The following is a 213516-nucleotide window of genomic DNA, read 5'->3' on the forward strand; positions in this document are numbered from 1 at the left end:
CATCTGCCGTGTCTGAAAAGGACCCCGGTGAAGCGTTGAGACAATAACCCCAATGCTGCATCACGTGTTTCGTAGCAGTGGTTCATTTATGAAACACTAGTGACTGATTACATTGGTCATAAAACATATTGGTGCTGAGAACACAAACGAGAGAGAGAGAGAGAGAGAGAGAGAGAGAGAGAGACGTGGTTTGTCCACCCTCCTGACTGCAGACCTAACCTATGGAGAGACTCGTTTCACCATGGCAACAGGCAGAGCCCACTGCAGCCTGACGACTGGTGCTGCTGCTTGCTGCCGACTGCCAGAGTAGCGAATGCCAAAACCCCAAGAACGGCAGGAGAAGTGGAAGTGAGATAAGAGGCTTACCTTCGCCAAACCAATCCCGCCCCCCCCCCCCCCTTCCGTTAAAAAAAGCCGTTCCCAATGAGCACTATCAGTATTTCTGATGCTACCGATAGCACATGATGAGAGGAGAGAGGAAAACAGAGCTGCCCTGCTGTGAGAAGTAATCCGACATGTAACCAGTCCCGGTCCCTCTCGTGTCCGCCCGGCGTGGTGATTAAGCACCGATCTCCGCCTGTCGAAATGTACACAGCTCACGGGCCCTTGCGCCCCCGAGAGTGAGAACCCCCCCCCCCCCCCCCCCCCGCGCTCGGCAAATGTCAAAAACAGCTGAATAATTTAGACACCCGAGGTAACCCGAGGCCTGTGTGGATGTACACTGGAAAGTTGAGCGGTTTGCGGCCCCGGGCCCTTCGACACAGCCTCCACCCCCTCACCCCCCCCGCTTTCACCCTGACCCCCCCATCCTCACTCCTCTGAGCGTGGACGTGTGCGGGGTTGTGCGTCTGAAATGAACACACGAGAAAATGAATCTGTCTTTTTTTTTACGAGCCTCTGAGTTCAATCAGCTTTATCCTTCTGTTTTTTCCTGTTTTAGGTAACCACTCCAGTGAGCTGGCTAATAAACATGAAAACGCAGCCACTGAACCATTGAAAGTGCAAACAGCGAATGAATAATAGCCTCGGAGGAAACATGAGCCCCTTTTAGATCAAATGTTTTGGTGACACAAAAACAAGTGTTTCTACATCGCTGTGACAGCAAGCGTGTGAAATATTCTGTGTTGTGGAAATGAACCTTCACTAATTCCTAAATGTAATAACTTATACCACTGTACGAAACAAAACCTCCGTGCTGAATAAATCATGAGCAAACAGATGGCTTTTTTTTTTCTTTCTTTTTTTTTACTTTATGTGATACACTTGTTGTGACACTTTTAATAGACCAAACTTTGGAGAAGTTTCACAGGAAAAAGGGAACGCTGAAAGCCAGAAGAATAAGTTATTTTGGCAATTTGCAAAGTGAAACCTGGCCTCACCTCGTCTGGCACAGATGAGCTCATGAACACCACAGTTTCTCCCCCCTCCTGGGAGGGAGAGAGAGAGAGAGAGAGAGAGGGAGAGAGAATGTTGGCAGTCAGTAGATGTAAAAATCATTGCGTGTAGGCTAGAACATATGTCCATGCCTCAGGTTAGGAGGCCGGCAGATGGTCATGCCAGCAGATAAAAAAACGTATCAGCTGGACCCAAAAGAAGAAAAAAAAGGTCAGTTAAATAAAATGGACATTCTGTACATCAAATTGAAATAGCTTCCATACATGGAATAAATCACTAATACAGTAATTAAGCCATTTTATGTTACACGTTATTCAAATGAAGTGATTATTACACCAATGTATATTTTATAAGAAATAATAATTTGGGGAAAATAGTGTTTCCTAACAGGAATGAATTATTTATGTATTGTTCTACAGTATTCAAATTGAATCATTAAAAGTTCTTTAAAATACACTCAATGTGGGCAGTTAATGTAAAAATAAACATAAAATTCTCCAATAAACATAAAATTTGTCGACGTTCATTACACTATCTGGAATTACATTACGGTTTTACTATTTTTTTTTATTATTTCCTTCACAATCCCACTGAGGCTCAATTTAATGAAAGGTTCTGACATTATCTCTGAGTATTTGATGATTCGGGTGCCTGCAGAGGCAGAGAGAGAGAGAGAGAACGCTCTCAGGCCGACTTGTGTTATGTCACACAGCAGATAGACCCTCTAAATGTTAGAGAATCTCCCTCTCGGCGGTTTTTACAGAGACAAAAACACTGCTGTCTCTGAAATCACAAAAGCTTTTAAGAGTATTTGGGAAAGAAGATTATTTTAAGTGTTACCTCTGCATTCATATAAAGCCGTCATTTTTCAGGCCATTTCTACATGTTTCAAACATCAAAGCATAGAACAGTAAAAACCGCAGGCTTCAAGCTGCAAAAATAACTTGTCCTCCTGTCTTTGAACCATGAAACGTATCTTTTCTAAAGTGATTCTTCCAAAAAGGATTTCTGACACCTTTAGATGGCTGACATAAAACAACACCACATGAAGCACAAAGTTCAACACAAAAGGGCCGTACACGTTAACTAGATTGAAATTTAACCGTCATTCCATCACAATTACATGCATTTTGCACATTGTTGTAAAGTAGAGTAGAAACCTCGGGCCCTACACCCCCCTTAATTCTGAGGACCCCAGAACCCAACACAATATTTTTTTAAACCACTGATTAGGGAGAAATACTTGAATCAAATTGATTGACAAACATGTATTGAACTGCTCAAATGTGTTTGAAGACATATTGCGCTCGTTTTTTGTTTGTTGCATAAAGCCAATGAAAACTGCAGGTGACGCGCATCCGCAAACAGGGAGGCACGTCCCATGTCACGTTATGACGTGGTCACGTCACTGCGTGACGTAATATAGAGACCAGGTGCCCGTGACGGGACAGGGCGAGCATCATGTGTGTCCCGGTCACTTTCCACTAACGCCTTGGAGGAGGTCGCAGGCTGCACATTACACCCCACAGAGCATAGCGAGAAGGTCCACGGCGCGTTCATCCACGGACACACACACCGGGTATCGGACGGCAGCGGTTGAATTTCTAAACTCAAGCCGTTATTTGATCGTTTTTCCTCGATAACAACGCACCACACATTTCGCCCTGGAGGAATAAAGTTGTCATGTGACGCGAAGTAGCAGCCCGCTGTGGCTCTTGGCATGAGCCCCTAAATACATGATCGTATCAATTTGATATTTTGTCATATTTTGTCAGTCACAGGCGTCTCTCTGGCGAAAATAGTGCACAAACGTGAGCCGGGGTCAAGCCAAGCTGCGGGACTGTCCGCGTCCACCTGAGCATCACGCACGAGCCGCGCTGTCCCGGAGCACACTGCGGCACCGCGTCATTTAACACGCAAACCGCTCTCGGCACAGGACACTTCTCAGTTAAAAATGCATACTATTAGCATTGGGCTTTTTCCCCTCACAAGCATCATTCTCGTTCCGTCCCGTGCAAAGTTCTACACCTGAGACCCGAGTACTTACCGTCAATCGCCATGATGCTCCGTCCCGGACTCTACCAACTGTTAGGGGGGTGTGATGGAGGAGGGCGATCATTCATGTGCCAGTGGACTGTGTGTGTGTGTGTGTGTGTGTGTGTGTACACGTGTCTACAATGTGCTATATTAACATCAAACGGTTCCGTGTGATAAAAAGGATGGATTGAGCATTAACTGATCCCCCGGGGGCCCAACGTGGAGAGAGAGATGATTGTAGATGAATATCGCAGAAAAAGTAAAAGGCTTAACATAAACTATAGAAAAACAAGCATGATATGAATTAGAAGTGCAGCATGTGTATTACGTGTGTATTATAAAATATTAACTTAAAAGATTATGAATAATAAATGATCTGTCGTGTAGTGCAGCTTTAATTACCATAAACGATTATATTGACAGCGAATCAACACATTTTACGTTTATCTAACTCATTTAATAAAATGTTCCTAAAATAGCAGAATAAAGATAAAAGTTGCATCCTCATGAAGGACTTTTTGCCTCCATCTTTCTCAAAGTAACATGGCCAAATCAATTATTGATGATAAGAAGGAATAACAATTGATAATCATGAAGCCATTTTCCAATGCATCACTATTCATTAGAACTTGGAGGTATATTATTTTCTGGATATTAGATTTCCAGTCCTACAGTAAATATTCCACTTGATTAAAAGTACAGCAGTATTAGCAGCAAAATGAAAGTATCATGAGTAAACGTATTGATCAGGAATCAGGAATCGTTTATTGCCACAATATGTCAGACATACATACATTTGACTCGGTGGTTGGTGCCTGACAGCAGACAGTGTGACAATGGACAACAAACAACGTACTGCAGGAATAAGATAAAACACATAATAAAATATATGCTATGGGTTAGTAAGTTAAAGCTGTGGGTTAGTATGTTAAGAAAGAAAGATAATATAATTTTTTTTTAAAAGACAAAGTGCACCAGCTAACAGAAAGTGACGAGTGAAAGTGACAAAGTGTACATGGAGTGAGAGTCAGTCAGAGGGGAACCTGTTCCTGTGACTATCATCACCAGTATGCAATTATTAGATTTTCAACCAATATCTCTGCATCATTTAACTGTTCTATCCGCTTGAAGTGGAATAACTTTTTCATAACGGTACATTAGTCCATCTGGCAGTGCGTCCAAGTATACAGGTTGGGACCCTTGAAAAGGTCACGAGACCTTTGATGGGTCAGGAATATAGAAAAGAATAAGACACAAATGGGTAGACTATTGACATAATATGGAGTTGTCTTCTGTTAGATATTTATGAAATCTTAAATAATTTACGATCCATGAACTTCACCAACTTGACACTGATGTTTTTTTAAAAACAAAATATATACTTTTTCCCATACAAACTCCTAATCTGAGAAGTAAGGCAACCAGATAATTTATTTTTTAAACGTGGGCTCAAAATTGTACTTCAAAGTGCCATTGATGACATTCCACCACTAGATGTCAATCTCTTTCTTTCCAATGATGGTCAAGTCGAGTTATGAGTACATTTATAGCATATATCTTGTTCTGATTTCAAATATGTCAGTTAAGTCCCCCTCTCATGATAAAGCAAATAAACTCATCTCATGTGAAACACACATATGGAACCTGCCGATTGTTCCACCAACTCGGGTTTGTTACCTTTCCGAAATAAAGTGGGTTTCTTTCTTTTACAATTATAGAATTAATTAAAAAAGTATAAATAAATTAAGCCCATAAATTAGCAAAAACAATAGCATGCTGTACATTGAATTTTTCAAAATTTAAAACAAGTGTCAAAAAGTGTGTTCCGAGGGCAGGTCTAGTTTCTGTGTCTCACCGTCACCAGCCAATCAGATACAAGAGATCTGTCTACGTCACCACTCATAGACACACCACCCTTTTTTTTTCATTTAACACATATCCGCAAAGTTTACAAGCATCAGATGCCTCACACCTAATTGGGTTATTTAGCTTTTTTTAAACTCGGAGCGGATAAAGATGAGTGAAATCAAAACAAAGGGTTCCGCCGGGACCGAAGACCCCGGAGAGGAGAAGGACTGGGCCGAGGCCAAGGCGTTCTTTGACAACCTCAAAACCCACAAGCCGAGACCTGTACGTATTGCGCTGAAAAACTGGTACTAGCGCGAGCGTGTGTGTTCGCTTCGAACACTTTCCTGCCCACAATTTGTGACTTTTTAATAATAATATAACTCTTCATGCCGCCCCCCCCCCCTCCTTCCTCGTCCACCCGCAGCCCAAGCCCCAGTACGCGGTCACCGTCGCCGTCTCGTCTCGCACCCTCTTCGACATGGTGGCAGAGAGGAAGATCTACGAGGACCAAGGACTCGAGAAGTACGTGGCCTATCAGCGGGATCACGAAGACGAGCCGCTGAAGCCGGGACCCGCGTTCCCCTTCGTCAAGGTAGGCCCGGACCCCGGAACCCGGAACCCGGACACCTCCCTCCCTCCACGCCCCCTCGGCGGGGTTCACCTGGGCGCGGTGTCTGGAGTTCAACGTTAACTGGTCCCAGTCCGCACGAGGTGGAACTCGATATTTATATATAAAAATTCTCACATTTAGACCATTTGAATTTACATTTAAACAAGAAAATATATTTTACATATTTTCTGCTGTATATTGGGGGGGGGGGGGGCAGATTGGTATTTTCTCAATATTGGAGAGGGGTGGTTACGCTCTTGCATGTTACACGTAGCGGAGTCTCAAACAAATGTTACACATCGGGCCACACCTCAATGACTTGTGTTAAGGTATTCAAACTGCGCACTTGACTGCGGTATGAAATCATTTAACCGGACTTTTATCAAATAACAATAATTCACTCACACACACAGACGGTGCATTCACACGTCTGGTGAGTGTTGGAAAATGTGTAAATTTAATCTGGCACATTTTTTTTTTTTTTTACAAACAAAGGCACACAGTTTCCACATATTCCTCTGTTGCAGTGCTGTTTGAATTCAGTTTCAAAGCCTAATTGAAAGAAAGCTGCGTTGCAACACAAACGTTACGTTGCAACGTTTGTGTTGCGACGTCGCGCTCCACAGCGCCCGATGCAACGCGTCTTCCCTCTCGCGCAGGCGCTGATGACCGTCAACAACCGACTGAGGCTGCTTTACCCGGAGAGCGAGGAGCTGTTTGACATCGTCCTAATGACCAACAACCACGCCCAGGTTGGCGTACGCCTCATAAACAGCATTAATCACTACGGTACGCTCCGTCTTTAGCCAGACGCCGCTCGGCTGGGGCCCCGGCCGACGGGCTCGCACACTCGCACAGACGGCCCTCTGTTATTAACACACTATGTCTCTCCAACTTCCTTTTGTTTTAAAATTCAGATTTGACCATAGAGCGGTTCTGTATGACCGGGGGGAAAAGTCCCACGGGCTACCTGAAGGCCTACATGACGAACCTCTACCTCTCCAAGGACTCGGACAAAGTCTCGGAGGCCATAGAGGAAGGTGAATGCTGCGGGTGGATTGTAGAAAACAAACTGATACCGAACACCGACATTCAGATGGAGCGAAAAACATTTTCCCCCAAAATCCCAACTCTTATCCTCCCTCCCGCGCCGTTTCTAACCGACTCTCCTCTCCTGCAGGCATCGCCGCGGCAACCATGTTCATGGCGGTAAAGGAGAACGAGTTGAGCGACAGCCAGCTGAGAGTGGCGTTCGACGGCGACGCCGTCCTCTTCTCGGACGAGTCCGAGATCATCGTGAAGGAACACGGCCTGGACACTTTCTTTGAGCACGAGAAGGAGTTTGAGAACAAACCCCTCGCACAGGTGACTGAAGCCCGCTTGTACGTACTTTAAGCGCCTCGTCGGCAGCCTTTAGATCCAGAATATACAGACCAGCGTAGGCTCATCTTTAAGGTCATTGTGTTATCCTTACATTTTCCTTTTTAGTTTACACTAGTTTACTACTGTAAATTTAGTGTTTTATTCCGCCATTTGTCTTTTTTAAACTAATTAATTGTTGTTGATTTTAGAGAAAAGTTTCATTGGGTTGTGATGGAGGGATTGGGTTTCAGTAGCTTTTCTGCGTTGATAAGAATATTTAGTTCTTTGGTTCAGGTTTATCTATTCACATTAATTTAAATGCATCAAGGCCGGAAGCAGAAGTGATCGGAGAACCGCTCTAAACTCCGGCATCGTGCATTTTGCTTTTCTCTCCCCTATCTGTTTGTTCCACCCCGTGCCCCTTTTTATTTCCAAACAATTTACTCGATAATTTTGGTTCTTTTTTATTTTTTTATTTTTAGGGTCCCTTAAAGTGTTTCCTGGAGGCTCTGGGGAAGCTGCAGAGAAAATTTTACGCCAAGGACGAGCGCATGAACTGCCCCATCCGGACCTTCCTGGTGACGGCCCGCAGTGCGGCCAGCTCCGGGGCTCGCGTCCTCAAGACCCTCCGCAGCTGGGGCCTGGAGATCGACGAGGCCCTGTTCCTGGCCGGGGCTCCCAAAGGGCCCCTGCTGCAGAAGATCAAACCGCACATCTTCTTTGACGACCAGATGTTCCACATTGAGGGGGCCCAGGAACTGGGAACCATATCTGCGCACGTCCCCTATGGGGTCGGACAGAAGTACCACAAGGGTAAACTCATCGTCCCGCCGAAAAAGGAATGATCGAGAACTGGTTGAAAAATCCACAAGGCTCCAAAATACAACCGTGCATTTGAATTGATCCGGTAAACGATTACCGGCAATTGCCTTTTAATGCCTTTCACTTTTTTCTACTTTTCTTGGAATACGGTTTTATTGATGAGTGTAGGAATGTTTTTAACTTTTTCACTAAACACTGTTCTGTAGGTATAAACACCAGATTCAAGATGACCCATTTGTACACATTTTCACCCTTTGAGAGAGATTTGTTTATCATATCATTTGCATCCATTCCTTTTTTTACAATAACATATGTCGTTTTTTAAATCTTGGTTTCAGCTATTTGTTTCTGGGTGTAATCTAAATGAGTAGGAGAATATATCTGCTATAGTAGATCTTATCTTTCCTGCATTGGCTCTTTAATTGCTTTTAAACGTAAAGATTGTGAACTGGTTAAATTACGGCAATTTCCACTTGGGCATATTGGTCTCTGCTTTTAGTAATAAATACTCATATGTATTCTGTTGGCATATTATGAACACTGATGCTGTTTTTCCTTACGGCCCATCATGTAAACGTTATATTTCTCTTTAAACCTTTATACGCCTGTACACTGCACCTCTTTATCAGGAAGCGCACTGTAACTACACTTTTCTGTCACGTTCTAGTGCTTTTATATAGGAACGAGTGCACATGAACATTTTTGCAAATTGGATTTGATTTATTTTCTTATTGCAAAAAGATCTAAATGTTTTCAAAAATATACACTTGTTTGAGAATATTTGTATCATGTTTAGAAATGTCTACAGACTATGTAGTGTTTTGAATTGATTGTAATCGTTTACACAATAACATGTTTGCACAGTTTCTCTTTTCTGTACTGTGTTTTCTGGGCTATGGGTGTTGGCTGCAGAGGAATAAAAGAATGTGGAGGAACTCCACCGGCTGGTTCTGTTGGATTATAGTTAAAGACATTTACTCAAGTACTTTGCTGCAATTTAGAGTCTTTCCATTTTAACATACTTTACATAATGAAGGGGGGGATATTGTACTTAAGTACTCAACTACTGTCATTTTAAAATTTAACCCCCTGCACAAAACAGTCTTGTTGGGGGCTACTTATAATGTTTTAGATGTCTGAACTGGAAATTCCTCCAATGAATCATTTCCCTTTTAGAATGGTTTAATTTACATTAATGTTTAAGGCCTAAAAAAGCCAAGATTAGAGTAAAGTCTTCCACTGGGTAATCACCCTAAAAGACTAACACTGTAACAAGTATTCGAAACCACCTCCACCAGCTACAGCAATAACATGCTAAATACATTTTGAGGCATCTGTCTGTTTTCATACTGTATCAGCATCAGGAGGATCTCGTTTGAGATGATTTGGACATCTCCGCAGTAGATGGAGCTGTTCAGCTGTAATTTGCTTTAAACGCTGCTCATTTGTCCAAAAGCCTGTTTTGTACGGTGGCCGAGAAGGTTCAGACAAATACAAAAGCAACAACACAACCGCAAACGCCACAACACAACACGAACGCCGCAACACGAAAATACAAAAGCCACATCACAACCGCAAATGCAACAACACAACCGCAAACGCCACAACACAACACGAACGCCGCAACACGAAAATACAAAAGCCACATCACAACCGCAAATGCCACAACACAACACGAACGCCGCAACACGAAAATACAAAAGCCACATCACAACCGCAAATGCCACAACGCAACACGAACGCCGCAACGCAACACGAACGGCGCAACACAACACGAAAGCGAAAACGGAAGTAGCTGCCCACGGGAGCGAGCGTATTTTGGAGGAACGGAGCTGGAGGATGCCAGATCGTTTAAGAAGTAAGTGAAACATGATTCCTTGCGGCTACAGTTAAAGTAAGGAATCATGTTTCACTTACTTCTTAAACGATCTGGCATCCTCCAGCTCCGGTGTTACGTGCCGACTGGGTTTTTGAACCTACTGGTTTGGCTACGCGTGCGTGTTTGTTTTGCCCCGACAGCGGCAGATGTTGTCTGCCTCGGTCACCTGATCCGTCACACATTCGCAAACATATTTCTGAAAATGTTCAAAATGTATCCCATATCAAATGCAGCGATTATGATTGTATAAGTGAGCACTACATCCCTGCCACGTATAAAGAAATAAATAAAAGAACATACGTTTATTAAGTGATCGCCACAACCTGGATTCGAACCCGCAGTCGAGCAAAATAGCAAAACTTTATAAGACAGCGGCACTACGCCGTCGGCCAACCAAGCTCTCAAATGCTGCTACTGATTTCACTACTTATCATGAAATTGCAAATCGTCAGTGGCAAGAACATCTTTTGGTTCAGGGTGAGCCAAGACAACTGGTTTTTGGTGGCGTAGCGTGAAATACATAGTTCTGTCAGGTTTTCTAGCACATTGCCCAAGTAGGATTACTCTCTTAATAACATCTAAACGCGTAGCCAAACCAGTAGGTTCAAAAACCAGTAGGCACGTAACAACGGAGCTGGAGGATGCCAGATTGTTTAAGAAGTAAGTGAAACATGATTCCTTGCGGCTACAGTTAAAGTAAGGAATCATGTTTCACTTACTTCTTAAACAATCTGGCATCCTCCAGCTCCGTTGCTCCAAAATACGCTCGCTCCCGTGGGCAGCTACTTCCGTTTTCGCTTTCGCGTTGCGTTGCGGCTTTCGTGTTGCGTTGCGGCGTTCGTGTTGTGTTGTGGCATTTGCGGTTGTGATGTGGCTTTTGTATTTTCGTGTTGCGGCGTTCGTGTTGTGTTGTGGCATTTGCAGTTGTGATGTGCCTTTTGTATTTTGTGTTGTGGCGTTCGTGTTGCGTTGTGGCATTTGCGGTTGTGTTGTTGCTTTTGTATTTGTCTGAACCTTCTCGGCCACCGTAGTTTTGGAAGGAATCGCTTCCTTGTGAAAGGAAGCTGACGTTAAACTCGAGCAGCTTTTCTTCATTCATCTCCTCTCTTGTCAATTGTCAATATTCCTCACTTATTGTCCTCTCTCAGCTGACGAGGTCAACTTGCTTTTCATTCATCAATGAAACCACAAACGAGAGTTTCTGTACAAAAATGTTTCAGTTTCAGACGCACAACTCACTGCAAACACACCAGTGACAGCGTTAACATATTTCGACAGCCAAAAACATGCACAATGAACAATGCTTTGAAGAATATTTAACTGAGCTCCCACTTGGCCCAATGCTTTTTTGACCTGTACCAACAATTTCAGTGCAAAGCACGGCGAGAATCAAGTGCAAATTGCTCTGCTCTCTCTGTACAAACATTAGGCCTGATTGGAAGTTAATGAGCTATCATGAGTGTGGTCCCAGGTATTTTAATAACATCTGATGTTTATCCTTTTTCGAACCAAAGAAACAGCAAATTACATCAGGTATTTATAGCAAGCTAAGAGTGAATATTTTCCTTGACACTAAAACTGGAGCCAATTTGGAGAAAGATTATTGATATTTGAACTCAACATCCATGAAAACAGTGATAGATTCAACGCCCCTTGTTGCTACCACTGCCTTTCTCTTTATTTATGCATATACATTTTTTGCCTTTATAGTTACACATCTATTGCTTTTCCACTGTGTTGAGCACAAACGGTTGCCGTTTGGCTGAAGTTGTATTTACAGATTCAGGGCTGTGTACAAACCATTGACAGTATAAACACCTGTAGAACTGGTCGAAACGTGGTGCCCACATTACCCAACATGCCATTCAACTGCAAACATTTGTTTCAATAGCAGTTCATATTGGGGTTGGTTTCAATACACAGTAACATTTGTTTAATCTGTAACAAATTGCCATTGTGTATAAAATCGTTGTATATTTTTTTGTATTAATACAATCCCAATCTGCTATAGCAAGCTATATGAGGTTCTTAAATGCAGCTTAATAATATGAAACGGATATATATATATATATATGTATATATACATGTTGAAAGCTAAACAAGTTGTTCCGGAAACTTGGCTTGTGACGTCTCACAAAGAGCAATGTCTTTGAGTCCTTTGATATGTTTACGGTAACTAAGTTATAAATGTGGTGGTGTCAATAATGCATGTATCTGCTGGATTACAAATACAAAATAATAAAATACCTAAAATATATATATATTTAAAAATATAACCAACTACTGCATTCTGGAAATACATGGAGGTGAGATTGCTTTCTTTATTTCATTTACCAGTTATAATGTTTTGATTTGGCAACAGGCATATTGATTTTGGTCACTCTTGTAAAGGCAGATTATTGTTTCCTATTTAAAGTCTGTGAGGAGGAAGAACTTGTGAGGCTTAAAACTCAGCGCTCAGGGGGGGTGAAGATTTATTTTTATTTTAATTATATTTCACAACATTTGAGTTATTAATCTTGTCAGCGTATCAGAGTACCTTTGCAGCGAGGCATTGTTTTGTCAGGCAACAAAGTGTGTGTATGCATCCCTGAGAGCCGGGACCAACCGGCTGTTGCCATGGATACTCGGTGCTGACACCACAAGAACTGTGTAGGCTCGTTGAAGATATAATTAATAACAAAGGATTAGAAGCAAAGGTAACATGGGCCTCACCATGAGAAACCTCATCAGACGGTTACTATAATTGGAACCTTTACCGTGTGTGTGTGTGTTTAGGTGCGTTTGTGTGTGAGGACAACACAAGAAAAGTTACCGCAGAATAAGTGTGGAAGCAGTACACTCATACTCTGCTGCGGAATTCATCTTCTTGACAAGCAATTTGCTCTAAATATGTTTTCCTGGTAGGTGGCCAAAATCTTGTAGATGTTGTTATGAAAGTGATTTATTAGGGCCAACGTTATTTTGGTGGGTGCCTTGATGCCTGCTTAGAATGTATCCTAGTAGTCAAACACAAGTTGATCATTGGTATGTGCTTGATATACTGTGGCTGCTTACAGTGATACACAAGCTTTGTTGACCATAACGTATAGTTTTGAGTGTCTCAACAACTGAAACACAACAGAGCACAACAGAGTCGATATATTGTCAACATTTAATGTATAGCTATGAAAGTTGGTGCTGACATACATGTTTGGTCAAAATTGTCATTTGTCCAATACTTGAGTTAATGACAACAAAAAGACCTGCAGCACTATTTTTAGATCAAATCAGCAAATGCCAGATTACCAACACATACCTGACAAACCTCAGCATGGTCATTCTGAGTATGGGACAGTTGTAGACTGCAATAGCTTCAGCCCGGTCAAAGCGACCTTAGTGAAGTTTAGTTTCTGCAGATGGCATTGCTTTGTTGATCTGTTCAGTCATGAAGTCTGTCAACGCGCTCGTGATGACAACTCAGTGAGTCTGCAGCACGATGCCACAGTGACCATTTGTTGTGTGACTCGCTCGAGCACACGCACACGCACACACGCACGGGCTCTGTTGACAGAAAACTGTGGTACCATAATGATATGTATTGAGGTCAGCTGGTGCCCCTCTTGACTGTCATATAGAAATATTATCCAGAGCACATCCACTCTGAAGAAATAAAGCTATACGAAGTCCATGTTCTAGTCATTTGTGTTTTTTATTAATGCCTTTAATACAAATGAACTGGATGACTCCATGCTAACAGGCCTCCTGTCTGCAACAGATGCCCATCTGGTGTGCATCACGTTCCATTGTGATTGCCGTCTGACGGATTCGAATGCACACCTCAACGTGTGTTCTGCAGCGATTCCCAGGAAATCTCCACACCTCCTGAAAGAGCTGGCCCTCATTCAATTTAGTCCACTCTCATTTGATTGCACGGTGCGCTTCCCTGAAAGCGACCCCACAGGTCCCGGAGGCATCGACAAGTGTCTCTGCGTGAGATGGATTACTCATGCGGCATCCGACCACACTTTGTTTCTTCATCTTGGCTTTTCGCGAGTGGCCCCCGGAAGCCGCTATCGACGCGCTCGGCTGAGGCACCAGACACAGTCAGAAAGCTCTGTAAACAAACACCCGACATGCAGACCAGAAAGATGGAAACAAGTTAAGTGATTCTTTGCTCATGACTCAAACAATGTGAAACGCTGCTTTGATTGTTGCATTGAGGGATGAGCGGTGGTCTTGCGTTGGGCTATTTCCATCTTTAATATACTTTTCAATTTTTTTTTTTTTGCTGTGATTTAGCTACAAGTGACACTGACTTTCAACAAGCATGCAACTGACCTCCCGTCCAGCCGGTGTTGAGCATGAGGCTGTGTGGACAGGTGATAGAGCTGATCTAATGAGAAGAGCGGGGAAGAAACATAGAAACAGTGGCGCCAGGCCACACTTCTTTGTGCGCAGAGCTGATCAGATTTGGCATTTAGTTCCGTTCTGCAGGCTCAGCAAGAGACGTGGAAACCGTCGCCCCTGCAGAGGAAAAGGCAAGCAAGCAAGAGACACAGCTGGCCATCAAGGGAGAGCCCCGTGCAACCACCGAGCGAGGCAAGCAAGCACCACCAATTATCTCCACCTCTGCACTTGTAGCAAGAATCCATTTTTGGACCATTACCTTCCGGCAGCCATGGGCCGACTGTCTCTCCCGTCAGGGCGATAGTTATAAATTGGCTCCCAACCCTCTCTCCGCCTCCTGAGATTGAAAAGAGATTATTAAAGACATACATCATATAAGAGGCCTTAGCCCGTCTGGAAAAGGCTGGGAAGTGGTGACAAAAGGCAACACAATGGAGAGGAAACAAGGACGGGCCGGAGAGAAAACGATGAAGCGATATGTCTGCGAGCTGAGGGGCTCGGTGCTTCTCCCTGGTACCAGACAGGGCGGTCCCTCGGGTGTCCCGTGGGCCCGGCTGAGCTGTCGCAGCAGGCGGGGTGTGGGGCCCAAGTCTGTAGGTGCATGTGCATGCGCATGCGCACAGCAGGCCATAACCGGCCCGCGGCGCAAACCCTACACATCGGATGCGGCGCTAATGATGCCACCGGAGACCGCCATGCAGGCTGGCTCCTGCATGGCGAGACGCGCTGTACAGTATATTATTCCGGTCGGATCCAAGCGAAAGACTCGCGGGAAAGACTTGTTGAAAGACACGTTGAAGGTCTCCCCTGTGATCATATGGTCAGAGATCAAATTGGATCATAACCGCTTGGAATATTCAATATTATTATGGTAATGGGATCTGCGGAGTGTAATGATGCAGCAAAGACTGTATTGTCACACGCAGCATGAACTGAAACGCGGGATGCTGCTCTTTGGTGGTTTCTCCCGTTGCATATTCTAGCAGACTAATGAGCCTTTGTTTTCAGTTCGGATTTCGTACAAGCATTCACTTTGAACTAGTGCTTTAGTTTAGGGGCTTACATCAAGGAGTCTCTGCTGCGCCCGGGCTTAATATGTGGCATTTCATTTCTGTCAAGCTGCCGCCAGTCACTTGCCAATCCCAATCTCTTTCACTCCTCCCTTGCACGGACCAACAGAGGTGTTATGGATGCAGTTATGTAACCCGCCTGAATACTGAGTTAGAGCTACAGCGTGGCCATATGAATACAGGCTTCAGTGTGTGCCTCGGTGCTACAGCAACTACAATACCATAATAAAAAAGATGACCAAAAAGGTTCAGTTAGCAAACTACACATTTTGTAGTCTCCGATAAAAAGTGCATGCATGACTGTGTGTGTGTGTTCATACACAAATGTACTCCACTAATAAAAAACTAAAATCACTATGATTATGTATAAAAGCATCGTCAGTATGTCGTTCAAAACACTTGGCAATGTTGTGTGAGATCAAGAGGATAAAAACTCAGGTTTTGACATTTGAAAATCTGCCTTTTATGCATTAAGTAATGAGCGCAATGGCCGTGAGCTTAGCCTAGCAAGTGCTAGTAGACAATCTCTTTCCATTTCACTAATACACTGTGTCTGTTAATGCTTGCATGAGCACCGCTGTTCTGTTAATTGGAGGTATTGATACAAATAGCTTATTCCATTACTCAACAAGCCCGTCCATTAGTCTGGGTGTCGGTGTGTCAGCTGTCGTGCTCTGTTGGATCAATCCTTTCCTGCGACTACTGACCCGCAAAAAGCTGCAAAAGCTTTGCTGTTCTGCTCTCAGTAGACATTCCAATTAAGAACTGCACCCTCGGAGTAAGATCTACTCGACTAGCAAAGACACTTGCTACGACTGTGCTAAAACTCACTCTCATTAAATCCAAACCTGAAGCCTCTGCAGAGCAACTGCAGACAAGCTGTAAAAAGCTCAGTCTTTGACTTCCGGCTGCAGAATGAAGTGGAAATAGAACGTTTATTGGTAAACTATTGAAAGAAAATCTAATTAAAAAAGTGGGTCCATTGTAGAATGTCTCCATAATGGTGTGCATTCAACTTTAAGTCAAGGATGTCCTTGCCTGATATAGGGGGGGGGGGGGGGTTCTGGCAGTAAAGGAGGCCATCTGTTCAGCCTAGAGTGAAATGTATTGGATCTCTTCTAGGTCAGGCTTGCACAATAACGAGACTGGGGCGAAACTCTTTGAATTTGGGCCTGTCCACCGGACCATGGCTCATCTGCCAGTTAGAGAATGACAATTAGAGAAAACAACACATCGAGGTAGCCGGGACATTTGCTGATGGACCGGACAAGCAACACGGCCTGCCCCCTGTCCCAGAGAGGCAGAGCAAAGCCGGTGCCGCCAGCGCTAAAACCTCGGGACCCCTCCGCAGCTCCCGGTGATCGGGTCTGCCTGGAGGAGGTGGTGGGCCCGTTTCAGAACCAGTGCCCCCCCAGCCGGCTCTCCTGTCCCAGTGGCCCCAGCAGCAGCAGCCCAGGATGCAGCAGCGAGGGCACCGGCAGCCTGTACAGCGTCAGCTCGGGGGTCACCGCCCCCCCGCACAGCTCCGTCAAGAAGCGGTGCCAGACAGCGTTTCGAGCTCGCCTCAGAGAGGTGGGAGGGTGGGGGGGACTCAAAGGATGTCCTTTCAGAGGGCCCCATTGGAGAGCTAATCCACTAGGGGAGCAGGACAGAGGCAGCGGCCGCACCAAACGCCGCGCATCCCCAGAGCGGGCCGGAGCACGTCAGGGGAGGGGCTCTTCACGGACCCACAGCGCCGCTAAAAGTGTGAGACTACGGCGGGCGCTGGGGGAAAAGATCGAGGGCAAAGTGAAATTTTCACAGTTCCTGAACGAGGTGACATTCAACATTCTCGATCCAAACAGCCTGCAGGCCTTTGGGAAGCGGGCCTCTCCCTCCGGCTTCCCCGCCATAAGTCCACCTCGGCCTGAAGACCCGATTCAAGCGGCGGCACAGCGGAGCCCGTGGCCGGCGAGCTCGATGGCCCGACGGCAGGGCCCATTACCGCGGCGCTGGGCGAGCCAAGAGGACCAGACTCTGCTGGATGCGGCCGAGACGGACGTGGGCCCGGTGGACCTGGGGGCGCGAGCTGGGACGCGGCTGAAGCTGGGGACGGACGAGAAGAGCGTGATTCCACCTCCTCCGCAGTTCTGTGAAGGGTTTGAGATGACGAGTCCCGATCCGGAGTTTCTTCCAGACTTCCCCCCATACCCCTACGGATCTGTTTCTCTGCCCAAGGGCATCAACATGGTGAGTGAAGAAAGTCCTCCCAGTTTTGAATCAAAGCAGGGCCATATGTTAGGATTGGAGTCACAAAATCTGAAGGGGACTCCTGAATAAATCAAGTGTTTGGATTATTTGAGTGAGTTGTTTTTTTTTACAAATTATTTGTCTAATCCCGTTTTTTTTCTCAAAAAAATAATAAAATATGTTCAAAAATATGAAAGAAACTCTACTCTGTAAGTCTGTTTATGTTCAAGAAAACAAAGACAGTAAACACATGGTCACACTCAAGCTCTTACACCCACGTACAGGCTCTCGGGTACATTTGTAAAATGTCTCACGTTCTAAAATCCTGCGGAGTTTTGGTACATTTAGCATTATCATACAAAAAAGCCAAGACAATATTCATATGTCACTTTTCAAACATTTAGAGGGAAATTCATGTAAATACATGCAATAACTCTTCCAAGGATAATGTTTGACAGTAACACAAAGTTACCATAAATGTTTCATCTAAATGTAAATGTTAAAAGTAAATATAAATGTTGAATGTTATAATGTCATTATATATAACTATATGCCTTTTTTTTTCATATGATGATGCTAAATGTACCAAAACTGCGCAGGATTTTAGAAGGTGCGATATCTTGCAAACGGCGCCCCAGTACATACACACAGTGAAAGAAGAGACAAAAAGATTCAGTGATTTAGTTTACCCTCTCTGTACTCAGCGAAAACACTACAAAACAAACACTTCCTGCTGGTGACGCATGTTCTCTGAAGCAGAGCTAAAAAGGAGAGAGAATATTGGACTTGTTTTTGACAAGTGGCTGGAAAAAACACTCTAAATGAATGCTATTGTTGCTCCGAATCTGCTTTATGTGCAAACAGGCAACTGTTTGCTAATCTGTTTACAGCTTGTTTGTCCTGCTGCTAAACGGCAATTGGGCTGACTCAAAACCCAATATACAACATTTTCATACACGCAAGCCAAGGCCATTAACTAGGCTCTAGCCTACACACATCACCAAGGCTAACCGTGTTAACGACAATCGGGGCGCTCACACATCCACGACACCCGGAATGCACACAGCACACTCGCCTCTGTCTCCAATACAAAGGGAGACATTGCTCTGCTTTGATCGCTACTGATATACAAATTTGTCGTGACGGAAGGCAGGATGCCTTTGTGCAAACTTGGGCAAACTATTGTTTATTTATTTTTTAAGGTTTGTGGATAGATCTATATATTCAGTTGGAATATTGTGTACTGCTGGACGTAGTGGCCTATTTAAATAAAAAACATTTTAAGTGAAAGTTTACCAATCATTTTTTAAAAGATTTTAGACACCCCCCCCAAATGTTGCTGTTGAGGTTTTTAAGGGGATCTTAACTATTATTATAGTTTTGCACACTGATCATAAGGCATCACCGTTCTAATTATTCTGTTTTAACAACAAAAAGCCTAAAAACTTGGTGAGTACATTAACCTGCTGATCCACACAAACAGCCCAGCACTCAGGAGGGTGTGCTCCATGCTGACTGCTGAACGTGCTTTCACTGCTTTCATCGGCAGTCTACCCATCAGCAGCTCCTCTACAATAACCCAAACTGAACAACGACTCCGCCCCCTGACCAACGTTCATTTTCTCAGCTTGAGATATGACATCGCTTCCATGGCCGTGGATGCAAAGGACCCCTTTTGTCTTCATTAATGGCAACCGGTGTTTTCCACAAATGTACAGCGGCGGTGTGCGTGTCACAGGAGGACAGGCCTGGAGCATCTATTGCATCAAAAGTGTTTGTATTTCCAGTCGCAGCATGACATTCATCTAAGTGCTAGATGATAATTCATCCTTCCGTCCTCCTCTTATTTCAAAATGTATTATTTCCACCACTAAGAGGCATAGCATTTCACTACTAAGGAAACATCACTACGCTTTGCGACCCTTGGACCAGCTCTTAGCAAGTGATGGCACTTCCCACAAAGACTTTTAATTTACACCCTGTAAGCATTTCTCTCTCAACCCAAAACATTCTTGACAGATCTTCCAAAGTAGCGGCGCTGCCATTTAATAATAAAGGAGAAGATCACATTGCTTTAATTTATTGTCTGATTAAAATTCAGCCTTTGCCGTCACCTTAGCAACTGCTTGAAAAAAGGTGGGTGGCGTGGGGGCTGAGAGAGGAAGGCATGTGAGCCCGTTGGTGTTCATCTCTGTGTGGTGCGCGCGTGTGTGTGCGTGTGTGTGTGTGTGCGTCGCTACAAAGTTTCCTCTCCTCGCACCGCACAAGTCCTCGTACAAGTGTGAGCGCGGTAACGAAACATTCTTCACAGGCACACGACCTTCAGCTGTGCTCTCGGCGAAGATGCAAACTCGATTTGTTAAGCGCCCCCCCACGCCCCCCAACGCCCCCCCCCTCCTCCACAGCCGGGCCTTAAAGCGCCTTTCTGTTAGTATTCTGACTCAGTTGTGTTTCCATCTAACCCTTGAGGATTAAACAGCGTCCTTGCAACGCTCGCTTCCTTCATTCACGACACTGTTGGACACGCACGACTCCCTGCCTTAACAGAGGTGGACCCACTTTCCACCCTTCCCCACAACACACGAGAAGCATCAGCCCGCCAGGCCTGCGCCCCAAACCTTCAATGAAGATGAGAATACTCGGGAAGGATGCATAATTCATCAACTTCACAAAGAAAAAGGGGCCAGCAGCAGACGTGTATTAAAAAAAAGTATTCTCCCTAACAGCGTGGGACTTGAGACGTGAGATTCAACAGATTGGACCACCTGTTCTCCCTCACCTTGCCTCCCTGCGTTCCTCCATCTCTCTCTCGACACCTCCTCTTCTTCTCCCTCCCCGTCGCTCTCCCTTCTTTCTGTCTCCGCTCTTTCAGCTTCTACGATTCAGCACCTCGACGAGGATATTGAGTTGCTGCCAGTATCCCTGGTGTGGGGGGGGGGAGGGGGGGGAGGCTTTGCCACATATCTGCAGTCTGGCTGCAATGGAGGTTTCCGCTGTCCCTACGCACTCCCCTCCCCTCCTTCCTTCCTTCCTTCCTTCCATCCTTTCCTTCCTTCCCCTATCTTTTCCTCGCACTCTCCTCTCACACTCCTGCTACGATACGATTGTTCCCTTTACACCTCCAGCAGAGCCGCCTGACGAGGGCTTCTTCCTCACGAGCAGAGACGGAGTAGAGGGAGAGGAGCGAGTAGGGCAGCAGGAAAAGAGGGAGAGAGAGAGAGAGAGAGAGAGAGTGAGCTGGAGAAGGAAGAAATAAACAAAAACAAAGGGGGAAACAGAGAGCGTGCCTGATGAATACGTATCATTTGTGTTTCAGTTTGCAATGCTCTACTTGGCTGCACCGTGGCCAGTTGTGTGTGTCCCCCTCCACTAACACCCTGTCATTTCCTTTAGGCGCCTGGTGAGGAGATGGACAACATATACACTATGAGGTAAGCTTCTCCCTTTCCATCTCTCTCTCTCTCTCTCTCTCGGTGTGCACATATCTTTCAGCGCTCCACCATCACGCCCCCGCGTTCTCCCTGTCGTCTTCCTTTAAGCTCCTTCCCTCCCACTCTTCCTCTCTGTCTTTCCACTCTCGCACAGTCTCACTCCCTCTGCCCCCCCCCCCCCCCTCCTCCTCTCCCTCCGTCCCTCCCTCCCTCCCTGTGTCCTGGCTCAGCTGCTGCTGCTGCTGTTGGATTGGCGTGGTGGCAGCAGTGGTGGCGGTGTTGGTGGGTTGTTGTGCATTTGCTGGGGGTTTCTCTGGGCTTTAAGGGAGAACTGGGTAAACCAATCCAGAAAGCACATAAGGGGGGTTTCTCCGTTTCCCCGGCGAAGCTCAGGCGGCTGGATTTGTATCTCTCGGTCCCCAGGATGAAGCTGTGCTTGAGCGGAAGGTACTGCTTCACTGTTTGCACCTTTGATTTGGATTACTCTGCTGGCTTGGGTTGTGTGTGAGTGTGTTTAGATGTGTGTTTCTATATATATATATATATATATGTACGTGCTCATTTGTATGGGATGTGGCTGCAAACAGTGTCAGTTTGTGCTCTCTGTGTATTGGTGCAGTTCTGTTAGGTACTATGTGCTTTTCTGAGAGTTTGTCAGAGATAACAGGGTGTTGTTTTTGCAGAACTATGCCGGTGGTTGTATGCAGGGAACCTCTTGGCTTGAAAATTCACTGCAGCGTGTGTGACGTTACTGTTAAATCCTTTTCTCTAAGGAATCAATGGAGAGTGTGTCTTTTTTCTCTCCACTTAATCTTAAATGTGAAATGGTTTTAAAAATGTGCACTCTTGACTCTATTCGTCTGCTTCTGCATGATTTCAGTCAGTCACCTGTCGGAATGCACCTATAGCCACTGGTTAATTGCTCTGCATGGCAGCGCCGCTTCACCACTACATGAAGAACTGAGCAACAGAAGCTTTTTTTTGAATGTTTTTAAATTAACCTAGCAGTCAAAATACAAATGTTCACCAAGGCGCAGGTAATAGCTGAACTAATGCCTACACATGCCTGCATAAACTGATTTTAATGAGCTCATTACAAAATTACAAGTGCTCACCCATTTTCTGATTGAAGTTGCACTACACGGGAATTAAGGCAGCAAAGCAAACATGACGACGTGCAGAAAAAAAAATCCTGTTTCTTTTTTTCCCCTCCTCTCCTTCTCTCTCCTTTTCACCTCACCATCCTACAGGAAACACGTTGTTATTGATAATATTACTAATGAACAATTAGTAATCCGGCACAGATAGGAAATAGATCCCAAGCTTTACCTTTTGTGGTCGATTACCAATGGCATTCAGGCAGGTTACAGCTTAAAAGCCGTTTACACAGCCGACGAGGGAGTTTCTTTAATATCAGGCATCAATTATCCTCACCGCTGTGTCACAGCTGTAATTGAATTAAAGCAGCTCTGCTGAGATTAGACGAGGAAGTCTCTGTTATTTTTTTACTGCCCCTCTGCTGATTAGGAAACAAGGTCCCTCTGTGGCCCCTGAAGACGCCTTGGCGGGTTATGACAGGTTGCCTCGATCTCCCCGAGAGTGTGACCCTGCGTCTACACCCCCACCCGCCTCCATCTCCGGCTATACCCATACATCTCATCTCCAGGACCCCTTCCTCTCCAAGTGATGAAATGTCCTGAAATCTCTTACCCCTCTCTCTCTCTCTCTCTCTCTCTCCTTCTCATGGTGGTCGGGCTCCTGCGTCGGGGTCCTGTTACACGGAGATACAGCAGAGCAGGGAGCTCCAGAGCAGAGTAAACGTCAGTTGGATAAACAGATTTAAACTTTAGAGTTTTTTGAAAGCAATCTTCTGCTGAAGTGTTTTATTTGAGAAAATAGCACCATTTAAGACAAAGCTCTGTATCAAATAGTTTGATTAGGCTTTGCCAGTAAATATTATTTCATGTTCAATGTATTGAATATCACTACAGTATTGAGAAAAGATTCAATCATACACGTTATATCTGGTTTGATCATCCATTACAAAAAATGAATGTAAAAACACTTTTCTTTGTATGAATCAAACAAACTAGGTCCATGTTAATGAGTGTGCTTTGTTCAAAATGTCATCATGCTAAGCTAAACTATCTGACAATATTACACACTTCAGCAACTACATCATCCCAATTAAGCATCCATTGAATGCTTTTCATTGAGGAGGAAGTGATGACAGAGAAGAGCAACAGCCATTTATTTGTGTGATAGTGGGAGTGAGGCCGGTCTGAAGAGAGGTTACTTTAGATCTGCCTAAGTGGACATTGGTGGTCAGACTAAAACTCTCCTCTGTTCCCTGTTGTGTGAACAGCCCGCCTCGCTCTCCCACTCTGTGTCTACGTCTCTCTCTCTCTCTCTCTCTCCTTCTGCGGTGGAGCACTGACAGCTCATCTGCTGTTATTAGGTGCATCTTATCATCTCGACCCCATTATTCTTCCTCCCCTTTGGCCTCTTCAGCCCCGGCGGTCGGACCGTTCGGGTCAGATTTATTGCTCGTGGCGGTGAGGCAAGTCGGCCTTGTTAATGTCTTCACTGCATAAACCGGCTGCCATCACACAAGCCTTGGACTTCAATTTAAAATGTACATAGTAGCCTACGGAGTGTGACAAGTCCACTCCTCCCTGAATTAGGAGAACATGAGACTGATTGAATGAAATTAACAGTGAGAATGCTGTGCTGAATCCACTCAGCTAAAATAAAAAAAATAGTGGCACAAATGTAGAAGATTTTAAATCTAAGTTTTAATATGTATTTGGTTTTGTTGCTTATATTTAAAAATACGATGTGAAAGCTCCACAATTGTCACCACCTTATTTGTTTAATCCAGAAAAAAACTACTAACATAAATGGTTTACATAGAAGTATAAAACGTAAAATTTTAGCAGTTCTGTGTGTCAATTGATGAAAGAAATAGTTTTTGATCTAGAGACATAATGGCTTCTTGCAGAGAGGTAGATGAAAACTTGCGTGTCAGCAAATGTAAAGCTGTCACACAAAGAGTTAGCTATCACATCAACCTTGTAAAATCACGACTCTGTGTTTTTTACACCTCAGTTTTATTACAGGATAAACAAACACAATGAATGATGGATCCCGTAACCTCGACAGAGACAGGCAAAGAAGCTCACAAGCTGCTAGCCGTATAACCATGACAATAACTTCACTTTGGTAACAATCCTCTCACTCTCTGTAGATCATGTTGTTCTAACTACTGCTCCTTTAGGAGTACGCCAAATGCCAAATGCCATCTCTTTCTATTCTCCTGTTTTGTTTGCCTGTCATGAGCCCAAACCGGAGGTCACTGACTTCATACGCCATTTTCTTAAAGCTGCTATGCTGCACTTTATTGCTTTCTACATCCCCCCTCGGTATGGCCTCCTTTTTTTTTCTCCTGCAAAATCTTCATTCACGCATCCATTACATGTTATTTAAGTGACTCTTCTATCCAAAGCGACTTACATTGCATTATAACCCATGCATTACATTTTTGCCTGGGGAGCAATTAGGGGTTAGGCGTCTTGCTCAGGGACACTTCGACATGGCACATGGGGCAGCTGGGATTTGAACCACCAACCTTGCAGCCCCCAGTGCACTGCACGACTCCATGCACCACCATCCTTGCAATGAAGCTTTCCAGGCCGCCTGTGAAGAGTCGTGGATGAACCTGTGAGAACATTTGAGCCTCCCGCTACAGTTTTGATGTATAAGAGGCAAATACTCCTTTCGCACACACACACACACACACACAGAGCTGTACACTGCAGGCTATTTTCGCAGAGGTGGTTCCTTTGTTGAGTCTAATCACTACCTGTCCATTCCAGCGTCGCTCGTACACAATTTGTTGTGATTGTGGGCGGTGTGGCTTGTATGTGTGTGTGTGTGTGTATACACATCTGTGTGTGTGTGTGTGGCTGTTCTATTTTTAATGAGCGGAACCCTTTTTAAAAGCTGCTTGTGCTTCTTCGTCCCTTCTCCTTTTTTGTTGTAGCTGTAAGGATGGCAAACGTTGGCCTTATTTGTGTGTACATGCCAACATAATATAGTTTTTTATTATAGAAATTCAACCGAAAATGAACGGGATTGAATGAAACGGAGTAGACGAAATTGAGATTTCTGTACTATTTACAGTATGGAACAATTAAAGCAATTCAGCCTGACTGGTTAGAAAAGTTTCAAAGTGTGTAATAGATAGAAATAGACCAGGTCTCAGTGGCTTTGCTGGGACAGCTCTCAACAGGATTTACTGCCACCATAACATCATTTTCTTGTCTAGAGGCAGACGCTTTTTTTTGTAGAACAACATGTGCTGATGTTTGTGTGTGTGTGCATTTGTGCTTATATAGCTTGAGGCTTTTCTGGCCTTTGCTGTACTCCCTAACGAACTCCCTTTTTATTTTGACTTGGATTGGCGTTTATTCTGACAGGATTTTACATTATTTTATGTTATAGTACAAATGATTCGATCAAGTCAAGGTTTAGATTTTACATCATCATAACTGAATCTATACTCAAGCTTTGAAAAACAGTTTGTTTTGCGTCAAGATTCACTTAGCTTACTAATTCAGAGCCATTTCCTGCCTGAAGTTCAACTCTGGTGTTAAATTTGGACTGTTGGACAGTTTTTCCGTGTTGATTTTTTGGGGTTCCAGCAGAGCAACAGAGCTGTTTGAGCTCAGCCAGCCTCCGTCACCTCTTCCGCTCATCCTAAAATCCTCCCGGGATGGTTGTTGTGATAACACTCTCCCCCCCTTTTGCCACGTGCCACCAGCAGCACATGAAATCCGTTCAGCGGGTCCTTATCCCCTGCTGCTGCTGCTAATGACGTTGGTAGTTGGTGTGTAACTACTTAGTTGTCAGCTCCCGGGCTCATCAACGCTGGGCCGAGAACATTTTTGTTATTTATTATTATTCTTATTAGGTGGTTGAGTCGTACGGTACATGTGGCGGTGCTGAGTGACGCCTGCAGGGTTAGCTGCCTTGCTCGTCTGCAGGGATGCAGAGCAGAGAGAGAGAGAGCGCCATTTTTCAATTCCTCCACCGGTGCGCTCAAGGATGAGTCAGCCTCACGGTGTCTCCCCCCCCCCCCCGGCTCTAATGCTGAGGTCTCTGGGCCTCTCATCGAGGGCTTTTCCTGAGAGCCTTTCTATCTGCAGCATAGATGCGATCAGCGAGGCAGGAAGGCAGAAACAGAGCAGGCGGAGGGGAAGAGAGGGAGAAGAAAGGCGAGTTGCGATTTCCAGTCTTGCGCTTCCTCTCTAATTTAGTGATGGCTTCGCTCTCTTTCCTGCCTTTGACTAAATTGTGACTATAGCTTCCTCCCAAAGGGCTTCCAGCTTCTCCCTTTTCCCCCAATTCCTCAACTTGAATGTCCTCCTCCTCAACAACCTCCCCTTTCCTCTTTCTTTTCAATGCTCCGAGTTCCTCTCAAATGTCAGCGTGCCACGAGTGGGTGGCAGGCAGCGCCATCTCAGCGAGCCCCGTCTACGCTTTTTTGCTGCAGTGTGAGGATCGGGCTAAAGGAAGGAAAGCAAGCGAGTGAGGGAGGGAGAGTTTTCACGTGCGGGCCGTTTCGGCAGCGGCCACCTGACGTGGCCTGAGGCGTGTCGCCATGGCAGCTGTCCTTCGACTGGCATGTCAGAGACTGTTGTTTATTTTTTGTAATTTATTTTTTTGAAATCGGGGATGGAATTTGGCACGGTTGGTGCTGAAGCACATGAACACACACAAATGCAGGAAAACACGCACAGATGTCGGAGAAGTGTGTTGGCGCATGCGCGCTGCGAGTATGCGCCTACGTGGACGCAAACCAGCAGCCTCATACATGCACAACAACACGCTCACGCCCACCACAGCTTACACACAGACACACACACACACACACACTCATCCAGAGCTGGTGTGCTATGACTCAGAGGGGAGCAGCTGGAGCGAAGGCTCCAGCGGCGGCGGTGAGCTGTCACCAGCTGGAGGAGTACATGTCTCTCTGGGTGCCTCCTCAGCAGGCAGAATAAATCACCTCAACGTGTTGCTCTACTGTACGTCGTCAAGCTTTTACTCATCGGTACGTACGCCATCCGCGGACGCCACGTCCCCAAACGCGAGGCTTCCCTCGGGCCTGTAACCCCCCCCCCCAACTGAACCCAGTCTGTCACTGCTTCCTTTCAAAGAGGACAGCGGCAGCGCTCGGCTCAGAGCACCTCTGATCACGTTTTGACGCGCCGTCTCCTCTGATGATTTGCACCATTTGTCCCCCGGGTGACAGCCCGCACCTGTGCTGTGGGAGCCATCGGGACAAACGGGATGGAGGAGGGGGGGACGGGCAGTGGGAGTGTTTGGAGACGAAGACGCTCGATGAACTCTCATCATTCAAAGCAGGGTGGATGTGTCAGTTTTAAGTCCTCTTTGTTTGGACAAGTCTGCAAAATGAGAACAGAGGGACGTTTGCTTTCACTGATTGGTTTGTTCGTTATTTCATTAAGCACCAGTAATGTGAAGAAAAAACAACGCGGCAAATAGTCTTCCTTCTCTCTTTTAAGGGCTCTGAAAACCATTCCAACAGCCAGCTTCTTACGATGAGAAATGAGATACTGCTTTATTTTGTAATGGTTTAGAGAAAAATCACGTCTTTGTTGACAGGTGTGGGGGCTGTTTCTGTATGTTGACAGGCCATTGTTTAAATGTGATCGATAACCTACTGATTTATTCATTTTAACTATTAAACCACTATATCTACGTAACAAATAGTAGCAACCTAAAGAATGAATGCAGAAATCTTAACACTCTAAACATTTGAACTGGCCCATAAACAAAACCCAATGTTTATTTCATACTTTGTAGTAGTATACTTATACACATTGTGCAGAGACAGAAAACGACTCTTTGGTAAAGAAAGCTGGAGTAGAAGAGTTCAATATTAACCATTCCCCCCTCGAACAGGCTACATGGGAAACATGGATTTAAAGAAAGGAAATTCCAATATTTCATTTGAATCAACTTGAATTGCACAAAGATGCAAGCTGTGGAAAACATCCTGCATCTTCCTCACTAGATTTCTCATTTGATTGTTGAACGTTGTTGCAAAGCAGAAAGATGCCCTCGCTCTCAAAGTCTCAAGGACTTGGACTAAAGCTTCTTTTTTTTTTATATCACTGATGTCTTAGATGACTTTTTTCACAACACAGCGTGACCTATAAAAAATATCCCTGGGTGGATTTTAATCTTTTAAGATCTTTAAAGCTGTTGGTCTAAATATAGTAAAGTTCCAGCAACCCCTTCAAGGAAAAAACTGTGTGGTAACTTTGCTGGGAAATGACTCAATGACGCAATACATACATACATACAATCACTGTGTAATTCAAACAGGTTCCCTCGATGATCTGTACTTACTAATATTTGCAAATCTGTGTGTTTACTTTGTTTGGCAGGATCAACGCAGGTAGAGTACTCAGTATCTCTGCAGGCAGCACTTAGTGCGTCTCCTTTGGGGAAAACTAACACACATGACGGCTCCCTGCGGTCAACCCCTGTAAACACATGAGAGGGAAGGAACACAGACAAACCATGAAAAAGATATACATTGGCAAAACTGCCTTAAAAGTCCCCCGAAATGGCAGCAAACATCCGAAGAAGAGGTAAGAGAGTGACTCAGATGCCGTCTTTCCATCCGCCCCGTTGTGTCCGTTCATCCGCCCACGAGGTGTCTCCTCTGGTCGCCCCGGTAAATGCAAAAGCGGCCTCATCATCGTGCCTCTCCAAGCCCAGGAGTCATGCTGCATCGTCATCTCATCTCACCCGGTCATGAAAGCACTCACTACATGTCTGACTCAGCTCCCGTTCACAGAAGAGGTTACTAATGGGGGGATTTTTCATCCCTGGAGCTACTTCACGTAAAGTCATCCTCTATCAAACAACAAGCACCTGTATTCCCCTGCTGACGCCTGCCAATCAAAGATAAGCAGGAGGCGGGAGGCTGCTGGGTAATGCAGCAGTGAAATGCCTTCCAGTCAGTTGTGATCCAATCACTGAATACCTTTGTAAGCAGGTATTGCTTTACCCAGCGACTTAAATCTGGGTGCAGCGTTTTTCAGTATAAATCATAGCAACCAGCGAAAAAATAAACCATGTTGCAGAAATCGTCAGAAATGATCACTTCTAATTGACGTCTTTGATTTGGCCTATTACAGTACAGTATTTTATCTTTAGAGGTAAGACTTTTATTTGTAGTATTTCTTGCTGCAGAGCTGTGCTGCAGGCAGAAATACTTTATTTTTATTGAGTTAAAAATAACTTTATAGGACAGAAAGACAGAAAGGAGGCGGTGCCTTCAAATCCTATGATATTGGTGTTGAAAAACAACATGTCCCTTCTTCTACCAACAGTGCACTCCAGTTTATATTTGAATGTCTGAGACACACTTGGCCTCCAAACATTATTATTAGTATTTTAGTTACTCAAATGCTCAATTTAGTATTTACTTTTGAGTATTTTTGGAGAAATAACAAATTAAATGCCATTTCTTTTTTAGATATGATGACATGCATGATGACAAAAAGTCTGACTCCCCACAGGAAATTTCAATTAGCGTTTTTTTGCCTCTCGAGCAGCTCGTGGTCTTTGTACATCACCTTAAATGGCCATAGAAAACTAAAGGGAAATAAACCAATGCATTGGACTCTATACCGTTTATATGCAACATTGAACACCACTGGTGAGTGTGTGTTTGTATGAATTCATATGAAGAATAGTGTATTATTCTTGTGACTTTCTAAACTAAATAATCCAGCTAAATCCAGTCTTCCTTGGCAGCATCTGCGATCTTTTTGAAAGAGAGACAAAGAGAGGAAGTGAAAAGAGCCCCTCACATCTCCATCCATTCTCTGCTATCTGTTAACCGGCTGCAGATAGAGTCATTACCCTCCTTCCTCCATCTGTCCGTCAATACAGGGTCCATTAAGCACAGCCGTGCACACTCATATCCATCACGGCAACAGACATTTCCTGTTTTCCCACTCACACTTTCCCTTTTATGAGATAAGGTCCAGGTAATGCACATGCTCTGAAAATAGTCATCATTGTGCTGTCTGACTGAATTAGAACATGGGGGGGGGGGGTTATTGCCGTTCCGTAAATCTCACCCTTCACAGTCTATTTGTGTGATGTATTAGAGCTCATTGGCTCATATTCCATCACATATCACACCCTCTGTCCTATTCTCAATGATGACAGGGTTTCTGTGATGCTCTTTAAGGCCGGAAAAAAACAAACATATAATGTGTAAAAGAAATGTTATAAAAAGCACTTTTTCCTCGTTCACCCCCTGCCTGGATATTTTTTATTAGAGTTCTGCGTATTAGTCCCATTCCACTTTCGTAAACAACTTGTTTTGCTTTCATCACCCTGATGCTCACATCACCGCTGCATGGCCGCTTAGGGGTGCATTAAAAAGATGCGTAGACTCGTATAAGTCAATTTAGAAAAACATTTACCCAAGTCACAAGGTCATTTCCTGCAACATATGCCCTGAACACAGTCATCTGCTGTGTGTGTGTGCAGCTCACTGCTGGAACAGAAGGAGGACTTACGCAAAAGGCTTTCCTACACGACGCACAAGCTGGAGCTGCTGCAGAGCGAGTTCGACTCCACGCGGCAGTACCTGGAGACAGAACTGCGGCGCGCGCAGGAGGAGCTGGACAAGTTCACTGACAAACTGCGCAGGTAAGCGCCTACATTTGGACAACACGGTGGTGAAAACAAGCGTCCAGATCCACGGTGCATACAACATACGTATACTATGTACAAGTGCCTACAAAATGGCACTTGTCACCAGGCAAGTGCACAGGTAGACCCCTAGTGGTGCTCAAGCACCTGCACCTTTTGCCCTGGTTAAGAATTAAAATTACTTTCTCTGTCATCAATTCCCTCCCAAATATGTTTTTGGTATCTGATGGGGCATTTATTTTAGTTCTTGTGAGAATTTCGCTCCGCGGCGCTCACAAGCCGTTATCTCAATTACAAAATTTGCAGCATAATGCCAAGAAAAGGAACTTCAAAGGACAGGGGGAAAAATCCTGTGTTTTTAACTTTTTTTTACTATTAGTTAATTTCATGAATACTTTTGGCGAAGGGTGCCCTTTTGTTTTGAGCATCTGCCCCCCAAAATGTCTGTGCACGCGCCTGCTGATCACTAATATGAGGAACTGGCATTTTGTGTCGATCTAGGCGGTCCCTGACCCAAGGGATAGTGGTATGAAGTACCATTGTCCTTTCAGTAAACCTCTCATTTCAGTGCCGCAAGGTTTGACCGTCTGCGCCGCAAGGTCCTGGTGAGAATATGTGAGGAAAAGAATCATAATAAACAATCATTTATAAAACGGATTAGGACTAAAGTTGCTGGAGTAAGAGATATAGAAAATATGGATGGGCAGGGAACATAATGACGAAAGATAGCCCAGTCGCACATGTGAATCTTTACATGATCTGCAGCGATTCTATCCGAAAAAGGCCCACAGTAGTTATATGTTAAATTGATCCTATGAGACGACATATTCAATCCATCAGTTCTTTATTTTTCCAGCCATACGCTGTGTGCCGTGATGCAAAGTGCTGAACTTTTAGTATTTTCTCGTGGGGATCTAATGTCAGCGGGCGTTATGTTCTGGTCCAGTAAACAGCAGCTTTTTAAATTGAGGAGAGATGAAACATGCTGTGGATGTTTAGAAGAAGAGCCATCTGAGCCTAAATAAATAAGAAGGTATATTTCTTCTCATGCTGCTATGAATGGCCAGCTAGCTTTTTCTCATCGTGTGAGATATAATCAAACAGACTGGATGTTTTTCTATTATCTAAAGAGAATAATAGACCATTTTTGCCTCTATTTACATTATTGGTACAGAATTCTGAAATTAATTCTAAGACTTCCCTGTACATCATGAGAAAAGACAAACTAGTAAAATACATTTTAAAGAAGTAACATTGATCTTAGTCATAAGCTTTTTCCTGGAAATGTGGGTTTTTGTGAAGAAAATCAAAAGTGTGTCATATCAGCATTTTGTACACGCTCAAGAGTGGTTTCTGAAAAAGGTCAAAAGCAGATTGTAATCATGGCAATGCTTGAATTGGAGCAGAGCCAAATGCATTGATAGAAATATCGTCTGCATGAAAATTGGTGCAGCAAAAAAACCGTAGCACTTCTAAAGAATCAAAATAATTATGGGCCAAGATCTGCCCCTTGTGGTACATCATAAAAGCCTCCCGCCCCAGGTTGGGATCCACTGGACATAAGGAGTCATTTACATCATCATCTTGCCTTAAATCGTGTGTCCCTGGGGACATATAACATAATAAAACCTTCACTAGTCAAGTCAGTGAGGTCTGAAAATGACTTTAAAATGCTCTAAACATACATGGCACTGACTTGTGTAATGTTGATGTTCGCTTAAGAAAAGTCTCTGACTGCAAACTATTATCTGCAAGTGAGTTTTGTTGTTTACTGTCGTTAGAATACAGAGCAGCTACTCAGCACTGCAGAGGATCAACCAAGATCTGGAGGAGAAGATCCAAAGAAACGTAAGCGTGTGTTTAACTTGCCGGGTGTGTGCGTGTGTGTGTGTGTGTGTGTGTGTGTGTGCGTGCGTGCGTGTGTGTGTGTGTGTGAGGCATCCAGTCGTATGAATGCCCACGCTAGGCCAGACATGGTGGGGAACATTTGCAGGGGCCAATTTGAATATGAATATTCCCTGCCTTGGTTACCGCTGAAGTTAATTAGCCCCTGTAACAATTGCCTGTCCTCCTTCAAATGGCGGCGTGATGGCGAACCCATTGTTTCCGCAGTGAGTCGCACCTGACTTTGTTTGTCAGGCGATGCTCTTGCCGGTGGAGAGACACAATGAACCAGCCTGCCGGAGAACGCCGAATGACAATCAGGTGTCTTTTGTTGTTGGGTGCGCGGCTGAAAATGTTCAGCGAATGGATTTTGTTACAGCACAAGTTAATAATCACTGCCTATTTACCTCGTCCGCAAGGAGCTGAGGGTCACCTGGCTTTTTATGAAAAGACAAACGGTCATTTTATAAAGATTTGTTCTATTTCCGCGCGGCGTCCTTATCAGTTGTTATAGATTTATCTCACGCATTTCCCTCGGTGAGGGTAAGGGAGCTGCCAAGTGAGTCTCTCTGTAACCGCGGAGCTTGTTTACTCCACAAGGTGCCGCAAACCCATCTGACCCTGTGGCCCCCACACAACTAGAGGACGTAATTACAAGAGAGATAAACACAGTGATATACTCTGCGTGTGCTTAAACCTGCACACCTACACGGTTCGACAAACAGAAAGCCTGGAGAGAGACAACCCCCGGCACACAAGGCCACTTTTGTTATTTGAAGCGCTGGTATCGTATATCAACTGACCTCAAACACCAAATTAATAAAAATACACAGAATTGGAGAAGAGAAGAAGAGAAAATATACTTGTGCGGAGTGCCTATAGTTTACCATTGTCGTGCTTTCTCGGTTACCCAAGTAATCAGTTACAATTTACCTTGTTGCCACCTATGTACTCGAGGTGGGAACTTGTCCTTTACCGTAGACTCTTAGAAGTAAAGCTGCTAATAATATAGTTCTTTGACTTGTTAAAAAGTAACAAACAAGGAATAAATTAGTTTGATTTCATTGATTTTAAACCTGAAGATGGATATGCACAGTTTTGTAAATGTGGATTACTTAGATATTGGTGTAAGTGTAAAATATTTCTTATTTCTATGCTGGTAACGTTTTTTTTTTTTCTCATCAGTCTCAGCACCACGATGATGAGAAGCGAGCGCTCAGCAGAGAGATCATTGTCCTCAACAACCACCTGATGGAGGCAAAGCTCACCATCGAGAAGCTGCAAGAAGACAACGTAAGAGTCACGTTTTAAGTTTGAGCTACAAACGTTTTTTTTGAGGCATGGCAGGTTTTGGGGCTGGAAAAATCCGCGTGGACGCGATTAAAATGCTAGTGTATTCTCATTGTGTCTCCATAGGAAATGTACAGGAAGGACTGTAACCTGGCTGCACAGCTTCTCCAGTGCAACAAGTCTCTTTACAGGGCGCAGCTCTCCGAGGTGAGAATCACGCCGTCTTTCACTCAATGACTTGTTTTCAACTTAGTCTTCTGAACAAAGGTTTGTCTGTGTTTCATCAACACCATCAAGTCACGTTAAATCCTTAGAACTCAATCTGCCGCGTAAAAAAGGATGTAGAGTCAGGTGTGATTTGTGAAGAAAGATGAGGAGGTGAGTGAGAAGTTTCTTGAGCAGCATTGAGATAAACTTTCAACTCATGACACAAGGATGAACAAAACAAGTGCTGTGTTGACTACAGCGGGAGGTCATCTTGCCCTTTTGTGAGGCAGAGGAAATAACAGACAAGACATGATGGAGCAATGGCGGAGATTAGAGAGGTAAAGCTGGTCTTTGGCTAAAAAGCCGAATTCAACACGGCTAAGCGTGCTTCCTGAGCATAAAGGCACATCATGATTTACTTTACATGCTAAATGATTAGTTATTCAGTGAATGCCATGATTGTTTTGGTCATGAATGAATGAACACATTATATAGTGATATTGTATATATTCATGATTCAAGTGTAATTACCTCATGCTCGAAAATAAAAGTGTAAACAATATTTTGCACGTTTCTGTTGACATGAACTGTTAAAATGATTACAGCATTATAACATGCAAATTGAATATTAAAAATATTTTTGGTTATCAATACATTTAAATGATGTAATCTATGCAACCAAGGACAGTTTATCTGTCACTTCATTATTTTTGTTACTTTACATATCAGATTGTTACTTTACATATCAGATTATAATGCATATTACATATCAGAACACAAAATATGATTACCTTTTATTTGATGTATTATTATAGAATAAGCAACCCAGCAGTGTCCGTTGGTTAATTTGTTAGATTTAGCTCCACGTCTAACTGTTGAAACAGTGCTCAGACCTAAATGCATCAATAATTTAAAGACAATTTGCTAATATATATTCCTCTTAATTGGTCAATTCTGCAGTAATGAGTACTTAAGTATACTTTGCAGCTGTTTAAATTAATGACTTTTACTCGCAACAACGTATTTCTTCACTCCTCATTTCATTCACATTATAAATCCTTTAGAAATGAACCAATATTACATGAAGGCTCGAGTATGAAAAGCAACAATAGGATACATCTTTTGTTTGCACCAATCAACGGCAGAGGAAGTCTTTTTCAGGTCATTCTCCACCTGTCACTCAACGTGCTGCGAAGTCAGAGTGTAATTAGACTGCACCGGGTTTGGTAATCATCTCATTTTACGACAATGAATACGCCTGAAGCACAACAGAAATGACTATAAGGCCATTTTGGCACAAACGCGAGGGACAGTGAACTCGTCAAAAGAGGAAAAAACTGCACTGCAGCCACGTCGTGCTGCCCTGCTGCTGCTGCGGCTTGTGAAAAGATGCATGTGGATATCGAGGAGTGTTTTAACGGCCAGCTTGGTTCCACTTTCCGCTGCATGAGCCCCGGCACCTTGTGGCTGAATGTGACAGGGGCGGCTTTTAAAGCTGACAAATGTCCATGCGCTTGACAAAAAAGTCCTCCCCACGTTTGTGCTCATATGCCTGAAGGGAAAATATCAATGCACGGTGCATTTGGTTACGGTCGGATAATAAAAAATAAAAAATCCTCTTGCACACAAACAAATACACACCTTTGATGTACAGAGTATAGGATTGGTGGGGAAATGTTAATAAAGGGCTACTGCCAAGCAGAGTGTCAGAGGCTGTACATGTCCACCTCTCTCCTGGGTGGGTGGCAGCTAATCGGAAGCATATTGATGAATTGTGCCGCTGCATTTTGAAGAGTGCAGTGGCTCCTCAACGCCTACTGAAGAGCTCCAGTCGTTTTTTGCTGCAAAACAACCACAGGGAGGATGTGAAAGGATTAGCCTCTGCTTGCTGAAAAAAGCTGGAGAAAAGCGAAATTGCGATGCGTTTCGAAAACAAGCCCGAGCGACGAATGTGTGGACACTAGTCGGTGGCGTTCAGTTTGGTCCAAGCTGGAGTAAAATCTCTTTTTGTGTGTGTCTTTCCTCTTTCTCTATCTACACAGTTAAAATCAACTGACCTCTGAGTAGGAACAACTTAGTAGACTGATGGTGTGCTGTAGTTTGCTCGATGCCTGTTGCTATGGAGAGGCACATACAGTAGATGAAGGCTTTTTATTCATTGAGAAATTCTCAGAATAGAACAACTTCTATCTTTTCCGGGGAAAGAGAGAGACTCAGTTCACCTTTATTTTCGCATTTGTATTTTTTTCAAAGGTAACAATAAAGAAACCAGGCTGATCGTAGTAAATGGCCAAGGAGTTTCTTCACATCACCAAAGTGTCCAAGAAAACCATTTCCACTGAATAGAATGTAAAAGCCTGTAAATGTTGTAGTATGCAACCCCCCCGCCCCTCAAACAACAATGTGTAGAGAAAGTAGAAGCAAACACCTGTGTCGCATATTGATGTCACATGACGCCCTTCTCTTTTCTCTGACACTTGTAGCTGCCGGCTGATTTTCAAGAGCGGCTGACCATGCACATGGAGGAGTCTCCCATCTGCCACACCTACTCCGACGGCAAAGTGCTGGAGAAGCCCGACGAGGCCTGCAGCAGCAGCCAGGCCTCCCGCTCGCCCAGCCCCCAAACCCAGGACCACACTTTCATCCTGGAGAGCCTGGGGCCGGGCCAGCGGCTGGGGCTCCGCGCGGCCTACAAGTCTGACCTGTACAGCAGCGACACGGCGCTGTACTGCCCCGAGGACCGCCACCGCGAGCGCAGGCCCAGCATGGACCTCCACGGCCAGAGGAAGCTCCTATACGGGCCCCAAATCTCCACCGACAGCAACCCGGAGGAGGGCTCGGTGGGCGTGAGGGCCGCCTTCCCCCGGGAGCACTTTGCCAAGTTCCCCGCCACGCTGGGTGCAGGCTCCAGCTCCTACTCCAGCTTCAGCGGCGGCGGCTCCGACGACAAAGGCAACGGCCCGCCCAGCAGCGCGGCTTCCTCCCCGCATCACCACTCCCTCTACATGGAGTGGAGGGATGCCGGGGACTTTGAGAGGAAGAGCGACTCGTCCTGGGAGAGGGACAGCCCCAGGGGCTTCGCCGCCGCCCACCCCTTCCAGCAGACGGAGCTGAGCCACCACCAGAACGGCAGCTCGCCCGTCTACAGCCGCACCATGTCGTCCTGTTTCAGCGAGCCCTACGAGCCGCTGCCCCCCTCCTCGTCCCCGAGCGTCGCCTACGGAGACAGCCGCCGGGGCAGCGCGTTCGCCCCGGAGGAGGAGGAGCTGATCGGTCGATGGCGGCAACTCAGCGTGGAGGACTTGAGCGCCCACGCCTACCGCAGCCCCGGCCGGGCCTCCCCTTACAGCTTCTCGGAGCAGCACTTCTCCGTGCGGCCTTCCAAGATCCGCCTCGGCCCGCTCTACAGCAGCTTCCAGGAGGGGGCCGACTGCTACCGCCACGGAGGGGGCGCCTCGGACGCGGTGTGGGTAGCCGCCAGCCCCAGCCCCGAATGCAGCCCAGGGCCGCGGCGGGCTCACAGCCAAGCCCACCTGTACCGGGGAGCCGAGGACGGCCAGGGGTCGGAGCACAGCCTCTACCACTCGGGGAGCTCCAAGGACAGGGAGGGCAACGAGGCGGCCGGGGGCCAGGGCACGGAATACGTCGACCCCAGCCCCGACAGCTCCACCGAGTCCCTGAGCCGGAGGTCCCTGGAGATGGCCGCGGAGCTGCAGCACTACCAGGTGGAGATGCACAGCCTGCCGCCGCAGGCGAGCCAGTCGCCGCCGCCGCCGCCGCCTCCGCCCCCGCCTCCTCCGTACAACCAACAATTCAGCTCCCTGGGACTCACCAGGAAGGACAGCCTGACCAAGGCCCAGCTTTATGGAACCCTTCTGAACTAAAGACGCGCCCAGCTGGAACGTCTGTTGGCGCGACCCTTTTGAGGGAAAATGGGTTGGATAGAAGCCAGAGGCCGAATAATTCAGTATCATCAACGTGTAACTATTTCTGAGTGTTTAAAATCTTTGATCGTATGGCAATGGATGGCTACAGATTGCACTACAATTGTCCTCAGCAAGTACTGTAAGTATTATTAAAAGAGTTGATGGTTAGAAGCTCAAGCAGCACGTAAAATTTGTATGAATGTGTATGTATTTCAATTACAACTGTATAAATATATACTTATAACTAAGAATTTAGTGATATATTTTGTATGTAGCTGTTAGCAAGATATACCTCCAAATCAATCAAACAAGATACAAATCCTCTTGATAAACCTGGAACTTGTAAATAGATGAAAGACTGCCTATCCTATTCCCGAAAAACTCTGCAAAGGGCATTTTATCGAGAATTGATGCGTGTAGATTCAATTCTTATTTTTGATGGACTGAAGCAGTGCCGGCCTTGTGAGGCTTTGAATGTTGCAGGTTGAAAATATTAAAACAACAAAATCAATGAACCACTTACACAAATGAGAAACATACTCTTTGTTTATCTTCTGTTATTTCAATTTGACGGTATCAGTGAGTGTGTTATATTGTTATTGATGGGACATTTTCAGATCTGTCTTAGCCGTTGATATTATTTTATTTTTGCTCTTCTATATCCCACGGAGAGTTTTTCCTGCCCCCTTTCTACCTCAGATTTGGATGCCCACACCCCATCAAGCCATTGTAACCCTGTTTCTTTGACGACAATGCATGTTTATATATTTTGGTTGTTTTGTTCGCCTAATAAAGCACAAGTGATACACATGCCTTCTTCGCGCCTTCCTTTAATATTGAGCGTTGCACTGGGGGGATTTTGGACCTTATCTGTATATATTCATAGAAATATGATTTTATTAAGATAATAACATTTCTGCTGAAAGGAAGACCCTTTATTATTCAAACTTGCATTGCTGCAGCCATGAGGTGTGCGCTTGCTGAGTCACTTCGAAGCCCGGCTCCATCACTGTTGTGAATTTTAAATTAGGTTTGTAGAGGCTGATTGTTGCCACGATCCACAAACTAATAACAGAGAAAAGGTTTCTTTGTGTGTTGCAAGGAGTGATCAAGACATTACTACAAGGAAATGTTTGTCATGAAGTGAGTTATAGTGAGTAATAACAGTCAATACTCAACAGGTGCTCTTCTTCTGCACGATGCAAACATCCCGCTCGCACAAAATATACACAACGTGGACAAGATAACAACAATACCGCATCATACAAAACTAAAGGATATCCATTCAGTGAAGTATTGATGAAATTGTGCTACAAAAATCAGAAATTAGGGGTGTCAAACTAATTTCAGGCGATAGTCAATAGGGGGGCAGGGGGGGGGGGGGGGGGGGTATTCGGTCTACTGGTCATCTTAATCTGGCCTGCGCTCACTCACATCATTTTAAATTTTAAATTACTATTACAGCTTTTTTAGTGGCGGTATGTACTTCCATAGATTTCCGTCAAAGCGGCTTCAATTAAAAAATTAAATATTTGATGAATAGATCATAAATGAGTTATACTGCTGTTTTACAGCAAGCTTGTGATAGATACGACTTTCCTTAATTCAATCTGCAGGATCCGAAGGATGGACACATGAATTCATTAATAATTGGATGAGCCATTCTGCATAATGAGTGCGTTTGATGGAAATAGTTACATTTCAATGTAGGACATTTATTTGTCATATAATACACTCTTTCCATTTCCACCATTCGACGGGACAGACCCCCTTCAAAATAATTGAGATTGAAATGGTGTTGTATTCTGAATGTGAATATCACAGTGTTTATTGCTCTCTTTGGTGCAGAGGGGACTTACATGTGAGATTGAATCTTACCACAGGAGGGAGTGATGGTGCAACAGCATCCAACTGATTTACACCATCAAACCTCACTGTTGAGTCTTCTTCAGGCGCAGCAGAAAGCAGACACTTCAAACGCATCGACGCATGGCAGCTTCCCCTCAACCTTCTTTTTACATTGCACGATAAATGCTTAAGCATGCGCAAATTTTAAACGATTATGTGAAAAGTGAACAAGGAACGGAGGGTTTTGCAAAGCACAGCAAACAATGTGACGTCTCGATCGAGAAGGTGACAGCTCAGCTTTGGCTTTGATGGAAGCCGTGAGGACATGAGTTTGATCTTGTCTTATCTTGCTGGCGCACGTCTTTCTGCAGTCAGGAGATTTCTCCAATGTAAATTAATTATTTTAAAAACTTTTTTTTTACAGGTTACAGGGAGATTTTCCCAGCTGATGTCTGCAAGAGAACACAGATTTATTGTCCATGTTTATAGGTAACAAGAAGTTTTGGTGAAGACTTCTTTAAGGGTTAGGTATTGTGGAGCAAGAAAATGAATTGCTAAATCATTCACACTGCAATGCACAATTTTTACATGTTTTTATTCAAAGCTTTAAATATATTTTCTGCTCAAACCCACAAAAATGTACATAATTCATTGGCACGATAGATCAATTTACTTGGTGGCAAGAAGTTTCTCACAAGTCATCTCAGAGCAGTGTCTGGGGCCACTTTATTTATTTTATTTTTACCAAGAAAACACGCCATTCCACATTACAGCAATGTGCTCATCCAGTGAGTCCAACCATCCTGCCGCTCAGGTCCCACAGCCTCTTGGCTGCTTGCTCATCCGTAGCTTTGGCCATCAGCTCCTCCTCTTCACAGTTAGCGAAGCACTTCCCGGACACTCCCTCCACCTCGGGGGAGCAGGCCAGATAGAGAGGGGTCTGGGCCCCCTCCAACGGACTCTTGAAAAAGACCCGCGAGGCGAGGTAGAACAGCGGCTTCGCCAGCAGAGGGATCTGAACGTGCCTGCCCAGGCTGGTCCTCACGATGCCCGGGGTGAGAGCGTTGACCGTGACCGACGTGCCCTCCAGCTCGCGAGCCAGTTGGAGCGTGAACAGCAAGTTGGCCAACTTGCTCTGACTGTAGCAGAAGGCCTTGTCGTATTTGGTTTCACTGTTCAGGTCATCGAAGTTGATGCTGCCGTACTTGTAGAGCTTGGAGGAAACGACGACGATGCGGCTGGGAGCGGAGGCCTTCAGGAGGTCCAGCAGCAGGTGGGTGAGGAGGAAGTGGCCCAGGTGATTCACACCGAGCTGCATTTCAAAACCCTCCTCTGTCTTGGTGTAGGGACACTGGTAGACTCCCGCATTGTTGATGAGCACATCGATCCTGGACTCCTCCTGGTCAAAGACATTTGAAATGTTTTAACATTCCTGAATTCAAACTGGATGACATCATAAAAAAATGATACACATAAATGATTTTTATGTTGATGATACACAACATAAAAAATGTTGCATGTAAACAAAAGAAAATCTAAAAGCTATTTAATGTATGGTTTATAATATGAAGTAGTGATCATTGTAATTAGCCACCCGTAGCATAGCATCTGTTCTACATTTGTCAAGTAATGCAAGCACTGAAAATAAACAGACCTAACATGGAAACCTTTAAAGTATAACCGCCTTTATTAAACTACCACCTCCTTCAGAACTTCAACACAGAGATGGCTTTGAAAGTGAGACAAATTAAAGAATTCCATTCAAGTTTCAGATATGTGTTGTTTGAGTTTATTAATGTGTTTATGAGTGTATAAAGATGGAGACTGGAGGTTCTACAATAAAAAGTGCTCTGAATATTTCACTGGGTACGTGACTCAAGAACATGGTTTGGGAAAAAATACCTTAATAGTATCTCCCATTGAAAGAGCTGGATAGCTGAACTATTTTTATAATTTAAAATATTTGATGGTTTTCATGTTTTCAAATGTATCCACATCCTGCTTTCTTTACAATATAGGTTGTGCAATATGACATTTGAAAACTACTTTGCACATTTCAGATGGACGCTTTTTAAAGATGTTTCATAAACCGGTCAGTCTTAGTTGCAACGCTAGCCAAGTTTAATTTTGAAATGTTAGTAAATGAAGCGTCAAACAGTTGTTTGGCTCAGCTTGAAAACAGGTTCAAGCTAGGGGACCAACATTTCCAGTAGTTGGAATCAGTTGTTTATCCTTATTATTGAATAGGTGATCACACTGCTATTTATTAAGAGTGCTTTGAGGGCCAATACTGAAGTTCAGCACCGTGGACAGTCGCCGTGCACGTAAAGCTCGGCCTTTGCATCTGACAACAAAACAGCTGGAAAGAACTAGACGAGCTTTTCTAAAGCTAAACTGATCGGTATCGAGTAGCTAAGCAACCAGCCATCTCAACTTACCGCTTTGATCTCCTCGCAAAATGCTCGGACCGATTTAAGTGAAGCGAGGTCCAGGTGTTTGACGACCACCTCCCCCTGCTCTGCTCCGGCTTGTTTCCTGATGTCCTCGGCCGCCTCTTCGGCGCCACGCCGATCCCGACAGGCCATGATGACCCGGGCATGGAGCTTCAGCAGCTCCCCGGCCAGGGCCTTCCCTATCCCGCAGTTAGCCCCCGTCACGATGACCGTCTTCCCTCGCATAGTGTCGGCCGGGTAGCGGAGGAGCTGTGCGGCTTTCTGTCGTGGGAACACACGGCGCATGAGGAGCAGTACGCCTCCGCCGACAACAGCGGCTACCAACACCGCAGCGTACATGGAAGCGCTGGCCGGTGACGGGTCTGCGGGGCGCGTGACGGGATATGCCGACGGAACGGTTATGTTTTCGAAAGTTACGCAATGACCCCGGAAGTGCTCCACATACCCATGTTCCGACGTACCTAACGTTAGCACTATTTGATTTTATTGATAATGTGGAGCATGCAATTTCTTTGCGTCAGTAACATATGTTGAACAAGAGGCCTGACAGCAAATACATCGAAGGACAATGGAAAGGTGGTAAAGCACCAATTTAACATTAGCTGACGCCACCGTGCGTTAAGCTAACAATGACAGCTACCGAGGTCTGGTGTTACGGTTGATTAAGCGACCGTGTTAACTAGCAATCAACTAGTTAATCAATGGGAACAACGTGTGTGTCCTCTGACTCATGTCATTTAGCCGTCACTGGAACATGTTTTTTTCTTTGTTTAAGTCATACAGCAGGGTCGATACGTGTGTCCCTCTGTGGTTGTAGCGTCGCCTCTCTGAATGTCGCCATGTTTCCATCATCCGGCAGGTCACCGAAATCTGTGACCCATCAGAAACTGTGACCGCAGAGGGCGCTGTTTCACATCGTCTGCTCGTGCGTGCTAGACAATGGAGGGCGAAGAAGAGCGACTACGCAAACGGCGTATATCACTAAAAGGTTGAATCTGCTATGTTTTGTCTATGCGAAGATTTTGAAACTATAATTAAAAACCCTACGACATTCACGAAGAAAGCTTCGTGACCAGTTAAAAGGGTCGCCTTATAGACCAAAACAATGGATTCTACTTCCGGGGTATTTTGCTTTGGAAACTTTGTTTGCGCCTTAAACAAAATATATTGTGACCTAAAAAAAGTCTCCTCTTGACTAGGAAAATTACATTTTTATGCATCTCTTTCACAAATTTATTTTCTGAGCCTGGTTAGTTTACCCATTTGTACATCCAGCATGTTGCACTCTGCATAATGTACATTGAGCGCTAGAGGGCAAAACAAAGCATAGCAAAGCATAAACAAGGTGCAGTAGTAAAATGAGCTGGTTTATCTCCAGCCAGGCCCCCTCTGAGATTTGGCATATCTTTTGCTGAATTATAAAGTAACCAGCAGTTTCTGGTGGCACATATAAACAGTCACTCAATACTGACTGTTTTTTTATCGTTTCAATTCTAAGTGATTCACTCACAGAATGCTTAATTAAATAGGATTCACTTTCCTGTAAGCCACTAAAGACAGGCACATGTGTACTGGAAGGGCTGATGGAGGACTACAAATATATTAGATCCTTATATTGTTGCTTACGTGACTTACTATGTGACTCATTATTTTAACATGTGATTACTGTGGAGGGGGGCCATCCTTTTGTTGGCTTTGCACGCATTAAATATGTCATGGTTTTTATTGAACCCACTCCCTCCGTTGTAGAGTTTATTAGGAGCATGTGATTCATAACTGAGTCATAGCAGATGAAAAGTTTTTGGAGATATTTGTTGTCTAACTTTCCCATATCTTTGGTGAGAACATGAGCTAAGTCTGAGTCTTTGGACCAGTTGGTTCACTTCCTCTTGGCTTGCTGTGTTTCCAGTTGGGTAATACCTCCCGTTTTGTCAGGGTTGGCTTCATTTCCTGTTACTTGATCGTTAAAATACAGAGTGTTTGAGAAGAATAGGGTGCTGGCGTTGTCGAGGATTGGCCAGACACAATGAAGGCGATTTTTATCACTTCATCTTGCGCAAATTAATATCTCACAGTTTGAACAGTATTTCAAAATGCCGTTTTTGTTTTTGTTTTTCCTTGTAATGTTATGAAGAATATGTCTTTATTTCTAGCCTTATTGGTCCTGGCTGCAAACCCCTCCATTTGTAAAGGTAAGAAAACCTCTTAAATGTTTGTTCTGTCGGTCCTGTGATTAATGGGAGCTGATGGTTTTGGTTTCACAACATAATGTTCATTAAGCCTGACATGGGTTTACCACCACAAGTGTTGGAATTTAGCCAGAGACTCGTTGTCTTAAGTTGTCATGTCATTTAATTATTTTCATCTAATCAGTGTTCTATAGCATCATTATTATTGCTGTTATTGTGGAGTCTTAGAATAAAAAATGTACATTTATAATTTTACTCCATTAGATTTCCGAGGACAATTGTTTAATTTTTAATCTGTACTACATTTATTTGACAGCAGTACTTTGCAGATTCAAATTGGTTAAAATAAGCTGCTCCTTTGGTCCAAAACAAATGAACATACAACTGGGAAGTCAAACAAAATTCTGTCTGATGCCCGATAAAGCAGATGATTTGGGCACTTCTTTGCTTTTTGCGCTGTGATTAGTAAGAATCCTGCAATGCCAATCTTTACGTAAAGCAATCCGAAGTCCAATTCCTCCTTCAAATGGAGAGCTTTTCATCTGCAACCGTCTGTGAAGTAGGAAAGCAAAAGGGATGAGTCATGAGCTCATGAGTCATTGTTAGATTAAAAAATGATTGGTGAGCGTGTGGATTCAGAGAACTTTCTGCACTTTATTGTTTGATCGATATGTTTCTGATATCACAGGGAAAGCCCTTTAAGATGCAATCAAAAGCCAACCGATTGGTCGTGAAAATAATGAAATGAATGAAAAAAACTGGTGTGGCGCCGGAGAGAATTGTGTAACGCTACAGTATCTGGAAACAGAAAGACAAAGCACCTTTTCCACGAGCATGGGTCACCCTCAGCTTAGTTTGAGTCGTTCTTTTCCTCTTACGCTGTAACTGTATTCCTCAAAGGGTCAAACTGTTACGTTACTAATGCATTTGCATTCTTAAATATTGACATTACATTACCAATTCCCTGCAGGCCAGCACGAGAACACCTGCAATGTAGTCCTTAAAGATCAATACATCGAATGGGGATCCGATACCGACATAGTGTACCTGAGCTCATGTGTCCCTCCCAAAATCTTCTGGACACTGAACAACAGACGCGTGGAGGAAAGCCAGTGGAGATCCGTCAACTCCACCCACGCCGTCCTGTCACTGAGGAACTTCACCCATCAGAGCGCCATACTGGAGTGGCACAGTGCCGATACTCATCAAGTCCTCGGAGGCACCACCATCACGGCATACTGTAAGGATTGTTAGTTTTTGTTTTTTATACTTACTTGAAATGCCTGTTGGTGTTGGCGAAAACATTGAATGCAAAGCAATAACGTTGCTGATTTGCTTTTTTTTTTTTTTTCACAGCAAAACCCGGCAAAATATCATGTATTTTGTATCATAAAAATCAGTCGGACGAACTGTCGGTAAACCTCTTCAAATGCAGCTGGGAGGATCCGAACAAACCGTCAGCGCAAATACTCTACACTGTCCTGCTGTGGGTGTTTGTTCTCCTCATTTCATCAAAGAACTATTGCAGGGCCAATCATTTGTCTCATTGATTCGGGTACTTAACATCAAACGTGTGTCTTTCAGTTCCACCTCGTCCAACACGTCCCCGAGGGAGGTCTGCAGATCAAATTCTAAATACTGCATATGGACTAAATCCAGTAGAATAAGTCCACTTGATACGGTGACTATTACCGTGAGAGCTAAAGCTGCTGCCTGGGAAGCTGGCTCCGACCCACGTGCATTTTTCCCAGATCACATAAGTAAGTAACTTACTAAATATATTCATAAATGACGTCGTTTGCATTACAAAATGAAGCCGTCGTATCCATCTTCCTTCAGGGAAAATGATTCGTCCCAAATTAACCGTCACGCCGTTCCCCGATCACGTGTCGGTCCAGTGGCTCCGAGCAAGTTTCTCGAAAGAGTGTCACTGTGAAGTCAGTTACAGAAAGGTCTGTCCCTCTTTTACCTCCCTTCGTGCACCGTTTGAAGAATTCCTCACAATCTGACGTAAAAACACAAACATTCAATTACAGCGATCACAAATCAGAACACAAATTGGACCAAAGAGTATTGACCAGGAATAAGCAAAGTATTACGCAATATAACAGTAATAAATCTAGCAAACACACGGCCTGCAGTTCAAATCTAAATAACAGCAGTCCAAACAATGAGCTAATGGGAACTTAATGCATAATATTCTCATGTCAGTTAAACTGCAGCTACTTGTGAGCTGCGTCAGTGGGTTTTAGTACAGTAGCCCCATGACTAATTGATGCAATTTCTTTTCCAGGCTGTTGATGGAGGACGTCTTATAGAGGTCAGAGGGACGGACGTTTTTGGTTTAAGATCTTCCCGGGGTTGTCTAATGCAAATGACCTTCTGGGGGATTCTCAAACATGTTTAAACAGGGATCTTTCTTTTGTTCCCCAAGTTGAGGCCCAATACAGTTCCAGAGAGGAGTCACGGGAAGGTGCACATTGAAGAGTGGGATTCCTGCAGTAACTACACATTTTCAGTCCGCTGTGCTTTACACGAGGCCCCCTGGAGCGACTGGAGCGAGAAGAAGACCGTTTTGACCAAACTAAAAAGTAAACAACGTAAATAAATAAATAAATCTGTCTACTTTACACAAATAACGTTAAAATATCTCATTGTTTTCAGAGCTTCAGAACTGTGAAAGTCTAAAATATCTATACATTTAGAGTTGATCCATTAATAACTTGGAGATATCTGTCATTAAGGAAATCTTAACGTGCTTTATGTGTGGTTGTTTCACTTCACAGAGAAAGATGTCAAACCGCTCCTGTGGAGAAAGGTGTCTGAACCAACTGAGGGTGGAGTTAGAAAAGTCCATGCCATGTGGAAAGTAAGTAAGCCTTTAAAAATAACAGCTTTTCCCATTTCCAAACTCCCAATCAGCTCCACAGCCTGTATTTCCTTTTCATCGCTTGTGGATCTTCAAACTGCTTCTGCAGGAGTTTCCTTCAACATGCCGAGACACCTTCACCTCGATCAAAAAGGCTCCCAACAAGGAGGGGGCAGATCACGAGGAGGCCTCGTGTGCCACCTCAACTTGTGATGTTTATGTGAACCGAGATGCGCACAGAATAATACTCACACTCCTCCAAAATAAAACCCTGCTTGTGGAGGATTCTGTTTATGTCCCCGCCATTGGAGAGAGTGAGTTTTAAAGCTATTGATTTAGCTTTTTTTTTTTTTTAAATATCAGGCTTCATCCTCATGGAACGATTGCTTCGCCTTGATGCGTCTTTGTGATCTTGTGTGCTTGATCTCGGGCCCGCAGGCCTCCCTCGAGTCACCGACATCCGGACCTCCACGCGCGAAGGTGTCATCCTGGTCAGCTGGAAGGCTTCAACGGAGCCCGCCACTGGGTACATGATCGACTGGACGCACGGCGGAAATCAATACTATTGGGAGGAGAGCGGATGCACCAACGCAACGCTGTCCGGTAGGTTGGAGGACGGACGCGCTGTGGTTGCCACGTCCACCTGGCGTCATGCGTCGTCAACTCTTCTCCTTCGTCACAGGCCTCCTGGACAAGCAGCCGTACAACATCACAGTGACTCCCCTCTTTGCTGACCGGACGGGTCACGGCGCGCGAGCCCTTCAGATCTGCTCCGGGGAGGGAGGTGCGTGACTCAGGTCTGTGTCGCGGTTGTCACAACGGGGCTTCATGTATTCCGCGTCTGATTCCGAAAAACTGGGATCCCACAGATCCGGGAAATGTGGCAATCCAGGTTCAAGCCAAGGCCAAAAGTGCCCTGGTGAGCTGGACTGTGAGGCGCCGGGGGGCGTGCGGCGGCGCCGTCGTCAACTACACCGTCCGCTACGGCGCACAGAGGGGGCCGCGGCTCAGTGAGCACAACTCACGACTGGTTTGACGGTGACATGCTGGGTGAAGGTTTCCGCGACGACATGTTTGTCACGTCTTCTCTCCAGGTGTAACTGTAGATGGGAAAGAGCGGCTCATCTCCTTGAAAGACCTGCGCCCGGAAACGCAGTACAGCGTCCACGTGGAGGCCGCGGCGCTCACCGGAACCACCAAAAGCCGCGAGACGCTCTTTTACACCAAAAGGTTTGGTGAGTTTGGACCTTCAGCCTTGTCAGCTCGCTGTGTGTTGGGTCGTGGTTTTGGTAGCACAGGGCCACCGACCCACCAGTGGAAGTGTCACAATGTTTTAGCACGATGGCGTCACTGCTGTGCACCGTGAAGAAATTCCCGGCCCAGAGGGAAGTGTTCAAACGTGTTCACCCTTCTGGGGGTTGGATTACTTGTGCAAGTAAGAAAGAGCCTGCAGGCGATCGGTGTTTTCTTCTGTTGGAGAGTCTATGGCACAGACCCTGGCTTAGAAATAACAGAGTGATATTTGTTAGTAAATGAATTAATTTCAACGCACTGGGACGTTTGCTGCTGAACGCTGTGTCCTTTTGTACAACACGTTGGCCTTTTGGGAGGGAAAATGATCGGCGCCCATATACACAGGTTCTCTTCATCTATTTTGATGTTTTCCGTAGATCCGGAGCACGTCACAGCAGTCAGCGTCTCCGTAAGCGTCGCTGCTCTTCTCGTGTTGGCGCTCGGTTCGTGTGTTGCTGTTCTGTGAGTTTCAACCTTTTATTGTCACTGACAACTTTACGAAAAGAAAATACAGAAACTAAGCATCCTATATTTTAACCACACAAATTGTTTCCCGGGGCTGTCTTTGATATATTTTAGATGGAAGAAATTCAAGAGGAAGCCGGTGCCGAACCCGGCCCTCAGTTCTGTGGTGTTCTGGCCAGCAGCAAGTCATCAAGAGGTGAGCTCAGTGAGGAGAGGATTACAACCGTGTCAGAGTGGCTGAGTGAGTGAGACGCTTCAGTTCGTGATCATTTGTGAGATTTTGAAAGCTGCTATTTTGTGACATATTGCAGAAGAAGAAAAAATTGTGTTTATTTTACAAAATAATTAAATTGTTGCAGCTCTACTTCAAATGATTCCTCTCCACATGAAGATCTAAAGCGTTTAAATCTATAATCCAATATAAACCAGGTTGCTTGGGAAATACACAAAGTCAAAGTAAAGGGACAATCATCTATATTTATGACTGATTTGATTTAATATTTCTATTGTGTCTGTAATGTTTTCTTTCCATAACACAGTGGTGATGTTCAGCTATAATGTTCATCAGTACTGATGGCTATACACAAAGTAATTGCCACCAAAACACGTGTCTTTGAGGGCCGGTTAAAACAAGTGGACCTGCTCAGATGAAACACTGTCATCATGTCCACAGGGAACGTGTCCCTTGCAGCCATTCAGCAATCCTTCAGAGATCCCCTGTGACCGGGTCGACGCCGGAGAAGCTCTGTCGCCCCCGTCCACCTCCTCGCCCGCTGCCCGCTGCGACAGTGACGCAGGAGGTGAGCGGACGGAGGAATACGTCGACCCCCCCGCGCTACCAGCGCCAGGAGACCCCGTCAAGTCCACAGAGACGCGGCGCCCGTCTCCTCCGGACGATTCGACGGGCCCGCTGCTTCCGGAGAACAGCCCGTATCGAAGACAGAACTCCGTGGAAAGGTCCAGTAAACAATGTAAGCGTGTTTTAGTGAAACCGACGGTGACCGTTTATGTCACTTTGGACATGTTTGAACAAGGCCAGGATTGTTGAGGGGAATGAAAATCAAATCAAATCTCAACAATCCAAGAAATAAAGACAAGGTCAATAAGCTCCCAATAAAACAGACGTGTTGCAGCTTTAGTGCAAAGACTTCCACGGTGAAGGCAATGTGTCCACTGTGGAATAAAAGTAAACAGAAATGATTGTGCTCTTATGTCACACTCGATAACCCGGGTCAAAAAATGCTGTTCTTTGTGTAGATAGAGGTTTATTGTGCTATTGTCTATCATTTATGATGACAACATGTAACATTTATGGCTAAATAATGTGTGTATCGCAATCAATGAAAGGTTGTTTTTTTTCCCCAGAAGTGACATTTTTCACGCCATTATGTTTACCATTTAAAACTCTTATTTTTGATAACCGTTATTTTATAAAGCTTTTGGGGCACACTTTATGTTGCGGAAATGATTAAACAAATATGTATCCTACATGTACAGATTGTATAATATAACATTAAAAAGCACAGGTTTTTCCAGAGATACTTGGTTGATGTAAGTGAACGGTGAGAATATTAAGTTGTAAAATTCCTAATTGTTAAAATGACTGTAAACTGCTGGAATTACTCACTGTAATCTTACCTGTACAACTTGGCATCACATTTTAACATGACATAAGCTTTCCATGAGCCCAATTTAATAGCATTAATTGTTTCACAGCTAATTTTGAAATATGCATGATATAATAGTTGGTGAGGCACAAAAGGCTTCAGAACTGCATAAAAGATTTTTACAGATCTAATGCATTATCACACATTGAAAAAATGCTTATGTGCCACTGTATAAATTACAAACACACGTAATACATATTCACAAAGTAAATAACTCTGAACACTGGCTTTATTTGTATTTTAACATAACTGTTTTTTTTAATAAACCAAACTATGTACATTTTGCATTGGACAAGCTGTCTTGTTATTTACAGTTTTAATGTACTGCTTGTAAAAACATTGTTATTTTATAAATTTCTAATGGGTAAACAATTAAATCATATTAATAGAGTACTACTAGGATATAACAGTCATTGGCATACCAACCTATTAATTAATAGAATAGCATAATTTGCATGCTTTATGACAACAACTTGAAACTTGAAAATATTGGAAAGCAGGCAAAATATAAATTCATTTTCTGAGTACAGTTTACAAATGCATATATCTTTCTTTTTATGTATTTTCTTTTTTTTGTAGAAAGAAAACACAGGCAGGATCAATGAACAATCCCAAAAAGATGCTTTCGATTTTTGTGCTTTAGTGTGACTTCTCTTTTATGCCACCAGGTGGCAGTATGGCAAGTGATGTCGTTTGAACTACAGACATTAGCCAGTAGTAGAAGGCTTGTCGGGTGACTGGAGTGACGTTATGCTAGCTAATTGCTAACTATCTGGATTTCAGCAGAACAGACCGAAAATATGGCATTGTTTTGGGGATGCTAATCAGCCGCGAGTCGCGATAACCTATGTTTCGAGGAATTACCTGCCGGCCCGTCGTAGAGTTGACTGCAGGCGGGAACTTGTTGGATGATTCTCCTGATTTAGCACCTGAAGGGCCCTCAGTCCGCGGTGCTCGGGTGACCGACAACCGGGGATCACCTCCCCTTTGAGAGCGAGAGAGCTTCCTAGTTCTACCGATAATCAGCGACTTAGTGCACTAAAGCCTCTTCTGAACATGTCCCAGACCGGACCCCCTCCACGATGGCGGAACTGTCCCAGAAGAGGACAACCTGTAGCAGGTGAGAAGAGATGACACAAGTATAGATTAAGCAGTATCGTGTACGTAGTGCTACCGCTACAAGCTACGCAAGTATGTGCAATTTCGTCGCACAACACACGCTCTGCCGTTTTCTGACCCCATAAGCAGCTTTTTTGAATTTTTAAACGTCCTGATATTAAAAGCTGCACTACACCAGTAGTTTCTCTCCAGTTTGAATGGCAAGGCTAGCATCACAGTGGCGTCGGCCAGCAATGTGCTCCAAATAAATACCCTTTTTTAAAATTCAAATTGAGGGCTAGTTGTTATGAACCGAAAGATGCCGAGCCAACTCGATCACTCTGACGCACTACAGACGCTGAGACCTCGTTTACGTTATTGACACGTTGTTCCCGTTGTAGCGAGACCAAAACTTATTTAGCCACATATTTTAAATGGAGTTTGGTTTGACCCGATTTTCCGGCGCGCTTTGTTTCGCTAACGTGACACCAGTGGCTGACGGCCGACCGATGCCCATCCCCTTTCCAAAACACCAGTGATTTGGTCTTCAAATGATAAAACCTGACTCAAATCTGAACAAAAAAAAAAAAAAAAGAATTCGTGGGTTTTGCTTCGCCCGTTGTGTATTTCTCACGAGGAATCGTGGTTCAGAAAACAGCCGCTAGGTCGGCTAGCTTAGCTGTCGAAGCATCACGTGTCAAAACAAACATGGGCCATGTGTAACCACATGTGTAGCAACAAGTCTACTCTGACTGATCTCCACTCAACGTGGCCTCTAAAGTCAATGCGGTGGTTTGGAAAGTGAGACACCCAATCACATGTCACATTATCACATGTTGTATTACAGCCATTGTAGTGTGGTGCTGAGGACTACCGCTTCATTGTCTGTGTGGTTTTTCCTCACAGGTAAATTCCTGCCAATGAAAACAATGTTGGGTCCCAGATACGATGACCAAGTTCAAGAGGAGAACAGGTTTCACCCGAGCATGCTGTTTAACTATTTAAAAAGTCTAAAAGTAAGTGACTCCGTGAAGACAGATGTTCAGATTGACAATTTTAATTGAAAAAAAACCCCTCATCTCATTATGTCTTTTCTTTGTTGTCGTCTTTTCTTCAGGTGAAAATGGGTTTGCTGGTGGATTTGACAAATACTACGCGTTTCTATGAGCGCAACGATATTGAAAAAGTCGGCATAAAATACATGAAGCTACCGTGTAAAGGGTACGAGTAAATTCACTGTCATAATAATGTTGAATATAGTTTTTTTTCAAACCCAGCCATGACATAAACTCAGTGTGAGTTGTGGTTTATTGAGTGGTTATTAAAACTAGTGTCATTGTCTTTCTTTTAGCCACGGAGAATGCCCTTCAAAAGAGACGACTGAAAAGTTCATCAGGCTCTGTGAACACTTCATCGAGAAAAACCCTGAAGAATTGATAGGTAAGGACACCGCAAAAGAGGAAATTAAATGTTCAGTTCCCCATGCTGTAATAAGTCACGCTGCATCAGGTTGTTGAAATTCTTTGTTGCATAAGGGACGTTAGCATGATGTCAGAAATGAAAGTACAACTTCATCTTACGTCTTTGAAACACTCCTATTTATTATAGACGTAGATTTTATGATGAATATTAAGTAATACACAGTTCAGTGCTCAATCATTTATTTGATTTCCTTACAGGTCAAATAGTGAAAATCTGTATTGTTAATGTATTGTCTGTGTTTTTAATTCATAAAGATTATTTTAATGTGACTGAAATTCCGAAAACTTCCACTAACGAAATTATTCCCACGAACAGACTAAAGTGTAATTTACATATTCTGCAGTTTATAGAGAAAACATTATATCCCAATAATAAACAAGGAATTTAAAGAAGTCTTGTCCAAATAAGGTGTATTACGGAATAGGCAGGTAATAACAGTTTTATGTTGTCCTTTATCCACTTTCTTACTCACTTATTTCGCTGCTGTTTTCTTCTCTTAAAGGGTAATTTTCAAATTTCAGAAAAAGTAATTTAGAAATTCCTACAGTCTAAGACAATGAGTTTGCAAAGGCTGATGAAACTGAGTGCATCCTGGACAACATTCTATTGAAATGTTCAGAAATCTTGTTTCAAACTTCCCTTGGCTTTGGAAATAACATCTTAAAAAAAGTTGTGTTCCTATTTAATTAATGATTATTGGTTAAATAATTTCAGGTTAATTAAAACAGACTAAGATTTAGAAGAAACTATTTTAGGCATTATTCCTGCAATAGTAATACAATGATGACTGATAACTGCTGTCAGTTGCATCGACTCCTGTGTCCAGCAGAGGGCAGCCTTACTCTGTGTTGCAAATGGACAGGTGGCGTATTTTCATATGATCACATTTTTAAACATCAGGCAGCTCCCCGATGCATCCAGTCTTGTGCTGATGGGCACAGAGTAGCTCCATCTATTCGGTGTGGGAGTATCACCTCCTCGCCCCCCGTGAACACTGTGTAGGTGATTCTAAGGTGAAAGAACATCCGTTGGCACCGAGTCTAAACCTTGACGAAGTACAATCCGTTCAAAAGGAAGCGCTATGTAGACTTCATGGAAGCACTGCCGTAAGGGATGCTTATACATCACTTATAAGTATGTTGACCGCTATCAGGAAATCAATTATGTGATGCGCATTGATTCTTCACACATATCGGTCAGATAGCCACTATCTGCACTTTCATTTCATTCCATATCTATGGTACACTAGTGAGCCCATTTAACCGGAGTCAAAGTATGCATGAGCATGCACAGAAACAAGATGTTTGGTAAACGCAATCCCCGTCCTCCAACAAACACGAGCAGCAGGTTGTTTTTTTTCTTCCACTGACTCTTATTTTGAACTGAACAAAAATCTCAGAATTTTGTCACACACATTTTGTTTATTTCTCTCCGCCTTGGGAACAATATAAGTGTTTTGTTTTTTTTGTCCTTGAAGGAGTTCATTGCACGCACGGCTTCAACCGGACGGGCTTTCTGATGTGTGCTTACCTGGTGGAGAAGATGGACTGGAGGTAAGAGATGACCTGTTTTTAATTACCTCCGCCCCCATCCCCCTTCCAACACACACACACACACACACACACACAAGCTTCTAGCTTGATCTTCGCCATCGGTCTCATTCTCTAGCTCATAATCCCGTCCTCCTCCCTGTAGTTTCTTCACGTGTGACGGCATGAGAAGCTGCAGTGTCAGTTCAAATCAACACATGCTTCACAAAGAAAGTGTCTGGTTGTCAGTGGCCGCGATGTTAAATAATTGACAGCAGCTGGTGAAGGGTGGGTGAGGATGTGTCTTCAGTCAGGGGTGGAGCTGCAGTCTGAGGAGGCTGAATCCTGTCGACAAATGGGCTGAATAAAACCCTCCCAGGCTCCCTGCATGCTGTGTGATGAATATTCAGGGAGCGTTTACGGTGTAATGTGTTGCAACATCATTTTACTATACAATGATCGGCCCTGGGGCAATGATGTTTTAGGATATGGCTAGTTGTTGAAAAAACAAAAAAAACGGCCCTGATCATAAGGTCATGCTTCTAAAGATTATTTTTAACATAGAAAGGAATGGTTGAATATCATGATTACCTTGGGCCCAAGGGAAAGCCTTAAAGGACGTCTTTCATCTCACCCACCCAAATCCCCCCCCCCCCCCCCAAAAAAAATAGACAAGCAGCAACTACATTGATTAAGCAATTTAATTATTATGTAATTAATTGTTCAAGCAAAAATTGCTCAGTGAACCTATTTCAGTTTTGCCAATGAGGATTGGGTGTTTTTCTCAGAATAATCCCCAAGACAAATCCTCCAATTTCAGACCTTGAAATTGTTTTCTGTTTCGAATTTTAGAAAAATGACTTGAATGAGGAATTTTAAATCACAAAAGCTGCTATATTTGCTCTTGCTGCTTATGTCAAGACACGTTCCCGATGAGAAATTTGGTAAAGACGGAACATAACAAATATATATATACACACATATATACACTTTAAAGCATACAGCTTTTAAATCAATATCCTGTTTGCATTTCCTCCCTCTTATCAGCATCGAGGCAGCTGTGGCCGCCTTCACCCAGGCCCGGGCCCCGGGGATCTACAAGGGAGAGTACCTCAAAGAGCTTTTCCGTCGCTACGGCGACGAGGAGGACGCGCCCCCCGCTCCCGAGCTCCCCGAGTGGTGCTTCGACGACGACGACGGCGGCGGGGAGGTGGACGACGACGGCCACTCCGTTGGCCAGGAGTCGGGCCCCAGCTCCTCCGGGTCACTGGCCGGCAAACGGAAGAGAGAGAAGATAAAAGTGGTAAGACTTCCGGGGAGCTGCAGGAAACGAGCCCCATGCGCCCCATGCGCCCCGTGCAGGGCGACGCAAGGGCTGCGGGGAGGCTCTACTTCTAGGTAACACGGCGCTGGCGTTTGTTCGGGTTTGGAAGCGACGCCCGACTAACTTTGGGAAGGTTACCGCTAAAATTTCATCTGTCAATGTGAAGCCATTGGAAATCAGTGTTTTCTTAATGTTTTTTTGCACTTGCTCAAACGCTGATCTAATGGGGAAGTTGCACAGCGGACGGTTTCAGAGGCGAAAGCTGCGGCACCAATATCCTAATTTAGTTTTTTTTTTTTTTGGAGAAGCTGTGATTAGTGAATGTTTGGCACTAGTGCTTAAAAAAATTACTGACAAAATAAACACATTATGAAAACACTTCATGTAGTTTACTCAGTTGAATTAGTTCACTCTTGTTTGGCTAATTGTTTAATTGACTAATCGTTGCAGGGCTTCCCGCCTCCGGTCTAGACATGCTGTTCCATGTGGTGGTTTCAAGTAAAGCTCATCGCTGTGTAAGCCCCATCGTTACCAAGGCTTGATCACTGCTGCTGACTCTGCATACCATTTTATTTTTTCTCGATTGTTTTGTGTAATATCTTAAACTACAACCTCCTTCTCAAAAGAAAGGTGGCAGATAAGAGTTATATGACCACGATGGGGCCACTTTGAGTGACACGTTCTATCATACCACATCTGTTTGTGTTCTAATTGGCCTATGTTATCACATTCTACCAGTTGTCAAAGGGGAATTTGGTGAGATAAGGAACTGAGGTAAACGAGCAAGAATGATTTTTAGTAGCCGAGTGCTACAAATGTCGTCGGTGTAGATGGGAGATGATGTATGCATAAACAGGAGTGTAGGGGCAAAGGGAACAAGGAGGGGGCGAGAGTGGAGGCGGTCTGGTTTCCAGGGAGACGAAGCAGGGTTTATGAGACAGATTCATGAAATGAGAAGGGTCTTAAAAGCCTAGAGGTCAAGATGCAAATCAGGAGGTGTAGTATTTGCACACCCCGGGAGTCATAAAGCAAAGAACAAGGTGATTGTGAAGAATCAAAGGGATTTTCAATGGGTTTTTTTCTTCTATGTGTGGGAGGGTATGAGTGTCTAACCTTCTGTTTTTACCTCCCAGGATGCAGTATTCCTGGAGGGCATCACAGTGAAAGGCGTCTCACAGGTCACCTCCCAACCCAAACTAGGAGACGTCCAAAAAATGTGTCAGAGGATGGCAGAGTGGGAGAGGTAAGAACCCCCCCCCCCCACACTGTACACGTGGGTACACTGTTCTGTGCCTGACTCATTAGTGGTTTACCACCCAGGGGTGACCGCTAATAGTCAGCAGAGGATCAATCCTTAGGGGCTCTATTGAGGCGCTGAATTGTCTGATTGATTGGAAGTGAAATTGTTGTTGATTCTCCTGTACAAATCAGCACGAATAGCCCAATTTGATACAAAATTCAGCTTGTTGATAAAAAAAAAAACGATGATGCGTATTTGAAAATAACTGCACCCACAAGAAATCTCCTTTAAAGTGCTTTATTGCATCAACAAACTTCTGTTTTGGGATCCAAATTCGAGGGCCCATTGGAGCAGCAACTGGGTGAAAGCCTCAGAGAGGATAATTACCAACATTATAAGCCTGTTTAATAGAAGGATGCATTTATTCATCAAAGCCTTTGCTTCCGAATGGAGCTCTTTCAGAGTGCTAAATATGTTCACTATTCATGAATGATTCATTAAAACCAGTTGGGGAAGACATGTGAAAAGAGCTTTTTGCGGCTCTGTCTCTGTCCGTGGATGACGACAATAGGGACAAATGCCATTAGGGACTACAGAAGGAAAGCATGTTAGGAGACCACGAATGTCCTTCTGTCCAACTACTCGCTCTCTGTCAGGACACTACACACAACAACAGATAAGCAATAGTGGTTTTTACTCATTTTAGAGATATATTTAAAGCTCACCTCGGGCGGCTCAGGTGCAGCTCGCGCTGATGACCCCGGCAGAGCAGGTACTGTGAAGTCTCTGCCAGCACTGGGAACGATGACATTTAAATATAGCACAGCCTCTCGATTCTTCACCCCCCTGCGGTTTGATGATCAGCTGATCGAGATTCAGCGTCTCATACCTGTCACTGCGAAAGGCAGCCTGGTCTCCATTTAATCAAACACCCCCCCCCCCCCTTTGCCCTAGCTGCTTCATAAACAGGGTACCCATTGGTTGTTGCCTTGGCTCTACCTGGGGTGTATTGAAACATGAAAGTCTATAAGATTTTTCTTCCTGCAAGTCATTTGTGAAATTTGTTTGAAATTAATATTTCCTCCATAACTTATTAAATGTTGTGAAAACACGTAATGCGTGTTTTGGTCACTAATTGACTCCTGGAGCTCTGTGTAAGAATTGTCGATCTTAAACCACAACTGAAGTCGGTTGAAAACGCAGTAACAAGTGGGTCTGTGTTGTTGTTGCTGCTGCTGCAGGTCTGGTTTTCCTGGTGCTCAGCCCGTCTCCATGGACAGGCAAAATCTGCGCTTCCTGGAGCAGAATCCATACAAAGTCAGCTGGAAAGCCGATGGCACACGGTGGGTCTTTTTGCTTTTGTCTCCCCTCCAACGACACGTGTCCACACGGGTAAAGCTCTTTTGTGCCTCTGAACCGGGCTGATTGGCTGCTCCTTCCTGTCGGGGGAGTTGTCAGAGTGCTCGTTAAGTTGTAAAGAGGTGGGCTGTCGATTTTAAAAAACAACAACAGGAAAAACTGAGGCACAAGGTGGGTCGTGTGCAATGTCATGTTCATTTTATTTTTCTATAAAGTGCCAGATTGCAACACAAGTCATTTAAATATATATTTGCTTTTGAAACTACTGGACCAAATAAATAGCCACACACGCAGACACACACACACCACGTTCCCACCAGCGGACAGCGAGCTGCATTTCCTCCAAAAAGCAGTGAACAATGAACCTGTTGTTGTGTTTCTGTTGTATCTCCCTGTTGCCAAAAGCCAGCGTTGAGCATGAAGGGGTTTTAGTATTCCACCGCTCTAGCTGCGATGCACCGTCTCTCTCGCCGGCTCAAACGTGCAGCGTGCTGGTGAATATTTAATGGATCCAGTCAATTTCTGAATTTAACGTACCGGTGCTTTCGTTTTCCCGCGAGATGGAGACCAGCAGGGCACCAAACCAAGATGCTGTAGATGTGTGTTTACCACTGCCGCCATCTGCAAACGCTTGAATGTTTTCAGAAAGTTTGGCTCTTACGACTGTGTGTATGTGTGTGTGTGTGTGTGTGTGTTCTGCATGTCCTTCTCCACCCCCCCTTCCCCCGGTTTGCCTCCAGCTACTTGAAGAGTCTGACTGAGCAGTGACGCCTTATTCCTTTTAGTCATGAGTAACAGAGAGAGGAGCCGTATGCATAATGCTCGGTGTGAGTCATTCCTCATCTGCAGGGTAGATGAACTATGAATGTTGAGAAGATGGTCTCCTATCTTCTGCAGTAAAATAAAAAGTCCTTACTGTGGACCCGATTTACCGGTGGGTTGAGTCCTGCTAGCAATTATTGGCAGTGTTGTGTTTTTGTATATGTTGGTAATCCCTCAGAGGTGAAAGTATGATCTGGGGCTCTGTAGCCAGAAGCTGATACGTCTTGTTCCTCCGCTTCATACACCTCAATTGTTTTATAAAAGTTAAAATCACACCAATGAGTCACACTGTTGCACTGGTTACATGTTCCCTCATTATGATTAACATTAACATCCCAACAAGTGCAGGTGTTTACAGAGGAATATGTTGGTTATTTCTAACCTGGTACCCTTGTTTTCTCTTGTTTTACTTTGACTGCGTTCCGCAAAAAATCTCAACTCTGTTGCAAACACAAGTTTATGCTCAAATGTTTTGTTCAGTGAGATGAGCACCTCTTGGTATAATGCCAAGTAATTTCCAAATACTAATTTATTGATCCAATCCACAGCACAATTCAATCGGTGCACGCTGTGTGTGTGTGTGCGTTTGGGCTTCACTAGTGTCACTTTGTGTTGTATCCTTCAAAGGCCCGAGTCATCATGGTACATCATGTCGGTGCTCCCCTCCTACTTGCAGCCCTTCCTGCCAGTCAATAATCTGTGCACCATGTACAAGAGGGGCCACATCATTAATGATAACAACATAGAAAGTGGTGTTAAATCGCTTTCCCTTCATCTGTTTTTTTCCTATATTTGTTAAAGCGGCTCCCTTCTTACTATTAAACGTGTTTTCTATCTCATGTATATGGAAATCTGCTAGTTGTTGAAGGGACCTGACCTCAGAGGGTCATTGTTTTCCAGCGGCATAGTGTTTGATTAGGTAGACGCGCGGGGAGCTTCAATCCTCTCCGCCTGTGTCACTATGGTGTCGGGCTCCCGTTGCTTTTTCCTTAGCAGGCGGCACAGCATGTCTGACCAAGGCTATGGGAATTTACACAAATGATTGTTCATGCTACTCTGGCCTTGCCTGCTGAAAGCTGTGAAGCACGATCTGTTAAGTCTCATATTACTTTATTCAACTGAGGTGAGAAACTACGTCGCTGCTTCTTCTACAAGTCTGAACCGTCCCCCGTGCCTCCGCTATGCTGTTCAGTCCATACAAACACACCGTGTCTTTCTTACTGGGTTTTTGGTCTTTTTGGGGGGAATATGGTTCGCACAAAAGCAGCGACGATTAGGCACGGTCTAAAAATCATTTTGTGTAATTTATGATTAACCTTACGCAGGCTTTCCAGTTGTTGGTCTTCAGTGACTCGGACCCGATGGAAGACAAACAGTTGTGGGAAGGAAGGATGTGGGATCCGTGGCCAGTGAACACGATCAATCGCTATAAAAGATGATGGATTCCACATTTCATGACCATCTATTTTTCTGTGTTAATTATAAACCCGCCAATGATGGAAGAATGATCTGATACATTTGCTGTAGCCTCACTTGCTTTTAATGAGATCTGAGAGGATGTACATCTTCAGTGGGATTCACTGGTCGTGGTGCTGAGGTGTCATTCGTTATTCTCAATGCGTCGCAAAGCGTTTGCAGATCATTTCTTATTAGAAGTCCCACTTTCTTGCCAGATTTTTTTTTCTTTTTCGGGTGTTTCCGAAAAGATCTTTCACTTTGCATATTGCACAAGGCTCTCGCTGTGTTGTTACACATTTCACCTGGATAGAGAAAAGCACAGTTTGCATTAAGAGCCATGCTTTTGCACAGGAGCGGCTCCAGTGAGGAAAATGTGTCACGCTGGGACACTTCCTCTCTGCGTCCGCGGTGGATGATCACATGCATGACTGCGTCCCCTGATGACCACGAGGTCGAATATGGTGACAAGAATACAGAACCCCTTCCCCTCCTCTTGCATGAGCCGGAGATTATGCAGCCCTGGAGACTCCCAAGGACGGGGGCTTCTGGTGGGCTTCTGGTGGGCTGTGGAAAGGAGGAGAAAAGAAAAAACTGCGCTGAGTTGGATTCCGACTTGTTGTCGCGCCCTCTTTCAGGGGCTCGATTGGTTCGAGCCCCTGAAAGGACGGGAGGGAGGGGCCGAGGGACCAATTACGTGCTGGGGACAGACCATGCTGCTCAACTTGGACTTTATTAGCGTGAAGCTTGACTTGAGACAGACTGGTATTTCCTTTCTCAACCTCTTCGTTCTCTTTATGAACTTGGCGTGAAAAAGCGAGCCATCAATATTCCGATGCTTCCTTTGATGTGCTAGATTAGACCGTTTGATTTAAAGTGCATGCTCTGTAATTGTGTTGGTTACATGGTTTATTAAGTCCATAACTCTTCACAGTGGACAACTTGTGCGACACACTGCATGGAAACCCTCTCTCGGGTTAATATTCTAAATACAACTATAGGTCACTTACTGCTGTTCCCAATGACAATGAGTGATGGGAATAGTTTTAAACTTGATTACTAAACGGGATCAGCTCAGCGAGTTGGATCATAGCAGCTGGTCTACAAGGCTCTGGGCTTTTCAGCCATCGTTCCAAAACCATTTTTCAACCACTCTGAACTCTGTGAAAACCGTTAAACACGTAACATCTTACTTTGTCATTTTCTCAAAGGCACAAATGTCGAATGACAAATAAATTGTTGTATTTTTCATTGAGTAAAACAAATGTTGTTGTCATTTGCAACACATTTGCTTACAATGCAACATTATCCGAGATCAGCAAAAAAAAGCTTTATTGTTGTTTATGGTTCTTCTAAGCGTTATTCTTCTCTTCTTTCTATTTCTTCCGTACTTATTTTGAACTGTGTCTCCATATTTTCTGCTAGAGATACTGTTCAGCTATTCAAATTTTCAGTTTCAATTCGAGATCAATTCTGTATTTTCAGCAATTATTTTAAGTTAATTTCAGCTTTTAGGATTCCAATGCATTTTTTGCAGGATTGCATTTTCTAGTGATAGTAATAGTTATATTTTATAAAAAAAAGTGAATCACAATTAATCGCATTTATGTCATAGTTAACTCAAAATGAACCACAATTAATCACTAATTTCATCTATTCTAAATGTCCCTTTATTTATTTTTTCATTTTAATGCTCTTATCAACATAAAACACTGGAGTGGCTTGCTTTATGCAAATGTTTTATTTTACTGAAACATTGCCAAACAATGCAGTATAAAATAATAAAGTGCACATTTCAGGTAAACAAGGACTCAGCCTATAGTGCGTTAAACCATGGCTTAATATCTTCTTATTTCAGAAACAATGAACCGTAACAGTTAGGTTACCAATAAAAGCTTAGCCTGCTGCTACTTTGCTTTCTTTCAGCCAGCTACTCAAAGCCTGTTGACAACAGTCACCCATCCCCCATCCATATATAAATATATATATATATTTTTAACGAAAACGTTAATCTTGCGATAAAAAAAATGACGTTTGTGGGTTTGCATTAAAGTCGTTAATAATGTTTTTAAGACCTGCATTTGTTACTTTCTGATGTTATTTCTCTGTAGTTTCACAGATTCTGGATTTGGTTTTGTTTGCTTTTTTTTTTTTTTTTTTTTTTAAATTTTGTCTTGAGTTAATTTTGTCATGAAGACCAGCTTTAATTCCATGGCTATTATTTATTATTTCTAATGTATGCATCAACAAAGAATCTCAAATAGCCCATACAATAAGGAATCGTAATCCCACACAATTCATTGTGTATTAGTTATTCACAAGCGGTTGTGTGTTTGTTGGTGCAGCAATGTGTCCTGGGCCCTGAAATACAACAGTTTAAAGAAAACATATTTTATCATGGGCTACTATTTTTTTCAACTCACATGTGAGCCAATCTGTCCAGTCCTCATCCCTCATATAGCAGTACAGTACAATAGTAATGATGACGGCAGTACGTCTAAGGGAGGTCCCACAGCTTTTCGTCAACCTCATTGTCCCCTTAGCTCATTGTCCTGTAGCTTTGATTACCCTTGAATATTTCTATGTGAAGTTTTAAATAATCAAAAAGGCTTTTTGGCAAAGTGCCTCTAGCAGCTGTTGCTCCTTGGCAATAGGGTGGTAAACCATAAACGCAATTGCCAGAACATCAGTGCAAGCGTGTGATTTAAAAAAAAAAGAGTGATGGAGACTCAATGGTGTTTTTTTGCTGCTCATGTCAGGTTAAACTTATTTTCTCTGATTCAGTGTACAGCTGTTTCGCCAAGCTTTTCTATGGGGGACGTCTGTGCTGTTTCTATCACAGTGGAGGAGATGTGCCCCCCCCCCCCGCCCCACCCCCCAGACACAGCTGACAGCAGTGATGCATTCGGGTGACACCCCTGGTAGCGGGTGCGGGACATTTCGTTCTCTGCTGGTGTAATTCACCAAACTGCATCTGAAATAATGTTCCTTTATTGAACAACAACAACAACTGCATCTCTCTAACATAGAAATACAGTATCTGCATCTGCGGTGTGCAGCGGAAGGTGGATCTTCTTTGTTCTCTATTCCCTCCAGAAAAGCAACCTGGCGTCTCCACGCGTGTAACGCAGCCGTCCTTCCCAATCCACGCGGCACTAATGATGCGCAGAGCCGCTGGATCTGATCCCAGGTGTCTCCCCCCCCCCCACCTCTCCCCACGTGAGCGTGGGCTGGTGCCGCGGGAGGAGACCCGGCAGATCCGACACAATGGCCTCATTAGGGATGAAGTTGCTCGGGGGCTCGGGGGTGCTCGGGGGGGGCGAGATGAGGTTGAAATCTGAGGCCCAGAGCACTCATCGAACGTGGGGGGAAGGAGGAGGAGGAGGAGGAGGAGGAGGAGGAGGAGGAGGAGAGGGGAGGGTGTAAAGGGACACATCACATTGAATATTTTCTCCTGAAAGAAAGTGCAGTGTGTTTCTGAGAGACATGAGGAAGGGACCACTGGGTTGGACGCATCGCTAATGGGCCTCCCTGTGCTCCCCTCTGAACACACTCCACGGCTAACTTGCCAATTAGACGGGGGGGGGGGGGCACTTGAGCTCAGACCTGTTGTCTCCTCCCTGGAGGACAGATGCTCTCCGCTGCGACAAACCGTTTGATCTCCTCAGATCCCGACTCTTTCCCGGCATCAAATACACCCTCCCCTTCACACGGCCCATTTGCATAACCTGCACCCGTTCCCTTTGCTTTACTGCTTTTATGTACTTTAGTGCGTTCATTGTGACCACTCCCCCCCCCGAAGAAAACGAAAAACGCAGCTGTATCGAGCCCACTCGACATTCTTCGTTCCTCCTGACCAGATTTTTTAGTTTTTACTGGACCTCTGGACGACCCTCATTCATATCTCAAGGCTTGTGTTATGCTGCTCCTTCAAGTCATGACTGGAGGGGAGGGGGGGTGGGTGAATGCGAGGGGGAGGGGGGGGTCTCAAAGTCACCTCCCTGATGTCTTTTATCTGAACAATGTGTTGAGGGTTTTGATACCACTTTCACTGGCGGCTCTGCTTGGGGAGCATTTGAGTGTAATGGAAATGATAAGGTTATATGTCTAGCCTTTCATCCCACTATAACCCCCCCCCCCCAACAAAACCCCTCATTGAAAGGACACTTTAAAGGGAACAGCATCTTCCTACGCATTTATTCTCAAAGGTACACAAAGCAGAACATTTAATCAAAGGCGAGCTATTGATTGCTTTCTTTTCCTCTCATCCCCCCCCCCCACCTCAGATTCACTGCTTTTTTGAAGAACTGTTTGGGATACGGTGCCTCAAATGTAATGGGGGGTGTAGAAATGCCCGAGAGAGAGAGAATGTGGCTTCCAAATGCTGTCCATTGTCTATTGTACAAAAACCCGCTTTAATTCGGTGTAGATTTAAGTCTTTTGAAATATCTCTTTCCGCAGGAACCGACAACATTAATATTGTGCTAATGTACTTAGTGGATTGTCGAGAATCGCAAAAATGGCAAGATGATGTTTTTGTTTTGTATCAAAAACATCGCAAACATCCTTTTGTCCCCACCACTCCTGTGTGAGGATTAATTTCGATTTTCTATTTATTTTTATGCATGCCTATGAATTGTAAGATTTGCAGCTCTGTACTTTAATTTAGAAAAGACAATTTCCTTAAACAGGACCCTAGCAAACCTGTTAATTCTGTACTTTAGTCAGCTCATATACTCGACGCACAGAACCGTCATTGGCAGCGCTTCAAGTTTCCCACTTTGAGCCAGCTGGCATGAGGGCATACTTTATTTCATCTAATCCCTCTGTGATCATGATTCAGAGTCACAGCAGGTATGAGGATGCATAGCTCTGTCAGTGGGGGGAAGTCATTAATCCCAAGTCTGTCATCAGACTTTGTTCTCCCCCCCCCCCCCCCCCCCCAAAGGTGTGCCTCCCTCCAGCTTGTGTTAATATGTTGAGTTTCTGCTCCATCAAAGCTTTCTTCTAATTTCTATGGCATAATGTCCCTTTATGTGTCAGTTACAAGATAATTAGCCTCCATTTCCAGGCGCAGGTATTGTTATATTTAACCTTTGGAAACATAGCTGGACTGCAGTTGCTCATTAGGACATTAGTTCCTCCTGCTTATTAACACTTGGTATTTTGTGTTAAAGAGCAACAGGCAGCCAAAGTGAAATTGGGTTCATAAGAGGTGTGTGATGAAGCCAACAGATTGCTAATACCATTTTTTCCCTTTCTTTTATAAAGTCATTTAGAATATGTCTGACCCGATAAGCCCGCCCCAACTCCCCAGAACCACATGATGCAGTAGAATAGATGCTGAAGAACCAAATGGTCATTTTCTAAATGCATTGGCTGCAATTAAGGTACAAACGTTGTTTCTCAAGAGAAATGCCAATCATATCCTAAGAATACGAGAGGAATTATAATATAAGAAATTGGACTCTTTTTTTCCCATTCCCGATTGGCTCCTACTACGATGTACGATCCCTCTCCTCCCAAAAGCATTAATTGTTAGAGGACAGGTTTCACCTTCTTCAAGTCAACCATTAAAACATACGCAGTCGTATGTAAACCCATCTACAAACCCAATGAACAATATTCCAACACAAAATGCATTGAAAGAAATGAAGACCCACCAATCTGAAAGCTGGAGAATATCATTTTATTTTGTGCACTGCTTTCCTCATTGAACCTTGGCTCACTGCGCACGCCACTGCTTTTACGTAGTGGATCCGAAGCAGAAAACGACTGGCTTTTCATCTCGTGAAGGGGAGTTAAAAATCCTCGTGACTCCCGGCTGCTTCAAGGTTTTGCGTAAGGCTGAACCTTCTGAGCCTTGAGTTGAAAAGGCACTGTTTTAATTTGTTAAATACGTTATGTGGTTTAAAATTGTGAAATTTAACTTTTATTGGCTTACTGCTCTGGGCTCAAGCAGGTCATGTCAATATTACAGAAGAACCACACACACCGAAAGTGTTACTATGGAAAAAAACAACAACAAAATAAACAACAAAAATACCATACATGATATTCAGAGTAACAGAAATAACAGTGTGAACGAACGATCCTCTAGCAGTGATGCTCGCTGTTGTCGCCCACAGTTGAAGGCGCTTCTGCAGATGGAGACAAAAGGCAACAATGGCGCTTGTGCTTTTGGGGTGTGGCCCATCTTTTGAGCTCCGTTTTTTTCTTCTTTTTTTTTTCAAGGAACAAACAGACGGGAGGGATCGTGGATTTTTGTCAGTCTTCTGGCTCACGTTTAAAGAGGCCCATCGTGTCTGCCAGCTCAGCGATCATCCCCCTCTATCGATGTGTACACACGCTGCTTCCCAGACTGTCACATGTGTTACCCGTTAATAAGTCTTCCTACTCAAAAATAGTTAGACCCTCATTCATTCAGAGGACACTTTTTAAGACGTGACTTATCGACAAATTGAGTCAAATTGAGCTACGTCAGCGCCGATCAGACTGGAAGCGTTGTGTTTCTAAATTGGGAAGTGCATGCAGTTTCAAATGATCTTTACGGCCATTTTGTCCACATGTGGTTGTCATAATATATTGATACAGGTGGAATTAGAGCTGCAGGCAGATAACTAATAGTAAAAGTGTGCCATTGCATTATTTAGAGCGTGTCCAATTTTTTTTCAGAGAGGAAGTCTCCAAGTGTTCCTCCTAATGCCCGTGCTTCATACTTCAGCAGCTCACACACGTGAGCTTAATGACGAGGAAAAGTGGAGACAAATGAATACCAGCTCAGATCATAACCCCATGCAGCGATTCTTTGCAATCTAACAGTCGCTGCTCTCGGGTTTTTGAGTTTACTCGTGGGCGAAAAAGTCATTTTCTAGCAGTCCTTGGAGATTCTCAATCGGTTTTAGTTTTATTTTAATGAACCCAAAACATCGGAAAAGTAAAGGATGGCCACACGTTGCAGTGCAATGTAGTTCATTTCTCACTTTTATCAAACGTTTGGTCGTTATTTATTCATATTTCATGCCTTTACCGCTTTACACGCAACAAACGGAATTATCTATCCAAGAATAACTATTCATAATTCATGTCGATGGGCTCTTTTGGGGAGAAAGTGTTTGCTCCGGGAGTAAGATGCCATTAGCAGGTGTCCGTTTGGTTATCTCACTTATCTTCTCAGACATGAAATGAGCTCTAACAGCTTTGGCTGTTGTTGTTATTTAAATGGGACACAACTAATTGGCACATTGCAGCCATATGCAGGCTTGGTTGTTTGTGTAGTGGCTGAGTGTTTTTTCTCTTTTTTTAAATTGTGGTTCCTATATTAGGACCTCCCTAATAAAATTATTAAAGATAATTATAGGAATGCAATTTTAGCAGAGAAACCCCTCTCTTAAAAGGGTCAAAATAGATGACGTAACCTGATCCAATACACTGACTCAAATGAAAATAACACACCATCAAACGCACAGCGAGTGTCGTCTGCAGCGTAACCTCCGAATGATGGCGTCGCCTCTGAGGACCCGATATGACATCAGCAGTGAATACGCAACGTGCTACCGTGTGTCACCGTGGTTCATCTTCTCCTGCAGGTACATGATGTTGATCAACGGGAAAAACGAAGTGTTCATGGTCGACCGAGACAACACCATCTTCCACATAGCGAACCTAGAGTTTCCTTTCCGGAAGGATCCGCGGGTCCATCTAGCGAACACTCTATTGGACGGGGTGAGTTGTTTTTTGCCTTCCTAACTCTCCTTCTGTTGCTTTCTGCTGGCGTCTCTCCGTGCTCCCGTGAAAAATCCCGTAGCTGACTCTCCCTTGACTGAGAAGGCACGTCCCCCTGCAGCTCCCACCACTGACACGCTCCCCCGCCGCTCAGCCTTTGCAGATAATTGACATCAACTGCCAAACCACAGGTGAAAGAAAAACTCAGCATCCAGCCTGAAAGCAGCTGCTCTGTCGGCGTTGCCGCGCTCAGTTGTCATGCAACGCTCCCCTGGGTGAGAACGTGGGCTCGCTGACTCCTCGACGCCTGGGGTGCTAGGCTCAGGCTTCCATTGAGGTCACGTGCAGCTCCCCGGCAGCACACACACACACACACACACACACACAGGCCTCCCCGGACTGGAGGCGCAGGAAAAGGAAAAGTCTCAGCGGAGATTTGGTTATTGCAGTCGGTGGGGGGGGGGGGGGGAGGGGGGGGTGACGGGTACATGGCCTTGGCCTTGGTTTCTTTTCAGTGTGGAGTCATTTAATGTAGAATGGGTATGCGCTCCCTCGTGGCTTAACAGCTGCTGATTGATGCGGTGCTTTTAGTCGCCTCATTGGGCAGCACGTCTAATTGCAGCCGATTAGTGTTACTTTGAAAGAGCAGCACACACACACACACACACACTGGTTTGCATCGCGGCGAGGTTTTGTTTTATTCATCTGTTGATGCTTCTGGCTTCTGGTCGGGAGACGCTGTGTGGAAGAGCAGCCGCGTGGTCCTCGTCTCGCCGTGCAGCTTAGCCGCGCAGCGTCTGATGAGCTTTACATCAACACGAGTTCCGATATTGGCTGAGTGCGCAGTGTGGCTCGGCTTCTTTAATGTATTCCTCTGCTGCGCCGTGTCCGTGCAACGGTCCAGCGCACCCGATGCCCGAGTGATGGCCGCCTCTTGGAATGACATCATTGTTTCTCTCCAACCCCTCGCACAGCAATCTACCCGCCTGCCTTTAACTCCTCTTCTCCACTCCGGCTTTTGGCGATTCGCTGTGACCGCTCGGCCGGTTTCTCTGTCCGATAGCCAGTAGGAATGCACGCCTGCTGTCTGTAGTTTCGGGTAATTGATGATTGTTAATGGTGCCACACTTTGAATAGTTTGTAAGCTATTCGGTGTAGGGCATTTGTAGGGCTGAGTTGGAGCAAATGAGTTTGCTCTTGGTAAACTTTCTCAACTGGCAAGTGTGCAGACGTCCCCATGAAGTCTAAAATGGTGACAATGCTGTTGCTATATTTATACTTTACAACATTGTTGTTGACTTGACTGCAGATTCAGATGAAGGTTTTTCATCCACAATGAAAACACATCTGATTAAGTCAGATCAAATTTAGCTGCAATCCACATGTCTAAGGAGGAAGCAAACAGCAGTAGCTTAACTGCGTTGTCCACACAAGCCCTAATAGAGAGAAAAGCAGCGCTAGGGCCACATTGTGCAGTAAATGAGGTGTAAATGCAACATAATCAGTGTACTCATCTTGCTCGACCACAGCACCACAAAGTCTCTGGCGCTCATTCGTGTAGCCAACTTCAATAAAAACTGATCAGGTGTTCTTTTTTTCTTTCAACATGAATCTTCATTTTTTTTAAATAGTATTTTCAATTGAGATTACGTCCCCATTTCTTGTAGTTGTATCAAACCGTGAGCTTTTTGTCTTCCCCACAGACCCTACTTTCACATCCCCGACCTCAGCGGCGGTGGCCTCTGCGCCTCTGCTGTCACAACATCACCTGGTTGTGTAACAGCTCTTTGAAAACGTCCCGTGTGTCTGTTGTGCCTGTCCCACCGCTGGACCTGACTTTCAACCAGAGAGTCTTGCATAATAGATGTGCGATGCTATTTCTGCTTCATGTCCTTCTTTACCAGCCCCCAACACACACACACACACACACACCTCCCCTATTCCTTGCAATCCCCCTCACCGCTGCGGGCATCTCCCTCCTCTGAACATGCATCCTCTGGAGAGCTGTGACCCGCCCGGTGTCGTTCGGTTTTCCTCCTCCAGAACCACTTGCTCAGAGGAGCCATATCTTCTTTCCACATCGTGGAGCGTGTGCGTGCTCCTCTCGGTAACCTCAACGTGCCTCTCTTGTCTTTTATCTCTGCAGGAGATGATCGTCGACAAGGTGAACGGTCAGCCCGTCCCCCGCTATTTGATATACGACATCATCAAATTCAATGTGAGTAGCCCCCGGCGGTTTAAGAATGTGTTTTTCCTCCTATTGACGCATCGCTCCCCGAGGAACCCGAAAGATTAAGATGTCAAACATAATAAACAAAACAGAACATCAGAAGAATGCGTGGTCCATCAGCAGCTCCTTCTGCCCTCTCCCTCCAGTTTACTGTTACTAGTTGAGCAGAGGGGAATTGCTGTTTATGCGGTGGTCTGTCGGCAGCTGGCAAAAGGAAAAATCCTGTTACCGAGGTGTGGGTTGTCCGTAAGGAGAAAGCTGGGATGGGATTAGCTTATCTGGAAGTCTTAAAAATCTAATTCTCTTTTGGGGTTCTTTCAAGACGGGAGCAGCAGGCAGCAGAGCTCTGCAGCGCGATGTCAGTCTGCATGTGTGAGGGCGGCCTTGACCCCTGCACGACACCCCCCCAATCCTGTCACGCTCTGAGCTTTACTAAAGCCTTACCTTAAGCACACTGAATATATATATATATATATATGTATAAAGAGAAAAGCTAGGTCTTTGTTCTCTGATAGTAATCCATCAGGGTCAGTGTAATGGATTGAACCTGATCCATAGTCCCCATACTTGCATTATAGATGATGATTATTATTATAGATGGTTTTTGTTTTTTTCCTAATGTAGTGACAGAGATGCTCACGAGTCTCAAACTCGAGTCCCCATCTCTGTGTAGTGATTACTGCTTATAGTGAAGTGATGAGCTGTTTTAAGGTATCAAAAACCAGGGACAGAATGATTCCTATACTAATGAAGTAGTCAGCCTACATTTATATATTTTGGGTATTTCCTACAGCATATTGCGGGGGGCTTTGTTCCCACCACAGGCCACTGTTGCCTACCCTGGTTCTCATTTCCTCTGCTGCTTTCGACCGAGCGGCTGCGTGACCACTCAAATTATGACGAGGCAAAAAAAAAAAAGTACAGTTCTCCCCATGAAAAACAAGCCATTCAGCTGCAGCAGTGAAACTGTTCCCCAGCTGCCTCAATTTGGTCGACTGAAGCAGAGAGAAAAAGTAATGGCTGATATTGATGATGAGGCAGGAAAACAAATCTGGGACGGGAGCCTGTGGATGAATCTTCCCGTGAAACGGCTGAAACCAAATAATATAATCTGCATTGTATTTTTGAAGTGTGTTAAATTGTGAAACTCTTTTTCAAACGTATACATGTATTGTAATCATTTTCTTTCGTTATGATCAATCATACCAGGACAGATGTAATAGCCACAAGGACGCGTTATTTTGACTTTGGAGGAGGAAGGGAGGGGCGTGGCTATCGCCGTTAAGTCTGCCCCTCGCGCCTCCTCTCGGCCATTGATCGCGAGCAGGCGGCTTCAACAACTCCGGTGAAGGGTGGGAACGCCTTTTGTAGGCGAGTGGGGAGGTTAGCGGCTCCACGGGGCTGCACCTCGAGCCCGTCGCTAAAGCGCTGTTGTATTGATCCTCGTTAGTCTCACAGGGCCACCTGCCGGACCCCCCCCTCCCCCCCTCACTTGTTTACAAAGTCACAGACAGCACATCCCTGGGATCCCTTTGATGGGAGGTATGTGTCCTCCCGCCAAGGCTGGTGATTTAGCTGCTGGCGAACGGTTGGAGTTTCCGGGGTTACAGGGGTGTCGGCACATAATGTGCTGTTCATGTCGGAGCTGTGGACATTCATGGTCATCATCAGTCAGTGTCATGGTGTCGACAGAGCTGATGTTGTACAGTACCTATGTGACTGACTGAAAAGGGCTCTTTTTTCAGCTTGTCAGTCCCACAAATATATATATATATATATATATATATATGCCCTTCGTTTAGACGTTAATGTAGAAAGCTGCTCGCTACCATCATGTCCTTGAACTTTTATTGGCCCCGTTCTGCTCTATGTAACCAATTTCACATCCCACATTCAAGTGCAGAGTAAGATTATTGTCTCCATCACACGAACTGCCCGAAGCCGAAAGGACGGCTTGTAAAGATCCCAAGAAGAATTGTACCTTCTGGAGTGGAGGGCTTTACTGGCTCCAGCAGCATTCACTTCCACTTGATAAGTTTGTCCGCGGGTACAGACCGTAGCTCGCCAGGGCCTAAGAATAGTCCCGGGGCTGCATCATTCCTCTTAAACCTACAGCTGCGTGGCTCTCATGACGCACTGCAGATAAGAAAAGATTTGTGTTGATAGGTCAACACAAGTAATGATGCCAAGCAGCCAGTAGCTGGTCATGTGCGTTTTACCTGTCATCATCTATAGACGTCTTTCATGTTGAGCACGGGGTGTAATATGTGACGGTTGTTTATTTAAAAAAGTGGGGGCGTTATTGGGATAATTATACTCAAATGTAGCTGAGGGGGCAGTAGTGCTCTCTATTAGATAACCTTAATGCCCTGATCATTCCAGACTGATGTACTCTGCTTGCACAAAAACGGTTCTTTGTTGTTTTAGTGCCTTTCATTTGAAAATATTCAGTATGCTGCATTAAAAAAAAATAGGTCTGAAAAGAGCGCTTCTCTTTTTCTGCAAATTGTCACAGAAATCTGACAGCTCATCCCTGAATTTGTGAGTGGTAAGCCCATCTTTGTATTTAAGTTAGTAAGCCACTCAAAACAAAAAAAGTATTCTTGGAATATGGATATACATTTCCATCTGCCTTAATGTACATCATGTGCATTTGCTTGAGCACTATGATGCAAACAGATATAATATGTGGTTATAAACGGTTTAAAGCCAGAACAGCCTGAAAGCCTTTTTGTAAAAAAAACAAAAAACAAATGCTGCTTGGAAGCTGCACATTAAGCTTGAGATTGAGTGCTCCCAACGGTAATTTTGTCAGCGTTGTTTTATTTAATTTATTCATAAATCATCCCAGACAGCCATACAGCTTTCAACACTATTCCCAGCACGCTCCGATTTGTCTGTTTTTTCACTGCGTTGTTATTTTGCTGCATTTTTTAGAGCATCCATCGACGTCTAAAGCCTCACTTTGAAGATTCAGCTTCAACATTTAAGAACAATCCATTTACATTTTTTTTACAAAGAAAATTATTTTCGTATTTAATGATTGCTTGTGTTGAATCATGTTTAATATATTATTTAGTATTTTAAGAAACTTTAATCCACTAATTTGAACGTTTCTTTTAGATGTCTTCAACTCTTTTTGTATGAGTAAGTTCCATCTCAACATTGCTTTTAAAACATAAATATTTAATTTTTCCTATAACCTAAGACCGACAAGCAGCACATTTTCTCAAGAGAGAAGTTTGCGAGGCAATTGTTTTATTAATTACGTCTCGGCCGCAGAGTTTTGTATAAATACACTGACATCACAACGTGAGCTTCATGGTGCTCCGTTGAAACACTGACTCGGCCGAAGCTCAAACCCCCTCCAGTGACGACATTGAGCCAAAGTGCAGCAGCAAAAGCAAATGAATAGTAGCCACAGAGAAATATTCCCTTCTGCTACCACAGCAAAACAATCAATGTTTGCAATTACAAGATTCCCGTCTGTATTTTCGCTGCACGTGACTCATCCACACTTACATCTCGTTCCGTCCCGATGACGCGGCTGACAGACGTCGCAGAACGTGTGGGACTTGACACCAGCTGCTGCTGCAGGAGCACACAGAGCCATTGATTTAGCAGTGACACTGAAAAGGAAGAACAGGTCGTCAAAATGATGCTTCGTATTAATTTTTACAAACATTTATAGTTGCCAAACTGTCGTTGTAGAATTATAAATGCTGTTAAAAGTTGGATTGACTCCGCAACAGAGACATCGATAACATGTTGCTATGGTTAATGTTAATTCATTAATGTTTGCCTACTTAAAAACGGGTGAACGTGGGCATCTAAGAGGAGTCATATTGTGCCAACTGATGATTACAACTAAATATTCTACCTCACAGTGGATTTATTATACAACTTTACTTCTACTAAGTCCTGAAAATAGCTCATCGCAATTCTCTTGCTACTCAGGGCAATATTTGTAATTCAGACTGTATCTTAAAGACGATCAACTTTTATTAAAGTGTGTGTGTGTGTGTGTGTGTGTGTGTGTGTGTGTGTGTGTGTGTGAGAAACATTGTTGGTGAAGACACACTGAAAGAATAGTACTCTGATCTTTTTTACTGCTTTGTGTAACATCTGTGTGCCTCATGAGAAGGTACAGCCTAGTAATTGTATCTAATCTTAACTAGTCACTGGCCATCCACCCCCCCCCCCCTTGTCTCCTTTGAAAAGGAATAATTTCCCCCCCCCTGTGGTCAGATGATTGCATAGAAGGCTCTTGAGAACAGAAGCAGCCTTTTCCAAACCGCAACCGATCAGAATACAAATTCTCCAGGTTGCACCTTCACGCTCGGTGCCTTTTTATATAGATCGGGAAATATTGATCCCACAACCATTTTGTGTGGGCACATTGGAGGCGTTAAGGTTTCCACTCTCTATTTTTATTATGTTGGAACGTTTTAAAAGGGCAAAAACAATACACAATGTCCAAAAAGATACAAATTGCAAAATGTTGACAGAAGAACCATAGAAGAAGAAGCGAATTGTTTGTCTGGTATCCCTCCCAGTGAAGAAATGTTTACAATAGAGCTGCAACTGTTGGTCAATAATTGGTTAGTCCAGTTTCATAATTCAAGCTTCTCAAATGTGGTGCTTTGTTTGTTTAATCAACTGAATAATTAGGAGATTAATCTGCAATGCAAATAAGCAGTTGTCACTACATAGTGACCTACATGTAAAAGTATGCAGACATTAAGTATTAACATGTAGGGGTGAATAAAAAAATAATGAAGAGGAGTTTCATGGAGAGTCTGCTGATTTGATGAAATTGTTCTTTATCATAACCTGACAAGAGAAAATACCAAATCTACATGCTTTATTATATCAAGATTATTTACATAGATGAGGATTAATAACTAAGGGCCTAATATTGGTCCCTGAGGTGCTCCAAAGAAAATTAGCACATGAAATGCTTCCTTTAGTTATAATATACTTAACTGTGTAAAGGACCTTTTTTAAAATGGTTTAGTACGGTTTTCAATCAAAGGATGGAGCAGTTATCGTTTGAAGTCATCAGAAGCACATTGAGTTTGGGTGAAGGGCATCTGTAGACGCACAGACAGCACTTCTCTGGACGTCCCGGTGACGTAGACAATGTTTGTTTCTCATCAATTCGTCAGTCTCTTGGCAGCAAAATAAATGGCAGCTTGGTTGCTAAGTTTGAGCTCCCTCTTTTCCTTTTCCGGTAACTTGTTAGAAATATTAAATGTCAGATTGTTGTCATACATTTAGTCCGTGTCCATCTGGCAATGTTTCTTATTTTTTTGTGCTGATAAAAGTGATTCATTGCGTTTTCAATGCGCAACAAAGATTGACGGTTGACTGGACTCACACTTAAACCGGTCAGGCCGTTCTGCTTGTTGAATTTCTTGGCTTTTTTTTATAATTTTAATTTTTTTTGTGACAACTTTAAGCAGAAACTGAAGTATTGTGTCTGTGGCGCTCTTAGTTTGCCTGAGTGACAACGTCTGCCCGACGGTTCAGGACACTGTTCGTGTGTGTGTGTGTGTGTGTGTGTGTGTGTGTGTGTGTGTGTGTGTGTGTGTGTGTGTGTGTGTGTGTGTGTGTGTGTGTGTGTGTGTGTGTGTGTGTGTGTGTGTGTGTGTGTGTGTGTGTGTGTGTGTGTGTGTGTGTGTGTGCGCGCGCACACAATGTGGAGAAGCTGTTGTCATAGTGACAAGGAAAAGACCGATTTTTCCTGTTCTGTGTACTTTGGTGTGGACCCTCCCATGATACGAGTTGTATGAAGAGACTTATAGAGTTGTATTGATTCCATGAGGACGTTATTGTGCATTTATATTGCCCTCAAGGGCTGCAGTAATTGATGTATCCTTTGTTCCATAAGATGCAATAAAATAGTAAACACACAAAATGTTATCATTTGAAATAACCATTTAACCATCAAAAATATATGATCAGAATCTAAGACAAAGGAAAACCAAAATACTCACCTTTTTAGAAGCAACATTTGATATTTATTTGATATTTTTAGTATTATTTTCTATCATAATAGCCTTGTCTTTGTTTTCTTTTTCGTCTCAGCGCTAATCCTGTTGCTCATCAAAATGCTCCCAAAAGTAAGGAATGAAAAGGATTCCAACATAAAGCTGCATTAAATATAACTCGGTCTATTTGTCCACTTTTAAAAATATCTGTCTTGTTCTGGCTCGTTTTGTTAGATAAACAGTGTGACATTACAGCTCATTAGTCTGTAAATAAGTTTTCCAAAAGGGATTGAGCATGCATGTCAGATGCAGTGCACATAGGTTATACTTTTCTATATTTATACAGTTTAATTTAATTTTTAAAATGTATCTGTTTAGCAAAGACTACACAAGCCTCTTATTGAGTTATGTCCAGGTTACATTGAGTGAAGACTGACTTAATATATATATTTGTGTTTCAGGGACAGCCTGTCGGCCAGTGTGACTTCAACATCAGGCTCCTGTGCATAGAAAAGGAGATCATTTCACCCCGGATGGAAAAGATGAAGACTGGACAGATTGACAAAACCAAGGAGCCCTTCAGTGTCCGAAATAAACCTTTCTTTGACATTCACGCATCACGGAAGGTAACGTGAACAAAGACGTCCTTTTCTCTTTCCAACACATTTATCACACTATTTCAAATACAGCTAATTCAAAACTCTTACTGCTACCTGGCTTCAGGTATTAGCTTTTTTACTCTGAAACGTGCTGGAGAGTCTTTTCACAGACTCATCCTTCAGGAACTAGCTGCAGGACCCGGTTTCTGAACCTCTATTTACTCGGCTGATACCTCTGATATTGGCCATCTTTGATTGATCAAACTCATTTCTCGAGTCAATCGGTTGTGATTTTGCTCCGTTTGATGGCTGTGTGAATACAATATAAATATTAAATTAAATAAATATTCCTGTGAGCTGGTAATCATGGGAACACTGAATAGATTTGTTCTGCGCTGACATTTGCTTGATACCAACAGTTAATGTAAAGTACATTTTTGACGTGAACTCGGGTTCTTTCTCTCGCCCCCATTTTGCTCTGGATCCCATTTTTGGCCGTGTTTTTTTTTCATGTAGGTGTCAAACAAAAGCATCAACGGCCGTGGCTCAAGTTGCCGCACTGTGATGTTCACAGGCTTGGAACAGCGCAGCTTTTATCCTCTGAATAGCTGTTAAGCCTTCCTCAAAGGCCTGCACTTGTGCCCTAATACCAGGCCTGTGGGAGTTCAGAGCCCAATTAATTAGATGTTTTGGTCGGGCCAAGATCAGTAGGAAAAAAAATGCTCTTGGCACGGCACACAGAGAGGAGGTTTCAGACGTTTATTGCATTGTGTTCCGCTTGCCAACACCTTTGGGTTTACCTTTGGTCCAACCCATGGCTGTCTGCCCCCCCCTCTGAACTCGTATAAAGGATTGACCCCCCCCCGCCCTCAAAGGGGGATGTTGTTGAAGATGCTCGAGGAATTAAGTCACCGGAAACATGTCTGGTTTGTGACTGCTCTATTGTGTGGTACAGCTGCCATCTGCTCCCCCCCCCCCCTACAGTCATATCTCTTGTTGTATGGGACGTTAGAAAGGGGAACTGGGGATCTGGATGTTAATGCATTACAGCACAACACTCCACTTCATGGCATATCAACCAGAAAGACCTTTTGAGGAACATTTCAGTCACAGACTGGGGTTGTATGATGCCTTTTGTCTGCTGTTTTGGAGCTCAGACACTTGCACATTCATATCGCTATTCTCTCCCACCAATTGGACCGATTTATTCTCTATGCTTCCTCGACTTCCTCGTCCAATTATCTAACAAAGACCCCTTATTGTAAGACAGTAATTCTACATCGGGACGGCCAGACAACACATTTTGGAATTTCCCCTTCATTTAAATTAAATGGTCTTTGTTGGCAAAATACATTTTGTGGGTAAAAACAATACTACTTTTTATGGCACTTCAGAAGTCAGATGGTGGTGTCGGTTTGGCCGCTAATAGCTTTTGCTTTTTTAGTTTTGTATCTCCTTTAACAATCAACCATTTGTCTAGTAAGTGATTGGTTGATTGTCTCACTAGTATAGCACACCGTTGCATTTTACCGTTGCATTTGCAGTTCCTTGTCTCTAATAATTTAATGAATTGTTCTTCATTCTGACTGGCCATAGCACATTTACATCAAATAACACTAACATTTAGCACAGGCTGACATTTTCAGAAAGAATTCAATTTAAATCACATTAAATAAAGTCACTATTGATAACTTAAATTACAAAAGGATTGGTATTAATTCATGCATGCCCTTTGGAGAATATCTGGAGAATATCCCTTCCCCATTTATCATATATTTCAATAAATTAGGCCTAAGCTGCATAAAGAAACCGGTATCTCGAGTTGACCCAGAGCCATAATCAAAATAATCAGTTAAATCATTCACATTCATATGTAAACAACATGATCGCGGACCTGTTAATATATATTGCAGTAAGTTGATAATGTCAATATTGTAATAGGCCTACATGAACTATCCGCTGCACATACAAACATTTAGAATACTCATTTTAATGAAGAACCAATGCACATTAGAAAATAACCAACATCTCTGCAGCTAATCATGCTCATCCAAATTCCACTTGACACAACATTACATTATGAGTGTAAATCTCAGCCTGCACTGCAGCTCAGTCTGTTGCTTGGTTAGAAGCCCAAGTACTGATTCCAGACTGTGTATCAAGTACTGATTCCAGACTGTGTATCAAGTACTGATTCCAGACTGTGTATCAAGTACTGACTCCAGACTGTGTACCAAGTATTGATACCAGACTGTATCTGTCCGGCAGTGACAGAACCTTATGTCCTTCCTCTCTAGGTAGGGCGAGTTGTGTAGCACATTTCAACAAGGCAATTCAAAGTGCTGCACATGAAACAATTGAAACCATCCCAAACAAGAGGCAAAAGAAAATTACATTTAAAATTGCCTAAGTGCATCTATAGAAACTTTAAAAGCAGACATTGAAACAATAAACAAGCTTAGAATAGAATAAACTGGGTTGGTGTGCAGGGCAGCAGCAGGTCAGACATGCATTTTGGCCCTAATCCATTCAGTCTAGTGAGCTTATTCGTCATTATCAGACCTACAATATATGTGAATGTCCTCTCATGGTCCTTCTCTTGCTGCTACACTCAGATCACAGAGACTTTCTTTTCTGCATGTTAATGCTGTCCAGGCAGGTGTAATAACTGCACGTCTCATTAGCGGAGCGCTGTCAGTCTGCAGGTTCCCCTGTTGCTAACCGACCTCACACATCTGTCAGCTGACGAGTCTGCAGTTTCAAAGCACGACCTCGGGCCTCCCGAAGCCTCCTTTATGTGTGGGCCTTAACAAAATCAAGCTGGGGTGTGGTTCCGAAAAACCGTCTGAATACCTGATTCAGTTTGTGGTGAAGCTACGCTTTCGTCATCAACTCCAATACGATTGAACATCACGTCACTTTTAAAATATCATGCTAAGAGCTAGAGAATGACCGAATCTTTTGGTACCCCTGTACGGTTCAGGAACAAGCTGCACTCTGCCACCTGCATCCTCTCTCCGTCTCTGCTGCACCCGCCCACCGAGGGAAACATGTTGACTGTTGTGTAAGGGCTCCGGATGCTCGGAGGAAAAGCCGACACACAGACTCGATGACTAATGTTTGTGTACCTTCGGTTTGCTTTGCTGTCTTTTAGTTTTCTTCACAGCCTCCGAGACATTACGCAACATCTGATGATGCACTGCACATCTATAAGGATAGAGGTCTAATTCACCGGAGGGAAAGCAAGTGAATACGTAGAACATAAAATACATTGACTATAATATGCCTTTGTGTGTATTTTCAGTATTGGTATGTAAGTACATGCAAAAACTATAATTAAGTACAACTTAAAGGAAATTGTACTACTTAGTAGTTGTATGGAATGAATGAAACCTACATTCGTATCACATTACACTTTGATCATTTATTTTGTGTTTGTTCATATCTGCTTAATGGGCAACTATTTTGCTAGATCAAATATAAGTTAGTTTTTATGAAACTCCCGGAATGCCCAAGAAAATGCAGCTGTTGACCGTTGGTGCAGAAGTAGAAATGTGACCTTCCTGCAGCCGGACATTAACAAAGAAAGCGATTGAGTGATGAAGTTCAAGTTCAAACAAGGTTCTTTGCTATTTGCTGTCCACTCTATCTCAGCTCAGTCTCTCTTACAGCAAACTAGACGTCTTTTTGCATTTGACTGTCTTTTTGCATTTGACTGTCTGTCTGCGGTCTGTATGGATCAATGAGTGTGGGGGCTGTGTTCGGCACAGCTGTGTGTGGTTTGTTTGTCTTTTGACTCCCTGAGACGGACGGTGAGGTCAAGAACTACGGAGTGCAGCCATTGTCCAAAATGATTAGGCAGTGAAAATATCACTTTGTCTGAAAGGTTTTTGTGTTTTTAAGCAAACCATTTCTGGCTCCAACTTCTTCAACGTGCATACCAGTGTTAAGTCTATCAACAAAAAAGGAATATGACGAAAAGATGTTCGTTAAATCGCCTTTTCCCCACAAATAAGACAAGACTGAAATGGATCTTTGAAAAAAAAAAAACTACGACTAAATCCATAAATTTTTTTCAGTAGCGAAAAGGCGCCAACACAGCGACCTGCAAGTAACGCAGCGTCTTAAATAAAGTGGTGTATGTCTTAATGCGAGGCTTTAGAAATACTCGAGTAAATAGAATATGTTTTGGGGTTGGCACCGTTGGACAAAACAAGATGTCTTAAAACGTCACCTTGAACTCTGGAAACATAATATTTAGAAATATTTTAGTGTAGAGAATATAGTGGTAGGGGATTGAAACTTTTCATTGAGCCCATTTCAAACCCATCTGCTTATTAGCGCTCATAACCAAATCCCATTCATTTTGATCCCTACTTACGGTGATCACAAAGGAAGCTGGAAGCCAAAATTCAGGGCAACGGGCTCCTCTGGTCTTTGTCGTCTTCCAATAACTTGCTGCTAACTTTTTCTAATTTCACGGTAGGGGGTGACGCGTGCTACTCTCTCATCAGGACACTTGTCTAGATGGCTGCAGGTTTCTTTTTCATATCACCATTCAATTTCATGCTATTTCTCATCGTTCTCAACTGTGCCGTCCCCTTATTGGTTTAATCCTTAAAATTGTAATGCCTCTGTTTGCTCTTTTCCTTTTTTTTTTAAATAGATGTGTTAAATGTAATCCGTGAAGTGACCTGTATCCAATCAAAAAGATAAGATATTGGAAGACGTGAAAACTCCTCCAGACTGTAACCAGTGAGAGGTTTAGCAGCCCTGCCCATCCACTCGGTGGTGTGCTTTTCATTTAATAAGGGAGCTGCATCCTGACTTCAGAGCGCCGCTCAGATGATGTTTGAAATGTGGCTCCGGCAGCATCCCTCAGGTCTGACTGGAATATCAATCCATCCTTTTCCGCCTTTGATTCAGCCCCCGCACCTAAACCTCCTCGGCGCTGTGAGGTTGGGAGGGAAAAGGAAAGGAAAGTGCAAATCAGTTGAGGTGTGCTAAAGGACAAGCTGGACGATGAGCCACGGCGTTGTTGTGTAATAGAGAGGATTCATTGTTGTTCTTCTTGCACACACATAAATAAACCATAAGATGCACAGCTGTGTAAATGTCAGTCAACATGCAAAATCCAATCAATCTATGAGCAAGCGGTTTACAAAAATAGATTTTTTAAAAAGGTTAAATCTTTACTGCGTCCTTTTGGCCCCTCTGGATGGCACCGGCAGCAGAAACTGGTTAAAACATTTTTTTTTTTTTAAATAAATAAATAAAGCCTTTTTATGTATTCCGATCTCTAAAGCTCATTTGATATCCCAGTGGGACAATTGTACACCAGCCCACTCGATGTGTTATTCACACCAGGATATTGGCTTTCAAAGTCAAGGTCAGAACGGTTCTCTGCCCACCTGAGATACAATTTGCAACTAAACTGAGAAAACACAAGCGGAAGATTTTCCGAAGCAGAAATCCTGCTAGATGATTTTATAAGGTAAAAACAAGACCGACTGACAAAAACCAGTCCTTCAAAAGGCTTAATAAAATGTCCAGGGTTTATACAAGGGTTTGCCCTAAATTAGTCCTGCTTAATAGTTTAGCCTCAACTGGTAGATGGACACCTAGATTTGCATTTTATGTCTTAAGAATAAGCTCATAACTTGCTTCACAAGACGATCGGGACAGACCGAGATCAGCACAGGCGCTGAATATATTTTATTGATTTGCTCTTCTTTTTCTTTTTTTTTTACTCATTCACTGTCGGGAATTGTTCCTCTCATGAAACAAATCAAATCAAATCTGCTCGGCTGTTGCCTTGTTCATTTTTTCTGGGTTTTTGACGAGAGCTGAAAGCAGTCGATGAATCTGCCAATTATCCTCCATTTCCCACCCACATGTCAACTTCAGCAGCTTTTCATTTTTTGAGCATAAGACAAAGCAAGACATTTGAATTTAGTTTTGTCATAGTAGCCATTTTTCAATTGTTTTGATGTTTCTGTGTGCCATTATGTTTCTTTATGACATTTAACATTTTAATGTTACTATTTCTGGTTTATTATCCATTCAGTTTAAAAATAAAGGATCAACCGGCATCGATTGCAAGTGATCTCGAAATAAACCTCTGCTGCGTAGACAGTGAAGAGCGAACGGCACATTTTATGTCACTCAGCCAGACATCAATCATACTCGTTTCCTTTTCTTTTTTTTAAAATGAGCTCTAACATTGCAGAGAGAAAAAAAATGCTCTGACTTCCATCACTATGACATCCAGTGGTCTCCGGAGGGGGAGACGGTGCAAAGCATGTTAGCAGTGGAGCCGTCTCCCACCGTCCTTTTCCCCCTGGAGGTGAAATGCCCGATCGCTTAATGGGGCGAGGCCTCCTTCCTGGAGGGGGCTTACCGCGAAAGCCGGGGGTCGCTCCTCCCCCCCCCTCCCTCCACTCTCTCCTCTCTCTCGGGAAGTCTCCTTTCTGCCCATCTTCCCAGCCAGGGTTCACCGCGCCTGATGACGTGTTTTTTCGGGTGGGAGTGCTGAGATGGCGAGAGAACTGAAATGGATCTCCCAGATCTTCACCGCCCACATGGCGTTCCATCATAAAGGCCCCTCCCCCCCGTTCTTCTTCTGCCTTCTCCGTGTCAGCGTGATTGTCGGGCTTCGTGTGATGTGCCATGGAGCAGGAAGCCAAACATCTCTCTGTGGCCGTGCTGTAGATCAATGTGCGCTCGCTCCACCGAGGGCTGATGGTTTGGTTCACTTCCCTGCGACGCGTCCTTTTGAGGAGTAGTTTTGTTTTGCGTCAAAGGATTCTTTGCGAAAAAAGGTGAAATCTGCGTTAGAAATATAACCGATCTGCGCATCTCTATCAAAAGAAGTACTATGCAGCGGCAGAGCTGTTTATAGGGGGGTTTTACCAAAGCAATAACGATTTTTTCTATAGTGACATTAAAGTGAGACCAGAACGTCCGCAGCTATTTGAGATGTAAGATGATAATTCACAGTCGCATTTCAGTGGGATTCTCATCCACTTGTTTAAAAAAAGTTAATGAGGGTGGGATGCAAAGACCTGTAGCATTGTCCTAACAAAGGCAGTGAAGAACAATGCAATCTTCTTCTTACATGTTTTATTAGAAAGGATATTCATCATATTTATCATATTTGTTACAATATAAGGAATGCGAACGATGCATGTGTTGTTAATTAATACGACATAACATAACTTTGCAAAGTATACCTATGTACTTTAACAATGGGAAGAAAGCCATGAGAGCACTTAGGAAGACTTGAGTCTATAATGCTTTTGAACAGAAGCTAACCTGCAAGTGATGTGACCCAGGGCTTTAGTAGGTTCCTCATTCAGCTCAAAATATGGATAAATGTCCTCCTTTCCAACACATATTATCTGATGTTTTTGAAAAGATTCTTAAGCCTTACTAAGTGTGTCATAATATCTCAGGTTGTTCACTGCGACGAACCACTTTGGGCTAATGCTGCACAAAATTCCGATATTTTAGACACTTTATTGCGCTTGTGATTTGGTTGGTCTGCGAGCAGCGGCAGGACCGCGGTGACGATCTGTGAACTCCGGCGCTATGAATGCGTCCCCTCTCATGAATTTTGACAGCCTCCGTTTCTACTTTGCATCGCGTAGTCAAAAGGCAAGCCGCACACACTGCCCGCTGATTGAAATAGTGCATTCGGATTCAATCTCGTTTTATTGTGTCCTGTTATTCAGACAGGAGACCACGTATAATGTGTTATTAAAAAAAAGGAACTGAGAGCACATTGTTTTCTGCCCAAGCCAATATAGCCGAGCCATCCTCGCCTCGATGGCCTCGATATGATACCTGATATCCGCTGCATCGCGCTAATGGATGAGCTCTCTATTTTATTGACCACGGCCATTTCCTGTGTACCTAAATATATTCGCCATCTACATGCCTATACAAAAAAGCAAATCTTGCCCAACACAGGATTCCGGGTATCAATATACCTGCAACACTTACCTTTAATGGCCAACAGTGATTCTGCAGTCTCTGTTAAAATCGTCCCTATAAAACAAAAGCTTACCGGTTCTGTTCTGCCTGCAGTCGTTTATTAGATTTGGCATTGCAGTGTAGCCTAATATATTCCGAGACATTCTTTTTAGATTGATATGCTAACTTCCAAGCACCAGCGGGTCTCCCTTCGTGCCAGTGCAGTGTGGTAATAAACTCTGGGATTGCTCATCCATCAGAAATAGCACAACATCATAAAGAACTCCGTGCACACGTGCCGTTTTTTTGTGACGCGGGTGAATTTACGCCGCAGTTTCAGTTTTATCCATATCTTTTCTTGTGTTTTGAAATATGGATATGAAGTTCATTGGAACTATTTAGCTTCTCTGTGTTGACGCAGGGTTTGGCATTAATGCCTCACACAATGTGGACATATATCTATTTGTAACATTCAGCCTTCCTATTGGTTGAGTGCGGTTTACACTTCCCGAGGCACTTTTCTTTACATCTATCTGTAGCACGCCGCAACCTGGAACTGCTAATAGTTTATTCTGCATTGTTTTTAATTGTGACAACCTGCAGAAATGTAGCCCACAGTTTAGTCACTCCGTGGACATTTAATGCTTCCTGATTACGGCCCGAGAGACCACAGTGTCGGACTTTGAAACCTCAGCTACGATGAAGGAGGATAAATAACTTGGCTAAAGTTTTCCCTTTTCTAGTATTTTAGTTAAGTTCTCTGAAGTCTAATGTGTCTAATGATGTATCTGGTGCCGAGGTGACCGGATCAAGCAGGTGTTTTTTTTAAATTGGCTTGCTCAAAAATTGAGAGTGCTTCTATTTTCCATGTAATACAAGAACAACAAAAAACTATTTCAAAAGCTCTTTTCATCCTTGAAATGCAGCACAAACTTCAATAGGTGGAAAGTGGACATCAATAAACATTGTGTGGGCATCGAAAGGTCTCCATTTTCCTCCCTGTTCTTTGCTTTTTAACATCTATGTTGGAGATTTCACTTTTTTTTTTCCTGGCATAAAATGCAAAGTATTTTGCCTCAGGTGTTGCTGCCGTGGAGGTTTTATGAAAGAAGAGTAAAAAACAAAAAGGAAACCACTTCTGTTTCTGAATGCAGAGCCTTATTCTACTGCCTCGATGCCCGTTGATGTGCTTTATGATGCGGAAAATGTGCTTTTGTGGCGGAGTAGATCTCGTACGTCTGCCGGGCGCCGAGCTGCAGGTTCCTTCCCTCCACACGGCTGTGGGGTCGGGTGGCCGGGTGTTAATGGGAGAGAGGAAATCCACTCTTTCCGAGTCATCGGGAGCTCAATGATTCGTTGCCGTCGTGGTCCTCAACCTGCGCTTTCAGGTTACAGGTATTGATCTCTTTGTCATGCATTATCAGTCAAAGAGATCAGTGCTTGGGTTCAGGGCTAGATGACTGAAAACGAGGTGTCAGACTTCTAACTGATCGATTTCCCGAGTAAAAATCTTCCAACTAAGTTGAAACTTTGCCTACATTTAAAGGGTTATGTATTATTGGCGGATTTTAAAGGCGTAGTTGAATTTATAAATGAATGTACCTTTCTTTCTTTTTAGCTCGGCTAAAACTGTGTCCTTGTTTTGATTTTTCAGCTATTGGAAGGCAGCTTCACGTCCCAGGTCAGTCACGAAGTGGACGGACTTATCTTCCAGCCATGCGGGGTAAGCCTCCCTCGATGTCTGACAATCTGTCACCTTTCAAAGCCGTTGCCGGTCAGGCGAAGCTTGTCCCCTCCCGCCGAGCTCCTGCCACACGCCGTTTGTCACAATCGATATAGGTATTGCCCTCAACAAAATAAAAAGAACACGCCTACATTAATTCCCATAAACACGGGGCTCTCTGTTAGGAGGCTGCACTGTAAAACGGACACATGTCACTTTTTGTGTTACGACAGGAACAGCCTTGGCAAGAATAGCAATCTACTTGTTTTTTAGAAGAGCAGAAGTCACTCGGCTGTGTCTGTTCCACAGGGTCATATATTGATTGTTGTGTCCCTCGTAACCTTAGTGCAGGAGTTTTACGGGTAGAAATCTAGATGCAAGTATAAAATAGCAGTAAAGTGAACATGTTATGAAAAACCACTTCACTTTTTCTGGGTGTTTTGTGCATAATGTCTTCCATCCATCTGATCCATCACAACCAGGCAGCACTCGCACACATGGTTAATGGTGTTTACTTGTTGTGTCTGCTCACCTGCTCCCAGACATGATAAACATCTATCTGTTGAAAGTATTTAATCAGCCGAGGGTTTACAAGCACTAATATGCTGCCATGATGCACTAAAAGACGATTTCTTCTTTGGCCAAGTATTTGGCATTGAAGGTGTGATTTTAAGTCCATAATTAATTGTATACACAGCTGGCTACATACAGATGTGATGTCATATGGAACTGTGGCAGGACACACTTTATTTTTTCTTCATTGCTTATTTTTTCTCTTCGTAGCAACGATGGTTCTCAACATTGCGTAAAACCTTTTTAATGTAACTAATATCCATTGGAGGGGATCTGCAGGTGCATTTGTAGGAGTGAAGATTTCTTTTTAAGGAATATGATACAGTGGCTTTTTTTCTTTCAGCTGTATATATCTGTGAATTCACATTGGTTATGTAGATTTATATCAGAATAATAGCAGTAAAACCCTAGTTCACCATGCCTTGGATCAATACATCAACATACAATGTATATTGGTTAAAATATAAATTATGCAGGACAACAACCAAGGAGAGTGAGATAATGTCTCTAGTTGGGACAAATGAGTTATGAAAATATTTTGTTAATTATGTTATTTTGTAAATGCAAGAAGAAGTAACATCACTGGCCTTGAGAAATGTCATTTTTTTTAAATAATTGACTGACTCCATATTAATTGAACACATTCCGTTTTTTCCTTTCATCTGTGATTTGTGAAGTAATTAGTGTATAACCGTGGGCGTCCGGTAGCAACAGTTCTTAGAAGACGTGGAAATTAAATTAGCAGGATACACGTTTACACAGCTGCATTTTCTCTCCACCACAACCTGAGCAGAGGTGAAGAGCATCTCCGGGCAGCGGGCGTCCCTCCGAGGCTGGTTAATCATGCATCAATGTCCCGACAAACAATGTCCTATTCTTGCAGGTGCATTTTTCTCTTTTTATTTCTCTTGTTTCCACAGTTCATATCCAATTCCTAAAGCTGTAGAAGAAATGTTTGTACCGCACGTTTGCTCGAAGAGAGTCAATAATGTTGAAATAGATTTTGTTTTTTTGTAGGTGCGAATTATCTAAGATATGCTTTCAACATTATTTTAAAGGTTGGAATTGAATTTCCAATTGAAACACACTCCTATCCATAAAAAGGGGTTTTGGATATAGAGCACATGGGTTCATGCAGCCAGCCATTGATTTATTTTCTTCGGTAGCTTCAGTGGATTTGATGGATTGTGAAAAACGAGAGCGGGGAAAGCAAAGCACTGTGGCCTTTTGGGCGTAACGATGTATTTGGCATTTATCAAAGTGGCTGATGAAACAGCGACAGCATCATCCCACTTCGTCGTGGATTAGGAATACATTTTTGACAAGGGGTTTGTGACTTGTTTTGGCTTTTGAATTAATTGCTGTTGAGCAAGCAGGTATAAAACCAGCCGGGACAATGTGACATTGTGTTCTGAAATAAGAAAAAGGGTTGCATGGACATGGGTCCTTGTCGATAACATTCTGTTGGAAGGTGCTTAATTCACCCCTAATAATATAATTCTCACCTTTTTAAATTAGAGGGAAGTCCCTGTGTATGGCACGCGGCTCGTTTTGGAAATTACCGCCATAGACCCGGATGTGTTCCATTAAATCTATCTGTGCTCAGCTTGATTTGTAGTCTTGTGATCAAATCACTGTTCATTAGGATGCTTCTCGGCAGTTTCGGCAATCTGGCTCTTGAAGGTCGACAGCTGGTTCACTCAAACAAATGTAATAGGTCGGAGAAGGCTGGCTGAGGTCTAATGGGACTAAATGATAATGCAGTAGTTTGCCATCTGACGTAACGTTCCAAAAATGTATTACTCTGGTGGTGGTTCTGATTCAGAAAGTCTTAATCACTTTGGACGATGCAAACGGAATATCTGTAATAAAACATGTGACAAATGCCTGCCATTACGACAGCGTCTGTATTAAAAATGCAGCAGAACAGACCTTAATTTAAATGCCATGCACCCTTAAAAACCTCATCCCTGGTGATGACATGGTGACCGACTGCTCTTGTTGTTTGTAAGACTCCCTTCTAATGTCATCATCACCGCATAATTGGACAAATTCATCCTAGACATTTTTTGAGGAGATTGCTCAGATTTGTTCCTGATGCGGTCGCCGTGGAAGCAGTGAACACGAGGAGCAGCATCCCGGTTGTGCATCCACACAGTCCATAAGAAGAAAGCCGAACTAAATAGTGAAGGAGGTAAAGGGAATCTCAAACAAAATACCACTCCTACAGCCCGATAGTAACGCACTAATATAGTGCTCAGCCAGAGTTTTCCCCGGCTTTTTAATATTTACGGGGAAGGGTCTGGACCATTTAGAGGCCAAAAAGGCAGTAAGATACAGTGCTGCCATCCGGCAGGTATTTCTGATGACCTTTTTCTGAGGAAACTTGATTATCCGTTTTGTCTGCAGCATACACAGAAAATGACTGGGCTGTGCGTGGTTGGTGCGTTTGCAATCCGTCCACAGTTGATGTTGCTCTCAGCCCCCTCTGCGTGTGAAGAAATGTTTGGCATCGCGTGGTTTACGGAACTAATGCTTTAAAAAAAAAAATGCATTTACTTCTTTGGCTTTGGCCCACGGTTATTGGCTTATTGATTGACATAGTGACTGTTGTTTGAGATTCCCTTGCTATGCCAACCTTTACAACAAGGTTTGTGAGAGGATGCTTTGCAGCATCTGGTTCTGCCAGTAGTCCGTCCCACTGTGAAGGCTGTTTATGGAATTCTCTTCAATACCCTTTTTATCAAGATTTTGTTTTGAAACTTTGCATGCAGTCCTTTTTGTATACCTTTTTTAACCTTCATTTTGTTTTTTTAAATCAATAGTGAGACCGACACCAGAGAGTCCAAATTGCCAGTGTGACTCATCATCGCAAAACTCACCAAACACTGTGTTCGTCTTTCCTCATTGAAGTCATTGATTTGGTCGCTCTCTACGCCAAGCGGTGCCATCTTAATCTCTCCTCCCGTGAATGGGATTGAGCTCGTCTTGGAGTTAATCTCAAGCAAGATCTTGCTGCTGCGAACGACTCATTAATATTAGCACACAAGGTCGCGCCGGCGGCGGCCCGGAGTCACTGGGCGTGTTATCTCGCCCAACACATGGACACTTGGAATCTGGTGAATGTTTTTTTTTTTTTTTTTTCCCAAGAGGACATTGGAAAGATTTAGAATTTTTTTAACAGATCCATTCGCACAGATGGCAGAAGTGCTCATGGCGGAGAGCGCTCCAGATGGTGGTTTCTGCACAAAGAAGAAAGAGAAATTCAATTTAGCATCACACTAAATGATCAAAAGTCAGTACAAAATGAGTAGTTGGGGAAAAAAGACTATTCTTTACGGTCAACTGAAATATTTTTTTTTACATTCGCACCAAAACACTTAAAAGTGTTTGAGTTGCTCTCAAAAGAACGGAATTAATTGAATCAAATTGCAATTCAAATGTATTGAGCTTTTGTTTACTGTGGGTGCTTATAGTATCACAACGCTACACTATGACACTTATAAATAATTGTGTAGATATTGCATGTGTGTGTTGTTTATCTTAAAATCATCATTTTCATCGTCAAGGAAATAAGTCAAAGCTAAAAGCCGCTCTTTAAATGTTCTGTGTGCCATAGTTCGGATTTTTTTAAATGTATTAATTCATTACGGAAGTCAAAAAATGGATGAGAAGGAGATGCAATATTTCCAGCCACATAAAGCCCCAAAGCAATCATATTCACGACCACTTCAGTTACAGGACGGTCTGATTTGCTTGAAGAAAAAATTAACAATTAGACATTATTTGGAAGCCATCTAGCAGAGCATAGATCAATCAAATTCTTAATTTCAACCATTCCGCTCCACCACTTTAATGTCTCCACAGCTATGTGATTGAAGTTGTTCAAAGTAAATATTTAGTCCCACTCTTCATAAATATCCATTTGACTATTTATTTTTCTACTTCCAGTAAATGCACTGCTGTGAAACAGAAGCGCTTCAACATTCTAGCGCTCTGCTCCGGTGTTTCCTCTCCATTCGAAAGAGTCATGTTTCTTTCCGTGGAAATATGGATTGCACCAAATGACATACAAGCAGGATGCTTTAAAGCGGTATCAAATCTACAGCCGCTCAATAGCTTGTCCCACTGCTGGAATGCTGTGATATCGCTGTGGTCCAATAGTCGATGTCCAACCCGCCCTCTCTTCTCTTCCCCTGTACTCACATCAGAGACCAGCTACGCGTCGGTTCAACCCATTTCTAATTTACGCCGTCCAACCGGTGTCTTTAAAGTCTCATCTCTAAAGCTGCTGTGTGATAACCTCACAAACACCTCCATGTGCTGCAGTGCAAAACACTGTTTTATTGGATGCATCAATACCTTCCTTTTTACATTACCACCATCACTTTTTTACTCATGAACTCCAGGTTTCGGCTTTAACGTTGGTGCAGTCCTGGAGGAGCACCGTTGGTCTATTTTGACTACTTTGCAGTTGCTTGAGGAAGTTATAAAATCCAAGGTGGCAGTTTTGTGAACTACTTTGAGTTTTTACCCTTGTCACCAAAAAAAGGTTCAGTTGAAGTAGAAGTGCAGAGTCAGCCGAGCAGTTCTTGCACAGCGCTGATGATGATGATGATGCTGCCTGCAGTCACGTCATGCTGGTACTTATCAAGGCTGGCACAATTTATACAAGTGTGCTATATTCCAATGCTTGAATAAGAGATGAGATAAGAGGGATTCTGGGAAACAGAAATAAGGAGAATCAAACACAAGATGCTATTAGAGGTACAAGTTAAAAATAGTAAATGGAGCACAGAACAGAAAACAGTAACCGGCTGTCACTAAAACATTTTCTGGATCACGTCTTCCTCGTTATTGAAAGGATCCGTCAATCTTTTTTTTTTTTTTTTGTACAAAAATACACTTTTTTCACATTTTCAACATTTATTGCTTGAACAACTTCTTACCGAAGTAATTAAACTGAACACATCAAGCATCCCTCTCGGGTGTGGTTGCTGATTTGCTGGCAACAAAGGCGGCGAGGAAGACCACTGGTCAGGTGATCATCAATGTGGAATGAAAAACATTTCAGGTTTGCATGTGTTGACAAACACTGACTGTCAATGGGAGCTCAAGTAATTCATTTGTTGTACCGGAATACCATGACATTTTTGTGGTTTTTGTCCAATCATGGTCTTTTCTTTCTTATGAAGCAGCCGCACTCTGCAGCTTTCTAGTTCCCTCGCTTTGACAATCACGGCCTCTGAAATTGCAACTTGAAACTGCAGGCAATTCATAAGCAACGGAACATCACTTGATGTAAATGGTTTCGGTAGATTGGCGAGACGCGTCCTTGGGTACAGACGGCGTTTGAAGGTCTGTTTTGCACTTCAATAATGAAGCAATTTTTTTTGGTACGTGCAGGCTCTTATTGACAAGGCCGAACAACAGTCATGCACGCAGCAGGGCAAGGTGGGCTGTTTATTCCAACTGCATTCTGGATGTCTTTGGGGGTGTTAAAGCAATGAAAATGTAGCGCACACAGTTCAACAACCATCATCGGGCCAGTGGAGTTCTTTTACGGGCTTTACGTTTCATTTGTTACACTCCAGGTCAATATGTGCTGTTAGTGTTTTACCACAGCAAAGATAAACCGTGGGGTCTTTTGTTCATTGTTTTCGGCTCTTTAGAAGCATATACGTTTCTCTTTAATGATGTCATTTGATTGAAAGCCGCGGAGGGCTTAGTCACCAGTCGCCTGTGTACGTTTCATCTCTGCATTGGAGCGACATAAGAGGAATAAATCCTTTCTCTGGAGGTTATTTTGATGCCTTGTGCGGCAGAGCATAGCTAACTACATTGGAAGAATGTTCCACACCCACGTCTGCAGCAGAAAAGATGTACTCTGTTCAGGTTCTTCAAAAGCGACAGGCACTCTTCCTGCTCTCTGGCTTAACAGGAGTGAAGTGCCCTTTTTGGAGTGTGCTGCTTTCAAAGGTTCATGAAGGCTGCCTCACACAGGAACAAAGTAGAAGGACACCCCACCCTAGTGTTCCCCTGCCTTTAGACTGAACCTGACAGTCGGTCTGCCTTGGATTTAAACTATAATTTCACGTCAGTACAGGATTATGTTTTCATGATGATGCCCATTATGTTAAATAAAGTGAAGTCACTTCCAGTCCTATGTTTTTGTAGTCAAAAATGTCATTGTATTTATTTGTATTACCAATGTTTTCCTTTTTGTTAGAGGAGGAAAAAGGGTCTGACATGAATTATGGCATCTGGTCTCCATTCCCGAAAAGGTTAAAAATACCCAACGAGACTGACCTGCAATATAGTCAACCCTATTTCCGTCTTCAGAAATTCGCCAGAAACCAGCAAACTGTTGGTAGCATCCACTAAACGCGGCCGATTGGCCGGGTGGGTTGAAAGAAGTCTTTTATTGGCGTTCACACAACTGTTGTATTTCCGTCGTTTCTTGTTTGTTCGACGGCGTGAGACGGCCCAAACGTCAGCACAATCATCCCCCTTTTCATGCGCCATCGTTTTGGGACCACGGAGACGTTCAAAACACATCGATGCCGCCTGGAGGAAGTCTCTAATGGCTTTTTGCTCCATTTAAGCAGGATCATATGGAGCAGAACACTTGTTCAACAACCTATTAGGAGGACTTGGTTGGCTGCAGAAATGTACGATCTTAATACCCCACTGTGGAAATACTACAAGTAAAATAATAACATTACTGCTGTATTGACATGTGTGTTGCAGAAGTTGTTTAAGCTTGTGATGATTTTAACACTTTTTTTTATATACTGTTGTGCGTCAGAGATCATCACATGTTGGCAGCTTTGCTGTCCCGTGAGAGCCGTGTATCTCTTAAAATCAATATTTCCTGAGCTCAGAAAAAAGTAATGCGCTTTGGGACCATGCATTTTGTGACTGACTCAGGTCTAAGAAGTAAGACCATTTCCTCAGTTCATTGCTCTGGACATTCAACCTAATTCAGTTGAGCAAAGGACAACATTTTTACCAGTTACATGGTTACACAACTATAAAGTCTTGTCAACAATACAAGCACCGAATTTACTTGAGTAAACTTGGTTACATTCCATCACCAATCGTTCCTGGGTGAAGCTGGGAAGGCCTTATTTGGTTCCCCACACATTGCCCTGGAGCAGACTTCTGTTGCCGGGGCAACCTGACAGTGACAGAGTCCTGTCATCTGTTCCCGCCTCCAGCCGTCATGCCTTTACAGCCCTCGTGTTCCTCGACACTTGTTTCACGTCCTCCTTTAAGGTCAGCCACGCATCGATGATCCCGGCGTGTCGGGTTGTGCGTGGTGTGTTGAAATGCCGTCACGCTGGATACAACAATCTGTAACGTATTGACGCGTCTGTTCTGATCCGCCCCATGTGGAATTTTCAATTTCTATTTCTTTTCATTGAATATGTGGAGTACTTGAACTAATGATTCAATAAGCCAATCACGATGGAGCCAAATTCTGTTTCAGCTCCTTCACTGTGACTTTTGCTTAAGAAGTCACAAATCATTTTAAGATAATTAGGTGATTAGCTTCCACTCGTGCAACCAGAGGGTCACACTAGTTCCATGAAAGCCGATTCAGTACATATTCCTACAAAGTCTTCCTTATTACTTATTTTTTGGGGGGTTGGGTTTCACTTGCAGAGATACAAGGCCGGGAGGTGTGATGAAATCCTCAAGTGGAAGCCGCCCAATCTCAACTCTGTGGACTTTCGCCTCAACATCGCCAAAATGGGAGGAGAAGGGTGAGTCACTGTTGCCTGGGAAACTTCGCCGGATGACTCTGATAGCACCTATTATTTTGTGACACACTGGAGTACTTCACACACACACACACACGTGCAGTTGCTTTGTGTTTTACTGCCAGTTCCTTTTAGCCTTGGGGTTTAATTCCTGTTACAGTTATGGTGCTACAGAGTGCAAATGTTCATTCCTTTCACCTTCATTGCCTGCGTGCCCTGATGTCTTCAGTTCTATTATTTTCTCATTTGCTATATGGGCAAAGAAAAACGGCACTGCCTTTCCCTTGTATTCTCATTTTAAGTGTATCATCCTCTACAACATCAATTATTCAGCTCCATCGGTGCTCATCGATTACAGGAGATCATTACAGCCTTTGATATGCATTCATATTGCTTGCTGTAACATTAGTAGTTTCTAAAATCCGAAGCAATCCCAAACAATCTTATTTTAGCCATTCTAGTAATCTAATCTAATAATTCTAGGATCTCGGAAAGGCAACATGAGTTGCTTTGGCCCAGACCAAAATATCAGATTGATTGATCTCTTGACGCTTTCTCCAGTGACACCAAGAAGGAGGACGTTTCTCAGATCTTCTCGTAAGTGTCTCATAAAACGGTTGGATGGCTTGCCATGACTTTCGGTACAGATGTTCATGGAGACCAGATGATGCATCCCAATACCTTTGGTCACCCTCTAACTTTTCCTCCAACTGTTTGAGGGATTTTCACAAAGTTGTACACCGACATTCATGGTCCACTGAGGATGAATTCTTATCATTTTGCCGATCCCTTGACTTTGGGCTTACTATTGTAGTAACTTCAAAGATTACAAAACATATATTCAAATTAATATCCTTTAGTGCAAAGGATTTTATTTGAAACAACCGACCTGGTACTTACCAAAGATAATATCAGCATTACTCTTCTTAGTACCTTTGCATTTCTTTAATCTCAGAGCAGCAATTTATGCTCAGTGCAACCTCCCAGGTCTCCAAGCTCGTATTTCTCTTTTGTCCGTCGGCACGACGCACATCTTCTCCGCTCTGCGTGCTTTTCTTCCTCCGATGAGCATCGTCTGAGGTGCGAGGCGACAGACTCTTGGCACTGAGCTTTCTGGTCACGCTGCCTTTTCCCTCTTAGAGCCAAGTGACCTCAGCGACTGTCCCGGCTTTGTAGCCCGTGAGCCTGTCACCAATCCCCTTCAACAGACTGAGAGGCCACACATTCCCCCTCCCCCGAACGCCAGCCGGCGGGCGAGTCAGCCTCTCGACTCCCCCCCCCCCCCCCCCCCCCCCCCCGCGTGGGAGAGCACAGTCCGTCATTGTGGAGAACGTTCCGATATTTCCCCAGAAAGAGCGATTCCACTGGCAGAGGAGCAATCAGAAGTCAGCCTCGGTGTAGATTTTCAAACACAAAGGCGTGCTCAGCCCTTTAAGTTGTGTTACCTTCTGTGCCGGTGATTGCCGTGCGGCAGGAGGAGTGGAGAGATGGAACATTAAGAAATGGAAAAGGTGAAGCAATCCCAGAAAGCCTGTCATGTGCCCTCCCAAGTGTGGCGCTGAACCATCTTTAGTATTGTGCGAATAGCTTGACTTAAAGACCATTTGAAAGGGGATACGGGTTACATCATCATTCTTTATGGTTTTTGAAGGACCCAGAGAAGGAGAATGCTACCTTTTTGATTGGCTGGGATTGGCTCTCCAGAGGCCCGAGTGCGGGTCTAATGTTACTGGCCTGTCTACTCTGGACTCAAGTGTCATTACCGCCTCCCGATCTACGTTTTGTACAAAGGAGCCCGTTCAAGTCCTTTCACCTCTGACTAATTACATCAAAGCGCCAAAGTGAAGCTAACGACATATGATGAGTGCCATTATTCTTGACTGCAGTACCATCACCATTAATCTCCTTTGCCACATTTCACCTGGAGGACCGCCACGGTGTGGTCATTTGTGGTTTTGTGTGACAAGATTCAAACCATCTTAGAGGCGATGCGTTGCATCACAACGTCAGTTATTTAGATGCATTATCGACAATTTTCCAAGTTCACCTACAGTGTGATTCAGATACGACGTGAGAGCGAAAACAGCTCATACCAACATGAAGTATTCTGTGGAGGAAACATGGAGCCTTTCTTGGCAATTGGATGACCCTGACAATAACATAGGAAAAAACACCAGCCTCCTCTTTAGACTAAGAGAACAAAACCGTTTTTGTTGTTACTTTTCACTTGGCCATCAGCACCTTTGCCATTTCCTTCACACTCTGACTCATAGTGGGGTTTTTATAGCTATTGCCTATTGAATTGTTGCTTTCATGCTTTATGAATAGTTTCATTTAATACTTCGGCTGTTTAAAGACTACCGTGACAACAGCGTCTTGATTGTTAAACGAAAACGCCTCTGTGGTCCGAAAACGATGTTCCAGTATAATTAAAGATAGCAGGACTCTCAGGACCTCGGACATCCGGCTTTTGAGGGGGAAGAGCAACGTGGCAACGTAGCAACATCTGCTAAATGACACCTCAAGAGTCCGTGTACTCGTGTTCCTCATCCTGGCTCCGGGTAAACCACGCTGAAGTCTCATTTTAGAAAACCGCGCCGCGATCAATGCTGCATCTTTAGGAACGCGGCGCGTTTGTCGGAGGCACTAATAGAGCGAACGAGGGGTCACGCGAGGTCACGGCGTGCGATCGTGTCCATCACACTGCGTTTGGCTCTGCCAATGTTTACTGCTGCTTCCTTCCTGCTGATGCTGGCTATCATTACGTGGGGGGGGGGGGGGTGGATAAGAAGATGGTCTCGGATTGCAGTGCCAATCGAATTCTCTGAATACGGTCCATCAGACTGCGTCACTACCGCACTGTTGTCTATCTGTCGGTTCAGCTCTATTGCCCCCCCCCTCACCTCTTATTGCTGTTCAAAACATGGTAGACATAGTTCTTTACGGAAGACATAGTGTCTGGAAATAACAATGTGCACATGGGGGGGGGGGGTCTGGAGGTTAAGCAGCAGCAGTGTGTGATTAAGGCATCCGTTGGGCGTTCTGAGGGATGCACAGGGATGAGCACCGTAGATGTGCACAGTGTGGTCCACATTCACTGTGCCGGGAGATGCAGTCAGATGACTTTGTGTTCAATCTATAAAAACACTTCCACAGGTTTATTTTCAGCGTTTTCTCTGTAGCTTTAGGAACGCGGTGCCGTGCCGAGAGACAGAAGGGCTCTCAGACGTGTAATCTCACATCTCTGCCGTTCTGTTACTAGCTGAAAAATGGAAGCCGTGTAGTGATTTCTTTTTTTCTTTTTGCACCATTGTCGACTTCTCAGATCCTCTTGTGTTGAGGGTGTTAACCGTGATCTTTTTGTCTCTTCAGGCTGCTGCCAGAAACCGTCGGCTTGCTCTACGTCGGAAGCTATGACAGGCCCTTTGCAAAGATGAAGGTGAGAAAATATATGAATTATTGTGCCAACAACCCAAAGCCCCCTGTGCTCCTCCAGCTTTCCTCTAGAATGGCTCACCATTTTTTTAATTTCTTTTTTTTATTGATAGTATGTTGCGGAGTTCACACTGCCAAGAATAAATGTGGCTTATTTCTTTGTGTTGCTATGTGACATGAGGAATGGTACCAGTTTAATACCTAAATGTCATCATTTTTAAGCTCTTTCCGTACACAACTAATTCTATGGGGACCTCTAGTAATTCTGATTTCTGGTAATACTAACATTTTATCGACTCATTTAGTTTTCGGTTAAACATTGAAATGATCAGAGCAGATTATTGATAGTGAAAACACTCCTGGTCTGGGATCTGCTCTGCCGCACAGAGTCAGCTTCGCTAGATATCGTGACATTCCTTTGGGTCCTATGTAGGGATTTTGTGAGACACAGTCTGTGCCTAACCCTCTGGTACCTTATGCACCAGATTCCTGTGTCTCAGCCTCAAGGTAAACAATGTAAAGATCTATTTTCTTCTTAGCTTTCCTGCAGACGGAGCTGCAGCCCTGTGGTCGTCTTCCGTTGACTCTGATGTCGCCAGTTTTGTTGTGAAATGTGATTTGTCCCCGTGAATATGGTGAAAAATGGAAATGACTTGCCAGAACAGGACACAGTGATTTGTGGGTTTTTTGTTTGTGACATGCGGTGCACCAACTTTAGAGTAGTTTTCACATTCTGTGCCTTGCTCGTGGGCATGTCAATGATATCAATGTGTCAATTAGATGCTATGATGTTATTTCTATTTTTATTTGATACACGTTCCCAATCCCAATGGCAATTGATTCCCCATTAAGGTAAAGTTTCACCACTTCATGTGGTCTGCTCCCTGTGTAGAACTGTATGCGGCAGGCTGAAAGTGCAGCTCATTAATCATGAATAACTTGAATCGTAACAGATCTAGTCACCAGAGACGGTCTCTCAAAGAAAGAGCCGCCCTTTTGTCAAAGAGGAGCCGCGTTGATGCAGCTGTGAGCGTTTGGCCGCGTGCACTTCACCTGCTGAGTGCTGCAGCGCTTCTTCCATCAATGATTTCTCTCATTTGCAGGACTTTATATGCATCGGGCGCGAGTGAGAACAAGTATTTGTGTGTTTAATTAACAGTAACACGTCCAATCGAACCCAATTTAGTTTGGGTTGGAAGCGTGCTTCCGATATGTGTAATTTTGTAGGTTTTTTGTAGCCCCCAGTGGGCTGGAGTGGCACGAAATGTAGGATTTAGAACCATGAATAGCGTCAAAGTAATTGAAAGCGTTTTGCATGGAAAACAGAACAAACTAATACATTCAAAATTTGGGAGGTAAAAACACAATTGCTTGTTGAATTTGTCTTTTTGCCTCCCAAACCTGACAATATGCTCCTGCCTTCTCCCCGTTGGCCTCAGTTAGTGATATTAGTTTGTTTGTGTCCTCCGATCCGATGTGACGGTCAATCTTAAACAATCATTCTCCTGGAGACCCATTACATTCTCGCAGATAGAACAAGTGAGGGCAATTTTTACAGCTTTGAACTTCACTCACTTGAGGTGTGTGTATTTTAGCAGGAGCAGATATCGAAGGACGGAAGATTCATAATGTATTCTGTCTGCGAGTATAATGAGGGCTGTTTGTCCATGTGCCTCCTTTTGCATCTTATTTCCTACCACAACACATATATTATATCTTGTTATTGGAATGGACCCGAGTGCTGCCCTGATGCAGACCTGCGGCTCTGATTAAGTCTGGGAAACAAACTAGAGCACGGCCAGTCGGGGAGCAATGTGAGGGAAAAACAATGCAGCTATGGAAGGAAATAACAAACCTTTAATCTTTGCTCATCAGTCAGTCTAGAAGATTCACGCAATAAACTGTAGCACGACGTAGCAGTAGAGCAGGCTGACTGCAGGGTGTGTGTTTGTGTTTGTTTGTTTCGGTCTGACTGGTAAAAGTTTTTGCTTTACCTTATGATACAAATTGAACGCCGTATCTGTGTTGTGTTTCCCAGTGATTTAAAAGTCTTGGCCCCTGACTTCGCACTGATAGCCGATGGGACGGAACCTCCTCTCCTAATGAATATGTTGATTCCCGGACACGAGCATGTGCTGTGAGGAGATAGCTCTGCGCTTCAGGATGTACACTCGTTTGCTTTTCCCTCTTGGACCCAGCAGCGTAGCTTAGCTCAGCATAAGCACTCTCCTCCGGGGTAAAGTAATATTGATGATAATAATAAAGGTATTTAAATAACCTGTCAGGCTTGGCGGAAATAATATTTGCCTTAACATGTGCGTGTCGTGCCTGAGTACCACAAATGGTGTTAGTTTAAATTTTTACAAAAATGTAAAAATAAAAAAATAAATGAATGAGCCTCAGAGACAGATTTTTAATTTTTTTCCCTTACTGCCAGCCAAGCTGTTTCCGCCATCTTCTGGTCTTTATGCTAAGCTAAACTAATCACTGCTCCGTACCAAGTGCCCAATCATCCTCTCAACTCTCCGCTTATAAATGTTAGATTCCTCAGGCATAATGATGAGAACGAGCCGTTGCTCACAGGTGAGGGACACCAAATGTAGACGTTAAACGGGCCTTTCCTCACACGCCACTGCTTACCGTGGTGTTTACTTTTGTTTGTAGTTTGTAAATCAGAAGGACGGATCCCTTCTGCTCCTCAGTAGTGCAACACTGGCAGCCAGCGGCTCCGGCTGCCAAGGTCCCCACGCTATCTGGTGCCACACGTGTGCGCCGCCATAATGAGGCAGATTTGGACGGATTAAACGCCAAGTGGCGATGGAGAAATGGCAGCCAAGATGTCACCCGTCAGCAGCAGGAAGGGATCGCGGTCGGTAGCGGAGCGCCCGGCGCAGTCCTTCACAGTTCTCTGGCAGCCCGCTGCGTCGAGCTTTGAGGAGGGATTTGTGAGTCTGTCGCTCCTTTTGGATCGTCTGCTGTTCCTCCAAATACATAAATGTTTGATCTAGAGTTAGTCGTGTTAATGTGCTGTTTGTCTTCGTAACTGAGATCAGAGAAAATATCGTGGAGATGAATTTGAATATTGAAATCGGGACCACGACTAATTAGGCATTCTCATGCGTCGTGATTCAAGGTTGTTTTCCAGCATCTCTGTCTTTGTCCCCTCACACGTTTTCTTTGTTTCCTGTGTGATTATTTAGCCCCCCCCCCCCCCGCCCCTACTGTGGGCCCAGATGCCTCCCACTCCGGGATCTCACAAGCTCGCACTTTGAATTTTTAGCGTCTTGCCAAACGCTGGTGCCGTCCTGGCAGTGATGCTGGTTGGCTGCCCCTGAAGGTCACACTGGACCCCCGGAGGCTGACAGCCTCTCGTGACTCCCCAGAACATTTCAGCACAGTAAATGTTTCAGCGTTGTTTTGCCGCCGTTGTTGGCTTATAGCTGTGGTGGAGTTCTGCATCAAAGGGATAAAGAAACACTGAGGGACATGTTCATGGAGGAACTCTTCAAAATAACCATTTAGTGTACAAAAAACACTCACTGTGAATCTTCGGGTTTTGAGATGTTGGTCAAGCAAAACAGGCCATACTTGGAAATGTCCCTATTTTCTAACGTATGTGTATTCACTAATACAGGAACCAAGTAAGTCTATGATAGAGATGAATTGTTTACGGAAGGAATTAGCTGTGGTCCTAATTCTGCCCAGTTTACTCACCACTTCACATCCCTGCTGATCCTTCAGAGGGTAATGGGGTTCACGGCGGCGACTGCTCACTTCCATCTGCAGCCTCCGGGGTGGAATTTTGCTCATTGCCAATTATTGCCCCGTCGCTATTAGGAGAGGCGAAACTAGCAAACGTTTGTGCTGTTACTGCTGCCTGAATCAACGTAATTCACCAACATCATGGGCTGAATTTTCTATTTTTAATGCCACAGGCTTGTGTCTAAATTGCTACTGAAAGTATTTACTGGTAAGTAGGAACCGCAAAAAAGTGAAGATAATTATTTAAGGCATTTTCATATTGTGTTTGGGGAAAAAAAAACAAGCAGTGACTTGTGCCAGCCATTGCGAGCTGTTGGCATTCATTAAGTCGGCAGCATGTCTCTAAAAGTGTCCAATACATTAGAGGGTTTTTTGTTATTTTGTGCAAACCATCTCTGTCTTCACAGGCCACCAAGGAGCTGAAACAGTACGACAACAAGATCATCGAGTGCACCTTCGCCAACAACACCTGGGTGTTCATGAGGCAACGGGTGGACAAGAGCTTCCCGAACTCCTACGAGACGGCAATGGGTGAGACGTTGTCCTTTTGCCGCGAGACTGTCAAAAGGGACACACTTTTTGAACTTGCAGCGTTTCAAAGCTGTTGGAGGAGTAGTGTGTTAATTGTTAATGAACATGGAGCATTATTTCAGAAGCCCACAGACAATGCTCTTTTCCTTTCGTTGGTTAATGGAACATGTATCAGTGCTGCTAACATGAAAACTTACACGCTTCAGTCATACAGCATAATTTCGCAATTCTGTTTTAATTTCTTTAAGGGTTATTGTAATTACTAACCCCATTGGTAAAGATAGTTGAGCTCTCTGCAGCTGAGGAGCATGATGTTTCTCACAGGACCTGGTGGAGATTAAAGGGAATATTGGACCAGCATGAAACCCTTTGAGGCAAACGCAATTGAAGATAAAATAATAGGGGTCATAAAAAGGCAGAGCTACAGTAACATCATCATCTCGGGTGTGCTAACAGTAACCGTCAGATGAACAAAGTGCAGAGAGTGGCGGGGGGTCACGAGCTAGCTGGAGGGGTGCACTCGCATGCACACAGCTGGCCCGGTTATGTAAGCCAGCCACGGAGACGACATCATTCTTTTCAATCATATGCTTTCACAGGTAAATTTGAAATCTGAACCTTCGTAGGAAAATGAGAAAATTCAGATGGCGCAAAAGCAACGAGAGAGCCTGAGGAAGTATGCAAGAATGGTAGTTTGCCAAAGTAATGTGTAGCGCACTAGTTGGCACATACAAATCCAACGGAATAGAAACAAGCGAGAGAAAAAACAGTTAAAGAACGAATTGAATCGATGGAAAAGATTGGCCTGAATTATCGAGCTTTAGATCCTCCGACAGGCAGTTTGGAGCCCCGGCTGGAAAAAGGCACCTTTTATCTCAAATCCAGACAGATAGTATTGAATTGCTCCTCAAGCTGATAAGAAGACCAGAACAAGTAAACAATCCTCTACATCTCTCATCATTTGTTGGAATCGTGGCATAAGATGAGATGAGATAAGTCCTGCAGAGGAGAAATTCACAGGGCAAACAAGATCAAAAGTATTTTAAATAAGCATTAAGAAACATAAAACATGAATCCACTGCCAGTGCACAGTGTGTTTATACTGCACAGGATTTCAGTGTTTTAGTTGTTTTGTGGTCTGCTGGAAGCAGCCTGACAGCAGGAAGTTGCATATATTGTCACCACACGTTGGCAAGGAAACCAGAATCATCACACTTTTTTTACGCTCAATAACAAAATAAAACCCTCTCAGCCGAGTCTTCACCAAGTTAGAGATGAAAGTACTCTTCCACAGGTCAGAGGAGGCTACACTAAGTCAGGCCTTGTGGATCTACTACGTGTGAGCATCCAGGAAGGTTTGTGTGGATGAGGATCTAAATGTAGGTCCCTCGGCCCTCTGCAGAAGGAGGGTAAATGAAATGAGGTCAATTTAGCTGTTTCTCAACTATGCCTCTGTGGTGTCGTTCTGACGTCCTGCTTTGTTTGTCACCTCTCTCTCTCTCCCCAGCCGTGTGCAAAAGCATCCAGGAGCCCGTCACCAAGGACATCCTCTTGGAGTACGTGGACCGCTGTGCTCAAGGAGTCCAAGCACAGAACCGGAAACACCCGCCAGACCCAGACTCTGAGCTAATGCCCCCTCCTCCTCCAAAGAGACCCAACCGGGCCGCCCCCTAGAACACAGCTCTCACAGTGTGCATCCACATCACCAGCCACGTTGACCCCTGACCCCCCCCCCCCTACAGAGAACAGACATTTGAAGGCATTCTTACCCTCAGCAAATTTGTTTTATCAGCCTGTACATGCAAGGACTTTGGAAACCTTTGAATGACTTCATTAATTTACCTTGTAGACTTGTTTGTAGCTTTAATTGCTGGTGTTCTTATTAAAATGAAAAACATGATACTTTATTTATTTATTCATTTGTATCCTATTTAGCTACAGGGGACTTTGTTAGGTATGCAACATGACACCTGACCAAGAGGGCCGTGTGCATACTTGGCCAACTAGTCCCTTATTTGTATTGAAGGAAGAGTAAACATTAACACTCAGTTTGCTGTTTGAATTCATTTGAATCAGAAAGCGATCCTTCAAATAATAGTTTACAGCATCAGAGATCTCATTAAGATAAAACTCAAAGCAGCATGTGTGTGTTGAGCCCATAATACTAAATGAAATTGAAACCGCTCTGTGTTTCATTAGAGTTTTCCCAAAGAAAACCCATCTGTGTGGACTTGTTGTTGTTTTAAAGACCACACGGGGGGGTTTGATGATTACATCAAACCCAACAAACCAACAATCAAAGTATTAAATACCGTGAAACCACGCTACAGATGGGGGACACATGCACAAGGGTCTTCTTTTTATTGTATTTGATTTCATTTTTGATTGCAGTTTGATAACCAGAATTGAATTTGACTTTATTCATTGTGTTATTTCAGTGTTCTAATATGCTGATTTACCTGACTAAGTAGAAAACAATTTGGTTCAGCTGGTCCGTCTCCATTCTTCCTGACGCATGAGGAGGGTGCCCCACCCTTAACGAGACTATTGACTGAATGCTGCGGAGCGGTCTAGAGCGACGGGGTACGGCACGTGCACACAGTTACTGGAGCTGCAGTGTGCAAAGGTTACTAAAGACAGCGCTTGGGGAAAAAAGGGAAAGTGTCCGCTCTTTTGGCGAGTGCAGAGCACGTGGCGCGTGTGTTGTGCCCCGATGGTACGATGAGCGGCTTCTCCCTTTAACATCGCACACGGAGCGCCGATTGTCCGTCTTGTAGTTGACCTCTGACCCCTGGGAGTGAAGATGATTTCCCAGTAGGTTTTGGATCGTGGTCGTCGTCGCTCCTGTATTTGAACACCAGAGGAAAAGCTTGTTGCCAGGGAACAATTGAGTTTGTTTTTCTCAGCCTGTTGCCCACATGGTTGCCTGTTGCTAGGACTGTCGCCCATCTCCACTCTAGTGTTTGCAGAAAGGATTTACTCGGCAGAGCCGATTGGTTTACTAAAATTCTTTGTGTAATCAGAGGGAATAATGTCCCAATCCGATTCATTTACTTTATCGTGGATTTTTTTTTTGCGAGGGACTATATCTCTTCTTAAATAGATGATGCTACAGGAAATATTCAATATTGAGGGATATTTATTTTTTTGTCTGACAGAAAAAAACGGGTGGACAAGAGCTTCCCGAACTCCTACGAGACGGCAATGGGTGAGACGTTGTCCTTTTGCCGCGAGACTGTCAAAAGGGACACACTTTTTGAACTTGCAGCGTTTCAAAGCTGTTGGAGGAGTAGTGTGTTAATTGTTAATGAACATGGAGCATTATTTCAGAAGCCCACAGACAATGCTCTTTTCCTTTCGTTGGTTAATGGAACATGTATCAGTGCTGCTAACATGAAAACTTACACGCTTCAGTCATACAGCATAATTTCGCAATTCTGTTTTAATTTCTTAAAGGGTTATTGTAATTACTAACCCCATTGGTAAAGATAGTTGAGCTCTCTGCAGCTGAGGAGCATGATGTTTCTCACAGGACCTGGTGGAGATTAAAGGGAATATTGGACCAGCATGAAACCCTTTGAGGCAAACGCAATTGAAGATAAAATAATAGGGGTCATAAAAAGGCAGAGCTACAGTAACATCATCATCTCGGGTGTGCTAACAGTAACCGTCAGATGAACAAAGTGCAGAGAGTGGCGGGGGGTCACGAGCTAGCTGGAGGGGTGCACTCGCATGCACACAGCTGGCCCGGTTATGTAAGCCAGCCACGGAGACGACATCATTCTTTTCAATCATATGCTTTCACAGGTAAATTTGAAATCTGAACCTTCGTAGGAAAATGAGAAAATTCAGATGGCGCAAAAGCAACGAGAGAGCCTGAGGAAGTATGCAAGAATGGTAGTTTGCCAAAGTAATGTGTAGCGCACTAGTTGGCACATACAAATCCAACGGAATAGAAACAAGCGAGAGAAAAAACAGTTAAAGAACGAATTGAATCGATGGAAAAGATTGGCCTGAATTATCGAGCTTTAGATCCTCCGACAGGCAGTTTGGAGCCCCGGCTGGAAAAAGGCACCTTTTATCTCAAATCCAGACAGATAGTATTGAATTGCTCCTCAAGCTGATAAGAAGACCAGAACAAGTAAACAATCCTCTACATCTCTCATCATTTGTTGGAATCGTGGCATAAGATGAGATGAGATAAGTCCTGCAGAGGAGAAATTCACAGGGCAAACAAGATCAAAAGTATTTTAAATAAGCATTAAGAAACATAAAACATGAATCCACTGCCAGTGCACAGTGTGTTTATACTGCACAGGATTTCAGTGTTTTAGTTGTTTTGTGGTCTGCTGGAAGCAGCCTGACAGCAGGAAGTTGCATATATTGTCACCACACGTTGGCAAGGAAACCAGAATCATCACACTTTTTTTACGCTCAATAACAAAATAAAACCCTCTCAGCCGAGTCTTCACCAAGTTAGAGATGAAAGTACTCTTCCACAGGTCAGAGGAGGCTACACTAAGTCAGGCCTTGTGGATCTACTACGTGTGAGCATCCAGGAAGGTTTGTGTGGATGAGGATCTAAATGTAGGTCCCTCGGCCCTCTGCAGAAGGAGGGTAAATGAAATGAGGTCAATTTAGCTGTTTCTCAACTATGCCTCTGTGGTGTCGTTCTGACGTCCTGCTTTGTTTGTCACCTCTCTCTCTCTCCCCAGCCGTGTGCAAAAGCATCCAGGAGCCCGTCACCAAGGACATCCTCTTGGAGTACGTGGACCGCTGTGCTCAAGGAGTCCAAGCACAGAACCGGAAACACCCGCCAGACCCAGACTCTGAGCTAATGCCCCCTCCTCCTCCAAAGAGACCCAACCGGGCCGCCCCCTAGAACACAGCTCTCACAGTGTGCATCCACATCACCAGCCACGTTGACCCCTGACCCCCCCCCTACAGAGAACAGACATTTGAAGGCATTCTTACCCTCAGCAAATTTGTTTTATCAGCCTGTACATGCAAGGACTTTGGAAACCTTTGAATGACTTCATTAATTTACCTTGTAGACTTGTTTGTAGCTTTAATTGCTGGTGTTCTTATTAAAATGAAAAACATGATACTTTATTTATTTATTCATTTGTATCCTATTTAGCTACAGGGGACTTTGTTAGGTATGCAACATGACACCTGACAAAGAGGGCCGTGTGCATACTTGGCCAACTAGTCCCTTATTTGTATTGAAGGAAGAGTAAACATTAACACTCAGTTTGCTGTTTGAATTCATTTGTATCAGAAAGCGATCCTTCAAATAATAGTTTACAGCATCAGAGATCTCATTAAGATAAAACTCAAAGAAGCATGTGTGTGTTGAGCCCATAATACTAAATGAAATTGAAACCGCTCTGTGTTTCATTAGAGTTTTCCCAAAGAAAACCCATCTGTGTGGACTTGTTGTTGTTTTAAAGACCACACGGGGGGGTTTGATGATTACATCAAACCCAACAAACCAACAATCAAAGGATTAAATACCGTGAAACCACGCTACAGATGGGGGACACATGCACAAGGGTCTTCTTTTTATTGTATTTGATTTCATTTTTGAATGCAGTTTGATAACCAGAATTGAATTTGACTTTATTCATTGTGTTATTTCAGTGTTCTAATATGCTGATTTACCTGACTAAGTAGAAAACAATTTGGTTCAGCTGGTCCCTCTCCATTCTTCCTGACGCATGAGGAGGGTGCCCCACCCTTAACGAGACTATTGACTGAATGCTGCGGAGCGGTCTAGAGCGACGGGGTACGGCACGTGCACACAGTTACTGGAGCTGCAGTGTGCAAAGGTTACTAAAGACAGCAAAAAAGGGAAAGTGTCCGCTCTTTTGGCGAGTGCAGAGCTGAATTAGTGGCGCGTGTGTTGTGCCCCGATGGTACGATGAGCGGCTTCTCCCTTTAACATCGCACACGGAGCGCCGATTGTCCGTCTTGTAGTTGACCTCTGACCCCTGGGAGTGAAGATGATTTCCCAGTAGGTTTTGGATCGTGGTCGTCGTCGCTCCCCGTATTTGAACACCAGAGGAAAAGCTTGTTGCCAGGGAACAATTGAGTTTGTTTTTCTCAGCCTGTTGCCCACATGGTTGCCTGTTGCTAGGACTGTCGCCCATCTCCACTCTAGTGTTTGCAGAAAGGATTTACTCGGCAGAGCCGATTGGTTTACTAAAATTCTTTGTGTAATCAGAGGGAATAATGTCCCCATCCGATTCATTTACTTTATCGTGGATTTTTTTTTTTGCGAGGGACTATTTCTCTTCTTAAATAGATGATGCTACAGGAATTATTCAATATTGACGGATATTTATTTTTTTGTCTGACAGAAAAAAAAAAGTGCATTTTTGCATTTGTGCATTTCAGGAACCAATGTGTTGTGAAACTTTGCTCAAAATCAGTGTTTCTGTGCCCGCTTACCGTGAAATGACTTCTTTTAGATGGGGGGACGCGGTACTTAGTCCTGCAGTGCGGGCAAGTTAGATGAGAAATTACAGCGTGAGCGTAAGTCAGTGGAGTGAAACACACGAGGGCGTGTTGGGAGCTCCTGTCTGCGCTCTCCTGTAGGCATGAGACGGATGAGCTGTGCTCCCACGGCTCTCCGGCCCTCTGGCTGCACTTCAAAGATGACTGATTCTCCAAAAAAGCCTCAATGACCTTTCTGTCGTGAGGTTTGCTGCCGCTTAGGCATTTCCGCTCTGATGCAGCGGGGTGCAGAGTACCCGTTTTTGTCTTGTTAATTCCTGTTAACTTGAACCATTTTAACTGTCTTAAATGAATATTTTGACAAAAGGGGACCGTCTTTGCGGGGGGTTTCTGCATTCTTTCGCCTTCGTTTTCACCGGGTGCCGTCGTGTGCAGGAGGCAAAGTGTCAGGGAATGAAAACATGGACGTTTGCAAGAGCCCAGGTGGTGCAGCGAAGATTACGAGGCTCCCCCTTTCTTGGCTCAGGTGTTTGAAGTCTGGAAGCTGCTGATCTGCACGGCTAAATTGAATCAACACAGATGACTTGCAGGCCATTATCATCGCATTATCAGCTGCATTTTGAATAATGTGGTTCTCACTGTCTCTCTCTGATCTGAGCTGCAAGGCCTTCTGTTCTTTACTTCTTTCCTGTTTTGAACCTATGGCATCAACCCTTCTGTCTCATCTCTTACCGAGGTCATTTGAATCTCATTGCAGAGTTGTGCATGTGCATGCCTCTCTCTCTCTCTGGCCTTGAGGGTCTAAAGGGAGAGCTTCTCGCAGGACCTGTGCATCATGCCTCCCCGTTAAAGGCCGCTCGTGGAGCGCCTGATGGCTGATGTTTGTCTCCCCCCTGTCAGCGCGGTGGAATCCACAGTTGTCCTTGCCGGAGACGTTTAGGAAGACCCTCGGTACTGTCCCAGTTGAACCCTCGGACGCCGTTCGGTTCAAGCTCGTCAGACCGGAAAAGCCTTCGGTGGGCGACCCTGAGACGGATTCTCTATCGAACTATTTAGTCGCATTTGCATCTTAAAAGTTCAGCCGACGGTGTCGCAGACGCTAAGCGCCGGTGATTATTTCCACCGCACTAATCTCAGAATCGCGAATCATCTGATTGATTTGCATGCGGAGCTTTGTCCTGGATAATGAAGTCAGACAGCTCCGACCTGATTACCCTGCTGAAATTAGAAACGTAATCACAGAAATATTTCATCTGCTGGAGTCAGGGAGGCATGGAGCCACAAATCTATTAGAGCAGAATCTCCTCCTCCATAAGCTCTATTGAGGCGTGATGCCATGTGGCAACAAATAACCTCCTATTTTGGGGGGTGGGGGGGTGGCGGCGATAAAGCTGAAGATCCATCAGAAGTAGCAATCAGAGAGGTGGTTGTTTGTGTCACGTTCCGCTGCCATCATTTGCAACAGGAGCCAGGAGAGGCAGTCTTTGAAATGTTAACGTTTGCTCTCTGCCCGCGGGTCCTTTTTTAAAGGAGCGTGACACTAAGGTGAGCCTCGAGGCGGGAGGAGCTGCATTGGCTTTCTGAGGACTCCTCGCGACACTGAAACAACTCAATCAAGTCACACTGACCTCTTAGCTGGAGCATCTTAAGCGCTAATGTATTGTTTTTTTCTGATTGAGACTAAATACATGGCCAGGATATCATTACTGCTGATTCCTTCAGAGGCAAATGGTACATCTAAAAATGCTAGGAAATCACTCCACCTATATTACACCACGAGCAGCTAACGGAAGAAATCCAATAATGGTCTGGTTGGTATAAACATATTTTATGTTTAATGTGTCAACGATCCGACACCAAAAACATTTGAAAGATTTACAGGAAGACAAAGGACAAGCGTGGTTGGTACAAAGGTTGGTACAAAGGACGTCATCGCTCCCTGCGATGACGTCCTTTGGATAATTCAACAGCCAAGTACACCGTAAAAAAGAATTTGAACCATTTCAAAAAGAAGATTTTTAAATGGAAACAGTTTTATTTGTGTAGCTCTCATCCATCCGACAGGTTCTAACACAAGTGCATAAGAAATAGATGAACGAGGTACAAACTTTGGTTTAGCAGCATCGTAGCTGCATGAACTCAAGTTTATTTTGGAGATTATTAACTTTTGGCATAACTTACAAATTAAGTTTTTTTTCTTTCAACCTCTGATTGCCTGACTGCGTATGTTAGCAAATATACAGCATTAAAAGGTTTTGGGAGTCTAATAAAATCAGTATTCAGAGATATGGAAACAAAACCTGAATTGTCCATCCAATGCATTTAATGCATTTTCAGTAGTCACGTTGAGAAGCTCTGAAACTTTAAAGCTCTTAGGTCAAACTCCTGGATGAAGGGGTCCCTCCTCTTCCTCTTCCTCCTCCCACGCACCAAAGTTAATGGAGTAAAGAACTGCATTCTCAGATTTTCTGGGGTTTTACTCCTCTGTAGCCAGCGGGCACAAAAAAATCATTGACTTCATACAAAGTTGGGGGAACTGCAGAAAGCGTATTGGGAAAGTGATTTCATGTTGATTACAGCAAAAGCTGATGTGCTAAAGCGGGGAGTGCAATATTCCCGCTGGAGGCGCCTTTTAAAGAAAGAAATGGGGAAATTCAATTAAAAATGTCCTGACCTTTTCAGTGTAAATGTTGGCAATCGATGCCACTTATTTCCCGTAGTGCACTGCCTCCAGTCACAGGCACTAAATAAACGCTGCAAACAGGCAGGAGTGGCGATTACCACACTTCAACAACTTCACTCATTTTACAAAGAAAATGTCGAAACAGATGTCACCAACTGGAGGTGTGGAGTCTAAAAGAAGTTGCATTTTTCAGAAGTACCCACACCCGAATTAGACGCACCACGGCACTGACATTTATTGAACTATGAGATTTTATAACTCTGGAAGGTACACCTATTTCGAGGTAAACTGTAACAATAATAGAAACATTTTAATTGGCCAATTAAAGCAATTGCTTCACGTTAAGTTCAGCTTTGGTTTTTTGAGTTTTTTCCGAGGGAATTGTTGAAATTTTTGTTCTCTCAGTTGCATCGTGATGAACGAAGGATCCAGTGTTTCGCAAGTGAACTTAATGTCCTCATATACCTCGGGCCCCCGCGTGCATAAAATTAGACTATTCCTTTTAACATTTCATGGAAGTGCAGTGAAAGACTTATAATGTAATTTTGCCAAAAATGGAAATGAAGTCATTCACCTGCTCCCTGCACACTTCACAGAGCATTACCAGAGACATGAGATGAATCAACCTCAGCTGTGAGAGGATACTTTAGTGCACTGAGCTCATGCTCCATCACAGAAGCACCAACATTTTGTCTTTAACCTTCAAAAAATTTACTAGTTAAAAGTTGAACACTGTTCAAATGAATAATTTTAGAGCTATGCGACTGAAAGTTCACACCCTACAGTTGTCATGAACGGAGATATTAGTTGTAGATACCATGAAACCAGGTGGTAGACGTGGATTTCCTGCTGTAAAGTTTTGCATTTTAACACGAGGGTCCAAGGGGACTGACTTTCTTTTGAAGGGGTCATTTCATCGACTGCAGTTTCTGTCACGTCCGCACGGCTCTGTATCTCGGATGTACGTCTGAACGTGACTCGGTAAATTGGTTTACCGCACTTCTCCTGCGGAAGCATTTTGGCTGGCCTGTCATCACGCAGATGAACGACACGCAGTGGAGGCCCAACTGCACTTTTGGATTCAGCCAAACGTTGGCAGTTCATACATAATAATTGGTTGGAATATAGCATTCCAACCAATTATTTTTCGGACACCTCATTTCATCAGATGGAATAAGTGTGTGTTGTAACTTTGTTTGTTTCCCAGGTGATGTGCTCCTGTTTTCCTCTGGATAAAACCTTTCCCTCTGGGTGCGTTGTGAAAAATGTGTACATTTGTCACGAACTCAGCTTTTTGTTTTCTTGTCGGTGCAATTTACGAGAACCGGATCTCCAGAATCCGTCCCTGCCTCGGTCTTGAAGAGGCAGCGGAGTGGATCGTCGACAAATAAATTAGATTCGGTGGAAAGACAGTGAGGGGGGCAGCTTTTGACACAGCAAAACAAATGCGCCATGTGGTGTAGCTGCAGTAACCTCTCCCAGCAAACCGGAGTCAATGCGTGGATTCAATATCATTACATTATTGATGTCTTACTGCTTTCAACGATCATTTTACCCATTCATTCTCCGTCTCTGAAGCAGCATTTATATTCCCTTTCATGAACAAACGGTGATGAACGGAGCTCCGTCTGCAACCACAGTCCCTCCACCTTCTGGCTGATGCAGATCCGTGGGAATCTTTACACTGATGCACAAGAAAATAAGCGTAGAAGAAAATACCAAACAAATTTGTGGAACTCTGCATGACTAATTGTATTCATTTACTCCTGCGGTGCTTCATTACTCGTGCCTCAGATACACAAAGCAATAGACTCAGATTACCTGTGCCTTGTCAGAGTGTCTCAAAATAAATGTCCAAAATTTCCATAAAACTGCAATTTGTGTTGAGAGCGAATGAATAGATAGTTCTGTATTAATGTGTGCAGACAGAAATGGGGCCATGGAAGCTGAGAATTATTCCATTTACTGTCGTACAAAGTTAGATTGAAGAAATCTTCAGTATCTTCCACATCAAACTTGTTTGTTACCATGGAAAGAATATCTGTTCTATAACATTCAAGAGGAAATATAAACATATTTACACATAAAATAGCAAATCAAGGTTAATTTCTGGTTTCACACCGATAGCGGCCCCTAAATAGACTTTGTTGCTACGTCACCTGTCGATGGCACGTATTGGCCATACATTTATTGATTTATTGATGATTGTAGGTGTACTTACAGACTGTGATATGAGAACAGGGGGTGGAGCCACCGATCGACATACATTGCTAAACCTGCAGCCTTGATTCTACAAACTGATGAAAGGCCAGTGATACCCCGAATAGGCTGAGCACAGTAGATTAGATCCAAACACGAGAATTTCCGTTGTGGTTTGATCCATATCTCCAGTAGAAATGAGTTTCATGTTGCATCGACTAAACAAACTACAGTGCCAATGTGTGTCATAATCAAACAACCTGTTGCCCAACTGTGGGTTTTGCTGAACTGGTTCCGATAGTTTTGTGACGACAGACGGGTGTGATTTGATTTTTGGTTTTGAACTTTTCATGGATTTCGTTTAATACGAGACTCGTAGGATTTGGGTTGAATTAACGTTTAACCTACGAATGTTTTTGGCTGGTGATGTCTCTTCTCTTTAATGTTTCTGTTGAAGCTCCGATCAATTATCTTTATTTCTCCTATCAAATTGCCTGGTGCACAAAAGAGGATAAAGCGACCAATTTGGCCCAAACGGTCACTCTCCCTCCCATCTGCTTGCACAAGAAAGCCCTTAAAATGAAGCAGCAGAAGTGTTGAAGGTTAGTGAAGCTGTTCTCTGCCTCTGCAGCTGTCACCGCAGGGATCTGGTGGATTCTGCTGAATTCCGCCTCTGCTCAGCTTCCAACAACACTAATGACACGGCTTGGTGTCATTGGCGAGGTATTTGATAGCTGAGGATAAGACACTTAGGGAGGAAACGGCAAGCTTTTTTTAGCCAACTGACGCTGACACTTTCCCAAGGGCCTCAAACATACAGTAAAACGGCGTTATAATGATGACTCCTTTGTCACGCTGTTGGATATTGTAAAGCATGATTCACATGCATACACAAGAAGAAACCCACGTTGATATATTTAAAATGTCATGCTGCAAAAAATAGATCTCCACTTCAAATGAGACTTTCCAACTATTTGCCGGAGGCTGTAAAGGAGAAAAAAATAAGCTTAAGAAAGGAGTGCAAAGAGATGTCTTTGTGCAACTGCTTCAGCTCTATTGTCTATCTGAGCCGAGATTTACAGCTTTAGTGAGTATTCAAGTCTGAAAGTGTGCCCTCTTACTTGCCATCTGTGTTGTTCTTCAATAGTGGTCAGCAATAATAAATGTTTCCTTTTCTCTGAAGATTTCTGGATTACCATCCTTCCTAAATAAACAACTTTGCTCCAAATTAAGCCCCCATATATACGACACTCAGTCGGCTTTGTTCCCGACTAAGTGACACTCAGATCTCATCCTGCTCTGTCACACGGCGGTTTCATTCTGTTGATGGTGGACCAATGATTTGATCCCCTCGGAGTGAAAAATGAAAGCAAAGCTGTTGCTCTCAAACGCATGATGAAAACATTATATAAAAACTATATTTGGGCGGTACCAACCGCTAACAGTCGATGACAATGCCACAGTACCTAAATCACGATGTAAAGGCGACATACAGTTATGGCCTTTACCTGAAAAAACATCCCCAGCTCTCACAGAAAAACAGTGTTTACCTTGGATGAGACCGCTTAATGGATCCAGGTCACATAAAGGTCAAAATGTGGGCTCAGAGCACAGCGATCACTCCTGGGGAAAACGGATGAGAAGAAATCTGACAACCAAAAGGTCACAGCACATGTAGAGAATGTGTGGAACTTGGCTGTTATGTTATTTGACCGAGCGAAGTGAAAGCAGTGTGCAAGTGTGGTGCCGCGAGGCCCTCCTAACATCTATGCACCACTGGATGTGTTGACTGGTTTACTGGGACGGAGGGATGTACATCGCAGGGTCACGCAGATGGGCCGCTGATGTTTTCAGTGCGAAAAAAGATGAAAGTGAAGTCGAGGGAGCCTGCTGGTTGAGGCTTTTCGGGTTGTCGATGAGGCATGTCACGGCTGCATCTTTCACCCCCTGAGGTTCACTAGTGAGAGCGGGAGAAAAAAAGGTGAAAATTGTTAGAGAGGAAAGGATGTAAGAAGAAAAATGAGGCAAAGCTGGGGGTTTAAATATCTAAATACTTCTGGGAGAGACAGGGAAGGAAACATGACTGTTTTTTGTTTGTGTAGATGTTACAAGTTTTAACAGCTAAGAGTCGGAACAAACCACAAAATCCCAAATAATGAAGTATATAATGAAGCCCCAAATCTGTAATTATATTACAGCGCCACCTGTTATGAGACAGTCTCCTAAATTCCATTTGTTCGCTTGCAGACATTTTTTAAAGCTCACTTGACCTTTGTGCTTTTCCATCAACAGCGGAATGAACCTGTGTTCAAAGTTGGAATGCAGTTGACCCCTTTTAATACATCTTGAGAAGTAAACACAACCATCTGTTGTTTTTGTTGTTTTTCTCTACAAACTGCAATTAACGCATTCATTTTTCCCCATAGGAATTTTAATCCCACACCCTATTTAAAAATGCAAGAATGACTGGAACATGACTTCAAATAACAAAGGCAGCATCGTCCTGACAAACACGATTTTCACTCCTCCTCAGCTCAGGTGGCAATTAATATGTCCTCCTCTTCTAGTCGAAAAAATGAGAAAAATAGTCTCTATCTTGACAACATGGCGTGTTTACAGATTCAGTATTCAGATGTGAAAAGCACAATGGGGGGGATGAGAGTCATCCCTCACCTCCTTCAGCTCGTCTTGTCAGTCAACATGGCTTCTCCGAACATCAACTCCATCCTAAATAACACCTTACGCCCTCCCAAGCTGCATAAGGCTCATTTTTCTTTTTCTTGTGTTTTATCTAACTTATCCTTATGCAACGGTTCGTATTATATATTACAAAAGGCTACTTCTTGTATTCTTATGAAAGCCAGCAATAACCACAAAATGTCTTTTACATACAAGATTTTAGACCACATTTTAGCTTAGCTGTCATTTCATCACGAACGTGTGAATTTGTTGAGTGTGTCTGCGGCGCTGTCCATAGTGCTGAAACGATGTGCACATTACATGTTGTAGCATGTTATATAACAACTATCGGATTGCAGGAGAGATGTGAAGGCCTCAAACTCTACCACTTTTACACGTCATAGTTTGCTTACAGGTGTTGGGATCAGTTACCTGGTGTTGACAGGGAAAAACACATAGAAAATAGAATATCTCTGTTGAATTGAGGCCAATTCAAATATTTAGCTGTTAGGGGTATGTTGAGAATCATAGTTTGGAGCTTAAACACTGATTTAACTGAGCCATTTCATTCATTGGGCTCAACATTTAATAATATTTTCCTTTTCTTTCTGTGATAATCAAAGTCCAAACCCCCATCTTCTTTCATATTTTGATTCTGCTTTATTGAGACATTTTATTGCGCTGCAGCGTCCCAGTTCCCAAATAGCAGTTAGTGTCCTCCTCTCTTATCATCATCTGTATTTCAGGAAAGGAGAATTTAATCTCAATGATGGATCTGGATCTCAAATGATATCTATAAATCAATGTGGACATAAAGTGAATAGTAATTGAATCTCAGAAAATGAGCCTGTCACTGAAGTGTACATTTGCATCTTAAGCTTGATGTGTTTTTATCATCACAGAGAAGCATTAATAGAGATTAACCCTATAATATTAATATGCCAAATTATTTAAATTGGAATTAAATTCTGAAAATGTCTACACTTACTCACTTTCTTGCCGGAAATTGGATAAGAAGATTGATACGCCATTGAAATGTCTCTGGAAAATATGAATCCAAAGCCAGTGGCCCGGTATGTGGAATACATCAAATAAACAGCCAGAGTCTTCACACAGGTGAACCAAATCAGACCATCAAACTTGTGTACTGTTAAAATAAGCTACTGGCGATAGAAAGGGAATAAGCTCACCATCCCAAATGTCAAACCAATGCGTTAAAAGGTTTGCTAATGTATTATAGAACCATCTTTTGTTATATTTGTTGAAATTTTCTCTCTACGTTCCGCCAGCCAATGACGAAGCAAATCTGGTGTCTGAAAGGAAGCCCATCGACCGGACAACCTCCCTCCCTGTCTACCAGTGCACTTATTGTGTCATTTTGTCTTTTACAAGGTGCAGTCGTGCTGCTCGCGATCGTTATGATCATTTGGGGGGCAAGTGGCTTTGGAGGGAGGCCTAAAGACTGTCAGTGTGGAAAACCTTCTCTCCAGACTTAGCGACTGTTGGATGCAGTGCTGCTCGCTGCTTTTCTTTGTGAAAACAGCTGACAACACTAGTCTGTGTTTCTCGGCGGGAGACTTCTTAAAACGTTTCTGCCTGTTGCCGATTTCTCTCCTCCAGCGTCATGGGTAAAACTTCAAGGGCCACGCTTTGAAAAAGAGTCGCCTCTCATCCCACATGCTGACATAACAACAACATGTGCTCTCTTTGACCAGATCTAATTCTGGAGCTGGGTTTGAAGCATGTCTGTGCATAGCTGTTACTGAGAGCTCTCTCCGGAGAAACCAGGTAAACATCAGCAGGTGGGGAACATTTTACAGCAACTCTGATTACCCTCTCTTGACCATTTTGCAAAGAATGATTCATATTTAAAGCAAAAGGTCAAGTTTAAAGTTGGATTCAGAAAATGAGTGATCCCTCTTGTGATCATAGGATGATGACCTCACTCACACATACACCAGTAGTATGTGTGAGTGATGCATAGAGGAGAGGTCATGTTGGAGAAGAGGCTAAGTAAATCAGTTCACAACAGAACATTTGTCAGAAATGGAGAAGTGCGTTCATGTAGAAATAGCAGCTTCTGATGTGACACCTTCTTTTCTGTAAGATTTGAGCACCTGTTGACCAATGAAACAGTACAAATCTCTTGCATGTGAAAAAGTTACATTTATTCAAATGTGTCTAGTTATCGCGAGTCGATACAGAATGGTCTTCCGCGTTTGAGTGGCAGCAAAATATAATAATACTAAAAAATGATATATTGGGTATTTACCCAATAAACACGTGGAAGGTACTTTCAGATACTGACATACTGAGATATTGATTTCCCTTGATGTCACACTTTTTATCGAGCAAAGATCTAAGTCTGTGTTTGAAAGGTTGTGCTTGAAGCCTCAGGGGGCAGAAGTGCGAATGACTGGAGCCCTTCACAGCTCACAAGCCTGTAACTGTCCTGAGGCCGGCTTTGCGACCCGTCATGATGCAACAACACCAACATCTCATTCAAGGGGAGATTTAAGAGAAACGGTCACCATGGCTCCCAAGATTAGCCTTGGTTCAAATAGCAGATGTTTACCTATTTCGATTAATCTTTTTTTTTTTTTTCTCTCAAGGAGTTGAAACCGTACCATATGTGCGCAGCTCGGTGACCGTTACCGGATCACTATGTGCTTGGGCGGAGAGTTTTCGCCGTCCCAGCGGAGGCGTATGTTGCACCTACCGGATGTCCCAGGGATAATTGGCTCAGAACATGTTGTTATAGGCCTTCCCCTTATTTATTTATTTTTTTGGTGCAAGGCTTTCTGTTGTAATGATAATGTTTTCTTGCTTTGTCTGTGCTCAACCTTGTCAGTGTCGTGTGACTAGTCATTTCAGCCCTCACCGGTTGTCATGCCAACGGCATATCTAAATCAGCCGTGCGAGTTTAGCTGTGGAGGGACGGGATGTTTTCTCTCTTCAAAGACAGAGAGGTAAGTTCACATGCGTTGGGTTTGTTTTGCTGGCACACTGCTGGAGTACATCTTCATTGAAATCCTTAAAAATCACAATTAAATAGTCCTTCCTTATGCAGGTTTCTCTGTTTGTATTGACTTTCCATTTATTTTTTAATTAACACATTAATATTGCCCACTGCGAAGTAATCGCAGCGTTGAAAATGAAATGTCAAAAAGCTTTTCCATGTTTATTTAATATGGTGATTGCTAATATACAAGTAAGTGAAAATGTGAATGCAAATTGGATTATTGCATTATCAACATAACATAATTTGTTATTCTATTATCACGTATTAACCATAGGTTCCCCTATTGACTTTTATAGTCATCTTTGTTTTTTGTTTTCATTTCAGTTTTGCAGTGATACAAAATCAATTAACATATTTCACCTGGATGTTCACATTACAGAACATCTTTATTTCACTGACCTGGTTTACACTTCATTTGGCTTTTACCCAAAGCAAATTACAATAAGTGCATTCAACCATGAGGGTACGGACCCAGAACAACAAGAATCAGAATTTGACCAAAACCTCGACTTGTCCCGATCTGTTGGCAGCACGCAAGTACCAATGTCTGGAAACGGAAGCGTGCAGCCACTGGTAACCAGGGAAGAAAGCGGAGGATTGTTTGTGAATTTGGATCAAATTAAAGCCCAGATGAGCTGCTGCATTCTGGGTGAGCTGGAGATGTCGGATGGCACTCACAGGTGGACGTTTACTCCTGATGGTGCGCCGCATGTATCTTCAGGAACGCCGCTTTTTATCCTAAAAGTATTTGTTCATGAAGGTAAATATGCACAGAAATAAAAGTTTAAGTGGTTTATCCAAAATATAATTGTAATTGGTAACACGCACATTGAGAAAAAACTGCTGGGATTTAAACACAGAACAACAAGCTAACAGATCAGATGCATAAAAGAATAAGGAATCAGAACAAACAAACGATCTGAGTGCAAACAACAGTCATTACGCAGTTATTCTTGACCTTGCATACAAATTATGCTAAAAGCAATCTCACATCAAGGTAAGCTGATCTGAATCTTTCAATCATATGAAATGTTCTTCACCAGAAGATGAACTATGCCCAGTTGCAGGGTCATGAATCTGAGTCTTAAATACAGTAAAATCATAATTATCCTCCATATATTCATGTTCAGCTGTGTTGCATCCATCTAATTTTTAAAAGAAAAATACCCTTTTGAAAAACAAGTATATTAACATTAATGCTACGGGACTATGGGCAGGTGTCTGCACATTAAATATGCTACAACTAGCAGCCTTAGCAACATTAGCTTAGAATAAAGATTAGAAACAGGGAGTGACAGCAAGCATGTTTAAAAGTTACAAAGTATCCACCTTCACCTGATTACCCGTTATATCTTGTTTGACATGTACAAATGATGAATAAAGTCAGTGGCATACTTCCTCTGGGGAATTTGATCAATAGAACATTGAGGAAGCAGTGGGCATGCGTCATACAGACACACCAGCTTTGCCACGGGGACAGTTGTAGAAACAAAACGTAAATCACAATGTTTGGTTTACACTTTACACATACTACATACAGGATAGTAGCAGTGCATTGCATAGGAGAAGATACATAGTTCCTGAGCTTCCTCTATAAGTAAAAACCTCACCCAGTCTTCATGTGAGTTTTTAAATGCTGTTGTGTCAACCTGAATTGTATTTATTGTTGTTTTTTTCAGTATTCAGAGCAAGGCTGTTTGACTTGTACATGCAAACGAGTGCTCGAAAACAAAACATCCAATCAATGAAAACACAGTATTTGGCTGACAATATTTACCCTTGCGTTGACCTTCGGACATCACAGAAGATTTCAAGGGGGAATGACTTACAATGGAAACCTCCATCTACCAATAATTGGATGCACAACAAGGTGACGCCTCATCTCAAGTCTCAATAGACATAGATGAAACCAACCATTGACCCCTAACCGTTTACTTTGAGACTAATCAAATAAATTGGTTACACTTGCTGATGATCACGTCGTTGAGCATAATGTGCTGATGTCCGTAGTTCAGTACAAACTGTTATGAACCAACCGTGCAGCTGCAGCTCTGCAAAATAAACGCAGAAACTTTATAGCTTTTGACAAGGCGCTCCATCGTTTTCTCGCCATACAACACTGAATAATGAGCAGGAGCAAAAAATTGCTCTAATTTGCTGGAACTGCTTACCGGCAAAAGACAAAAGTACCTGCTTTAAGAACATGTGGCCTATTTTCAGAGGCAGGTTTAAAAGCGCTGGATGTGGAACAACCAGCAGGAGAGGAGCTGGTGGAAAATGCATTATGAGTCCCGAGTGAACTCCCCTCTGCTTCTCTTCCAGCATCGCTGTAATCTGAACCATGTGAGGCAAAGAAGCACTCCATTCACAAACTGTGTGCATAAAGTCCTTCCAAGGATGAGCAATCGACTGCAGCAACACACTTTAAATCAACTTTAAGAAAAATAACAGTTTAGGAGGTCAAGCAAACCGTATAATATGTCAAATGTAACTGCCAATCATTTGACTTCGCTTCATGCACATTTATGTAGAGAAATGTGTCCATTTGAAAGGTAATTGGTTGGATTCAGTTGTAGCCTGTTCAACCAGCTTGGCATGAGAAGTGTTCAAGCTGGGTACAAACTGACCAACATAATCTGATGGTTACTGAAGTGCAATTTAGAGTGTTGTGTGAGTTTAGACAGGTCACATGTATATTCTAAACTATTGCTTTAAAATCATTTTAGTTTAGTCAGCAATGCAGCTTTTAGTCACATACTAAATGGGGGTAAATATTAAGACATACTGAAAAAAACATGTAGAGCAGCCCATTTCCATTTGATGGTGTATATACACTCGCCGTTTTTTGAAATACTCACAGAAGACCATCTGGCACCAACAACCACGTCACGTCGCTTCAATCCCCATTCTTCCTCATTTTGATGCTCGGTTTGAACTTCATAGAGTCGTTTACCCCACATACAGAAACATTACATCACGTTACATTAGATACCTAAATGCATTGTGTTGCTGCCATGTGATTAGCACTTAGATTAATATTACATCACGCTGTGTTTCGACACACACGCTGGTTCAATGACAAATCAAAAAATTGTCGACCATGGAAGAACTTTTCTCTTTATGCATCATAAGGTCCTCAAATGGCAATAAATTGGACCAAACAGACCGAAACTGAGAATCTGACATTAAGCATCAAATAGTTGGTCAGATTACAACTGGAATTCAGTCCTTTCACCCCAGTTTTCATTTTGTTCCTTGAGCTCCTTCCTCTGATCCACAGACTCAAAGTGAGTAACAGGACAAAATGTTATGCACCACAGCTACAACGCAGATGGCCGGGAGCTTTGCTTGAGCCATCACTCATTGCTAACTCACAGGTTAGCATGCCAACAAAGTCAAAGAAATCTGTCACAGTACACCAGACCCTGCTGCCTAAAGTCTGACTGCTCCATGTGGTGCATATTACAAAGTCTCAGTAACAGGGATCATAATAATATGCTGAGTAAAATAAAATCATGCTGAAATAATTCTGTTGGGACATTATATATTAACCATTGACAAGTGTTGTCATGTCATGTTTGGTGTAGGATTCCTTGGTGCTTAATTCTTGCAGTTGTTTTATGGCATATGTGGGAATATGTGCTGCATGTCCAAACAGACCAAATAGGCATTTACTTGCATGCAGGTGTAAGAAAATATTTTTTTTGTCAAATAATTCTGAATCATGCGTTAAGCAAATCCACCATTTAAAATGTATAAGAGCTACTGCTAGTGCTGCTACTTTGCATTTCTGAGTCCTTCTTGGAGATGTTCCTTTGGTTGGTGCACTACTGCAGGCTGGGCTGTCGTAATTATCTTTTTGCAGACAATTAATTTGTCCAGATGATGATTCCTAATGACTACGGTCAAATTCTTCTTAATACATATGTACACTGATGTATTGGCTAAAAAGGGTCATGCAGACACTTCTTACGATGAATGTAAGATATTTTCTGATCCCTGACTGTTTTTTCTCGCTCGATCATCAAGTCGGCGTTTCATAATGTCTAGTACGTATTAAGTGACAAATACCACATTTTAGCATGCTAACCAACTCAAGTAGGCTGTAAAAACATTGTCACTATAAGCATGATAGAATTACAACTTATTTTTTGATTTTGGAAATGCTGCAATTTTGCAAAGACTGAAACCGAATACGCAGAGAAATAACTCAAGTTGGTGGTAGTACCATGGATTTCTTCATCAAAGAAACCCTCAGTAAATGTGCCGGGAATCATTGATAAACTGTCATTCGGGTTACTATGAATTTTAATTCCATGGAGTAACTTCATCAACCTCCTGCCGACATTTCTAGAAATAAAGGAAACAGAAGTTGACATAAAAGCTTTAAGGTACAAACGATGAAAAGGCAAATTACAACACGCCATCATGACATTTTTCTAGAACGCTCCGAAGCATCACAGAAGGGAGCTCTGGTGAAAAGGTGTCTGAGGCTGAAAAGGAATATGTGAGACTGCGTCACTCTGCTAGAGATAATCACTTATCAGCTGAGAAGAGCTCTACGGTGTGAAGCTCAACGTTCATCTGGATAGCCCAGCACATCGTGACGGTAAATAATGTGTTTTCCTTTCTGTTTACCCTTAAGAGCAGGGGTCCCCAAACTTGTTCCTGTGAGGGCCAGATAACTTTTCCCTTCTCTGGAGGGGGGCCGGGGTCAGAAAAAGTGTGACGATGGCAGCGGGTGCCTAAATGTAAACATTTATTGTTTTCCAGAAAGCCACATATAACCAAATAATAACAATCCGGGATCCTCACAGAAATAAATAATAACCGCCACCGCCTCTTGACAGATGAGAGCATTGAACAAACAAATAATGGTTTGACCCCTGCAGGTTAAATACATGCATTCTGAATCAACCTGTTCCCCATTATTCCCTTCTACTTCACAGGGGCTAGTCTAGGATTTGCGTGGCCAGACTGAAAAACAAATCATAATGCCCCTCTGGTGTTGCTCAGGGGGCCGGGCCAAATGTGGAGGTTTGGGGACCACTGCTTAAGAGGATCAGCTTGGAGAACATTCACTAGGATCCCAACTTTCCCGCCCACACTGACAACTAGCCAGCACACAATTTAGCCAAAAAAGAGGGAAATTAATCCCTAGAACTATGTACCTGAAACCTTTGCCCATTGCTCTCATTTCCTGACTCCCTATTTCTCCTCATCTTGTGAAGTACAACATTTTGTTCATCTCAGTCCCCCCAAAGCGGCACATCTGAGCGATGTTAATAATTTCAACAGTGGGGATGATGGTGACGTTTGAGCCAAAGCCTCATTTCAGCCCCGACCTGGCACACGGTGTCTCAATCCGTGGCCACGAAGTGTCACATCAATGCAATCGTTTATACCACAATGATGGCACTCTGCACGCTACTGTGTGAGGAAATCCATGCATGTTTACATGCATGTTGCTAACTGAAAAAATTGAAACCGTCGGGGAATTTAATCTGTTTTGATAAAGGGCACATCTGTGTAAATGAACATGTGCAAATGACATAGTGGCTCCATAGAATCCTAAACGTGCATGGCATTTTCATCCAAATACAAAGATAGACTATGAATAATTGGATACGAAAATATCAGGAAAGGGATTAACTTGATTGGTACCAAACAGCCACGGACATGTGAGGATGATTTCTGTTCTTTTCATTCTCAATTTTAGTCAATTATTCACACAATAAATGAACATGCACTGACTAGCAATGAAGTCTGCAACCTTCATCTCCCTTTCGAATGCACCCAAAGGGAACGCAAAGCCTAAATAAAAAGTTACCTTCCGACTAATGGGAACAACGCATTTTCTTCCCCCTGTAAAATTTAGAAATTGAGTTCACCATTATGAATTAGGAAGATAAAACGTCCATTCAAAGCTAAAGCCGTCTCTTGGTGCTTTGTGCCGTGGTGATGCCGGTCCTTTGTTCAAGGCGCACCGACTAGGAGGAGCTTTGGTAATTCAAATCAGATCCTTTTTTCATAAGCCCCCACTGTCGTCTCCCTTGTTCCCATGTGCGCCGCACTTAACCGCTTCATGGGTTGGGCCGATAGCGCTCCGTTGATCACGTGACGGAGCTTGTAGGAGCGACTCTTCATAAAGTGTGAAGCCACAGAGAAAAAGACTGGAGAGACGATGGAGCCAGCAGCAGGAGCAGCAGCTGCAACCTGTGCCCAAGGAGCAGGAGCGCACTCCAAGACGCACACTGACGTCTGATTAACTCGCGTTTTAAAGTATAATGATGATTATGGTAATAATAGTGCTTTTGAATTAATTTAAACACATGCAACATGGATGTCTCCGATTTCATGTAAGATCTGTGCTGGTCAGATGATGCGTTCCTGGATTGGATTAACGCGCGGTTGTTAAGGGCGATTCTGCGCACTTGGAAAATTATGTAAGGTAAAGAACCACTTTTCCTCTTTAAATTGTTTGGCTTCTGGTCTTGGTGTTGTTTTAGTCTGTTTGATGATACTCTATATGATTTGTGTCAAGTATCAACGTTTTTGTTATTCTCTTTTTTTGTTTTATTCCTGAAATAATTTAACACAATAACAATAATTCTATGCATTGATGTTTGAAGATAACTTTATAAATTTTGACCTTGAATCACGTGATAGAAATGATCCCGCCTATAAAGACCTTTTTACTTTTACAGTAATAACACTGCCAAAATGTGAGCATGTGAAAACTAGATTTTTATCCAATCTTTTTCTAGTCAGGTTTGAGACTGCTTTGTCTGATTCTCCACCTCAAAGACAAAAAAAAAAATTCAACCTTAATTCATTAATTTATAATTGTGTATTCAAAGGTACATGGTGCAGGATAATTTACGTATAAAAACATCCGCTCACAGATACCAGGTGTTTTTTTGCCTAATGTGAGAATTATTTATAGTGATCAAAAACATCTGCAGTTGTATAAAAGTATAGATTCCAAATATATGCATAATATGAATGCTATATCATTAAATTATATTTTAATACCAACGGTGCGCACTGCTGCAAATTCAATTTCCTGTCATAATTTACGTTGATCTTTTTTCCAAACACGTGTGTCATCAATTCGTAGGTTGTCCGGGCGTCTTGTGCCGCAGTATTTCCCTCAGACACAGCCATGAAGTCCGTGCTGGACGGTGTGGCGGACACCACCTTCCGGACTATCACATCTGGTTTGCAGTATCTGGGCTCCAACGACGCCGACTACGAGGACCCTCTCAACGATGTAGACTTTAAGGCGGGTTTCTCTCTGCAGAAGCCCCTATCCGCTTTCCGCAGCAACTCCTTTCCGAGCAAACTACCCGCGGACGGGGAACTCATCCTCAAGGGCATCCCCTTCTACCCCACCAATGCCACAGACCTGTTTGGCAACAGGAGCACGTTCAAAGACGAGAGCCTACAGTGTGGGGAGAACTTTATGGACATGGAGTGCTTCATGATCCTGACCCCCAGCCAGCAGCTGGCTGTTGCCGTGATGTCTCTGACTCTCGGCACCTTCACGGTGCTGGAGAACCTGGTGGTGCTCGGCGTCATCTTCCGCTCACGGACCCTCCGCTGCCGACCGTCCTACCACTTCATAGGCAGTCTGGCTGTGGCTGACTTGCTTGGAAGTGTCATATTTGTCTATAGCTTTCTGGACTTCCATGTTTTTCACAGGAAGGACAGCCCCAATGTTTTTCTCTTCAAGCTGGGTGGAGTCACGGCGTCGTTCACTGCGTCCGTGGGGAGCCTTTTTCTCACCGCCATCGACCGCTACATCTCCATACACCGGCCTCTCTCCTACAGACGCATCGTGACACGGACCAAGGCCGTCATTGCCTTTTGCGTGATGTGGACCATCTCCATCGTCATCGCAGTGCTACCTTTGCTGGGCTGGAACTGTAAACGTCTCAATTCCGTTTGCTCAGACATATTCCCTTTAATAGATGAGAATTACCTGCTGTTCTGGATCGGCGTAACCAGCGTTCTGGTTCTTTTCATCATCTACGCTTACATATACATCCTATGGAAGGCCCACCATCACGCTGTGCGCATGCTCAGCCGCACCTCCCAGAAGAGCCTTGTTGTCTACTCAGCAGATGGGACTAAAGTGCAGACCACACGCCCTGAGCAGACACGCATGGACATCCGTCTGGCCAAGACCCTGGTGCTCATCCTGGCGGTGCTGATCATCTGCTGGGGCCCAGTGCTGGCCATCATGGTCTATGACCTCTTCTGGAGGATGGACGATGACAGCAAGACGGTGTTCGCTTTCTGCAGCATGCTGTGTCTGCTCAACTCAACCGTCAATCCAATCATCTACGCCTTGAGGAGCAAGGACATGCGGCATGCCTTCCTCAGCTCCTGCCAAGCCTGCAGGGGCAGTGGCCAGCAGTTGGACAATAGCCTTGAGTCGGACTGCCAGAACAGACATGCCCACATTTCTGCCAACAGGGCTGCAGAGAGCTGCGTGAAGACCACTGTGAAAATTGCCAAAGTAACGATGTCTGTGTCGACCGAAACTTCGGCGGAGGCCGTCTAATTGGCCGTCAAGGGGCAAACTGTAAATGTCATGCTCCCCAAACAATGCCGTTAAGCTAAAAACAGAGAAGGTTAGGAATCCACATAAAAAATTAAAAAAATCCTTTACTGTACATGCTCCCATAGAAGCATTAGCGGTTGCATTACTTCAGGCTGGTCTGCGAGAACATGGTGTGCCAAAGTGCCAAACCATACTGCAAGTTCATAGGAAGGACTCCATTTAAAAGGGTTATCCAAGACTACTATCATTCTTAACCATTGACATCATTATGTCCCGTTAGTTAAGGCATATTATATTTTTGTACTGTGAATTCAGGTTTTGAAAACAATATATCTTCGTTCATGGGATAAGGGGCTACTGACATTTTTAATTTGAGATGTTTACTGTGTTGTTTGGATTTTAAAATGTACCTTGCAAGATAAATATAACACATCTTCTTGTCTTGACTTTACAGGATTCGTGAACATGTTGCATATTGACATTTCACACCGATGGAATGAAACAAAAATAGTGTTGAAATGACTGATTGTTTATTTCCAAAATGAACATTAAACATGTAATTTTAGAACTTCTTCTGACAACACTCAGTGAGTGGCAGCCTGTGTGAAGACATTACGAGAAAGGTGATTCATGCTTAAGATTAAAGAAAAATGAAAAAACAACATATTTATCAAGGTGACATGGAGGTAAATGGACTCAACAGTGTGTCCATTTGGGAAATGGCATTCAATGTGGCAGTGACAATCGTCCCTGTTGTCCATTTCTCCAACCGCTCGCTGTTACACCTATAAAGTAACGTGTCTTTGTTCAAATGTGTACTTAACAACTGTACAGTCTTTTCTTGCTAAATAAAGTGTTCAGATCTACTCCTTCGCCCACACAGACAACACAACAACAAGCTTTTGGCCAAAGCTGGAACACTTCAAAACTGCATTTGGACGCAGTGTGCTGGTCACTACTGTGTAAAAAACGCTTGAAGTAGTTGCCTAGCTACTTTCATCAAATGTACAATTTTATGCTGTGTATGTGTGTGATACCTTGTGACTTGATGCTATATTTCCAACCCCGAGCCTTTTGATCATTGCAGTGAGATGTTTTAGTGCTATTGTTGCAAAGCATAAATAGAAGTGACCCATGCACAGGCCCAGTGGAGGACTTTCAGTGTAAAAACACAGACATACAAAAAATATGTCTGTTGTTGATTTAATGAGCCGAACAAAGAAAATGAGGGTCTTTTCATCAGCTGGTAACTTTTGAAAGAAACTGGGAAGATGTGTTTTTTCTTAAAAAAAAGATGTCAAACTTTAAACCTAGAAATCTCACAGCTCAACTCTTGTGTAGACATTTATCTGGGTGTAAAATTGTTTATCAGTCCGCTTCGCTGCCTCTTGTATTATTGGGTGTTGAAGATCAAAATGTCGACTGTCCAGTGGCTTCTGTACAGTGGTGGCTTGAGGAACCTAGGACTTAAAAACCACAATCAGTCAAGTGTATTTAGTATTGCTGTTTTCAAACGTTTCAATAAAGTTGCTGCTGGTTGTCATTTTGCTTGAAATCATTCGATCGATTACCTGGTGGCGGAAGACAAGATGTGGCACCACAAGCCGCTTAATTCATACAACAATCACTGGTTCAAGAGGAACAGAGAGTGAGAGGAAGCCACGCCACGAACAGACACCCAAGTGGTGACATCAGTGATGTTTCAGTGCCCCCTTGTGGAAGATTAGACATTGTCAATAGTGGCAGCTTCTCCATGGAAAGCTAGTTTGCCACTTTACTGTTATTTCTTGTGACCCTAGTAATGGCAAAAGTAAACATCACATTTTCTGACACCAACATCTACTCGTTTCTTGTTCACCCTTTTTATCTTTTGCCTCAGAGTGACCAGTGAATTACAACACATGTCACCAGGATTTTGCTGATTTATCTACGAAATACTCCCATCTGCAAAAAATCATGAGGCGGGTTTACGGTAAAAGTGGCGGATAAATTGATAATGAAAATAATCTTTAGTTTTCATACCTAGATGCAGGATTATTCAGTGGTGTAGCACTTGTAAATACAACAACATCACTTATCATAAGAACCCATTTTTCATATTGTATTGTTCACATTGTCCAGGAGGTTTTGAAATACCACACATAATCCTCAATTGTTTGTGTATAAAAGCTAGTTGAGGAAGTCGCAATGATGGAAGGGAAATGTCTAAACTTTTGTTTGTTTGTGCAAGGGGTCTCCTAACTTACTGCAACATAGGCAAAGTCATTGATTTTAATCAATAAATGTCCATCACAAATAATTCCCTGCCACCCAACTGCATAAGTATTTATTTTTTGTAAAACTTGACTTAAAACTGTAACGATCTACAGGGAATTAGTTGGCAAGGAGTATCGTTATTTTTTATTTCAAATCCTTTCATTCTTAGGCAGCACAATTATTATTTATTCTGAAATGTAAAATTCTTCCTAATTCCTTCGGGTTCGCATGAAATATTTCAATTGTATGGATAAATACGGCTGATACTGACACATTCTTTTGTTTAGTTACATTTCAGTCAAATACCTATAATATGTAGTAATTTCGTGTAAGTTATAAAGTTCATACAGTGTGGCCTTGTATTTAGTAAAAACGAACTGTATTATATTACGTTGTCTTAAACGTTGCGAAAGGTCTTTACTGCTTTTATGCAGACTTCTTATTTGAAACTGAAACGCTGATGAGATTTGACAGAACGTAAGCAAACGATAAATTTGAAAAGAAGCATCGTTTCAACGTCTTCGGGAAATGTAGTATTTAACTTAATAAAACAATGAACAGTACGGGTGAAAGAACTACAAGTACCAGTATCCGTTATTTCTGTGCGCATGCGCACTTGATTATTTTTACGGAACAAGGTAAACCATTCTGATCAGTTAACGGGCGTAACTCGGAACAACCCCTGCTTTATCTGCAATCATCCGATTGTATTAAACCCTTTCTTTAGATCATTCTGCACAGATCATCTCGAGATATACTTGGTAACGTAATCTATATGAGATTTATCAGCAGAAGGCGACAAGGGACGAAAACTGTTCGGATTTGTCTGCTGTCCAAAATCGCCGCTGCCTTTCGACTTAGCTAATGCTAGCTATAACTAGCGGCACAGAGCGGGGCCCTGGTTAGCAACTTCCCTCGATAACAGACAGATTTAGCCTTTTTATATTTCTGTTTTTGTAAACACACTTCGGCGTGATGGCTTGTGGGGCTACCATGAAAAGGACTCTGGACTTTGATCCACTAATGAGCCAGGCTTCCCCCAAAAGAAGGCGGTGCGCACCGATCACGTCTCCGGTCTCTTCGCCGCAGAAATATTCGCGGATGGAGCCCTCGCCGTTCGGCCAAGTGTCGTCAAGACTCACCACAGGTACGAAAAAAAGAAACTAAAACCGACGTTTTTGTACTGCAATCGTGCTTAAATGTAATCTGATAACACCAGTGTTCATTGTACGGTGGAAGCAGCCGGCCTCCCCCGTTAGCATTAGCATTTCCCGTGTGTAACGCTGCGGGTCTTTTTAAAGGCAAACAAGCCGTGAAGGTGCACGCTGCCGTCAGACGCGCCTCCCAACATGGTCAACACGGCATGGAGGTTTTTTTTAGCAGTTTGTATAAATTTAGTGGTTTTTTTAAACTTAAGTGTGTTTTGTGGAAGTTAAGTAAGGAAATGCCCGGAAACCAAGGGTTCTGGTGGTTTTGAGTAATTCTCTGATGATGTGGTGTTTAATGCCACACCGTATTCCGTCATGAGGTCACGGTGTCTTCCATCAGTCTCAACATATCAAGGCCATAATGAAGTATAAAAATTCTGCAGCGCCTTTGTGTTGACACAGTGAAACATCACTGTGCAAAGATGCCTCCCATATGAGTTGGTGCAAAGAGTGTTTTTCTTTTTTGTTTCAGAGCAAATTTTACACAATATCAAACAGGAGTACAAGCGGCTCCAGAAACGAAGACACCTGGACAGTGGTTTCCAGCAGGCAGACAGCTGCTGCCCTCTGGACCTGCACAATGTCCACAGTGGACCCGCCCTAGCAGGTAGCTGCCATCTTTAGGACAATATTGACCTGTTTGCACAAATTTGGCAACTTATCACATGAATAATCCATCAATCGTTTTGCTGATCAACTTAAACATCTTGTTGATTTTAGTTCCTGTTTAGGATGACCGCATGGATGCTATTTGCTGACATCATTTATTAGATACATTGTATGACGTTATCTCTCACAACAGGGACTTCCTCCGGTGCCTCATCTCCCACCAGAAAAGAGCAGCCTTTATTTTCCCTCAGACAGGTCGGGATGATCTGTGAAAGACTGCTGAAGGAGCGAGAGGACAAAGTCCGCGAGGAGTATGATGAGATGCTTACTACAAAGCTTGCAGGTGTGGTTATGATCATCATTGATATTTTTCTCAAAATGTAGAGTACACCTTTTGTAGAGATAAATCCATACCGTGTGTGAATGAATATTTATTCTTCCAACAGAGCAATATGATGCGTTTGTCAAATTCACGCATGACCAACTGATGCGACGGTTTGGAGAGCAGCCTGCCAGCTGTGAGTACATTCGTTTTAAATCAGTTGTAGCTCGTTAATGAGGCTCTCGGACAATACGCCTTTTCAGTCATCCATAGTTTATAACGCACTGTTACTATTTGTTAAATTGCATGTGAACCACATTGTTGTATCTGCTGTTTAAGAATACATTTAAGTAGGTACAAGCAATGTATTGATATTATAGCTAGTGTAATATGAAACTGGATATCATCTTGGCTTTGGATATTGTAATATGGTGAGTCTTTAAGTTTTAATGCTTGCTGTTCTTCTGTCCATTTCAGCTGCTTTTTTGACTGCATATATTAAGTGTTTACATTTTGCACAGCTGATTGTATCTTGCTGTAATGTAATAGTCTGTGGGTGGGGCCTTGGCTGGTAATCAAACAGTCCTTTCTGCCGTGTGCTGTAAAGAATGCTGCGTTTCCAAGGTGCCCATTAATCGTCGTAATGCCCGCCACTCCACTTAGTTGTTTGTAAAACAAGTATCTGTCTGCCGCTGCTGTTGTGATTCTCAGTGGTCCAAATTTTACCTACATTTAAATTGTCTCCGGTCCCCCCCTCCCGATTCACAGAGCGCCAGTGTATACTCTGATGCAAGTCATACTGCTTGGCTATAAAGCAATCACCTGATGAGGTGAAAAATGTGTCTATTTTAAAGCGTTCTCATTCCTTCATTTATCCTCCACAGATGTTTCCTGAGTGTCAGCGGCCGATATTGAGCATGCAATTTGCTGAAGGCTACTCCGGAAACTCTGGGTCTGATTGGACTTTTCTCTAGCTGTGCCATATTGCCTCTATGTGGACTCAGTTTGTGGTATCCACATTTGCTCTACAGAGTCAGGAGGGCTCCCTGCTGCCAACTTGTTCTAAGGACTATATGTGACGCTTTTCAGTGGCCTCTTAACAATATTTATTTGGCCTTGTTCTGATGCCTTCGTAAAAGGCTGACTGCTACCACACGACCGGGTCTTTTGATTTTATTTCATTTTTTTGTAGTGGATGTGAGTTGGGCAGCTCTCCTACGTGTACATTTAAAAAAAAAGGGATTGAACATTGATGAGTGGATAAACCAGGACTGCCTTTAGACTGGGCTCCAGGAGACGGACAACTAGACTTTTGCAGCATTGTTTTTAAACTGTACTGGCATTTACTGTTATTACATTTGTATACACTGTATTTTTTGTGTGACATTTGTTTATTGTAACAAAATATGATTTTATTTGCTGTAGGTGTTTAAGGGGCTTTGATTCAAGAAACGCAAATAAAGTGTTTACACAAGTATTTGGATTTGTCTTAGTTGTTCTATTTATGACCGTAAGAAGAGGTCACACAAATCGTAAGAGCTGTAGTTTTTTCTACATGTTTCCACCATACTGTTAAGAATTGTTTGTATACTATGCTTAAGACACTACTGTCAATTATCACTGGTACCATTTCTTCTGTAGAGCATTTTGTTGATCTTCAGCTCCAATGAACTGCAAGGGCAGTGGGATTTAAATCAATTTCTGCTGGGGGCACAGTTTTAAATGGCTACAAAGTGTTGTGATGTTTATAGTGGCACCGGAAATCACACCACTGGTTTTCATTTTGATGTGTTATTACAGGCATAGCCTCTAGTAGGTGATTAACACTTTTTATAAATCAATAACATAACAAGAATGTTTCTCATACGTTAGTAACTTATTTAACTGTTATAGGACAACATTTAAGGTGTGAAATCGAAATGAAGTGCCCGTAGGGAGCAACGGAGAAGGTAATCGAACGAACCCTGTCCTTTTACTAAACGACAGCTGTGATTGGACAAACCTAACGGAAGTAGCGTGGTTAGGGCGGAAGTAATGTAGCCGTACCACTGAATGGATCATACAACAATGATAGTTGCCAATTTTGCTACAAGTTTTTGATGTTCTTTTTGCACGTTTAACAAACATGGCTTGTTTCTTCCGAAGGAGAATAGCGGCAAAGGTAACTAAGCCGAAAGTCTTGAAATACTCCACTCTATGCTAATGCTAACTTAGCAGCACGCCTTGACCCTGTCAAAACAACACCGTGGCAGGTCGGACTGTCTGTTGATACTCTCACATCACGGTTTGTATGCAAACTTTGACATGCTATTTATGCTGTGCCTCTCCCGTTTGTCTCGATGTGTAGCTTGCTTGCACGCTGCAGCAGTCGGAGGATGCATTCATTCCAGCTCTTTCAGCGGTTCCGGTTTTTAAAAAACAGTTAAGTTGGTTTATAACTTACTTCGTTAACGACAGTCCTGCGGTGGACAACAATGATGCGGAGTCAAATGTTCCTTGCGTGTATTTTGTTTATAGCTCCCTGAACTTGTTCCCCTCAGACTGACCGCTGACTTCAAACTATCAATCGGCACATTGCGGATGAGCGGGATCATACCTTCCTGTGGAGACATTCAGCTGCAGACCGAGAGCTTGGCCACTCGGGTGAGATTCATGATGGATGAAGTATGTGTTCAGGGCATAGACTTGTTTTGACACCAGGCTGTTTTTCATGACATGGATTCGTCGTAGAGCTTTTTGTCTAAATTGGTTGATATGCAAAAGCATTGGTTGCACTTCTGAGTTGACTGTTGTTATGTCTGTGATCCACCAACAAGAGGAGCTCAGGGACTCCATCACTGCTCCACCAGTTACAGCCAGCGTCAAATCCAAACATGCCTTAGTTTCTTAACCTAACGAAAAATATGTGGATATTTACAAAAAAAGAGAAACGTGTTCTTGCTTTTGTAACTTATAAGACGGACTTTATGATGACCGTCTATACAAGCGTTGCAAATACGATCACAAAGCCACAATCCACACTTGTTATGAGACCTCGTCCCTGCACATCTGTCCTCAAATGAGTGCATCGGCTTCTGTGTAAAGATACCTTTTTCTTTTCCTTGATTGAGTCCTGTGCACATTCACCTTTGAGCTTTCTGTGAATTATTATTGTTGAAATTTATATTCTTTATATTCTTATCTTATTCTACGTACGGAATACTCTGTTTCCCTATTTGTTTGAAACACTCATGTAATATATTTTTATCTTTCTCAAAATCTCTTCTGTGGGTTTCAGTTGAAGCGGGACAGTGTCGTGGAGGACATATCTGCTGGACGTGGAGTGATCAACTTTAAAGTGAATCGCAAACTTCTTGTTCAGGTAATGTGAAATGGATTTTCTTCTGGGGTGAAAACAGTTGTCCTCTCTGCTTCTATTGTGAGTATCATGCATTTGACTACCTCTATTTTAGAAAGTGTTGGAGTCATTTGGGAAGGAGGAGGACGATCAATTTGGGTTAAATAGCGAACTTTTACATACTCTGAAGAGAGGAACAACATTAGTTGAGTACAGGTATGTCTGAGTGTTTGTACATCTTTATTAAGGAAATGCAATGTCTTCCACTTGTTGTCAGGCCGTATTCTTTTTTTATTATTATTGCAGCTCTCCAAATATAGCCAAAAAATTTCATGCTGGACACTTAAGATCTACAATTATTGGTGAGTTTTGGATGAAATTTGTCCAGTAATTGAAACCAGATCAGTTATATAGATATTTAGTGAGTGAGTTGCACTGTGAACTACACAATAACCAGTATTACCTCATTAAAGATATCTCTAATGTATACATAATGACAAGATTTTAAAGTAAATAATTGCCTTTTTTATCAATTTGGTCCTATACCCATTAGACATTAGTGACATTTCAAAATAAATAAACACAAAGTCTTTATTTTCAGGTAACTTTATTGCTAATCTAAAGCAGTGTCTTGGTAACAACGTAATTCGGATGAACTACCTTGGAGACTGGGGTATGCAGTTTGGTGAGTAAGAGCTGTGCAAATATTCAACAGGTGAATGATTCTCTTTCAATGAATTAAATTGTTTTCCAATCATGGATTTTAGGTTTGCTCGGGGCTGGATTTGGTAAATTTGGATGTCAGGAGAAACTGAAACAGAATCCCTTACAGCATCTGTTTGAGGTTGAGTTACATGTTACATTTTGTTTTTATTACTATAGTTACATGTAAAATCAATTTGTTTCAATAAAAAGTGTTAAACATGAACCACATGGTAAAAATGATGTTTGTTGTCTTGCAGGTTTATGTTCAAGTTAACAAGGATGCAGAGCAAAATGAGGAAATGATGCAGGCTGCCAGAGACTTCTTTAGACAGCTGGAACAGCACGACAGCGAGGCTTTGTCGTTATGGCAACAGTTCAGAGAGATCACAGTTGACGAGTATCAACGTGTTTACAAGGTACAACCAGCTGGAGTGAATAACATGCCTGACCAATATCCGAAGAATGAATATAATCAACTGTAGAATTGACATTCATGTTTAAATCCAGCGGTTAGGGGTCCACTTTGACATTTACTCCGGGGAATCCTTTCACCAACATCAAGCCCAGGAGGTGGTGCAGAAGCTTCAGAGTCAAGGCCTCCTGAAAACCTCTGAGTATGTGACTTATAAAGCGTTTAGTCAGGAGCTCCTATGCCAAGGTTAAATGTATCAAACGATTGGGTGCCACACTTTATATGGTTTATTCACAATCCCTCCAACAGCCACTAACACCAGGTTGAGTTTTCTCAGAGCATCTGATCTATTGGTGGCTAAAGAATCTCAACAAATATAACATGGGTGTTTGTGAAATAAATGAGCGGTCACTGATTTTGTGTGGCAAGGTGTTGTTCCCTACATCTTTTTAGATTCAAGTGTATTGTCTTTGCACAGAATACTGAGAAAATAAGCAGCATATAAACTGGAGTATACATAGTAAAGTGCAGAGTTCGGTAATTTACTTATGCATACATATGCATTGAATTTTCTTTGTATACGTTTATTTCATGGGTTACAATAATTGAATTAATTGCCATCAACATTGCTGTGTTAATGTTAGCTAACCCTGAGCTTAGAAGGATTTGTATTTACAGGAAAGGAACCGGTGTCGTGGATCTCTCCACCACTAAAGACATGAGCAGCGTCAGCACAGTGCTCCGCAGCGACGGCACAACGCTCTACATCACCAGGTCTGCTCTGCTACAACTGAATATTGTACTCAATACTATTTGAATGCATAGTGCATAATAACATTTGCAATAATGGTTTTTTTCTCTGTATTTAAGAGATCTTGCTGCAGCAATTGACCGAAAAGAAAAGTACCATTTTGATGAGATGATTTATGTGGTAAGGAAACGGATGCACTTTAACAAAAGAAAACTGAGCCCATTTCATCTGTGTTTATAACCAAATCCAGAGCCACATTCGCTACTACTAATGATCTTTTCTAATTTGCTGCATCTCATCTATTTTTTTTTTAAGACAGATAAAAGTCAAGCGAACCACTTCCACCAGCTGTTCCACATCCTGCTTGCTATGGGACATTCTTGGGCTGACAGGTAGCAACAAAACATTTACAACTACACAGGGTATGGAAGCTCCTGGCCCATGGCTAATGCTAGTTGTTAATCAGATCTTAGAAATCAAAGAACAGTTTTATTAAATCTGACGGAAGAAGTTGAACATTTTCTTTCAGAATGTATTATAAATTACACCCATTTCTCATAATGAAAATTCAAGTTTTGCTGATGATCCATTTTTAAAGTTTAAATGAAGGACCTTGTTACAGTATATATATTTTTTGTAAATATAGTACCGCTTGTTTGTAGTCCGTAAAGGAAATAAATGACACCTCTGGTTGCAGGTGTGAGCATGTGCCCTTTGGCCTGGTGCGGGGTATGAAGACCAGGAGGGGTGAGGTGGTGTTTCTGGAGGACGTGCTGGATGAAGCTCGGGCCAGGATGCTCCACAACATGAACCAGTCAAAAAGTAGGCGCTCCTCCACTGCTGTGTTTAGCGGCTGTCACGAGGGAGGCAAATGGGTCTATCGATCTCGTTTGAAATGTCAAATACTAAGAAAACCTGACAATTTAAGAACAAAGAGCCCTTATTTCTATATTTTCACAGCAACAAAGGAAATGGACAACCCAGAAGACACAGCAGAGAAGGTGGGAATCAGTGCTCTAATAGTGCAGGTTAGTTGTTAGGTTTTAACCCTTACCTCTACTCCCTACCATCAATTAGTCTAATTTCCTGATTCATCTGAACAAGGTGAGTAGAAGATTCTTTTTTCCATTGACTTTGTTTCAGGACTTCAAAGGGCCGCGGGAGTCGGACTACACGTTTGACTGGGACAGGATGCTGCAGGCTCAAGGAGACACGGGGGTTTTCCTCCAGTACACACACGCTCGACTCCACAGGTCTGACAATAGCAACAATGATAGTCACGCATTTAATGTATAGCACTAACCCAAACCCTAGTGCCACAGAGCCAGCAAAAACATAAATGATGAAACTCTGCTCAGTCTGTTGTTTTGAAGACTTAGTTGAGTGATTTTTTTGTAGCTTTTTGTTTCAGTAGGGTTGAAACAAAATGGTTTTATATTTACCAATTTGTTAATTAGATATTACCCCTTGTTTTTGTTTTATTTACTTTTGCATTTTCTTTTTATTTAATTTTCATTTTGATCAACTAATTGATCAATTGTTCATGTTTGAGGTCATTTTTCATTTTAGGTGGTGTAGCAACATGTTTTCAGTTGGTGGCATCTGGAACTTCACCAATAGACTTAATTCCGATCACTGGTGTTTTAATTAGCTGCTAGGTTGGTTAATCTATAACATTGGATTCATATTTTAGAAACTGATCATATGTTTAACTACCAACAATAGCTGTAAGAATAATCTACTGGTGTTAAAGTCTGAAAAGTTGTTCCACGTAAAGTGGCCTGAAAAGTTAAATTACAATTAAATTAATCAATTAATCAATAACCATCCACCACTGCGTTATCTTGCACTGCCAGGAAACTTTGTTTCATTTAAAATACAGCCATTTAAAGTTCCTAATCTACTGTAACATTAAAGAGAAAGAAATAATACTCATGTTCAGTTTTAAGGATAAAAACAAATCAAAGAATATAAAAATACTCTCCATGTGTACCCCAAAAACATGAGCACGGACTCATTTTATCCCACTGCAGTTTAATACAGAGGCATGAAGGCGTCGGAGGAGTTCTGTTTGATCCCTCCCTCCTTCTCGAGCAGACGAGCATCACCGTCCTGCAGCACCTTCTTCGGTAAGCAAACCACGTTGTATCCCAGATGGCAAATGTTGTCAGTGTCTTATCACTGTTTGCTCAATACTTAATAAATACCTCCATGTTCTCTGTAGCTACGATGAAGTGATATACCAGTCGGCCAAGGATCTGCAGCCCAAACACCTGGTCAACTTTTTATTGAAGCTGTGGTAAGAAGGATGTTGGTCTTGAGGGTTTGCCCGGGCGCTTGTGATGACATGGTGGTACAACTGTGTACTTAAGAGTATTATTGATGTCATTTCTCTTGCAGCCATCTGATCGCCTCAGCACACAGAGAGCTGCCAGTGAAAGGAAGCTCTCGGGATGTTGCACAGGTAGAAAGAATTGACATTTACATGCGTTTTCATTCTTAAATGCTATTAATGGAGTACTTTAGTACATTAAATATACAAAACAAAAAGTACATTGTTTGCCCCTTTTAGCTTCTGAATTTAATTAAACATGTCCAGTCACAGATTAGATTCCGTTATTACGAATTTGACCCCAAATGCTTCTGAGTTGTTTGTTAATTTTCTGCAGCAGAAAACATTTGCATGACACTTTTACAGATGGTCACATGTTATAGTTTTACATTGCCCGTCTGACAAAATGGCACTTTTTTAGATACGGATAATACAGCAAAACAGCCACTCTCTCCAACATCACAGAAAAAGATCAGTCTTTTAATGCACTAATGAGCAAAAGCCAGAACAAATGCAAAATTACTTCCCAGATTCATACAAAAACAAATAAAAAATGTTCTTATTTGCTGAATGTCAACAGGCAAGGTTACAGCTGTTCAGTGGCACCCGCTCAGTCCTGGCCAATGGGATGAAGATCCTGGGCATCACGCCAGTAGATCAAATGTGAAACTCAACTGTTACTTCAACTGCTGTAGGTACGAACTGCTTCAATATATATATATATATATATATATATACCACGTTCCTTCTATTGTGTCAGGTATTTTCCATCCACAGACTGCGGTGGGATGAGGCTCAACTCAACCTATTGTACAGAGTGATTACGTACGTCAACATGCTGTCCAACTGGTTCTAAGTTCCTTTAACAAGGTGTAACCAGGTACAAGGGTCATGCCGAGCAAAAAAGGTGTTATAATGAATGCAACACACATGTGATATTATTACAAAATGGTCATTTCTTTTGATTCGCATTCAGCAGCATTTGATATGGAAAATAAAATTGCAGTGAAAAACAGTCATGATAAGTTGTGATCTTGATACTTCCCCTAGAACAGATCGATGGAGGAATCAAAACAAGGTCCTGTGGCTGAAGGAATTTACAAAGTTTCACAAATTGCATCATAACATTTATAAACTTTGAGCAAGCCAGTCTAAGATCAAGAAGAAAAAAAAATTGATCAATGAAAAGATTGTATCTACAAGTGGACCAAAAGCAGCAGTCTATGGTGGACTGAACACACTGACGGACGGGAGCTTGTTTAGGTCGCTGAAAAAAAGTGTCCCCTCCCCATAAAACTGACCACGTCCACCACAGAGAGAGACTGCTGCAGGTTGGCGGCTCACACAGTGATCAGCCTCTGTTTGGATTGCTTGTCTGCATCTTCCCGGTTCAGCCTTAATGTTTCAGTCTTTGGAAGTCCATACAGGTAGATGGAAACACACACCAAGAGTGCTCCAGAGGCAAACGAGAATGCTGCACAACAGGAAAAAATTTGGCAAAATGATTCACCTCACCTCACATCACGAGCCAGAAGGGCTTGGAAAAGCAACAATGCGGTCATGTGAAACTGGCTTGCTTACTTATCTGTAATCCAAACATGAAGACAGACGCCACTGTTGAGAGAACGATGGCGGCTGCAGCAGAGAAGCCTTTCATGATGTTGTCGGTGTACTTTACTACCACCGACGTGTAGAGACCGCCCACACTGGCCAACACTGGCAGCACACAGAGCAGTTTCAGTTAAAATTCTGCCATGGCGAGTGAAATCAAAACCGAAAACGTTGCCAGGTTCAGCTGTACTTACGTACTACGAAGCACACCATGGGCGTGTAACCGAAGAAGAAGCCGTTCTCCAGGACATTCTCGCCATCGGTTATGCAAACACCAATTAGTGTGACGACAATACCAGAAATGTACATCTGGATGTTTCTCACCCACAGAGACGTGTCTGAGCTCTTCAACACCTTCTCAAAGTACACACCTTAAATCATAAAGCAGACACATAACTCTCATTGCAACGTCAATACTCAATAATGTTAAAAACAGATCAGCAATTAAAATCAATTAACAGATTGAGAAAAATCATCAGCTGGTAGCACATGCGTTTGTATGGTAACTAAATCATAATTGGACAAGGATGGTCCAACAGCAGGGATTTTTCCAGTATCCATCGCCGAGTTTACCTGCAAACCCTGAACAAACGACCGCAATAGCAATGGCAACGAATCCAAGAAAAGGATTTTGCTCAATCTGGGAAAAAAAAAAAAAAGACATGAGCCACATGAAACAGTGAATATCATTGACATTTTGATCCACCATAGATTCACAGGCTATATATTATATTTAAGTGGATAGAATGTTTGTAACGTTTAAATTGTAATGCCACCCCCACCTGAACCTTCGTGGACTGTGCAGGCTTCCATTGGACGAGTGTCACGCCGCCGCAGAGCATGAAGACCGAGAACCACTGCAGGCGGCCAAGGGATCGGTTCAGCATGAGGACCGTGCATAAGGCCGTGCACGGAATCTTCAGCTGATAGGTCACCTGCACAGATGAACATTAGTTAGCTCTAAACACTAAAGAAGTTTCTAAAAAGTTAGGTGGACAGCAACACAAAACATTCATTGGTTCCCGTGTCTCTGTATGAATTAGCATTCATTAGGTTTTGAACATGCTGCCATTGTTTCTTCGAATGTGTTCTTATTTGTTTTTTTTAAACATTTTTGTAGACCTAAAGAAGCAAGCCAATAATAAAATAAATAATTTTTTCAGTCAAATAATTAACAAGTATAAAATGAAATTGTTTCATTACATTGAGTGACAAAATTGTTTTTATTTTATGCACACACATTCAATCAGTCATTGTGTTACGAGTGCCATAACTACATTCAGTTCCTACCTGATACACTGCAGCATCAAGGTTACTCAAGGCAAGAAATGCCATGTTATTCTGAATTGCGTACACTATGGATGGCACGCTCAGCTTCAGCAGTTCTCTTGGGCTGCATAACACGTGTTCCACTAAAGTGTTCTTCAGTCTGGTGGGGCTCCCTGTTTCTCTGAGAGAAGAGGTATAAAACAGGCTCATTAAAAGGTGTTAAAATACTTCATATTTCACTTAAATAGGACATGTATTCCACTTGTGGGTATTGTTAAATCGTTTTACTTGAATTTCCTTCAAACATCTACATGTGTTTAGGAACAGAGGACTTAACAGTGTTGGACATGTTTGTACAGACCAGGAAGGAAGCTCAGAGCCTTTGATCATTTAGTGGTTGTTTAAATAGTTTAGTAGTTGTAAGCAAATAAGGTAACCGCCAAGAGATTATAAATGGAAACTACTACATACAGTCAACATAAGTAAGAATATCTGTTCTGAATGAATTCCTATGTTAAATAGTCCTGGTCCCTGCAGTTAATATCCCTTACTACTTAATACTCTCATAACAAACAAATATGAACATTTGACGTCATCCTTTCCTATGACGTGATGTTGCATCTCGAGACCTCACCCATTCACTCACTTTTTCCCAGTTGGGAATTACAGAACCCCCTTTTGCCACATTCATAGCATTCTTGTTTGTTGCACCGATGCTACGCAGCACTTACTTTGACAGCATCCCCAGACTGAGGATCAACTTAATGACTTCGGAGAGGCACACCGCAGTGGTGGAGAAGTACAGGTCCGAGGAAATGGTCCTCGTGTACCGCAGGGTCACCGTGTACGTAGCGGCTACCAGTGTCATCACTGTCAGGCAGTACAGTTTGAAGACGACGCTCACATTTTCTGTGAAGGGACGACGTGGACATTTGGTGACACATGTTAAAAATTAACTTAACGTTAAATAGAATAAATGACGTTACTGCTATTTGTCTCAGTGTCTTCATTTGATAGACTCAGGGCTAACGTTTGGCTATCATGCTAGCTGATAATAAATCAATAAACTCACCGAGAGCCATGTTTTGCTGTTCTTCGTATCCGTCCAAATGGAATGGGAGTCAATATTTGCTGTCAAAATTACATCGTTAGTTGAAGGAGGTGTGTCCAGATTTGACGTGTTGCTCGACCTGTTACCGACCTGCCAACATTGTGGGAACCTAGTTCGGGTTTTTCTTGCATAGTGGCCCGAGCTGACATTACCCAGAATGCAGCGCGAGTCAACATTGCGGAGAGTGCGTTCGATTTCCGTCTATCGACGTCCTGCTTGATTTAGAAGTCTTGAGTGACCTCGTTGAATTGACTTCATGCTCGTTGCGTCTGGAGTTAAGGATTCTCAACCCTAATTCTCCCGAGGGACGAAACGTCCAACGTAATTAAGAAAAGAACAGGCTGTGTGATTGGTTGATTTAGGAATGTAACGTTACTAAAATGAACAATGGACTTAAAAGGTTCTTGATGTCACACTACATTGCAGTTATTTCATTTGATGTCGTCAAGCTTTTATTTCTTGTCTGCATGCCTAACGTAATATTTACACGTTTTTTATTTGACGGTTTTTATAACGAAAGGCGGCAAGTCTCATTACTGCACACTAGTTTTTAAATGGCAAAACTGGCTTGGCTCTAGTACCAACAAATATATAGGCTAGTAATGCAATTAACAATCCACGCATACATAAAACAATCATTTCCCCAAAAGTTTTTTATTTCAGGAAGGACACAATATTTAAATTGAAATCAGGAAAGGCATGCATTAAAACACGGATTCAATTAACAGATTTTTCAATGTATTTATTTTTGACAATGGGTTTTGGTTAAGTATTATACCAATTGACACCAAATATTCTAATTAAATGCCGGAAATCAGTGAATGCAATTTTCCATTCCGGTAAAAACTGGTTGAACTATAAAATAAAAGTGTTGATGTCTTAACTCTACAGGTCATACACGGATAACGACAATATGATCCCAATTATTGATGCTTTTAGGGAGCACTGCGATACAGCTAATATTACAGAAAAGTTACTTCATATTCAGTTAAAGTAAATAATTTCTGACACATTGAACTCATTGCACACTTGTCAGGCAAATAAATATATTGCAACATACTACTTAGGGACAACATCTTTTGTGAAGAACATAGTTCATGTTCTACTTCACAACTTCACTGACCTTCTTGTAGGGCAGCATGAGCGAAAACCAACACATTTTCTAAACATCACAGCATGTTGGGAACACATTCAAACTGCAGGCAATTTTAAATGGTAGAGAAGCATGGGCCTTACCCATCATAGAAGATATTCTTAGATGTTAAAAGTTACAGAAAAATATCAACCACTTGTTGTTGTTTTTTTAACTTCCCACAATGACCCTAGTCTGGGATATTGTATTGGTGCAATTCTACTCATAAATGGCACGGTGTCCATTACATCCATGCACTGCTGCTGCAGGGGAAAGCTGTAGCGTGCTCGAATTGAGCCTTGTAACTGCAACCAAAGTGATCTCAGGAGTTGTCAGAGGGAACATGCTCAAAGCCCTCGCTCTCCCTCACCAATGCCCTCTCCAGAATCACACGGCCCTCCTTATAGCGTTGGCTTCCCTCGTTGGCGAACTCGTACGTCCAGCCCACCTTGCTGTTGCAATTTTTGCAGCTGACGTCCCTCACCATGTGTCGTCCTGTCAACATGACTCGGTCCTGCACATCGCTGTGCTGCAGATTCACAACCTGGAAGTCAGCATCCAGATATCAGTCCCTATGACAGTTAATTGCTCGGGTGTCTGACAAGCTACCAAATGCAAATATATTGATGATAAAACAGTGGAAAGCTAATAATCCTCAGATTTGAGAAGCTGGAACCATAATTGTTAGTCATTTAGCTAAATTTAAATTGAATGGACTAAATAAATCAGGTCCAATAATTTCTCTCATCTCATCTATTAATGAGGAAATAACCATTATATCGATTACAGTAAGTGGTGATAGGAACACAGTCCTAACCCTTGTTTTAAACCACAGTGAAAATGACTATCTGACTCAAGGTGATCCATCATTCCGAGATTAATGTAATTGTCTTTTCACAATTAAACTAAGAAGGGAAACACTACTGTTATGTATCATCCAAGTGAAGGAGGTGATGTGCACGTACCTTGTTGAAAAGGAAAGCTCGTCCAGTGGCCCCGGTGAAGCGCGTGGAGATCAGTTCTGCTCGATTGGTCAGGATTGTGTCACAGTTTGCACAAGAGAAGAGGCGAGTCCCACCAATGTGATCGAGGAAGATCCGCCCCATTTTGTCCACCTCCACAAGGTAAAAACAAAAACATATGAATGAAGTTGCCTTGTTCTGTGGTATAACATATGCATTATCAACATGTTTATTTATACTTTTCAAGTATCAGGTATTTTACTATATTGTTAAAGCCTTGGTTGTTCCTCTGAAAATCTCTCTTGAATTAGACAATTTCTGGTATTGTTGCAATCACATTACTAGTTTGTTATTACACTTGTCAGGTATTTAATTAGCTTGATATGCCAAAGATATACCAGTCATTTGATCATTTTTTCCAGTTTTCCAGAAAGTGTCTAACATACACTATATATATATGTGTGTGTGTGTGACAGAGGACTTTACATTCTTATTTTTACTAAGACACCCAGTTTAATAGGTGTTAGTCTTCAGTGGGAGAGAGCACTCTTTTTTCAACAATCTTTTTACTAAGGGGAAATGTATGCATTGTCTAAATATTTACTAAAATGTACTTAAATAAATATAACAAATACTAAGCATTAAGGTTGGTTTAACGTTATTTGCGATATTAACGTTTGTATTTGTAAAGCTATCATAAACTACCAAATGCGGTCAATCAAAAACCAGTCACCACGTCAGAGAAAAGTGACGAAGGCATCGCGGTTCCACGAATGGGCCCAGCAACGGTTAATGCTAACGCTAAGTGGAAACCTTGTTTATTCTCACCTGGCAACGTTAGCTAACAGAGTGGCAGCGGCCGAGAAACAGCGATGTTCGTCGTCGACGTGTCGCTAAATCGACGCGAATGGCCGGTTTGTCGGTGGTCGTAGCGGGTCCGCGTCTCTCCCGTTATTGTTGTCTATCTGGACCCAGAGAGCGCTGGTGTAGTCAGTTTACGGCGATAGCTCAATCGCGTTAGTGACAACGAGGACGTCATTTCCGGGACTTAAAAAACAAATCCCTTTTAAAAATATATATTTATGTATCGTACTTGTCGAAATTGTCATTATGAACGAACAATCCATCATGCTAAAAACAAAACCACACCACCATAAATGTAATAAGCTATGTTTTTCAATAAAGTTTCTGCTTTTATTTTGAAAGCAGAGTTTGCACAAGGTTTCTCTGGTACCTTGATAGCTTCATGACCACAAGGGGGCTGCAGAAACGTCATCTTATAAAATAGATGTTTGAGCAATATTCGGGAAACTTCTTTAAAAACAAATATTGGCGTTTTAACCCACAAACAAAAATTAATCATCATGATGGTTTTATTTACCTTACCTTACGTATTATTTTATTTAAAAAAAAATTGAAACACATCGGCAACGTCCGTCCAATGCTCTGTCGCTGGTGTTGGTGGGATATGAAAGGAGAAATGTCTTCCTATACTCACTCTTGATGTGTCTTTTATTCCAAACTTCGTTGATTATTTTTAATAAGCCAAAAAAAATTACTGAAGAAAGATCAGAAGATTCTTGTCTCTGTTTTTGTGCTGAAGTGGTCAAAGACAAACTTAAGAAGTCTCACAAACCTTTCTAAATGTATGACCATTTTCAAAGTCGCAAGAAACTTGATGAATAGCTTTGATTCTAAGGGTTTAGGCGAATACACAGGAGTAAAGGACTCTTACCCTTAAATCAATCATTTTACTTCAAGGGTTTGGATAAACAGCAGAGCAGTTTTTGCTTCTCCCTTCTTGATTCGTCTCTACGTTCTGGCTACACAGCTAACGTCCAACATCTTTTTCTCGTTTCTCAGAGTTCTACATAAGTACTAGCCCGGTTTGGTGATCAGATCTTGTCACGGTGCAATTTGCATATTCAGAAGGAGTAACTTCAGCACAAACTGTTCTGCCCATCTAAGCCTGTTCAAGGATTAGAGTAGATTGGGGAAATACATGAAGGGTTCATGTCCTTGAGGAAAGATAAAGTGCAACTGCTTATCTGTATTACATTAATCCTCAACTTTTCTTTTTTTTGTTAGAGATGCACAAGACCTGCTGGGAACCACGAGGGTTCAAATAAGAGATTTTAACTGTGCATGTTTCATTACAAACTGAACTTCAGATTGTGACGGGTGTTCTTTTGACAAAAGCCATAGGAGATAAAAAAAAACACATGTTTTTTCAACTTCTTTGACTTTTTTATGGCCAACTTTGCAATCGGCGAAGAGATAAGAGACTGGTCCTGTGAACCCGTTTTCTTGAAGAATTGCATTGAGTAGACATTTGAGTCGACTTAATCCAAATGTATGTAACACAATTTGACAAAAAGCCAATTTTAAGAGCCAAGTTAAGATAATATTTTATGCACTAGCAGTTTTTTTCCCTGTCACAACACGAGCTGTTGTTCCAGTCATGAAACACAGGGACTTCATTTAATTATTGTGACTGGAAGGGCAAGTCAGAAGAATTTTTGTATTAGGTGTTGTTATTGGGATGAGTCTGCCTACTGGTAGTTTATCAACCATCTTTGGCAGGTTCAAAAAGTCCAACCTACCGACAATGACTGTGCACTTTTACACTGTCGTAATCGAGTCCATCATCACTTCCTCAATTACCATCTGGTACGCTGCAGCCTGTGCCAAGGTCAAGGGCAGACTGCACAGTATCCCTCCATTACAGTTACACACCTCTGCTCAACGCGTCTATATAAATATACATATAAATAGATACATATTGACACTTTAATAACAGATTTGTTTTAATGTACTTATGTATTATGTCGTTTTTTCGAGATAGCTGCTTGAGCCTTTTTGCCTCTTGATTATGGCCATCAACGCTGTTCAGTATTAAGAGTATTGTATTACAGTGTGCAGATTGGCTTTAGCTTACCAACAGCATTGCCATTTGGTAACATGGCGTGTTTCAGAACATCATTAACACCTTAAGCTTTCCCTTACAGCCATTATTACAATAAAAGTTTCATTATCAGTATCATTGTAAAACCGGATGGCAGTGTCCTTTAAAAGAAGGCCAGTCCCTCCCCTCTCTGCAAATTTGTGATTTGTCATTATCAGTTATTACCAGGTACAACTGATAATCACATAGAAAGTATGCAGACCATTAGACAGAGCGCAGAGAAAGGAAACACTGCAGAAAAGATCACAAGGAGAAGATCCAGAAAAAAAGAGAGACAATGCTTCCACGGCTGGTTCTGATCACAGTTCTTGGGCTCACATGGACTAAAGGTTTCTACTGTTTGCTCCAGGATGCAAAAAATGCACCCATATATGTTGTTATGTTCATAATGGTGTTCTCATTTCAGTAACTGGACTGCCTTGCACTCAGATGTTTCCCTCTCAGCTGCCCCCTTCAAATGGTAAATGTGATTATTATAATAATATATTAACTAATTATTGTTTTTTATTATTGTTGTTTCAATACTTTTTTTCAGCACACTATAATTTGACAGATTTAAGTTACTGAAAAACTTTTTCACTGCAGGATTTTTCCTTGTCATGGAGTATATCTGTGGTGTAGCCTTTTTAACTTCTACTCAAGTCAATCATCTGTGTCTGTATTCCTTGCAGCTACAAAGCCATTTTGTATCTAATTTACAACATAGCAAATTCTATGGCCACCAGAGCTTTGATTCAATTGAAAACAATTTCTTTCCCTCAAGTTAACGTCGTTAAACCGTCAGATGTGGCTGTGCTTTCCTCCATTGGACTTCAATTTTATGGGTGAGCACAGTCAGTTTAATCCATTGAGTCATATCTACACAAGGAGGTTTGAAACTCAATAATGTGGACAGAGAATTAGCCCGCAATCTTTTCTTTTCCTGCAGCCCTGAGCTGACTGCGGTGGTATCAAGACTCGGAGGTAAGATTCAAAGTTGTATTTGGTTGTTTGTATTAGTGCTTATGTTTACGGGACCTTGTTAGGCCCAATGGTTCTTATATAGTTGACCTATTTCTCTTAAAAAGTTAATTATTTCCCACTCATTCTCATGCTGCCATTAAACAGCCTTGATTGGAAATCAAAATGTGACTTTACCATCTAATGACATATAGTTTAAATACATGGAGTAATTAGCCTGAAGACATTGATATGAGCTTCTATTACAATTCCTTTTTGAAAGCCATTCATGAATTAAAATGTTATGAATTTCATAGAGATAGTGCAACAAGTGCTATCTGACACAATGCCATTTGCACCAATTACGTTAATTTGATCAGGGAATCAGTAGCAATTTCTCAAACTAGAGACTCTAGTATACTTCCCACTTCTCTTTCTACTCTGGTTAGAGCCTGTTTGTGCTCTTCTCTGAAGGGAGTAATACACACTGTTGTAGAAAATGTTCTGTTTCTTCACAGTTTCTCGCTTGGAATATTTTTACTTTCTAAGAACAAGAACCAGAAATAGACTGGCGAGTTTCATATGAAAGTTCTCTTTTTCCCGGCTATTTTGAAAGTTTCATCGAAGCCACAAATGTGAATCTCCAGATACTCAACTAGGTCAAAGGAAGGCTAGTTTCATAGCTTCTTTAACCAGCATAACTGTTTTCCGCTGTGCTAACATAATTCCACAAGGGTTTTCTAATCATCCATTAGTCTTCTAAGCCAATTAGCAAACACAATGTACCATTAGAACACTGGAGTGATAGTTGCTGGAAATGGGCCTCTACACATGTAGATATTTCATTAAAAACCCGACGTTTCCATCTAGAATAGTCAATTACCACGTTAACAATGTAAAGAGTGTATTTATGATAAATGTAATGTTATCCTCATTGAAAAAAAACAGTGCTAATAAGGACATTTCTAAGTGACCCCTCGATAGTGTACATTTTTCACTATTTCAACAACCTTATTAATGAATATATTTCATGACCTCTGCTGTGGTTTCAACTACCGGAAAAGAATCAATTTGATTTGAAATATTAATTTTGTTTTACTTCCCACTTCTCTTTCTACTCTAGTCAGAGCCTGTTTGTGCACTTTTCTGAAGGGAGTAATACACACCGTTGTAGAAAATGTTCAGTTTCTCGCTTGGAATATTTTTACTTTCTAAGAACAAGAACCAGAAATAGACTGGCGTGTTTCATATGAAAGTTCTGTTTTTCCCGCCTATTTTGAAAGTTTCATCAAAGCCACAAATGGGATTCTCCAGAAACTCAACTAGGTCAAAGGAAGGCTAGTTTCATAGCTTCTTTAACCAGCATACCTGCTAACGTTCCACAAGGGTTTTCTAATCATCCATTAGTCTTCTAAGCCAATTAGCAAACACAATGTACCATTAGAACACTGGAGTGATAGTTGCTGGAAATGGGCCTCTATACATGTTGATATTTCATTAAAAAACAGACGTTTCCACCTAGAATAGTCATTTACCACGTTAACAATGTAAAGAGTGTATTTATGATGAATTTAATGTTATCTTCATTGAAAAAAACAGTGCTTGCCTTTAAAAAATAAGGACATTTCTAGGTGTACATTTTTCTCTCATTTGAAAACCTTATTAATGAATTTATTACTTGACCTCTGCCGTGGTGTCAACTACCGGAAAAAGAATGTCTCGGTTTTGGGATCAACCTGTTTTCCCGTCTCTCCATCAGAATTGATGACCCAGTTCAACCCTGCACTCATCGGTCCTCTTTCCGATGAGGCAAACCGGCCTGCCCCTCGGTTTGTTCAACACAGGTACGGACAGCACTTTCAGTAACATGTGAAGTAATCCTACCAGTGGCTCTGGCTGCCTCCAATGTTTGGTTGTCTACTCCTTGTTGTAGCACGCTGGTGGAGCAGGCGAAGGAACTGTCCCTCTCCCTCCAAAACAGTCAGGTAGTCTGCACTGCCATCGTAAGGAAAAAAAAACGTTTTAGGTTAGATATTCAAAAGGGAAAATGATGTGTTCTCTTGTTTTGTTCCTACAGGTCATCGATTTAGATAAAGATTGGAAGCTGGTCCTTCTCTTCGCTCAAGTGGATCAGCTTTGTGCTTGTGAGCAGCAGCAGGTAAACAGCAGAACTTTAACATTGACGTTACAAAACCATGTGACATTGAGAAGGATAAAGGAAAAATATCTATATTGTCTGAGCTGTTTCTTTCGACTATGTCGCCCACAAACCAGAGTTACAGAGTTAAACTTATCATTCAAATTGTTAACTTGTTGTTTTGTCAAATCCCACACAAAGCCACAACAGAAGAAACAGCCTTTCAAGGCAAACTGAATAAGCTTTCAATGGGATTCAACCAGAATTAATCTAATTGTCCAAACCCCTTTATTTCTGTCATACGTCAACATATAGTTGCTGAATCAATACTTACCGAAAGGCTAAAATACGACATAAAGTATCTTAGGAGTCTCTGCTCTGTAAATTTAGGGGCAGTCTGGAATTATTATTTTATAAAAACACAAATTATGGATATGGAAATTGAAAATGTTCTGTAGCTCACCTATAGTGGAGCCGGTTCCCCGTTTATACTTAGCTTGCCTTTGATACCATTAAAGCCGTACATTTTATGTTTTATTCCAGGTATTTAGCAGTTTTAGTTTGATTGACATATCCACCAAGCAGCATCTAAAATGACCATGAAATCTAAATTGAGTCAGGGAAATGATTGATATAAATGTTACTGAAGTTGTAAACTGTTGTGTTTGTGTGAAGTTTCAGCCTATTATCAAAGACGTAGTTGAAGAGGTGGATGATGCTCTGCAGCTGCTGCACTCTGAGGTATTATTCAGTTTGTGTGCAAGGTTTTTATTCAGTAGCTTTAACTGCATTGCTTTCATTTACAAAGTTGACATTTTGTTTCACGCAGCTAAAGCGAGTCATTGTCAGTGTTGCATTGTGGGTTGGAGAACATGACAAGTGAGTTCATTGGTAAAATTATTACTTTCTAGACTAATAAAATGAGTCATTTTCCTGGAGAGAACATGTGAATTTTCTTCTCTGAATAGTAATATATATATATATATATATATATATATATATATATATATGATATTTTTTAATAAGCAATCCTGTTGTAGTGACAAGATGTGTCGATGCGCAGAGACGGATGAGGAAGGAGAAGCCAGACTTCAGAGGGCCATGCTTAGTCATGCTCTGCAGGTTTGCTGATTATTTGCATTGTATATATCTATATATATCTATATATATATATAGATATATATACTGTAGATATATATATATACACATCTATTCAGTCTTTCAGTTGTTCTGCTCTGAGCTGTTTTTCTTCACCTCCTTTTTACTGAGCAGGAGTCTTTGGATGAGCTCATGATGAGGAGGCGTTGGTACGGGGAGAGAGATGACTTCACTGTCGTTGTGCAGGACACACCGTTCATCGCAGGCCCTTCTACCGTCTCTGTGAGTTCACTTGAACCATTTTGCATCCCTCGTTAATCGTTACTGGAGGGAAAGGGAGATGTTATCATTGTTCACTGCAAAAATCAGTGGTGTAGGAATGGATGTGTATCCTTCGAGTCTTTTTGAAAATTAATTGTTAACTGCGTTTCTCCCTTTGAAAGTGTAACTATTCTAATCTAATCAACTTCCTCTCAACGCAGGATTACAGCCATGCTTCAAACTACCTTGATGGATGATCAAATTAAACAAAACCAGAAACTTTTAACTGTTAATTCGAAACACAAAGGAGGTGAACCCTTAATGCTGATAACGTATTTTTCTATGCGTAGTTTGCTCTGAATTTGTTCCACTTACGGACACTTCAGTCCTGTTAATCTTACTGATAATGTATGTTCTGTATACAACGTAGAGTACAATGATGGTGATTTCCTTTTTCTTAACAGATTGGGGAGCCTCTCTCTGCGCCGCGAGCAGCACAACAAGCTGATAAACTGATGTTGCAGATGTGGACAAACCTGGTGAGGCCTGTAGAAGCAACAGAAGCAACCTACACACTCTCCTTCTTTCTCATCCGGTCACAAAAACACATCTGGAAAAAAACTGTGAAAAAGAACTTTTAATCAAAGTATCCAAAGTAAAAGTAGTCATTCGCAGACATTTTTTTCCATGTCATTGCTTAGGGAAGTATATATTTATTACTGCTAAGCTGATGTTCATTGTACTGTACCGGATATTTAAGATAAGCAGACAAGCTTATGTGACCTACTTCATGTTCTGTTAAGTAGTTTAATCTAACCTGTTCACTGGGCACCCCGGGGATGAAAATATATAATTAATATAGTAACTAAAGCTGTCACACAGATTTAGTGCAGTAAAAATTATTATATTTATGATGGAATAGAAGTATAAAGTTGTCTAAAATAGGAAAACTCTAGTAAAGTAAATTGAATCTGTATGTAAATACAGTACTTAAGTATATGTTCTTGGTTATAGATCGCCACTGCACATACATTACCACAAACATTAAGAAAACAGTGGGTTTTCTGTCTTTCAGCTGCAGCCCATGAATGGCCAACATGACACAGAAGACAATGAAAACATTATTGCATTGCTATGTCCGGCTGAGGTTAGTCACTGAGCCACAATCTCACACGCATGAAGTGGTGTCAAAATGCGGAATTAGATGTACTGTACTTGAAAATAGGTTTCTGTGTTCAAAGCTAATCTTCTACAGTGTCTCAACCTTCCTCTTTTTGAATTTGATCCCTCCTCCACCATCGGTTATCTTCCTCCCCCCACAGGGCCGACCATTCCTGAGGACGCAGGGAAACTCTCCTTCGTATCCTCAAATAGACGTCTCTCCTCTCGTCCACCCAGTGAGTACAGTTGGTATTGAGCCCGAATGGAGGTGGTGGCAGCGTTGTGTGCTTCCTGGTTGGTTCTGACTGTGGATGTGCTTTGTGTGCACGCTCAGTTTACAGGCACAGAGATGCCCTGCGAGGACCTCCGTCCCTCACCTTCCACACCCGCCTCAGGTACAGTGAGATGGTTTCTCCCTTCTTTATCTGGAATTCATGTATTCATGTGTCGTTTTTTCGTCGGCTTCTGATAATACAAGATATGCATATTTAAGTTGATTGATAAGATTTTGTATGTATTTATATCACATGAACAGATGAAAATACAAAATAAAGTTATTGACAAATGTGCAACACGTTTACAGTACCAGTCAAAAATTCGAACACACCTTCAACTTCGATTCAATGAGAAGTTGTGTCCAACTTTTGACTAGCACTGTATATCATTTAAAAATCATTCTGGTCTTCTCCCGGCCTCAGTTTGAGTTACCATGAATGTTATTTTTGCATCATGTGATGTTGCTTCTAATAATCCATTATTTCTTTCAAATACTACTGTATTGGTATTCCTATTATACAGCATTTCTAACTTGTTCATCTTAATGCCTTTACGGTGCTGACTTGTCTCCTTTATTTTCCCAGTGCATGAGCTCAGGCCTGGAGATATCAAAGTGGTGGCTGCAGTGGGAGACTCTTTGACAGTCAGTCATTTCATGTTTTTCTTCAAGTAGATCGACTGTTATAGTCAAATTTGGTACAATTAATAAAAAAATGTAAAATTAAATCTTGAGCGGTAACATGTTCATGCATTGTACTGATTATTAGTTACTCAAACTAGTGGATAATAATATTTTCTGTAGAGTGAGGTGAAGGATTGTCTGTAAAATGAGTGTATTTCCAACCACAAGAATAAGTAACGGTTAGTCATGTAATAATTTAGAGATGGATGTGACTATAGTAGTAGATACAAGGAAAGGGTCTGTAGTAGATAGTATTGCAAAGATACAACAGACCGACCTGTATTGTTATAGCTGATCTGTATAAATGATAAACATTAAATGACCTGATATTTGTATCAGAACCTCCATCAAATGCCGCCTGACATTTTAATACCTTATTACTGCATTTTTTCAAATATAATCAACAATGATAACAGTCAGACTTGATTACGGCGAAATTTGGCCAAAAGTCCTTGATAGATATTAACAAGATAATCACGTTACAGAAATGGAAATATGAGTTAAGTGAAACAATAACATATCGGTATTGTCCAAAGTCTGCTGTCCTGGTTTTTTGTTAACTTTGCCGAACTCCTTTTTCATTTCTGTGTTACTGCTTCATCTGCCAGGCAGGGAACGGTATCGCAACCATCGCCAATGACATCCTGGATGTCATGACTCAGTACAGAGGTTTATCGTGGAGGTAATTTAAGACATGGCAACATAATGCACATGTTATATGTTTTACAGTGTTGGCATTAATGGGGTTCTATGACCATCCGTTTCTAAAGTCGGATAGTAGTCGCAATTTTAACATTAAATCATGTTTTTTGCAGTATTGGTGGAGATGAAAACCTCACAACTGTCACCACGCTGCCCAGTGAGTCTTCTTAATGAGTCGACACTGGTTATAGATATCAAAAAGTCACGCTTTGTCGGAGTGGGATTTTTATTGTTCTCTACTTTGTTTTAACAGACATCTTAAAACATTTTAACAAAAACCTGACGGGCTATTCTGTTGGCAAGGGCCAGCAGCAAACTCCTCAGGCTTTCCTCAACCAAGCTGTGGCGGGAGCCAAAAGCAGGTGAGTCACATCAGAGGGTCAAAGCTGCTAGAGATATATTTTACATCTTCTTTATTAGCAATGGAGATTATAAAAAGGATGTATGGATGGATGGAATATTGTTCATGCATTAAGGTCGTCTTCCCCATTATATATATATTATACTTTGTTATAAGACCTATATTTTAGTGCTAAAAACAATTTGATTCATATATATATATAGAAATGGAAGAAATAAAATAAAATATGTTAAAATATTTGCCATTTCATTTTAATATTGTTTTTTGTGTGTTTTAAGCGGCATACCCTCACAAGTGCGAGCCCTGGTGGCAAGAATGAAGAACGATTCTGTAAGTTTACACGTTGAAATGCAATATTTGCCCATTTTAAATCACCACTTATTCTCATTTAAGAACACTATATTTTACTCCCATTGATGTTCCTCGTACAGCGAATCAATTTTGAATCAGATTGGAAGTTGATCACCTTTCTCATTGGTGGAAACGATGTCTGTGACCATTGCTCCAACTCCGTAAGCCCTAATTTGTAGTGATAATCCATCAGTCGTCTCAAGAGAGGACAACTAGACACAACCTGAAAAATGTTTTCCTTTCATTTACAGCAACTTTATTCTAAAGAGAATTTTATTCGTCATGTTCGAGACAGCCTGGATTATCTACACAAAGAGGTAAGGATTCACATGCATGCGGCTGTACAGTATGTTCCAATGTATGTTAGTCTTGTTGATTGTTTATGAGCAATAACTTTGTCTCTGTCAGGTTCCTCGAGCTCTGGTGAATTTAGTAGAGCCTCTCCATATAACGTCTCTGAGAGAAATGCATATTGACACTTCACTTAAATGTCCAACTTGGCTGGTAAAGTTAGTATCTGCATTTTTTAAAATCTTCACTGATATAAAAGATCTGATTAGTTATTATAAACAGTGGGGTAAAAAAAACTTGTTGTCCCTCCTTTGCCAGAATACTGTGTCCTTGTGTAATTTTGCCAAAGCCCGACTCTAAAGCTCTCCAAATGGTGGAGGACATCAATGAAAGCTATCAGGTAGGAAAGCCCCACCCCACCAAAATCTATTTAACAATGTTAAACAGTCCAGTTTATCTTCTGGCGTTGAAACCTTTTCTTTCTTTCTTTAAGCGTTCGCTGCATAGTCTTGTGGAATCAAGCCGGTACGACACTCACTCAAACTTCACTGTGGTCATCCAGCCTTTCTTAAGAGACATCGTTGTCCCCAGACTGCCCGTAAGTTAAAAGCTCCGTATGTTGAGTGTCCCATCACTTCATCCAATACATAACCTAAGGCCTAGCACCAGAATCATGCTTTTGTCAAATACAGTTTTCCCCCCACTGCTCCATTCTTAGAAAGAATAGTTAGTGATCCATAAGGTTTATATTTTGTGTACCTCTTTCACAGGATGGCCGAGCAGATCGCTCCTTCTTCAGCGCTGACTGCTTCCATCTCAGCCAGAAGGCCCAGACGCTGATGGCTCGCTCCCTCTGGAAAAACATGGTATATATATATATATATATATATATTTCTAATATAATTTAAATGTAATTAATTTTTTAATGATCTGCTGTTACTCATGTTTTCCAGCTAGAACCTCTGGGCAATAAGACTACCATAGAAGATTTTTCTGCAGACACTGTGCTGAAATGTCCAACCAAGGTGGGCAATGTTGATTAAATAGAGATCCAGAACTTTATATGCTGGTGATTTCTTTCTTTTTTCAGCAAACCCTTGAAATGAAATGAAAATGCTATGAACAAAAGCATTTCACATTAAAGCAATAAGATACCATTCAATAATGTACCCCTCGTGAATGACTCTCAACCAATGAGAATGCTGGATTTCATCTACCCGTGTTATAATTTTAAATATACTTATACTTTATACCCTATGTGCTCTATATGTTAAGGCCATCATGTAATGAATTTCCTCTCCTTTGTCTGCAGGCTTCACCATACATCCGGACCTATAAAAACAGCAATTACTTGTATGCTGGTCCTTCCCCAACACCAGAACCTATCACAGTAAGCATTTCCTTTCAATCTGAGAGCCTGAAAAGAGACTAGAAGATTGATTAACTACCTGAATGAAGCTAACTGTTGGTTTTATTTAGCATTTTTCTGTCTTGTGTCCCTGAGTTAACTTCACTTCTTGCCCTGGTGTGTTTTCTCCGCCCTTTGTGATTCTGCCTCGTACATGGTCGTTTCCTCTTGTGTCACAATCACCCGCACCTCCCCAGTGTGTCAAAACCATGTGTGTCCCTTGTTTGTTAGTGTTGGTCTTTTTGAGTCTTTTTGGTCTGTCTAATAGTCCTGGTTTGCTCGTAGGCATTTGATATTCTACTAAAAAATAAGTCAAGTAGACGCCTATCCCCGGCCCTCTGGTCAGCAATCCGCTCGGAGTTCCGGCCGGCGTTCTTGGGGCCCCCGATTCGCCCGGGTCGACTGCGCCTTGCCGCCTCCAGTCCAGTTGCTCGACCAAGGACCTCCGCATCTGGCCCCCAGAGCGGCAGACCACAGATCCTCTATTCCAGTCAACAGAACGCCCGATTCCGGCCTCACCAAAATTGGCTTCCCGTCTCGTAATGCCTAAACCAGACCCCAGGCCCCATGGCAGATTCAGCCCCCCCCCCCCCCCCCCCGTTCCTCCGTTTGGCTAGCCCTCTCACCCCGTACGTTTACCAAGTGCGTGGATGCAGCTCTGGCACCACTGCGTTTCCAGGGCATCCGCACCTTGAACTACATCGACGACTGGTTGATTTTAGCGCCATCCGAGCAGCTGGCGGCCTATGATGTACCAGCTCGCCATTGGTTAGATTTCACACGTGCTTCATGACGCGGCCACGCAGAGGCGTTCCCACAGCGTTTTCACGGAGCGTCTCGCTCCCTTCAGGGAACTAAGGTTACATTTGTAACCGGAGACGTTCTTTGACCATGGCCTCGCCCTCCCAACACTTGAAAACAAATCTGTTTATACACATATAACCCACTTTGTTTAGTCTCTACAGCTAGGACGCTGGATCCATCTAATCCATGTCAGTTCTTATACCATGGCCTTTGCCATCTCAGCACTTGCAATTAATAAACTGGTTACACAATGAAGCATTTATAAGAGTTACATATATTTTTGCCATTACACTTGTGCATGATTGTTTCCTGCTGTGATGCTATGTTCAATCGCCTGCACGTCCCCAGTGTAAACCATGTGTGTCCCTTGTCTTCTTGTCGGTTTGTTAGTTATTGTCGGTGGGTCTGTTTGGTTTTTCTGATAGTCCTGGTCTCTGCTTTGCCCATAGGCATTTGTGTTATACATTTTATTAAAAAAACTCCTTCTTCTGCGGCACCTCACACTAACATTTTACAGAAACTCCTAGTATTGAAACTGTTGATTGATCATAAACCACCTCAGCTAATTTGATAATCAATTCAATTTTAAGTCTCATTCAAAATCAGTTTACAGCTTTTTAAATGTCTTCAGTGTATCATTTGTTTTACATGATTATAAATTGATTGAGTTAAATAAACATTAAAAATGTGGACCCTGGTTTTGAGAACCTTCTATAGGATTTTTTTCCTCTATTTTAGAACTGGGGGAATAATTTCTCATGTGAGGACATTGCTCCATCTGACCCACAGCCAACTTCAGGTGAGATCGACCTTTTATTATAAAAGGACAGTAGTTATCAGATTCAATTTCCTCTTTCTTTGTAAATCTGAAACAAAGACATCTATGCGCACCAGTGAGACTTTAAGCGCTGATATCAACGGCACCGTTTGTCTTTTTACATCTCCACGGCTCCACCGGTAACCCCATGTTTAAAATCACAGTGCTGTGAATTGTGGGTTACTCCCTTGGGAAAAGTCTGCAGAAATGCACACTTGATAACCCCTAAATGAAGAGGTCCATAAAAGGCTGAGAGTAAATGTGCGCATAATGTGTGCCGTAAATAAGATAATCTCACAGTGAGAGATGGTTGGAATGCAAAATATCAAACTCTCTTTTATGTCTTTAATTCTAGTTCACAAGCTGAGACCAGCAGACATCAAGGTGGTGGCAGCACTGGGAGACTCTGCAACGGTTAGTGACACAACACAATATCCAATTCATAAATACAGTACAATTAACATAAAAATGGTTGAAAACCATTAAGTTGATCAGCATAGATCATGAATACCTGACAGGTTCATTCTCTTTTGCATATTGTAGTATATGAATTTGCACGTGTTGATTAAAAGTTATCAAACTATGGACTCTCTAATCAATTCATTATCAGGCATATAGCTTGCATCAGTGATGCTTATCCCTTTTATGTGTTTAGTTTTTGATACAACACTAAGCTTTGTCGGTGTTGTATTCTGACGCATTTTATTTATATTTTCCAATTCTTTAACTCTCTGTTCACAGGCAGGCACTGGCGCTAAGGCAAAGAACCTGTTTGACCTGAGTAAAAACTATAAAGGAGTATCATGGAGGTGCGACTTGAATGTTGTATTAATATACATTAATAGTGTTGTATTGATATTTAACAAACCATGCTGATATTTTTTGGCCTTTCTAATGGCAGCATTGGGGGAGATAATACTCTGGAGACTGTCACAACACTACCAAGTGAGTTCATGCCACTTGTTTTGATAACATAATATTTGATAAAATATCCTGTTTCTGTATGTGTGACAGTAATAACAATACTTCTGACACTATGTTTCAGGTGATCCTTTATAGTATTAGAAATGTTTAAGACATTTAGAAATAGAAAGACATTGTCACTATGACGCCACTTGTAGTCTTGAGGCCAGTTAATTAGATTTTACTTTTTACTCAGCTGCTAGAGCGCCAGGAACCCGCTGTGCCTTACTTCACAGGTACACTATGCTTTTTCCTCTGTCTCTTCTCAGACATCTTGAAGAAGTTCAACCCTTCCTTAAAAGGCTTCTCCAAAGGCCAGGGCTCCATCCGGCAGGCCTTCAACTTAGCTTCACCTGGAGCTAAGGCCTCGTACGTGCAAAATACTTTATTTCCTCCATCTAGGTTAAACACTTCCAATTCCACCCTATTTTACTCTTTTTGTGATTACAGAGACATCCCGAATCAAGCCCAAGCTCTGATCAAGGCATTGAGAGAAAATAAGGTAAGTCTTCTCCAAGAATAAATTATTACATCATATTTCTTCAAAGGTTTCTGCCTCTTCTCACGTTCTTTGAACATGACATCCAGGAGGTGAATTTCGAAATGGACTGGAAAATTGTGACAATATTTATTGGAGGAAATGATCTTTGCAATTACTGCATAGAACAAGTAAGTTTTTTATAAAATGTGTTTATTGTACATACATAACCACGCCACACTCTCCCTTATCTAAGCTGCACTACAGACAAATATTTTACACTTCTTTACAGAATAATCTGTTGCCCATGAACTACAGCCAGAATATAATGCTCAGTTTGGACATGTTTTACAAAGAGGTGAGTTATGAAACACGATATGTTATTGTCTTCTTTTGTCCTTGGTAGTACAACCGTGACATGTTTTCTTTGTTTTCTGAATCTTTAGGTACCGAGGCTGTTGGTTAATCTTGTGGAAATCTGGCAGATAGATATGTTGAAATCGGTAAAGAGGAACACGCTGGGCTGTTCCCTGTTGCAGAGGTTTGTTTTTCTCTCTGTTTCAGCTAGACATCTAAGCAACTTTATCTGGTTGAGAAAATATATATTTAAAGGTGACATGCAATTGATGTATTTAAAGCATGTAAATGTAAACATTTGGTGTTGCAAATACCTGGTTAATTTGCATTGATGCATATACAGTCCGTGCTACATCTAGAACCATGTATTTCCAAATGATCAGTCTATATTTATATCTGGTTATCAAGAAGGTCTATGATTTGGGAGCAGCTCCTTTCTCATCTCAGCAAAAAGAATGAACAGCAAAATTTATTTTTCACAGGAACCACTGTCCCTGTGTCATCAACCCAGCCGAAAACTCCCCAGAGCTTCAAGAGATAAAACGAATCAATCGCGAGTATCAGGTAAAAGCAAAGAGCTCTTTTAATCATTTCAAAATGTGGTTCCCTTAGTGATTCCTCCAATTCTATTTCTGTTTTTTCCACCCAGGCTGAGATACAGCATCTTATTTCTGGAAATCGCTATGATGGAAAAGAAGATTTTGCTGTTGTCCTTCAACCGTTTTTACACAATTCCTTCATTCCTTATGTTGGAGTGAGTTACAGTGGCATGCAAATGTATCCAAACAAGCATCCAGACATCAATAATGAAATGTGCCCTTGTTAATAATGAACTCTTTTCCCAAGGAGGGTGAGGTTGATTCTACTTTCTTCTCTTTGGACTGTTTCCACATAAGTGAGCGAGCTCATGCTGAGATGGCCATTGCTTTGTGGAATAACATGGTGAGCGTGGACCTCTAATGTGCCAAACCGCGCCAAAATGGTCACTGTGCCCCAAGTGGTTTTTGGGGGATTCATGGATCTATTTTTTTGTCTCTGCAGTTAGAGCCCGTAGGCCAAAAGCAGACCTACAACAACTTCACATATGACCGCTCTAAGATTCATTGTCCCTCTAAGGTATGTGTGGAGAGTAATCCTACTGCCCGCAACTCAAATCATTATTGTATCACCAAACTAACACCAAATTTGTGTAGAATTCCAAGTTTTTGAGTTTTATGGTGAATATGAAATAAATAAGACTGTCTGTAACAAATAATCATATGACAGAATCTGTAACATAACAGTCAACTTGTAGAATGAGCCAAGACATTTTTAAAACGCCTCTCCAATACAAATAAATATATAACAGAAAAAAATTAGGTAAATAAGTGATTCTAACTTTTAATGTATCCCGCTTTATGGACAATAATGCATATATGTATTTCTATATTTCCATGTTTGAAGTAGTATGTATTTTGTTTCATTGGGAAAATGGCCTTTTGAAATAAAAACAACGAAAGTGACCTACAGTAAAAGTAATTTAACAATAAGCTTGATTTAAAACATGTTTCATATTATCCCACAACTTTATTGTGTCTATTTAATATAGAGCTTTCACTATTACTGACTCAAGCCATCTCACGTATATATTTAAAGTTCTTAATTTCCCATTTACCTATCTAAACTATGTTTTGTTTAATATAGGCCAGTCCCTTCATCTTCACCAAGATCAACAGCCTGCCAAGTCCACCAGTAACCAGCACAACCACAGCAGCTTCCACATCGACCACTACGGCCTCCAGCCACAGTTATGCAACGGACATTCCTGGGAGCCAGTGTCCTCCCTCGATGCCCGAGTGGGTGCCAGTGGTTGTGGGAATTGGAGGTTTACTCGTTGGCGTTGTGCTCGCTTGGCTAATTCTCTCCCGCTGTCAGCGTCGTAAAAGTAATGTGGAGAAAGCTGTAGAATTGAGAGGAACCTTTTTTTGATACAGTTGTTTAAGCCTTTAAGCGGCATCAAATGCTGGTCTTACCACTGGAGCGGAGACACTTGTTTCGAATATTTCTATTTAGAATCTGGAGAGAACCCTCATTACCACATTTTTCGAATCCAGATGTGTTGTACATTTATCTTCTCCATTTTATTTTTTATAGAATCCCTCCAAAAGTAATACCTCGAATAATGGAAACACAGTTAATTGACCTATAAAACAGTAATACTGTACGTACTGTGTGTCATTATTGCGGAAGTCTCTCAAAGTTTGTATGGACACGTGTGGTATGTCAGTAGTTTTGGTGATCCTACTATAAGGTTAATATTTATTGTTTATGGGTTAATGTCTGGACAAATATTGGATGGATAACCACAAATATATTGTTTTTGACATTCATGCTCTCAGGGGGTGCATTTTGTTGTATACAATTACCTTTTGTCTCTCACGCAGGAAACTGATTTTTGCTGATTTTTTCTGATCCATAAACTTATAATGCACACATGTATCCTCACAAGTGTTTGTCATGATCTATCTATGTTGCATAATTATTTAATGATTCTACCTTAAGTTGATCTGTTTATATTTAGTGATTTCATTTAAAAAGCTTGCCTTGGAATCATCAACGTGTGTGCCTCAATGTTTGCAGACCTTGTTGGTGCTCAGAAGTGTTTGTTTGTCTTGAACCTAATTATCTTTGACTGAAATGGCCACACAGTTGTTCCCAACCAACCAAAGCAATACTATTAGAACAACATTTGTAAGGATGAGTCTAATATATTATGTTTTTGTTTGTTTTGAATATTCTTTCTTGTGATTCTCTAGTATATTAAATGGAAAACTGAAATATAGCACAAGACAAAAGTGGTCTGTTAATAAGCCATTGTACATTTTGGTGTCATTTTAAAACTTTTTCTAGTTAAATAAATAAATAAAAATATGCCTCGTGATTTTTTAAATTACAATACTTGGGTGAGCGGTGCTATAAATATAATAATATAATAAGTATTTCTGTGTGTATGCCTGGCAGCGGAATAGCTAGCTCTTTTGAGCCTACAAGTCCGTCCTCGGGGCTATTTGGCCCATTATTCTGCCTCTGTGAGTATCACAAACATGGCGGAAAGCGAATTGAACGTTGACAGCCTCATATCTCGACTACTGGAAGGTACTGTAGCAATGCGATAACCTGTCGTCCCGTGTTTTTCATCGAGAAAATGACCGAATAGTCCGTGATTGTTTGTAAATAACGTCAGTAACTTCACGATATGCTACAAACACGTTAGCATGTTTCGCTCTCTGCTGGCGTTCAACCCGCAAGCTAACTTTAGCCACTGCGTTAAAAGCTCCGTGCTGCGGAAGAAATGTCTCGTTGAACGATAGCGAGCGTTACTTGGGTGTAACAGTTCCTTGTGGCCAACGGTATCTATTTTGATAATGTCGGGTTTTCTAATCAACGTCAGTAGTGGCACTGTGCGCAAAAAAGGGAGAGTGGCGAAACAATTAGCCGGCTAGCGAGCTAACGTTAGCTATCAACCAGTGACATATTCGCTGACTGTAACGGCTAAACTGGCCGACGTAACGTTGACAGAGCGCGGGCAGGTTCGTGTTTTTCTTGGCATGTTCGGGAAGTTCACGTTTTTTTCGTCATGTAACGGGACGAGAAAGAACTGTTTAATTGTGTGATTGCCAAGTTAAGGTTACTCGCTGTTCCCCTTGGCTAGGCGGGCTGCTAGCACGTCGGCTAGCATCCAGGGCACGCCCCCTTACGAAATAAACCACTAAAACCTGATCGCTAACTAACGTTACAGTTTGATCAACAATGTCGTTTTTGTCCTTATGTTCTGACGTTTGGTCCCTGGCCACATAAAGGGTTAAAACTGTTGTGTGTTGAGTTGTGTTTATGTCAACCAAAACAAAAATGAAAACTCCACTGTAGACGTTTGACCTGCTTGGAGCACACTCACTGCCAGCTTCGTAATTTAACTTTTTTTTGTTTTGTTTTAGGAATAACGCTGTCTTTATTTGCACATATTTAAATGCATTGAGATTCTTGGTTGTCAGAATACTGGTTCAGAACACAATTCGCAAATGCAGTTATCTGTGCCATTGCCATTTCGGGGGATTTTGATGCATATTAGTTGTGATCACTGGCAGTTCACTTCAATACCTACTCACCACTGATTGAGAATCAGCTAATGTTGAATTATTCTGTCTTGCAGTACGAGGATGTCGTCCAGGAAAGGTTGTACAGATGACGGAGGCTGAGGTGAGGGGGCTCTGCATCAAGTCCAGAGAGATTTTCCTGAGCCAGCCGATCCTACTAGAACTGGAGGCTCCACTCAAAATCTGCGGTGAGAACAGCCTCTATTACCCTTTTTTTCAATTTTAGATCTATCCCAGTGGAGGGAGATGAGAAAGCACATAATGACCGTTGGAAGCACAGTAGAACAGTAGAATGTTTCTTAAGCCACGCAACGGCAAAAAGATGTTCTAAAAACATGGACAGAACCTGTGTTTTTCTACACACAGAAATCTGTCGATTCATTTCCATATTATTGATTGAGAATGTAATGTTACTTGCAATATTGTGACACCATTGAGAAATTGGCCGAACATGTCCTTGCAGGTGATATCCATGGGCAGTACACAGATTTGCTGAGGCTGTTTGAGTATGGAGGCTTCCCGCCCGAGGCCAACTATCTGTTCTTGGGGGATTACGTGGACAGAGGGAAGCAGTCGCTGGAGACCATCTGCCTGCTGCTCGCCTACAAGATCAAATACCCAGAAAACTTTTTCTTGCTCAGAGGGAACCACGAATGTGCCTCCATCAATCGCATCTACGGCTTCTATGATGAGTGTAAGTTGGGAAACATACTTTTATTATAATACATGCATGCATACTGAATTCTTAATGTAGTAACCCAGTATTATTATTTTTACGCTCTTGTATGTTTTCCTTTCTTTCCTCAGGCAAGCGCAGGTTTAACATAAAACTCTGGAAGACCTTCACAGACTGTTTTAATTGTCTGCCCATTGCTGCGATTATTGATGAGAAGATTTTCTGCTGCCATGGAGGTTTGTGAAGTGTCTGTTTTGCAGAGTAGCCACTGAATAATGGATAATATAAATAAAAAGTCTAGTTTATTTATTTATCATACAGTATTCAATAAATGGTGCAATATTAAATGCTATGTTATAGTGTTTCCGTTATGTAACCACATGTGTTAACGGTGAATCATTCATCATTACGTTACGGTGCTATTGAGAATGTATTCGTTGTCCTCAGGGCTCTCTCCTGATCTACAGTCCATGGAACAAATCCGCCGCATAATGAGACCCACTGATGTCCCAGACACAGGTCTGTTGTCCTTGTGTTGCTAAACTAAAAGTGGACATTGTCTTGTTGAGCTGATCGCAGAAGGGTGTAGAGTTTTTTTTTACAAGTCTGGTCGGCTCAATTTATTATTATTGATTGCTGATGGGGTTCATTAACTGCTTTTAATGAATGTATAAAAATACTTGTTATTGACTCCTTGAGTGTACGGTTTGTTTGTGTCAGGCTTGCTGTGTGACCTGCTGTGGTCAGATCCAGACAAAGACGTCCAGGGCTGGGGGGAGAACGATCGGGGAGTTTCCTTCACTTTTGGGGCAGACGTGGTCAGCAAGTTCCTCAACCGTCACGACCTGGACCTCATCTGCAGAGCACATCAGGTAACATTTGCGCTGCATTATGATTGAGATTAGTGAATTTTGACAATCTTAAACCGTCAGTTCTACTTCCCTCTGGGTTGACTTATGTTATATAACAGTACTGAATAGGCTTTTGTGCAGTTTTTGATCAAATTAAATTAATTTTTCTTAAAACTAATCTTCAGTGATAGATCATTTTTTCTTTATCAACTTGTTTCATCTGTAATCCTGCTACCTTTCAGGTTGTTGAGGACGGTTATGAGTTCTTTGCAAAGCGACAGCTGGTAACGCTGTTCTCTGCCCCTAACTACTGCGGGGAGTTTGACAATGCAGGCGGCATGATGAGTGTGGACGAGTCCCTTATGTGCTCCTTTCAGGTAGAGAACTCTGTTTTGTTGCACCCCAAACACAAGAATGCTGATTCGTGATCTTTGAATGTACTCATCAGGATCGTCGTCCGTTTCTTTCAGATCCTAAAGCCGTCAGAAAAAAAGGCAAAATACCAGTACGGCGGCGTGAATGCGGCGCGGCCCGTCACCCCGCCTCGCACCGCTCAGGCACCTAAAAAGAGGTGAGCGGCTGGCCTCGACTCTCCTGCTTGTCCCTCGGTTTATCTCTGTCCCGCGGCCCTGCAGGCTGCCTCACACACTCCAGCCTTCTCTCAGCCAGCTTGTTCATGTTTAAAAAAAAAAAAATAGTAAAAAAAAAAGCAGAGTGTCTTTTGCTTGTTCTGTGGGTATTTTTATGAACCTGTATTTTTCATTTTCTTATTTGATGCCATGGTCTGCATTAACTGCTACTCACTCCATTTGGCAATATTTAAACCAAACTGTTGTGCAATGGGAAAGATGTTGCTTCTCTTCCTTCACATTAACAATTCCCATAGTGATGTTGTGAATGCATGCCTGCTTGTGAGATTGAGATGGTTTTCTGTTCGGTAAAACCCATAAATTCTCAGACAACAGCTCTAATTGTTTCTCATCCTACTGCCATTGCCCACCTATCTGGTGGATGAAGTGCTATACTGCATAATGGAATAGTTCTGCATTTCGGGACATGTGCTTGTATGCTTTCCTATTGAGTTAGATAAAGAAGTCTATACAAATATGAAACGCACCAACTGCTGGCTAATGTAACTTAGCAAACAAGAGGGACAAACATGAGGCATTGTTCTTATTCACATTAACTCGCTGCAACAACACAATTAGACCTATTTTCAATAATTACTTTTTTTTTAATTGCAAGTTAGATTGCTATTCCTTTCCCTTAGACATAAGAATGTTTTATCCTTAGAGATCCAGATATTTTGATGGTATGAAAATCGTCCAAGCATAATTGTGTAGAAGCCTTTGAAGCCTATTTAAACCAGTAAATGTTGATGAGAGTAAAGCGATTACAGAAGGTGTGAAGAAAAGACAAAGGAAAACCTTGCTGGTAAAGCGGGAAAAGGACAGGATTCAACTACAATTGGTGTCAGTACGTTCATTCTGCAACAGCAGTAGATTTTGACCTCTCATGCATTGTTGCACTTCTATTTAGGCCTGTTATGATAACTACTTATGTTGGACCATGTATTTTCCCAGGAATATTTGCCATTGGTTATTATATTAATAATATTGCTTTAGAACTATTTGTTGCTTGTGTGATGATCATTCTATAGCATAAGAGTAATTAACACACTGTACAAGTCTTGTAATGGGAGGAAACTGTTGGTTCTTTAAGGTTGGCTAAAATGAATCCTATGTAAATAAAAAATGCACTTCAACACAACAGGGAATAGTGAAAGTTTTGTCAATTCATTAAAACGATTAATTGATAACAAATGATTGAGGTTATGTCCATGTATTGTAGTGGTAAGGGGTCGATGTAATTATTGTAACAGGCCCTACTCCATTGCATTTATTGTAAAGAGGTCAAAATCCTCAAGGCAAGAAAACACATTTTTTGATTAAATATTTCCCACTTCTTGAACACTGAACCAACAGATTTTTCTTTATTTAAAGCTTGCCTTTTGCTTTGTAAATTGATCAATCTTCGAGTTGGAATCAGTATGTTAAGACGTTTTGAGATTTGTACGAGTGTGTTTGAAACGAGTGAAATAAAAGCTGAGCCTGCTCTGTTTTCTTTAATTAAGTACTGCAGAAAAGTGGTAGCTAACTTTGACCAGTGAAGTCAGAGGTACATTAAAGATATACCATATAAACTTTGTGACAAAAGGCATAGTATTATGTAAAGAGTCATAATAAATCATAGTATACAGAGTCAAAGCATATGTCAAAAAAAATAAATGATAATTTAGCAAAAAAGTAATGTTGCCAGTAATTCATTAAGTCAAAGTTTTTGTCAAAAGTAATTTAAGAGTAGTTAAAGCTTATAAACCCTTCAGTATGTCAAAAATGAAAGTATAGTGTGCCAAAACTAATCCTATAATACGGCAACAAAAGCGCTATAGAAAAAAGAGAAATGCTAATGATAAAGGAAATTATATAGTATATAGTTTAAAAAAAATGTATATTACCAATGAATTTAAAATATCAACAGAGAGTTAAAAATGAATTAAAAATCATTTTGAATTTAGAAAAGTATACAATAAAAGTCTGTAAAAAGTCATAGCATAGTATGTTGAAAAGGGCAGAGCCAGAGTTTTTCTTCCCCTGCACCCTGCACGAGCTAAAGAGCTAAAGAGCCGCTTGATGAAGCTGTGATCTGCAACCGGAAAGCATCACCGGGCCAACGTCTGGCTCATCCTCCCACGGACCAGATCCTGCAAGCCGAAGAGGAGGCAGGACGAAGGACCACAACACGCACAAACACTTTCTGTTCGCTGGTGCACTTGCTTAATCTTTTATTTATTTAAAAAAAAAAAGATTCCTGATTCCACCAGCGGAGTGGGGTGTTATTCCCATTTGTCAATAAAATATCCTGAAAAGTCAATATATTTTGTCAGGAAATCATATGAAATAATTTATGAAAAAAGTCGTAATATAATATTGCCAAAAGAGTTGGAAATGTCATAAGATGGAAAAGTCATAAGATAATGGGTCTTAAAATGTAATGGCAAAGAAAGTATAGTATAGCTGAAAAAAACAAGTTGTTTGAAAAGTATAACTATATATTAAAGCAAATTCAATTGAACAATTTTTAAACAATTTTTTATATATACAAGTTCATATAGGGTTTAATGTCAGAATACATTCTGGAAAATTAAGTTTAACATATTACATAAAAAGCCACCACCCAGAATCTTTCAAGATTAATGAATAATTACATTACAGGAACAAGATTGAAATCTGTTTTAAGTTATCCAGCAAAGTAAATACTCTCAAGATTGTCGCTCATCAATATTTCCATGAAGCAAACCTGCATTCAAGTAAATCATTTCAAACTCCTCAATGAATGTTTAACTTATACCGACCACCGGTAAGTTTTGCATTGTAATCTATTGATCAAGTTGGAATCAGTGTGTTAATGACAATTTGAGATTTAGTTTGAAATGAATGGAAACCCTATGAAGTCTGTTCCCTGTTTCTGGCTATTTAAACAGTGCATGACACACAACCAGAGCAGAGCATATAGAAGAAGGATTTTGCACATGTGGACGGATCGTTAGTGTTAAAACGTTGAATGATTGTGTGAGTTGTGAATGTCTGCTACTGGTGTGACTTCTGAAGATAGACAGACCTCACCCTGACTTGAGGGCCTGCAGCACTGACTGTGGTACTCTGCTGACATAGTACTCATGGTTTCGTAGTGTTGCGAGTACGCCGGCCGAATTCATGTGCTTGACGTTGGCGTCATAGCAGTATGCATTGCCGTGCATGTCCGTCAGTTTACCTGCACAAGGAATAAGGAATAGTCAGGGGGAAAATAAACTCTTTTGGCAGTAATTCAAAGACTAGTAAACTAAGCTTTTTGTAAAGCGGGAAGCCCGAATTGAACATCCTGTGCTGCCACAGAATTGATTCTTTTTACCTCCCACGGCATGCAGAACGGCTTCGGTAGCGCAGGTGTCCCACTTCTTGCACCCTGGACTGGCGAAGACATATGCAGAAGCCCTCCCTTCAACAAGCTGGATTATCTGAAGAGAGATTTGTTAAACATAAACTCTTTACACAACAATATGTACTGGTAGCACAATAGCAATACAACACCAATAACAATTGTGGACACGAGACACCAGGCTACCAGATGACTTTGGTTAACGCACCACATTAATGTCAAAACTAGGGTATCTAGCAACAGTGAGTATTTCAACACGTACATTTTATATCCAGTGATAACTTGGATGCCTTAAATGCCTTGTGCTAGTCCCACTTAGATCTTCAAAGCATATTTGTCAATGTTACTGACACGAGGAAATAACAATGATGCACAGAAAGAGATGTTATTTTCAATTGCATAAACGTGTCATTTCACACCATCACCAGGGTGATTGTGAAGCATTGACATGCAACGTGGCTTTGCTAGTGAATTTGTAATGAAGGAAACCAGTGTGCAGACCTTCAGCTCTATTGTTGAAATCATTTCTAGTCTTGCTGCTGTATGTCAAGATCATTGCTGCATAAGACTGTAAAAACCCAGTTTACATGTTTACAGCCTCACAGTGTTGTCAAGTCTAAATCCACCTCACCTTGTTCCCAGCGCCGCCCACTCTTACAACCTCATGGGGCTCCATGGCGTCCACACAGTCCGTTACCAGCTTGTTGCTATGGGAACGCGTGGTGGTGACAATGCGTCTGTCACCTGGAACCTCCTGCAGGTTAAATCCAAAGGCACCCAGTCCTGGCATCCCCCACAGAGTTCTCCCTAAAGCTGCTCCTGCTCCAAGCTGACAAGGAAACTTTGAATGAACGGCTTGAGTTGAAACCGCTAGGACACACGATCATTTAGTGCGGCCTGTACCTCGTAGTTGTAGAAAGGCTGGTGGATGACACCTGCAATGGCTCGACCTCCATGTGCGATACCAATAAGCACCGTCACATTGTCCAGGAGCCCTTCAAACAGAAAGCAGCTTGAAGAAACCAATGAAATGCATTTCTAGACATATATTTGAGTTTTGGTCACTTGCTGGACAGAAAGGCAAGTGCAGTACGCTGAAAGGGAAGCATCATTGTATGCGAACAATGTATTTTCTAAACTGCCAGGGTTCATCCTTCTAACAGTGTTTCAACAAAGAGCTGTGCTGTAAGGCTGAGAGGTGTCCGACCCTTAGTTTGGTATCTGGCCTCACGGTGGTGATGGAGACACCTTGACCCTGAGGTCAGCAGAGGAAAGGAAAGGGAGAGAAACAGGAAGAGGGGATACACATAGACGTGAAAGACTGCTGGGTTTTTGTGCATTAAGAATTTTAATTAACCATTCAAAATGTATTATTACTAATAAAAACAAATATATATTGAATACTGGAGTCAGACCATTAGTTGGTTTAATCAACTAATCCTCTAATTCACAACACTTTCAAGGTTAGTACTTAGTACTTTTAACAAAGTATTTTTTGTTGTTGCTATGACAAGGTTTCACAGGGTTTCATTAAAGTGAGAACACAGTGCAAAGCCAGGACGTGGTATACGTGGTCACTGTATAAGGCCTTAAAGGCCTTCAGCATTTGTTTCCGAGGGTTTCTGGGCCAATGTCAATATTTAAGAAGCATATTTGAAGAGCCTACCTTCAGTATATTCCTTTGTGCCATCGAGGGGGTCAACCCACACAACTAGCTGAGATTAAAAAACAACAACAGAAGAAGTTACATTTTATTGATACAACAGTACGGCACATCGTTTTAAAAACCAAATAATAAATAACATTACATTTTATTTTATTTCACAACATAACTGACCATGAAAACATATTTTTTTTAATAGTGATTTAATAACCGGTTACCTCCTCCTCTTTGAGATGGCTATATTCTTCTGGGCACGTCTTGAGAAGGATTTCCTCTGAGAGACCACTTTCAACGAGATCCTCCTTTATCTCCTCATCTGGAAGCTCCTGACACACAAGACACACATTCAGGATGCATGATAGACCTCATTTTACCAACACAACAAAAACAAAGAGTCGAATATGCCACCTCCTCTCCGATGATGGTGATTTTAGGGAAACGTCTGGACAGCGATGCACAAATGCTCTGCTGTGCGAGTCTGTCTGCCAGTGTCTGCAGATCATTGGCTCCAGTCTGTGCACGGACACAGCAATACAGAATTACAAAAAGGTTGAACTAAATAAACAGCACAGTATGTCCGCAGCAAAGGCGTACATCCGGCACGCGCGATCAGCAGTTGAACTTTGCTCTGATTTACAGTCCCACCTTCTCCACAATGCCAAGTTCTCCACTGTGCAGGACCTTCCTCACGATGGCCCCGGCCTTTTCAGCCACAGCGTAGGAAGAGGCCACCAGCCGCATGATCACAGCAGGACTTCCGGACATTGCTGAAACAGACAGCTGTCAGTGGACGCATTCAAAACCATCGCCGACATCCAACGTGAATCTGGAGCCTTTATGAGTATTAATTAACGTTAAATGATCAATGACCATACACCACTCGGCATGAGCGGCAAACACCTGCACGTTGGGCTAACATGCTACTGTTGTTAACTAGCACATTCCCACATAATAATTCAACAATATTTATAAAGACCAAGTAGAAAAGTGGCGAGGGTGAAGTTGGGTGAAAACGTACTGATTTGACAGCGAGAAGAAGCCGCCGAACTGATTCAATCTGACGAGGTTTGACAATGCAGGAAGAGCAACACTTTTTGCCAAAGAGCTGAAAATGACTCGTCAAGAGAGTTACCTGACCACCCAAAAGACAAATTGTGAGCTATCGCAGCTAGCAAGCCCATCGTGAAGTTCAGTGACACACACACAAACTACAATAAGAACCTTCACATCAGTTGACCTATTATTCTCACCAAAAACGAAAAGTGTTTCTCTATTTTTGGTCCTTGCTTGCAGAAAAATGAGGATATCTACACTAACATGTTCTAGCGGCTTTTAGGCGAACGCGGAAGTAGGTGGGAGTGAATCCTCTAACTGTGTCGGTAAGTGCTCTTCTCTCTGTGCAAAAAGTCATATGCTGCGTTTGAGAAAACCTGTAACGCAAAAACCTCAGACCTCCCGATGCAACTTCTGGAAAATTTAACTCAAGTTCCAACTTGTAAACATCTACGACAACTTAACAAAGAAGCAGTTATCCGACGTAACACAACAGTTGGAGCGCGCATTGCTGATGGTAAAGCCTATCATTCTGATAAACCATCAACTAAAATCCAAGGAAAGGTAGAATGTATTTGAAACATTACCTGCTTTTAGTTGAACCGGTTCAGCATGTACATTTAATAGATATGTGATAGGCCATTTTATTAGCTTGTGCTTGGTGTGTTTGTAATTTGGGATCAGAGACATCAAGGCCTAGAGACAACACGCAACACTGCTTTAATCATTAGAATTGGAAAAGCCATTTATTTGAAGTGAGGAACATTTGTTCTAATATAAATTTCAAAGCTGCTGTTTCTCTCCAGTTTCCTTACCATTCCCACATTTCTACAAAATTAGAAATGAGTTAAAGCTTAAGTTATTTGATGTCACATAGCCATATTTCACAAACAGAACTGCTTTTAGGAATAGAATCAGGAATAAGTAATACAGACATAAAAAACATTAGTGTAAATCCCTGTAGAATGCTGATAAGATGTGATTATTCAATATAAATGTGAAGCCAGATGTCCATAACCCATCTCTCCCTCCAGCTGCTCGGCAGTGAGAGCGCCCAGCAGCGGCTCACAGTCCGGGTTGAACACAGAATAAGCGCTCATTTCTCCGGGCTGACGGGCCGCTGGGCTCCGCAGTCCTTCGTAGAGCCAGTAGAAGAGGGAGAGGACAAAGAAGGGCAGGCCAAACTCCAGTTCAGCAAACAGGCCGAGCAGCACAAGCCACAGCAGCACTTTGAGCAGAGTGAGGTTTGTGAAGACGAATCGTCTTGAAGCCAGCCATCTTCCCAGAGCGCTGTCCAGCAGCCAGTCACTTTGGTCCTATAGGAGACAGTGGGTCAGGGCAAAAAAAATCTAAAAATCAGCTGTCAATCAATCTCTGGAGGAAACTAGAGATTGTCAATGCCGAGGAAGGGCTTGTCACTTGCTGGTGTGCAGTCATTTAATACACCTACAACTTGTTCCAACTACACCCATTATTGACACGCGTAGGTAAACCAGTAGGTTCAAAAACCAGTAGGCATGTAACACCGTTTCTAATGGACTCTCTTGGGTTGCCAAGGGTCGGCCAATGAAATGCTGCGCTGAGAATACGTAATGTTGACACGTCATGTGACATCACGTACTCCATGTTCGCCACTGACACCATTCAACATTCAACTAGTCTAATTAAAATCATTTCAATTCTAATCATGATGATGACTACACATTACTTACTGTTCATAATTGTCATAGCGTAACATTTATTTACAACAACATGTGTATTACACATGTAGTGTAATACACATGTTGTTGTCCATTGATGCTTCTTGCATTTTAGTCTCACCATATGATGACACAAGAGAGATATGTGTCATTAGTCCTATTGTACCTATTTTTATACGATGTTGCACAGTGACAAGGAACAATTCAGATCTTTTAGTAAATGTATCAGTACCACAACTAAAACTCCTGCATTGAAAAATGTTTCAGGTTACATATATATATATATATATATATATATATATATATATATATATATATATATATATATTGCTAGGTAGCTTAGGCTCAAACAATACAACAATCTATTGGTTTGTTGTATAGCCTACTCGATGGCTAAAACATATAGGAATTAAAACAATTTAAAGTATTAGTCTAAAATAGCATAACACTCAATAAAGTTCCTCTTGTAGTAGTTACATTCCAGACTGATGTCACTATGGTATTCCTCTAATTTATTGACGGCATGCATCTCCCCATTTAGCTGCCCACTCAAACCCAGATACTCGCATCATACAGGAATGTTTATCACGTCATTGAGCATGACAAGGAGATGCTGATATGGTAACTTTAAAAGCACAGCGTATTTTCATAGAGCTCACAGAGAAACTGTGAGAAGTACTGTTGTTTTTGACTGAAAAGGAAATCCTGGTGTCAGTGGACATTGTTGTTGTTTAATGTCTTTTCTTATTTTAGCCTTTTTTTTATACTTGCTGTCATTTTGCTTTACCAAATCATTTGAACTGATTTGAACAATCCCCCAGAGTGGATCGTAGCTTTCACCCGTTGGCTCCGAATTGAGAATCATGAGCAGTACATTTAGCCTCTTAGCCGATCAGGGGATGACTGTTTAGACTCTTTAGATCTTAAGAGCTGGGAGGAATTGCTCGGTCAATATGACCACGCTTGATGCAGACCTCATTTCAGCAGCTATTGTCTACCAGAAACTCTGATATTTAGCCCCTTTTGAGACTTCTTTGCTGTATTGTTGCATATGTGTTTATGATACAAATATAAATATATAAACACAGTATACATAAACATTCCCATATCAGAGATGCATTACATTGTGGTTGAAGAGGATTTTTTTTTCATTAACTGCTTGATTTGCAGGGTTTTCCGAGATCAGCTTTGATTTATAGAGCCACATTAAAAACATAACACGTAACAATGAGAGGAGTCACACGCAATAATGTGCCTTAACTGAGTCCCTATTTATCATTACGTTCAGTCATATGCGGTTACAAAATAGCCGCTGATGTGATCACTCTGATTATCGTGTCAACAGCACGTCAAACATTGCCGACCCGGCAGTTGTTTACTGCAGGCATGTCACACATTTGGGTGACTGCATGTTCATTGTCAGTGACTGTTTACTGAAACGTATTACCCTGCAGCGACAACGTTAACAGGATTCCTTGCGTGTTATGGAGGTGTACAAAACATGGTAGTAAGACTACTATTATTGGTCATTTAAATGTATTTTTAGTAACCTCTGTTCATTTTATGGTCTTGAAATTAGAACAGAAATTTAACTGAAAGTAATTGGCTTGTTTTCAGCACATTTAAAACAATTCTGACCTAGTGGTCAAAGTGTTTTGTTTTTTTCATTCAAAAACCACCATTGCAACACGTGTCATCTTTGCCTGTGAAACAGAAAGCACCAGAGTCGTTTTACCGTGCTCATCTTTAGCCATTTCTATAACAGTGTGTGTTGTTGCAGTGCATCCTCAATAGTAACAACTGCTGAAGCAGGACTTGACTGTTAAAAAAAGCAGTTGTTGCTAACAGCTGCTGAGGTGTATGGGTATAAGTGTGTGTTGGAAGAGGTAGGGGGGCGGGGGGGGGGTGAAGTGCAGAAGGGGCAGCTGTCAGACAAACTGTGTGCTTCCTCTGTGCCCGTATAAGGACGAATGGCCCTCAAAACCACGACCCATTTAAGACCAATCTGCTTTATCCTGATAAAGCCCTGGTGATAAAGACAGGACTCTGCCAAAAAGTGCTTCCTTGACTTGAAGGGAGCTGTTGACAAAACACAGCACTGGTTTCATCCAACGGGATGTCTCTGACTCCTACATTTGGCTCAACAATGTGAAGCATTTGTGCCCAGTGCCCTGAACAAGCTCCCAACAAACACTTCTTCAAGCATGGAACCCAGAAATAAGTGTCATTTTACACTCTGTGTAGCGTATGTATGTACATACTCAGTCAATCAACCAAATTAAGAATCATAAAAAAAACATGCACTAACAAATGAGGCTTGCATCTTTTTGTTCATGATTTTCTTTGTTTATACATGAATTCCTTCTGGAGTATGACGGAATTAATTTTCCTGCTGTGGTTTATAAACAAAAATGGCCATTCGTCCTAAACTTAACATGGGTTGTGGTGTTCTTCCCTGGTTTTATTCTAGCAATCAAATAACTTTCCTCTGAAGACCAGGATACATGTGCTGTGTCAAACCATAAATTGGCATGGACTTATTTGACTGTGACCATAGAGGAGCTTCACAGTTTAACAATGGGCTTAGAAAGTGACGGGTTGGATGCCAGCTCGCGGGTGAAAGCCTACTCCAGATTTACTCTTGTTTTGAAAGTTTACATGTGTTTTTATACTGTGGTACAATACTTTGACTCATGCAATACGTCAAGCGTGTCTTTATTTTTTTACTTTCACAGTTGCGTGTTGTCGCTTTAATGCTCTTCTAGATTCTTGAATGACGGAGCTCATTGTAGAGCTGAAATTAGGGATGATGTTCTCTAGTTCCAACTTCTCGATTGAGACAATGTGCTGCTTCTATTTATCTTCCAAAAAAGGGAACTGATTATCTGAACATTAAATCATTAGGCTGTTTGTCTTTTTCCTTCCACCCTTACAAGACAATATATTGACAATTAACTCATCAGGAAATCCACAATCTGCTTTCGTCTAGGTAAACGCTTGAAATAGAAATAGACAAGAAGGTGATCAGCGTTTCCCTCTGATGTACATTACAGCACATATATGAACAGAGCATTTCGACCTGCTGATGGTAGTGGGGGGGGGGGGGGGTATTTACATTCATAGTGCACTCACAGTGGCCTGATAGGGCGCCAGCATGGGGACGTAAGCAACGTGGGGGCTGTGCGAGGTGACAAATAAGGAGCCGGAGCTTTGGCCACAGTCTGTGACACGCAGCCACCGCCAACTGTTACACTCCATTTCCCTAAAAGGAGACACTGGAGCCAATCAGAGCACAGAAACACCTCTCGTCGCTCCGCACACAGGCCGACCCAGGGATCTGTCGTCTGCCGGAGTCCCTAGCCTCGGCCCCATCCTCCCCCCACACCCCTCTTACAATATTGCCTCTCAGCTGTCCCCCCCCCCCCCGCCGGCCCCCTTCCCCACGATGCACCGACACTGGCAAACTGTCACTGGCAGCTTCTCATTGAACGGCTCCTCAACCAGAGTGGCTCAGACAAGCTCTCAGATTCACATCGCACCCACCGACCCTCCACATCCCCGTCGCCCCGCTTGACCTGTGTCATATTAACACTTCCTTAGGGACCTGGGGGGGCAGCTGGACAAAGCATGAATGGGAGAAATACACTGATCATGTTGTTGATGTCACATATTCAGGGGTGTGAGTGTCCCAACCTCTCAGCAGATTCAATTTGAAGGGCATTAATTCATTCTGAAAACATGAATAATTTGACAACTAAACTACAACTAAGGTGCAGCATACTATCATGTGCAAACCATATATGTTTTATCAACCAACCAGGCAAAAATCATCTGGTAACTTTTTTACTACTTCTCTCTTCTGTCCACTGACTTTCATCTCCAAGGCAACATCTACCCAGGGTGATGGCGCCGCTGACACAGGATCCACTTTACTGAACCATTTTGCTAAGCAGCACTTAATTTGGGCTTGTGTGAACTCCTGGTCCCGCCCACTGGCCCCCCAGCCTCCGGACGCTGGGACGTATATAAGGACCACTTGGAGTCCCTCAGCCCTTTGTCCCAGTGGAAACTCCAGCCTTGTGGTCATAACTTGGTGAGTCTCTTTTCAGTCTTCTTGCATCTTTTTTTTTTTTACCAATGTGTTGAGGAGACAAGGTCTGGATGGAGTATAGGAATGTAAAAATAATTGAAAAGAGAGACAAAACTAAAATTGGTGGTGAACAGCTCATAGTTCAAAGAGTCATCTGGATTGGCAGCGACTAGGAAAGAGGAGGCAGCGTTGGGATGCTTGCTGTGCAGAGGCCACCATTGAGCTCTCACCAACAATATTGAAAAAACTTTTGGTTCGATAGATACACATTTAATACAAAAAATAACCTCATTGAATTGCAGAAAATATTTACATAGCAGGTTTAAAAACACTCTAAGGTTTACATTTAAAATGCTCCACTGAGACCCACCACAATTTACTACTAAGTATTTATTTTACTCCTCATTAATAATAGCTACTAAAATGCACAGTATGGAAGCCACAGAATACCAATTGACTCTATAGATAATGTGGCACAATTAGATCTACCTTTTTGAATGTTGTACTAGAATATGCACAATATGTACAATGTACAAGAAGACTTGTTACTAAGTTCCAAGTCGAGCTACTAATGCTGAAATGATGCTGATTTAAATTCAAAGAATCTCTCATGCAGGAAGAACCAAAGTTATTGCAACTTTAGAGGAGTAAACAAAGGCAGTTCATATTAGATTTTTCATGTATCTTCACTTCGCTTTTTACTAGGCATCATTTGCAGCGCAGAGGCTGATTTCCCATCACAACTATAACCACAATGCAACAGCAGTCCTTTTAAATAGAGCGTGCTCATGTAGATTTAGTTGAGGGGAGCCTGTATGAGGAGGGCGGATGCGGGATGCAGTTGGGATGCAGTTGTGATGCAGGCTGCGTCCAGCGATCCTTGACGGATCGCGGCACATGGTCCGTCTCCAAACAGAGGAGGCCCCTGTGTGGCGACAGCTGAGACGCTGTCCTCCTCCTGCTTCTTGTCAAAAGACACATTGCCTCAGCTGTTAACTAGCCCCTGCTTAACGATGAGATACAGGGGACGGGTTGTGGGGGCAGAAGAGGGTGACACGGGCCCCGAGGGCTGAAAATAGACCTGAGAGTGTGCCTGGAGGGGAGCGGGGGGGGGGGGGGGGGGGGTGCCAGGCCACCTCCTGTTATGGGTATTCAGGCAGCTGTGAGAATCAGACAGGAGATTAGAGCACTCAGACGTGTCTTGATACTTGACATGGTGCCGCATTGTTTCTCAGGACTGCCTGGTTTTGTTTTCTTTAAATGGACATGCTACACACACACACACACACACATTTAAATAGTATTGTTTCCTCAATGAATCCCCCTTGATTTGCTGAGCGTGTGTCAGGACCCTTGCACCTTGATCGAGACCATGTCACAAACTAAGCTCTAGCCTGTGTTTCCATCCTCGGTCTCTTACAGAAGGCCAAACCCCCCAAAAAAATCAAACATGTGTGACGACGACGAGACCACCGCCCTGGTGTGCGACAATGGCTCTGGCCTGGTCAAGGCTGGGTTTGCCGGTGACGATGCTCCCCGTGCCGTCTTCCCTTCCATTGTTGGACGCCCGCGTCACCAGGTAGGAATCCGAAAGGAGCAGCGAGGTTGTGACGGATAAACATTTCTACAGGTTCATTCCAGAAAGTCTGTAAGTGTCTATGCTTTTCTGAGTTATGTTTGCCTTGCGTCACCAGGGTGTGATGGTGGGCATGGGTCAGAAGGACAGCTATGTGGGAGACGAGGCCCAGAGCAAGCGAGGTATCCTGACTTTGAAGTACCCCATCGAGCACGGCATCATCACCAACTGGGACGACATGGAGAAGGTGAAGGGAAACCACAACACCTTAACATGTGTCTTTGTATTTCTTATTAGTCAATCCTAACCCCTGGCATATCCCCCCCCCCCCCCCCCCCCCCTTGTTCCTGTTTTTACAGATCTGGCACCACACTTTCTACAACGAGCTCCGTGTGGCCCCAGAGGAGCATCCCACCCTGCTGACTGAGGCACCCCTCAACCCCAAGGCCAACAGGGAGAAGATGACCCAGATCATGTTTGAGACCTTCAACGTGCCGGCCATGTATGTGGCTATTCAGGCGGTGCTGTCGCTGTACGCCTCTGGACGTACCACCGGTGAGTCCCTGCAGCCGCGGGGTTTTACATTGCAGTCCCATCAAAAACAAAACACACTCTTTGTGTGTCTTTTCTTTTGACAAACTGCTGATTTTTCTGTCATACAGGTATCGTGCTGGACTCTGGCGACGGTGTGACCCACAACGTGCCGATCTATGAGGGTTACGCTCTGCCCCACGCCATCATGCGTCTTGACCTGGCAGGTCGCGACCTGACGGACTACCTGATGAAGATCCTGACTGAACGCGGCTACTCCTTCGTCACCACTGGTAAGAGGAACACAACAACCAACTGGAAGCGAAAGATGGATGATGCGAAATGAATAGAGGTTTATTTAGATGTTTGTATTATTACAGTAATTACAATGGCGAGTAATGGCACTTACTGGCTTTCCAATTCAATTAGAAAAGCTTACACAAATCTAATTAAGTGGTCATGATACTCGAGATATGATCAGAAGAAAACTCATAAACACAATGACACAATTGATTGGAAAAATGTGATGCAAATCCCCTTTTTATTTTTTCACGAATTCTATTTATTTTATGAGGAGTGGACACGGAAAGCTGTTGGTAGTTTATGTTGCTGTGTCGTCGCAGGTAGTCGGCTGGCTAATAATGTCGACCGGTGGCGCTACGACTAAACTGTGATTAACATCCTCCCTCCAGCTGAGCGCGAGATTGTGCGCGACATCAAGGAGAAGCTGTGCTACGTCGCTCTGGACTTTGAGAACGAGATGGCCACCGCCGCCTCCTCCTCCTCCCTGGAGAAGAGCTACGAGCTGCCCGACGGTCAGGTCATCACCATCGGCAACGAGCGTTTCCGCTGCCCCGAGACCCTGTTCCAGCCCTCCTTCATCGGTGAGTCCCGACGGCGGCCCTCCAACGCCCTGCACACAGGGAACACCGTCATGTATCTGATTGCATGTGTACAGTAGATGGCGTCTACTGACTCAGAGGGACATAATAACATAAGTGAATAATAGGTATTTCAGCTTGATGTTAAACCAGAATACTCTTAAAACAAGAAACCTTTCACATTATGAGCTGACAAAAAGTGTGATTTGACTCTAGAAACGTAAATTTCTGTGATGGTCTACGTCTTGGTACCCATGTCCTGTCTGCCATATGAACACTCTCCCTCCGGCTGTCACCTGTGCAGGGATGGAGTCTGCTGGTATCCACGAGACTGCATACAACAGCATCATGAAGTGTGACATTGACATCCGTAAGGACCTGTACGCCAACAATGTGCTGTCTGGTGGAACCACCATGTACCCTGGTATCGCTGACCGTATGCAGAAGGAGATCACCGCCCTGGCCCCCAGCACCATGAAGATCAAGGTGAGCCCCCTCGAACCAGTAATGACCGCCGGGACGGGAACTTTTAACGCGTCGCATCGTCCCAACCTTTGCTTCTGCTCCTCCCCGCAGATCATAGCGCCCCCTGAGAGGAAATACTCCGTTTGGATTGGCGGCTCCATCCTGGCCTCCCTGTCCACCTTCCAGCAGATGTGGATCAGCAAGCAGGAGTATGATGAGGCTGGCCCCTCCATTGTGCACAGGAAGTGCTTCTAAATGTCCAACCAGCACCGAAAGGAAAAAAAAAAAACACACAGACCACTCCAGCTCTACGTCCATATTTGTATTTCTACTCTGCCTTTTGCTGTATATACATGTTTTGTTGTAATAAAATAGTTGCTTTTAACAGTAACAGTCTAGTGTGTTATAATGGTAACATACAGGTGGAGAGCATGAACAGATTTCAACATGTCTGTAGAGTAAGCACGTCCAGTTTTTTGGATCATTTTAACTCTATCCGACTCATACACAATACATTGTAGTTTTACAATTAATAGAAAAAGGATGACTAACATAATATTTTTTGGGGGTGGTGAAATTAAATAACTTACTTGTACTATCTAAAAGAATCCCTAAAGGAAAATAGTAGCCTCAGGTGATTTAGTTCAGTCATACCTGAAAAATAAAAAATAATAATAATTTTCCGTATCTCAGTATGGCCATTGTCTCACTTTTGACATTAGTTTCACAGATGAACAGTAAACTTTTATTATACAATTATATATTGGGACCAAACTTGACCACAAAACTTTCTTATTAGTGATTATTAGTCAATATTAAGATATAAATTAAATCACAGTCATAGCCAACTTAAAGGTGAAGTGATGGTTATTCTCAAGTTGAAAGCTCACATCTACCACTTTCCCTACGTGTCCTGAACACAACACTTTTCCTTCACTCCCTTTTCACCTCAGCCACAGGTGATATGGATGAGCCTAATAAGGCTGACCTCCCTCATTCCCCAGAGATTTCATCAAGTGACAAGAGGCGGTTTGAGAGGTTTTAGCCAAAGGCTGTTGGATATTTCAACATGAAGATTACGGACAGTAATGTGATCCGGTTTCACCTTCAAGTTACATATGGGATTTATGTAAAGAGCTTAACGAAAAAAAAAGAGCGATTGCTAATCACTGGTACAAAGGTCTTTGGTGTTCCTCTGGAGAATTTACATCGCCAATACATTCCTGAGTTTGGACTGGTGCCCTGGTGAGTAGAAGTGGCAGGATAAGGAATGTTTATGAACTAAAACTCCCAGAATTAATCCTTTTGTTTACATGGTTTTGTCTCTAAAACACTAAGACACTAGCAAACCGTATCACTAACAAATGGTAGCACTTAAATTGTACTTATAATGGCACCTTTCTATAACATGTTTTGAAACTGCTTATTTGATGAAAATTGTACTTTCTTGTTACTTGTTCTTCTGAGTTTGTATCTCTATGTGGAAATTCACTTATTGTAAGTCGCTTTGGATAAAAGCGTCAGCTAAATGACATGTAATGTAATGTAATGTCTCAGCTTTTTGGTGAACGCTTGTGCATTTCTACTGGAGCGTGCCGGGACTGTTGGCCTGTTCAGAAAACCAGGCTCCCTTCCTCGCATCAAGGCCCTCAGGGTAAAATTTTAGCCTTTCGAACCTTTCATGTATTTACGTTAGATTCCACTCTAGAAAATGGCCCCACGACAAACCGGTCGGTTGCGTCACGCTGTAAACGTGTTGCGTGCTATCCGTGTGTGCTGCAGGCCAAGCTGAATAGAGGAGAGGGTTGCCTGACCGCCCCCTTCCCCTATGACGTTTCGACGCTCATCAAACAGTTTTGCAGGGAGCTGCCGGAGCCGCTGTTCCCCTCCGAGCTCCACCCTGCTCTGCTCAAAGCCCAGGCGCTGTCCAGCCCTCGGGACCGGACCTCAGCCCTCCAGCTGCTGTCCTGTTTGCTGCCCGCTAGGAACGCCTCCTGTCTGCATTACCTGTTGGACTTCCTCTTTAAAGTCTCCCAGAGGTTTGAGGGGAAAGCACTTGGTGGGAGGTTGAGTTTGCAATAACCACCAATGGAATTAATTGAAGCTTTCAAATGCAGAGAATTTGGAAGAAAAAGCTTGGTGTAACAGAAATGTTTTGTAATGTTTTAGGACCCCTCACACACTGCTATACAGTGGTGCTAGAAGTGATAGCTTAACGCATTGGGCCCAATGCTTTTCCCTTACAGGATTATCTGAAACCGCTTGATATTGTTCCTCAGATTCCACAAGGGTGAAGTGATATACAGATGATTTGAATGACATGTGTCCCTCTCTCTTATTCCCTTGACGTATGTTTCAGATCCTCCGAAAACTTAATGAGCACTTCGAATATAGCCACAGTCTTCGCTCCGTGTCTTTTGCCGCCCCCCAACAAGGCAGAGATGTCTGAAATGCGTCTTGAACTCAGAGTGCTTGTCTTGCGCACCTTTATTGAAAGTCCTCATTTATTTGGTAAAGCAATCATCTTTCAGTCCTGTGTTGGATTCTTTAAAATAGGGGAGTTGGAACAGACTTTTCAGATCTTCTCTCCTGTAGGTGTGATTCCTAAAACGGTAATGGACAGCATGGATTTTCTGATTAACTTCCACCCTCTGAAAGATCCAAAAAGAGGTCACGGAAAAAGACCCAGTTTAAAAGGTATAACGCTAGGAATTTAATGAGAAAAGGAACAATGTTATTCGCCTTTTCTGAACACCAACTACCCGCAGAGGCGTGGTCTACGAAGACGCTGACCTGGAGTCAAGGGAGGTCCAAGGAAAGCCCTCCAGCGTCTGAGGGGAGTCGAGAGTCCACCTCGGTGGACAGAGTCCCGCTCAGGAGAAGCCTCGGCCTGGAGACTTTCCCCAACGTCCTGCTGTTCAGAACCTGCGTGCCGTGTGCAGGTAAACCATTATATGAAGAATGAAATCTGCTGCAATGCATGTACTTCTTCAAATGTTTGATATAAATGTGATTTTTTTTGTATCCAAAATGTTTGTAGAACAAGGTTTCCGTCCCGCAGCAGCCTTGTTGGAGAGTCCCAGCCCGGTTGGCAAAGAGACCTGTGAGACCCCACGAAGACCAGCAAGGTACATTTCAAAACCCAAGGTCCTTTCTCCTGATGAGTAAGATGGAGGGTAAAACGTACAAATGTACAATACAAGACGGTTGCTGATTTTGGACGTACATAAATGTGATGTTTTTATTATGTTTGTGTCCCTTATGGTTTTCAGAGATCTCTGTTTGGGTAATTTCCTGAGGTTCACCAGTGGACAGGATGCAGGCCCTTCTCCCGTCACTGGTGTTGCAAAACGTCAGCTCACACCTTGGAGGAGACGCATTTCACTATAATTATTTTTTTTAATAAGTAATAAGTTGACATTACTGCAGCTTGTCAGCTTATGGCATCCGCTGGATCCGTTTCTATTTATTTGGTATCTCTAAACTGTTCCGTGTGTTTTATATTTTTAACATTTTAGAAACTGCATGTATACGTTTTTCCTTTATTAATATTTCACACAGATGACCTTTGACCAAAATGTAATATCAAGTGAATAAATGTTTTTTTACAAACTTGTTTTCTCTTTTACCTGTGCATACAATACATTTTATAACAGCGGTTAATTGGTGATGGGACTAATCTGTTATTTTTAATGCTAACCAAATATCCAAAGTCAAATCTATATTGAAGATACAATATAAGTACATATCAGAGGGTTTAAAACAACAATTCTATAGTCTTATGTTAAATTAATTTTCTCTCAACATTGTTTATGTTGGCATTATTCATGCTGAAAGAGATTAATTTGAAATGTTTAGTGTCTTGTGCTTCTTACAGTACATTGCTTTTGTGTACCCTGTGCAAATGATGGCCATAATATAACCAATGTAGCCAATGGGAACAGGGGACTTTTTGTTTCTTAGCAACTCCATCTGAACCGTGAAATAAGGTGGCTTGCATCCTCCTGCTAGGTTGCATAATGGCCACTTAGGATGGATGTGTGCTTTCCCTTCAAAATAAAGTACAGCGTAATTAAAGATGGGATGTAAAAGGTTTAGGCCACTTAGCTTAGAAAGACAAGAACTATATAATCTAATGATGCTGAATCAACTTCATTTTTTTCACAAATGTCAAAAACAATTCCAGAATCCACTTTTTTGTGTGACCCACGCTCTTATTCTGGAAACCGAAATAACCGTTTTGTTTCTATCCAGCTTGACAGAGGTCTCGCGCTACGCAGGTGCCAACATCATCGAGGACACGGTAAGAACATATGGACAGGAATTCAGTTTTAGCTCCTTTCTAATGTTTTCTATCAACAATAACGTAGATGTAAACGGGTGTAGCTTATATATAAATAGAGATTTTCCTGTATTATAGGCATATTATGTAGGTTAATTATCGCCTATTTACCTCGGCCGTGGTTCTGTTTACAGAGCGATAGCACCATCGCTTTATTCAATTTATTGACAAGTTACAGCCTTTTATAGTTTATATTAACCACAGACACAACGAATAAATAATATGCAACCATCATTTCCATATTATTGGCCATTTCTATGTAAATGGTTGTCATGTGACTTGCAGACAATATGGAGCCGTGTTTGCTCATGATTGCTGTCCATCCTTTGTGCGCTGGCCTTGTGTGTTTTTCTTCGGCAGATGGCACTTATTGGCTCCGCGGTTCGGTTATCGGTGCTCGGCTTCCTCCTGTGCCTGCAGGTGGGCAGGGCTCCGGCCCGCAGCCCCCGCACGGCGGACCAGGTGTCCGAGGCCGACATCCAGCGGCTCCTGCACGGGGTCATGGAGCAGCTGGGCATTGCTCGGCCGAGGGTGGAGTATCCTGCACATCAGGCCACCAACATAGTCGGGCCTCAGAGCATCCAGGGTATGTAGGCTGCATTTTATAAATATATCCAAAGAATCTTGCATGTTTAGTCGAACCAGGTGAAACCTGGAGAAAGATACTTTAGCTGAATGTGGACCGGTGGGAGGGTGCAAGGACTTGTGAGTTTTATTATATATTTTACAGAAGTCGCGTATTCTTTTATGCAATACTCCTTATTGTGATTAGAAAGAATAAAACTAGTACCGTTGTTTTGATGGTTGCAAGTGTATTATATTCTCTGCATTTGCCCCAATGCATCCCCTGCCTTTATTCTGTATTTACTTTTTTGTTACATACTGTTTTATTATATAATCACAACAACAAAATACCAAATTGATTTGACAGTATTTTTCTAAACACACAACCAGATTCAGTTTTCTATTCTTGGTTATTCACAAACAACGAATAGAAATATAATGTAGGCAAACCAGAGATTTCTTATTTATAATTTGGTCAAAAATGACTGAAATCATTCTATTCTTATAGTAATATTTGCATTTTCATTCTTAAATCATTTGGGTCCAATTAAATGCTACAATGCAAGTAATATCATTGATGGGGTTGTGTTACGACATGGACAATATTTTCATATATGATATTCAGTGCAAATAATGCAGTGATGCAATGATACTGTTCTTGTATTGGTGCCGGTGAGGCTGCTGCTCGTTTTGGTGCTGGCTGTAATGCGCATCTTCGTCCACAAGGTGGTGCTCACGAGGGGCTGCAGCATCTGGGCCCCTTCGGCAACATCCCCAACATTGTTGCCGAGCTGACCGGCGACAACGTCCCCAAAGACGTCAGTGATGATCACGGCTACCCGGACCCTCCAAACCCGTGTCCCCTAGGAATGACAGGTAGACGCTCTTGCACAAAGCACTTTGAGTATATTACATAACAATGGATAAATGTTGCCATCTGTCACACTACCGGGCCGTTTCTTCGGCTCTTGATTGGATTTTCCGTCTGTTCTTTTGCACCTCATCACAGCAGCAGATGGGTGTTTGGAAAATGCTCCGGACACGGCTGAGTTCAGCAGAGAGTTTCAGAAACATCAGCATCTTTTTGACCCAGAGCACGACTACCCAGCACTCGCAAAATGGGTGAGAGTTCTACAGTGGAGTGGGACTTATTTCTGACTTTTATTTATTTACTTTTTCATCAAAAATAAATGCTCTTGCCCTATTCCCAAATTGCTTGTTGTGTGTAAACAACGGCCATAAATTGCAACATCGAATACATAAAGCAGAGACAAAGAGACTTAATGAAGTAAATAATTGATTGAATATTAATTCACATGTACCTCATTAACACAGAATTATTCAGTCTTTCACCTGTAAAATGAAGACAAAAAAGACTTGTGTGTGTATTTGCATGCATTCTTGTAAATGTGTCTGGTCTGAAGAATTCATCCCATTTGACGTTTTCTTTTTGCATTCAGGGGAATTCGATGACAGTAATTTAGGAACAAAAAGACGGTCTGTATAAGAAAGGATGTGTGATTTAATGTTTGTGATTCATTTCAGAACAAGGATCTTTTGTACCAAAAACTGAAGGGAGGACAGAGAAGAAGAAAAAGGGTATCGTGTTTGTTGTCTTCTTCCTTTGAAGTATAAAAAATGACATCATCCGTACTGAAATCTCCCCCTTTAAGGGAACAATTTACTGTTTATTTTTAGATGTCAAGTACTCCATTTTTATAGTGTTAATGTTATTTTCCGGCCTCCCTGCAGAGTGTCAACCCGTATCTAATGGGCCAGAGGCTGGAAAATGTGGTCGCCAAAAAATCTGCCCCCCACTTCTCCGAGGAACAAGAGGAAGACCCATCAACTGCTTCTGCTGTCAACAAATCTACCACCTAAAGTCCTGCACCCACATCCCTCACTCTAATATTAAAGTATACTGTCAGATTATAAGTTTAAGTCTAAACTGTCAGTACATCTATAACTGTATTATAATAACCCATATAAAGATATTTTGATTTGGAGGAATGTTAAAAGTCATAATTATTCGAGACTGTACAGAAATAAATTTTCTCACTGAAGTTTTGGAAGTTAAGTTTTTGTATGTCTTGATAATCACATCTGTGTCTTCAAGCAACTGTTTAATGCAAATCCTTTTGTGGTAATTGTAAACAGTAGCAGCTTTGTGGGATGACTTTGAACTATATCACTGTCCCATGTCAATTATCGTAGCTCTTAACATAGCATAACATAGTCTTATCTTACCAACTCATGTTTGTTTTGCTGTGTGAAGTCAAATAAACGATTTATCTGCATTCGAAACGATGTTTCAAAGTTTTTTTTTGTTTGTTTTTTGGGGGGGGGGCGGGGGTACGTGTTCTGCTGAAGCTCTGTTGCCCAAAGTAGAGCGTGCCATTCTTAAAGCCACTACCGAGGAGGAAGGACTTACAGAAGAAGCACATGCTGTAGACTGTGTGACAGGACAAATTCAGCGTGTGAGGGTCTTACCTCGTCATCAGGTAACTCATTTAGTATCTGCTAAATGAATTGTTTATTTGCTCGTTTATTTGCTGCGTAATGCGCGCGTAAAAGCTGTGCGTAAAATGTCAACACTCTTTCTCCTTCAGCGATGCAGACACACTCAGTGCTGATGTTCGCAGCAGTTTTGTTGCTCGCAGACGCGGCCACGCGCCAAAGCGCGTTCCCCCAGCCGACCAAGTACAACCCAAACGAATCGGACCGGTGCCCTCAGCCCGTCATCAGTGGGCCAGTTTCCCGCGAGGTGGGCCCTGTGAGCTCCACCGACGAGGTGCTCGAGTCCAGTCAGGAGGCGCTGCACGTCACGGAGCGCCGGTACCTGCGGCTGGACTGGTGCAAGACGCAGCCGCTCAAGCAGACTATCCGGGAGGAGGGCTGCCTGAGCCGCACCATCATCAACCGCTTTTGCTACGGACAGTGCAACTCCTTCTACATCCCGAGGCACGACTACCGGGACGGAGACGCCTTTCAGTCCTGCTCTGCCTGCAAACCCAAAACCTTCAGCACCGTCACGTACACCCTCTTCTGCCCCGGTCAGATCCCCAGCACGAGGAAGAAACGGATCCAGCGCGTCAAGCAGTGTCGCTGCACAACTATATATACGGATTAGAAAACACACCGACTCCTCCACGTTGATCAATGTCGCTTCCGATTGGAATAAAAAATCATTTTTGCAATAATAAAACATGGAAACCTGTATTTTTCTTAAAGTACACGCGAGAAGTAAGGGGAAAAGGGTAAGGCGAGGAGCTGCCTGAGTCTTCTTTTTAATCATCATAGTGATGCTAAAATACCACATGCATGAGTAGTTGGCTCAGGTGCTCCTTTCCCTCTAGAATTATATTATGAGCTGCATTTAATAATTCATCACACTGAGTAAATATTCTTGGTAATCATCAGTCACCATCAGTGAGCTTCTATAATGTCATTTTTTGCAGATTAAGGGAATATGAAAGTCTTAGGTGTAGGGGCTTTGCCAAAGTTTAAGCGAATTGATGCCCCTAAAACAGTGTTTAAGCTTAAAGCAAGTATATTATTTGCAGCATCTTCACAGAATATAAGGACACATAAAGGACTTGAATGATTGTATTGTTTCCACTGTGTGGGTTGTGAAGCTCGTTCATTTTTCCTTTTTTTTCTTTTCAAACTGCACTGCTGTCACTTCACTGTGTATTATGTGTCATGTATTGTCAAATCCTTTGTGCAATGAGCCATGAAATCACATTTCTGATCATCGATTTTATTAAGAAGATTGACAAAAAATAAATGCAAATCATTTCCGTAAAAAGTTTTATAGTACATCACTTGAGTCTATAACAGTGATTTCTAAATATTACACATTTATTGATTTTTTTTATCTTTAAAATCTCAGCACATTTTAAGGAGCGAATTTTAAAACAAAACAAAAATCTGTAAATGATGACAATATTTTATTGTCTGGTAAAAGAAACAATGATTTTCTATTAAAATAGCATTTTAGACAGTCTCTCTCCAGACTCTTATGTTGAGAACATGTTTGCTTCTTTCTGACGAATTCTGTCTTTCTGTTGAGAGCAAAACATAGTTAGAGCCTCATTTAGTAAGGGCATATGTGATGTGAGTAATGTGTATTCATCTGCTTTGAGGAATATTTATTTTGTGTCCTAAATCGAGTCCATCTTACTAAGCTGTTGGGGTTGATCTTTCTGGTCTCCACCTTCTTCTCTGATGTGATCCTCTTCACTGACAGCTGAGCCTCTTTTAATCTGCAAAAATAACACGTCAACTTCATTGGTTTAATCGTTTAAGACTGATGTCATTTACAGAAAATAAATAAAACAAGTAAGCGATCTGATACCTCTCCGTAGAGATGTTCTTGTTCTCCCTCTTCCACCTGGTCTTAAAGTCTGCACAAAACTCAAACCAGAGCATGAAGAGATGACCGGTGGTCACCTCATGCTCTCCTGTCTTGGGCTTCAGTCCAAAGAACAGAACCAAGTCCTGAAAACTAGAAGAAGAAAGGATGAAAAGGACAATAAACCCAGATTGCAGGTGTTCATTGTGTTTATACTTGAGTGTTACAGAAGGTCGTTGGCCAATTACACAAATACAAATATTTTTGAAAACAGAAATTTACTTTTTTTATATTCAGTCACACAACTTTCTTTAAAAAAAAAAAAATCCCCCCATCGACACACTAATGCAGAATCCGCTCCAAACAGTCATAGGGTCAGAAGGTGGCCACTAAGCCTTTTGGTGAATTCCCGCTGCTTGAAACTGAACAACATCACCAAATGATTAAAGGCCCGTATGATGCACACAACACAAGCCCATAGTGTTCAAATCCTCCAACCTGTTTTGTACCGTCATCAACTGATGCGAAGCTTCTGCGTGTTCCTTTTGTGCTGCAAACAGATCCAAAAATGACTTTAAAAACAGAATCCTTGATGAAAGTACTTTATAATGGATACTAGAAATACAATAAATATTCTCTAGCATCATGGTGAACCTGTCAAAGGGGGTTGAGACCACTTTCTTTGATTTGGAAGCAAAGGAGATCATTTGAACTATTTTGCTGCAATTTAGACCAACGTATCTTTATCTTAAAGTGTTGAATCACACCTACTTTGAAAAAAGGTTTAGAGGAAAAATAGCACAAATTATGTCCTTAAAGATGCACACAAGAGCATTGGACTCAAATTATTTTACAGTGTATCCAGAAACATATTTGTAACCCTTCTTGTTTTTACATTTGTTTAGCTTGCAGTGTGCTACAACACCCCTTCAATCTCATCAATCCTGCAATACAACAACGTTTATATAAGGAATTTCACAAATGTATTACAGTAAAACACTGAAATCATCCATTTTATATTTCAGTCTCAAATTAGCTCAGGTGTCTACACCTTGATTGGAATCCACCTATGAAAAATTAAACTAATTGGACATTATTTTGAAAGGCACACACCTGTAAAAGTAAAATATCTCACGGCGCACAATGCAAAGCAGAGAAAAGACCAAATCAAGAGGCGGAATCAGCCTCCCGCAGAGCTCAGAGACAAGATCATGGTGCCCAGAACAGAATGTCCTGTTTTCCCTCTGCTATTATGGGATATTGAGTGTCCAGAAAGACTGATACGGGGTGAAACACAGTACACGGTTTTAAGTCAACTTAACCATAAGGTCAAAAAGAGCGAAGGCTTGAATGCTCTCTGGACGCACTGCAGACCCGAAATGAAACGCATGTGACTCTGGAAACAAAAGCTCCAACATGAGTCCGCGCGCTTTGATGTGTCACTTTGCATCGCACGCAGAAATGGTGGTGATAGTCAAAAGAAGACATTTAACACCACGACACATCTGTGCCACTTCAAATACTGGGAACAGGAAGTGCTCTAACGCACGACATCGGTCGGTCGGATAAATATTTCCCAGTGTGTGTCTCTCAGTTGTTGCCAAATGTGTCTGATCCCTATCTCAGTGTCTAGCCTTTACCCTCCATCCATCCATCAAGATTTAACCGACTGTTTAAAGACAATAGCATACTTTAAATGATGCATCAACAGAGGTAAAGTGAAGGGGGGCTTGTTCCCTGGTGTTCATTTTAGGGGGAATTTACATTGCATTAGACAGTTAGGGTTCTTCAGTACTGTACAATATCAAATGTGAGCATTAAAATGATTTCAGAGGTCTTGAATGTGTATTTTTTCTTTACTAATTTAGAAAGAAATCTCCCTTGTGTAACAGAGAACATTTATGGCGGTCTATACATTTGTCCTTTTTGACACATGTCTGTATTTTTGAAAGTATCACCAACTGAACGATATCAGATTGTATTTCCTCACCGCTGAGAACAAAAGCCTCCATCTTTCCCTTAAACGGCTGCAGGTGTTCTTCAAGGGAAACGGAGCAAACCTTCTGCACATCTTTCTCACATCCTGAGTGTAAAAAAGGAAACAAAAGAACAGATCAGAAAAAGTCTTTTTTTCATGTTTCAGAAATGTTGTTTATTAAGAAAAGGTGTAGCTGAGGAGGAAAGATGAATCATTGCATCCATTGTATTTCAGTACTGTTCCAGTTATCTTCGGACATCATCCTTCCTCATTTTCGCTGTTCTGTTCACTTTTCCTCATCAGAAAGTTCCAGAGATAAGTAATTATGTGTCTTTATTTACTTTTATTGATTTATAAAAGCACTTTGCACACCAAGTTGTTTTTTTTTGTCTCACGACTTTAAGTTGCTACGATCGCTTTTAGTCATTTTTCAACCGTCATTGTCACAAGTTGTCCTCCTTTTTAAAGCCTAAACAGCGTTGTTTGAACACTTGGAGCCAGGCGAGTGTAAAAATCCAATCTGATTGACTGGGTCACAGCACACTTCACGGTGAACAAAGTAAAGCAGAATCAAAGTTTGTGATTCGGAAAAAGATGCATTTAAGTTTTTTGCGTTTCTTGCGTTCCTTCATCCAGCCTGTTGTGACTACTACTGTAAATTGAATTTAATCCATTTAGTTTGATCTTGTTCTGCAAACTTTAATGAAATGCATCAATCACAGTAAACAAAGTTTCTGTGCCTAGCCATTTTTATCTAATGAAGGCTTTAAGTGTAGTAATTTATTTTGACTAATTTAAGTTTATTACAAAGACTACTTATGCACATTATATTTTTGGCAACAGAGAGTGATCTGGTTAAAACCGGCTCCACCTGTGAAGAGGTAGGAGGTTATCAACACAGCTTCCTCTTTGCAGCAGATATCGCTTGTTTAGATTCACCCAGAGATGGCGACTGCAAACTCTCTCTCTCTCTCTCTCTCTCTCTCTCTCTCTCTCTCTCTCTCTCTCTCTCTCTCTCTCTCTCTCTCTCTCTCCCTCTCTCTCCCCCCCCCCCCCCTCCCTCTGCTTCTGTCAGTCTGTGGCTCCGTGTTGATCTGCGTCCAATCAGTGGATCAGAGGAGCCAGTCTGCAGAGCCAGTCATAATAGAGGCTGCAAAGGGAGCCGAGCACCCCCCCCCCCCCACACACACACACACACACACACACACACACACACACGCCCCCCGACGCTCGATCAACATCTCCCAGATAAGATGACAAAAGAATACTGTTTTCATTTGGAATTTATGTAAACTGTGGAGGCGGGTATCTCTCTCCCTCTCTCTCCTTTCTTTCTTTTGTCTGCCTTTTGGGTTCAGCAGAAGTTTGCTTATTTCAGAACGAAGAGGGTCAAAGACCTTCACATAAACTTAGTCTGCAGACGAGTGGTGTGGTACTTTCACATGTGAGACTGGTTTTATTTTCTGCCAATCAGCTCTAATTCCAATGTACAACTGAGGCTGAGTTAAAACCTAAATAAATTCAATTGTTGCTCCGACGCCGTAAAGCTATGGGAAAAATTAAGGGATCACAAAGTTAGCGACACATCCGGAGGGGAATTTGAACGCGTGGTTCGAATTTCACACCAACATCACATGTCAGCAAAGTTCGTAGGATCAATGGAGACCACGAAGGTCTGGACAACATTTCATGAAAATTCATGATGCAAGTTGCCCCAAAACAAAGTGTTGGACCAATCAACGGACAAGCCAACGCTTCCACGTTACCGTAAGGAGAATGCACTCCACTCTGCACACATACTGCACTCTACCATTGGATTTCTGTAGCAAGACAACACCTCAGAGCCTATGACAAATGAAACCAAATCTGCATGTACACGTGTAGCCCATTGAGAAAATGTCATTTGGATGTATTTCAAACCGTTTATAGTGAATAAGCTCATTTTCATTTTCTCCATCATTGATCACAGGGTGACCTCGTCGAAACCAAGCAACCAGAAAACACAGGGCGAGTGAAGAGTGACAGAAACCAGGGAGGAAGACGGTTCAAACGGGCAGAACAAACGGAGCCCCGCGGGCGGGCGATCCAGATTGCACGGCGGTTTGGGCAGACGGGGCCGATAAGACAGAGCCGCGTTGAGAGCTAAACAAAGGCATCTAGGGCCCACACCAGAGCCCAGGTGACGGGGCCGATGCTAGCGTCCCGGGCAGGGGCCCGTGCAGGGGCCCGTGCACAGATGCTGCGGATACTAGCGGTCTGGAGATTACATAAGTGGGACGCTGCGTGGCGACAGTGGCACAAAGGCGAAGCGATGGGAGATCTGATTGGCAGGAGGATTAGAAGCTGGATCTGGAAGGCGCCAGGGCCTGTATCAGCAGCAAGACTCCCGCTAGTCTCTGAATACACGCACAGTGAAGTGCAGGCGGAAAAACGCGCGTATACACGGGGATACAACAATGCACTCGCTCGCAGGCGCGCGCATTGTCCTCAGCGTGACTGTACTGTGACTGGCCGGCATTGCTGAGTGGCGTCATGTGGCCACTCTCAGAGAGAGAAAGAGGAGAACGGGGCGAGGAGGATAAGGAAGACGGGGAGGAAATCTTTTGTTCTGATTCAAGTTTGGTAAAAGAAGCAGCCCTGGTTTATAAACAGTTACTCAATGGCTGGGGCCCGTGATCTGAAAGGCATGGTGTTGAGTTGTGTGTGTGGTGGGGGGGGGCGTTCTGACAAAAGCGATGCCAGACAAGGGCCGGGGGTTCAGTCTGTGGGAACTTCTCGAAAAACAGAGTGATAAAGTTACACAGCCTCGATGAGGTTTTCAAAAGAAAAGTACACAACAAAATAACCACAAGGCGAGATTATTCCGGGCAGCCAGTCGCGTGGAGGCTGACTTATTATCAACCAACAGGGTCCTCTTTTGGAGCTGAGAATAAACACACCGTAGGTTGCAGCAGTGAAATCACATACTTGTCAGAGCGCGTCCAAGCTGTCTCAGGTCTCTGTTGAGGTCATCAAACTTGACCTGTGCAGCCAGGAAGACTTCTTGAGGTTCAGGAAGTGGGAACATACTGTTGTCTGTGCCGGCGTTCTGGTTAAATACAATAAAAAGAAAAGCGCAGTAACAACAAGAATTTTAAAAATGTAGCGTTTCGTCTGACTCAACAAACAGTTAGGAGTAATTATGTTTGAGCAAATGCCTTGTCCACGTTGTGCAGGTAGTACGACACTACATAGTCCACCAGGCTGATACGATTGTCCTGAGAAGAAAAACAAGAGAGGAGTCACAAAAAATGTTGCATGAACAGTTTTACTCTCTTACAGATCACTCAGACAGGTTTGTGAGTAGATAAATATGTTGAAGAACTCATTATCCTCATTAGTTTGTAGCGATGCTCATAAAAAGCAGCAGAATATGCGTCATGCACTTCTGCACAAAGAGTTTGGCCTGCCAGGCTACATACTGCAACCCTCAAATCAATAAATACTAAGCATCTTTTTTGTTCATATTAATTTTATTTTACATAGAAAAATAATTGAAATTCATTGTTTTAATGAAAAGTGAAAGACATCAATCAAATATGTTGCAGTAAAATGCTCCTTTGTCTGTGAAAATTGAACTAGGCTGAATTCACTTTTCTTCACGTGAGTATTATTTCAAGGCCTTACTCTGCTCTTGACATCCTTCAGTTTAGGCAGAATGTCCAGACCAAAGCCGTCTGCCTGACCTCTGGTCCTGTTGCCTCCGTTCATGTGGTTCCCCAGAGCCAACACCAGCCCCATCACATCCATCACACCGTCGCTCTCCAGCAGAGCCTTATCACAGAAGAACACTCCCAGGATCAACCACACCGCCACGTGGAATCTGTTCCACGCTCAAAACCTTTTATGTTAGGCCATGTGGATGTATTTTAACTGAATGTCCCCAAAAACGGCCGCTTCCTTTCAGACAAGCCAGTTTGAAATGAGCTGCAAGGAGTACTTTTACCCATTCTGTAAATTCTGTACTCTGTAAAAACGTTTACTTCTTGAATACATCAGAGTAATTCTATCTCAACGGGACGTTTCTGATTTAATAAAGAATCAAAAGGATGGATAAATACATGTCATCATTGAACCAGTGGGAGTCAGACATGCATACGGAAATGATCCCTGAAATGCATGTTAAACCCACAGGCAGCTCTAATATCTGTTAGGATATTAACACATCTGGAAGAGTAACTTGTAACTTGATATGTCAAGAGAAGAGAGATCATGTGCAGCAGGTGCTTTTCCTCCTACCTTGCAAACAGAGGAGACCGTGTTGAGCTTTGTTTGGATCAGCGCGATCCCATCGACGAAGGCTGACTGGAAGATGATGCAGTGAGCTCTGCCCTCAAAGTCAGGGATCTGAGACAGCTCATAAAGGAACCTTGAGCACCATCGCATCAACAGAGAGAGGACAGAGGGAGCATGAAGTAGGTTGGTCTGGTCAGCTTACACGCCACACCAACACAAAGCTGTTACAGGTGGAGTACTTACTGCTCGGGTTTGTCCAGCAGTTTAACTTCCTCTTCTTCTGACGTCTCGTAGTGTTTCTTGATTCTCTCCAGTTCCTCCGGCTGCGCTCTCTGACGGATCGACCACAAAACACCGATCCATGGGTTCCAAATTGGACGATTGCCCTTGCAAAGCGTGCAGTGTGTTGTATTTCTAGCGTGCTGCGGTGACACCTACGTTTTCATACAGCGCTTCCACAGTCTCCAGGTCCACTACGGAGTGGTCCACTGCCAGTACGGCTGCAAGGGGGAACGGGATTAAGCATTACGCCGCGTTGTTTGTTACAGGAGTTTGTGATGAGTGCGTCAGGCCTTCGTCCTACTTTTTATCCACCAACAACTCTTTTTCAGAGTAAAGCAAAAGGTTCATTTACTCTTTATTTTCCCGGGTTAGACAAGCAATCTAGAAAAAAAGAGTTAAAACAATATAGTTCTTATGTTAACGAGCTTTGTTTACATATATTTATATATGATACTAGAGATAATTCTGAAGCAAGTTTTTGGAGTATTTGGTTGATAAATTGATATGGCTGTGACAAATGTCACAAAGGGCTATAGAAAATATTATATTATGTGTAATATACAGAATAGAATATAATAACTTCTAATAAAAGAAGCAGCACATTTTCTTTTTTTCCAAAATAAAACTCTTTTTAGACTTGGACGTATTTTTCATGTTCATATTTATCTCATATGAATTTTTTATTGCTAATATCAGCAGGCGACAAGAAACCAACTTTGACCCAAACTGTTTCCTAGCAACATGACTGACAAGTGAAATGTCTCCGTCACTCACCTTGTTGTATGTCCTTCATCTCCAGGTGCAGGCTCGATATGAGTATGCCCACGGCCTGAGAGCGCTTACTGTCCAGCAGCTTGATGATCTGAGGACACACGCAGACACACACGCTTACCATGAGCCCTTTACCACAATAGTGAGTCATGAGTTTATTGCAAAGAAAAAGTTGCAAACATTGGTGGATTCTTTTTTTGTCCAAAAGTGTCATAATTGTGTCTTGATTTCTGATGCACATTTTTAATGAGCGTGCATCTGAAGACTGGATGGTACCCTCTGGTGGACATGCAACATAAAGCAAATAATTCAACATAACTAACCGGGCTTTCTCATGATTCCAGCTAATATGAAATGTTACCTTCCTGTCTTTGGCCTTCTTCTGGTAAGCCTCTGACAGCGGCTTCTTCGTGGTCGGTGTGCTGGCTTTGGCGAAGAGATTCTCAAACTCGCTGGGGTTTATTATATTTGGTTCCTCTAACATATTCCACATTGTCTTGTTCCTAAATGAGAGAGGCGTATTGTTTCATCATCCTCGGTTTCAAGGCATCCAAATTGTCCTTTTTAAAAAGTGTATTTCGAGATAATAATATTTTTACTGTATTGTTTAATTTAATAGTTGATTTCATAATCCCTTATGTATGGAATAGTATTTGAATAGAACATATAAATACACGTGTTCCACTTCATTCTCATTGATATTACTGCAAAATCAAAATAATTTTGTTTGTTTAATTGATCTAAAACCATTCAGGAGAAGCGTGACTATATGACGTTTTAGGCCCTTTCAGAAATGTTGACATTTAGATTGATCATTTGATTGATTTCTACTGTCACAGACAATATGTTTTACTTGAATGTCAGATCAATGTTGGATTAGGATCATCTCGTGTATTTTCTTCTTCACGGTGAACCTACTTGGTGTCCTGGATCTGGATTCTGTTCCAGTAAAGAGGCTTCATGGGTTGGGAAGGCTCCACTGTCGGTTTCCTGGGAGGTTTTTCAACAATAAGACCTCCAACCAGAGGAGGAGGTGGCGGGGGAGCAAAGCCTGGCATGGATGGTGGAGGGGGTGGTGGTGGAGGTGGTGGAGGGCCATTTGACAGCTGCATGTGGTTTAAGGGTGGAGGCAAACATGGCAGAAGAGGAGGTGGAGGAGGAGGAGGAGGAGGAGACAGATTGTCTGTTTTGGTGGCCAGAGAAGGAGCAGGAAGTTGTTCTAAAAGAGGCAACGTGACTGCAGGTGGAGGACGAGTTTGGGATGGAGCTTCATGTGTTGAGGAGGAGGTTTCTTCCCTCTGACTGGCCAGGCTGAGGCCGACAGAAACCAGATCCAGCTTTTTGGGGGTCAGCTTCTGCTGCTGAGTGCCGGCGGAGACCCTCCCCGAGTCTCCTCCGCCCTCGGGAGACCTAACAAATGTCTCCCGGTCGGTCTGGATGCAAACCGTGCGGAAGGATTTGTGTAAAAAGTCGTCTGCAGTTGACACTGCGACGTCTTTGAGTTCCCCGCGGCGGAGCGTGCCGACCCGGGAGAGTTGGGCCCGCAGCTCCGCCAGACGGGAGACGTTGTCCTCGTTCTCCACCCTCAGTCTGGAGAGTTCCAGACCTAAGTCCTCCTGCAAAATGACAAGAGTCAACACACAGGATTAAGCATCCGTTTTTTAAATAAATAACACAGTAATATGAATATTTTAACAGGCTCCATCTGCAACACATGTAATGATAATAAAGGCCTGGCAGTTACAAGCTGGGGCTGGTTAGACTCATTTGGCGATGATGATAAAGATCCTGTTTTTCTTGAAGGAACTGTTCAACGTTTTACAAAATGATCACTAAGTTAGACGACAAAAGTAGGACCTGTAGCTTCTCCAGCTCCTCTTTGCATTCTCTCTTCAGGTGCAGGAGAGAAGCCTGGTGCTCTGAGAGGAAACACAACACAAGAACAGTTTACAGCCTCTTTGTGTTCATATAAACAGGTGCATATTATCACAGACTGATTTCTTTATCATAATGGCTACATTGATGTGTAGTTGGGGACAAGCTGAGGACGAACAAATTAAACAGCAATACAGAACTTGACCCGGTGGTGGCGGTAGAGCTTCGCAGGTAAAAATGAGCATTAGACACGCGGCATGTGGGCACCTTGAACACACTTTGCAGGGTGGTGGGTGTGTACGCAAGAAGCAAACAGTTTTATCCCTGCTCAAACAACAATATGATAAATTAGGTGGACATTTATCAAGTAAAGTGAGATTATTCTCACTTTACTCATTCTCATTCTCATTCTCATTTTACCGTCAGATTAGTGTGATGCACATTAGACCATTTAAAAAAAACGCAAAGAGTCTTGTGCAAAAGATTCCGGATTGCTGTTTCCATCGTGGTTTTCTAACAAAGTTGTGAAGTAATTGATTTGCTTGATTTGATTTGCTTTAAAGCTCTGTGTGAGACCTCGTGTGCAGCCCATTCAATCCCTTCACATACGTGCTGGTTTCACTGTGGACGCTCACAGGGTGGAGTTGTGTTTACTAAAGCAGTGGAGCTTGATATCACCTCCATCTCATGATATCACAAAGCAAACATTCCCCCTCCCTCCACAGCTCCTTCTCTGTCCTCAGTGGGCTCAGCTGTGACATGAATATTCAGTTTAAGATAATGAATGGATTTTAATTGTTGTGGATTTCAATTCAGATTACACATGCTGGTGATGTGATCCTTTTATTTATTCAGATGTGTTTTAGCAGGCGTTTCTGCTATTTGTCACCATTGTGATGATCCCAGACACTCTTCAACAGGTGCAAAGATAAACTTTGGTACTTCATGACTGATCCAAATTTGTGTGAGATTGGTAAATGATCACATGTCTGTTTGGCAAAAAATGAGAGATTACCTCCCACTTAGGGGCCTTCCACGCTTCAAAACATTCACTCTCGCTCACCCTAAATGATGTGAGGTCTAACATTTTTGATCCAACTGACCTGACATGCTGTACATTTAATTAGTTTGAGAAGAAAACTATAGGCCAATAAAGGACTATATAGTTGTTCATCTGTTGCTCATTTACATGCACATTGTGTCACCTTCATCAATTGTGCAGGCTCAGCTCAGTGTAGCCAAAGGAGATGTTGGATTTGAACGAGGATAGAGGAAAAGAAAAATCAGGAAGTCTGTGTGTTCCCAAACAAAGACAAAAGCCAACCTTATTATGACCAAACAAATACACGTGTATTATGTGTGAGTACCTGCTTCTGTGTATTTCAGCCCAACTTTTTCCTCTTTAAGTGGCGGCCAGACGGCTTGTAGGCGACCGGGAGTTCTTTCCTCTCCCTCTGGGGTAAATGCTTCTGACTGGGAGGGTGGGAGGAAAAGAGTTTGACAAACAGCTTTACAACAATCGATCACAAATAGAGCTTCTTCCCGCCCAGGACCAGGTAAAGCTAATGATGCTTTAATTACACACAGCTCCTACTTTGCCATCGGGTGGTTCTTTCTTCTCGGGAGTCTTGTTGGAGGTTTTCTCAAAAAGTGCTCTTAGCTTATCTTTGTCTGCTCTTATCTTCCTCCTCACTGCATCCAGGTCCACCTTCTGAGTTGGGTCCTTCTTCAAAGGCTTTGGGGTAAAGAAAGCTTTGAATGCATCAAACGCAGCTTCTGCACTGGAAACGGAGAGTTTCGTAGACTCAAATGAAGCCCCAGCACCCTCCCCGGTTTCAAGCTTCTTCTCCCCCTCGTGACTTTCTCCAACGTGGTTCTCCTCCATCTCCTCCTGATGCCCCTCAGCCTCCGTTTCCATCATGTCCTCCTTGTCGTCCCCTCTCTTTTCCCTGTTCAGCAATTGGGAGATCTGGTCCAGCAAGCTCGCCTGACCTTCAGCTTCCGCCTCCTTCTCGGGGGAAGTGTCCCCTGTTGTTCCATGAGATGGAGGTTTGATCTGGGCCACGGTGTCGTGCTCGGGCCCGACCACCCCCTTCCGGAGGACCCTCAGGCCGCTGAAGAGCGGCGGCATCTGGACCTGCTTGTCAGCGGGGGAGCTCGGGGAGACAGTGGCTGCGGCGCAGGTGGATCCATTCGGAGGGTTATTGGCTGCAGATGTTCTGAAAATGTTTGATGAGGAATCCTCCGTGTCGGGAAGATGGTGAAGTTGGGCGGAAAAATCTGGAGATGAATCTCTTTTCTCTCGTTCTTCTTCGCTGTCCTCCTCTGCCCCCGCGCTCTCCTCTTCTGCAGTCTTTTCAAAGCAGGAAGTTCCACCGGTTTGCTCCGAGGACGGCACTACTGTGGGCTCAACCTCTTCCTCAGCGGCAGGCCCTGTCTGTTGTGGCTTTATGCTCTATATATATATACTGTTATAGTTGTCTGGTTCTCGTGTAGGTTATCTAAATCACTGTTAGATACAAACTCACGGAGACGAGGATGGGGCATGGTCAACGTACTTTTACTGGCGGTAAATTCCAACACAACCGTCAGACCCAAACCAACGATCACCGAACTCGTAGTGACAGTCAAACACAATCGAGCACCGAGTGTTCGATCCAACATACCACATCCCTCTTTTCCGACTGAGAGGTGGTATACGTATCAGTTACCTGAACAGTTAACTCTCTGCTCGTCATTAACGCTATGGCATGGACATTAAACAAGTCTTTTCTACTTGCATACTTCAAAAGGTTAATAACATATTTCCAATTCGTTAAACATTACAAACCACTTTCCTGCTGAGGATTCTGGAGAAACATTCAAACATTTAGAACATTAAACACTACTGAAACATTTCAGCCTGAACGTTCCTCATTCTCTTTTTTTTTTTTTTTTTTTTTTTTAACACATTAGAATGAGAAATCAGTCATTGAATCTGGCAGGGCGTCTGACCGCTCTGCCACTCCTTGTGTAGCATGTGGGTGGACTACTCGTAGTCACAGGAGGAGGGTTGTGTGGTGGCAGGTCATGTGGTGGTGAGTCCACTGACGCAGGCGCTTGAGAGGGTTGCACCTCTGAGTCCAGCTGTTCATCGCGATCAGTGTCTATGAACAGACTCGGGTGTATCTTCCTCAGATGTCGCCGGTTTCTCCTTTGCGTTCTACCTGCCGGCGTCAGCACAGTGTAGGAGCGTGGTTCATCTCGTTGTCGGACGACAACAGCAGGCTCCCAGCCACGCCGTGTGTGCATGTGTACGGTGTCTCCTGAGGTCAACACTGGCAGGGGCTTTGCACGCTGATCGTAGTGTTCCTTTTGGCGGAACTGTAGGTTCTGTATTTTGCTGTGAAGATGCATTGGGACTGACTGTGTCAGCACAGCACTGGAACATGGAAGTGTGCTCCGTAGAACTCTTCCCATCAACATCTGTGCAGGTGACTCTTTCAGTCCTGTCACCGGTGTGTTTCTCAGTGACAGCAACACTAGATGTGGGTCGGTGCCGGTCTGCCTTGCCTTCTTCAGCGCATGTTTCACAGTCTTTATGGCTCTCTCAGCCATTCCATTTGAAGAGGGAAAACCTGGGCTGGAGTGTGTGAGTTTAAATTCCCATGAAGCTGCAAATGACTTCATCTCATAACTCGCAAATGGGACATGATCACTCACTATCTCCCTAGGAATCCCGTGCCTGGCAAAAACAGACTTCATCTTCTGGATCACTGTGTAAGCTGTCTTATCAGGCAGGTTAAGCACTTCAGGATATTTGGTCAGGTAATCAACCAACAACAGATATGACTGACCATGTAGCTCGAAGATGTCGGCTCCGACCTTCATCCATGGCAGCTCTGGAATCTGATGTGGTATGAGCGGCTCAGCCTGATGTTTGGGCTGTAGCTGCTGGCACTGCATGCACTTCTCCACCATTGCCTCGATGTCTCGTGCCATGCCAGGCCAGTAGAGGGATTTTCTTGCTTTGGCTTTTGTGCGCTGCACTCCTTGGTGAGCAAGATGCAGCTTCTCCAGAATTATACTCCTGAAGCTCTGGGGTATGATGATTTTGTCTCTGACCATGACAATGTCATTCTCAATGCTTATATCGTCCTTGACAGACCAGTAGCCGTGTAGTTTCCTGTCCACACTTTTCTTTTTCGTGGGCCAGCCTTTCCTGTGTTTCTCACACACCGCTTGTAACACGCTATCTGCTGCCGTTGCCTTTTTCAGTCGGTTGAGTGTTTCCTCGCTCAAGGAATCAGTGGCTTCCAAGGCATACACAACTCTCTCATCACAGGGGTTCTCGTTAAGGTTTTCACCTTCGCTGCATGCAGTTGCACGTGAGAGTGTGTCGGCAATGTGCATGTGCTTTCCTGGTGTGTATGTTACGTGCAGATCATACCTCTGCAGTTGTAGAAGCATTCCTTGCAGCCGCGCAGGTGCTTTGCTCAGTGGCTTGCGCACAATAACCTCCAGGGGCTTGTGATCCGACTGCACAGTTACTGGCCTTCCGTAGACATACTGGTGGAATCTCTTAGCGGCAAACACTATGGCCAGCAACTCTTTCTCTATCTGCGCGTACCTCTTTTCTGTGTCGGTGAGCGCTCGTGAGGCATAGCACACTGGGTGGCCATCCTGCAGCAGACAAGCTCCCAGTCCGTCTTTTGAGGAATCAGCTTGTAGAGTCAGCGGCTGCTTGTGGTCGTAGTACCTCAGCACTGGGGCTTGTGTGAGGATGGACTTCAGTGTCTGCAGCGCTGAGCTGTGGTGTGGGCACCACTGCCAAACTACATCCTTCTTAAGCAGCTGTCTGAGGGGTGCTGTAAGTGAGGCTTCATTCGGGATATACTGTGCCAGGAATTTTGTCATTCCCAGCAGCCGTTGGAGACTTTGTTTGTCTTCTGGGGTTGGCATATCAACAATTGCTTTGATCTTTGTGTCGTCGGCCTTCTGCCCTGCTGCCGTGATAATGTGTCCCATATACTTTACTGTGTCAATTTTGAACTGGATCTTGTCTTTGTTAAATTTCACATGTGCGGTCTTTGCTCTCTCCAACACTTTGTGCAGAATGTCATCATGTTCCTGCTCTGATGACGCTGCGATGATCATGTCGTCTGCTATGATGAACACACCTGGAATGTCGCCGAAGGTCTCGCAATTCTTCTGTTGAAACACTTCACTGGCAGACCTGATCCCGAATGGGAGTCTGAGGAAGCGGAACCGGCCCCACGGCGTATTGAAGGTGCATAGCTTAGACGATGGCTCATCTAGCTTGATCTGCCAGTATCCGTCCTTCTCATCCAGGATGGAGAAGATGGATTTTCCCGCTAATCTGCTGCGCACGTCTTCCGGTGTTGGAATGGAATAGTGTTGACGCTTAACTGCTTCATTCAGGTTGCAAGGATCCAAACACACCCTTAGCGCACCGTTCTTTTTCTTTGTGGCAACAAGACTGTTGACCCATTCTGTCGGTTCATTGACAGGGACTATTACTTTTCTGTTCTGTAAGTCTTTGAGTGTCTCTCTCAGTGAATCCATGATGGAGAGGGGAACATTTCGGCATGCATGAATCACGGGCGTGACGCTGGGGTCAATGTGTATGTGATGAACACCGGGGAACTCGCCCAATCCTGTGAAGACCTCTGCATACTTCTGTAGCATCTCCACTTTGGTAGCTGGAGCTTTTCCCGGTTGTGGGGATCTTGCTGTGAGTGCCTCAACTCTTCTCACCAGCTGCAGCTCCTCACATGCATCTCCACCCAGAATCGGCTTGTCAGCACGGCTTGACACATGAAAGTCCAGCATAGCTCTATGTTTGGTCGTCCTGCATTCTAGAGATGCAACACCATCTGCGGGTAGGCGGTCTCCACCAAATGCAATCAGCACAGTCTCTGTGGGCCGTAGCCTAATGGGACCCGGTAGCTTCTGGAACATGTGCATGGGAAGCACATTTGCATCGGCGCCTGTGTCCAGCTTGAAGTTGATTGCTACGCCTCTGACTGTGGCTGTTTCATGCCATGCAGTGCTTTTAGCTTGGTGAGCTGTTTTCTTTTCGTACTTTCCAACCGCGCCTATGTATACGGAGTCAACTTCACTCTCCAAAGTATTTACTGTCTTTGTCTTGTAGCTGCTGCTTTTCTCGGTGCTAGCTCTACATACCTTAGAGAAATGGTTGTTCTTACCGCATTTATGGCACACTGCACCATAAGCTGGGCACTGACGGGGCTCGTGCTTGTTTCCACATTTATGGCAGATAGTTGTTACTTGCCTCTTGCTGCTGGTTTTGTTCTTGTTCCAGCTGCCCGTGTACGTTTGCCCTGATGCTTTCCTTAAAGCATCTACTGAGGTGTCCTGGACAACCAGTGATGTCTGCATCGCTTGTATTTGTGACTTTGCGAGCTCTGCAGTTCTGCACGTGTCCATGGCTCCGCGCAAAGTGAGCGCATTATCACGCAACAGTCTCTCCTTCAGACGAATATCGTTTATGCTAAACACTAATTTATCCCTAATCATGTCATCTTCATTTCTGCCAAACTCACAGTCTTTGCTCTTCAGGCGTAGCTCTGTGATGAATCTGTCCACCGATATTCCTGCTGACATCGTGTGTGACCAGAATTGATGGCGTTCGAAAACCACGTTCTTTCGGGGGCTGCAGTAGTCCGTGAAGGCTCGGAGAACATCCTCCAATGTTTTTTCATCTCCTTCTGGGACGATGGTGAGCGTGTTATACACTTCTAGCGCCTCCTCGCCGACCGTATGGAGTAGAATGGCTATTTTAACCGTCTCCTCCTTATCCAACGCACCTGAAGCGGTCATGTATAGCTGGAAACGTTGTTCCCATCTTCTCCAATTTTCAGCCATATTCCCGGTAAGTATCAACGGTGGTGGTGGCCTGAACTGCTCCATGTTCGCTCGTGCTAGCACTTCTCTCTTTTAGCTAATCGTAAAAAAAAAACGTCCTCGAATTATTCCGTGACTCCCACTTCTGACACCATGTTGTGGCTTTATGCTCTATATATATATACTGTTATAGTTGTCTGGTTCTCGTGTAGGTTATCTAAATCACTGTTAGATACAAACTCACGGAGACGAGGATGGGGCATGGTCAACGTACTTTTACTGGCGGTAAATTCCAACACAACCGTCAGACCCAAACCAACGATCACCGAACTCGTAGTGACAGTCAAACACAATCGAGCACCGAGTGTTCGATCCAACATACCACACTGTCCGAGTCACCATTATGACCACACGTTTCACAGGTTCCTCGGGGACAAAATCCTCCCCACAGTGATCGTTTTTTAGGCCTCCTCCTCCTCCTCCTCTCCGATTAGCTTCTTCTGCATCACCCTGCTTCACGCTGACTGCCGCCACATATCCACAGCCTGTATCGGTGCAGTGGGCTGAAACGTGTCGACATTTCGGTGGCAGAGGATCCTTCGCGGCGCGTTGGTCCGGTGTGTTCTCCTTTACAGCCTCTTCCGTCATGTTTGAGTCATTTCCCGCTTTTTTCTCCTCCATCGCTCATAAGTTGATCATAAGAAAGTGGTTAACGTGCTCCAGAGTGGCGGGAGCAGGAGGTTCTTGAAATGCTTTTCTCACAATGTCAACATCTTGGTACCTATTTCAGTTTGTTTGAGAACTGCAACATTGAGCTTAGGTTAGAAAAATCTAGTCTCAGAAGGTTTAAGGCATGCATTATTTTCTAAAGCTGATTCCAGGATCATGCAACATCCATTTTCAATAGAAATATAATCAAGAAGCAATGTCAATAAAGTCATATCACCACATTTGAAAATCCATCTTGGTTCCGCGCCAGTTTGTTGAAAAGCAAAATCTCTTTTCACCGCTGCAACAGCTTCGTCATGTCTTACAGGAGAACTAACTTTCCAAAAACTAAAAAGGGGAGTTAGTGACTTAGAGCCAACAATGACTGGGTAGAAATCCACACAGTGATGGAAAAGGGAAGCTTTCCAAGCCACAGCTCCATTGCTCTGCTGGGCAGAGTGACTCAACTATAAATTAAAATTCCGATCCAAGTCCTGTTTTTTTCCAAATTGTGCCCTCCTTTTCCCTCTGGCTCGTCCACAGCTCCTTCAGTTTACAGAGCAGCCCTTTGGACGCCGTCCTGCATGGCGTCGCTGCGTAAATGGAAGCGAGATGGTGACTCGAGCCACCGTTTGCGACAACTCCCTGACGGATCCACGAGGCATCGGGCCGAGGAAAGCCACCAGGCGCAGACGGAAGGGCCACCACACCCAGAGCTGGAGGCTGGGCTGCTAAACGTTATGGCCTGTTAATCCACATTCACAGGGGGGGGCCTCTCAGCTCCTGCTGCAGGTGCTGAGCAGCCTTTCAGGGCGTCTTGGCGGGTCTGGCTCCACCTGCACTGTACTGCTCAGGTTACGTCTAGCGTACACTGCCGGAGGATTGGTTGTAAATAAATGTTGGTTTTCTCAACAAAATAATTAATTGATTTGAAAAATAAAATTACAAGTTATCAAGATCAACACAGAAGAAGCCATAAGAAAATGAAGAATTAAAAGTTGATGCTAAAAATAAAACATTTGTTTAAATGGACAAATAGATTCTCAAAATAAAGACAAAAGTGAAGCCATAGAACAATGTCTTGAAGGTTTCATTAACAACAAGTTTTTTTTTAATGGATTCCCGAGTTGTCTTTGTTCTTAGGTTCCTCCCTTATTTGCTTTTATATTACATCATCACACCCGGCAGGAGGTAAGTGACATGTTTGCTCCGATAACAAATACTTAGCAACATGCATGGAACTCTGCAGCAGCGTCTTCATTTGCTGCACTTAACCGTATGAATACTAAATGTGTTTGTTGCATTCCCTTGGGAGGAACACTGCAGCCTTTATTATGGGAGCTGTGTTTGTGTAATAGGAATAAATACAGTTATTACCATAAAAGAGCATTAGAATCAGAAAGCAAACAGGGAAACACTCCTGAAAACACTGCACTGAATCCAGCATTAAGCAGCAGACATGACCTGCTGTGAACTGCTCTTTAAACTTAATAAATCATTTCTGATGTTGTACATTTTGGATTTAAAGCGTGTTTGTTTTTGGTTGCTTCAGACTGGATAATGCATTCAAATAATATGTGCATATTATCTCCTATATTCTTTCTACTTTTAATGGAAAGGTTTTTAATGTGTTAATAATTGTATGCATGTGTATATAAATATTAGACATTTGCATGAATAGTATTAAATATATTACTATTATTATTGTTATTATGACTATCAATAGTGTCACTATTATTATCCACACGATTCATATTGCTCAACTTGTGCGTTAATTTAGGGTGAAGAATGTTCACAGTCGTCAAAATATATACAATTAGTCTGAACTGTCAGCTCCACACACATCGATAAAAGAGGCAGAGCTTAAGAGCTTCAAACATCATTGAACTACCATTTAATGCTAATACAGATGACATTGGTCATACAATGCACCTATAGAGTAGCATTAAATCCCCTCTGTTATGTACAAAGACAACAAAGAACCCTTTGTCACACACCCAAACGCACACACACTGCATGAAAGTTTTTTTAAATCTGAATCCACAGGGTGTGAAGCAAGAGACCAGACTCCCCTGTAGTGTGAACGTGTGGGTAACCAATGACGGGACATTTCTTTTCTTTTTTTCCCATTCTTTTTAAAGTTACAAAACCATTGTTTTCATTGAAATTAGACAGAAACCACATGCAAAAAGTGAATTTAGGTCCAAAACAAAAACAGCTTTTTTGTTTTTCTAGCTCTCGCATCTTTCATGCAAAAAACATATGTGCTTTGTACATCCAATGCACATCCAATGTGCACATTGTACATTCAATGACACCTACAATCAATTTATCTATTTCTATTCAACAATTACCTTTCTAATTCCCACTGTGTGCAAGCTAAAAGAGACTTTTTAGACAGCATAACACAGAAGTCTCAGAAACTACTCACGCGTGGCTCCGTTGGGAGAGGCGGGGATGCCTGTGGATCAATGATGGCGTCTTCAGGAGCAATGATGCGCGGGAAGTCAATGTTTTCCGGTCTGAGGCGATGAGAAAATGAGCTGCAGGTGGAGAGAGACTCGTCGACCTCTTTCTGACAGATCTCTTCCTGTCTCTGCAAAGCCTCGTCTGTGGGGGAAAGGGCTCCTGTCATCATCTGAGCTGATT

The 213516-nt window shown here is 42.7% G+C and overlaps 19 protein-coding genes and 3 long non-coding RNA genes across 32 annotated transcripts; 15 read left to right on the forward strand and 7 right to left on the reverse strand.

Moving 5' to 3' along the window:
• Positions 1–5329: 5329 nt before the first annotated feature.
• On the forward strand, positions 5330–9014 carry nt5c1bb (5'-nucleotidase, cytosolic IB b). Its single transcript, XM_037449140.2, has 6 exons — positions 5330–5562; positions 5705–5872; positions 6550–6679; positions 6808–6930; positions 7071–7255; positions 7735–9014. Exons 1-6 carry the CDS (start codon positions 5449–5451, stop codon positions 8095–8097), a joined length of 1083 nt encoding a protein of 360 aa, XP_037305037.2. The 5' UTR covers positions 5330–5448; the 3' UTR covers positions 8098–9014.
• Positions 9015–13274: 4260 nt separating this feature from the next.
• Positions 13275–20522, reverse strand: LOC134107815 (uncharacterized). The gene is made up of 4 exons (XR_009942803.1): positions 20421–20522; positions 14602–14679; positions 14274–14459; positions 13275–14049 (listed from the first exon to the last, which is right to left on the reverse strand). It is a non-coding gene; the product is annotated as an uncharacterized LOC134107815 (long non-coding RNA).
• Positions 20523–20826: 304 nt separating this feature from the next.
• si:dkey-174m14.3 (uncharacterized protein LOC563117 homolog) lies at positions 20827–38960 on the forward strand. 4 transcript variants are annotated; one of them, XM_037449091.2, is made up of 7 exons: positions 20827–21072; positions 28551–28757; positions 30679–30840; positions 32625–32691; positions 33913–34020; positions 34144–34224; positions 36708–38960. In XM_037449091.2, exons 2-7 carry the CDS (start codon positions 28660–28662, stop codon positions 38106–38108), a joined length of 1917 nt encoding a protein of 638 aa, XP_037304988.2. In that variant the 5' UTR covers positions 20827–21072; positions 28551–28659; the 3' UTR covers positions 38109–38960. The 4 variants fall into 4 exon arrangements, with proteins under 4 accessions (XP_037304988.2, XP_037304987.2, XP_037304990.2 ...); XM_037449090.2 differs by lacking the exon at positions 20827–21072 and adding an exon at positions 21281–21519; XM_037449092.2 differs by lacking the exon at positions 20827–21072 and adding an exon at positions 26232–27187.
• A 1618-nt stretch (positions 38961–40578) lies between these two features.
• On the reverse strand, positions 40579–43351 carry rdh14b (retinol dehydrogenase 14b). 2 transcript variants are annotated; one of them, XM_037449147.2, is made up of 3 exons: positions 43233–43351; positions 42437–42712; positions 40579–41397 (listed from the first exon to the last, which is right to left on the reverse strand). In XM_037449147.2, exons 1-3 carry the CDS (start codon positions 43290–43292, stop codon positions 40780–40782), a joined length of 954 nt encoding a protein of 317 aa, XP_037305044.2. In that variant the 5' UTR covers positions 43293–43351; the 3' UTR covers positions 40579–40779. The 2 variants fall into 2 exon arrangements, with proteins under 2 accessions (XP_037305044.2, XP_037305043.2); XM_037449146.2 differs by having other exon boundaries at positions 42437–43330.
• A 928-nt stretch (positions 43352–44279) lies between these two features.
• LOC119194738 (interleukin-31 receptor subunit alpha-like) lies at positions 44280–51398 on the forward strand. Its single transcript, XM_037449078.2, has 16 exons — positions 44280–44643; positions 45611–45880; positions 45997–46126; positions 46225–46400; positions 46480–46592; positions 46934–46960; positions 47075–47231; positions 47427–47509; positions 47619–47823; positions 47948–48112; positions 48192–48293; positions 48379–48519; positions 48604–48744; positions 49180–49264; positions 49382–49463; positions 49941–51398. The coding sequence occupies exons 1-16, from the start codon at positions 44580–44582 to the stop codon at positions 50313–50315; spliced, it is 2316 nt and encodes a 771-aa protein (XP_037304975.2). The 5' UTR covers positions 44280–44579; the 3' UTR covers positions 50316–51398.
• A 267-nt stretch (positions 51399–51665) lies between these two features.
• On the forward strand, positions 51666–105862 carry rngtt (RNA guanylyltransferase and 5'-phosphatase). 2 transcript variants are annotated; one of them, XM_037449098.2, is made up of 16 exons: positions 51666–52054; positions 52939–53048; positions 53150–53253; positions 53384–53472; positions 54992–55067; positions 56091–56346; positions 57501–57610; positions 58849–58950; positions 68833–68968; positions 71115–71186; positions 77653–77817; positions 87419–87487; positions 95729–95829; positions 99199–99265; positions 103431–103554; positions 105062–105860. In XM_037449098.2, exons 1-16 carry the CDS (start codon positions 51991–51993, stop codon positions 105226–105228), a joined length of 1812 nt encoding a protein of 603 aa, XP_037304995.1. In that variant the 5' UTR covers positions 51666–51990; the 3' UTR covers positions 105229–105860. The 2 variants fall into 2 exon arrangements, with proteins under 2 accessions (XP_037304995.1, XP_037304996.1); XM_037449099.2 differs by lacking the exon at positions 87419–87487 and having other exon boundaries at positions 105062–105862.
• An 855-nt stretch (positions 105863–106717) lies between these two features.
• Positions 106718–108666, forward strand: LOC134107817 (uncharacterized). The gene is made up of 2 exons (XR_009942807.1): positions 106718–106762; positions 108270–108666. It is a non-coding gene; the product is annotated as an uncharacterized LOC134107817 (long non-coding RNA).
• A 17899-nt stretch (positions 108667–126565) lies between these two features.
• On the forward strand, positions 126566–130708 carry cnr1 (cannabinoid receptor 1). 2 transcript variants are annotated; one of them, XM_037449120.2, is made up of 2 exons: positions 126566–127042; positions 127717–130708. In XM_037449120.2, exon 2 carries the CDS (start codon positions 127762–127764, stop codon positions 129163–129165), a length of 1404 nt encoding a protein of 467 aa, XP_037305017.2. In that variant the 5' UTR covers positions 126566–127042; positions 127717–127761; the 3' UTR covers positions 129166–130708. The 2 variants fall into 2 exon arrangements, with proteins under 2 accessions (XP_037305017.2, XP_037305016.2); XM_037449119.2 differs by having other exon boundaries at positions 126571–127047.
• Positions 130709–132040: 1332 nt separating this feature from the next.
• On the forward strand, positions 132041–135037 carry akirin2 (akirin 2). Its single transcript, XM_037449152.2, has 5 exons — positions 132041–132568; positions 133102–133236; positions 133432–133581; positions 133685–133756; positions 134445–135037. The coding sequence occupies exons 1-5, from the start codon at positions 132397–132399 to the stop codon at positions 134453–134455; spliced, it is 540 nt and encodes a 179-aa protein (XP_037305049.1). The 5' UTR covers positions 132041–132396; the 3' UTR covers positions 134456–135037.
• A 542-nt stretch (positions 135038–135579) lies between these two features.
• Positions 135580–142112, forward strand: rars2 (arginyl-tRNA synthetase 2, mitochondrial). 4 transcript variants are annotated; one of them, XM_062559557.1, is made up of 21 exons: positions 135580–135721; positions 135908–135981; positions 136101–136203; positions 136838–136921; positions 137013–137113; positions 137204–137259; positions 137499–137582; positions 137665–137741; positions 137860–138018; positions 138110–138216; positions 138693–138788; positions 138885–138945; positions 139081–139157; positions 139463–139587; positions 139726–139793; positions 139909–140018; positions 140799–140894; positions 140990–141064; positions 141166–141229; positions 141678–141792; positions 141875–142112. In XM_062559557.1, the coding sequence occupies exons 1-20, from the start codon at positions 135686–135688 to the stop codon at positions 141762–141764; spliced, it is 1740 nt and encodes a 579-aa protein (XP_062415541.1). In that variant the 5' UTR covers positions 135580–135685; the 3' UTR covers positions 141765–141792; positions 141875–142112. The 4 variants fall into 4 exon arrangements, with proteins under 4 accessions (XP_062415541.1, XP_062415542.1, XP_037305001.2 ...); XM_062559558.1 differs by having other exon boundaries at positions 141678–141788; XM_037449104.2 differs by lacking the exon at positions 141875–142112 and having other exon boundaries at positions 141678–141834.
• slc35a1 (solute carrier family 35 member A1) lies at positions 141038–145310 on the reverse strand. 2 transcript variants are annotated; one of them, XM_037449143.2, is made up of 9 exons: positions 145179–145310; positions 145050–145108; positions 144709–144886; positions 143999–144158; positions 143491–143643; positions 143282–143348; positions 142903–143079; positions 142679–142813; positions 141038–142571 (listed from the first exon to the last, which is right to left on the reverse strand). In XM_037449143.2, exons 2-9 carry the CDS (start codon positions 145057–145059, stop codon positions 142438–142440), a joined length of 1014 nt encoding a protein of 337 aa, XP_037305040.1. In that variant the 5' UTR covers positions 145060–145108; positions 145179–145310; the 3' UTR covers positions 141038–142437. The 2 variants fall into 2 exon arrangements, with proteins under 2 accessions (XP_037305040.1, XP_062415543.1); XM_062559559.1 differs by having other exon boundaries at positions 145050–145289.
• Positions 145311–145815: 505 nt separating this feature from the next.
• Positions 145816–148206, reverse strand: LOC119194781 (protein yippee-like 5). Its single transcript, XM_037449153.2, has 3 exons — positions 148011–148206; positions 147186–147335; positions 145816–146764 (listed from the first exon to the last, which is right to left on the reverse strand). Exons 2-3 carry the CDS (start codon positions 147324–147326, stop codon positions 146543–146545), a joined length of 363 nt encoding a protein of 120 aa, XP_037305050.1. The 5' UTR covers positions 147327–147335; positions 148011–148206; the 3' UTR covers positions 145816–146542.
• A 2125-nt stretch (positions 148207–150331) lies between these two features.
• Positions 150332–166089, forward strand: LOC119194690 (phospholipase B1, membrane-associated-like). The gene is made up of 42 exons (XM_037448979.2): positions 150332–150476; positions 150554–150607; positions 150911–150971; positions 151076–151110; positions 152846–152930; positions 153020–153071; positions 153164–153244; positions 153899–153964; positions 154053–154102; positions 154264–154345; positions 154496–154603; positions 155047–155121; positions 155658–155729; positions 155905–155979; positions 156078–156138; positions 156604–156662; positions 157310–157383; positions 157517–157560; positions 157657–157765; positions 158043–158094; positions 158196–158276; positions 158367–158432; positions 158524–158624; positions 158725–158806; positions 158900–159004; positions 159177–159272; positions 159360–159431; positions 159719–159796; positions 161357–161417; positions 161791–161849; positions 162177–162244; positions 162337–162380; positions 162668–162767; positions 162849–162900; positions 162987–163067; positions 163169–163234; positions 163323–163417; positions 163716–163797; positions 163883–163987; positions 164080–164175; positions 164275–164349; positions 164917–166089. The coding sequence occupies exons 1-42, from the start codon at positions 150425–150427 to the stop codon at positions 165199–165201; spliced, it is 3297 nt and encodes a 1098-aa protein (XP_037304876.2). The 5' UTR covers positions 150332–150424; the 3' UTR covers positions 165202–166089.
• A 121-nt stretch (positions 166090–166210) lies between these two features.
• LOC119194691 (serine/threonine-protein phosphatase PP1-beta catalytic subunit-like) lies at positions 166211–171008 on the forward strand. Its single transcript, XM_037448980.2, has 8 exons — positions 166211–166368; positions 167423–167554; positions 167830–168060; positions 168174–168278; positions 168490–168561; positions 168763–168914; positions 169136–169270; positions 169364–171008. Exons 1-8 carry the CDS (start codon positions 166317–166319, stop codon positions 169466–169468), a joined length of 984 nt encoding a protein of 327 aa, XP_037304877.1. The 5' UTR covers positions 166211–166316; the 3' UTR covers positions 169469–171008.
• Positions 171000–175724, reverse strand: LOC119194692 (3'(2'),5'-bisphosphate nucleotidase 1-like). Its single transcript, XM_037448981.2, has 9 exons — positions 175574–175724; positions 175201–175322; positions 174964–175068; positions 174774–174881; positions 174559–174607; positions 173796–173887; positions 173524–173721; positions 172866–172971; positions 171000–172727 (listed from the first exon to the last, which is right to left on the reverse strand). The coding sequence occupies exons 2-9, from the start codon at positions 175318–175320 to the stop codon at positions 172576–172578; spliced, it is 930 nt and encodes a 309-aa protein (XP_037304878.1). The 5' UTR covers positions 175321–175322; positions 175574–175724; the 3' UTR covers positions 171000–172575.
• Positions 175725–176316: 592 nt separating this feature from the next.
• Positions 176317–180892, reverse strand: LOC134107853 (SAYSvFN domain-containing protein 1-like). Its single transcript, XM_062559795.1, has 3 exons — positions 180852–180892; positions 180441–180570; positions 176317–176924 (listed from the first exon to the last, which is right to left on the reverse strand). Exons 1-3 carry the CDS (start codon positions 180890–180892, stop codon positions 176595–176597), a joined length of 501 nt encoding a protein of 166 aa, XP_062415779.1. The 3' UTR covers positions 176317–176594.
• A 455-nt stretch (positions 180893–181347) lies between these two features.
• On the forward strand, positions 181348–185156 carry actc1a (actin alpha cardiac muscle 1a). Its single transcript, XM_037449907.2, has 8 exons — positions 181348–181401; positions 182821–182977; positions 183093–183221; positions 183334–183529; positions 183637–183798; positions 184198–184389; positions 184691–184872; positions 184963–185156. The coding sequence occupies exons 2-8, from the start codon at positions 182849–182851 to the stop codon at positions 185104–185106; spliced, it is 1134 nt and encodes a 377-aa protein (XP_037305804.1). The 5' UTR covers positions 181348–181401; positions 182821–182848; the 3' UTR covers positions 185107–185156.
• A 669-nt stretch (positions 185157–185825) lies between these two features.
• On the forward strand, positions 185826–187568 carry LOC119195312 (inactive Rho GTPase-activating protein 11B-like). The gene is made up of 5 exons (XM_037450144.2): positions 185826–186096; positions 186409–186505; positions 186634–186890; positions 187211–187362; positions 187447–187568. The coding sequence occupies exons 1-5, from the start codon at positions 185921–185923 to the stop codon at positions 187566–187568; spliced, it is 804 nt and encodes a 267-aa protein (XP_037306041.1). The 5' UTR covers positions 185826–185920.
• Positions 187569–187623: 55 nt separating this feature from the next.
• On the forward strand, positions 187624–188445 carry LOC119195325 (uncharacterized). Its single transcript, XR_005114206.2, has 3 exons — positions 187624–187793; positions 187892–187979; positions 188124–188445. It is a non-coding gene; the product is annotated as an uncharacterized LOC119195325 (long non-coding RNA).
• A 563-nt stretch (positions 188446–189008) lies between these two features.
• LOC119195324 (neuroendocrine protein 7B2) lies at positions 189009–192061 on the forward strand. Its single transcript, XM_037450158.2, has 6 exons — positions 189009–189154; positions 189554–189779; positions 190484–190633; positions 190767–190879; positions 191303–191356; positions 191510–192061. The coding sequence occupies exons 2-6, from the start codon at positions 189554–189556 to the stop codon at positions 191636–191638; spliced, it is 672 nt and encodes a 223-aa protein (XP_037306055.1). The 5' UTR covers positions 189009–189154; the 3' UTR covers positions 191639–192061.
• A 104-nt stretch (positions 192062–192165) lies between these two features.
• Positions 192166–193500, forward strand: grem1a (gremlin 1a, DAN family BMP antagonist). Its single transcript, XM_037450341.2, has 2 exons — positions 192166–192258; positions 192367–193500. Exon 2 carries the CDS (start codon positions 192369–192371, stop codon positions 192885–192887), a length of 519 nt encoding a protein of 172 aa, XP_037306238.1. The 5' UTR covers positions 192166–192258; positions 192367–192368; the 3' UTR covers positions 192888–193500.
• A 147-nt stretch (positions 193501–193647) lies between these two features.
• fmn1 (formin 1) lies at positions 193648–210433 on the reverse strand. Its single transcript, XM_062559796.1, has 18 exons — positions 206266–210433; positions 204887–205747; positions 204660–204765; positions 203275–203336; positions 202336–203033; positions 201779–201920; positions 201421–201508; positions 200803–200864; positions 200608–200696; positions 200368–200497; positions 199756–199902; positions 199287–199346; positions 199057–199177; positions 196102–196194; positions 194610–194661; positions 194115–194264; positions 193941–194022; positions 193648–193821 (listed from the first exon to the last, which is right to left on the reverse strand). Exons 1-18 carry the CDS (start codon positions 210223–210225, stop codon positions 193777–193779), a joined length of 6948 nt encoding a protein of 2315 aa, XP_062415780.1. The 5' UTR covers positions 210226–210433; the 3' UTR covers positions 193648–193776.
• Between the last annotated feature and the right edge of the window lie 3083 nt (positions 210434–213516).

The sequence above is a fragment of the Pungitius pungitius genome, chromosome 20 (assembly GCF_949316345.1).
Source record: "Pungitius pungitius chromosome 20, fPunPun2.1, whole genome shotgun sequence".
Classification (NCBI taxonomy): domain Eukaryota; kingdom Metazoa; phylum Chordata; class Actinopteri; order Perciformes; family Gasterosteidae; genus Pungitius; species Pungitius pungitius.

Bases quoted from the DNA above. Each gene is read 5' to 3' on its own strand.
- LOC119195312 (XM_037450144.2), top strand. From the start codon at position 185,921: ATGAAGATTACGGACAGTAATGTGATCCGGTTTCACCTTCAAGTTACA. The intron at 186,097-186,408 runs GTGAGTAGAAGT...GTAATGTCTCAG, and splicing joins GAGTTTGGACTGGTGCCCTG to CTTTTTGGTGAACGCTTGTG. The intron at 186,506-186,633 runs GTAAAATTTTAG...TGTGTGCTGCAG, and splicing joins CTCGCATCAAGGCCCTCAGG to GCCAAGCTGAATAGAGGAGA.
- rars2 (XM_062559557.1), top strand. From the start codon at position 135,686: ATGGCTTGTTTCTTCCGAAGGAGAATAGCGGCAAAG. The intron at 137,114-137,203 runs GTATGTCTGAGT...TTATTATTGCAG, and splicing joins ACAACATTAGTTGAGTACAG to CTCTCCAAATATAGCCAAAA. The intron at 139,158-139,462 runs GTAGCAACAAAA...CTCTGGTTGCAG, and splicing joins GGACATTCTTGGGCTGACAG to GTGTGAGCATGTGCCCTTTG.
- rngtt (XM_037449098.2), top strand. From the start codon at position 51,991: ATGTCCCAGACCGGACCCCCTCCACGATGGCGGAACTGTCCCAGAAGA. The intron at 53,254-53,383 runs GTACGAGTAAAT...TCTTTCTTTTAG, and splicing joins ATGAAGCTACCGTGTAAAGG to CCACGGAGAATGCCCTTCAA. The intron at 58,951-68,832 runs GTGGGTCTTTTT...CTTCTCCTGCAG, and splicing joins TGGAAAGCCGATGGCACACG to GTACATGATGTTGATCAACG.
- slc35a1 (XM_037449143.2), bottom strand. The intron at 143,644-143,998 runs GTAGGAACTGAA...TCATCTGTGCAG, and splicing joins TTGATGCTGCAGTGTATCAG to GTGACCTATCAGCTGAAGAT. The intron at 143,349-143,490 runs GTGGGGGTGGCA...TTTTTTTCCCAG, and splicing joins CACAGTCCACGAAGGTTCAG to ATTGAGCAAAATCCTTTTCT.
- LOC134107853 (XM_062559795.1), bottom strand. From the start codon at position 180,892: ATGACACAGGTCAAGCGGGGCGACGGGGATGTGGAGGGTCG. The intron at 180,571-180,851 runs GTGGGTGCGATG...GTCTCCTTTTAG, and splicing joins GACGGGGATGTGGAGGGTCG to GGAAATGGAGTGTAACAGTT. The intron at 176,925-180,440 runs GTGAGTGCACTA...TGTCTCCTATAG, and splicing joins TGGCGCCCTATCAGGCCACT to GACCAAAGTGACTGGCTGCT.
- rdh14b (XM_037449146.2), bottom strand. From the start codon at position 42,790: ATGTACGCTGCGGTGTTGGTAGCCGCTGTTGTCGGCGGAGGCGTACTG. The intron at 41,398-42,436 runs GTAAGTTGAGAT...GTCTTTGACCAG, and splicing joins TTTGCGAGGAGATCAAAGCG to GAGGAGTCCAGGATCGATGT.
- LOC119194690 (XM_037448979.2), top strand. From the start codon at position 150,425: ATGCTTCCACGGCTGGTTCTGATCACAGTTCTTGGGCTCACATGGACT. The intron at 153,072-153,163 runs GTAGTCTGCACT...TTGTTCCTACAG, and splicing joins TCTCCCTCCAAAACAGTCAG to GTCATCGATTTAGATAAAGA. The intron at 161,850-162,176 runs GTTAGTGACACA...CTCTGTTCACAG, and splicing joins CACTGGGAGACTCTGCAACG to GCAGGCACTGGCGCTAAGGC.
- LOC119194781 (XM_037449153.2), bottom strand. From the start codon at position 147,326: ATGGGGCGGATCTTCCTCGATCACATTGGTGGGACTCGCCTCTTCTCT. The intron at 146,765-147,185 runs GTACGTGCACAT...GCTGACTTCCAG, and splicing joins GAGCTTTCCTTTTCAACAAG to GTTGTGAATCTGCAGCACAG.
- LOC119194692 (XM_037448981.2), bottom strand. From the start codon at position 175,320: ATGTCCGGAAGTCCTGCTGTGATCATGCGGCTGGTGGCCTCTTCCTAC. The intron at 175,069-175,200 runs GTGGGACTGTAA...GTCCGTGCACAG, and splicing joins AACTTGGCATTGTGGAGAAG to ACTGGAGCCAATGATCTGCA. The intron at 174,882-174,963 runs GTGGCATATTCG...CTTGTGTGTCAG, and splicing joins TCACCATCATCGGAGAGGAG to GAGCTTCCAGATGAGGAGAT.
- grem1a (XM_037450341.2), top strand. From the start codon at position 192,369: ATGCAGACACACTCAGTGCTGATGTTCGCAGCAGTTTTGTTGCTCGCA.
- LOC119195324 (XM_037450158.2), top strand. From the start codon at position 189,554: ATGGCACTTATTGGCTCCGCGGTTCGGTTATCGGTGCTCGGCTTCCTC. The intron at 189,780-190,483 runs GTATGTAGGCTG...TTCGTCCACAAG, and splicing joins CGGGCCTCAGAGCATCCAGG to GTGGTGCTCACGAGGGGCTG. The intron at 191,357-191,509 runs GTATCGTGTTTG...GCCTCCCTGCAG, and splicing joins GACAGAGAAGAAGAAAAAGG to AGTGTCAACCCGTATCTAAT.
- actc1a (XM_037449907.2), top strand. From the start codon at position 182,849: ATGTGTGACGACGACGAGACCACCGCCCTGGTGTGCGACAATGGCTCT. The intron at 182,978-183,092 runs GTAGGAATCCGA...TTGCGTCACCAG, and splicing joins TTGGACGCCCGCGTCACCAG to GGTGTGATGGTGGGCATGGG. The intron at 184,390-184,690 runs GTGAGTCCCGAC...TCACCTGTGCAG, and splicing joins GTTCCAGCCCTCCTTCATCG to GGATGGAGTCTGCTGGTATC.
- fmn1 (XM_062559796.1), bottom strand. From the start codon at position 210,225: ATGGAGCAGTTCAGGCCACCACCACCGTTGATACTTACCGGGAATATG. The intron at 199,178-199,286 runs GCATTTGCTCAA...GTATTTAACCAG, and splicing joins ACCTGCACAACGTGGACAAG to AACGCCGGCACAGACAACAG. The intron at 193,822-193,940 runs GTAAGATGGACT...TGCTCTCAACAG, and splicing joins AGATCAACCCCAACAGCTTA to AAAGACAGAATTCGTCAGAA.
- si:dkey-174m14.3 (XM_037449091.2), top strand. From the start codon at position 28,660: ATGAGAGGGAAGGAACACAGACAAACCATGAAAAAGATATACATTGGC. The intron at 30,841-32,624 runs GTAAGCGCCTAC...TACTGTCGTTAG, and splicing joins TTCACTGACAAACTGCGCAG to AATACAGAGCAGCTACTCAG. The intron at 34,225-36,707 runs GTGAGAATCACG...TGACACTTGTAG, and splicing joins ACAGGGCGCAGCTCTCCGAG to CTGCCGGCTGATTTTCAAGA.
- LOC119194691 (XM_037448980.2), top strand. From the start codon at position 166,317: ATGGCGGAAAGCGAATTGAACGTTGACAGCCTCATATCTCGACTACTG. The intron at 168,562-168,762 runs GTCTGTTGTCCT...TGTTTGTGTCAG, and splicing joins CACTGATGTCCCAGACACAG to GCTTGCTGTGTGACCTGCTG. The intron at 168,915-169,135 runs GTAACATTTGCG...GCTACCTTTCAG, and splicing joins TCATCTGCAGAGCACATCAG to GTTGTTGAGGACGGTTATGA.
- nt5c1bb (XM_037449140.2), top strand. From the start codon at position 5,449: ATGAGTGAAATCAAAACAAAGGGTTCCGCCGGGACCGAAGACCCCGGA. The intron at 5,563-5,704 runs GTACGTATTGCG...GTCCACCCGCAG, and splicing joins AAACCCACAAGCCGAGACCT to CCCAAGCCCCAGTACGCGGT. The intron at 6,680-6,807 runs GTACGCTCCGTC...TTTAAAATTCAG, and splicing joins AAACAGCATTAATCACTACG to ATTTGACCATAGAGCGGTTC.
- cnr1 (XM_037449120.2), top strand. From the start codon at position 127,762: ATGAAGTCCGTGCTGGACGGTGTGGCGGACACCACCTTCCGGACTATC.
- akirin2 (XM_037449152.2), top strand. From the start codon at position 132,397: ATGGCTTGTGGGGCTACCATGAAAAGGACTCTGGACTTTGATCCACTA. The intron at 133,237-133,431 runs GTAGCTGCCATC...CTCTCACAACAG, and splicing joins CAGTGGACCCGCCCTAGCAG to GGACTTCCTCCGGTGCCTCA. The intron at 133,582-133,684 runs GTGTGGTTATGA...TTCTTCCAACAG, and splicing joins GCTTACTACAAAGCTTGCAG to AGCAATATGATGCGTTTGTC.
- LOC119194738 (XM_037449078.2), top strand. From the start codon at position 44,580: ATGAAGAATATGTCTTTATTTCTAGCCTTATTGGTCCTGGCTGCAAAC. The intron at 46,593-46,933 runs GTCTGTCCCTCT...TTTCTTTTCCAG, and splicing joins GTGAAGTCAGTTACAGAAAG to GCTGTTGATGGAGGACGTCT. The intron at 47,510-47,618 runs GTAAGTAAGCCT...CTGCTTCTGCAG, and splicing joins AAGTCCATGCCATGTGGAAA to GAGTTTCCTTCAACATGCCG.